The sequence below is a fragment of the Anomalospiza imberbis genome, chromosome 6 (genome assembly GCF_031753505.1).
Source record: "Anomalospiza imberbis isolate Cuckoo-Finch-1a 21T00152 chromosome 6, ASM3175350v1, whole genome shotgun sequence".
NCBI classification, from domain to species: Eukaryota; Metazoa; Chordata; class Aves; order Passeriformes; family Viduidae; genus Anomalospiza; species Anomalospiza imberbis.
In genome coordinates this window covers 29,631,920-29,920,277 of record NC_089686.1, presented here as the reverse complement: position 1 = coordinate 29,920,277, position 288,358 = coordinate 29,631,920, and the positions used below count along the sequence as shown (strand labels likewise).

The 288,358-nt window shown below is 35.7% G+C and overlaps 1 protein-coding gene and 1 long non-coding RNA gene across 5 annotated transcripts; one reads left to right on the top strand and one right to left on the bottom strand.

Moving 5' to 3' along the window:
• Positions 1-62,832: 62,832 nt before the first annotated feature.
• On the bottom strand, positions 62,833-67,866 carry LOC137475594 (uncharacterized). Its single transcript, XR_010999965.1, has 3 exons — positions 67,015-67,866; positions 65,746-65,858; positions 62,833-64,183 (listed from the first exon to the last, which is right to left on the bottom strand). It is a non-coding gene; the product is annotated as an uncharacterized lncRNA (long non-coding RNA).
• A 9,856-nt stretch (positions 67,867-77,722) lies between these two features.
• Positions 77,723-279,043, top strand: DPH6 (diphthamine biosynthesis 6). Of its 4 annotated transcripts, XR_010999964.1 has the most exons (17): positions 77,723-78,041; positions 82,439-82,533; positions 84,799-84,992; positions 118,846-118,919; positions 121,027-121,145; positions 122,361-122,426; positions 135,734-135,795; positions 141,433-141,527; positions 148,639-148,730; positions 156,578-156,724; positions 157,611-157,742; positions 161,225-161,354; positions 165,635-165,809; positions 210,616-210,858; positions 237,356-237,761; positions 276,456-276,743; positions 278,229-279,043. XR_010999964.1 is itself a non-coding variant. In XM_068193022.1 (16 exons), exons 1-16 carry the CDS (start codon positions 78,019-78,021, stop codon positions 276,569-276,571), a joined length of 2,169 nt encoding a protein of 722 aa, XP_068049123.1. In that variant the 5' UTR covers positions 77,723-78,018; the 3' UTR covers positions 276,572-276,776. The 4 variants fall into 4 exon arrangements, 3 of the variants coding, with proteins under 3 accessions (XP_068049123.1, XP_068049124.1, XP_068049125.1); XM_068193022.1 differs by lacking the exon at positions 278,229-279,043 and having other exon boundaries at positions 276,456-276,776; XM_068193024.1 differs by lacking the exons at positions 77,723-78,041; positions 278,229-279,043 and adding an exon at positions 83,108-83,195 and having other exon boundaries at positions 82,449-82,533; positions 276,456-276,776.
• Positions 279,044-288,358: the final 9,315 nt, after the last annotated feature.

The following is a 288,358-nucleotide window of genomic DNA, read 5'->3' as shown; positions in this document are numbered from 1 at the left end:
GCTGATCTGAACACTGTCTGTTGGGGAGTAGATAGAACACTTCCTTGCAGCCTGCTCAAGGGGGATAAAAAATTAAATTACCAGTTTACTAACCGTACTCATGGAAGAAGAGGTAGAATAAGATCCCATGAGAAGGGGAAAAATATCGCAATCAAATGGGTACCTGCTCCTGTTCTCTTGATTTTACTGTCTGTATTGAAAGATTTTACACAACTTAAATTTCTTACAACTTCTGCTTCTGCAGTCATATCATTATGTCAGTTTCTAAACTCAATTTTCATTCACTAATTTTTTCAACTGTATCACTTGCCTCCGTGGTCATGGAGGAAGCCCTTAAAAATGTGCACCCTAAGGCTGAAATGCCAACATAATAATAATAATAATAATAATAAATAATAACAGTAATAATAATAATAATAATAATAATATCTTATTTTTATGCATTTATTTTTAAACTTCAGGAATTTTATGTCAGTCTTGTGATTAGGAAGAATATGAGAACAGATTTTTAAAGCCTGAGGCTGGTGATGCTGCCTACCTGGGATTATGAAGGTATTATAAATTCTCATTTTTAATATGATGTTTTTACCTGGAATAATAAAGATTCAAACTTAATGTAAATTACAAGAACAATAAATTATTTTAATGTAATTTTCACTTGTTTAAAATTTGGCCCGGAATTCCAATGCAGGCTGAGAGTCAGCCATTGAGCTACCCAGGGGTAAGCAGTGTCTCAGTGCAGTTTCTAGTCCACAGACATTCCTTTCAGAAACTAAAACATCCTACTGCACATCTTCTTACAAAACTTTCACAGAGCAGTGAATAGTTAGAAAATCGACTGTACCTAAACTTCCACTGAAGTGGACTTTCTGAAACTGTTATGTGCTGGTAAATGAGAAACTTTTGTGAAGAGGTTTACTAGCACCTGGGAAGATGTAGATGTCCTGTTTATAATTCAACTAACATGGCTCACCAAAGTATGAGTTAAACTGTTTCCTAAGCTCACCTTGGTCATAGCATCCTAATGCAACATCAAGTAGCTACCTAAACTAAAACATGGAATTGTAAGGAGATAGTGTAAATATGATATTCTTGAGCCTTGCCTACTGCCAGAGCCTATCCTCCGATCCCATGGAAAACTAACTACCAGGTTATCAGTGTCCAAGTTCAACATTGCCTAGGGTTATTTTATTTTTAAATTGCTTCTATATCCACCAGAATCAACTCAGCTAAGTCTTCAACAACCCAGGCCTTTAGAATCAAACCTTCGCCAGCACTACCATGGTTTAATTATCTGCGCATTTGCCTCCTGGCCAGATCCAATAAATATGCATGTATTGGCACAGCTGCATCTCAGCATGCATACTTAAATTCAAAATATTTCCTTTGATGCTCTGGCAATCTTGGCATTCATTCACTTTGCCAGAAGCAGTATCAAATCACAAAATACTTGTCTAGTCATCATCACAATGTACAATCATGAAAATGTGTTACCAGTTTAGCTGCTCATATTACGTGTGCAGTAACCTGAAATTCTTCATGCTTACTGTACAGTTATGGAGAAGGATGCTCCCATGCTTCTCATGACTGAAAGGTATTCCCATATGCCAAATAAGATGAAGTTGGTCATACAACACCTGTCTTCTATTGAGATTACTTGCACTAATTTATTCTGAAAGTGTTATTTTCACAACTACAGTTGCATTTTCTATTTAAAAGATGCAGAATTAATTTGTTTTGTTTTCTCCACTTGACATTAGCAGCTTTATGGAACAATGACCTCTCTAGTCACTGATGATGAATTATTAGCTATTTTTACATTTAAAAAAAAAGGAAAATTGAGTGTTATACACACTTTTTAAAGGACACACTGAAAGGGTGTGCAATGATATACATTTATTTCCACTCTTGACCTCTCTGCACTAAACTCCAGTCTAGTCACTGGAGCAGAAGAGGTAATACCTGTAAGACAGATGTACGCTTGTCACAGCAATACGAATTTCAACCAACCTGAAATTACTAAGCAACACAGTATGTGTGGGTGGCAAGGAGTGATCTGAGGAATATTAGGGAAAAGGATCAGATCAGGGGTTGCACCAGAATTCAAAGCACCTTCTTCATGTCCTACTGAGATACCATGAGAATTCAATAAATCTCTTCTATCGATACTTAACATGCTTCAAGTCTGCAGTGGAAATCTATCAGCTTAAAAATTCTGATATGCTATCAGAGAGCACATAGAGAAACTAGATAAATACTCGCTTTCTCTGAAGATGGTTAAGATATCCTGTTATTTCTTCTGAAATCTAGCATGGTTGATGTTTATTTTTTTGCAAACATTAAATGTGGACAAATAAAATCCTTACAATGAGACACTTCATTATGCTTATCAGGAATTCTACTTGCAGATTGGGAAAAAATCTTTATTGAAATCATTGGCTGCTTGAAGTTTTTCAAACCAGAACACAAACAAAAGAGAGAAATAAAATCTCTCTTTTCACAGTACAATTCTCAACTTACCAGAAACAAGCTCAGAGCTCACTCTCCATTTATGGAGCTAGACCTACTATGGTAAAACCAGAACAAAGAAACATTTATTGGTCACCACATTAATTAAAAATTATAATCAATATATGTCAAAATATATTGTTAAAAATCCTGCTATACCACACTGTACAACATCTGCTACATTACCATTGTTTTTAAAATCCAGTTGTCAAAACAGTTGTGCACATGGTTTGATGCATTCTTAAACATCACCTCCTTGAAAGTTGAAAGTCCATTGGAGAGAAAATATTTTTGCACTAGGATAGCAGATAAAGATTTAGATATATCAAAGCTATATAAAATTCATGAATTTTGTCCTGAGCATTAAAGAAAATGAAGAATATTATTTTCTGAGAAACATTAGAAACTGAAAACTAAACTTGATTTTTCAGCTCAGTTAAACTTTAGAATTGCCATTGCACACTTCCATTGAATAGATTATTTCACAAGCCTTCCATATTCTGTGTGTTACTGTAAATCTAGAACTCCTATTTTTTTTAAATTGTAAAAGGTCCTGTACTGAGTAGTGAAATACTGAATCATGCTGGTAGAAAAATAATCTATAAGCTTCAAGGAAAACACCAGGATTTCATGTGCTGGGTTTTGATTTTCTTTCTGCTCCAAATTTTCCCCAAAATCTCAAATTTTAAAATTCTTATTGGGAAATAAAATCCCAATTCAGGATCATTGAAATATTTTATTATGATAAAATTAGGGTTTCTCATTAATACAAAAACACTTTAATACTAAATTTTAATTACTAATTTCTCTGATACACAGAAAACTGATTAAATTTTTAAAGAAATAGTTTTAACTAAAAAGCAAAAGAGAAAAATGTTGGCTTCTTTGCAAGAAAATGTAAGGGAAAGAGGTTTGTTCTTCTGAAATTACTTGAAATGAGTTGAATTGCACTTTCTGATGGAAAATTTTCAGAGAAAAGTTATCATCCAGGTAAAAACAGGTGCTTCTTCTGAACTGTATCTCCATGTTTAGGTTGATTTTCTTGAAGTTTTGTTGTTCCTGAATATACAAAATAATAGAAGTAATCATACATTCTTCAGGAATCTCCAGGAGGGTATTAAATTAAGCTAGCAGCACTGATACTTCTATTCATGTTGAAATGATTAACAATTCCAAGGATATTAATGGTGTATTGTACAGGTATTTTAGACTGGGTAGGATGAAAGAAAAAACCTTTTGGTGACTCTTGCTCCTACTAAAATTTAATTACCTTTACTTGCTGACCTCATGTTTTATGTAACAGTACACTCCAAAAATGACCTCATAAATGGTTACTAATATAAAGGTAAAATCTTCCCTTTTTTTCTACAAATCAGCACAGCATAAATGATTTTCTTTTTAGGGGTTTTTAAACTACTTTTGCAAAGTATTCTTATAATAGCTAACATTATATATTCCAGCATTACCTGTGGGACCAACTAACTCTGAATTTAATTGAAGCCAGAATGCCTCACTTTGACAAGGTCACTTTTTAAAAGGTATCATTGCACAGGATTTTTGATTTTTCTTTGCTGAACTAGCTAAAACTTGTAAAATCATTGATGAAGAATTATATCTATGCCATCAAATATTAGTAAAGACAAAAGTGAAAATGTTACCATTAATGGACATAAAATCTGTACTAAATCTGGAAGGCTGTACCTCACTAGTAAAAAAAAAAATGTAACTGTGGACAAAGAACATCAGTTTTCAGCAGGTACCTAACATGAACTGTTTAATTTTGCAGATTTAGAGAGGTAGGGTCAAATTCACCTCTGATTTCACTGTAATAATTGTTGAATGCAAACTGTTGTTTTACATCCCTAAAAGAAGTGGGGGAAATTAATCAGATTAAATCTCCAAACAATTTGAATATCAGAATAAAAGGTATGACATGATGTGTTTTGCCTTCATTCAATCACATCAAATAAGATAAATATAAGAGCTAATAAGTAGATACTGAAACCAAAAGGTCTCAAGATGGAAATGGAAGCATTTAAACAATAAAGCATTTTAGCTGTTCAAACATACGGTCAAAGATGAGGAGAATTTTCAATACCTCAAACAATATTACAAAAATTCATCTGAAAAAGCACAGTATCTGGAAGTACCCTACAGTCTCAGCTATAACGAAAATAAAACATTTTACATTGACAAAAATACTCCTTATAAAAGCTTGTTTTGAAAGGGAGTATGGAACAATCTCTCCATCTGATATGTAAAAGGAAAATCAAAAAGGTTTTGAATTTTTTGCACTTCTTTTTTTCACAGTTTTCTCTTTTTATATTGCTTCTTTTGTTCACTTTATCAATAGAAAGGAAAAAGAATAAAGAGGAAAGGAAAAAATAACTGGGAAATAAACTAAATCAAATTAAAGTCTGCAGGGAAAAATTTTTAATACAATTGCTTTTCTGCAAATGTAGCATAAAATAAAACATTTTTTTTTAATTAGATTTTTAGCTGGATTTAAAAACAGCGTGATAATTCAGAATTCCAGAGAATGACAAAGAGAAACAAATTTCCTAACTGTTTTACTGGAAGAAATATGATGAAGAAATAATCCCCTGGGAAGGTGTTTTCTGAAAGTCAAAGAAAATTTTTAGTATTTTCCTTTCTGATGAGATAATTTCACTTCATAAGTGGTACCTAAATGCAGTTTCTGAAAACATGCAAGTAACTCCTATTATTTTGCTGCATTTTACATACAAAAATAGACCAATGAGGCAGACAGTACCATCAACAACTAAAAATCTCATTTTTGGACATCTCTCGGTGGCACTTTTCACTTTTTGTGGGAGAAGAAGTCACATATATGTCAATATAGCTTCTCTTCCACACATTTAAATCAGAGGAAGCATGATTAATTTTCTAACTGAAAGGAAAGAATTCTCTATGGAAACATTAGAAATTGCAGACCTCAGATATTCAAACTTCCTTGGGCAATATTTTTTAAATTGAGTCTCATGTTTAGAGTGTTTCTGTGTGTTCCTAAGGCATGCATATATTTGTCAAGAGGTCAGGAATCTTCTAAGCTAAACAAATCAGAGGACATAGCTAGTCATTGACACACATTGCAAATCATTAAACAAATTCCAACACACAATTTTGTATTCATGAATCTAAGTCATATTTTCATAGACAAAACAACTATATTTGATATTTTCTGAACATTAATATGTGCTTTAGGGGTAGTGTCCATTAGTATGTATACAAATGTATGTTTTGCCCTGGACAAAACTTTGATGTGCATTGATACTCCTCTTGAGTAAAATTTGAGTGTCAATGTTTGCCTTGTAACGATGGGATGGTTCTAATGACCAGAGCATTTGCTGTGAAATATTATCTACAGATATATTTTTTAGAATAAGTAAATGTGGGGGTTTATGTTTTATACAACTGCCCAAAGGCATTTAAATATTTTTGAAGACAAAACCAACACAACAAACCTAAATATTCCCACAATGAGCTATACAATAAAAGGAGTCCCAAACTTTCTAAAGTATCTTAATGAGGGTTAAAGGTCACTGCTAAGTAAAACTGAGAAACAGAAAGGACCAGGATCCTGTTTCCATTTTAATGTCTCTCATGTTTATGTTTTGCTGTCGGCAGGGGAAAAGCTGAAACAATTCCACTTACAAGGAGGTTACAAACAGGCTGACTGGAAGAAAAAGTTTGTGCTCCACAGGTCTAAGGTGAATGCAAGTTCACACAGACCAGACACGTGTTAAGCACTGGGCTTATAGCTGACATTTCTTTGCAAATCCATTTCTAAAACTTACAATCTAAGCTGTGGCCTGAATTCCAGTTTCCTTAAATTATGTTCCATAGACCCAAAGCAACAACACTCAATTTTAATTTTAACTTCTTCAACATTACTAAAACTAAAACTGTGTAGAGAATGTTCAATTATAAAGATGTGTTGTGTCTGCAATTAGCATAACATTAAAGAGAGGAAGATTTTAAATTCAAAGGTCCCTGGAATAGAAAACAATTGCTAATGATAGTCATCAAAGCAATATGGTGAACCTTAACCTGTCTTTAATCACTTCTAAATTCCAAGTCCTAAAAACAGACTGCTACTTTTCTGAATTTCATTTTAGTGTCTTGAAACCACTGTTATGATTCTAAGGAAATATTTTCTTCTTAAAAATGTATGTATTGCTCTGCTAAGCACATTCTGCTCCTACTACCTAGAATGTGTTGCATACTGAATTGTGAAAGTCTGTCTTTAATCAACACATTCACCTTATGAGCTATGAAGTGCACCAAAACCTCTTATGTGGAATACTTTGGTAGACTAGTTATCAACAAATAGTTCTTGATTGAGATATCAATAAATGACTTTAAACTCAGCTTGACAGCTACCCTCAGTGATCAAAACCTGGATATTTTGGTAAAACATGCAATAATTACATTATTTGACAGGACAGTTACACTTAAGATGAGATCAACATAAACTGACTTCTATACAATAACAATGGAAGAAATCTCAGCAATCACTTTACCATGGTCAGAAGACATAAAATGGATTTCTAAGTGGAAGAGATAAAATAAACAACCCAACAGTAATTATTATAGTAATGATTCTGGAAAGCCCATACCAAATGCGCCTTAACTACTTTTTCTTTAGTTTTAGACAATGAACAAAACCCACAACTTCTTGTGAAGATTGGTGTAAAACTGGCATGCAAATAGGTGATCATCTTCAAAGTTTACAAAATAAAATACCTTTGAATTTAAGAAATAATATTTTACTGGAGAGAGATTTCCCCACTAACTATGCAAACTTAAACTTCAACAGCAGTATTTTTGTCACCAATTATAGGTGCCCTCAGTTACATAAGAAAGGTATTATTCAAGAGATACCCATGTAAGTAGTGTATTTCCCCCTAAATTCCTGAATTACATTAAGTGGTTTGTGGGAACTTGGGAACACTAATTTAGAAACAATATTTTCCTTTTATTTCTTTTTCCTGTTAAGTGTAACTAATGGGACTTGCACTGCACTTGGTGTTTTGAAGTCATCTTAAGAGATGGATAGGCCCAAACAACTACCTTGTCTGACAGAAAAATACATTACTTTATATATCACAGAGAAAATATTCAGTGAAATAATGAATAAATAATCCACCAGAATTTTGATTCCTGTGCACAGTATGTCTTAACGACTGACAAAGTCAGGCATTACTATCAAGTTTCTGTTCTTGATAGATTGCTTTTGTCTTGCCTATCCTGAATTTCAGTTGGCGTGTTCTCACTATTCTACTGATACTTTCCATAAACAAAATGGTCTTGAGCATTCTTCTAGGTAAAGTAACAATTCAGTCTAGCAGATTATCAGAGCCACAACCTTCCTAGGAGTGCAGTTAGTGCCCTCCAGGTCAGCTTTCTGAAAGAAGATCTACCTTAGAAGTTGGCCTTGAAGATCTTTGAGTACCAGCTGGAAGAAGCTGCAGCAGGAGTTCCTACCTCATTTGGCTGGGAGATGGATCAAAGCATGTGTTGTCATACTTGGTCCATGACAGGGCTGCACTGTAGCTGTCGATCTGGACCCTGTGGATATGGATACTGATCCTGACCTCAGGCACGCCTCATCACAGTGAACTTGTCAGACTTGGTCCATGAGTGGTTCCCTCACTCTGGTGCTGCTGGACAGACCATTGTCATTGAGGCTGCTGCCTCAGCTGACCTTGCTGTCATCCTGGACTGCTGGCCACCCTCCCCTAGGGAGCAGCACCTGTCTTTGGTGCTTCTTAACACATGTTCTTAATGAGAAATACAGACCTGTATTTAAATCAAGGAAAAATGGCTTATTAAAAAAAAAAAAAAAAAAAAAGGAAAAGAAAAAAAAAGCTAATTCAGACCATGAATATATTAATTGTGTATGATATTTTTAAGATAAAAATGAGTTGTAACTCCTTCCCAGTCATCTTTTCAAGATGAAATAAGAAGGATGAGCATCTACAATGCTTAAATTTGGTCAAAATTTAACACATAATTTATTAACAAACTAGCAGCTCAGAATGTCTTATTAGCAAAATTTTATTATTCTTTTTTAAATGCAGTGGTAAAATTAAAGCTCATGGAAATTTCTCTGAGTACCCTTAAAACTTTTAATGCCAGAATGAGTAACTTAGTGATGGTCTATAAGAAAGAGCAGTGAAACACTGCTTAGGAGATGAATCTCTATATAGGAGATCAATCTATAGTGTTTTGGCCAGGCTTCCTCCACTCTCCAGATATTTGCACACAATACAAACATATGCTTCTCCTCAAGTCTTTAAGAAATTTCAGGCAACTCAGGTTTAACAGATAGTTACATTACTTTTCATGAACTAATGGAAAAAATTAGAGCTATATAGTTAAATTTCAAAGGGCAGATTTTGCACTGGAAACTTATTGACACAGAAGCAAAATTACATATAAACGTTATACCAATGAAAATTTTGAATCATACTTGTACTATTGAGTTATATCTGACAATGAATCCCTATTAGTTTTTAGGAGGACATGCTCAAAATTTGATTTGCAGTTTGTTCAAACACCAGGGCCAAGCTCAGCAGTATGATGCTGGTGTATCTATGCTGTGTTTAGTATACCATCAAATACCATCCAGACAGGCTGCCTACAGTATGCTAGTGACAGTTCTCGTGGAAGACAGAGAATAATGTAGACATATTCAGTGACACAGTTATTTAGTTAGTGTAAAACTGTCATAGCCATTGATTTCAACAAATCTTTGACAATAAACCAAATCCAGGAACTTCCCAGTGTTGTTTTTGGTATCCTGTTTTGTGATGCTCAGATGTTCACCACAAAATCCTGTGAACACCCTGGAGATAATTTCTCTTTTCTTCATAAAATATGTCATTCTTTGTTCTGTGGTTTTCACAGCTCTCAATGAAAGAGAGAAAAATTATCCTTTGAACTAGGCTCTAAACTCCTGAAGAAATAACAAATAATGGAAAGGACCATAGACATCACAGGGAAAAACACTTCTAGCATTCCTAAAAGTCCTTTTACCATGTACTCCTACTTTGTAATGATTGCATGTTTTCCCTTCGGGCCCACTAAAGTATTTAATTGCAATTACACTCATTTACATAGCAGATGAGGCTAATTGCTGGTATTAGTTACCAAATGTATGCTTGTATTGTGAGGGTAAAAAAATGCCCTACAGAAAAGAAAAACGACTATGCCTCTAATTAAGGAGCTATGAGTCAAAGTGAGCTTGTTCAGAGATGTAAATATAGAATCAAGGGCTTTCAGAGTTCTGCAGTACACTTTATTATACCGCTAGTTCCCATATTTCAGAGATAACACTGGCAGACCTCATAGTATATACAATGAACTATTCTCATTTTCTCAGAAGCAGGGATGATAAGTTCCACATAAAGGCTCAGAGAGAGAGAGAAAGATTTCCAAATTTTTTGATTAGAAATAAATGTGAATATCAGGAAGGTTCTTTGGGTATAATAGATACACTGAAGTTATTATTTGAAGTAGTTCCATCACCTATTCTTCTGGGGAAATTCCCAGGAAAAGTCTTTTTTTACATTATTCAGACCTCAAACTGTTTTGTGTCAATGGACTTCATTTTGCATGCAATTGTACACAAGGACTTTTTTGATACTACACTACTAAAGTGAATGTAAGAAGCATCAAGTCAAGTGGAAACCCAGATGAATAACAATTTCAGCCTTTGGCCCTGGATATCATTCCTAATATAAAGAATTCTTAAAAGATTTACATCTATACATCTATCTATATACAGAGAGAGAGGGTTAGTCCTGGATGGTGAAATGAAGATTTGTTAATTTTAGTTAGCTTCAGGAGGTCACAGTGAGAACAGAAGTGTGCCCATCAGTATCCTTTGGACAGGGTTGAAAAACTCACTATACACATTTAAAAATTAACACTTTATCAAACTGTGCCTTAAATTTTTTCCTTTTCCTGGAATTGTACCAAAACTTGACAGCAGTTAAGCTGTGGGTGTACAGAAGCACTACATATGATATTTACTATTATAATCCTTTAGGTAGTTTCCCATTAGTCTGCTATGTTTTGCCTATGTTTAAAATTGAAATTATTTTGGTTTTGGAATTTGCCACTTTGTCTTCTGATTTCATTAAGAGTTTTGGCCTTCCAAGAAAAAAGAAAAAAATAATTCCAACCTTAAAAAAGTGAATTTGATTTTCTGTTGCCTTCCACGTAATATAATGTAAGAACTGTGTAGCCATTGTCATATAGAGAGACTTTAAGTGATAAAGGACAGATAAAAATAAAAAGCTATAGCTTTTGCTGTATTATTTTTGTTATTCCTAGATGCTGCTTCATGCTAGTTTTAGATTTATCAATGTTTGGTTACCTACACAGGTCATTTCATAAAATGAGACTAGCTATGAGCCACATTATCAGCTGCTCTCTATTTTCTTTCTGAAAAGAAGACGAAAAAAGTTTTAAAACCCCTGAAATACATTCCATGGATGTCAAGGTCTATGCCTTCTGAGTGCCTATTCTCATTAAAAATATACTTTTGTAGGACTAATCCCAAATGGTTTGATGACAGAGGTCATGCAAGTGTCATTTTTCAAACCTGTGTGAAAATCCATTTCGAGCCATCTTTCCCTCTTTTATTTCACCTCATTTCTGAAGCACTTATGCAGCGTACTTACTTTGCTAAAGCACAAAATGTAAACAGGACATCCTCTCAGATAGGAGATCCCAACATGTTGAAAAGTATATGCCTTAGTTCTTAATCAGTTCTGGAAAGTATCCCAAGACTTCCACAAAAAGGTACTGTTTCTGTTAATGTGGAACATAAACTTAGCCCTTAACATAAAACAAAACCAAACAACATCTGTCCTTACAGTTTGATTGTTTGTTCCATCCTAGTATAATTATTCTTGCATGACAGCAGCCCCTGCAGGCTATTGCCTTGCTTACTCTACTTTGCCCTGAAAGCACGCCCAGCATTTAGAGATGAAAACACTGTCAGAACTAGTGAACATTGTTTTAGAAATGCTTAGTGCTACAGCACAGTCACATTTTTATAATTATCTGGGATTTTTTAAAATAGTGTTTTGTCAATCCAAGTTGACCAAGAAAGATTTGTGCTTCCAAAAACCACAGGTCTCTGAAAAAATCTCTGAAGATTCCAACGGGAAAAATGGTCATAGTGGAGAGATCAGTTTTTCACCCCCCTGTTCATTCACAGGAATAAGGATTTCTTCTTATATTTGATCATTATTTTAAGGCTTCTTTGCAGTTTTTTAACTAGTGACTATAAAATCTAAAATGGGCATAAGAAAAAGGGGGGACATGCTCTAGTGACTACCCGTGCAAGCAGTGCAAAGACAGTAGAAAGCCACACATTTTCTGCCCCTGTGACCAAAATGGGAAGCAAATGAGCTTCCAAAACAAAAAATTACTCAAGGAAGGAGGGTACACGAGACGAGTGCTATTTCTGCAATTATCATAACTTTTCCAGTATTTTCAATAAACTTAGCACTAAAGCAATATGTAGTTTAATCCCATTTGTGAACTAGCATATTCCTGGCTGAACATGTAACTTTCTCTGTCTCTGGATCTGCAGAATTCCCCTAGGGCAGTCCAACTTTGTCATAGCCACAAGGCTGTCTCTTTCTGTTGAGGGATATATGGTCTGCCTGGAAGACTGTCAGATCTAGTCAGGTGTGAAAGCTTGGTCCTACAGGGATCACAATAATATGACCTAATCAGAAATATCTAACACCAGAAACAGATTGTATCTTGTCTGCACCTTTCAGTGGCATGATTCAAATCCTAGCTCTGATCACACAAGGCTTGGTTAAAGTTCACAGCTAAAGAGCTGACTGAATTATCTTTGTTACCTCTGTACATAAAGTACACATAAAGTTGTAAAGGTTTTCTGCTATAAACATCATTATGATAGTAGTTGTAGCCCTTCCCTACCTTCTGCGCTGCCCACACAGCATGAAAAACTGACACCCCTTGTTTTTGTGCTAAATGTGAATGTTCATGGCTCTGCTCCTAGCTTGTCTAGTGTTGGTCTTTTTTGAGCACTATGGAGTTGGTGACATGGCTCTCAGAGTCAAAGTACTCCTCCCATTTCATACAGTATTTTTGCTCTGAATTCTCCACACTTTCTGTGATCACAGAGGTTGTGATTTCCTTTTTCATTTTAGAAATCAGTTGCACAAACATTTCAAGTATAAATTTTAACAAAGTAAAATAGAGTATTTGCAAAATGAAAATGAATAGTTGTTTTAAGATCAACAACTTGATCCTAAAGTTTGTTTATGTTTAAGCAAGAAAAAAAAATTCACTGAAACAAGAGTCAGCTTCACACACAGTCTGTGTGCCTAAGAAATTGCTTTAGAACAGGATGGAGCTTTTGTTAAGGGACCAAATTTTCAGCTTTCCTTGTAAAAGTATACAAAGGAAGACTTACCTCTAAAGACTCATGGCTCCTAGGCAGATTCCTCACAGTCACAACTTTCCTTTTGTAGGAGAGGCACTGTGAAGAGAACAGAAGCCACAGCTCATAGTTAACACAAACAATAGCCCCAGAAGTCTCTGCCAAAATTATAAATTAATCACCTAGTCACTACTTTTCCCAGCAGTGACCCAAAAGTTAGCAATAAAAGTTATTAATATGATTCCATGTCTTCTAAAAGCAGTGTTGCTTCTATCTTTACTTTTGCCCTTGTAATGAAAGGAATGCTGTTACAAGAGAACAGTCCTCAGTTTTTCTCTCCTCTATTTATCTATGCTTAAAAGCAGATCATGGGATTTAGAGGGCAGATGACCCACAAGCTGTAGATTGTAGTTCATTCACTTCTGTATGAACTCTGGCTTAGCTCATTCAATATTGCCATAGTTGGTCTGTGATGTGGAATGAACAGAAAAACAAAGAGCTGGAAGAAGGTAAAAGATTTGGCACTGTCACCTTGAAATTTGTTGGTAGCCTAAGTGTCATTGTGCTTTTTAATGGAAATTTCTTTCTCAGTCTTTAAAATTTGTTGCCTTTCAATTGTAATATTGCAAGAACTAGCCCTGTTGAAACACTCTTCTATGTATGCTATTGGTAGGGCTATGGCACCCTCAACAAGCTGCTGTTTCAAAAGTGCTATTTTTGAAAAAATAAGAAGAACAAAATAAAAGAGCAATTTGATTGATTGTTTGTTTAATCAAAGAACCTAATTATTTTAAATTTCATGGTTTTAAATTCTTTACGTATCTGTCAAGTCTTCATCAAGGGAATTATCCCTGTCACATCTCCACTGTATTTTTGCCATCATTTGTATTCATTGGTTCATCAAGAATTGGACACACAGTAAACAGGACTTGTAATATCTGAACATCTACTAATTAGCAGGGGAACCATACTCTTTTTGGTTTTGTGCCAAACATCTGAGAGCTGGAAGTGAAAGGAGCTTTCCTGAAAAGGCCTTAAGCAGCAGAAATCCCTTACAACCCATAACCCTGAGAGACTAGAAAGTGCTAGCACAGGCCCCAAAGAGCATCAAGTCTAAAGGGATATAGGCAGGGCAGCCAGGGGATGCACTGATTCAGATGTCCCTCTTGAAACTTCCACTCTTAGGACTTCCATGGAAGTGCCCGTGGTGAGTGATTAAATGAGCTTTTCTGTTGCACATCCCCTCAGCAGGACAGCTGCGGAAACATCCCCTCCCCTCTGTAAAATGAATCATCCCCGGTCAGAATGGGCGTAGCTGTTTGTGCATCTCTTATCATACTAAGGATGTGCTAATATCTTGACCTGCAACCCACAGGACCACCCAAATCTCTAGCAGCTAAGCTGAAATGATTCACTTATAATTTATCTTGGGAGGTTTCCTCTGCAGTATATTCACCCTTGAAGGAGATGAAGAAAACACATAAATTTGCCCATTTAATCTAGAAATAAAAGAAGAGGATCAAGTATGTAGTAAAAAGCTCTCAAAAAGTGAGATTGATAGCACAAGGAATGGTCTTCTAGATGACATACTCAGAGGAAGATGGAGATGGACAAAAAAAAATTACGCATAGTCTCTTGACACGAAAGAAAGACTAAAGACTCAAAAATGGGAAATAGAGAAAAGACCACATGTAGAGCCTGGGAAGAAAAATCAGTTCTGGCAAGAAGGGTTTGCATGTCTAGACTATTTCCCCATAGTACAATTTTCCAGACAAGCAAAGTTTGTAAATCCTCTACCTTGTCAGCCAAAAATTTTCTCTTTGGAGACCAGCATACAAATTGGACAAAAGCCTTATGTTTTGGCTGAAGGTATGAACAAAACTTTGTGAAGATAAAGTTGTTTGAGGATGTACTGTGAAAAATATCCAACCAAAAAAGCGCTAAATTTCCATTTTACTTTCTTTAAACGTTCATGGTGGTTGCTGTTTGCAACTAAGAGTATTTGTAAAAGTCAGAAAAGAATTACAAAATGTTTTACATGTTCTGAAAAGTTCTCATCATAACCAATGTTTCTACTTTAATAAATTGAAGCTGCTTGCCAGAAGAAATCTGAACCTACATATAGGACATTACGGTAAAATACATGTTCAAAAGGTAAAAAAAGTGTTTACATAACAACTAACAACAGGTATTTCTCTTAGATTCAGCACATCACACAGTCAGTTAAAAGTGGATGCGATAAACTGGAATAACCAATATCTTCTGATAATTCACAGCAATATTAATTACATTGCCTGTTAGTACTGGGGGTTTTACACCAACAGCCGAAAGATATGTTTGGTGTACATCATGCTATATTTGAAGAAAACCAGAAGGTCTCTTTCCCCTTAATGGAGAAAAAAGCTAGAAATCAGAAGACCAAAGAGGTACTCTATATTCCCACTGTCAAAGAATATGAGAACTGTTAACATGAATTACATTATTCCTAAGGGAAATCTAGAGTCATGAGGATTTGATATGTAGGAAGGAGCATGACTTATTATTTGCCTGCTTATCACAAGACCAATTTTATAAATACACAGGTCTAATATATCATGGGAGTAGGGTTTACAGGACTTCTGACTACTCAGAGAGACAGTTAAAGTCAATAGAAGCTGCAGGGGTTCAGCTTCCTGAAAATCAGTCACTGGTAATGTAAACCTCTATCAAGCATAGATCAATAACAGAGTTTTTTTGAGCATACAACATAAATGTCTTTCAGAAGATGACAAATTTAAACATACTCAGAACATGTAAAAACCTTTTTTTCTCCTTTAAATGTAAGCACAAACACATTTTAGACCTAAATTCTTGTAGAAAGACAGTTTTTTCCCAGGTATTCAGCAAAAGCTGCATATTTTCAACAAAAAAGCAGAGAGCAAGTTCCAAAGTAGAAGACAGTTTTTGGACAAGGATGTACTGAAAACTTATTATCTTATTAAAACAAAGGGAAATCTCTTACGTCAATAGCTCTCAAGAGCTGTCCCGGATTGATAGGTCAGAGCACCCGCATAGCCTCTTTAGGAATACTCAACTACAACCATTTTCCTTTTGGCAGCACCCATCTACCCCTACTCTTTCAAGTACTCATTGAGTACCTGAAAATTTGGAAAGCCTTGCTCTTGGGCTGCACCCAATCCACACTTAGTGTTCATCAAGATTTGTACCTTGCACCTGCCTGGTGTTGTTGTTGGCTTTCCCTCAATCTACTGAGAGCTGCCTGTGCACTGCAGGAGAAAGCATAAACCCAAAGCATATGATGAGGAGCTTCAACAGATGGGCTCTGGCAGATCTTTCTGCACTACTGTAAGATTTTACCCACAGATGACTGCTCTGTTTTTCACTTTAACTTACAGCCCTATGGAAGATTTAGCAAAAAGGAGCATGTATCCACAGCTAAGCCTGTGTTCATCTTAACTATTTTCTCTGGCAGCTATGCTAAGGCATAGGCATGTATCTCCTTTATCAACATCTTCAGTCCTAAATCTTCTTCAGAAATAGAAGACATGCAGACAGGTGTGATGGTATGCCAACTGTCATAATAAGAATGGACAGAGGCCATATCTGACTAAGGACCAAGATTAAGTTCAGCTTCTGTATAATACCTTATATATTTGCCACCTGGGGATTACAGGTATGTGCTGCAGTGGCAAGAGGACAGATAGCTGTGGTTTAATAGTTTTTTTGCAAGTCTTTTGTGCAGTTCATTGGCTCAAAAAAGTAAATGTGGCTATTGAGAGGGACAGGAACGGAGAGAGAGACACACACAAACATAGAGAGAGAGAGTGGGAGGAAAAAGAGAAAGAGAGTGTATGGGAAGAAAAAGAAAGGGACATATTCCATGAGTACATATATAACAATGTGATATTATGTAATGGCTTCAATAACTTCCCTACTCGGGAGATTAGCGATGTCATGATTGTTTTCCTAACCTGAAAGTATTTTTCTGGGAAAAGGTGAAAAAGGCATTATTTTTAATGTTGTTGCGGGACTCTTAGGTGGCATTGTCTTCAGTTGTATGTATATCCATGTATCTATGTAAACTGCAATTTAACAAACCATTCTGCTCCCCAGCCTATTGGCGGACGGAAGGAAGGAAAGAGATCAGTGGAGAGGAATGTTTAAATAGCTTCTTGTTTTTTACTCACAGGACAGATGGCGTGCAAACAAATGAAAAATAAAACCCCAACTGACATTGTATAGCAGCTGTGCACAGACGTTTCTCTAGGAAGAAACGTGGTCCACTGGATAGACTGTTTTACTAGAAATGAGGGAGCTTGGGTTCTCAGCCTAGTTTCCTACATTCAAAATGACTGTACTTCTGTAAAAGAAGTCTCTGTTTCTCAGTTTCTTCATATCAGAATGGAAATATTTAGATGCTTTATGAAGAAAAGGACAGAGATAAATGAGGAGACCTTAGTTTTTGTGGGAAAGCAAATTGAAAGCACAAAACATTTTACTTAACTAATGAGTGGTCACAACGCTTATATGAAGAAAACTGGGATTTTTCACTGTTGTACAATTTTTTTTTTCAGCAATCAGTGTTAAAATGTTGTGATACTCTTAATAAGCTTAAGATTTTGCTCACAACTCCAACAATATGAGGTTCATAAAGTTCAAGGTACTACCCTGGAAAAAGAAGGAACCGTGAATTACTCATTTCCTGGGGAGTTTTACATTTTTTTCCAGAAGGACAAGTTTTTCCTCTTTTGGTCTGAAAATTTGTTCTGGAATGTGGTTGACTCTCTTCTTTTTCTAGTTGCTGTGCTGGTATTGTTCTCTTCAGACTATGTCATTACATGCCAATCTTTTCTGCTTTAAATATGTTTTGGTTTGCTTGTTTGTATGCTTTTCCTTCTTAGTCATTGTCCTTAGGCCCCAGGAAGAGTTCACATAATCACTGTGATCACAGCTTAGTCTGAGAAGACACAGTTACCTCCCTACTTGAGTCAGAACACAAAATTGATGTGAATTATGTTGGTAATTCAGGGCTAGCTGCAGGGATTACCTTGATTTTGATTGGTTGCAATCTTTTCAAAACAATGTGGGAAGACTCTTTCTCATACCTGCTATAATGTTTCCTATCAAGCCAGTATGAAAAAGCCACATTAAATTTTCAGAGTAACAGTCAAGATAACATTGTGCCTCTCTCTGATGCTTTGAAGGCTATCAGCATAGAAAGGAAGCATGTGCAAGTTTAAATCTGCAATGATTGTGTTCAGCTACTGCCTCTTTGATATACCAAGTCTTCTGTTTATCCACTGGATTTGTGAGGGTGGGGAGGAAATATGGCTGTGATATGATTTAAGATGCTAAGTAAAAGAGTAAGAGAGTTCCCCCACCATTCTCAGATTCTCTCTTTTCTCTGAAGGACCTCAGGACTAATTCTCTCCATGGGGATTTACACCTGAATGAAAGAACACCTGTGCTATTGCATTCTCATAGATAGTAATATGTATCTAATTTGCATAGAGTTTTCTGTTTATTAATCTAAGGACACAGTTAATTTATCCTGAATATAGCAGTTAAGTATGATGAGGTTTATGGAATTTCTATGCTTTGAAAGATTTGTGCCATAAATTAAATTCTTATTAACTGGCTTGCCTAGTATGCTCGTGGCATAGAGGGCAATGATATCATACAATGGCATGGATAATAAAATAGGACACAGATATCTTCTTAATATGATCCAAAGAAATAACTCCATCATAAATCATGTTATCAATATTTAAGATTCTCTAAGAATATAAATTATATTGGCTCTATATGTAAATGTAAGCTGCATGTGACATTAGACTAATTACTATAAAATAACTGAAGAAAACTTTATTATTTTATTGTTTATTTGTTTGTTTTGCAGTAGTGGTGGAAGTGATGAAGTGGTGCAAATGCAATGTTTATCATACTGTACATATTAAAAGTTATGGCTGCACAGGAACATTTCTCAGTTAAATGGTATGTGTCAAAGAAAACTCTGCACCAAACAACAAAGAAAGGAATAAATTTTGTTCGATCATCTTGTTCTCTCTTTTTTTTTTTTTTGTTTTTTTTTTTTTTTTTTGTTTTTTTTTTGTTGTTGTTTTTTTGTTTTTTTGTTTTGTTTTGTTTTGTTTTTTGAACTGGATCCCCAATGTAGCCCAGAGGATACTTTATTTATGTCCCTGCAGTTCAGGGCCTGCAAACCAATTCATCATGTTTCTACTGTGCCTCATCTGCTATAGATGAATGACCCCACCTATAACTTTCTGAAGTCTGTTTGCCGTTATGTAGATTAATGCAATAAATACACATATCTGTGCACATGTGTGTGTGAGAAAATGCATTTATGGAATTTACTGTGCTGTGTCCCACAGCCAATCCATACAGAATTTCCAATCTAGCACTCAGTAAACACGAATGTCTCTCCAGTAGCACAAGGAAATTTATATTAAGTCATATAAATTTTTTACTTAAATACTCTAAAATAGATATTAGCTTGCACTGTCTTTTGCATGCAGCAATTCAAATCAGATTTATAACTTCATGTTGCATATATATTCCCACCGCTCATACGTGGTGTGTTTAGAAAGCCTAGAATAAAGTAACAGACCTGGACTATTTTGGGTCTCTCCTGATTTGCTAGACAAACCAATTCTGTACAATTTTGAGTTTGTATCTACAGTTGAATGCTTTTCAGTAAGTATGTGAAAAAGGATAAGGTTTCAGAAGAAGGTAAACAAAAGGACTGCGAACAAAATTCTGCAAAAAATAATTTTCACAAATAAATTAATAGTGAAAGATAGGTTAATCACTAAACTTATCAGGTTTAGTCATATGACCTTTCTTGCAAGCACAGAAACATTTTGTCTGACCCAAATAACCTCTCTGGTCTGAGTGGAATGAGTCAAGTTTGTATTTAACATGGGACTGAATATTTCCAGGGTCAGTTGTTTTATTTATTGGCCAGTGAGCTCAGTGATCACACAAGCTATCTGATGGAGTAAATGTTTGCCAGTCTTCAAAGTCTTACCAGTTTTAGTTTAAAAAATCCAAAAGCAACAAACAAGTACCAAAGAAGCTGCTCCTTAAAAATGTTAGCTTTTGAAGTCTTTAACATTGCTGCTTGAAATAGCGTCATGTAGGTTTGTTTCTGTAGATATTTCCAATTTCTTAGGTATGTTCCATACACAGTTTAAGTCATTTGATGAATAAAAAGCTGGAAAATGCTAATGAACCTATGGAAAAGAATGGAACAGCATCTTAACTAAATTCATTTAAGGAAATTAAGTAAGAACCCCTCAACAATTTCAGCTGCTTATATCTGGTCTAGAAATTCAGTCCTTTGCTCTCAGTTTTTAAAAGTAGCCTTCCTCACTGATGAAGCTATAAGATGATAATGTCATTCAATAACTCTCACACCCTTTCCTGCCATTTGTCCAGTGCAGGAAACTGAGGGTTTTCTTGTCGTGTGGACAGGGAGGAAATATCCAGCAACCAAATACTGACCCTTGCATGCAAACAGGTCCATATCCTCTTCCCGCCTGACATCTTCCTTCCTGCCTGCTAGGAACAAATCTACTTTTCATTTTTCCGGAGTTCTTTATACAGGCCACTCAGAATGCCCTTGGGTAGGGACAAATATTTTATTAATGTAAACTTCATCTAACAGCTGGATACTTAGGACAGCCAGGCCCAAATTCAGAGTAGATAATTGTGTGCTTCTTTTAACTATTGTGTTGCTGCAGCTGAGTCACTAAATGCTTTGTGCCAGGAACTCATATGAAGCATTTACTGGTATGTCTGACCTTAGCTTAATGAAGATATATTTGCAATTCTGACATTTTGTGAAGGCTAAACTTAGGTATGATGAATCCTACTGTGTCTTTCCACAGCAACTTTCCACATTAACCAGAAAGTAGAAGCCTTTTTCTGGCGGTGAAGAATGAAGGTTTTATCTCCTGTCATGAAGTTACTGATCAGATAACAAACCAACCTGCCAACACTCAGCTGACAGTTGATAGCAGAGAACCAGTTTCCTAGGGCTTTATTTTTTTTTCTGGGTTTACCAAAGTTATTGATTCTTTGAGTGAAAACTTGATTTCAAAATACAAAAGGAGAACCCAGGCCATTTTCTGTCTTATTCCCACTCTTCAATTATCTGGGAAACCTCTACACAGGTTTGCTATTCTGTGCTGTTGGAAAAACCTCAGAAGTCAGTAATTAAGCTCTTAAGAAATTCTGCCTCAGTCCCATAACTACTTTTCACTCTAAAGATAATTAGTTTACACTTAGCCTGTATTAATTTTTTAGCAGTTATATATATACACCTGAAACTTCTGCTTCCTTTTTCTTCTGCTTGTGTAAGCTATAAAATGAAAGTATTTTCAGGAGGAATTCAGACTGACATTTGTTAAAGTCTTTTCCAAAAACCGATAGGAAGAAACAAAACACCTCCACCTTCTTACCCAAATATGTGTAAAAGTCAAAGTATTAAGTAATGGAATTTTTTAAAATTTTATAGGGAGACTATATATAAAGTGTAATTTATCAATAGTATATAGCTATTAAGAATTGTTATATCAAATTGATAAAAAGAGACTTAATTGTCAAAGGTCTTTTACCTTTCAGACCTGCAAAGGTAATACCATAAGGGCAATAAAATCCAATAGGTTGCATTATTTAGGTAGACCAGAAGAAGAGCACCATTGTTTAGCCTGTAGTTCTGCCCAGTTTTCAGTTGTGTCTAATCTTCAATTCCTGTTTAAATTGTTTTCAGCTGTTGACTTTCAGCATTGAGGCAGCTGAATTTCACCATTAAACATCAGATACTTCCCAGTAGAATGCATTGTGCACAGACATCTATTACGTCCCATCGCTATCACTTTATCCCTTAAAATAGTAATAACATGTTAATGCAGTTAATATTTATGTTGGGGTTGTGCCTGGAGGAATCAGTCAGATGAAGGAACAGTAAAACAATATAGATAGTAAGTACATAGCTGTAACTCAAAGTGCAGCTCAAAAAAAATTCAGAAGTCCGTTTTTTTCATTACATGTCTATGCACTTTGTGATACTAAAAAAAAACATAATTAACATGTATTTAACTATTTATAAAGTAAAGCACTAAAATAAATAGAGCAATTACCTTTTCTGTCAAGCTTAAAAGTTTACTCACAGTTGTCAAAAGGCAGCATACTTTGGAATTTAATTGTGCCCAGGAGAAAAATGTGCAATTTTTAAAATTTCTGCTTGAGGATAAAAGATCAAAGAATAAGCCCCGTTTCTTAATTTAGACTCAAAACTTCACCTACAACTTCACTACACCTATGTGTTAAAGAAATATAATCTAATGGAGGAAGATAGATGTCAGAAGCCTTCTTTCCTGTAATCTAAATTATGTTGTAATTCTAACAGTGTTATTATGATATTTGAAAACAAAATTGTAAATCATTACATCTTACACAAAGAAGGATCCAATTTACAAGTGAAAATATTAATAAAACAAATTTTTGACTTGAAATAAAAAATAAAATGAAAACTAAAATTCTCTTTGTAACTTTCCTAGAACTGATGATTAACAAGTTACTTTTTTTCTGACACTACTATTGCCATTGGCTTCAATATGATTTTCATTGGCGTGTGCTCAAAGTTAGGATAGTGCATTTACAGAGGTTTGATCTAGCAGCAGTTTTCTATTTTATCCAGCAGCAGTTATGATCATAATTCTACCCTTATTTACATATTACCTATACAATTTTAAAAAACTAAATTTTTAATTTGGTCTTAAACAATTTCTTCTTTCTGGCCTTTTCCCCACCATGCTTGTCTAATGTATTAGTAGAGTACATTTGTGTTCAACAATTCACTTACTCTGGTTACCTCATTAAGTTTAATATATCTATGGCTGCCACATTATGTTGAATTAGACTGAAAGTTTTCTTTTATTTTTAAGGACTTTCATGCTCAACCTCTCTCTCTGTCTACCCACTACCGATGCCTTGGATTGTTACTGCACCTCTGCAGTTCTTTCCCAAGGATTTGTTTTTCCTGATACAAATTTAAGAAATTGCCCATGTGATATAGACAGTCTGATTAGAAGCTGAAAAAAAATCTAAAATTGTCTTAAAGAAATTATTTCTTTAGCTAATAGTAGAAGAAACTTAAACTGAATACAATTATTTTCCTTTTCCTCATCTTTGTTTGACAGTCATCTTCAGTTGGATATATTTCTTGGGTATATAAAGTGCTATAAAAACCAGCTGTAAGAAATGTAAAGGCTCATAAATATAATCATAACTTCAGATAACTTAAAAAATTAATTACTTAGTGGTGAAAATAGCTATTTTTACAGTTCTAGAACTTTATTTTGCTCCATATTATCCAGTGTGTCAGTGATCAAGCACATCAGTGATTGAATTTACCATTCTCCCCTTCTATTCTCTTGTTAAAAACTAAACTAAAAAAATACAAATTTGAAATCCAGGTGTCAAATCACATCAGCTCTGTAGTTTATACTTACATGGAAACTATCAAGACAGACAGGTCTAGCTGTACCAACGTAAAAACAAGTCTATCCCAAAGTGACTGAGATATCAAGCATGAACATTTATGTGTATGAGAAGCTCACCTATATATGCCTTGTACATAAGGAAAGGAATAATTTCTTTTCCTAGATACATTAATCTAATAATTTACAAAAAATATTCCCCTTTTTAAATAAAAGGGTAGTGGAAACAGAACCCTTATAATATTAAAATATGTACACTGTACATGGACATATAAAACTAACTGGAGTTCTTGCATGTAATATTTGTGTAACAATCAGCTATTTTTTCCCCTAAAATTATAAAGCCTATTGTATCTGTAATAAGCTTCTCCTCTAAACCCACCAACATGCACTCGTAGTGAGAGACACTGAATGATTCATACAGCAGAATTTTCCAGGAGTGTTCAAAAATAATAACAAAATGATGCCTTGAGTAATAAAATAAGTAGTATTTAGGGAAATTCTCATTGGCACACAGATGCATTTCAGTGATAACTACAATTTTTTTAAAATTTAGCTAACTGAAACCTGATGAACATGAATTTCTGTTTTGATTTGGTTCCTAATGAACTTGAACTGAAAGAAACGGAGTTTTGAATTGCAGTGATAAAAAATTGATTTCTGCCACATGAGCAAAATTGTTTATTTTCATGGGTGACATAATTAGACTCAACACCCAAAACCAAGGAGAATACATTTCAATACATTAGCTGTACTGCTTAGGTCGTGAAGTCAATCATAAACATTAACTGAAAGAAAACATTTCTTGGGAAAATCAAAGGAAGCATCACTGAAATTACATAGTAGCAGAAGAAAGCTTGGAGTCTTTCCATACTAATTTCTGATTATGTGGAACAATGTCAACAACTCAACAGAGAACTTGCCCAACTAGTACTTCTGGCCAATTTTCTCTCTCAAAAATATTGAAATGTAACTGAAAAAAAAAATTAAGGAAATTCTGCACTTTATAGGATCTAATCTCTTACTCACTGTAGAGTTTAAAGAGCTTGTAGAGAATATCAGAGATTACATTAAATTCTATATGGTCATTACTAATAGAGTGTTATGTGGTGGTGCAACACATTGAACTGCAAGAAAAGAACAGTAGAACTGTAGGATATATCAGAAATGGTTCAAGGGTGAAGGCCTGCCACTGGTAGCTGTGCAGAAAATGGTACTGGCATCATACTCTTTCTTTCTAGCTGCAGAAGCTGGAATTCAAATATGCACAGACTCTCTGTCTTTTCGTTTAACCATCATGTTAATTCAATTTTGACAGCTATCATCAGCTTTATGGTATGAATTCCAACTGGTTGGTCTCTTATCAGAATTAGTTTCTCACAAAGTTCACTGTTCTTTACTTATACTTTCTGGTACTGAGAAGAGATGGTTTGGAATCTCAAAGGATATAACTGCTACCGCTACTGGTGGTATGGACCACCTTTGTATGAACTATTATCAGATATGTCAGAGAGAAGTTTCAGAAGCCATGAAGGTGACATAATCAATCATTCATCTATGCTGTTTCTGCTAATTAAATGGTATAAACAAAATGTAACCTGATCAGTGTAGAGAAACTCTGCACTTTCATCTGTCACTTCATTCCTGGCTGTTGGGATAACTTATTCAAAAGAAACATAGACTCTGGAAGGAACCTTGTCCACTAAATATATTTATTTCTTAAAATGAAAATGTCTCCAACTGCCTAAGAAGCCTGATGCTAACAATGACTGACTACTATTCTACCTGCTATCAAGACAAGTATGGGTAGCCTGCACAGTCATTATAGAAGTACACAAAGATAAATCCTGTTTTTAATAATGTAAATGAACATTGCTGTTTGTAATGATTTTAGACAGGGTAGAGTGCAGTTGGCAATAAAACTACCTATGTCTGCTCGCCCTTCACATCACCATTTTGCTGAAGGAGTTTTGTGAATCATTAGGGGGAATTCTTCAGGAGAACCACATTTTCAGGCATGAGATTTATTACCCAGTAGGAGTCGTCTATATGCAAAGAATTCTTTCAACTACCCTCCCTCCCAAGGACATCTAATGAAGTAATAACCATTTTAACCTGCTAAAAGCATTTCAAAGAAATGACAGAGAAAAGATGTGTCAATGGGAAACGGCTGAAGTAATGTCCCTGTAGCTTTTAGAAGGGTAATGTTTGACAGATGCCCATCCCAAAAAAAGAAGCGATGTTTGTGCCATTTTTTGGATAACCTATGTCATCCAGGGAGATTTGAATGAATCTCTTCTCTTGTATTCAAAACATGTTAATTCATCCTTACCATGCAGTGTGTTTTAGCAACTTACTCCTGCAGTTTGTTTCTTTGTGAATATCTTTAATATAAAGTAAAAAAATAATTTTGGCTTAGTATGTCAGAGGTTTCCAGGAAAAGCTAGAAAAATCAATAGTTTAAAAGCACTAGGAATTTGGTTTAAAATGCATACTACTTCTTTAGTGCCAGTCATGGTTTAAGAGTGGTACTCCTCAGTTTAGTGTAAACAGTGAAATTTCAAACCACACAGAAGATCACTCACTACCCACCTCCCTCTCCCCTTCTCTCTTCCCTTTACCTTTCTCCTCAAGAACTGGAAGCACGAAAAGTAAAGGTCATGGGTGGAAATAAGAACAATTGACTGGAAATAGTGATAAGAAAAAACCCTGCAGCAATATTAATGACAGAGATGACACTTGCCCATCCTGGAAACCCCCAACAACAGACTACTGGACCACCATGCTTTCCTCACTGCTCCCTCCATCTGGGAACTGGTGTTACCCAACCACTCCTCCCACCTTGGAACTGGTGCCACTATTACTCACCAGCAGGAACCTCTTCTCCACAGAAGAGATTCCTCCTACCACCCCTGGAAATGACATGAAGTGCTAAAAAATAACTTTGGGTTCTGGCCATGACCCCTCCTGGCTACTGCAAAAATTAACTCTGTCCTGGACAGAACAGGACCGTGGCTCTCAGCAGAGGAAAAAAAACTAGTATTGTTTATTAATCTGAGAGGCCTACTCACTATTACATCAAGTCATTTTGAGCATGATAGGAGACATCATTTGCTAGCTCTGTTAAACATAGGCATCTAAAATAACTACTGCTGGAAACTGAGTTTCCAAGACGTCCTGGAATGGTCACTGGGACCATAGAAGTTCAAGCTTCAGAAATCAAGTGCACAAATAATTTCTTCTGAGTCCTCTTAGAATGCATTGATGCATAGTTTTTCAAAAGACACTGAGAACTGAATTCTTTGAAATTGCTTTTTTGTGTGATCACTGTTTATTCTTTCTCAATTAAAGTCATTACTTCTTGACATACATGGGGACAAATCCATAATAACTGACTCAAATGGACAGTGAAATAAATGACTAAGTAAAAATTTGATATTCAGCATTTCTGTTTCATAAATAAACAATCTCTTTTATGTCAAGAACTGTATACAGATTCATGTCCAATACAATTTTTACATGTTAACATATAGCAGAATGCTATTTCTAATTCTTCTTATGTTTAAATATAGCAATTTTTTTTCAAGTAAACATTATATAATAACCTTTTGTACATACACTACCGAACATGTCATAGCTGGCCTAACATAATGGAGTGTTACGAGCTATTAAATTAATGAGTCATACTGAGGAAGAAGTACATCAAAGGCTACCACACTTTCTGGTATGCAAGCATATATTACTGTGTTACTTTCTGAGTTCTGGCAGGACAAAATCAGTCTGGAAGGACAAAATCTGCACTTATAATCTTTACTTGTAACATACCTGTCTCTGGGCAAGGGGTAACTAACAACTACATCACTAGAATTTCTGGTTCAGGCTCAAAGTTGATATAAATGATAAAAAAGTTCAATCACCAGGGAGTTTTTCTAAATGGTTGAATGACAAAAGAAGTTAATCTAGCTTTCATGATTGAGAAGATCTTCAAATGAGAAGAGGGATGGTGTTGTGAAAGGAGAAGAAACTAGCAGACATAAGTAAAGCTGTGAATGCTAACTTATGTGCCTTGATCTTTATTTTATTACACACATAATAAGCTTCTGGATTCTTGACATCCAAACCATGCTAGTTATCATTCAGTCCTATTGATTTATCAATGACCTAATTACAGCACTACTTTCATTTTCTCTGTACATGGCCAGAAATGCATAACCTTCTTTTTAATATACAAAACTCCTGTCTGGTCCACAATTCTTTTTTCATTGAAACAATAACAGTCTCAATTCCTAGTGATGAGTTTGTTTTCAGTATGGTTCTGAGGTAATTTGAGCCAAGTATGTGCAGGTTTGGGATCATGCATAATAGTATGTTCACATCCAAGTTGATTTGAAGTAATCAATGACAGGATAAATAATTGATGCTGGATAAAAGAAGAACTATAAAGACCTTACAGAACTGAATTTTTCTAGAAATTGTGATCTGCCACATACATAGTGCATTTTAAACATGTTCGTCTCTGCATTTCTAATTCCTATATTTTCCTAGTGCTAATATATGCTACGGCAGACTTGTATAATGAAAAGATTAAAAAAAAAGATACAAATGCTGAAAATTCTATAAGCTATTTAATCACAGCTCAGTTGCTCATCTGTAAGGCATCACTGTTGAGCAGGGTGATGAAGGAAGGATTCATGTGTTAAGACATATTATTGGGAATCTGAAGATCTGGCTTCTCTTCCTATTTCTTCAGAAGATATTATATTCAATCTTCAGCATATCATTTTGGAGTTGAATCAAAGCCAAACATAATGACAATCTTTATTTCTCGTTGTAATGGAGATAGGTAATAGTGATGAAATTGTACCAAGGATCTGTTTTACATTTGTTGTGATGTGCTTTCATAACCCCAGATGTCAGAAACTGTATGTGATGTATTTGTTACTTCTGTTTTGTTTTCTGTTTTGTTTAAGAAAGGCTTTGAAGGAATACAGTAAAAATACATAAAGAAAAAAATACTAATGCCAGTTCACAGCAACTTTCTGATAACTGGACCATTTTTTAGACACACAAGAATATTTATCATTTCAATATTTTAATTTTATTCAAGAATTGTGACAAAAAAACCCCCAACCTGATATTTTCTTTCATTTTCAGTTTTTGGTAGAAATAGCATAGTGTGATATACTGCATAAATACTTAATATCAAATAGATACTTGACACTTATTAACTATATGTTGGCTTTCATCCTCTATCTTTCCACATGCATAGGAAATAATATGATTATCATTCATGGAGTAGCAAAAGTGGATAATGTCCATGATCTTTCCAATCTTTATATTTTGAAACTTTTCTGGCTTAAGAAAATAAAATGGCTTCAAGAATCTTAAATATGTTTCTCGAAAACACTTTTGAATTCTCTGGAACAGGAAATGCAGAATCCTCTACTTCTATGTTGCTCCTAAATGAAATGATGGATAAAATAATTTAAAAATAGAAATAATACCATTGACCCATTCATAAAGCCTTATGCACTTGTAAAACAAGTCATATGCATTTGTAAAACGAAAGAAAACTGTATAAAAAGAATTAATTTATAACCTTTAAAATAATTTTTAAAAATCAAAGCAAATAATGGAAAAAGTGTTTCAATTAAGATGAAATACATTGGTTTAGTACATCAAAGTCAAATTCTCTCCTGAACAATTACTTTAAAGTAAATATGCATTCTATGGTAAGAAAAATGGCCGAAGATGCCGTTCATGTACATTTAAGGTATGACATTTTCAAAACATCTTTACTGCAGTTAGCAAAATATTTACTGTAGTGAAGACAATCAACAGTAGGCCAGGATTAAATGATTCAAGAGTTCCATTTTATTATCTGTCTCCATTTTACTTTTAAATATATTTTTGATAATCTAGTTTTCCATCCAGATAAATTAGACTGAGGTAATTACAATTTTCCTATATTCTGTGAGAAATCAACAACTGAAAAATTCTCTCATAAATATATGAAATGAATATTGTGAAAGGTATGCATGGATACTTTTGACTTGCTGCATAAAACTGTCTTCCACATGGTTTTTTCTTGCATATAACCGCAGTGTAAAAGATGACATTATGAGAAACCTTCTGACAAAGTGATTAATAATCTTGAGCTGCTGAAGTTCAGCTGAGTGAGCAATTAAACATTCCAAACAGCAATGAACCTTCAGAGATAATTTATGATAATTTTATGCACAAGAGCTCAGTGGCTTTTTAATTTGATAGAATGTTAGTAGCATAGATTTCTAACAAGGGAGTTTCAGTGCTCCATACATCACTGAGATTACTTAAACATTTCAAATGTGGTTGATGAATGAAGTTTCCTGAGATGTGAGAAGATACAGAAAGTGTCAGAAGGTTGAGATTATTCATCATATCAATTATTGAAAGTGGATGCATTGACATCATACTCCCAGCTCATATTTTATGGCCATTATAAAGACAGAACAGAAATAACAGACTTGGTGAACTGCAGAACTGCCAGAATATCCAGCTTCTTCCCTCTTTTATTTCAGCATTTTGCTGTCACCACACAATATTAGCATTTCCAGGTGTTTCTTCCAAAGTCATTCATAATATATAGCAGGAAAATAAGACCCTTTGAATACAACCAGCTAAGACCTGGAACATAGCACATGGTGTGATTTTTGGGGTTTTTCTGTGCAGGACCAAGAACAGGCTTCAGTGATCATTCCCCCATCCTTCCAACTCAGGACATTCTACAAAAAACATCCCACACAGATCAAGAGAAAAAAAGAAGGTTAGATAGCCTGAGCAAACTACAATTATTTTGCCAGAAATACAAATACTGTGTCATTTTCTGCTAAGGGAGAACAGGCTGCCCTTCATTCTTCCACATTTTTTTGTCTTTTTGTTGATTTAAAAAAAGCTGCTTTCAGACAGTCAAATATTTTTAATTCCTAGACTATTTCCCATTCATTCTTTTATTTCTTGTTTTGGCAAGTAAAATATAATGTTTTAATCTTGTGTTTCTGACATACTTATGACAGTTGGAAACACTAATCTAAACTAAAGTAAATAATGTAAAGGGGCTCTTTTAATTGTATGAAGGAAGATAAAGTCTCTGCTTTGAACAGAACACTGAAGCACTCAGATACCACATGTTTAAGAGAACAGACAGTTGGTGAGTTATTTGTTTTTAACACTACTATAATGATCCTGACAATAAATCATCATTTCACATATCCAAACAGTTATCCTTTCATTCATGCAACAGAAAGAATGCTGGAAAATAAAAAGCTAAAAGAGGCAGAAAAGTGTTTCTAGAAGGGCAGCAGCCTGTTACTTAAACTCCTTCATATGAAAGATCATTTGTGTAAAGCACTATTATTCAACACACAAAGCTCAGGATCTATGCAGACAGTTTGGAGAGTGATAGGTGAGAGAGTGGGAGTGTTTGGACAGACCTTGTAGCTTCAAATCCTACTTCAGACTTGAGCGATTAGTCTTAGGCTAATGAAAAGAATTGTCTGACCCTTTGTATATCTTCAACATTATTGTTTTAAGGGCTGACTCCACTACAGCTCAAAATGCAGTATTCAAACCTATCAACATAATTGAAAATCTCCCACCCTTGATGAAGGCAGTCAACATTAGCAGAAGAATCACAGAAATTGGTAAAGAAATGAAGTTCCATACATGTGATGATAACTTAATGAAACTCTCACTAGACATTACTGAACAAATGCCACAAAGCTGATTAGCAGTTTCTATGCCCACCTAAAGGTAAGTAGGACTGAATTTGTGGCATTAAGGTTATCATCCTTGGAAAGTTTATTTCAGCTGAGTCATGAGTTAGTTCCACTCACATCTAAATAAAGAGAATTCTTTTCCCAAAAGGATATAAAAAAAAGTCCAAACACTAATCAGGGAGGGAAATTCTCTCAAGAGGAAAGTAAAGAACTCCAAACTGTGTTAAGAAAAAATAAATTGCTATAAGGATCAAAACTTTGAAAATTTGACCCAATGAAAAGATTAAAAAGTGTATTTGTTTCATCTACAGTATAGATTGAAACAGTTCTCAAAACCAAAAAGTTGCTATATCTAGAATGATAGTATAACCTCTAGTACACTGTGACAAAAAAATGAAATATTATAAAGAAAACAAAAACATTTTAACTCTCATGTGAGCTTACTCCTGGGACAAGGTATGTGCAAGCAAGCTATTGACAAATTTCCATTATTAGAATCTGTTATCAAAAAGTTATTCATGCAACTTTCATAAATTGTAAGACTATAGAATCACAGAATATTCTGAGTTGCTAGCACCCACAAGAGTCATCAAAGTCCAACTCCCAGCCTGAACAGGACAGTCACAAGAATCACACCATGTACCTGAGAGCATTGTACAAGTGCTTATTGAACTCTATTAGGCTGGTGCTGTGATCATTTCCCTGGGGAGCCTGTTAATATCTTTGACCCTTGTTAAGAATTAGGTATTGATCTAGATAAATTTACATGACCTCTGTCCCAATTTAATGGTACACATTGTTAATCATTCTGGTGGCTTGCACTATCTTGTAACCTCAGTTCTTCTGGACTACTAAAATGGCAGTTACTTGACTCCCTGGGAGCTTCCTCAGGAAGTGGGCAGACTGGCAGGTACGAAGAACACAAATACTGACCCACATATCTTCTCTTCTAGGAATCTATAGGTCTCCTACCTTTATTCTGAAACAGGCTGTGATTATTTTTTTTCTTACTCAAAAGGGTCAAATTTGGTAAGAAGACTGGGCACTGATGCAAAATACTCCATCTACAAAGTTATCTACCACAGGTGCCATTCATGTCTGCTTCAATCCCACACTCATAAATCTCCATGACAGTGACTTCTGGAATGCAAAACAGCTTAAATTGCAGTAACTCCAGAATCTGCAGAGGACTTGGACATCTCATTTTAATGCACTCAAATAACAGAAAAGAGAAATGGTTCATCTGACAGCCTCCTGACACAGGGACACTTCCTAAAATAACATTTTCAGTGAAGTTCCAGCAGTTGTTTTTGTTTTTTTTTTATTCTTTTTCAGCTAAAATGTGTATGTAGAAAGAAGACTTAAAATAAAGAAAATGATAGGAAGAGTGAAATCCTCGACTGAAAATGTGTACTGACATTAGAAGAATAATCAAATTAGAAGAAATTAGGAGAAAAAATAAAATCTCTGGAGAAATGTTAGACCTGCTTTCAGTGTGTCAATGCAGCCCTGCTCATAGAGACTCTTTCAATGTTTTCATAATGTGCCAATCAATGCTCAAAAGTAGAACTATTTGTTTTTATTCTTCAAGAGACATATGCAAAACAATTCTGAAGTCCTATTTTACTAGTATAAGGTAATGAAAGCACAATATTAATAACCTAGTAAACTCTACTATAGAGATATGAAAAGCAGTGCATACCTAAAACTTGTACCTATAGTACTCTTTTAACAGTAATATTATTGCATGTAGCTTTTGGCAACTGCATTTGTTATTTTTCAAGCAAAGCTGGCAACAACTCAAAGGCGTGGAAACATTGGGCAAACTCCAGCAGCCCCTTTCTTAGGCAAGATGTCTATTTAAATGAAAATTTAACATAATTTTTAATAGGAAAAAAATTAATTACAAATAGAGTATCCTAAGCTCACTGCAAAATAGGATGGTCTCCTTGCTTGCACTATTTAATGTTTTGATTTCCCATTCATTGTTGAGGCTGTAACGAGCACCAGTTATTACATGGTGGCTCAGTTCCAACATAAATCATGTAACCTCCTCCTCTTTATTGATTTATATTAGCATTTATAGATGGCACTCATTGTCTTTATAGGGCCTGATATCTCACATTAATTAAGTTAAAATTAAACAATGAAATGCTGAAATATTCTGCAAGGTTTCTTGCCTAATTCCTACATCAGTTTAGACCTTATATCACTGTCATTCTAGAAATTCTAACTAGACAAACCAAATTAAACCAAACAAATAAACACAGCAAAAAAAAATAAGAGAAGGCATGTATTCAGTCTTGAAATTACTATTGAACAGGTTTATCAAATTATAGTGTCGATAGTGTATCAGATATCAATCTATTTGTGCAGTAGTATTATATGTAACCCTATATATCTCAGTGGCAGCTTTCTTATGAAAATATTTGAATCATTATTGGAGAACATTACATTGTATTTTCCCATCTCCAAGAACTCCAGTGTTCTTTGATGCACAGTAAGTTGCTCTTTTTTTTCCCTCCTGAGAGGACAAATTTGTACCTTACTTATATCATATTCATGTAATTCTCAATCAATTCTGTTGATTTAATCCCATAACTATATTTAAGGGTAAATGGTAAACATTCTGAACAGTAGCATATGACTGCTTTGAGAACTTCTTTCCAAGCCAAGAGGGCAATCTTCAATTCTTCATAAAATCTATCAATATATAAATGTCATAAATACTATAAAAATACCAGAATATTACAGAAGTATTATAATTTTCATAAAAATAGTCCTCAAGAGCATTTTTCTAACTCATACAGAAAATTCAATATTTAATTCAAATTAGAAACTCTCACATCACTTAAGCCTTTCAATGAACAATTTCTATTAATTTAAACTGAAAACCACCCTGGATGTATTCTGACAATTTTAAGAAATTTCGGAAGCAGCCACTCACTGTGCTGCTAAGCCTTAAGACACTTGTCTAAAAAAATATATCTGACTCTCTGCCCATAAATCTAGCCCTCGTGTTAAATCTGGGCAGAGATTTCTGTCAAGAGTCATGTTGAAGCCATCATTGGAAATAGGAGGTGGAAGAGAGTTCCCAAATAAGCCACAGTGCTGCTATGGCTTGTCCAGCTCTTTGCAATCCCACTGTTTTCATGGGTCTCATATCTTTTGCTCTTCCTATAGGCTAACCCTAAATGTGGGTGGACACTTCTGTAGTGGGACACACAGAAGCTCCTTGTGAAAATGATGCAATTGGGAGAATTCTCATAGAAGCCCCCACTTTACTTCCTCAGTCTTTTTACCTTCCTACGGGTCTCACATGTCTCTTAGGGAACAATAAAGGCAGTTAGGGAAACGAAAATTTGGAAGCAAATTATGACAACATGTCAGGCAGAAGCTGTGGCCCCACAAACAAAAGGGCTTAGTCCTGTCAGGAAGTCATGAAGTCATGAAGTCATCCCATGAGTCAGGGTCACAGTCCAGATCAACAAGGCACAATCACAGACACTGGCATGGCTGCAGAGTAGCTCAATGCAGTCCTGGAATGAACCAAATGTGAAAGATTGGGACAAGTGTGAGAGCTTCTACTTAATGCAGCTGCCAGTCAGGGAGGTGGAAACCCCTCCTGCAGCTTCTTCCAGCTCTTCCTCAAAGAGCTGCTAGGTCAGTGGAGGCTTCTTGAACAGATCTCACCTGTCAGAGATATCCTCCCAAGAGGTAAGAGGATAGTTCTCCTAACTGATCCTAAGCCTTGAAGGAAAGTTCTGCCACAGGATACACTGAAGCCCTGGAGGAAATTCTGAGTTGGAAAGGTGCCTTGTAGCAGCCTTTTCTTAGGTCATCAGCTTTCTACCTCTCCCTAAACTAAACCTAGTCCTAACCCTAACCTGGTCTCAGAAGTTTTAGCAAAATTTTCATTAAGAATTCTTGCTAGTCCTTGAAAAGTAATGATTCTTTACAAAAAACCCAACTAAATAAAAGACTAAAGCTTTCCTTACCTACTTTAACTTTTATTATTGTTTTAAATGAAACATAATCTATGTATATGGTTTCTGTGTGTCATGCATGGTATTTCCTGGTAGGTTATGGTGTACTTCCATCATTGTTCTTCCCTCAAAGTGATCTGTAGAATGCTTTTTATGAGATCTCAATTTTCAGAATAACACAAATTTCCTGCTGTGATTCATCAGTTTCTTGTAAAGACCACAATATTGATCTGCATATTTTAACCGCTTCTGTACAATTATGAGGTATTTAGGGTAAAAAATGTTGTACAATTTAATTCTAATTTGGATTTTGAAACCTTTGATTGAATTTATTTCACATGCTTGTTTTTATCATGATGCTTCTTTAATAAGTTATTCCAATTATTTTACTTACCATTGTAAATAATTTCCAACCAGTGAGTTATCCTGACTTTACTCCAGGAAGAGAGAACATATTAAATCTAATTGAAAGCAAAGGAAGTTAAAGCAAAAATACATAATTAGGACCAATTAGAAATTCTGATTTTACTTGCCACATTTTTGCAATGCTGCAAAATCATTCTCTTGGACATTTTCTTACTCCATGTGAATGAATTGAATTGTGATGTCTAATTGCTGTTGGTTTACTAAGTGACAAGGCATTGTTTCAGTGACAAATATTCTGATAGATTAAAACTGTTAACGCATTATACAAATACTTCTCTGAATTTTATTTTTAGTTTCAGCAAACATTAATGCCAGTGAAGCTAGATTGCCTCAGTATCTGCAGAAATGAAAACAAAGGAACTGTGAAGCTTTTCTGAATCCAGCTCATTTTAAATCTAGCATGATGAAAGTAGAGACAGCTTTTTGTACTACTGATCAACTCTAAATATTATGATTTTTTTTTTTCTCAATAAGAACTGACACATGGTTACAGATTTGCAGCCTCAAGAAACACAGCTTCTATTTTGAAATCCTGGTTAAACACTTTAAACACCTGAGTACTCACTCAGATTGATAATTGAACAGACTTCACTTTGAACTCAGGACTACCCTCCCAAGTAATGCTGCGCACATACAAGCACTCGCAAGACTGAACCTTGCATTTGGGGTTCTGGAACAGTTCAATATCTAGTTTTAGCTTTTCCTAAAGGAAAATTTAGTCAGATTATTAATTTTCAATCATAAGATTAAGAAGTTTGCTTTGTTTTCTGTTTGAACAAATTGATATATTTTATCATACATCTATTCTGGACTTCAGTAAAGCCTTTGACACAGTCCCTCACAGCATCCTTCTCACTAAACTGAAGAGACATGGTTTCATTGGGTGGACTGTTAGATGGATAAGGAATTGGTTGGATGGTCACATCCAGAGGGTAGTGGTCAATGGCTCAGGGTATCGATGTCCATCAGTGACAAGTGGTGTCCCTCAGGAGTCTGTTATGGACCACTGTTATTTCATTTCTTCATTAATGACACAGACAAAGCAATCAAGGGCAATCTCAGCATGTTTGCAGATGAAATCAAGCTGAGTAGTGTGGTTGACACACCTGAAAGATGGGATCCATCCAGAGGGACCTGGACAAACTTGAGGAGTGGGCCCTTTGGAATCTCATGAGGTTTAACAAGACCAAGTGCTGGTGGAGAACCTGGGTTGGGACAACCCCTGGTTGGGGTTGAACAACACAGGCTGGGGATGAACAGATGGAGAGCAGCCCTGCCCAGAAGGACTTGGGGGTGCTGCTGGCTGAGAGGCTGGACATGACCCAGCCATGGGCACTCCCAGCCCAGAGAGCCAAACGTGTCCTGGGCTGCATCCAAAGCAGTGTGGGCAGCAGGGCCAGGGAGGGGATTCTGCCCATCTGCTCTCGTGAGAGCCCACCTGCAGTGCTGCATGAGCTCTGGGGTGCCAGCACAGGAAGGACATGGAGCTGCTGGAGTGACTCCAGAGGAGGGCCTTGAAGATGATCAAAGAGATGGAGACTCTTCTCCAAGGAAAGGCTAGACAATCAGGTGTGTTCAGCCTGCAGAAGAGAAGGCTTTGGGGGTGACCTAATTGCAGCCTTCCAGTATCTGAAGGCACCCTGCAAGAAAGACAGAGAGAGACTTTTTATAAGGGCATGTAGTGATAGGACAAGGGGGAATGGCTTCAAACTGAAAGACAGTAGGTTCAGATTAGATATTAGGAAGAAATTCTTTACTGTAAGTGTGGTGAGTCACTAGAACAGATTGCCCAGGGAAGTTGTGGATGCCCCATCCCTGGAAGTGCTTCTGGCAAGGCTGGAAGGAGTTCTGAGTTTCATGAAAGGTATCCCTGTCCACAGCAGGAGAGTTGGTGTTCCCTTTAAACCCAGGCCATTCTATGCTTTTATAATAACATACATATAATTAACTTTGAAATGTATTTTTTACACAGAATTCAAAAAGAAATACAGAAAAATAAATAATATACAGACTATAAAAATTCTGTAATTGCTAAGATTATTAAGCAGAGTATGAAAGAAAGCCTCAAGGCATTCTTTTGAAAGTCCAGGTGAATAGATGAAAGAAACCATATTATTTTGTATGACATATTGTCACCAGAGGTCACAAGGAAAAATGATGCACAACACCTTTGGTCACAATGAAGAGACAAATTTATTTTTTCTGACTCCAATCATTTATAGTTCTCAAAAGGTGCCAGTGGATTGGAAGGTGAACGTGCCACCTCTCCAACGACACTGGACAAACTACCAGTCTATCAAATTTCTCCGCCTCTATGAAAGAATGCAAATCAATAGGTTGTTTACAGAAAGTTGCGTGAGAAAGTTCTCTACAAGAATGTAAATTCAGAAGGCTTTAGAAAATCCTAAGAAATCAAGACGACATCTCACCCTTCTCAGTTTAAAAAAAGTAAAAGGAAAAAGAAAAATGAACAATGTTCAGTGTCCATTCATGGAGGAATCATCAGAGTGATCACTCGCGTCGTCTGCATCCGAGTCATCACTCAGCGATTCACCCACTTGATGCCTTTCAGGTTGGTCACGGTTTCCATGTTGCCTGTCGGCCGGATTCTGTCTCTGTGGTCGCAGGTCAGGGCAAACACACTTCGAAGGTACCCAGCGTGCCCCAGTATCTGTGGACACACAAGCATACCCACGCCCCGAAGCGATAAGGTCATAAGGACCTTCCCACTGTTTGGTGACTAAATTCCGCACTCGAACTTTTACTCGAGGCTGATGTGCCTCATCCGCAGCCTGCAACGAAAAATGATGGTTCAAAATGACAGGGTTATTTGAGTAAGGTTGCACTGTAAGATGATTGATGGTGTACAATGCTTTTTCCAACCGACTGTGCGGGGTTTCACCCTGCATTCCCTGTTTCTGTTTTTGAAGAACCCGCTTCAGAGTACCATGAGTGCGTTGTACAATAGCTTGACAAGTCGGAGAATGTGGGATACGAAACTTGTGTGACACACCCCACAACTGCAGGAACTGCTGCACCTTTTGCGATGCGTAAGCAGGACCATTGTCAGTTTTCACAGCAGAAGGTACCCCCAGGACGGCAAAAGCCTGCCGCCAGTGGGCAATGACATCGCGGGCCTTCTCTCCAGTGTGAGCAGAAGCCCACATTGCAGAGGAGAACGTGTCCACCGTGACATGCACATACTTAAGCCGGCCAAACTCGGCAATCTGGGTGACATCGGTCTGCCAAAACTCCAAAGCCCTAAGGCCTCTGGGGTTTACCCCTGCTGGTAAAGGCGGAGCAAGCGCATGGCAGTCGTCACAGGACTCGACAATGTCCCGAGCCTCCGCTGGTGTCAGCTGAAACTGCTTCTGCAAGGTATGTGTGTTCTGATGGAAAAACCCATGCGATGCCTCGGCCTGCGTGAGTGTATCAGGCTGAGGTGCTATCCACGCTGGGTAAGCTAACCTGTCAGCCCTCGTGTTACCTTCTGCCACAAATCCTGGCAAGTTAGTGTGATAAAGTTCTCTACAAGAATGTAAATTCAGAAGGCTTTAGAAAATCCTAAGAAATCAGAGCGACAACATATTCCTGATGTGAGGGAGAACAAAACAACATGGATATTGGTGACAAAACTTCCCTTAAACTCACTTGTTTCATGATCATGTCCTAAATGGCAAAATTTTAATTAAAATGTCAGAATTCTTTGTTTCATTTGGATGCCTGACAGAGCTGTCAAGAAGGAAAAAAAATGGCTGCAAGGAAAAAAAATAGAGTTATTTTTCTGTTAGTAAACAAGAGTGATTTCACAACAGACCTAATAGAGGGTGAAGTAAGAAATTGTATGATGGAATTACAGAAAGAAAAAAAGTTAAAAAGACATTAAGGACATTTTCCTTCAATCCCTGCTATAAGAATCTGAGAGATGGACTGATGTCCACAGTTCAAAAAGTTAAAAAACATTTATTTACCACATACATATCCAGACCTCACTTTCAAAGAAGACAGTGATACCAGTAGTATGCACACACAAAAAACCATATCTGTTTGTAATACACTAATATTTTACACAGTGTGTTTCTACTGCCTGCGTTCAGTTGATATCTTGGTGGAGGTGCACAAGCTGGGAGTCAGACCCCCAAAAGGTACCTGTCTGAAGATATACCTACAGTGATTATCTTGGCAACAGATGCACATGAAAGTTCTTAGAAGAGACCTTTTCTCACATATTCTTTTTTTTTTTTTTTCTCCTCAGTGTTGGTTCATATTTATATGTATGTTCAGGCTACAAACTTTATCTATCAAATTACAGCTGCAAAGTTTGAACTGTGACTTTTCTTATTCTTTTCCGCTTTCCAACAGCTTGTGATTCACCATTTGCTGATGAACGGAGAGACTGCTAACTATCTGGCAGAGCATGCTGCTCCACCAGAAATATATAAACCTCTGCTTTACAGATCATTTACATGACCTTTTGAAGAAGGAAAAAGATTTTTTTTTAGTAGTGAAGACATGCCTATACACACCTTCTCATGGACAACTGCTTAAATCAGAAGTCCCAGACTGAATTTTCCCAAACACTTTGATTTAACATGTATGTACACACATGCTTAAAATACACAGCCCTACTAAAAATTAATCCTTAATTAGAATCAATGTACTTTATATTTATTAAGTATTAGCAACCCTATTTCACAGGCACAGAGATTGACCCCAAACATGTAATATAATTCATGCTACTTACAATCTCCTAATTTTGGAATCAGTCCCATTTGCAATAAATTTTGCATCTTAAAAATTGCTATCTTATTACAGAAAAATTTATTATTCACTGGAAAATATCATATAAGCAGTCTGTTTAAGTAGTGGATTGTGTACCTTATAATGTATAAATACTACTATAATCCGAAATTATTAGATAGAAGAAATTATGCTTCATGGCAAGTTCATTAAAGTACAAGTTTGGGAGGTCACTTTTTTCATTTAACCTCTCTATAGTCTTCTTCCAAATTTGTTCATGTTAGATTGTTGGACATGATTATGTTCTTTATCCCATTTTTAAAAAAATCTAGATATCTCCTTTCCACAGTTACAGTAATTGGTCTAGGAGCAAATCAAAAGGCCATTGCATTTTTTGGTGATCTTACCATTGTCCTCAGTAAATGAAGAATCACTTTACACAATAACTACTTCTGTTTCTTCCCCCTAGCAGAAATAATGCCTTGAGATATTAGTAGACTTTTCAGTTTTGGAAGAGTCTTGCAATCATATTTCAGAACCACAATTAGCAGCCTTTTTGTGTGCCTTCACCTCTTGGTTGCTTGTTCTGGCAGCTAAGGGTGCTAGTATGTCATCCGACGTGGGACATTAAAACATCTCCTACCAACTCTGATATAAGGCCACTGAGAGTGTAATGCAGGACCTGTGGTATTAGTGGAAAGGCTCCTTCATTTTGGTTAGGTTTCACATCGGTTTTTTCCTACTGCACTTCGTACTGATTCATTGCACTAACCAGGATACAATTTTCTTCTGTCAGTGCAAGTGAAAATATAGAAAAAGGAATACTGTCTTCCTTGTGAATGAGGATTATTTGTAATGAAGAATACCAGAAACACAAAACTGTTTTCAAAGTACTTGAGCTTGAAATAACAAGTATTTGATAGGGCTGTTCTGCAACTATTCAATTTGTTTTGAATTCTTAGTTCTCTCCCTGTCTCCTTCTGTACCATTTTTTTTTAAATATTCATCACAAAATTGGAAACCTGGCCTTGATAGTGTTCCTGCTCTGTTTTATTTTCCAGCACAATAACTGTGCTACTGTACAGTAAGGCTAAATGTGACGGATAGGTAATAATTTGTCAGTGTTTCAAGCAGAATTCAGGGACAATTGTGATTTGGGCTTCCAACTTTAAAATGTGATGTATAATTGACATTTTGATACTTCGAGGCCATGGTGTATTCTCACACTTCCACGAAAAAAAACCCAACTTGCTGACACAATCAGGAAACAGATGGTGACAAAGATCTTGCATTTAATATGCCAATCATTATGCTTTACTTGCATATTATCATCTCATTCATGAGGCCACTATATGAAGGAATTTTGCTATGCCTCTGCAAATCAATCAAGAAGTCTTTTAGTATTTTTTAAAAATATAATTTAGGTCTTTCTTATTCTATGTTTCATTATATTTGGGGTGAAATGTTTATGCAAATTTATTACACACAAAAAAATGCTTTGACAATACTGAGGCTAGAATAGATGTCAGAAATGAAACATTCACTATAGATAGCTTCAACAGAGAGACCAAGAAATGACTTGGCAACTGAAGTATCTGCATTTTCCATACTTTGCTGTGGTCCTTAATCTAAAGGCAGTGACACAGTATGAAGGATGATGTCGAGTAGGAGGATGGATTTGGTAACGTGGCCTCATATCTACTAAGACCTGGACTTCAGTCAAAATTTCTGCTCAAGAAAACCACAGATGGCAGATTACCAATATATTTCAGTTAGAGTTAGCACTGGATTTGAAATCACTGAGTATTTGAGCCAAGCAAACCTCTTCTTCAGCCCTGAAAATAGACATTTTCCTTGTGAGTGTCTGACACAGGATCCCATCATACAGGAGTGAGTTCATCCACTCACAAACTGAGCAAGGAACCTTCTTGGACAGCCTGAGGTCCTCTGAAGATGTTTTAACCTATTATTGAAAGTGGTGAGCAAAGGCTGATTCTCTCATCTTATTTCTAATCTGCAATGTCCAGAGAAAGCTTCTGACTTCCTAAGTGTCAAACGTTCATGTTTAGATGGAATGGGGATAAAGTTGTCACCATTTTTGTCTCACTCCTACTGTCTATCTGTAGGTTCCCCAGCTTCTAAAATGTATGTCTTTCCATTAAAAGAAGTAAAATATATTCCTGATTCTTTGCAATAAGATCAACGCTAGCAAGAGGACACAGCATGTAGCTTGACTACTTACAAGTGCCTTGTTACTTGGGATAGAACATGCATCTGACCTGGTTATAGTTAGGTAGTTATTTCAAAACATTTCTCCTGAAAATTTCTCCTGAAAGTGTTAAATCCCTGGAAGTGTTCAGAAAAACATGTGGATTTGGCACTTAGGAAAATGGCTTAGTGGTGAACACAGTAGTGCTGGGTTATTTATGATCCCTGATCTTATAGGTCTTTTCCAGCCTTAGTGATTTTATGAATCTATGAAGTGAATGGAAATATATCCTGACTTTCAGCTTGTATAAGGTGAACAGAAAAGAGGGAGAATGGTTTTGTAATGAAAATTAGAAAACAAGATATTTTTGCAGGAGGAAAAGGAATTTTATGCTCTTTTTCACCACAATCCTAAACCATTCCAGGCACGGTACACTTCAATAACTATTTCCATGAGACAAGTCTCATAGAGGCAAGGGATTGTAGGTGCATGAAAAGTGAGCCTGTGTTACTTTCAAATGTGTCACAACACAGAGTTTATGCTAGCCTTTTAGGACACACATAGCCTTCCCCTTTCTAATTTCCCTTTCCTAAACTTCAGCCATTTCAGACTACTTGTAATGTACTCTGTTGGAGCAGATCTTCACTGAGTCATAACTGGGAGTTCTGTAATCCCTATTTTGCTCTATTCCTCTCAAAGTATGGCATTCTTCATTTAGCTTGTCTAAGCAGGCTTGCAGTTTACAAAACCAGAAATCCTCAAAGTTGCAAATTTGTGTTCCCTTTAAATTGGTTAGGAAAAAAACATTACCCCATCAATCCCAATACAGCATAGTGTAACAGTTGAGCTGCTCTTAAACAAAGCGTCAGATTTATTGTTTTATTACTTATCAAAGACAGTCGCTTACACACCTTGCATTATCTAGACAGCAGTCTGTTTGCATGTCAAAAGTCAAAGTTACATCAGCTCTTGACTTTATCCAGGCTCTATGATGTACAATGTCACTGTTGCAGAGCACTTCCTCCTTGTTCCAAAATAACTTGATTCATAATGAGCCCATCTAGAGTGTACTCAGATTGTGATAAAGAGCTTTACACAGAGGGTCCTATTTTAGAGAAACAGGTGTTGGCTTTGATTAGAGAAAAATTACATCATTCAAGGGAAAGGAGAAAAAAAACAAAGGGAAAGGAGAGCAAAAATAGAAAAAAGTAGCTACCAGACACAAATACATTTGCACATATAAAGCTGTTCTAATGAAAGCCAAATTGATTTGACATTCAGTGGCAGTTTGAAGCCAAAAAAAGCAAAGCAGCCTACAAAAGGCCCAGCTCATTGTTTATGGAGTGTCATACTTCATCATCTGTGAGGCCAATAACAGTGATGGGAAGACCTCTAAAGCAGGGAGTTTGCACAGAATGGCTGTGTGGATACCACTGATGTCAGATGCACTAGAATGATTGTGAGCTATTTCCTGAATTGAAATCATGTTTGTCATATAAAGTAGATAGTCTCTGCAGATTATATCTTTGAGAATAATATTTAGTATATTGTTAGAATTCTTGGTTGATTTCTCCTAGACAGACACAGCCACAATATTTATCCTGATGTGTCCTGATCATCCAACTGCCCTCAAGAAAAAAAAAAAAAAACACAGAAGAGAAAAAATTACCTAACATGCAAAAGCAGCTTCCAGTACAAAAAAAATTAATCTCTTTATGAAAAAGAACTTTTCACAAAATCCTGTAAATTAATGTAGGCACCCTTTCATCATATTTATTTTCATTGATTACTTTGCAAATATTTTTACAAACACAATTTTTTTACATTTTCATTAAAGTAGTAGACCCCTATTACAAGCAGACTGTAGAATATATTTCGTCCATCTCTGTTTTCAGTTAGAACACCTGGTGAGGAGTGACATGTTTATCAAATGTTGGTGAATGCCAACATGAATTAAATAAGCCTTCAAAAAATGTGAGATAGTATAGACTTGTACAGGAAATTATATGTGTGGAAAGCAGTCTCTCTCTTTCTGCCTTCTAGCTATGATCTCAATCTAGATATCACAATATTGATATTAAATTCTGATACTAATATTTCTGTTTAGATTTCACCAGAAAATCTGTTTATTTTGGGGCAAAAAAATTCAGAAATTTCATCCTCCTGAGTTGCAATTCTCTAATGACTCACTGAAGTACAAATAGACAATGATCTCAAATTAGTAAGTCATTAATCACATTTCACATATAGTATCTAGTGTGGCATTATAACTCAAAAAGCACTATCAGGGTGACCAAATTTATAATGGATGGCACAAGTGTAGACAAAAAAAAATTAAGAGAAAAAGATACGTGTTGGTTGATCTAAGTAAGTAAATGAAACATTTTCTTTCATTCACATTGAAACAAAAATCAGTTTAACTTTTTGGGGTATGGGGGTATGTGTGTGTGCGAACCTTCCATTCTGTTTTCTGTAAATGACAATCTGTGAGTTTATAAGCATGACCACCCACCACAATAAATAGATCAGTAGGTCAATATGTTTTAATATTCTCCAAAATCCACCATTATGTTTATATTAAGTATTGTACTCTGTGCCATATGAAGACAGTGTACATTGGTTATTAATTATGTATGAAGATATAATTCCTGCTGTGTTAGCTTTGCATTGTAAATCATATGATTTAGGGGTTTTTTTGTCATACTTAAGAAAATTATAAGCTAATTTGGAATAAATTACAAATTTCAAAATGCGCTCTGTGATAGTACCTAGAGATTCAAGGCTGTATCTATTCTAGCACAGTAGACTTCAGTTCGCAGAAGTGGGGTTGCTCTGTGTCAAACACACAAAGGTTTAGTAGTCACTCTGAAGTCTTCCACTGATGGCAATTAATTCTAATAAATTGCACACTATAATGCAGACATCATAAGAAGCCCTTCGACAAGTGGATTTTACTTATTTCAGGCTGTAAGTGTTCTCATGGATAATTTGTTGTGGAAAAAGTAAACAGGAAATCAGTTAGTGAAGACTGAAGAAATTCGTTGCTACCAAATTTTGTTAAAACATCTAAAATGTTACCTTTCAGGATTCAGTGTCAGAATTATAACACCACAGAAGTGAATTTACATTTTCCTTAGAGCTATTGTTTCACACTGTCTGAAGATTCAGGCTATGTCTTTCACTGCTGAGAATGATGTATTTTATATCAAGCAATGTAAACTTTTATAAATTACTGAAAACAAGAAGACAAATTTCACTTCAATGTTGCTAGCCAAGGTAAACCACAGGCCCACATGTGCCATTATATTGAGAAAATGTAAGGAGAAATCACATGATATTAACATGAAAATGTATTATTTCCAAGTACTAATTATTTCAATTTTATTTCAATATTATTTCCATTTTACTAATTACTGGCTGTTCAGATTGGAATATTCTCTTCACAGTTCTACAATCACAAAATCTGAAAGTACCTTGCATTTTATTTTTGTATTTCCATCAATGTCTGAAAAGTAATAGTTTTTACTTTAAATCTTTATGAAAAAGGGAGAACCAAATTAAATCGGCTCCGTGTATAAACTTATGCATGGTATTAGAAAGAACTATATTAAGAAATAAATTTTCTTGATATAAATGACAATGTATTGTTTATATTAGTCACAGACAAGATTTTTATTTTTCACTTAATCACTCTCTTCTTTGTATGCTATATCAAGACCAAATAGTCCTTGTGGAAAACATTCATAAGTCATCTTAGAGTGAGAATATTTTCAATTTCTAATCTGGTTATGGAAAATTTATATGACAAAAAAAGTAACATTGACAAAATAGTTTTTCATGTTGATTTTTTCTACCAGATAATTGGTGCCATTAAACTGGAAAACTATTCTCAAGTAGTACATTTAGGAACTGCTTACTTCATAAAGGACTACTGATTTGGATGTGTAATTACCAAGTATGAAACAGCTGTTTCATCTAGCAAAAAAACCTTAGCAAGTCTCTAAAAGCTAAAGATAGACCAAGAAATAAAGATTTTAGTTTTATATTGTTTTTATGACACTGAGGGGATTAACTTCTAGAACAAATTAACTCAGCAATGTACACTGTACACTGCCTGTATTATCTGAAACAGAAATAGATTTTTTTTCCTCTGAAAGAGCTCCTTGACTAATCTAAAGCTGATACAAAATTTGTTGCCCGAGATAAAATATGGGAACTCTCCTTTTCTGATAACTCATATTAAATGTGAAACATTGCATAGCACTTCCTTGCCAGTAGGGTTTGGATAGTTCAGATAGATGGTTCCTGAGTGGTGCCTTACTTTGCTCAGGGAAAAAGATATTAGATAAAATTTTGTGCTTGAGTTTTATGTAGTTCTAATAGTCAGGATAACCTAGGAATTTCTGTAATTTTTTATTAGAACCTGTAGGACATATAAATACACACAAGGAACAGAATAAAATCCTACAGGAGTAAAAATATTCTTCAAGTGGGAATTCCAAAAGTGGTTATTTAATTTTTAACCCTTTGACATAGTCATTCTTTTCTGCAGTATTGTAGCAAAAATAATGTTAACTGCATTCTTTTTACTTCCAGAGACCACAATCTGTTTACTTATATTCTACACAGCCAAGTCCGTCTCTACCATATTTTATTCCATTTATCTTGCTTAAGCCTGGTAAATTCTCCCTGCTACTCCTTTCACAGCTCAGTAGAGTCACTGAGTGTGCTCTGGTGCTGCTAAACACATTCTGAAGACTGGGATAAGCAGGTATACCGAAAGCCTTATTGATGCAGGTAATCTTCATGGCTGATGGAAAAAAGACTGTACATGGCATGGATGGAAAAAAGATGACATTAAAAAATCAAGGCAAGATTTACTCTTGGGTAACTAAGAGGATTGAAGCTAGGCCTGTAAACAGGACACAAGTTAAATACAGACATTAAGATCAATCAGTTATATACATTTTCAGTAGAAAACTTCAGTAAAACAAAATTAAAGCAAGTGTGACTACTGACTACAAGCTCTATTCCTTAGACACTTTTTTTTAAGGAGAAAATTTTCTTTTGCTTGGGAATCCAGTAATAAATTATTTGAAGAGAAAGGAAAGAAAGACAAGGGGAGCTATCCTGGGAAAAAAATGAAATGCAAGCCCCTCCTCCTTGTCTTTCTTACCACTCTGTATGCCCCTCTTTTGTGGCAGTGAGCTGTTAGGAGGCTTAAACAGCTCCACAGACAGAAAACCTTCACTCATGCCAAACTCTTCCTTTTAAAACTGACTTCCTTAACTAAGACTAGGCTTAGCCTTCCTTTGAAGGCTTCAAATTGTCTTCTATATGGCTTTAAGCCCACCAGCTCATTCAAAAGGCTCTAGTGACACCAGTTCTAATTGTGCAGCTGGAAATGACTGGAGATCAAACTATGCTGCAGTAACTTGCAAAAGTTGAAAATGAGTAGAAAATTACTTCCTGGGAAGTCACTTTGCATGAAGTTCGCATAACATCTGTTTCCAAGAGATCCACAGACACAATTGATGCACCATTACAAGCCCATCAGTTTCTTGAAAGGAAATGCAGGTACCTATACTGTAGCACATAGATGTTCTATGCAGATTTTCACTAACAGAAAGTGGTTTGTGTAAGTATCTCCAAAACTCTGGTTTTAACACGACATCTTAATGTGTTTATCTACAATGTAAAAACGGAATGCAGTTCAGTGGCTATTCTTGTGGTTCAGACAGGGAACCTAACTTACACTCTCTAAAATATTTCATATTTATGGTCATGTTGGAAGTTGGATGAATGAGGCTGAGTTAAAAAAAAAAAAAGTGGAAAATCAATTAAGACAGAGGAGAAAAATAATTTCATTTCGAAGTTATTAATTACATGCCATCCTTTGAGTATTGCAGAATTTTCTTGTTCTGAAAACAAAGTGATTTTCATTTGGTCATCATTATGACCATGACTTTTAGACAAAAAAATAATCTTAAAACCAGACATGTCAAATCCCTTTTCATAAGGAACCTGCAGCATGGAAAACTTTGCATGTGTATTAAAGTGGAAAACTTTTATGTGTATTAAAGAATGACTATGCAAAGTGTGAAAACATCTTCTGGTGGGATTCCCAAACTATAATAAAACTAATATCTATGTGGAAATATTCCTCTAACAGAAGGGACCTCTGAGAACATATGTTTTATTCCTGGGCCTGCCTGTGCAAAGATGTGTAGTATTCTCAGATCTGTGAAACCCCAAAACATAAAACAAATTGAAAACAACTCTGCACTGTTACCCAAATCTACTTATATTTCATCAGCAGCACGTACTAATCATCAGTTGGGTTTTATTTAGTTATCTCATTGCTAAACAAAAGAAAGCAAAAAAAACTTTAAAACCCCCCCAAAAAACCAACAAAAACTCCAACAAATCCCAAAAAAACAAAACAAGCAAATGAATAAACAAACAAAAACCCCAAACACTAGTAACAACAAACTAAATGAAGCAGGTTTTGGTGCTAAAAGAAGTAAACCAATGTGATTTTACTTGACAACACTCTTCCCCAGCTTCTTTTCTCCACTGCTTTATTCCAGACACTGAAGTGAGAGGATATATATATGTGGAAAGAAACTGGTTCAGTAAAAAGCTGTTTTCTTATGCAACTATTATTTTATTGTAGAAATACACTAAACACTAAAATAGAAAATAAAGCAGTTTTGCAGGGGGTATTGTATAGGCAAGCATATCTGTATTTTCCACATACTATATGAAAGGAAACTGAGTGGGTTTTGGTCAGCTGTGAAATGCCATTTATAAACGGTTCATTGGGATTTCTTTCCCCTGTAACTTATTGCAAGTTTGGTTTTGTTTATGAAAATAGGTTGATCAGCTAATCAGAGTGTAGAGGTAGTGTTCAGTCATTCAGCAATATTCAGCAGGTTTTATTCACTTTTATACTTCATTGCATTTTCACTCTTGGAAACTCATTTACATAGTCTCCGTATGGTCATTTCACTGTAAATGTTTCTGACTCTGGGTATGCTGGCTAATAATTACCCTAAGCCATCTGAGAATACTCGAGTACATAGTGAATATACAATTATTTCTTAATACTCAAACTCTAGATTGAAGCCCTTTGACTAGTCCAATACTACAAAATGTCAAGCTGTTTACCAACAAAAAAGATTGTGCCTCTGCTTCACAGCCCCTGCAGAGAAGCTGAAAATGCCAGTGTTTACTTAAAGAAGGGGAGAAAAAGAAATCCCTCTATGCTTGATCTTGTGGCTGTTGGAATGATTACCTTTTGTCATTGATTTCAATGGGGATTGAATTTGACTCTCTCTTTTTATGCCTCTGCATTTCTGGAAAATATTACACAATAATACTTTCTGCAGAGGAGATTCTGCTTTATTTCCTCATTTACTGATTTAGTTGAGGTTACCCATCATCTTTAATATGTAGCCATGATGTCTGTGTATCTGAATAGATAATCTAACTAGAAAAATAAGAGGGCTAACAGGATTTTTCCCTTGCAAGTTCTGTAGGCCAAAACCTGCATGTATTTTTACCATAGCATCCCAACTTCCCTGATCTTAGGTGACTACTTTCCAGCATTACTGTGGCACAAGGTGGCTTATACTAAGACTTTTTCTTTTAGTCAGAATAGAATTTGAATTAAATGACTACGGAAAGGGTCAAAGGCAAATTATGAAAGGCAGGACTTTCCTCCTGTTCCTCCTTATCAATTGAATTTAAAAACACCAGTAACTTTAATCATCAGTTACAGGGCATTAAATCATATAGGGTTTTAGAATTCGGCAGAAGAGATAAAAAAATTCTGAATGGGAATGAAGGAAAACACAGAAAAGCCTATATAAACTGCAGGAAAAAAAAATCCTGGTTTGATATTTTACAGAATACACAGAAATAACATTTGGATAATCATTAAATAATACTGTGAAAGTCTACTGTGCAAACAAGGAGTTTCTCAGGGTTGTGTCTGTGTGTGCTATTTAATTGTTTTGGATTTTTGGTTGAGATTTCTTTTCAAAAAGAATGATGTGCTCTAAAAAGAGGACAAGCTTGGTTCAGTTATAGCTTTCATATAATTACTACAAACTAATGCAAATTAGACTGTAGGTCTGCTCAATGTACATTTCTGTGCTTGCCAAATTATGTTTGGCAGTGTGGTCAAGCAATAACAGATGCACACTGTGCCTAGTTTTCTCGGGCTGTTCAATAATTAGGAGGGCCATGTATTATAATAAACCACATCCCCTTGGCTGAGATTTGGATGCAAATTGCACACTAATTCACTTCCAAGTTTTTGGAAGCATACCAAAAGACATGAAAATTAGGGAAATATACTATTTACTTCATGAAATGTGTTTAAAACGAAATAAAGCTCATTTGTAAGCAATGTTCATCTATTCCACCCTTGTAAAAAAATTAACAATGAGTTCCCTTTCCTTCACACTATTTAGTTCAGCAGCTAATGTGACACCTCTGCAATGTTCATGGCATCTCTATTATTCTTGCACTGAGAGAGTACAATATAAAAGACAGTTACTCTGCTTTCTATTTCTCTAAGGTATTGCTGAGGTTGAGTGGATAATATCAGTTCAATGAAAGACTTGAATCACACTGCAATCCAAATTCTTTGCAATCAGTTGAGTTGCAATGGCATGCTGTTTATAGCAGAAAATTCGTCTTTTGAGAAGGCTGAAGATTCTTTACCCTTAGCTATTACACAAAGGCTGAATGGAGAGATTTAATTAAAAAAAATAAAACTTAATGAGGGAAATTCTAGGAAATCCAGCAACATAATGAAGTTACATGTGTAGATGTAGCTACATCAGTCTCTAAATTATGAAGAAGCAGAAAACTAAAACAATTGAAACTATTGCTATACATATTAGCAGGTAGTTATGTTTTCCTGGAAATAATTTAACAGTGAGCTGTCTTGCAGTAACAGTTAACACACTTAAAAAAAAAAATATAATGCAACCTAAAAGTGGTGTAATAAGAGATATATCTCCTTTGTTTATTGTCTACTAATTGTAATGTGATTGCAACAAAGAGGCATAAGACTCTTATCTCTATATGCTCTAGACAAATATAGAAAAATGGCAGTGAAAATGGTAAATATCAGAACCCGCTCCTGCAGTATTATTTTAATTTTTTGTTAGTTTGTTTTAATAAGAGATATCATAGAATATAATTTTATAAATATTACAAGTATTTTAAATTTTCAAGTGATGTCTGGTTCTCTGCAAGAAGACAATGAGGCAAAAAATTGCTTGCCAGAAATATAAATACTTTCAATATATTCTGTACTGTCATTACAATTTTAGGGACTACACTGTAGTTTTGACATGGATGACTTAATTGTAAACTAATTCACATGGAAATCAGCAAAAATCTCTATAGTAAAGCAGAAGTCAGTAAATTACTGAAGTCTTAAGTATTAAAAATTTGATGATACAGAAATACAGGCATAATACAGGAGGCAAGTGTCCTACGTTTAAGGTTGGTTTAGGAGGATAAATCAATGCAGTGACACATAGCTATGGCTAGACTGTTAGGTACCTCAGGTTTACAGTTTTATAGTAGGTGTTTTTCAGGTGTTTCATGGGTGTTTATCCTATTTAGTGGTTGTTGATATTGCAGCTACATAATCATAGACTAACAGAACAGCAACAAAATTCTTGTTTCCAGCATGATGAATACAGAGTTAACTACATAAAACAGTTTTGGCAAAAGTACTGCTCACTCTGCATGTTGAATTTGAAGACAGGATAAAGACTAAATGTGATAAAGCAGCTGAAATTGTAAATTCATTTGCATCATTTAAATTAAGGAATTATGAAGAGCTTTAGTTGAATTCTGCAAAAAAATCTGGTTCAACAACTGAGCAGCAGATAAGACTCAACACAGGTAAGACCCCCCCTAAAAACACATTCGTGGAAAAGGTCTAAAGTATTTATACATAATGATGTCTTCTGAATTAGTTGTAACCTCTCAGGGAAAAAAAGATCCAGGCATTACTGTAGACAGCTCAATGAAGAGACTTGTTCAGTGGTGATTAAAAAAGCAAATAAGATGTTAAATTGTGTTAAGAAGGGAATAGAAAATAGAAAAGAGAAGATTACAATTGCATTATATAAATCGATGGCACATTGATTACTGTATTCATTTAGACATCTTATTTTAAAAAGACACAAATGAGAAGGTGAAATGAAGTACAATGAAAATGACAAAGGTGTTACTTTCATAGTCACTAAATCATGTCACCCTCTCCAGGAGCAGAAGGGGCTAAGTGGAAAATGTTAATCCCAATTTGATACAACCACCCCAAGAAATCTAACCCTTTTTCTAACACTTATCAGATAGAAGCCATCTCATTTTTAACATTTATGAGAGAGTTCTTAACCATGCTGCCAGTATCAGATTCAGGAAAATACAGTGATGGTGTAGAGACATTTTTGGACTCCAGTCATTCTGTTGTGTGTATATTCATTATAGATGCAAAGTATGTGTAAATCCAAATCATCACTTGAGAAATAATGTCGTTTCCATTCTTTATTGAAGAATCTTTCTCTGAAATTAGTTTTTTCACATAAATTTTTGGGTATGCCTAACTTGTCACATTTTCTTGCAAGGGGACATTATGGGTGGAGCTTGATACTTTGGGGACTTGGGGAGGGGGGGAATTATTAGTGCTTTTTTAAAAGTTTTTGCTATGCTTTTTATAGGAACAAATTAACTGAGGTCAGTTAGGCTTTATTAACAATTACTTTATTTTTGTGGAGGGATGAGGATCATCAGTTGCTTGAACTGTTAAAGACAACAGGACATATATGTAGTAGCTTCCTAGACTTGGAGAAGACATCTGAAAACATCAAGTTTGTGCATATCTCTGTCTGGTAAAACAATATGTGTGCATGTTAAACATTGAAAATAGTCCAAGAGCTGCCATTAATTTGAATTGATCTGAAATCATTATCTGGAACTGCCAGGGAGCTGAAAAATGATTTATTTCTGAAACACTTATCTGAGATACTCCACATCTTTAGAGGAATGTACAAGAATGTCATTGTCATCACTGCTTTTAACTTCAGTGGCATATGAATCCATTAAATATGAAAGAAATAACTCAGAGATGAATTTAGTAATATACCCATATTAAGCTATGCTCTTAACGCTTGTGTTCATGTGGTGAACAACACACGAAGTCTCTCTGGAGTGTTATCCAGTGGAAAAATCTCCTAAGAACTTTAAATAAACTTTACCTCAAGTTGTGTAAACCCATATAATGAGAAATGTCTAAAAAATTCGGAAATTGGGCAGACCAAACACATTGTCAGTTGTCTTGGTCTTGCCAAATATGTTCCTTCAGCTGCTCACAGCTTTTGTGACTTTTTTTCAGTCTATTTTACTAGAGGCAATAGAATTATACTGGCATGTATTGCATATCTATTAGGTGGCTTCCTGCCCTTAAAGTTCAATGATCCCTGCAGATTCCATACCCCTATGTTCCTTATCAGAATTTTCCTAAAATAACATTACCTATCAAGTAAAAGTCAAGAAAAATAAATTAATTTTGGTACATTTGATTCATTGTATGACATTTTCATACAATTATATGATCATTATGACTTACTGTTTTCCTTATCAGTGTCTCCCTCAATAGCTCTGGGAAGCTATACGGAATTGAAACTGGGCAATATTTCTTAATGAAATTACCATAAGAAATATTTTCAAAATTCATAGCATTCAAATTTTTCAAAGAAAGAAGGGAACATTTATTTTCAAGCATTTTTCTGTTGAAAATAACCCATTTTCCAATTAGTCCACAGAAAATTCTGAGTGCTTTGATGAAAATATGCAGACATGTTTTTTTTTTATTATTATTATTATTATTATTATTATGTATCTTTCTGTTTACTTTCCTGCTAACTGCTTTCAAAACTAGACCTCTAATTTGCAAAGGTAGGTAGTTGAGTCGCCTAAATACCTCCACAGATGGGACAATAAATCTTAGTCAAACCAATGTTTAAAATCTGTTTTCTGCTGCAGAATAATATTTTGTGAAAAACACCTGTAGAATATTCTATTTTATCAGTAATTTTTAAATTCTTTCTTAGAAGACTTTGGGAAACTCAGTATTTTTATTTGCTAAGATGGTGGAGAGTATGCTCTGTTCAAACCTAGGAATGCTCTAGGAATCATATAATAGCTAAGGATAAATTGTTTTCTTCCAAGACTTGATATCAGCAGTGTGATCTCCTTCAGCTCAGAAAAAAAAGATCAATTCTACCCATTTCTGCCATACACTTGGCGAATATTGTAGGAAATATCTACCTGGGATGGAATTGCAAAAAGACGGTACTTCACTCCCTCCTAAGTGTTATTTCACATTTCCTCTGTGAAAAAGGCTACTTTCAGGAGGAGTTTTAGGGTAATGAATATTATTGCCCTAGATCATCTCCTTGCAACATATAAACATCACCCCCCAGAGACTTAGGAGAGATCTCTCTTTTCAGTATTTCCCACAAGCTATTTTCAGTGACTTTTGGTCTATATTATATTTTCATAGATCCCATTATCATCTTTCTCTCCCCACAGACTTCCTGCAGGGAAGTGAATCACCTGCAATAAGTGCAATTCCAATAAGTAGCCGGTTTGGTGCTGCAACAACCAGGCAACGCTTTGATGCCCAGAAGTGTTTTGCAGTAAAGTTTTATCTCCTCAGGATTTTGACAACCTTTGCAATTTTCAAGAAGTGGGACAAAACTATCTCTGAAGTGCTTACAAAAGCTGGGGACACTTTTGATAACTGAGCTGTCATTTTGGCGTGGTTCCAAGTGCACAGCAGACTCACTGAAAAATATTACATCATAAAATAGACTGTGTAACAGAGTCTTAGCTTGGAATATACCTGAGAACATGAGGTCATCCTGTGCTTGTTATCTCATTAAGATTTAAAAAATCCAAAGTACTAAAAACCCCAACCTAGCAGAGGGTTAATTTAAAACTAAGAAGAATCTACTTCAGGCAGTAATGTTTTTTAAACCTTCCTTTATAAATTTTGCTTATCAAGGAGTGCCCTTCTGGTATATCAACTGAGCCAAGACTGAGTTCTCAAATACTATGATGGCTTCTGTTAATTAGATAGTTTATCTGTGATGAGTTGTTGACACTGAGATGATTTGTGTTAAATAATTTTAAAATATTCTGTGGGGCACTAACTTAGATGCATTGTTTGTTCATATTCCAGGCCCCTGCTTCAATCTTTTTTACAGTCCTCGACAGAAATGGAGTTGATGCTTCAGCAAACTTCTTTAAGTCAGAACAAGTAACATTGCAAAGATATTTTTGATTAAATGAAATTCTCTGCAATTTTTATTTCTTTTTGTACAATGAACTATAGCAATGAACTATAACTATACCACAACATGTGAAGAGTATTTTTGTAGTATTTAAATACATGAAGTTTTGCTAGTTTATAATTTCTTAAATATTTCTTTTTTAATGTTTTCCCTCTCATAAATCCATCTCCAGTCCCCCATTTTGGGGTAAAAATGCAGGAAAAACTCGCAGAATATGGAACCTCTTTCTACTAGGGTGCTACAGTTTTCTACATGCTCTATATTTTTTTAAGTTTTACTTTCACAGGAAAGACGGATAAGCTGCATTTTATTTGTAAAATACACTATTTATCACAAAAATCCATGCAGTGTCCTTCAGTGATGCCTACTAAATATTACACTGTTTGAAATGAAAAAAAAATAAGGCTGCATGTAGATGAACCAAAGGTAAATGCTTATAGGTAGCAAGCTACTCTGGCACCATAATAATAACAGAACATCCTTATTGTTCTGGTTCTTCTATTTTTATACCTTGCAACCTTCTAGTTTTTTCTATTCTTTCCTTCCTATTCCCCCTTTCAATAAAAATTATACCCTTCTTTCTGACTGTTTTTATCCACTTTTCTCTTGTTTGCCTTCACTCTCTAGTCTATAAAGCCCCAAATGCTCCCTTTTCCTTCTCAACGCCCCATCCTTCCTGAGTGGGAGTGCTGCCCATGCCGCGATAACACCTCAGACTCTGTTGTGATCTCCATTCTGCATTTGCACATGGATAGAGTCCCCTAATTGAGAGACTTTTTTTTTTTTATTAAAAACATTAGACATTTATATGTAGGAATAACACTTGCAGAGACATTCTCTAGGTTAAAAGTTAAAAGGGATGTCAATCATCATACTTCAGAACATAAACAGATTGCCAGCGTGGGTTGAAAAGGAATTTTCCCCACACAAAATCATAGAAGTTTGCAATAGAAAAGAACTAATAGGTCAGCTAATCTACCTACCTGCCAATTCAAGCTTTTCCCCCAACATGTATTTTGCTGCTCCTTTGGCCTCTCAAAAATCTCAAGCAATTGGACTGTTAAGTTTCCCCTTAGAGAATATACAGTTGTTTAGTGCAACTAGTTTGCTGTCCAGAATTTTTCAGGTAGACAGTCTAAACTTTCTCTTATTACCTTCATCCCAATAGTCTTCATGACACTTCCATCTATCATATTAAATAACCTTTCTCTCCTGACTTATTTTTCTACACTTTTCCATTATATATATATATTGGTGCCACACATGGCCTGTTTGATGGTTTCTACCTAATCTATGACATGCCTTTAGCTAAATAAACAATTCTTTTCAGTATGACTTCTGCTTAAAATTATACTCCAGTAACTGCAATGCACATGAGAAGAACCACCTACACCATGACTGCAGGTGAACCAGAGCTTCTGACTATAAAAACAAATACACGTACATTGATTTGTCAACAAGCATACCTGTACTACATGTGGTATTGTAAAATGAGCATGTGACTAACAGTAATTTCTTGCAAGACAGGTCTTTCCGCTATATGAACTATTCTGTGGTACTCTTTTCTGTCCTGGAATTCTTTGATCAGGAAGAAAGATAGTCTTCCAAGTAAGGTATATGTCTCTTCAGTGGTTAAAAAACCCATAAATATTTAGAGATTCAGAACAATGAAGAACTGACAATAAAATAAAAAATACAGAGAAAAGCTTTAGAGCTTGACAGGTTAAACAGGTAAAAGAGTGCTGTCCCTTCCTGAGCCACTTATAAACCATCCCAAAGACCACTAAAATCAGTCAAAGCAGAATTCTCCAGCATGTTTTATAATTCTCATATCCTAGATTATGAACAACATTAAGAAAAAAATTTCACAGGTAAACCAAACAGGCAGAGGAATACTTTGCCTGGGTCTTAAGAGAGACACACTTGTAGATGTGACAGAGGACAGGGTGAGATAGCACCACATGAGTTTTCTGTTACTTGTGGGATTAGTAAAATGCCAGAAGAATGAATAGGAAGGCATAACTCTTCTTGTACTCTGTGTTACTGTTACAGCATTTAGGAGTCAGAAAACCAACAGAGAGAATGTCAACTTTTTGCCACAAACAGCTTTCAACTACTATCTCCAATTTCTGTTTTCCAAGACAAACAACTGCCCACTCTTTGATGCCTCATATCATCATTTTTCTAGAGCTATAGCTTTTGCATAAGTAAGGCTTTACTATGGAGATATTTTGAAAGTCTTGAGGCCAAACTCTAAGCAGGTGCTATCAGACAAAAGCAGCTAGAGACCTTCACTGCACTGCCTAGCCCTCAAGATACTTTCAAACTTCATTGACCTAAGGACATTGGAGATCTAGGCTGTTCACATAGCAAACTGAGATCTCAGTGGTCCTCCTGTAAAAGAATGTTGAAAAGTACAATATAGAACTTTCTGGTTTAGGTCAATTTCTTTTAAAATTCTAACAGGCAGGTAGATAATATACTTAAAATGCAGGTGATGAAATGGTTACTAAAAAGTATCTTAACTAGACACATTTCTGTAACTCTGTTTTTATATTTCTTTACATCCTTTGTAGATTAGTGTAAACACAATTAATTAATCATGAAAAGCAACTCCTACAGAGTAGAAGCAGGATTTTAGCTTCCAAAGCAACTTCCCTGCCAGACCTGAAAAATCTTATTCATCGTCAAGCAGTGTCACTCTTCTTAGCCAGCCTTTGATACCATGAGGTGCAGCAACCAAGAACTGCAGCAGTCTGCCTGTTTTTTGACATGGATACAGGATTGAAATATACTGGGCTATTTGCACCATCTGGTACATGCATTTCAGTTGAATGAAAGCAGATGAACTCCTGGGCACTTTGGTGATGAAACACCAGGAGAAAAAGAAACAAAACCCAAGAGATGTAAAAGTGTTAGCGAGGAAAAGCAGCTGAATTGATCTCCTTTCTGGACCACAGAAGGTCATCTTCTAGGTTTCTACACATGACATGGGACTACATATTTGACTCCTTGCATGTTTAGAGTGGGAGTGCGTTAGATTAAGCAGACTGTTCTAATGATCCTTTTTAGTTTTGAAATCTAGGGATCTATAAATATGTATATATCAATGTTGCTGTGACTATGATTTGCAGCTGTCAATCAGTTTGCTTTTTATGGCTGTAAAATTTAATTTCACCAGGGTTTTTTGTGTAGTCTTCTGAAAAGAATAAAAGTCTACTCCACATCTCCACATTTTAGACAGAAGAGTAATGCATGATTAACAGTATGCTGAGAGGTGTCACATTCACATTAACACTGATGTGTGAACCAGTGGTCAAATGGCAGATTACATGTCTGTCACAACACATCAGGGCAGTGTTCCAGTCTGCCAGCTTTACCCTGCCCAGCTTCTTCAAACAAAGAGTTCTTCTGAAATATGTAGCACAAAAAAGAATGTTGAGCCGTTGGGGGAAAAAGAAGTCTGTCTCACGGTCAAGATTTTTGAAGACTTTGTAACATCAAATGGCAGCAGGGGTTACTCACAGTCACATAACCTTGCAGGTTCATGGATCTCTATAGCACAAATGGTGCATATGTGGCGTTATCAAAGATTTTCTGCATGATAACTGTATTACTGAAAAAGTACTACGGCTGGCATATTTCGATTTCAAGAAAGGATGCCAATTCTATCAAGGCTAGAAAAACTCTGACCCAGTTCCAAGAGAAAAAGCAAGATTTTGGAATATCATTTGAAGAAAGAAGTTCCAGTTCACTGAAAATGTCATGGAAAGTGGCCTTCTCTTTTTGTCTTAAGGACAGAATTTTATTTTTTAAATGGATAATTAACTAGCTGCTTGACTTCTTATATAGCAAATAGTCACACCTGGACCTGAAGTGACTTTTAGAGGCTAATGTATGAAGCCAAAACATATAATGAAGTGGAACACATCTGTAATCCCTTAGGATGTTTACATATATTAAAAGCAAAATTTTAGACAATGATTTTATTATTGTTTGCAAACCCAAAAATTCTATCTCAGGGTTTAAAAATGCTTTCCGGGGGGTTGTGAATATTGTGCTCACTTGGACAGTGCCTGACTTCTTACATGCTTTCAGTCTCAAAAGATCTGCTGAATTTTCCTGGAAGAAAAATTGCTGTTCCAGCAGTACTCTCACTGAAATGAAAGCACAAATTGGAAGCTATAAAGGCTAACATGCTTAAAACACTTCAATAACATAAAAGTTAAGTTCTATTTTCAAGAACACCCAGGTTACATGGATCTCTCTTTACAACATAAAAACTTGTCTCATGAAGAATATCATCTAAATATTATACTGGTAAGTAGTTGGCATATGAGCCAGTATTTGGACTCAGCCCAAAATGAGTAGTTTTGTATTGTCTTGGCTCATCTCATACATGTTAATATATGTCAACTATATATAATGGACTTGACAATAACCTCTTACAACATTTAAAACATTGACTTCTAAAAATCACTCCTGATTTACACAAAAACATGAACTGGAAGATGGAATCTATGCTCTATGCAGAAATAGGATATAGAGACAGACACACACACGTGTATGTGTGTGTATATATGTATATATATATATATATATATATATATATATATATAGTGCATTCTTCCATATGGTATGTATGCTATGTATAGACTCTTTATATAATAATATAAAATTCATATTCTACTTTTTATAAAGCATTGCATATTAATACACAGAAATATGCCATTTCTTACATGAAAAATTATTTGGATTTTTACACTGATTTTGTATGCATTTGTACACATTTCCAGACAAGTTATCACCAAATTCTGTCCTTTTTATGACCATACAGTTTTTACTAAAATCCTCTTCTCTGCTCCCAATTTAAAACCTTGAAAATACCTATATAGTTGCAAAGATCTATGAATTTATATAGTACATGCACATTTCTTTTAAAACTAGTATATTACAGTGATAAGAAGGATTTTTTGCAATTTTTTCCTTTTTTAACTCTCTGTTTTGTTAGTGAAATGAAGTTCAACAACATTCAGATGAGCCACAATTCAGTTTGTCAGGCTTGGCTTCCTTTCATCATTTTTTTTTTTTCCTGACACCATGAACCTGCTGCTACTCTCATAAGATTTAAAGTTTATTTCTATATACACTTTGCTTCTCATTTCTGTATGAATGGCTTCTATGTTTTGAGGGATAGAAATATTATTTTCTGTGGCTTGAATTTACACTTCTCAAGAATAACATAGGAATGGCATGTTACAAGGAGGAAGAATACTAAGAGGGTCTGAATTCCACTTTAACCTACCGTCTTTTGAATTCACTTACAGTCCCTTAAACAATTACTCTTAAACAAACGTCTTACTGTATGTTACAGCACTATACATAAAAAGAAACTAGAGTTGTGCAGCACAGCATGGTGTTATAAATGATACAGCTATATAGCATTTTATGTACAGAAAGTAGATAAAAAACTGTGCACAACATAAATGATATTCAATGAATGCATTAATTTTATTCTCTTATTCAAAGACAGAAAAACTTAATGAAATCCTTTTTAAGCTCTCATAAATGCACACTTGAGAAATGTAAAAGAAGTGTTAGAAATTTGTCTAATATTACTCTAGTGGGAAAAAAAAAGAGACCTGCATGGAAAAAATTCTCCACTCCAATGGAAGAAGGTTTAAGAAGGACAATGAAAAAAATGTAAGTTGGCCCAAAAGAAAGAAAATTGGAGCTGATATAATGGACTTTCCTACCATGAAGAACTTTATTAACAATAGTAATGAAAAAGTACTTACAAGTGAAATTTTCTTAAGAATTAATTATTGGTCAGGTCTGTTTCCCTTAAGTTTCAAGATTCACTGCTCTTAAAATTGCAGTTAGGCATCTAAATAAAGCAATAATGTTTTATTCTGTAACATTCACAAAATCCTTACAGAACTGATGTCTGTGTCTACAGCTGCTCAGCATCTATATTTTCTGCAAGTAATATTCCTGTAATGTCATTAAATACATGCTGAACAACGCATACTTTCAAATCACCATTAAAAGTATCAACTAACACTCTAAACCCAGTGTAATTCACAGATTAATTTCACAGCCCTGTGTCTGGGTCCTGAAAGTATTGCCTATACTTAGCTGTCAATTAGAGACTGAAGCGACTTAAATTATCCTTGTTAGAGGTTTGCTTTGCTTCCGTAGTTCATTTCAAAAATTACACACATGTTATTATTATAATATAGTGAGTCATCTGTTAATTATTTTTGACATCTATGATAATAAAAATATACAAATGTTCCAGTTATTAATAGAATTGGCCTATCTTTATGCAACTCAAATTGCCATGATTGTTGGACAAATTGGCATCAACTCACTCTTTCGTCTTTGAAATGATGCAGTACTTTTTGTATCTAAGTTCTGTGAAGACTACAACCTATAAGTCTGTCTTTACATAACTGCAGATAACCAGGGTTTAACCCACTTTACTTTAAACTCTTTCACCAAAATGCATGACTACATACGCTATCAAAAATAATCTTCGACCGACCACATGCTGTGTAAGAGTACCAGTGAAATACTTCATAAACAGACAGAATGCAAACATGCACAAACACACTAACCACTAATGCCATAAACAACTTCAAGCACAGTACAAACAAAATGCATGCCAAGAAACCTGCTTGAAAATGTGTATTATAGAAAAATACACTTTCAATTTCTGAATGTTATTTGACTACTTATTACACAAAACGAAAACTATGCAGTCCATGATGGCCCTTGAATTAAACTTCTGCCAAGTTCCAGAGACTATTTTTCATTATTCCTGGATATGTTAGGTATAATATTAAGAGCACCTCTTCTTTTTCTCCATGAATGTCACCTTATAAAATCAGGGAATATATACACATTATATGCATATCACATTGAAAAAACCCAGTAATTATTGGGGCAGAATTCAGAATTTGCATACTCAGCAAACATAACAATGTAAATCACGAAACTAATTTACACCTGATAAAAATCCACTTACTTCACCACTACTTTGAATGTAGGTACATTGACTTATATAGAGAATTTAAATAGAAGAGTTTTTTCCTTATTGGACTGATTACAGTGCAATCATGTCAAAACCACTTAAAGCCTCACAATGGCATCACAAAGTACCCAACATGGCAAAGGGCTGCCAAGTGAAGCCCTAAGCCCACACTTCGCAGGCAGACTAGCTGCAGACAAATCTGAATCGGACTTATGTTAGTGAAAAAAAGAGAAGGTTGCTATTAAATAGAAAATAAGAGAAAAAAGTCAGAGCCCAGAACTCATCCCTCAGGACTTGGGTATCAGTTCAGTCTGTGTGCTGGAATTTAGTCTGAGGTTCCTCCCCTCCTATCTGTTCTGGGGGAGATTTTGAGTTAGGACCAATTTTACACCCAGTTTAAGACAGAAGTGACAAAAGATATAATTTAATGAAAATTACTCCCAGAGTCTTCCTATATATTTTTACTACTGATATGAAAAACAGTAACAGTGTTGTGACATGCTGTGCTGCATGTTTACTGAATGGCCAAACATGCAATGACCAACTCTAGTCTTTTCCTTGCTGGAGCTCTGACTTTGATTATTTTCCTTCTCACACATGTTCAAAAAACCTGCATGAATATTTTGATCTCCAGTCCTTTGAAAAATTCTCTTACATTGACCAAATGTTTACAGGAAAGACTGTGGCAGAAGAGGGAAGATAAAAAGATGGTTTTGTTTGCTAAGGCTAAATCCACTCTTAAAAATGCCTAGCCAAGCACAGAACATCCAGGGTAGAGTTCATTGAGAATTAGAAGCAAAGAGAATGAGCTAATTGGAAAGAGGTGCTGAAGGGACAGGGTGAGTCCAGGCACAACACAAATGTGAGCATTTGTTTGCAGGGCTAATCAATGGTTACAAAGTAAAACTGGGGTATATCTTTCAGGGCATGTCTAAGCTGCCACTCCAATGTACATAGGTTTAAGAACCACAATGAAAAAATGTAAATGGTCTCAAAGCAAGCTAGAATTAGAAAATTACTAAATTAAACCAAACTAGTTTCACTGATGACTAAAAAGATCACAGTGTGGGTACTGATTTAATTGTTTTGATGATTCATACTGAGGAAATGTAACCAGTTGTCCATCCAGGCAGAAGAAGTCACTATCCCTCTGGCAGAGAGAGGATGTTCACTTCCCAGATGCTGCTGTTTATAACTCAGCATAATAAAATAAATGCAATTAGTGGTCTTGCAAAGTTACACAGAATTTCACACCCCAGACTGGCTGAAAGTTAATACCTCATCTCTTCACCAAACTGTCCAGTAAAAAGAATTATCCCCAGGACAATTATCATTTAAATTCAACAAATACCATGAATCTTCATTACCAAATTGCACTAATTAATCAAATTCTAAATTCATTTAAATGGGCTAACTTTTGCACAACAGCTCAGTGCTCAAAAAAGAGCCACTTGTTAATGAATTTACTGTTCTTTATTCTTAAGACTTGTTTCATTTGAAACTCAATAAACACTAAGTTAAGACCTTTTCTGAATTTTCATTAAAATTTAATTTCATGCCAGAAACATGTTTCTGAACACTCATCAGGATTAGGAAGTGCATCAGATGAAGGTGGCAAACCTTCAATATCCTTGATATTAATCAATATTAAGTAGCAAGATACTAGTTATTTATCTTTTCTTTACCCTTCAGAACTTGCATACACACAGCGTTAAATGTTCTCCTCTATAATCTGTGCATCCATATAATTCATGTGTCTTTTACCTGGTGACTGTCTGTCTGTGAAGAATACTGATTAAGGTAATTCAGTCTGCCTGCCCATGCTCAGCACAAGCAAGGAGTTTTCAATTTTTCACTCTGACTAATAATCAGCATGGGACAATCAACAGCACTGCATTTTTTCAAACTGAAATCTGATAATTTGCTACCTAGTACAAAGTGAAACACTATACTTTTGTAAGTTTAAAAGGGACTTTATCCTCTTGGTAGCAGAAATCTGGCACATGATTTTTGTGGTTTTTTTCTTCCTCAGACATAAGGAAGTTGATAGAGATATGGTTATTACATTCTTTAGTTTTCTTAAGTGGTTAGTTACTTGCCTAAATTCTTTTGTAGCAACCAGTCCTCTCTTGTTGCAGTGAAATCACTTTAGTTTAAATTTTAAAAAATTAAAAAGTTAAAGCTCTGGCTTTGGCATGGGTGAGAATTATTTGCCTGAAACCATACTTGATTTGGAAAGTTTTGACTGTGGTGGTGCAAATCCCTTGACACAACTTCAGGCTTTAGGTCAGCAGGGAATGTTCAAGTCCCTTCCTGACAACTGAGCATGACTGGGTGATTAAAGATGCCAGGTGACCTGACATCTCTGGAGGTTGGCTACGGAAAAGTTGTGGCCAGAAGCCTTTAAACCCATATACCTGTCTGTGTGTTTATTAATGTCATCACAAGTTGCAAATGTAGTATAAAGTTTAAAAAAATAATGCTCTATTTTTTTAAACTGGATTTATAAAGTCCAAATGTTTACTTAGAAATGAAACATTTTGGTACTGGGGCCTCTAGGATATGTTGGCAGTGGAAAAACTAACCTACACCAGATGGCAGAGGTTAAAGAAATACTATAAAATATGGCTTCTATTCATACAGTTCTCAGACAAACAGAACCCCAAGCAGAAAAAAACTGTGAAAGTGGAAAACCTTTTCATTTGCTTACATTTCTCTTTGCTACTCAGCAAACCTGAGAGGTATTGTATCATCACGTATCAAGGAAGTAATATGCCAGATTGTTGTAACAGGTGGAATATGTTTGTTTGTAACACGTTGAATCTGAAATAAAGAAAGGACCAAAGCTACTAAAGGTTTTTACAAAAACATTTGCAAAATGCAAGTACCTCAGTTTTGTACCTTCAATGCTTACTGCCTAAGTCACAATTTGAGACAATAGCTGAGTTTTTGCACACAAAATATAAAAATTATACTCTCAAATTTTCATACATTCAGTTAATTTGGCTAGATGAACATATAAGCTAATGAGATAATTCTGCACTAGCATTTTTAATGAAACATTTCACAAGAGAGAGCATTTTTACCTATATTTTATTCTATTTTACCTGAACTATATAATCTCTAAATTTCATCCTTATTTTTTTGTTTCTAAAGCTTCTTAAAGTCACATCTGTTTTGTAATTTCAATGTATTTACTTAGCATTTCATTAATCTATCATGTCTATAAAATAAATACACTCTTATAATAGAAATACTTATTGTACAATATTTGTCAGTTCAGAAAATCCACTGTGAACCCAAATCTGTACAGCAAAATGTGTGATATAACCCATTTTCTTATTACATATGTAGTCATATGATGTTTTAAAAAAAAGAGAGAAAAAAAAAATGATGTGAACTTGGGCACAATGGACCATGCTGTCAAAAATATTCAGTTGTCAAAAATGCAGATGGCATAAAAACACAGAAACAGATCAGTTATTGGAGGGGGGGGGGGCGGTTTAATAGAAACTATTGCATTGATTTTTAAAATTGATTATGTGCTTAAATATGTGGGTGGGTATCCAGTAAGGTCTTCAAGAATACCTAAATGTTCTTAAAAAACCCCATATTTATGGGAATAGTTAGGTAATTAATACCTTGAGACAAAAGGTCCAATGTCCAAGATAGACAAAAATGTTCTCCCAAATAAACAGTAGTTAATAAAGAAAAGAGCTAGATGTCTGAGGAGGGAAAACCTCCCCGATGACTTGCCCTTTTCCCTTAAAAAAAAAGAAAAGGAAAAAAAAAAAAAAAGAAAAAATGAAAATAGAGCAGAAGCAAATGGAAGGCTCTGCACAATGAAAACAACTACTGAGCAGTTCTTGGGAACATTCAGTAAAGATTTCGTTTGCAGTATCTGAACTACAAGCCATTACTAATGAAACAGCACTACTAAGGGCATTCAAAAGCACAGTTAAGGTCCGTAACAAACTACCTGGCCAATCTCAAAGACTTCAGCTGGAGGCAGGCTCTGCCTTTTCCTTCCTGAACTCGTTCCCCTGACAAAGAGAGAAATCTTGAAATACAGAACATACTTACAACTACTGTGACTGTTTCCTCCTGCCCACCCTATTTTTGCCCCTTTTGCCTGTAAGACTAGTGGCATTTTGGTGTGAATACAAAGCCTCCTTGCGATGGATATAGAGTCAAGTGCTCATAATAAACTCATCTCTTATTGCTAGGCAACACTGAGCAATGTGAATTTGTCACTTCTGTTTGGTGCAACTTTCAATTTCACCTCCAACTGTAACAATATAGCCTGCTATATTTTAGATGCCACTGTGGTTGGATGCCATCCCAGGAAAGATGTGAACTACTACTGACAGGGAGTGAATGACTGGCAATGGGCATAAGCAGTTTTTTGATTCTTATGCTTGACATATAATTAATTGCTAGATTTATTCTTCGAAGAAACTCATACTTCGTGATTCCTATTTACTGGCTGCCTTTTAGAAAAGGCAAATGGAACAAATGAATTTCCACTGAGGGAAAAGTTTTGTTTGCTTGTTTTGCTTTCTTTCATGTGGTATTTGTTCTGTTCATACTTTTCTACTTCGACTGTCTTTTTGAGGAGTGGCTATAAGCAAAATTCAAATCTTAAGCAACCTCAATCAAGGAAGTACTTTTATTTTCAAGGCACATCCAATTATTTGTTTGAATCAATGCATTTCTTACTACTGAATACCCCTCGCACCTAACACCACCCATTGTCAAGGAGCTCAGATTATTGCAAAATGAATAGATAGTATCTTTTCACAATCTTTTCAATCTGAAACCAAACTCCCCATCCAATAAGATTAATTCTATGCTACCCAGGCTTCTTTTTTCTTTACCGAGGCTTCTTTTTTCTTTCTTTTTTTTTTTTTTTTACTACTGGACTGATAATTTTGTTTTTAAAACCTTGGTGTGATTGTCTGATCTGGCTATGAGGTCTCAGCTCTTTGATCTTTAAAGAATTAGGTCTGTTTGAAGGGCAAAAAAGGGAAAACTGAACACTGATATTGCTTCACCACCTTTGTCTAAGACATAACTAGAAAAAAGGACAACTTTATACTTCAAAGAAAATACATGTCTTCTAAAAAATCATCATCAACAGTCATTTCTCTAAATATTTTGAAATATTTCACAACTACATTAACTACAGAAAGATGCGAAACAACTGAGAATCTTGGTAATATTTTAGTCTTTGCATATTTTCACTGACTCACTGAAAACAAAAGGAGTTTCTGTAACTGTATGAATGAACCATGGCATGTGCATGTTCTTTTAAGAAAGGCCAAGGGTGCAGTTCTATTTTCTTAGCTCTGCTTTCATATTTATGTGTCTCATTTCCAGCTCATTGCTGATGCCTTAGTTGCACTATCCATCAACACTTTTATCCTCCTTGTTCCTCAAAAAGAACATAAAATCCTTTTTTATGTCGTGGTAATATTATTGCAAATAAAAGCAAATACCAAAATCTTTATTAGTCTGCCAAAATAATAAACTATTTAATAAAAGCATGCTGTAAAAATAAGGTCATTTGCATCACTCAAGTTTCTTGCAGAAAATACAGAGAATTATTGGTCAAAAAGTACAAAGTGACAGCAATTATTTCTGCTGTTGATCTAATGCTGCCTAGAAATGGGTTAAAAATGCACTGAGGCTTCACAAGTTTTCTATCTTTAAATGTTTGCTTTTAATGCTGTAGTATGCATAAGAGCCTGGGAGAATCAAATTTTTCAATGCTGTTTTTTACCAATAGTATCCATAATGGAAGGAGGAGAGACTGGATATACCTTAATAGAAATCTTTATTGCAAAGCTTATAGTAACCTGTCTCCCATATTGCACAAGATTTATCATTCAAATATTTACCATTTTTATATTCCTTATTAATTGTGTTTGGTTAGGATTTGTGTCAGCTTTAGCTGTATGGTTTTCTTTCACCTTTTTCTTTTGCTATCCTTGCTGAAGAGAGATCAATGAAAAGCTTCTACTTAAGAAGTTTGTTAAATGTTTAAAGTTTCTCATGCTGTTAAAATAATGTATCTAATGTCTGATCCTTTTTTTCCTGTACTACAAACCTCACCATTATTTTCTCACTGCAGTTTCTCTCCCCATCTGGCAGTTTTGCAAATATGTTATTTGATAGAGCATAGAAAAATCAGTTGCCGTGGTGAAATTTAAATACTGCCTGTGATGTCCCTGTCTACTTTCCCAGAAGAACCTGCATATAAACATTGAAAATAAGCTAATTTATATAACTATAAATTATCTCATTTATTACACAAAAATTATTTCCCTTAATTGCCGTAATCTAAATGATAAGAATGATTTTTAGAGCAATGGAGTTAAAAGGTTTATGAAAAGACTCTTTTAAAAATACTTACTACAATGATGTTTTGTACCTTACTCAGCTGTAAACTCCCATAATTCTCAAAATACTCTGCAAGGTATAGCTATGTCACTTTATATAGAGAGAAACTGAAACAAAGAGCAACAGAAGTAGCAGGAATGATCGAGCAACAATCAACAAGTTACTGACCAGGGAATAAAATTTCAAGATTCAGATCACTGGTACTGTCTCTGTATTTTTGGGCTCTACTGCCTTGTCTTCTTAAGTGCAATAAAGATGCTCCACTTCTTGAGAGGATGAGACCTGTACAGAGATGAAATATTTTAAAATACATTATATATATATTGGAATGAGTACTTCATTGAGCCCTGTTAGTATATTCAATCATACTTTAAACCATAAAGCAGCTAGGAGTTATTCTCCTTGCTTCACAGACTGCACACCGCTGAAAGCTGAATTAACTCTTCTACGAAATAATGTTTAGAATGTCACATGATACATGCAGGGTAGATAAAAGAATGCATGTTAAGAACAGCACTTTAATTATTTTTTTAAATTCTGAAGGGGTGGAAATTTAGCATTCGCATCTATTCATATGTTCAGTCAAGGTTAGTTTTTGCCTTGCAAACACCTGAGCCAGGTTAAACACCAGGTAACTCATATGTAGCTGAGTCATTTCCAAAGTTTACTTGTTTGGATATTGCACACAGTAACAGCAGTTGCTGAACTAACAGCTCTGAGATATATGCAGGACTATGTAGTTCAGGAGAAAGGTTTTCAAGTCTTATGACAACCATAAAATTGAACCACAGAATATGCACAAGAGCTTCAGTAAGCAGTGTTATAGTTAAAATTAAAAGCATTTGCATTGTATGTACTTGGTATTTATTGGGCTTGCTATGCTATGTATACATCATTAAGACAGATGGGATTTTAAAGACTTAGATAATTGTGTGAATGTTAATTAGAGCTTTGTCTATTCGGGCTAAGAGATGGCATAAAGATATCACCAAATCACATCTTTCAGAATATTGTATCTTGTATTACCTGTAAAACTCAGCAGATATGCAAGGGTCTTTTACGGATTATTTCTGGGCTGTGTTCTATATATAAAAGAATTAAGTAAATTGTCAGCAGCGAAACAAACCAGTCCAAGATTCCCACAGACAAAAAAAAATTGTGATTTGAAAAGACTATAGATTATTAAAATTCCCTTCAATTTTTTTTAAAATACCCACAAGCCTACCAACCAAAAAACCCAGAGCCAAATAAAGAGGCAATGGCACCTAGCAAATTGAAATTAATATTCATACAGCAAAAAACACAGAGAGTCTTCTGGGTTAGTGGCATAGTTGACTATGGACAGAGAATCTGTGAAGTGAACCAGTAGTTCACAAAACTGCCTTTCAATCTTTGCAGATGGATGGTAAACTTTTGCTTGTGTCAGCTCATATTCCTGAAGCTGTAATGGTTTTTTAACATTACTGCAGAAATACAATGACTGCAAAACTGTTTGGTTTTGAAAATCATAATGCTTATATGAAGACCAGAGAGCAGGTGTGCTTGTTTTTGTCACTGTGCAATTTCTCAGGCATTATAGAACCAATAGGAAAACCACAAGAGATCTTTTTGTTCCAAAACCAGTTCTTATCAATATAGTAATCAGAAGTACCTTTCAGACTCTTGAAAAGTATTTCTTTACTTCAAAGCTTAAACAACATCAAAGAATGCATACAGACAAAGCAGTGTTGGAAAGGAAGTAACATGCCCTTATTTTTAGCACTTGCCCACTTGTCACTCTTAAACTCTCATCTGCCTTTCAAATGTAGTGTAATCTAATTTTTATGCATACTGTATGCTCATACAGACAATTTCCTCATTTCAGAGTGTGTTGAGTTTGATAAAGGCTTTTGTACTTTTCCTTAACCTGTTTCAGAAACAGCACTGTCACCATTTGTCTCAGTAACTTATAGGATGATGAAAATTGACATTTTTCTACGTAGAAGTGAAAAGAATATTAGTTTTATCAAAGACTAGATCCCCTCTTCCCCTCCAGTTAGATGTGAATTTGGTCACTTCAGGGCTTACTATGTAGGATGATTTTAAGCAATGGTCCCTGTGGTTGCAGGCTCTATCACCTAATAATTGACCATGACAGGAATTATATGTCCAAAGCCAAGGGGTAGAGTGAATAGCATATGTCAGGGTCAATTATAAGGTGGAAGACCCTGTGACAAAAAAGACTGCACTGATTAGAGCATGATGTTGACATGGGAGCTGAAGCTTCAATGTTATTTCAAAGGGCACTGTCACAGCCACCCTTCCTTCAGGACTCAAAATCAGAGGCAGATTATGTCAAGTAGTCTATACTACACATGATGTCATACAGTTCAACGGGACATTGGAAAGTAAAACTGATTTGCTACTTCTTTTCAGCAATGAAATGCTTTCTCTGTATCACTCAAAATTAAGCTCACTGCTTTGCTAATTAGGTCAAACCAGCTCCATACTGACTAGATTAATTCTCTCCTGAAAAATCTAACTGCGAGATGAAGAGTATTACCTGTGACAAATTAAAATTTGTTTTGATTGTTAAAGTTATGCTATTTCTACTGACAAAACTGAAAAAATAGGAACAGTGGAATGTAAAGAAAATAGTCATTTTTATTACTTACAGCTCTGTTATAAATATTTTATGGTACAGGAAGATTTTTGCAAGGAAACAAATGGACCAAAAAACTTGCTGTTTGCTTATTCCCCTGAAACTTCACCAGCTTTAATCTACCTAAATGTTTTCATCAATGATGAACTGCAGAACCATTTAGTAAGTGAGGAATGATCTCAAATTAGATACCACTACAATAAGAGACAATAGTTCCTTTTTAGATTTTCATTGTAACAGTTCAATTTTCTGACTCTTTTCATTGAAAGCTGTTTCACTAAATATCTGTGTCTTTGTAAAAATATCTCAGCCATTTCTGCCTACAAGATCCCAGTGGTTTAGCTTATGATGATGGAGAAGATACTGTAGCTTAACCTCATTAAATAGATAGAAAAATTCTTTTTTTTTCTCACGGATTATTATCCATGACCACATTTTTTCTCTGGGTGTTTTGCAGCCAATAGATGGCTAACTCCCAATAAATTAAAGCCTATCATTTTAGATTCAAATTTGTTGGATGATGAACACATTTTAAGGATTATTGAGCCTAGCCTCTTTCTTCCTCTCTAGAATGTTTAATAGTCTCTAACATGCAGAAACACTCCAAAATTTCTGTCTTCAGTCTTCATTGGCAGTTATTACAGCTTCACAGGTAGCATCTCATGTTAGATAACAGGGACTTGGTTTTGAATCTTGTACATGTACTTCTTTGCAATAAACTCATCTCTGATTTACATTTTTTCAATGTATCATTAGATTAGTTTGCATATTTGTTTTGTATTTAAAATTTCCACAAAAAAATTGAAATCTTTATTTCTAAAACCCCCATCTTTTTAATAAGGGAAAAAAGTGAGCAGAATATAAAAGTGCTTTAAATCTGTAAATATAATATCCCCACTTAAATTTTTAATTGCAATCAAAATAGATGAATGTAGAACAGAAACTCCTTTATTACTACAGGCTTTCTGATGACCTGAAGGTGGTCAGACATCTTTTTTTGTCTTGAAAGTACTTAAAGACTTCACATGAAGAAAAATACAATTAAATCCCATGGATTATGCTGAACAGAAAAAAAGGTAAATTAATGATTTTTCCAGTCACACTCAGTTTCTCTTGGTGGTAATTAATGCTAGTGCTTTTATTAATAGAGAGAGTAAAAATTTTGAACACTGAAAACTCATTTAGTCAAGTGAAAAATCTACTCATCTGTCACTGAATATTAATTTTGCTTGCACTAGTGCCTGATGGAAACACTGGTCATTTTGACAGAGGCATGACCTTATAAGGTTAATGTTATACTTTAGACTCTCTGAAGAATGGTAGATTGGTTAATGAAGTTCATCAAAAGCTTAGAAAAACTGACATCATATAAGGACAATCACCTATTAGTCAAGAACCTATATAATGTTACCTTAAGTTGAATTCTGTTTCTGTCATAGTGGTCAATGAATATCAGTCTGAGAGTTCTAAAAAGTTCTACACAAAGGACAAAATAAAGTTGCTGAATTTCATAGTTTTGCAGAAAGAATTCAAATCACCTACGAAAATGACAAGCCTTGCCTGACTACTACATACTAAGAACAACAGGATTAGCTTTATATATATTTAGTAGTGTTTATATGGAGCACTTAAGAGCAAGGAGACCATAGGCCAAATAATTCATTCTTCACATACAGTGCTGATCACCAGGGCCATGTCTGTGTGAATGGCTGGAGATCAACTGTAAGTCAATGTATGCCTATTTTGGTCTAAAAAGAGATGATCAATGTGACAAGGTGCCCAAGCTAATTCTAACAGGTTGTTTTATCTAGGGCATCATGAACTGTTAGTGTGCTTATGTGGCATTCAGAGCAATACTTTTTACGTCTGTCGAGCTGTAGCAATGTAGACAGTAGGACCCGGAGTCCTTGTACATCTGAATGGGGAGAGATGCTGCCTGAGCAATTTATTTTTTTCAGATTTTAGTAGTATGTCAATGCATCTCATGCTGACAAACCGGAATATTTTTCTCAAAATATAATTCTAGTTTATCTCACAGTGAAATTGAAAATATCCTGCTTACTGTGAAGTGAAAATTCAGGGAAGCTGTTGATGACAGGCAGCTAAAGGAACTCTGCTGCCAGTTTCTTAGTTAAAAGTCCAACCAACATATTCTCCTGTAAAATCTCAAAACATTTTTCTGTATTACATAGAGAACTTTGGGTATTAAGAGCAGCAAAAAATGCTGCCACCTGTTAAATGAGGAAAACACCTCTGACTGTAGGACAGTCAGAGCAGGACACCCTAAGAAAGGCCAACAGTGGCATACTGCCAGCTACACCCGTGACTCCAACATTCCCGTTCTGGACCTGGTAAGCAAAGGGGGAGACGATTTTCAAAACCTTTGTTTCAAAATGGAAATATTCTTCTAACGTTATATCTGCTTTATGTATGCAGTATTCTGTTACTTACTGGCGATTATAATAGGAAATCTTTTAATTAAGAACTTCATTAGTTCACCTTTAACTGCCAATCACCAGATAATTGGCCCTTTGCTAAGAGGCACTGCAGCTCAGGTATGCTAAAATGACTGTTTCTCAGAATAACTTACTGAAAGTAAGTTATTTTTGGAACTCATTTATAAGAGAACTTAATTAACTATTCTAGATCATTAGGGATACTGCATTGCTTTTTTCAATCCCCTGACAGGTTCCTCCAGTTATACTAATTCATCATCATTATTTTCAACTTTCTAGGCAGAAAAGGGTGAAAAAGAAACACTGAGCCATTGCAGGCCTTCTGCACAAACTAGCCAGTACTACCCCAAGATGAAAGGCAGCTTTGGTGGATTTTGTTGTGTGAGCTGCTGTGGCAGTATAGCAGAATGTCTTGGGGCAAGCAGTTTGAGAGATGGTGCACTGTCTTTTGTCCACTGTCATATGGCAGAACTTTTTAACAACAGTGACACTACACAAGAGTTATTCCATTAGGTGAATGAAAGCAAACAGATTTTCTCATAGAATATATTTCACATAATTTGAAAACAGCATCCTTTTGGGTAAAATGCAAATTTGTTTTGAAACCCCACTTTATTAATTCAATTTTGATAGATTTCCTGAATTCTGGGACCCAAATGCCACTTTTTTATTTGTGCAAATAACTACTGATGTCTTCATCAAGTACCAGCAAATATTCCAGTTGCACTAGTAAATGAAGCAGACCTTGGTCCTACAGTACTGTATTTAACTTCTACTTCAAACAAGTCTGACTTGTAAGCGGAAATTTGGTTTTTTTGGAAGCTGTAAAACTGAATGCAATAGAACCATCTCTCCAAAGCCCAGCTACATGGTATCAACAATAGATTAATAATAACAGACCTTTTTGGAAATGCAGGATTTCAGAATTACTCTTTGCAGATCTTCTAGAAGATCTTTACAAGTCTTTGAGTATTTGTTCTAATGCTATCTGATTACAGCCACAGACTATATGGCCTCTCCATTTTACAAAGCAGTAGAATAATCTGTGTACATGATTTTTACTTTCCATGTATCATTGCTAAGTATTGCAAATAAGCATATTCTAGTCAAATGATTCTTTTTTGTGACAATAAAAAAGTAAATATGTATCATTCAAACCCAGAAAATATAGAGGTGATGTATCACAAAATTACCTTCCTCTTTTTTTTATTTTCTGGGCAATAAATCAAATAACTTTGTTCTGCCTTTTTTTATAATTCCTCAGAGGTCTGGTTATTTTCTACTAGTTCATGTACTATGCAGTATTGTTTCATTAGTTTTAGTAATCTCTGCTAAAAATCTCTCTTCTAGTTCAGAACAGGTCTCCATTACCTTTATGAGCTAAAAAGAGAAGTCCCAAACCCTAAAAAAATTCCTGGGTTTCATCAGAATTTCACATCTAAGACACCCTCCTTTAGATCACCTAGGATGTTTTGAAGAGCAGAGAAAGCTTTTAAAAATTTACATATTATGTCATCATCAATAAACTAGTAGGAAACTCAAACGACCTGTAAGCAATTCCAAGGCAAGTCAAATATTCAGTTTCATAATGCCAGCCCGTGATGGCCAAAGTATGAACTGAAGATTTTTTTTAATGTATGTTTTTTGCAATTATTCCAACACAGAAAAATATATTTTGTGCTTACTATCTCTTCACAACTACTTAGCAAATAAGTTTTATATTAATTGTCATTCCTTAACTTTTGAAAAGTGTATTTAGGAAGGCATCATCACCTTCATATCTGCCCATAATTATTCATTCCTATTTTACAGTGATTTACTGTATAAATCATGTGCTGACTAAAATTATCTTAAAAAAAAAAAAGTGGCTTTTCAAGCTGTTTCATGAGCTGTACATAAAAAAACCCCAAACTTATATACTTGTTTCACTATGCATTTATTTTGGAACATTTATCACTATAACAAAGTGGTTTTTTTAGAATGCTTTCTTCCATCTTATCTTTTCCTGGGAACTTCATACTCAGCACCCTCTATGCAAGGAACTGATGTAAAGCCTGAGTGGTAGAGATTGGTATATAGCATTGTATAATACCATGTTACAGGGGACTGCTAAGTTAGCACTCGCAATGCATAAAGCATTTATCCCAGCCTGGAGGGACAAAGCCTTCTGTGGTACCTGCAGCGTTTGCTGCCACTAAATTCAGCAAGAACAATGAACGGGCATTCCTGGTCACTGCAGGTGGCAGGCTGGCACTTCAGGGAGCGGGGCAGCCCCGAGGCTCCCTCTGAGGCACTGTGCTGGTCCCGCTGACCCTGCACACCGGGCTCCAGCCAGGGTGGGCAACCAAGCGCGCTCCAGTGGCTTCTTGCCACGTTTTAGTCTCACAGGCCCTAGGAACCAAAGCCCGGAGAGCGGCGGGCGCTTAGACTGCTGCTTGAAACTCTGCCACAATACCAACAGCAATGCCTTTATCTGCTGATACGGGACTACTATAAGTTAGTCTAGCAATAAAGTTTCTTCGAGAGAACTAACTCACATGTTTCTTCTGTGACATGGAGGAAATAAACTTGTGTGTTAGGTGTCGAAGGACTGGGCACCTGGGTAAGCTTGTGACTTAGCTTGCAAACCTACAGGGGTGACGGTCATGTGCCTCATGGCGGGATTGCTCAGAAAATTGGCCCGAACCAGGGATCAGATGAGGAGATCCGATTTCCGGTCTGCAGCAGCTCAACCCGAGCATGCAGATGAACATTTTGTGCTCGCCTGCGAGCGGAGAGCAGAGAGGCAGCCTGGTCAGCTCCGCTGTTCAACCTCCTCGCTGCCGCAATCACTGCTCCGCGGCGACTTGTAAAGCCCCGCAGCAACTCCTGCCCTGCCAGCGAGCCCTGCTGGCCTCCCTGCCCCGGGCCGCGGTGGAGTTGCGACTATGCCCTACAGTACCCCCGCCGAGCATCCCAAGGGGAAGGGGCAGTCTCCTTCGGTCGGCCCTGCTCCCTAGGCAGCAGTCACTTGGAGCAGGTCCGTGGTTCTTCACTGAAAGACAGAAGGCAATAGACAGGCACGGGGAAGCGGCAGAAGGGTGATGCCCTCAAACGTGCGGCCCGGGCCTGCCAGCGCGGCCGCCCGGCCCTCCATAGGCGCCCAGCGCTCTGCCTCCGCGGCCGCACCCTCTTCCCGTCCGGCCCCGGGCCGCCCCCGGGCCGCGCCGCCCCGGCCAGCGCGCAGCACCGCTGCGGAGGCAGCGCACCTCCCCGTGCACGGGGGCCGGCGGCACGCCGAGCCTCGGTCTGTGCAGGCAGTCTGCCGGCCTGCCCCGGGAGGAGGGCCCGTCGAAGGGAGGCGGCCAAGCGGTAGCGGTAGCAACGGAGGAGCCGGCGGCGTGCGCAGCCCAGGGTGGCTGTGCGACCGGGCTCCTTCCCCGCTGCGCTTGCCGGCGGTCGCCCACCTCCCTATCACTGTTACCGCCCCCGGCCTGCGAGCAACATGAGAGTAGTGGCTTTGATCAGGTAACGCGCAGACGGAGAGCCTATGTGAGCAAGCGAGGGGCGTCTCGCAGGCGGAGAAAGGGCGCGGGGAGAAGCCCTGCCCGCCCGGGGGTCGCGCTCCACCCAGCGCCACCCGGAGACCCGCCCGACCTTTTCCGCTCGGCCTTCCCGCCCATGTGTTTCCTGCTGCCTCCTTTTCTCTGGCCTGGCGACTCGTTCCCAGCCGGCTGCTGGCTCTGCCCGTGGCCCTTGGAGTGCCCACCGGCGAGTGGCGCGGCGGGCCGGTCCCTGCCTGCGCGCAGGGAGAGACTGCGACAGTTTCTTCTCTAGTTCTTCCCGTGTTAAGGAATTATTCAAGAATAACCGCTGTCTTTTTAAAATTAAACAAGCAAAAAACAAACCACCCCCACAACCAACCAACACACCCCCACCCCCTCAGCTAAAACAATACCTACAGTTATTTGCCCTAGTCGCTTGCTCTCCGATATCCCGGTCTGCCGGGTTCTGCCGCCTGCAGCGCGGCGAGAGCCGGAGCCGCCCGGGCCGCCGGCAGCGCCTTCGCTGGGGGCGCAGCGCGTGGGCCGCACGTCCTGCTCTAAAAAGAGGGTTCTGCTCATTTGCAGTTCAATATGCAGGTGCTTTTGTTTTCCAAGTATCTTAAGCTCTTTCAGGATAGATTTCCTGGACTCTTAATGACAGATTTTTGTAGTGTGTTTTTTGCGAGAGATTAAATTTTGCCAGTTTTAAAGTGATGAAGCTATCGTTTCAATCGTTGGACACAGCCGTGTCTGCCAAGGGTTACTGTGTTTGCTGTTTGCCATCTTTCCCGCCCCCCCTCCCCCCAATGCCATCCCACGTTTTTTGTAAGTTTCTTTGTTAGTTTCTGCAGTTCTTGTAATTTTTTTTTTTTAACTAAAATTTTCTAATGTGTTTTTCTTGAAGAAACAATTGTTAATTAAAAAAGACCAAGCTAGGAAACCTCTGAATGGAAAAGAATTGTGTAGATGTGAGCTGTGTATTTTTATTTTTGGGTGCAGTAGCTATTAATTAAGCCAAAACATTTAATGAATTAAATTCTTTCAGGAATGTCTAATATCAAATCTTGTTGAAAATGGGGTTTGGCCACCATAACTGCAAATCATTCCAAACCTCATGCAAAGGAGAAAATACAGGAAAAGTTGTCTGTTTTTCTAGATTTGCTCAAATATGGTGTAGGGAAAATCAGCTTCAATTTTTAAATTTTATTTTATAGATAAGACTTTGTCTTTCAGGATTATTTACTTTGATATTATCAAAGCAGAGGAATGTGTTAAAAGGCAGGATGGAATAAAATCCTATAAACAGGTTTCTAACACAATTGCTATTTTAATGGTCTATTTTACAAGGATGGATTTAGTTTCAGTAATAGTTTTAAGAAGAGTTTTAAAGAGACATCAAAGTGTCTGAAGTCTTTGTAACAGAGCTAGCCAAAGATCAGAGGGGGAAAAAGTATTTGAAAAGTGCTTCTTACTTTTGCAAAGGTCAGGATTATGTATGAAACTACTTTAACCTGTTTTTTTTCCTTGTAGAATGTTGGCCACACTAAAAGTTGATAGTCTTGTTTTAAGGTGGTATTTATGGGGTAAACCCTGCATTTTGTTTTGTGCTAAATCATAGACATTTAAAAGCCAGTCTTCAACCTGAAATATGGTGTTTTTCAACTCTTTAAAATTCTTCTAGATTTTTCTTGACTGCAAGTGATTATACTTGTCTATAGAAAGGAATTTTGCTCAGAAACTCAGAAATCTTTTATAGGTTCATATCTTCACGGTTACCCAAGTTTTTTTTCTTCTGGTATTTTGTTTATAAGCCTGCCTTTTAACATACTTGCAGAACCCTGACTGGCCTCACTTTGGAGCTTTCTACAAAAAAGCCTTGTGATTTTTTTTTTCTATGCTGGGAATTGAGAGGGGTCTCCAGGCTATCTCAGTACTTGTCATCATCTCCTTTCTGTGGACTGTTCTGAGTCCACCTTCCTCCCATGGACATGGGCTGTCTGGTTTCATTGGTCTTAACCATATTGTGTTTTACATTTAGTTTGGAAGGCTTGTGGGTGGGCACCATTTAGTTTGTTTCTTGGTACTGGTAGTTTTTTGGGCTATGGTAAATAATACAGAAAATAAATAACAGGACAGTAGCATGTGATTCAGTGAGCACAGATTTCCACCTACAAACTAGTGGGCCAATGTAAGCAATATGAATATCAATATGAATCTTAAAATGTCTTTGTGTATATATACATACACATAAATTAATTGAAAGGATGAATAGATTTATTCCAGTGACATTTTAATTTTTGATTTCAATTTTTAAAAAATATTAAAATGCTGTAAACAGCATAGGCAATTATTTATTGTCATACAATTATTTTTCTGAAGTGCTGTTTGTAGCTGAAATCAGAACTAGTGGGAGACTTTTATTTTTTTAGCATTAAGTCATTCAGAAAGAAAAGAGTCTTTGTCTCATTACTCTGTTAAGCCTGGAAATTCAAATTATGAAGCTATCAAGAACAGTGTCCAAAATTAATGACTGTATGATTTTGAATTTTTTTTTTTTTGCATCTGTATATAGGTTAAAAGGAAGTTGCTGGTATGCATTACAAGAATGTTAAGTAGAGATGGACCCTCAAAGTAGGAATCTAACATATTTATATTTACTTTTTAGCACTGAAACAGAAGCAACTGCTTTATGAAAATCTGTTAAGTACAAAAGGATGCCACGTTTGACACTATTTCTACTTCAGGTTTGAATTACACAACAAACTAAAGACAGCACACAGAATTTTTGCATGGATAAAAGCAGAGATTGAGGGGAATAGCTAAAGGGTTTCATTCCTCTAGGGCATTTTCAAGCTCTTGCATAGAGGGCTAGATCAAAGGGAGAGCTTAAAGCTGGAAATTCTGAAGAAGTTTGTTTCAAAATCACAGAATCATTTAGTTTGGAAAAGACCTCCAAGATTATCAAGTTCAACATTTGACTGATCACCACCTGTCAATTAGACCAGAGCATCAGGTGCCACGTCCAGTCATTTCTTGAACATCACCATGGGTGGTAACTGCACTCCCTCCCTGGGCAGCCCATTCAAATGCTTGACAACCCTTCCCATGAATAAACTCTTCCCGATGTCCAACTTGAATTTCCCCTGGTGCAGCTTGAGGCCATTTCCTCTTGTTCTTCACTTGTTTTCTGGGTGAAGAGGCCAAGCCCCACCTTGCTCCAACTCCCTTTCAGGTAGAAATAGTAATAGTGTGACCACAAGGAACACAACGGTCTATCGTAGCAAGGACTGTTTGTACTCTATGTTCTTCTGTGCATGTCTCAGTGATTCTAAAACAAAAGCAAGTTTTACAGAGCTTGTATAGATCTCTGTTGCAGTTCCTGCCATGGTTTTGGTGCCTTTGCATTTAAAGAAGCTGCATAGAATCTCCACCTGCAGTTGTACTTCGAAGGCCATGAGTCTGAACATGGATCTTTTAAGTAGTGTGTATTCTAGAGCACTTTTATTGTAGGTTGTGATGTTTATTTTTCTATTGATTAAAATCCATAGAGATAACTTTTCAGTAATATCAAGAAAACATGATTCTTTCCTCACTGATAGCAGAAAAGGTTCCTGTAGATCTGCAACTAATGTCAAGATTAATTGTATTCTCTGTGTTGGTCTCAAACAAGAGTATGGTTATGTTGCTTTTATATTTTTTTACTAGCATTAATAATTTTTATTTGCAGTGAAATGCAGTAAAAAAATCCTATGTTCTACGTGGTGTCAACTGAAACTACTGTAATAATTAAAGTTTTTGAGAATGGCAAGTATGTTCAAAATGTTGAAGGTTTAGGCAACATATCCCGTGAAGGAGAAATGCTATTCCTGACATAGGATCAATGAAGTTGGAGAAGACCTCTAAGGTATTGAGTCCAGCCATTAACCTAACACTGCCAAGTCCACCACTAAAATGTGTCCCTAGGTATCACGTCTGCATGACAGACCTAATTTAAAAGGATTACTAATGCTGGCAACTCACTGGAGCAGATTTTGGTGTTTTGATCCAAATTAACTAGTAATGAGTACAGAGTAATTCATCTCTGGAATAAAAGACAGTCTTTGAAGAGATTCCCGTGGCAGTGTCTCTTCTTCATGTAACCTCTCAGATTAATAGTAAGATACAAAACTCTCTATGTGCTTTATGCTTACTGTATTTAGGCACTATACATAGGTAGTAAATGTATGGTGAAATCATTCTTTTCTACTGTTACTATTCTACAACTCTTCATATTTCAAAACTTTATAAACAGCTCTTATTTTTGAACAGTTAATTAAAAGTTATAAGAGGCTAAAACTTTTATCTATACTTTTAATTGCCACTATTTTCTTTTCCTTACAGTGGTGGGAAGGACAGTTGTTACAATATGATGCAGTGCGTTGCTGCTGGTCATCAGATTGTTGCTCTAGCCAATTTAAGACCTGCTGAAAATACAGGTATGAAAGCCACATTTCTTACAGGAATTTTTTTAAAAATAGATTAGAAACAATGGAATCATAACCATATCTGAATTAAGTTCCTATATATGTTTTTTTTTTTCTGGTTTTGCATATTGAAGGCCAGTATAGAAACTTGGAAGAGGTAGAAAAAAGAAAATGCTATGAAGATGTATTAAATGTATTTTTCCTTAAAGGGAAAAAAAACCCACAAGAAGAGAAGATCAATTAAAAAAAGGCTTACACAATTTGAAAATGAGAATATTGATATCCTGGTGATAAACAAAGGGGTTGTGTGAGGTCAGTAGCACACATACTAAAATCTGATATATGATGTCATCAACCAAAGCTAGCACTGTACTTCTAGAAGTGCTCTAAACTGGTGCTAAACTAAATGCTGTAAACCATTCCAGCTGCCAAAAATGTGCCATTGTGCTGCTGCTCATCCATTTTTATCTTTGTGTGTCTTTCTCTATGATTCTTACCCAGCATCTGTGAACTGCATTGAGGAACTGATGTGGGTTGGAATTGACCTTGATGCAGATATTTTTCCAGCTTTTTTCCTTCCTTTTAGGCTGGAATGATTTTTTTGATCAGTTCCTCATGGGCTTCACTTAATTTCTATGAAAAAGGATGGGAGAAACTCAGGTAGTCAGTGTGAGGTGAGAGGGTGAGCTAAGTATTTGTATATTGGACTGATACACAAATTGAAGTGAGACAGAAAAAGCACGTGAGTTGTTTCCAGTCGGTAGGGGAGAGCGCTAAAGTATAAAGTATGTTAACTAGTTTCACTGTTCAACATACGTTAAGCAGTTAAGTATGGTAACTTTATAGTGGGAGGGTACACGGAAAGGGAAGGAAAAAGGGAGCTGCCATCACAAATGAGTCACGGGCAGAACGGGCAAATGCTGGGAGAGTATAGGAAAAATTTATTTTCTGGGTAGTTAGGACATAATAATCTCTAATCTTGTTGAAATATGTTGTCTTCAAACTAATTTATCCTCATCAGAAATGTAGAATATTGCCATTAAAATCATAAAATGCTCTCTTTAAGTGTGTAGTTGGAAATTTTATAGAAAGTTAATTGAGGTGCTTCAGGCAATAGTGGATTCTATGCCATTCTTTTTATTTTATCTTGTACCACTGTTGCCTGGAGAGTCTCAATTAATAAAGAAACTGTGTGTGCTAAGCAGAATATCACTTAAAGAGCTTGTCATGTTCATGTATGTTGAAATCACTGAAATTTCCTTTAAATCTACTCTTCTGGCCTAGGTTGGTTAGTTGTGATTAAGGGTTTGGATTTGCCTGTTTTGTGCAGAACCATATCTTTTGAGTGTCATCAAAGGTGACTGAGCTAATTCTTACATCACAAATTAGTTCTCTTGGTCAGTTACAGACCTTTTTCTTTGCAAGATGTGCTACACAGGTATACAGCAGAAGTGCTTGATGTCTCTATGTAAATGCAGAGAAGTACCAGTTACAAATAAGCATTAAAATAGTGAATTGCGTTAGCTTGTAATAAAGTGGAGATTTCTCCAATAATGATTTATTACTTTACCAGTCTGTTAGAAATATTATCTGAAAAAAAATATGTGTAAATGATTTCCCGTATATTTGAGATATAATTCTAATTTGTGATACCTGCATTTTTAGCTGTTTTTTCCTTATCTGCTGGCTACAAACTGCTTATAAGAAAATTCGGTTAATTTTTTTCTCATGGTTAAGGAAATAAGCTTTTTGCTTATTAAACAGAGTCAAAACATTATAGTGGTCTACTTTTATTCCACCTAAGCAGAGTTTGTCTCCTTTTGTGATGACCATGATAACAATTTTAATAGTTAAGTTTTTGTAAATTTTGGCAACCTATAGCTTGTTCTCAGTGTTGCAGTACATAACAAATTTCTTGATCTGAGTATGTTGAAATACATCTGTGTTTGTGCCTCTGACCTGTGTTCCTGTTAAAATCACAATGTGAATGGAAGCGGAATTGAATTGATAGGAGATTTTTTGGATGAAACAAGAAGAAGGAAAGGCACCACAATTTGCAAATAGGCAGCATGTTTGTGACAGATGTCTTCCTCTCCATACGTCTGTTGGGTGGAGAAATCTATTTTTTTCTCTCCATGTTTGTAGTGGTGTTGTCACCAAACATCTGTTTGTGAACTGAAAAATATTAACATTTAGATTTTCTCAGTACTTTGTAGTATTGTGATCTGTAATTGTTGCAACAATGTACCTAATATGGTTGTTTCTTAATTGTGGCAGGGCAGACTGATGAATTGGACAGCTATATGTATCAGACAGTAGGACACCACGCCATTGACCTATATGCTGATGCATTGGATTTGCCACTCTATCGTGGTTTTATAAAAGGTACCAGTGTAAATACTGGAAGAGTGTATACTGCATGCCAGGAAGATGAGGTTGAAGACCTTTACCAGCTCATGAAACTTGTTAAGGTATGCTGATTGAAAGCAATTATATAGTAGGGGATAATTATATTGCTTAATTAATTTATGAATTTAAGTAAATGATCCATTTAGGTATTTAAGGAAAACTTTTAGAAAAAAATTGAAGACTTTCACAGGTTTTATTTCTATTCCTTTTTTTATTCCTTGCACTGTAGATGTATGGTATAACTCTATTCCTTTTCCCCCATTGTAAATTACACTTATTAATCCTCATAGCCAAAACCTTTTTCCTATTTAATGAAAACACCTGTAACAGGAGCTTGGCATGTACAACAAAAAATATAATTGTGACAATCATCTATAAATAGAATATTTAGCTTATTTTGCACTTGTAATAATGTATCGCTTGATTACTGTAATGAGAGATCTTTTGGATTTTGTGCATTTATCAATGTGTGGGAAGTAATGTCTAGGTATTTCTATTTGAGTGCAGTTCTGATGTGTAAACCAGAATCTGTTACTTGTTTGTGTGTTGCATGTCATTCTCCAAGTATTACAGAATGTTTCACAATGATAGTTTTGATTCTGGTAGCCCTGTGATTATATTCTAATATATGACACCATAGCAATAACATATAACAATCCTTTTTAGCTATAAAATGAATTAAAGAGGCATGATGAGCCCACTTTCTAAGCCACTTAAAATTTATTCTCTGGTCTTTTTCAAAATCTTTCATATAGTATTTTATTTCTACCAATACTAAATTAGACCTCATTGAAAAAAATAGAAAACCTCCTGTTGACTCTAGAGGTTTTCTACAGTGTTTGAGTGAACATGCTGTGTCCATTCTAGCTAATTGTGTTGATTACTGCAGTGTGCAGTACTAAAACCAATACACTGTTCAGAAAATCATAACTGCTATTTTAAAGAAAGTAAATATGTGATTTTATTGATCAAACTGGTATAGACTACTTAATGAAACTTCAGATAAAGTTGTTTGTAGTCTTCCTGTCAGGTATTGAACATTTTCTAGCTCGCTTTCCTTCATTAAAATGAGGATTGAGATTCATGAACCTTAATACTTGAGGCTTTATTCTGTATTCAGTTAAAAAAAATCAAATTGCAGGTAAGACCTAAAAATGTGGTTTGAATGTAGAGTACTTCCTGACCCATCTTGGAATCAAATGTTGCATTTTGTAAACATTTTTGGCAAGGAAATTCTCTTCTTCTAATGTAAAATCAATATCATAGGCCTGTGTTGGCATATGAGACTACAGAACAGGAGAATAGTTCATGTAGGCAGTACAGCCTCTGGTTGTGCTGGGGAGGCTTAGGTTGGATATTAGGAAACTTTTCTTTACTGAAAGAGGTATCAAGAATTGGAACGGGCTGCTCGGGGAAATGGTTGACTCACTGTCTCTGGAGGCATTTAAAAGTTGTGTGGACTGGGTGCCTAGAGACATGGTTTAGTGGTGGACTTGGCAGTGTTAGGTTAATGGTTGGACTCAATTTCAAGGGCATTTTGCAACCTAAATGATTCTATGATTATGCTCTAGAGTGCTTCACAGAGGTTTTAAATGGAATGTGCATATCCTGCAATACAGGAATAAAAAGAAATATGATACAGCAGTTTTAAATTATTTTTGAACCATTATAGTATTAGAAATTAGAAGGGCTGGTATCTACTGTCTCTTAAAGCTGCATGCTAACAGCTTTCTGCTGCTGGGTAAGGTAATAAATTACTGATCAATTTAATTAAAAATGGGCAAATTAGTGGCAATTAACATGATACTTCCTCCACAGTTCTTGCTGTCTTTGGAGGAATGGATCCCTCACATAAATTAATGCTAGTGTTAAATCTTGACAACTTGTGCTTTGGAAGTTTGTACATGATAATTATAACTATAGCTGAAAGAGATGTTACCATGTTGTCTGGAACTAAATAACTGTTTATTTCCTGTATAGAAATATTAAGCCCACTATATGATATCTTCAGGTTATAAATATTAACAATATACTTCCATAATGTTAGACATTGTATAATGATGTCTTTACAGTGCAACCTAGCTATGAAATTCTGATACAAAAGTTTCAGTAAGTGTCTTGCATATTTTGATGAATAATTGCAAAATTATTAGGAGAAACAAACTACAGCAACTGTGGTATTTCAGTTTTAGAAGACTACTAAGTTTTTTTCTGTTTGGTGGCAATAATTTTGAAAGCTTCCTGCTTTTATTTTTTTTGTATTTTTTAATAACTACTGTTTAGCAGCTTTACTATTTAAGTCTTAATTGCTGAGGATTTTGCTTTAGGAGTTTTTTCCCCAGATGTTAATAGTTTTAAACAGAGAAGTCAATTTGCATTCTCTTGAAGGGAGGGGATGAATCCTGTGGAAGCCTTGTCAAAACCATCTTTGAGTGATTGTAATTTTAAAACACTGGTCAAATAACATAGCTCTTTTTTTCAGTCAAATGGTTTGGGGCAAGGACTACAGGAAAGGTGTGTCTAAATCAAAATCACATAGTGTACCTTACTTTGCATTGGCAAAGAATGCTTCTATTGCAAGTACTTATTTAATAAAAAAATAAAACAAAACACTTAAAAAAGAAACTGTATGAATTTGGAAGTATACAATGTTTTGAAAAACAGTGCTATGAGAACAAGATTTCTAAAGAATTAAATATTCCCTCACAGTTCTGCAAAACCCAGGACAACAGTCCTCTTCTAGTTCATGTGACTCAGTGAGTGATACTGACTGTCATTGACTGTAAAGCTATTAATTTTATTGTCACAAATCCAGGTGATTGATAGGTATAAAGGTAATTTATATCTATTTTTTAGTTGCCTAATGCCATGTTTTAGATTCTACATTCAGTACATATTGTGAAACATATCCAAGTACTTATATGATGTCTAAATATATCTTACTATGCAGTCTTCACCTGATAGTAGAATATTTACTTCATGAGACGTGTAAATCCTGAACTCTAAATAATTTATTCTCCTCTCAATGTTGCTGAATAAGGATTACTGATATCCTTGTTTGCCCATGTTTGTTACTGTCCGTATTGGAGATTTTCCTCGCCAAGCCTGTAAGCACTCGAGTTTCTTAGTTACCTGAATTATCTTTTAGGGGTTTTATAATGGCACTGTCTTTGAAATATGGTGAGAAACTGTATTTCTTTTCCTCTAGTGGCAGGAAAGACTGGAGCATGAAGGCATTTTTGTGAAACTTTCTTATGACATTTAAATTGAGACAATATTTAACTGTTTTGTCCTCTTTTGAATGTAATTATGGTCTTGTTCAAGTGATACAGTGATGTTTCATGCATGCACAAACAGAAGTGGTATTAGATGGGTTGAATGTTGGATTGTTTTCTGTATCTCATGGAACTATGGCTAAACTTTTGTTTAGAGCAGTGGTTGTAGCAGCTTCCAGACTAAACAGACCAATGCAGCATACTTTATTTTCAGCAGACAATTCTGTCCTCTTTCAAATTCTTTGCCTTATCTACTTCATAAGTCTTTGCCTTTTTTTGGTAAGTTTCCATTGCTGAAGTAATTTGTAGAATTCTTGAACTAGGTAAAAATGTCTTTCTTCTAGCTTTTCTTTTTCAAATTTTTGGTAACATGCTTAATTGCTTTTTTTTGAAATTACTATTTTAAAAATTGATAATTTTTATATTTTTTTATAGTTCCCCATGTTTATTACAAATCATGCAAATAGATTTTTACTGGATTTTCAGTTTCAACGTGTTATTTCTGTCAGAGGCCTTTTTGTTGTGCTCTTTCTGGATTTAGAACCTGCAAGCTTTCAAAAAATACGGAGTTCACTTGAAATAAATTTATATATTAGCTCTCAGGACTGAAGCAATATTAATTACGAAATCATCCATTGATCATCAGCTAAAAAAATAACTAATAATGTTGGATATATATGATGTATGAAACATTTGAATAACAGCCTTTGGTTGGTTATGGCGGTTTCATTTCATCAGTGATGTGGAATGGAAGGAAAGGAGATATATTTTCTAAAATATCGTTGCATTTTGGAACAATGATCTTACAATGATCAGTTACTAAGAATAAGTAGCATTTTTTAGTTACAGAAATAAAGAGCTTAATAATGCAATGTGACTCCTGTATTTAATAATTACTTTTTAAGAAGAGGATCATCATTTTTTAAATGGTCCAAGTCTGATGTTTAGTGAAGACAGAAAGTGTTCCTTTGTGAGAGTTAAAATTGCAGTAGCAATGCCATTTTAGATGTTACTTAAGATATTTTATCTCAGACAAAATACTTGAGCTGTGTGGGTTCAGGTGGAGTAGAAGTAACTTAGGTCCTATCAGTATTCAGTGAAACTCCCTGAGTTTTCTTCAGAAACAGTTCTTCAGGGTTTAAGATGAATGGATGAAATATAAGGTTATTTTGTGGCCTTCAGATAGGGAACCTAAAACTTTCAGTTCCTTGATACTGCTAATACTCTTTCATGCTAGGGAAGTGGTCTTTCTTTTACCCTTCTCTAGAATTTAGCTGCGTGGGCAATGGGTGAAATGAGTTCTCAGATTCAGTGTGATTGCTGACTTTCTGTGACTTCTGTACAAAGATTTAGGTACTCTTACCAGGAAAAATACATTAATAAATGTAATACAGTATTCTGTCGCAGCATTGCTTCATTGTCTTCTGTTACAAGACTCCTAAAAGAAACTGAAAAGTATATAGGAATAATCACTTGGTTTTTAGATGTGTGGTATACATGGCTTCAGTTGTAGTATGTACATGATAAAGACTAGTAGTGTACGCTTAAATCATACAAATAAGATTCACAGAATTTCTTCGGAGTCTTAAAGAGGCCAAATAATTATTAGTTGTGGAATCCTGATTGACTTGAAGAATCTGTAATCTGAGGTCCTCAGCATGCTCTTCACCAAATTATTTTTGGTAAAAGTAAAAAGTAGGTACCTTTCTCCTCTCACTTAAGGGATTCAGAGAGTTCAGAGGCATGCAGAAGAGTTCTGTTCTAGTATCTCCCATGTTTTCATTGAAGAAAATCTGGTCTTTTCCTGTTATGATTTTAATTATTTGTAGATACATGGATTAATACCTCAGAGTTGTATTTCTCAATATTTTGAAGAAAGATTAAATTATACAAAGAGATACTTTTCTTTATACTGAATTTCCAAAATAATCACTCCTCCACATTTTTTTTTTGCCTACATTGTGATTATTGCAAATCACTGTGCCCTTGATATATTGATAAGATTATCTTTATATCTAATTCAACAGTTCAAATTCAGAATTTCTGTATGGCAAGTGAAATTATAGCATAAGTATTGAAAAAAATTGTAAAAAATCTTCAATGCCCAGTTGAGGGGAACCATGGTAGATAAAACAATCAAAGTTATTGGTTGGGCCCTTTAGTAGTCGTGTAGATTTAATGAACATTTGGAGACCACCTCTCCTAGCACAGTTCTTTTTGTATTAAAACATGCAAGTTAAATGGGAACTTTCAGAAATTGTATGAAGTGGTTGCCTATACTGACAAGAAATAAATAAGTGTGCTTCTTGATAAAGTAAGATTTTTTTGAGAGAGAAAATATTTGCTGTGTTTTTTATAGACTTGATTCCTCCACCTTTTATAATGAGTAAATTTTTATCTGCAAGGATTTGAATTGTCACTTTACCCTCATTGTGTTAAATGATTAAATTTTTTAATCAATGTGTTATTTTTTCTTTTAATTAATTCTGGATTGGAGTTCCATAGCTTCATCCACCTCAGGAATGACTGTTGTCATTAGCAGTGAATAAAAATGTGAATGAAGGGAAGAGAGTAAGAGGTAATTGCATACTTGGGAGTGATTTAAGCAGTGTAAAAATAATTATGTATCTTGTTTCATTCAAAACACAGGGTTTATTTAGTTGTTGTGGGGGGGTTGTATGAATTTTAAAAATATATAGGAACGAGGAAATTTTTTTAATCGATAGGATGCGTGAAATTCTGTGTGTCTCATCTGACCAGTTCAGGCAGGGTCAGGATTTTAATTTTTTTTTTCCTTAGAAGGGGATCTTTGGCAATGTCTTTAAGGTAGTTTCTTACTGTGAGAAGTGTTGAGCTTTATGTAAACAAAAAAGTCACTGTATTTCTCACTGTTAGGTGCGTGGAGTTGTTTCCACTCACTCCATCTTGTTGTGTTAATACTGAATAAGTAGAGACAGTCAGGCTAGTGGTGAAAGATGGTAAGCAACCCTGAGGGCTTGTTCTGGTCAGCTTGAAACCTCTGATTGCCAGGTTTTCCTAATTTCCCATTTCCAGGGCATCTCTAGTGTGACCTTGCCTGCTGAATATGGTGTTCTGGGTTGCAAGATTCTCACATGCATTTGGGAATGGGCAGCCAGGCATTGTTTACAGGACGCCAAATGAACCGTGCACTCGCAGCAAGTTTGATAAACACACATTTCCTCCTTTTATCAGTAAGATTGCAGTATGTGAAGTATGAGTTTCCAGTTTTGCTCATTCCCTTCAGACCTTTTCCTGTTTAAAAACTGAATCTCACTAATTGGATGATGATACATCCTTAGATTTTGTTTTGCCTTCTTTGTTATTGTTGTTTTGAATTCAACTTACTGGTCACTGACATTTATTTCAGTGCCTACCTTGACCAGGTTTGATAGACTTTCAGATAAAAGCTTTCCATTTGTTCAGCACAGAAAGGGTTCATCCCTATAAATGTAAAGTGAATGCTAATTAACAGTAATGACTTCTAATCACTTGGCTTTTATACTCCTTTAGGAGCACATCTATTATCCAATGCAGTTAAGTGAAATGCTTGTATATGAATCAACAATGCTGTATTTCTTCTCACAGCTATTGCTCATAATCAAGCTTTGAATAAATTACGATAGTAAAATTGGTTTTAATGTGTTCTATTGCATAGGGAGAAAGGAACCTTAAATATCTTGTTAAATATCTTGAATATTTAGAGAGTTATCTAGTAACATTTTGGCATTCATTATTGTAGTTAAATGGGAAAATGCATTAAGATGTTTAAGTCAATTTTGTAAACATTATCAAAACTTTTTTCATCATTTGAATTGTATTTAAGTGATGTGCATAGACGCAACAGTCTCCGATGCAGCCCCATTTGTATCCAATTGCGCGTCTCTAGGAATGCATGCCAATTTCTGCCTTCAAATGCAGTTAAGTTTTACATAGAAGGAACATGTTTTATGCCTTGAGAACTTCACCTAGTGTCATAGAGTGTATGTAGTAGGTTAATAAACATGTATGCATTTCTTTTATCAATACTCTGTTTCTAACAAACTGTTAGGTTTTTTTCATGTGCAAACTGCCTGTCTGCCTGCAATCATATACACTGAAAAAATAGGTAGAAAATTAATACTAGTGAAATTCTTATCAACAGCTGGAAACAATAAAATAAGAGGAAACTTTATTTTAGCAAAACTTTGCCAGAAACAAAGCTGATGGAAAGAGATTACTAGACTGGTAGAATGTTAAGCAATTTTAAAGTAATTCTGGTTTAGGAACAGAATTAGGCTAAAGACATCATATATGAATTTGAAATTTAGCAAACTTTTCCACCTAGCATTGCATATACAGGGCCTGCTTCGAAGGCAGAAGTGGCAAAACCTGGATGAAACCCATTTCTGACAGGAACATTAATTTTTGTTTTATCTTCTGTTAATAAGTTGATTGAAACAATTACTGAAATCACTTAGAAGTTCTAGGTCTCAGTGTCTGTGAGGGAACTGAGGTCTGTCTTAGTCAATATATTTATGTTGTCTGGTTTTGCAATTTCTAAAAAAAATTAGGTTTTCATTTTCTGTGGCAGTTTCCTTTCATGTAGTACATCTGTCTTTGCATGCTTAGAGACACAATTCTTTCACAGTTACCATCACAGTTCTTATGGATGTGGATATGAGTGAGTATCCACAGGCACCGTCTGTGGTTTTGATTTTGTTTGTTTTGTTCATTCATTCACATAGCTTTAGACAATTTTCTGGTATGTTTCATTTCCTTGAGCATCTTTTCTGTTAACATTTATTGTTTGGTTTATTACAAAATCATTGCCTAACCTAATTTCAAATTACCTTCCATGTAGTGCTCTTTAAATGTGAGTTTGAGCCAGTGTTCATAAAAGTCCTGTGTTTTTTTGCTGTAGTACTACAAAACATGCTGCTTGTGGGTTTTGCCACCACAATGCGGAAAAAGAGTAACACCTTTCTTCTCTGAAGTCTCATTAAATTATTGATACTATCCATATCTTAGTTCAGTACTTCTGTTTCATAATTCACATCTTAATAATGCTTTTAAAATATAAAAATGAAAAATGCAAAAAACATTAATTGTTCTGTACTGTTCTGTAGCTGGCTGTTTTGTATTATTTGCAATTCTTATTAGGCAGTGCTAAAATACATTTCAAAATTTATTACATTAAAAAACATAATTAAGGTTATTTGTAATAAAATGAGATCAAAGACAGGCAGACTTTCATGTAAACTAACAGTAAAACATTTATCAAATTTCTTTTCTTAAATATTTGTATCTCTGAAGCCCATTTGTTGTATAAAAATAATTTTTCATAGATTTACTAAAGTATTTATGCTGACTTATTTAACATACTTTCCCCTTTCATATGAATGTCAAGCCTACAGCAATTTCAGGGTTACATTATTTTCAGCTGTACTCTTGCTGGTTTTGATTGGTATATTTAAACATACTTCTTCTGGAAAGGGTGGGATTTGATTTAATTTAATTTAATATTGCACCAATGTTACTGCTTTCAAAATATAAATGATTGATTTGTGAGTGTCATGAAAAGAAATAAAACAGAACTGGCCTTTTACACTATGAAAGGACTGTATAATGTGAAGATACTCTTTCTGATGATAAATTCTGCCTGTGGAAGAATTGCATAACACTCATCACTCATTTTCATATTGATTATGAGTGGGATTCCAGTAATAGGTTGCTGTTTGCAAAGGATAAGGCGGCACTATGATTAGTTACCTTTTCCACAGAAAGCACTACAAAGGAAAATGCCAAATGTGTGCACTGCAGTATTCCTATCAGCCTGACAGTCTGTTATGTGAACTTTTCTTTCAGTCCATTTTCCTTCAGAAATACAGCTTCTATGTTTTTTGCCTTATTATTGTTTTAGGTTTAGTGCGTTTGCATGCTCTCCTAACTCCGGATTCTTTCTTTAGTCAGTTATTTATTTTCCTGACAATCTTCTATACTTGGGCCCTATCACCATTGTAACTCTTAAAAACTGATACAACAGTGCCCTCTGTAGTTTCTCCCTACATGGTTACTACCTGCAACTGGTTTTGAGCATTTAGGTAAAGAACAGGATGTTTAGACTTATTTTTAGCTCAAAGAAAAGCCCCTTTTTTCTTAAGGAAAGATTCTGATTTTTCATTGACTGTTTCATATGCAAGCAAGGGAACAAAAGAGGCTGTTCTGACTAACCTTCCAGGTTTATAAGATCTTCTGTCATTATCTAGTGCAAATCTGATATTTTATGAGGCATTCATTCAAGGCAGTCGTTAAAATGTCTGGATGGGATTTTCTGAGTTTTGTAGGCTTTCCTGAAGCTTTTGTTTGAAGTGGACAAAATAATTTTAAATTTACTTCCTTTGTGCTTGCTATTTCTCCTAATTTAGATCTTACATGATCTGCCAGGGACTAAAGACATGCTTGCCAGCAATGCACCTAAGCTTTATTAATGATGTTGTTTTAATTCACACAGTGACTGAAGTAATTGTTGTTCATTAGCATTGATTTGTCTCCAAAACTCATTTACAATTTAGATTTCTCTTTTAACTCATTGTAGCCTAATATGCAAATAACTTTTTAGTCTGTGTTTTCTGCAGAACTTGTTGGACAGGTTCAGTATTGAACACACATGATCCCTGCATTCTCATACGTGCACATTCACACCCATGAGCTGCCATTTAAATATTATAAACTGCAATAAAAAAGAATGACCTTTTAAAAAATAAATGCTTTAACTACAATTAGTTGCTTCTGTAACAGCATCATAAAAGTCACTCTGTAAAAAGTCAAATGGCTTACTTTATGATGGGGAGTGTTAATGTACATGTAGAACACACTCTTAATGGACTTCCATGAAATGAAATTCATAAGTCATTGCAGTAAATTATAGTTAATGATGTAACCATAGATGGCTATTCAAAACATTCCTGTATCTAATGATTTGTGTAAAGCACATGACTGACCACATGCTTCAGTTCATTTGGAACAGTAGTAGATGGATAAATGCATGAGCTTTCTACTTTTGAAGACTTTTTTTAATGTGTAACACACGGTGAGAATTTTGGTGGAGTAAATAATACATCACAAACCACTTGCAATATTTGAGATATGGCAATAAATGATGAGGAGGACTAATTTAATATTAAATTTGGAGGTGAGATCCTTCAGAAGTGTAGTGTGTAGAAGCTTTGATTTTTTTTGTCTATTTTATGTGTAATCACTAGCCTGTAGTCATATGTCTACTTTTTGCCACAAGATATTTTTATACTGAAATGTTACTGGAGGAAGCATCTATTATGTCATAATGTGCAGTGACTAATCCAGAAAATAGCCTGTATTTACTATATTATATCCAGTAATATAATGAAATTTCAGAAGTAGAAAAGTTACCCATGTTACCTGAGTAAAGCGATTATTACTGTACTGGCAGAAAAGTAATGTGGTCAAGTAGTTTTACAATAAAGATAATTTTATTAAAATTACTTTCTTTCCCTCTAAATTTAACAGAAACTTTGAATCAAGCTTAATTCTTGCACCAATTGCATAATTATTGTTAGTCTTAAATATTGGGGCAGGGTAGAGATAATTTTTGTTAATCAGCTTCTTTATTCATCGGAAGAGTCTTATGGTAAAACAAGTGATGTTTTTTTAAAAACAGTATAGCCAAACCATGGATTTTTTAAAATTCTAAAGTGATTTTGAAGTTTACTTCATGAAGGAAGGATAGAAATGAGTATTAGGAAAAAATAGACAATATAAATTTCTACTTTAAATTGGTACTTTGGGATTATTTTTATGTTTTTAATGGAACTTCATCACAGTTCACTCTTTTGAAATAAATGTGTCTTACAATATGTCTGTCAATGGGAATTTTGCATGGAAAATGAATTTTTCATTAAAATACTATTTTAATTAAGAAAACAAATACAGGTGATTTGTTATAAGTATGATCTGATTAGCAGTGATAGAAGGTTTTAGTTTTAAACTGTAACCTTTGAGATAGATGTTTTCAATTTGGAAAAATGAATAAAGTGTGTTTTATTGCAATGAAACTTGCCAATTAAGATTCAGCATAATTAAAATAGTGATAAATATCGATTACAATACTGGAGGCAATGCATTAAAGCTTTTCTGTCTACTGAGACCTGACATAATTTACCAAAACTGGGCAAAGAAGTGTCAAAGCAGCCAGTGCAGATGCTTATAGGAAATGTCATGTTTAGTCCACATACTTTTATGTTTTTACTTAAAATGTTGATGAGTTTACCCCATTCTATAATCATTACCTCTAGCTAAAGTACCATGCTTCTTTTCATTTAGTTGGATTATGTGATCTGTGTCTGAAATCTTTAATAGAGTATATGTTTAAGGAAAATCTATAGTTGAAAGTACTTGTTTTCAAATAACTTGCCTAAGATCATTAAATAAATTTCAAATGTCCTTTCATAAAATCTAAGGTGTTGGAGAGTAGTTGAGAGTATTTCTGAAGATTGTCTTAATTTTCATTTTTGGTATTTCTTTAATTTTGAAATACCAAAAAATGTGAAGACTGAATGTTGGGTATATATTTTATACATTATATATATATATATAAATATGTATTTCAATTTTCTTGGTTAACAGTTGTCTACACAGTGACACTAGCTACATGAGGAAAAACAACTATGGCAATCTAAATTGGAACTTTATTTGACATAGCAAAAGAAATATTGACTTTTCTTACTGGAGACATTTATGAGACTTTTTTATGACCCTAGGGCATATTATTATGCCTTTAGGATGATATTTAAATTTTAAGACTTCCTTTTTTTTTAGGGTATTCTTTTTAAGACTTTTTTTATTTTACTTTTAAGACATTCTTTCTCTTGAACTTGATCACATGAGAGAATCTTTGATGACATAATATTTTTAAAGGAAAACATTAGTATTTAGCCTTTACTTGGTTACTCGATTGCCTGTTTTTATAACCGCCAGAAATATAGATAATATCCTCCCAAAATATAGATAAAATTACAGTGAAGTGACAGTAGATACTGAAGAGTTAGGAACTGAAAACAACACTTTTTCTTTGAAATATTATCTTACAGACCTGTTTGTTCTACATTCCTTAGGCATTTTGCTTTGCTCTCTTCTGTATTATCCACAGCCCCCGTTTTTATTTCATAGTGTACTTTTGGTATGTAGAACAGTGATACCATTGTATTTCTTGAAGGTGCAGTTCAGTACAGAATATATCATCCATGAGGTACATTAAACTAACTGGCTTTGTTTTCTTGGCTTTTTTCAACTTCTGTGTTCCCTGACCAATGTATCAGGATTAATCTATATAGATATATTATGTTTTGTAGATCTTGAGTTTAAATTGTAAGGTTTATGGTTTTAGAGAGCTAGATACTGTTGGTTTATAATTACTGGAGTTAATTTATTAAACTTTCTTGTTCATATAGTCATGTTTCATTGTTCTACAGTTAGCCCAGTATTTTTTTTTTCTTTCACGTGCCCTAACTGTCTTTAGACTGCTGCAGATTTCCAGTAAATTTGGTGGTTTTGTGCTACAATAACCCTTTTGACCACCTTCAGGATTACCCTTATCCTTTGGAGACCAGTCCTGTGTTCTCTGAAACTCTGTCAGTCATTATTTATTACCCACTTGTCATTGTGACTTATTCATTGCTTACATCACCATTCTCAAACATATTGCTTTACAGAAATGGTGAACAGTGTGGTGAAGGCAAGATCAATAAATGCTTTCAAAGGAAGATTTACCCTGAGACTTAGAGCTTCTTTTTAATACTAAATCTGTGCTATTAGTTCTGAGATGGTTTTAATAACTTGACATCAAGTACCCTGTTTCTCAAAATGGAGAGATGCTATTGCGTTAACTAACTTTTGTGGAGCAGGAGGACTTTGGCAATTAAGTTTTATAGTATAAAACTTTCTAATTGTCAATACTTTGTGTATTTTCCTGAATGCTTATCTTGTAAGCTTGAAAATACGCAGTTTCATCCCCTAAGAAAAAGTGATAAAACATTTATATAAGAAATGCTTGAAAATATTTTTTTGAGTTTTAGTGATACTGTTTTTGTAACTGCACAAAGAGAGGAGAGGGCTTATTTGAAATCATCAGTTGGAAAAAAAAACTTCTACTTCTCCCCATGTCTATTTTAATTGTTCTGAGAGCTTCATGACCCATGCTGTTTTGCTAAAGCATCCAATTTCATATTATATGGTTATTCTTGACAGTCTAGTAAAACGTAGTTGCTCCAGAAAACTAATTGAGTATATATAATACTAAATTTATTGTATAAGTTGCAGATAATTAGACTTCTGTATTTCATCAAAGCAATATATCATGTTAAAAATAGTAATAAGATATTTAAATATATAGGAAATTCAAAAGCAAGAGCTTCCTTGCTTCCAGGCTTGTTTTCAGTTAGTCGACAGGCATGCTGATATGTGGCAAGCATTGTTAAACTCCTTTTTCTGAGACGTTTCCTTTCCCTTACTTCTAAAGTCTCTTAACATTTTTTCTCTGCTCCACTTAACATTCTGTGAGCTATGTGATGTGCTAAGAGGATAACACAATTACAACCTGTTTGTAAAACACCTTAACTGAAGAAATGAATAAATTGTATTTAAGTGATAAAAGATTGCATAGGAAAGTCTCTTCTCATCCTGCTCTCCATTCTCTCTTTCAGCTAAATTGCAGTTTTTTCATAATGTAGCAGTCATGTTTTCTGTTTTTATACATATATTATGCCTTTTATTGCATTTTTTAAAAGGATGCCTAAAAATTTCTATTGAAGAACTGATATTTTCTTACATAGAAGTTTTTCTCAAAGCTGATCATTGGATTTTAAGTTTTCTTGATTCCTCTTCGGTGGAAATTATTATCATTTACAGTTTTCCACTCAAACTGAAAGCTCACAGAATCCATCCAGATTTAGTTTTCTCATCAAGCTTTTTTTTTCTTCTTTGTACAGGAAAGGTTCTGTCCACATTGAATTAGAATACAAGTTTTCACTTCCTTAGTTGTATGATTGTATCTGTATGAGGCAAGGGTCATCTCGAATGCCTAACTTCTTATTCCAGTGAAGTGTAGGACTCATCCATCTCTTTGGTCATTTTGGTTATGTTTCAGTGCTCGGTCTGTTTGACAGGAGGTTGCACGGTTGTTTGTATGGACCTTCAACACATGTGAAGTGCATTTATATGTTATTAATTTGTTAATTGTGTCTTGTTACAAACTCTTGACTGAGGCCACACTTGCAAGTCTCATGTTATTTTGATACTTAGTTGAAATGAGGTAAGGATCCTTGACCTCTTCCTCCCAAGTATATAAGTACAGTGGAATAGTGTGATGGTATGCAGTGTAAACAGAAAGCACTGGTTTAAAACATTGAGACCATGAACAATTCTAATTTGAAAAAATGACATTTGTCAATAAAATAACAATTCAGGTTGGAAGACTAATATACTATTTTGCTTCTGCTATAATAGACAAAAGTATTTGTGGGAAGACTACACTTACTCTGAAATTGCTAAGTGAGCTCAGTTTGCCCATTGTGCAAATGTGTGCTCTGAGAAGTGGAAAGGGACTGAAACCTTGATGAATGTGAATGCCTCTGAACTTGTACCATTTCTAATGTCCTTGTTCCTGTCTGGCTGTTTTGGGGTTTTTTTTCTCACTTTAAATTGTCTTTTTGTATTACTCAGTTTGTATGGGTCTAGACTGAGAGACGGTGCCTTTACTGGTAGATTCTTTGATTAAGAAAATACTTCTGCTTTTATTAAATAGCTATTTTCCTTTTCCTCTGATCTTTTCACTGCAGTCCATACTCACTTTTACCAAGGGCACAGGTCATGATAAGTACTATTTGCAGTTTTAGACATCTCAGTCCTCTGAAACTTCAATTTCTGTATTAAAAAAAAGACATCCCATAATAAACAATTGTAGCATCTCAATTAGAGAAGGTGCATATGACGCAAGATAAAATTTCTGCATATAACTGCGGCGTTGGGTTTTTCCCTGCCCCGGTCCCAGGCAGCTGGGGGTGTCCGGCTGGCACGCTGCTTCTCAGTGAGACCAGGGCCGCTGTGTGTGCGGAGCTCTAGGGCTGAGCCTCCACGTCGGTCTGCCGCTTCTGTAGCCACACGCTGAGGTGAGATAAAGGGTGAGAGAGAAGGCGCACTCTGCCCGCGTGGCTGAGAACTGTTTATTCCCCGCGTGGCTGCAGCAGTGGACAAAGCAGCTGTTCCCAGGTGCACACGCAGGCAAAATGGCAGCTGGGACACAGGGAGCATGGGGTTAAATAGGGGTGGGCAGACAGGGGCGGAAGCCCCCCTCGCCCAATGGGGACAGACGACAGGGGAGTGACGCGGAACACGGCATCCTATGGGAACATAACAGGGGTGTGTACAGCGTTCCGGGACAAATGGGAATGCAGAGGTGGGGTGATTGAGACAGAGCTTTCTGTGGGGAAGAAGGGAGTGGTTACAAGATTGACAGGTGAAAGCTCCTATAGCAGACAGCCTGGAGCAACCCATTGTGAGGGGAAAATAGGGGTACATAGAACCGACTTAACTAACATTTATTAAAACCCCTAACTGAACCCATCCAGCATGCATTTCAACAATAAAGCATTCTGCAGATGCTTTTTTTAATTTAGGCTACACACAGCTTGGGAAATTCTGATTCAAGCAAATTGTCTTCTACATTTAAATAATCAGGTTTTTCTTAATCTTGGAGAATACCATTGATTGTTATCAGCTTGCAGTTAAGGAATGAGTGAGAAGGGATGATAAAGGAAGACAGACATTGTCTTATCTGTGATGCAACTACGTATTGACAATACCCAAAAACTTAATATTTAGCTTACTCTGGTACACACTTTTACAAATGTGAAATCTGAATTGTAAAGTAAATGCAGATAGCTTTAAGCAGACAAGGTACCAAAGGGATCCTTGATGCTCTATATAAGTGATTTTATCTTTCTTGCTATCCATTTTCTATTAAAACAGCACATACAGTAATAATACCCCTCAAAATATTGTTGGGATTGTACTGTAATATTGAACTAATGTTTTGTGTTTTTTTAAATGTCACTATTTTAAAAAAAGGAAAAAAAGAGCTGACCAGAGGAACAATGGTTAAGTGTATAACTTCAATTTTTTTTGTATTTTCTTAATTTTTTTCAATATTTACTTGTGACTATGATGGCAATAGAAGAACTGTGATAAATGTTGGAGTTTTAAAAAGTCATGCATACTTTGGAGGCTATTAGAATTTGGAAGAGGAGGGGTAAAAGATTAACATACATCTCTTCTTCCTTCTTGCTCAGTAATGGCTTTACATCATCCATTCTTCTCTGCCTTTGGAATAGGTTCAAGATCAATTAAATTGACAGTTTTCTCTTTTGGCAGGGTTCCTGATATTTCTTCTCACTGTTTTCTGGTCTACACCTTTTCCTGATATTATTTTTCTGCATATTTTTCTCTATTCCTGCTTTGAAATTCCTCTCCTTACATTCTCACTCCATTGTTAAATATTTGCCCACATTTAATCTTTCGGTATCACCTAAACAAGATGTATTTTTTTTCTTATTCTCTAAAACATTGTAAATCTGCCAGCCTGTCTCCCTTCTTCACCATGCCTTTGTGTTCAGGTTCCCTTTCTGGTGGTCTTATGGTGACCAAGGACACGTCTTCCTGGAGAAAAGAAAGCCTCACTTTCACCCAATTGGAAGAAATAAAAATAAATATTCCTCTCTCCCATATTTAGAAACACATTTACTTTCAGATTTTAAGGGGACTGCCACTCTGAGAGCAAGTTGATGCTACAGCTCTTTTGACAATATGAGATATCAGAACTTCAGAAGATTGAAATTACATTTTGGATTTATGCAAGCTAATAAAGTAACGCATGATGGAGCAGATTTTAGGATAACATTAAGCCTTTGGGGACTTACATAGATTTTTTTATATTAAGATTTGCTAGAAGGTGTTTTCTTCTTTAATTTTTTAATTGTTGCTCCTTGACAGAAAAGTCCTGTGAAGTTTTACTTTGCTACGTATTTCTCTTTTGATTTTGGTATTTCTGTGTTGATATTTTTGATTTCCTCTTCTGCCATGTCTTTGGCACATTATCATCTGCCTTTCCTTTTCGTAACTTCCAATCTCCTTCTAAAAATTCTTTTACATTTCTTCCTCAAGGAAGATCCTCAATTTGCCATTTCTTTCTGCTACACAGATTCTCTCTGCCTTGTAGTAATATCCCCTAAAGTGTGGTCTTGTCAACCCAGATCGGGGCAGTGTTGCTTCCATATATTGGCATTTCCTGAAGGCTTTCCACTTACAGCTTTACCTGGGTTTAGGGCAAGTTAGACTTTACATGAATGTGATGTCATAGTACCTGGTTCATACTTACCTTGTTTCTGGTATAAGTGGTAGTGTATTTTGTTTCAAAAGCATCAAGCCTGTTAAACATGGAAAAGTTGGATCAGATTTGCCTAGAATACTTGTGTGAGAATAGATCATCTCAAATGTAATTTTTAAATGTAAAACCTTAATAAGGTTTTCTGGTTTTGGCCAAGCATTTTTGTAGAAAGTGTCATCTTGTGAAACTAGTTTGCAGTTAACTGATTGAAGTGCAGAATCTCCATTATGTAGGAAAAAGATTTCCAAAGATTTTTTGTGAGAATGGAGAAAAATTAGATACTGAAATTTCCTGTGAGGCAAATGAAACCAGAAAATTGGGATTTTTTTCTGTCTTCCTGAACTTGAACAGATAATTCTTGTGAGAAAATGGCTTTGGGTGTTTTGTGCTACTCTTGCTGAATCCTGTCTTCAGGCTGGACATGGTAGAATCATGTTGTCAGTTTGGGACCAAACGGATAGGAAAAGTCTGTTCCTAAGTTCACAACATTTTGCCTGGGGAACTGTATTACAGGCTGTGGACCATACAAATGCAGACTCTGGTGGAGCCTGTTAAGTAAACTGACAGCAACCTGGCAGGAAATCTCCTGTCTTAACTGGGAACTGGCCAAAACCAACTGCTTCTTATAAAACACTTAGGCTTTAATGCACTGGCATTTCTAATGAAAAACCGTTGTGTTGGAAAATCTCAGGTGCATTTTAGCCTTGAAGTGCTACTATGTTACTATCATCAAGTAATAATGATAATCACAGAATCATAAAACGATAACATCACTTTCTTCTGCCTATTAGCTTTATTTGTGTTCTTGCCCCTAATATGAAACAAACCAAGGTTGCTTATAAGTGAAATTACTGTATTTTCTCATTGTTGCATCCTGTATTTTACTGCAATGTTTTAAGGTAGTGTTGATAGCTGAGGTAGCCCGCTGGAAGTGGAAGGCGAATGTGCAGTGATGAATTGCACATTTTGGAATTCTACTTACATTTGTTAAGTGTTTACAAGTCTTTTTCAAATTTCTTACTTATAAGAGTTTGTATTATTATTGTATAACCTGAGCACATCTCTGATTTCATAATTGATTATAGTCGAGTATGCATTAATTATTATACTGGAGAGACAGGGGATTAGGTATAGACTGTACACTGAGCTGAGAATGTGTCTACTAGTAATCAAAAGTAAAAGGAGATTCCTTCCTGTGTGCATCAAGACTGCTAGAAGAGAGAAAGTGCTCTGTTCCCTGCTCTCACACAAGGAGCGGTGCCAGTGATTCTCAGAGAGGCTGGGATGTTAATCCCTGGCCATGCTTGCCACTGTATTTGAAGTAGAGCTTAGGTGCTCTTTTAGCAGGTATTACAGGGGGCCTTTAATTTCCTCATCAGTTTGTAGAGGAGCTGGCTTTTTAGAGTATAACCACATAATGAAGTCAGGAGACCAAGGTAAGTCCTTTCCAAGTGCATGAATAACACCCGTGAGGAGGTACCCTCTTAAAAAAAAAACCTCACTAAATTTAGATGCTTGGAGACATGATTTCTTTTTCCCCAGGTGGTCTGTAGTTTCTGTGAATATGCCTAAATTTGTAGAAAAAATCGGCTATTTCTGATTCTATCTTTAGTAAACTGCTCAGAATAGGAAGTCTTTATGGTGGAAATTTGATGCCTTAAAATACTGCATTTTAACAGACAGATAATGCCATTAAGTATGATACAGAAGAGGATGGTATCTAGTGTTTGCAGCTGTTTTATAAACTGATTTTTAGGTATTGGACTCAAATGTGGAAATTACAAAATGGTGTTTTGTGTTCTGTATCATTCCAGTTGATTAGATTGCAGAATGGTCCCTTTCTGACTAGAAATATCTAAAAATAGCCATTGAAAAAGGAGTTAACAATGTAGGAGTTTGACTGAGTGCTTTTGTTGAGTAAATGCCTTTTCCATAATTGCAAGAAATTTTAAAGTCAGTTTTTTATACTGTATTGTAAATTATATTTATTAGAAATAAAATTACATACTGTTGAAAGCTATTGAAAATGCAGGGCAAACTATGAAAAAAGGCAGGAATATCCCTGCCTCTACATTGTTGAAACTTGGTTTTCTTGAAGTACTCAAGTAATTTTTTATTCCATTTCTATGCAAAAGGAGAGAAGACTGCATCAGAGATTAAAGGAAAAAAAAACATAAAGGAAACAGCAGTCATATCCGTTAGTGGTTTCCTATGTTGCAATTTATATAGATTTCTCTTCAAGTAGAATTCAGACTGTGTTTCAAGTCTCAGCAGAAGTTGCAAAGTATTTCTTAGCTGTCATTGTTCCAGGCATGCACACTTAATGAAGGCAAGTCATTAGGAGTTGGAACATTCGCTTTCAAATAGATATTCTGGGTAAACTTAAAAGTGAACATAATTTAAAAACAATAGGCCCTTCACTTTTAATTTGCTTTATTTTGCTGCAGTCTTTTACAGTGGATTAATATCTGGTTCTGTTTTTTTTTTCAAAATGTATATAGTTATTATATGTCAGTATATATATAATTATATATAAATCTAACTATGTCTAATTTTACAAATTGTCTTTTGGGGTTTGTTTCTTCATGCATTGGGCATAGTTGCAGTATGTGCTGTCTTCGATGAATTTTCCTAAGCACCCATTTAATCTATCTAATAGGGCACTTGCAAAGTCTCTTAGGCATAAGGGTTAGAAGTGTCTATGGATAAGAATCCTCTTTCAATGGAAAATGGATTTTTATTACAAATTGTCTTTTGGGGTTTGTTTCTTCATGCATTGGGCATAGTTGCAGTATGTGCTGTCTTCGATGAATTTTCCTAAGCACCCATTTAATCTATCTAATAGGGCACTTGCAAAGTCTCTTAGGCATAAGGGTTAGAAGTGTCTATGGATAAGAATCCTCTTTCAATGGAAAATGGATTTTTATTATTACTGTTTTACCTGCTAAGCTTTTACTTGTAGTGTGATTGCCCGTGATACAAAATCAGCTCAAATTTCTCTTTTTGAAACCTTTACAAGGCATCTCATTAAGTGAGGTTCCTTTGATAGGAGGGACTGAGGTGGTTGTAGTAGTGCTTCTCCAAACCCTTAGCACTGGTTACCAATGTTGCTAAGCTGTTCTTTGCCATTAAAAATAATGGAAGTTCTTGCTTAGGAAATGGTGAATAAGTTTGCCTAAGTTTGAATGTAGCTGGTTTCAAATTTGTCTGAGAGGGTTAACATAATTTAGCCTTGTATTTCTAGCATTAAGTACTACAAAATATCAAGATATTTAATAAAAATAACTCTCCTTTCCTTTCTTATAAAAATCCAAGTGATGTTGAATTGAGCTTGATTAACCAAAGAGTAAATGAATGGCGAGTGTAAGAAAATGTAGCTCTAAATATTTTGGAAAAATCATGATAAAATCATTACCAGTACAGTTAGATAAATTAAGTACTGTGCCATTGGTACTGTGGTTTATGTAACAATCTGCAGGGAAAGAATGGTTGTGTTGTTTACATTCTGCTTTTTATTTGTACCTGATAAAGAACAGTAAATATTAGCTCTAATGATGAAGTCTTCTGTATTGTAAAAACAAATAATTTGCATAGCACTGGTTTCGCAACAATTTTTCAAGTATTGACATACTACTGGTTATTCAGTTTGATTAGGATTTATTGTTCATGCATAGAGTACTCCATCAGAGAGACAGATCTAGTAGTCTTTGCAATTGGAGATGCCTTCCAAAATTTATCCCATAATTCACATTCAGCATGGATAGCAGTGATTACTTAGCATATTCAAATAATTTTTTAATGTTATGGTAATACTGTTATTTTCAATAAACCATCCAATACCCAAGTAATTTGAACACTATTCCTGCTGTTTTATTGTATTGTGATATAAACATAAATGCAGTGTTAAAAGCTATACCAATGGTGTCAGACTCCTTAAGGACTTGAGAAAACTGTCATAACTTCTAAAATAACTGATAATCGTTTGTGGGTCAAAAAGAGCAACATGCTGTATTGCTTAGCTTTCTGCTTTCTTTTTCTCAAGGTTTGTCTGAGATTTAATTTTATGTGAAGTACACAAAACACTGTCAGTGAAACATTATCACTTTGTAAAAGCTGTTTAGAATATGGTCTGGCACAAAATGTGCAGAAAATTAAAAAAGAATACTCACAACTTCGTTCATAGAGCTGAGTTGTATATATTATTTGAAATTGTGACCAAATCCAGAATATCTGATGTGACTGCATCTTGATGTTTGTGAGATAAGCCTAGAGCTAGAAACTTAGCTTTTAAAATTTAAAATTATATGCATAAATATATATGTATAGAATTAAATAAATATGCATAAGTAAAATTTCATATATGTAGCTTCCTGTGTTTACATGTGTGTGTGTATATATATGTAGCTCTTTACAGTTCTGAGGGGTTTATTTTTCTATCCATTGCATGGTATTTCCATTTAAATGCATATTTTGATTTTTCTTCTGGGACTAGGTGAAATGTCTTTCCATTACACTACTAAAAGAATGATCCACTTGAACATTTTATTTTTGCCTAAAGGGATGGTCTGTTCTGGTCATATGATAATATTTTTCACAGAGTGACATTAACATTCATGATGTTGTGATTTTATCTTGATTCAAAATGTTTTGTTCCGGTACTAAAAATATTAAGGAGTATCTCATGTATCCTGCTGCTACAAAAATACCTCAAAGTCAAGGAAATTTGAGAACAACCCAAGGCCATCAGCATATTCTTTGTTAATAATGAAGTATTAGTGAAATTGGAAGTACAAAATTTAGTGGGCATAAACATGCATGACATATTTGTAGAGTTTAAAAGGAAAAAATTGGAATTTTAAAAATGCTTTACATTTGACTTGATAAACACTGCTCTACACAAGTGTATCTTTCAAAAGAATGCTCTTACAAAAAGGTGTCTTAATGTTCATTGGCATTAAAAACTAGTTTTTAATGACAGGCAGAAGTGGGTGGTAATTATGAATTACACATCAGAATTTTGTTTTAACAAATGGTCTGTTTATTTTACATATTTCTAACACTTGCCCTTATTTTTTCATCCTAAATTGTGTGGAATGCAACAATTACACCTGTATCACAGAAGGGCTAGAAAAATTTTTCTTTAATCGGATACTCTGCCGTGTGATATTTGTCTCCAATGGCAGACAACTACAATATAGCTTAATATTTGTCTTCCATTAATTAAATTCATTTTTGATATATTTAAAGCAAAAAGATGGGCTTTAGTACTAATCTTTTAGTACTAATTGAATTCCAGCACTGATAATTTTAATTCTCTTAATTTTTTTTTTTTTTTTTAATCAGGTTGGCTATTTTTTCTTCCCTATAAATCTTAATGAGGTTATACACCCTTTTCCGGGCTGCTCCTGCTTGTCCACAGGAGTGTGATCTGACAGGCAGTATGTTGCACACTCGAATCTTGCATCCTGGCCTCTTTGCCTTGTTCCTTCCCTGTTCCAAGGCTCCAACAGGAAAACCAGTCTAGACTGAATTGCACAGTGATCCAGAACATTTGAACTTCTTGAATTACTTTTGCACTCTTCTAGTAAAATGATTGCATTCTTCATGTGACCAAGCTCTGTCTTGTAGGTGGGTTGAAATTTGTGATTCTTTGCTGTTTAGGATTTTTCAGACTCTTTGGTCCATTTCTCTTTTGTGAGAAAAATTTGTTGTTGTCAACAGATTACTTTGATCTAGAACATTCAGTCAGCTGTATTCCCAGAATACTTGTTCATTACAATATTACACAAGTTTAAATTAATTAAGAAATTAAAAAGCAATATTCTGGAAAGAAAATTATGATCTATCAGTGCAAAAGAGCCCCATGTCTTGTAATTAAAATGAGTGCCTTATTTTATGGATCACATAAGCTATCGTAGGAGGAGAAAACAAGAGCCTATGGAACAAGAATTGAATAAAGGTTTATAGAGGAGCCATTTCATGATGCTCTTTATAGATTAATAATCTATTTGCATCATTACCCACTTAGACAACTCCAAAAAAATTAAATTTCTTAGTTCGTCTTATGACATGGCAGGCATGTTCTGTTGCTGAAGAATTACACACCTCCAGTAATGGACATGCATAAGTTCAATCACTGCTGAAGACACAAATTTTTTTCGTAGATTCAGAATGCTACATTTTTGTCCAAAGACCTATAAAATTATCTGATATTAAAAAATTAGAATACTTTCCTGGTATTGATGCTTACATCAGAATACTTACTACTCTGCCACATATTGCCATCTGTGAGAGATGGCAATTTTGGTCTTGGTTCATTAAAATAAAGTGAAAACCCTTAATGCAATGCAATTAAGAGGGCATTTCAAAGTTTGGACTAGACTGGGAGCTTTTGAGACTTCAAGAACTGTTATCAGAAAAATGTGTGATAAGTTGGTTTTTCCTCAGGGACTTGAAATCCAGTCACCTTCTACTCTGTAAAGACTAGTTTATGGCAGTATACTCTGAGCATATGGTATAAAATGGGGATTTGGAGGCAATGTGGACCTACTGTACTGAGTGTAACAATCTTGCAGTACGTCTAACATGCTTTTACTGAGAGGTAATATTGCATTATTTGTTCAGGCTACATTTTTAGTTCCTTACCTTTATTAATTGGTTCTAATTAATAAGCTCTAAATATCTAATGTAGAAATGTTTTTATTATATGTGGGAGAATGTTGTCCTTAAGAATGTATTATTAAGCTATTCTTCTGCCACATTACCATATCTGAGCAAAGGTAGACATAGACAACTTTTATAGAAATATGACTTTGTGGGTGCAGCCGAAAATGAAAAATGTCTGAAATATGATCATTCAGCACATACACATTGTACTGAAATTATATAGAAAAATAATTGTTTCTATTGTGACAAGAAAATATTGGGAAGAACACTTGATTCTTCCTGCTAAGCAGCTCAATGAAGATAAAGAGTTGATTCTTCAAGTAGACTTTCTCAAGTTTGTCAGCATAATTTGATATTGTTTTGGAATGTTTCTCTTAAGACTTGGAATCATTGCTATCATTTTAGTAATGCTAGGTGACTTTGTCTTATTTTCAAACACAAAAAAAACCCTGTGATGGAAAAATATCCAAACAAATTTTATAAGAGAATCAAACCTGAAAATCATAAGTGTGGCATTGTTTGGTTTTCTGCAGTCTGGGAAAGACATTATTGAAAGTTGCAATTTTTTCATCAATATAAGTAAATGATGTCATAGATAAGTAGCATAAAATAACACTGTGCAGAATTATCTTTGTTTTGTTCAAGAAGTTTAAATACTTAATGAATTCTGATTATGGGAAGTGCAGTGTAGATACTGTAGTTCTGAAATAGTAATTATTGTGTCAATACTTAAATTTAAAGAGGATCACTCACAAAAATTATAAGAAAATGTATATTAATGTAGAAAGTGAGGAGTTGGTTTTTAAAGACTATTTTATCAGGATTACTTTAAGTTTGTATAGGATATAGAAAAAATTTAAAATCATGAGTATGTCTTCATTAAATTCACTTTTATTCACTGTTTTCTTTTTCATATGACTTGTAGAATCAATGTTATTTAGGCAAAAGACAAATAAAGAACCTTACCATACCAACTTAATTTGATGAAACAAATATCAGGTATTGCATTGTTGAGATTCCTAACAGTTTTAAATAATTGCCAAAACCTGGTGACTTTTGGAGAAGTAACAAAAATGTTGTTCAAGATTAAAGAAGGGTTCATGAGGTTTCTGTTCCAAGTACAAAAAGAAAGAGGCTTTTCTTTTGGAGTTGTGTTTTCAATAGACTATTTTCCTCCAGTTTTTGAAAGTCCTGTGTTCTGTTTTATGTAAGGAGGAGTGATTATAAGATCAGAAGAGAGGATTATTGGCAGTGCAGATAATAAGAATATTTCTGGGAGATTTTGTTTCAAACGATGTCATTGGGAAAAATTGAAATTTGCAGTATTTGTTAGAGATCTTTTGTGAATTTTTGTGTACTCAGAGTCCATGCCAAGATTATCTGCTTGTAGAAGTAATAGCAGCATAATGATTTAGTAGTTTGAAAATGTTTATATGAAATTCTGAAGAAATTTTTATGGGGACAGAATTTACCAACAAATCTGCACGTATAGTAGAACAAGTGACAGATACCATTTTAAACTAAAAAACCTGTGAAAGACTCAGGATTTTTAATTTGTCTGTCAACAATTAAAATTTTTGAATTCATTAGTCAATTACTTTACATGTACTTGAGTGTTATATTTTTTGTGAACGTTCAGGAATGATTACAAATGTTTTGTATCCTCACATGATAAATTAGTTATAAAGTATGTTCATGTTACTGGTAGACATGACTCAGCATAGAGGTAGATGTGAATTAACTGTTTGTAAAGGTCTAAGTTTGCATGGTTACTTGATTGTTTTGTAGTTGTTCACTGGCATCTTGTTGTTCTGATGTCATTTATTCAATCTGGAGTTGACTGTTCAGGTTAATTTTGGTATTAAATTAAATAATCAGTCTTTGTGGAGGTGATTTTGTAAATAAGATTTCCTGAAAGAAGTGTCTGCAGGCAAGTTTGCTCTGTAATTATTTGAATATTTAGAAGCTGGAAGTCCCAAAGGTGAAGCAGACATTTATTTGAAACCAGTTCTCTGCACAAAATGCAATTAAAAAACAAAATTTGTTCAGCTGGAGACTTTTGCTTCATTGTCATAGCCTTTGTAGCCCTGTGGCTGGAATGTATACCACAGTTAACAGTTACTCAGTTAATAGGTTTAAAGAAAATAAACCAGTTCTGTAGAAAACTCTTTAGGTAGCCTTTAAAATAGTGGATGTCTGTTGATTTTTATTTTAGTATTCTATGGTTTTTTGATAAATGTCTAACTATATTAAATTTTACCAAATGCCTACTGGGTTTAGTATGACACTTTTAAAATTGGAGAAATGAATCAATTAATCTAAATTAAATAATTTAGAAAAAAAATCTTGTGAAATAGTATGGGATCTAAAGTGATGTAGCAACTTTATTGAATTCTGTGAAAATAGTTAATATATAAAATAAAGAATTAATTCATTAATTAATTATTTCTAATTAATAAGACTAATTGTTTACTTTGTAAATGCAGCTAAATGGAGAATCAGTATATCAAGAATACTTGCATTTATGGTGTAGTATATGTCTACAGTGGAAGATTTTTCCTGGTTTTCTATTTCTCCTGTTTAGAATGTAATTCTAGTCCTTTTGATACACTTCTGTTTGATATTAGACTTTGAGAGTGGTATTTCTGTCTCTTTTGCTGTCTTTCCTTTTTTCCTTTGCTTTGGTGTGTGTATGTGGTTATGTGCAAACAAACGTATGCCTGCACCATCACCCTGAACATCTGGCATTTCTAAATAGGAAGAGGACCATATCCTGATGAAATATATTTATTGTGAGATTGCAATCAGATACTGAAGGCACCCCTACATTGAATTAATAGATGGTGTTTTGGGGTGTGTGCGTGTGCGGGTGCGCAGTGTTTCAGTAATTGCATTTGTAAAACTCTGGAAGTTAGGCCATCAGTTTTGCTTAAAGGTGGGGGGTAGGGTGCCTATGTCCTGTGAAGGGCATTTGTAAAAATGTATCTAATTAGCTCTTAAAGTAGATTAGTTACATAGTATTATTGCCTTGTATAGATACCATTATTTAGTAATTTACTTCCAAAGCAAGTTGAGATAAGACCACTGAAGGCTTCTGAACTTCATAATGAGCATGTTCACACAGGGATTTCATGTAAATCCACATTATGTTAATTCCCACCTAGTTTTGGAGCTACTTTGTAAGGAATGAAGACATGAGATATATGTGTTTTGAGGTCCCTGTATGGAAGACAAGAAAGTCCCAGATGATGTGTAGTGATCTGCAATCGCTAAGATGATCTATGTGATTCATAGCTCATCTTCAGAACCTTACCAAATAGTGGGTTTTCAATTTGACACAGAGTTATTATATCCTTGTGTCTCAGGAATATTTCCATACTGTCTTTGATTACTTGCAGCTGCATGAGAAAGACATATCAAAGCTTAGAAAAGATCACATACTCTGTTTGGAATCACTATAATCAGTGATCTTAGAATGCTTCACAAATTATAAGGCCAAGTTTAAGAGTTTTCCACTCATATAATGGTAGAAGCCTAAAAGTCCCATTACTAAGGTATATATTGTCAGTCATCCACCTGCAAATATGCTGTGCTTTAATTTGAAGTTTTGCAACTAGATGATAATTGTTATTTAGGCACAAATAACCTTAAACATTAATTTAGGTATGGATAACCGTTTTCAGTTATTCATACAAGCTTTAAGGATATTAATTGGAAAGACAATTTCTTTTAGAGAGTATATTTTATATCTTGGTCCTAAAAAATGAAATCTATTGTGGCAAAGCTATGAAGCACATGTAAAAAATTGAATGTAGTTTAACCATCCTTCAGCTGTTTTCATTTCAGCTGTCTTCATTTTCTTACAAAGATCTTTTCTACACAGTAAATTTTTAGGTATATTCTGCATTTTTCTGAATGGCAGTGCTCAAATTTTCTTGAAATACACGTGAATAGACATAGGCACAGGTCTAGCACTTAATTTTTCTTTGTTAATGTTTTGGATGTTGTATGCAATATTTCATTTAAGATAGACATTATTAAGGTGGTGAATAGTGCTGTGCAGTGATATGCTTGGCAGTAACCTTTACTCATAATGTGATATTGTCTGTATGTCTTATTTTGTTCAGCTTTCTCTGGCACTGATGAAGCCTAAGGCTGCTGTTTCTTTGAGTTGCTGATAATTTTTTATCTGATTAACTGACACATTTAGTTGAAATCAGACACAGCCCTTAGGCTGGGCATGGATTTAATTTAAAAAGTATCAAAGGTTTGCACTGTGTGCTGTTTAATCATCATGTTTATCAGGCAAAGAAAAATTACCGGAAGGACCGTAGGGAGAGGGTTATCTTAAGGAGCAGTAACTTGGGAAATTGATAATAACTCTGAGGTAATTTACAGCTAACTTTTACATTCATTAATATAACATTTTCCACTAATAGTTACAGTGCATGTAATACACTAATTAAATTGAAAACATTAGCACTAATTTTCTTTTTGCTGAACTCTGAAAGGGTCAGGTAAAGACATTAAAATAGGAAATTATAGAAAACCTCTGTACTGATACCACTGCAATAAATTTATTACTTACTAGTACATTACATCTACCAGTACTATATGCTACAATGCATATGTAGTAATTTCCTCAGATTACTGTTACAATCATTAATTGAAAAAAAAAAGCAAAATTAAAATAGCAGTGTGCTAGTGTAAATTAATCTGTTTATCTTTCACTTTAGTTGTGAAGCTGTGTGTTAGAATTGTATGTGGATGTAACAGAGGCACCTTAAAAACAGCAGTGATGTTTTTGAGCTTTCACAAAACTGTTAAATTTTTCATACTATTTCCTGATAGGAAATGCAGCCAACAGTTATTTATAATACAAAAAAGCAGTGATTTTGAACTTTGTTGTTCATTAAACTGTTTAAAATAATAAATTACTTTAAAACTAGGATACCTTAAACATAAATTGTGCATTTTAGTACAGTTATAGTTGCAAAGATCAATTAGCAGCTCTAACACAATTGTTTATGAAGATTATTGTCTTGTCCTCTGAACAGGAATAAATTAACTGTTAAAACAAGATATAGAATAATGGTGAATAGAATAATTTCATTTACTGTTAAAACATAGCTAATAATAATCTTTGGTACGTAAAAAAAAAACTACTAAAAATTGTCTTATTTAGTTGCTTTTTGAAAGTTTATTTTTCTACCTGCCTTTTGAAATGAGTACTTTTGGTAGCTCTGAAGGGGAAAAATAAGTTTTAAAATGTCATATGGAAAATAAAACTTTGTTAGCATCTGTGTACATTTGTGTTTCGCATCTGGTTTTATGTGCACATTGCATATTTTGTGTTGTAATACTTTGTTACAGAGGATATTGTACTGAGTAGAAGTGATTTCTGAATTATCCAAATATTCCAGAGAAGCAATTTATTCCTATTTTAGAGTAGCTTATTGCACTAGAAACATATTATTAAAGTTTAGCATAGGTAAATCATCTCTTAAATTCGCAGCATAGGATGCTTTTAAAAATAATAATTTTGAAATCCACTCTACCCAAGAAAAAAAATCTTTTCCTATTAACTTTCCTAAGGTGTTTTTTTCTGTTATCTGTTACTTTTTCTATGATACAGCACTTTTCCTTCTGAATTTTCCCAAATTCACTTCCTGAGCTTTTGAGTTCAGTGCTGATCCCTGACATTTACCTGCAGATGTCAGCTTGGTTTACCCTTGCTGAGTGCAGTTTTGTGAACATGCTTTTAATGGTACCAAACCTGATCAGATTCCACATTAAAAGTGACAGCATTATTGATTATGGGATGGATTCTCTGCTAACCATGATCAACTCTTAGTCAAATAAAATGCTGTCTGTTTGTAAGGTGTCCAAGGTGTCCAATAGCTCTTTCAATAACAAAGAATAAGTCCAGGGAAGAAGTAGCTTTCACTTAGTACTCCTTGCATGCTGCAGCTACTGAGCTGAATATACTGTGGGACAAGGCTTTATGTAAACTTTGTCCAGTTGAGGAGTTTATGAAGGTTATTAGACCATAGTTTTTTTTCTGTTCTACCTCATGCTCCATCTTTCTTCCTTTCAAATCTTATTTCTTGAATTTGTGCCACTCCAACCTTAATTTGTTGAACTGGACAAAATAGGGGGATTGAATTAATTCCATTTCACTGAATTTAAGTATATTAACTAGTTCTCCCACTTCAAAGTATATATTAAGTGTATTGGTGTTTCTCCTCATGGCAGCTATTGTCTAAACAGTGATGAAAGTTTGTATTTGCTGTTTACCATGAGAAGAACTGAATGAAAAGAGATGGCAATAAATGAATACCTGTGAGAATTTTTTAAACATGAATGCTAACCACAACTGCAAAATGACATGATGTACTGCCATTTCAAAAGACAATTAAAACTTATGTATTATCAAATGAAATAAACTAGAATAAGTGCAGACAATCTTCTATGTTATTATTTAAATCAGATTTAATGTAAGTTGTAATCAAGCAGCCAATAATAGCCTTGTTTTTGCATTGCTAACACCAAGATATATTGCATACATGTGTGCATACTTGTGTTTGCTTGTGTACCTATATATATATATATGCATTCACAATCATGCACATCCGATGTGTTATAGATTTAGTGTGTTATAGTAAAAAACACCCAAACAGCCTCAGAACAAAACCTATGAGAAATCTTCCTGATGCATTAGTTTCAAGTTTGGACCATTGTTTCAATAGTCATTTAGTATATGTTCTGTGACCTTCTGTGGATTTTAAAATTCCATTATCATAGGATTGTTATGAAATTTCCTGGGACTCATGACTAGAATGTTTTAAATCCCAAAAAATTAGGTTTGTGCAATAGATCATTTTAGTATTGAATTACTGTGTTTGTATAAGAACATAACATTTAAGTCTCTACTTCCATTTACTTTTATTTTTAATTTGAGGGAGTTTTCTTAGCAAGTATCTTTGCTGATGCATATATTTTGTCAGAACTTGAAAAACAGAATGACTAAAAAATATGTTTATGGCTCTGTGAGCTTGTTAAAAGTGTATTGGGCAAGTCAGTTGCCATCTTCATGGATGAACAGGAGATTCTGTAAGTCTGTCTTTGGGAAATAAGATTTCACTCCATATTTGTTTATTATGAGGGTATCATATATTTTTTGAAGTTTGTGATATAGTTATTCTAATATTTTTGAACGTATTGTTTGATGTCTGCACATTGTGACAGAGGACATTCTGAAGAAATTTCAAGGGTTATTATTTTTACATAAAAATAAAAACAAACAGTATTTACCTTGTTAACATCAGTCATGTTTTCCAAGAGTGTCATACAGCTTCCTAACCTTTTTAAAAAGAACATTGAAGAATGCAACTTAAGTTCAGTTTTAGCAGTACAGGTAGACTGCATATCAAAATATCATGAAATAAAGGAGTACAGAGAATACATTTTAGAAATATTTGAAGATTCAAGAAGGCTTGAATGCATAATGGATCTATGCAATCCATTAATGACATGGGGAAGTACATAATTTAAATAGTGATGTATTTTTTAGATTACTATATGTAGGAATTTTGACAAATACAGTTTCTTACATCTGAAATATATATTGGGTATAAATAACTTAAATTTTTTTGGGCAAATATGAGGTGAGAATTAATGTAAAGCGTAAGATAATAGATTAAGGGAAGAATATCCCAGGCAGGCATAAACCAGAATATTTTTCACTGTATTATAATTTTGAATAAAACACCTCCTGCATAATTTTATTGATAAGAAACAGGAACTGAATTTTAAACTCAGTAGCACATCAGGCAAAGACTGATTTGATTTTGAAATGAGTAACAATGCTGCCATTTCACTTGGGCTGTGAATCAGGAAAATTATTTACCCAATCGTCGAGGATAGCTGCTTATCCTTTGTTGCCCATCTTGGTTGGGCAACTGATGCCGCATGCTGCAGTCAGTATTGTTTTGACCTTTACCAGACAAAAACTCCTGGTACAGTCAGCAATGCTTCACCATCCAGCTGATGCAGTCAAGGGGCACTTCACTGCTCAGCTTGCTTGGCCAAGGCTTAGCAGGACTTCTGAGATCATAGAGTAGGCCAAAAGAGACAGGCAGGGGCAGGATGCATCATCACAGGTATATAACTGAAAATTTTGTTGTAAAATCTTGCTGCAAACTTCACAGGATTTGGAACAGGTCCAGAAAGTAAATCATGGTGTGTAGTTATGATTGACCTTGATTAAAAGAGGAAAACAACTTTTACTGAAGTCTAGATGGAGCAAAATTTAGAAAAAGAAAGTTCATCGTGTTTATTGGGACTCAAGCAATCTAAAAATGCAAGATCTCACAAAATACCGGAACTATGTGCATTTTGAAATGTTACATTGTCAGTGGGTTTGCAAGAAAAAATAAAGTGCTGTTCATTGGCTTAGGTAATTTAAATGAAACAGGAAATGTGTCTTGGAAAACCTTTTTTTATAGCAGGATTTTTAAAAGGTGATGTTGAGTAAGTTTCCTGTGAGTTTTCTTGTTCTGGGGTTAAGATAAAAAGAGTAGTCTCACACTCTCTTGTGCTGTGTACCATGGAAAATGCTAACAATTCAGTTAATTACATGATGTATATTGCTGATATTTATTTGTAGGTGGACTAGCTAACATGTCACTTATAGGGAAAAGCTGGAAGGAACTTTTGGGATGTCTGGAAAACTTTAGGATAATCTGTTACGTTTGATACTTTTCAGTTACCTTGGTTATTTCTCCTCTAGAATGGTACTTGCGGCGTTGGGTTTTCTCTGCCCCGGTCCCGGGCAGCTGGGGGTGCCCGGCTGGCACGCTGCTTCTCGGTGAGACCGGGGCCGCTGTGTGTGCGGAGCTCTAGGGCTGAGCCTCCGCGTGGGTCTGCCGCGCTCATAGCCACACACTAAGGTGAGATAAAGGGTGAGAGAGAAGGCGCACTCTGCCCGCGTGGCTGAGAACTGTTTGTTTCCCACGTGGCTGCAGCGGTGGACAAAGCAGCTGTTCCCAGGTGCACACGCAGGCAAAATGGCAGCTGGGACACAGGGAGCATGGGGTTAAATAGGGGTGGGCAGACAGGGGTGGAAGCCCCCCTCGCCCAACGGGGACAGACGACAGGGGAGTGACGTGGACCATGGCAACCTATGGGAACATAACAGGGGTGTGTACAGCGTTCCAGGACAAATGGGAATGCAGAGGTGGGGTGATTGATACAGAGCTTTCTGTGGGGAAGCATGGAGTGGTTACTTGAATCAAGTAGAGTGCATTAGAGTAATAACCATGTAGTAGGTCAGCTGAGCTGCTGCCTTCTGTGGAAGAACTGCATTCCAGCCTATTCTGTTCCATGTTCTGGATGCAGAAAAAATAATTATTCTTGGTTGATTCTGCAAGTAGAGATACTGACTCTCTACAGCTTAAAACATTATATACTTTGTCATTGATATTCTATGTCTTTTCTTAGGACAAAGAAGGAGTAGAGGGTGTATCTGTGGGAGCCATTCTTTCTGACTACCAGAGAGTTCGAGTGGAAGATGTGTAAGAAAATACTAATCTTTTTCAGACTACACATTCTAGAGAGTACTCGTCTGTTTTCTAACACAAATTGAAAGCAGAGACTGCTGCCTGATTTCTCATGTTCTATGATTCCAAATGCATTCTACTCATTAATATAGGTATTTCTTTTTTTCTTTTATTTTTCTTCCTTTTTCCCCCTTGAAACCATGTGTTCATTAGTAAAAGTCTAGTAGAGAATATACCAGGGGTTTTGATTGCTCTTCAGATCTCTCTTCATCTGTTGAAAATAGATTTGGTATGAAAATAATTGAGTAGGTTCAGTTCTTTGATTTCAACAGGAAGCTCACTGAGTTCCAATGACTGCAGTGTTGTGGTCAAGTCCCTCTGTTTTTCACTAGTGTTTTGATATAGAGGAACATCCTGTGACTTTTTACCAGGAATTAGAAGAGAATCTCTCTGTGCATATCTTCCCTTAATTCCTTAAATCTAAAATTTGTTATTATTAATCAGGAGCTTCCATTTGTCATTCCTATTGTGCACAAAAGTCTATATAGATTGTGATTCTTTTAAGAGTCTTAAAAAAGAGTACTATGTAATGGTAGTTGTGTCTGTTATGTAGGCCAATATTTGATCTGAAAAAAGATTTTTACTGTATACGTCAGATGAAATGCAAAACCACCTTGTGTTAAAAATTAATTATAGTTTCATTAGTTCATTAATTATTTGTTGATGATGAAAGCAAGTATCTGGAATCCTTTATGAGCTGTAAGAACAGTGAAATTAATGCTATGCCAACTCAGCGCATGTCAGCAAGTTACGGAGCACATTTGTTTTCTTTACAGTTTACTTAGATAAACTGCAGTCAGAAGTATCTCCTTTTTCTTTTCCTTTATACTTCAACATTGTAATAATTGCCTCACATGTTAGTAGGATAAAAAAAGATCACTTTTGTTGATTGTGAGTTTTACGTCTTTACCACAGCTAAGAGATTGACAGGAAATCACAGTATTTCAAACAGGCATTATGATTTCCGAGTTGTAAAGTAAAACACTTTACATTGATCTGTAGATTTAGCCCTTACAATAAGGTTGTTTCATATGAGCCATCCCAATTAATTCAGCTAATTTTTTTAGCTGAAGTCAGGCACGTAAGTAACTACTTTACATTCAGAGCTGCTAAATAGTTCTATTACAAAACTTAGTGCTCTGTTAAAGCATATCAAAGTAATAAGAAAGTCAGATTATATGGGTGCTAACTATACATTTACATGTCAACATTCAACCTACATTTAACTATATAGTCTTCACAATCATACTAGTGGGTCTATCTGACATAGGGAGGAATGCCCATATATGTGAGAAAGACCATGTATTAGGAAAAACATGATAATTGACAAACAAATGTAAATCTTAAGGGCTCTGACTTAGTCCCATAGTTAAATATTTAAGTTGTTCAGAGACCTTACACATTTAATCACCACCTGATGGTCCTTGACAATTTACAGAAACATTACCTATCAATAATGCAAATTAGTGATTCTCTAATGAGATAAACAATCAAAGGCTGTGTATCAAATGCTGTCTATATATGATATGTATCAAAACAAATAATTAACTTTACAGTAGCAAGTTGTTAATTTGTATCACAAGCTGTATATATTTTCCTGAATGATTCTTTTCCTTGGTTGTTGATCCAAATCACAGCAACAAATTCAGTATATTGTACAAGTGACATGTGCCACATTTATCACAGAGCAGTAACTTTGTCCTTAGCTGTGTGCACAAAAGTGATGACTTCCTAAGGTGCTAATTGCTTTGTGTCCCAAAAGGTTTAGGAACACATTTTGTTATGGTTTTACTTACAGTCCCGTGCAGATCTCCTTACCTCAGTGAGTTGCATCTTATGTAGATGAATCATAGTCAGAACAAGTTTATTTCTTTTTTAAAAAATTTATATTAGACTTAATGTTTATAATGAAATATGTGAATAGTAAAGTGTTGTAATTGAAATTGTAGAAGAAAAATTATTTCAGGATAGGAAAATAAATAAATTTTCATTAATTTTACATTAATAATACCGTTTAAAAGCATTTTACTTGGCTTTATCCATTTTTTTCTTTGTTTTTAAGGTGCAGAAGGCTTAATCTTCAGCCTTTAGCTTACCTCTGGCATTGGAACCAGGAAATACTGCTTAAAGAAATGATATCATCTAACGTTCAAGCCATAATCATAAAAGTGGCAGCTTTTGGTATGTATTCAGATTCTGAGCAATATTGTCTACTGAAATGTCCCATGGAAAAACCCACAACATAACAGAGGAACTTTTGTTGTTTTCGGATGTTTTTGGATGTGAAATGTTAATATCAAGAAAATTATAAAAAATGGCTCAATACCAGTCATGATGTCTGAATAATTCATTTAACAATATATAATTCATTCTTAAAGGAAATGTGGAAAAGCTGGATAGCAGTTCTTCATAACACAGTCATTAATTTCCTCTCATATTTTTTTTGTTCTGGTTTGGTTTTGATTTGCAGTAAAAATGGATGTATAATTCAGAAGTTTACAGTATTTTCATTTATAGATGATACAGGCTTGTGACTAGACAACATTACAAAGCAGCCGTGGAAGTTTTAATAGAAATACATGATGTTAATATCAAACAAGATATAATTATGATGCCAAAATATTTTGTGTAACAGCAGACTTGGAGTTGGTAAACCATAAGAGCAAACAGAAATAATTCATTATTGCCTGTAAAATTTTTTTTATATTTAAAATTTAGTTGCTTAGCATACCAGAAAATCAATGTCTTTTCATTATCAGCTATATAAAATGAAGTTATAAAACTTGAAGCAAATCAATATGAAAGTTAACCTGTCTGTTTATTGCTTGAATGTAAAGGTAAGGTCAAATGAAGTTTTACAAGAAGGCTTATGGAATGATGTATTCTAAAAACCTAAGGAGCACATGAGAAACATGTTAATAATACAATATATTCATTTCAGGCCCCCATGCAGTTTTCTGTTTCAGAGTAGCCAATGAGTTTTTAAGCATAAAATGTGACCAAAGGACCTTTTCTTTTAGGGTTGATTATAAACTTATGGTCCTCTGTAGCAATCAGTGGTTTGTATCATACAAGTGGCATCAGTAGTTAAAGATGCATATTTGGAAAATAGTGTTGCATAATCTTTCATTAGAAGTCCAGTGTCTGGTTTACCTGGGCAAGTTTCCCATCAAATACCTAATCTCTCTCTGAGAGTGCTTTATGTATAATAAAGTAATTTCTCCTTCATTATTAACCAACATATGAATTATAATCCCTTTAGGCTGGATGGATGAAATTAATTATTAAAAATTAATTCTTTTTTAAAAATTTATTTATTTCTTCCTCTTTATCTGGTATAGTTTCTAAGTAGTTTTTACATTGTCACTGTGATGGTCTTGCTCTGTTGTTCTGTAGGATGTGCTAGGGCTGAGTGGAAGATTAGAATGATTAGAAATACCACATGCCCTCATTCATTTACAGGTAACAAGTAATGTAATATATTAGCATTTTCCTGAATTTTGGGAGGTCAGTTACAAATATATTGGAATTGAATACCATGTTTTCTACTACAAAACACTTGGTATTAAATTGGGGAAAAAAAATTCTAAAATAATTGTTTTCTGGCCATGTAAAGTATATTCATATATTTATATTATATTTCCATAAAATAGAATGTGTTCATTGCTTAAGCTGGCATGAAGAAACGAGTAAAGTCCACAAAACATATGTAACATGTTTTATCACATCAGAATTATTTTTTAAAGAAAATATATGATTTAAAAAATAGATAAAACTGTTGCCCAAATAGACACCATTGATGACCTGTCATGCCTGCAGCAAGATAAGCTTGTCTTTTGTATTCTACAGTCTTAAAAAAACTTAGAATGCACTGGTTAGTGCACAAAGAGTGCTTTGTGGGCTATTCATTGGAAGAGCAAATACCATAAATACTTGTAGATAGCAATTAGATAGAAAATCACTCCAAGTTATTTTTTCCTTTTTATTTTTTTGGCTACAGGTAAAAGAAAGATCTTATCAGAGTCAATTTCTCACCTGCCTCAGGCAGACGTAATTAGATGTAAGCAAATTTAATGGAGCTTTTATGCTCTGGGGCCATTCTGTAATGCTTTAATAATTGCATGCCTTATTAAAGTGGATTTAAGGTATGAAGGCTGTTTAACATATCAAGTGGCAAAGAAGATAAGATACAGTTTAACTTTTTGCCTTTTAGATTAATAATCAAAGCTAAACTGCAATGAAAATATTTAAAATAACAGATTTAAGAGTCTGAAGGGTAATGCATTAGGTGATGCATTGTACAGTTGTTAATGCAAAAAGCAAATCTGTAACCTGAGCTTGACATTCATGGGCGCTGGCATACTTGTACACCCACCTTGTCCTGTTTTCCATTAACTCAGTGCTGGTATTGACAGGGTAAAAGCCTGGCATTTTATGTAGAAAACACGTATTTATTCAAGTAAATGAGCATTAGTTTAGTACATTTCCCAGAATCTACCATTACAAATTAATACCATAAACCTTGCCAGTGGCAAGAGTTTTCTATCTCAGAGTAGTGTAATTTTCCAGATGGGATGCCAATTGCTCTCACTTATATGCAAAAAAAGTATTGTTAGCAACCTTTTTCACATGCCTTCTGTTGATCTATAAGTAGATCAGCTTTCTTTCCTTTAGAGTGTATTTCAAAAGCTTGAATGATGAGAGAAAAACATTCCATGATTTAGCAGCAAACTTGAGCTCTACACATATGTATAAAAGGTACTTCTGAATATTTATCTTCAGTGCCATTTTCTTGCTGCTAAAGATCCCTATATGATACTTCATACTTTTATCTTTAAAATATACCCCTCTTCAGTGGAAATCCAGAAATTCAGAAATAGGTTACTCAGTATCAGCTAAAATTGAAGCTATTACTGATTGGTTTTAACATGTATGTGCCTGAAATTCCAGTAATATCCATTGCTCATGTGACACATGTAGCACTGTGTAATAGAACAATTGTGTAACTATTGTAACACAATAAGAAGATGCATTTTTGATCTCCTTCCTTTTTGGTTGTGTTTTCCAGATTAACTAATACTAATTAACTTGCAGAATATGCATATAACAGATTCAACTTTAACTTTATATACTTGGTAACTTTATAAACTTATAAACTTGGTAACTTTATATACTGGTCTTAACTGTGCCTCATTCTAAAGCAAATTGTTTCCACTGCAGTACAAGGTGTAATACATATGTATAAGTGAGGGAAGGAGGAGTGTTACATTTGGGAAGAATTTTTGAGTTTCATACAATATGATTCTTAGGTAAAACTTGATGTTCAAGTTTATTTACTTTCAGTTTACTTACATAATTATCTATACCTAAATCTTGTTAAGTATTAACACTAAAACTTAAGCACCTCTATACTTTTTAAGATATGATAAACTTGAAGTTGATTTTATGTCATGCAGTTAAAGTAGTTTTTTCCAGAATTTTTCTAGATTTTCTTGAAGTTTCAAAAGTAGCATTTATACTGAGTAAATTTTCCAAGTGTACACTGTTGCCTTGCGAATGCAGGATTGTGTGGAATTGCTTCTTCAATGTTTCAGTCAAATTAGAATATAAACTCAAATTCCTGTCTTTTAGGGGATTAATATGCATTTATTCTCTTTATACATTACAGTTTCTTCCCAGTTTGGTTATAGTAAACTAATCCTTAATTATTTAATTTAATACCTGAAAAAACCCGCATTGTTATTATGTAGTCAGATAATTGAAACATTAATTTGAAAAAGAAAAACTCTGATTAAATGATTAAATTATGTTTCTAACTTCTAGCTGCTCTTTGGACCACAGGAAAGAAATGATACCGTAGCGCTGTTCAACTGTTGAACAATAATAAAAGCTGAAATTTTGTATCAGGGCTGATCAGTCTGCATATGAAGTGGAGCTCTTTCATTTCATGGCTACATTCTTTACCATGTAGGTACAGCTGCTGTGAGTGCCTATAGACATTCTACATTCTCAGCCATGGGTAGAGTTGAAATCACAGGGTCTGTGGAAACCTCAATTTTGAAGTGGTGTGGGCCTTAGTTACTTATGCAGGCTATTTCCCAATGGAGTAATGAGTCCTTAGGGAGCCAGTGACATCTCCTGTCAGTCAGGAAATCCCAAGTTCCTTCACTAAAATAAGCTGTCTGTGGTAAGTATATTTAACATGAACCTGTGGTGTGAGAAGATATTGATGCTTGCTTCCCATGGTCTAGAAAAATGGTAAACTGCTACTCATAGAATCCACTATCCTGATAGTTGCGGGATGTGTATGTTTTTGTATATGAGTTTTAAATTGAAAATGAGACAATACTGCTTCTTAGTATAATGAATCTATTATTTAAACCCAGGTGACACCTAGGTGTCTGTGTTGCTATTTATTTCACAGAATCACAGAATAATGAGGTTGGAAGAGACATCTGAGATCATCAAGTCCAACCTATGCCCAGTGTCATGTCCAGTCTTTTTTTAAACACATCCAGAGATGGTGATTCTACTACCTCCCTGGGAAGACAATTACAGTATTTTATTATTCTTTTGGTGAAAATTTTTTTCCTAATATCCAACCTTTACCTTCCCTGGCGTAGCTTGAGACTGCATCCTCTGGTTCTGTCAGTTACTGCCTGGTGAAAGAGACCGAACCCCACCTGTCTACAACCTCCCTTCAGAAAGTTGTAAAGAGCAATAAGGTCTCCTCTAAGCCTTCTCTTCTCCAGGCTAAACAACCCCATCTCCTTCAAACGTTGCTCATAGGGCTTGTATTTGAAGCCCCTCACCAGCCTTGTTGCCCTCCTCTGGGCGTGCTCAAGCATCTCAATGTCCTTCCTAAACTGAGGGGCCCAGAACTGGACACAGCACTCAAGATGCAGTCTCACCAGCGCCAAGTACAGGGGAAGAATGACCTCCCTGCTCCTGCTGGTCACACAATTCCTAATGCAGGCCACGATGCCATTGGCTTTCTTGGCCACCAAGGCACACTGCTGGCTCATATTCAACTGGCTGTTGACCAGCACCCCCAGGTCCCTTTCCGCCTGAACACTGTCCAGCCACACTGTCCCCAGCTTGTAACGTTGTAGGGCATTTTGTGGCCAAAATGTAGAACTCGGCACTTAGACTTATTAAACTTCATGCTGTTGGACTCTGCCCATCCATCCAACTGATCTAAGTCTCTCTACAAAGCCCTCTTTCCATTCAACAGATCAACACAAGCTCTCAGCTTAGTGTCATCTGCAAATTTACTAATGAAGGACTCGATGACCTCATCCATGTTGTCTATAAAAATATTAAATAGAACTGGTCCCAGTACAGACCCCTGAGCGACACCAGTGGTGACTGGCCACCAGCTGGATGCAACCTCTGTATGCCTCTGGTGTACAGAAGTGAAATCCTGACTGACTGAAATTGATAGCCATACTCATATTAGTTTTCACAGAGGTAAGATTTACATGTAAAGAGCTGCATTAAAAAAGACCTAGCACCTCAAAGTTCCTGGTTAAGCTCTGAAGGACAGCTAAACTGATCTAATAGTAAGTTGCTGCCAAAAGGCGGCATTTCCATCCCACTTCTAGCTGACTCATCCAAACCACAAGTCTGTGCTTGCTTTTGCCCCTGTAAAGGCTCCAGTGTTTTTATGGCTGCATATAGGTGATCCAGCAGGATCTGCTTTTTTCTGGACACAGGGAACTTGCTCTGTAGAAACCATGGCTGCATGGAGGTTTGAGCTCTCTCTTTCAATAGAAAGGTTATTAGAAATTGGTTTGGCTGCAATGGCAGATCATATCCTGAAGTAAAATTGTTGGTTGTGAGTTTTGTCTGAGCACATCATCTGTGTAATGGAGAGGAACAGTGTTCTTTGAAAATGTGTTTTTAGTACTGAGCAATTTTAAAGTAATTTTGAGGAAATTGAAGGACCTTGTCATCACAGGGGAAGATACTTACTTCCTCCAAATATTTTTTAAAAATTCTCAGACCATTCACAAACATAACAACAGGAATTGAATAACGCTTTGTTATTAAATCAATATGAGATCCCAGTTGCTTTCTTATATATTGTACAGTAAGGACTGTTTACTTGCTTATTGCTCAGTAAATGAAACATTTACATTATTCTTAGCTAGTTCAGCTTATTTACAGGTGATCATTCCATTGCTTTCTTCCTTGTGCTGCTACCAGACACCAGAGCTGTAGTAGAATCTATGACAGTCTTCACAACATTTGCTCTTGAGAACATTCTGTTTTATAATATGAAAAACACTTAGAATCATAGAACCATTAAGGTTGGAAAAGAACTCTAAGGGTCATCATGTCCCACCTTCAATAACACTATAGCCACTAAATCATATCTCAAAATGCCACATCAAGTTGTAAACACTTTACTTGTTTTTTGAACACTTATTCTCTTTATCTTAATTTGAAGTAAAAGATAAAATGACTGATAATATTTTTCAAGTTCTGTCAAATTTTAATGCTTGTCTATTCTGATAGTGATAATGTATTCTAAAACTAGCATTAAACTTTTATTAGAAAAATTATCCTTGTGTAGTGTTGAAGTATTATCTTGTTTAGAAATATGATCACTTTTAATTAAATTTTATTTTTAATGTTTTTTCAGATTATAAATTTGATAAATTACCTCTGTTGTGGTTTGGGAAAGATGTTCTTATTAGCCTTTTCCCTCTTTGAAATCTTGTTTTCTAACTAGCATATAGTGCTGTCACTGAATTTTCAAACAAATCTTCTGAAACTTAGTTGGCCCTTTAGAGTTTAAGTGCATTTGACATTTTTTCTCTAGGCTTGTTCCCTAATATATTTGTCTACCATCCCATTTATCTCCATAATTCATGTTATTTATGATTAAAAAAATAAAAAGATACAACACCTGTTTGTTCACTAGGCATTGCATGAAAAGGCATGGAAACACTTATAAAAACAGAGAGCCATTTTATCTCAGGCCATTTTTTTCTCCTGGCAGAAAAGTTTCACACAGAAAAAAATCAGCACAGATAAATGGAAATTGTATGCAAGACTGAAAGTCAAAAAAAATTAGCTTGGTATTTAAGATGTGATGCAAAAGAGATGAGTAAGAGAAAAGAGAACTAGGAATGGACTTAAAGTAAAGTAGAAGTTTTATTCATAGTTGAAAATTTAGGAAAATCAGATGAGAAAATAATCTTTGCATTTAGAACAGTACTTGCCTTGATGCTTGTATATGAATGACAGATACTTTGTTATCAGTGTAAGATGAGGTTTTGGAAAGAGATTTTAGTGCATATATAAAGTATAAAGAAATGTTTGAAAATAAAGTGTGTTACAGAAAAGGAAGAAATGAGATTTTGCATAGGTCAGTTTAGAAAAAATTTAGAGAAAAATAAGATTCCTTCTTCGCTACCTCTGAGCCTGTACACTGGAAAATAGGAAGGATGTTGTCATAACAGAAAACAGGAGTTAGAAAGAAGAGTAAGGGAATATGCCTGAAAACAGAAAAGTACTTGAAAGCTGACATTATTGAGTGCTGTTAAGGAGATGTCACAGACAAAGTAGGAGAGCGATGGCTTAAGAATGGAAAGATCGCTTTACAGTTTGAGGAGATCACATCATCTAAAGGAAAATTTAAATGGAAGAAGCAGGTTAAGAGCTCACTATTAGGCATTTAAAGTGAAACAGGAAAGGAAGTATGGGTTATAGTGAAAAAGACAGAAGAATAATTAGAACATGGAGCTGAAAATTGTGGACGAGAGCTTAGTAAGAGATGTCAAAATCAGAAATAATTTTAACAATATGAAGATACAGAGGTACAAGTGGTATATTTTTGATACTAGAATATATACTTGCTGCTCTTTAATGTTTGATACAATTTAAGTTTCAGATGCCCGTTTACTTTACAGACTTATGTGCTGAAACAGGACATAAACTCAAACCTTTAAAGACATATCTGTGTAGTTAGAGCCATAGATGTTGGCTTTTCAGGTCACTATGAGTTGAAGTTTTGCAGGACTTCTTGTCCTAGTCTGATCCTTTATTTCTGCTCTGGCATTTTACCCTTTTGCAGCAGATCTACTGATCTTTGCTGTCAGAAACCTCTTTTGAACAATCCTCTTGGGGACTGTGAATTTTTTAAAAGTTTATAACTTGTCTGCATAGGGACGGATTTAATGAAAATGACACAAATTTTACCACTTGCGCCACACCTCTTTCTCTTCCATAGAATGAAATTTCAATTATTTTCTACAAAGCTTACTAGAATTAGAACTGTTCAAACTATGAAATACAAGAATTCTTTAACAGGGAAAAAACAGCACATACCTTTTTATTAACACACATTTGTATTCATGTGGTGCTAGATCAGATGAACAATTTGAATTAAATAGATTAATAAACAAACAATGCTCTTAAGGTATTCTACTCAAAAAAAATATATTAGGAAATCTGTACATATATGACTGTATGAACCGAAACTTTAATAACTTTGGATTTAAGTTTTTTAGGTCTATTAAAAGTCCTGAGAAGAAGTTGACTCAGTCATTACTTTTAATGAGATGAACTATTTGCTGCATTTGATTAAAAGTAGTTTAATGCTATTTTTCAGCAATTATACAATTCTTCTGCAATCTTTTTCAAACTACCAACATTTTAGAGAAGAACCTTCTGAAATTCTACAAGGGCAAATACTGGGTCCTGTACCAGGGGAGGAATAATTCCATGTGCCACCATAGACTGAAGGCTGACCTGCTGGAAAGCAGCTCTGTGGAGAAGAACCTGGGGGTCCTGGTGGACAACAAACTGTCCATCAGCCAGCAGTGTGTCCTTGTGGGCAAGAAGGTCTATGCTGTCCTGGGATGCATTGGGAAAAGCTTTGGCAGCAGGTTGACAAAGGGGATCCTGTCATTTTGCTCAGCCTTGCTGAGGCCTGACATGGAGTGCTGTGTCCAGTTCTGGGCTCCTCAAGGCAAGAGAGACATGGAGCTACTGGAGCAGGTCCAGTGGAAGTTGGCAAAGATGATTAAGGAACATCTCTCTTATGAGGAAAGGCTGAGGGAGCTGGGTCTGTTCAGCCTCAAGAAGAGATGATTGAGATGAATAACTCAGTATATGTGTCTGAAGTGGGGGAAGAAAGAGAATGGATCGAGGCTCTCCTCAGTAGTACTGAGCAATAGGACAGGAGACAATGGGCAGAAACCGAGTCACAGAGAGTTCCACCTGAACATGAGAAAGAGCTTCTTTACTGTGTAAGTGACCAAGCACTGAAACAGATTGTCCAGAGAGATTGTGAAGTCGCTCTCACTTGAGATATTCAAAAGCAATCTGGACACAAACCTGTGCCACGTGCTCTAGGATGACCCTGCTTGAGCAGGGAGGTTGGAGCAGTGATGCACTGTGGTCACTTCCAACCTCACACATTCTGTGATTCTGTGATTTTGTAAAAGAATCCGATTGGAAATACTGCCTTGTTATCTGATAAAACAGTACAAAATTTCTTCAAAGATTTTTTGAGGATTCTGTTCTTGAAATGACAGAGCTAAATTGCTTAGAATCCTAGATTTAACTAGAACACAAACATCTTTGATGTTTAAAAAAAACCACAAGAGATTAGAGATAATATTACTTTGATAAAAAGTTATAAATCCTTTTACCTCTCAGAATTCTAAAATTTTATGACATCATACTAACCTGGTTTAGAACATACTTGAAGAATATTCAAGAAGGAAGATGAACTGAGATCCCAATTAAACTGCACTGAAACGTATGCTAGAACCACTTTGGGATTAATGTCTTTTAAAATTTTCACTTAGTATCACTTAGCTTGAAAAAAGTTACTATATCTACAGTATGTCTACAGGTTCTATCCCCGTACAATTGCCACACTGGATAAATTATCACATACCAGAAAAAGAGAAGGAAAAAAAAAGAAGAAGAAAAAGAGCAAGGGGAAAAGAGCAGTAGATGCATAATCAAGTCACATGAATTTTCCTCTTTCGTACAATAAATCAGAAGTATATTCATCTCAAATCTTTTAAATGTGCAGTAATACGAAGTATTTATTACACTTTTCATTAATTTTATACAAAAATTAAGCCGTTTTTACAATTTTTTTTTGAAAAGGAAATCCAAGGAATCCATCCAGTTCACCATTGTTAACACAGCCTTTCATGTGTGAAAGTTTTGAGGAAGTTAAGAATGAATCTGTCAAGTTATGCTACCAGATGAAAAGTTCACTTCCCAGCTCTTCATAGAAATGAAAGCTAAATATGACACCAGGAATAGTTTACCTCAAGGCAACTTAAGATATAGATTTACAATTCAAGAATATCTGTGTGGCATGTGCACTTCTAGTTGGTGAAGGTTATAACACATTCCTGCACTCCTACATAGTAAGCCTATGTTACCAGCTAATGCTGTTGTGTACAGGCTTTTCCTATGTTATTAGAATCATTCTCCTGTATTCTGTACTGTGTAAAGAATAATGCCTTGCCCTCCTTTTGAAAACCACTGATTTCGTATTGTTAACTTAGGGGGAAAAAAAAGACACGGTTAAAATAGAGGAATTTACCTTCAAAAATAAGTCCTGTTTTCTCTGTTCCAGTTTTAGATGGGGGTTGCTTTATCCTTTATACTTTTCTGCTTTCTATATGTATTTCTTTATCTTACAGGTCCTATCATCTAATTGTTAACCCTGTTTTCTTTATGATAAAAAGATTGAGAAGAAACTAATTTTGGTTCCAGAAAACCAAAGTTTTTCATTGCCTCTTTTCTTATTCAAAATTCTAAATAATTCTACTCTTGGTGAGCAGCTGATTAGGATATCTCCAAAAACTTTGTTGCAGATTATACAGCCCTACATCATCAGAAGTCTTAGTCACTTTACATTCATAGTGGTGGGGGTTGCTACTCTTCTCAATGCTACTTCTCAAGAAGTCAGGGAAAAAAGGAAATTTCATGTTCCTGTAACTTTAAAATAGGTGGGTTTTTTCCCTCCAAAAGCTTATCCCAATCCTATGAACATGATATTTTAAGAAGATGATAATACCACTTTTGGAGATTTTTTTAACCTTATTTTAGGGAAGAAGTCACTGATTAACAAGTTAAAGTTTTTGAATTGTTGCGTTGATTAGTCAGGAAAGGCTGGAGTTTTTTCCCCTCTACATTATCAACATATAATGGTTAATTCATACTTAATTGATGTGTGTGTGGTGGTGATTCTTTTACAATGTGTCCATATATTATGGGTTAGTTTGGTTCAATGTCACTTTCAGAAGAGCTTTATATGCCAACATTTCTTAAAACTGGTAATTTTGATTTATTTTTATTTATTTGAAATTTTACATAAAGTGAAAATAGAATTTTTTATTTTAAAATACTTTCTTAAGAATCCAGACAATTTTAAAATTCTTAACATGTATCAAACATGTTCTTTTTAGTCAGATAAGGCTTTAGAATATGGATTTTTTTTAGCTGAATGTAATGCCATGAAAATGTAACTTGGATTTCTAATGGTCTTGATAAATGCGAGTAATATCAGGTAGTTGTCCCTCAGGTGAGGGCTTCATGCTACACTAATACATATGTACAAAGTAAACCATTTAAAATATGTTTCCTTTGCATAACTCAGAAGTAGTGAAATGCCTTTCAGTAATGTTCTTTTTTTCACCACAGAACAATGCCATTAATTTCTGCTCCAATCTCTTGACATTGCTGCAGTTCTCTACACTTGTCTTGTGGCTGTGCATAAGAGCATTCTGCAACCATTGTTAATATCTGCAGGAAGGAGTTCTGCTCCTGTCAGTGGATTTATCAGGAATTACAGATGGAGTAGAAATTAGTTTGAAGTGATTATACCATTTGTGCTGTCGCTTACTGATTTAGAGTCAAGCTAGACTACAAAACTGGAATTGAAAGCACAATTCTTTTTATTGAACACTGTCAAAAACAGCATTATCAAATTTTTTGAGATGTTTCTGTTATCATATACTAGTCTATCTCAGAGAAATAAAGCCCCACTTGCTCTCTTGGCAGCGCATAATAAGTTGATGGATGTAGTTCAGTTGGGGAGTTAAAAATGCATTGAAAATAATGGGCCATAACATTGTAGGGTTAACATTTATTCATAGATGATGCAATTAAATAAAACAGGCATTAACTTCAAGGTCAGTCAGGGAAGTAATAAAAGTGAATGTTTTAATTGAATTCTAATTGCCCCCCATTGGTACATGTAAGTTAAATAAAATAGATGTCAGTCCTGCAAATTATAGTTCCGTTCCTAATTAATTTTTTAATTCTACATAGAGTCATCCAGGCCCTGGACCTTGTTGTTGGTTTATCCATCCACTCAGTTCCATTGAGGATAAATTTGGAGGATGTGGTACTAAGAATTTACAATATGTTGTTCTTCTTGTTAGTCTAAGCCGTTTTAAGAATCTGAATCAGTAAAGAAAAGTGTACCAAATAGAAGTATAGATTTAAAAAAACCTATTTTGTAAGTATTGTTCCAAATACTTTATTATACTAATCGTAGCAACAGGCATACAGCTTCATCTATGCATGCATAGCAGTAGAGATTGGAGATGTGGATTACTGGTTCTGCAGATTGAAAGTTACCTTGGTTCCTGATGCCTTTAGCAGACAGTCTCTATTCACTCACAATATAAACCTTTTGGAAGCTGAAAGAAATACTATGTTTCAAAATAATTGCAAGCTGTCTAAAAATGGAATTCTGCTGAGAAACAGGAAGGGCACTTCACAGATTTTCATGTAGGTGTGGGATATCACTAAAGAGTTTACCCATAGTGTATACATAGGCAATTGATTTGTATTTCATAAACTATTTGTATCATAGTTTCTTTTAAATTACTGGTTTTCATTCATTACTGGACAGAAGATGTGTCCATATTACTGAAGAGAACCTTGTGAAAGAAATAATATGTCAGTGTGTCTGGTTGTGAAAACTTCTCTTCTCATATGTTTGTAATGTATCCCTTGGTTTAAATTTAGAGGAAATCAATCTTTTGTTATCAAGGAGAGAGAAGTTACTTATCTTAGCAATGTAATTATATTAAAGGAAGAATGTTAATGTAAATGTGGGAAATGGTACTGTAATGATCACTCTTTCATTTGCATCAAGAGAAATAGCTTGTTTGGCCTAATACCTATCCCATTATAATCAAGGACAAAATGCTAACCTGATGTAAGTTGGAAGAGATCACCAGAACTATTTGAACTATTTAAATTGAATTAATATATTTCAAAACTATTTCCACAAGAATAAATTATCACATATCTAGCACATACATTTTTAGTCTGTTAAAAGAAAAGCAATAAAACAATACAAAAAAAGAATAGAGGGTGGAAAAAGCCTCAGTCTTTTAAAACTTTAATTATTAAGCAGTTTTAAAAGCATTCCCCTACATGGTAAGGGAATTTTTAATGAGCTTTAATGAAATATTTAAAAACTTTCTTAGTGTTTTGAAATCTCATTCACTCTAATTTGTTTTAGTTTCACAGGAATTTAAATATACCAAGATCACAATTATAAAAATTAAGAGACATATTAGCTATTTTAACTCAGCAATGACTTTAAATAATAGTGTGCTGTACATTTATATAACAGCTTTCATCATCAACAATCTGAAGTGCTTTGCAAGGTACATATTTTAGAAATTGCTTCTGAATTGAGTAATTTTGGTTGCAGCTCTGTAATGATACCTATTACAGTATGAAGCAGGAGAGCAGGAAAAAATAGAGAAGTATTGTATCAGTACAAAAAGGACCCCAAACCACAATAACTAAGGGTAATAAAAAATGGGACAACTGAAAATTTCACAGTATTCCTTCAGTTTAGGGAGTTATAATTTTGTCTTTTTCTCATTTGTTTCATATGTAAGACCTTTTGACAACTTTGTATCAAATCCAACTAGCATATTTACTTGGCTGAAGATGTCAGCTTTTGAAACAGTTGTTCCTGGATTATTTTATCCCACTGCTCATTTTTGCCAGTTTCTTGGTTTATCCTGAGATGTGACCATTAAGTGCCATGAGCTGGCCAAAATTAGAAAGTCAAGAAATTTGAAACAGGAATACAGAGGAGCAAGTTGGAGCAGCTATCAAGTGTTAATAGGGCTTACTTTTTTACAAAGAAAAATAAATCAAAATGTAGGCATAATACAGAATATTTTGTGATGGATCTAAAGGTACAATGTTCAATATGTTCTGTAGGTCTGAGTTTTCTTTATATCTCCCTCCTTTTTAATCTTATATTTTATATGTGCATAAAACACACAAAGAATGGGATTTGGCAAAAGAACTTTTTATTATGAGCCTGTGTCCCTTCCAGTTGTAGGAAACATGAAAAAAATTAAATTGTATTTTAATTGCATAGGTATCTACAAAGGTAACTTCTGACTTAAGAGGTAGTATCCTTGTAGTATTTTTATTACCATGGACCTATGTGTTTACTTCACTTGTCAGTGAAATTTCTAAGGGATACAATAGCTTCTCCACTTGACCTGTAGTGAAATGGTAGCTAGCTTTGTTTTTCCATAAACCTGGAAAATATTTGCCCAAAGATTAGGGAAAATTCTGACTCAGTGTATTTTCTTTAGGATAGTAATTATTTTAGATGATGTGGAGTTTCTAAGAGAGATGTGGTATATTTTAAAAAGAAAAAAAGAAATAAACATTTCTTGATGTCATAAGAGTACTTAATAACAAATATTTTTACATTTTTTGGGTTTTTTTTTCAGGCTTAGATCCAGATAAGCATCTAGGAAAAACTCTAGGTGAAATGGAGCCTGTTCTTCTGGAGGTGAGTATAACTCAAAGGATATTCATATTGTTAAACATGCAGTTAAAAAGAAACACAGGCAGAAATTCAGTAAAGTTACCTTAATAAAAATTATTTACTTTCACAAATTGGGTGTTAACCCAAAGCTTAGCTTTGTACACAAAATATAAGCCTTTGCTAAGCACTTTCCATATCAAAAAACATTATTTCTTGATATAATTCACAAATGGTGTCACCATCTTTAAAACAAGCTAAAGGCATGAAAACTCAGTGTTGCAGGAACACTAACTGGTATATCAATATAATACAGCTAAATAATTGTACATTAGAGACTTTCACAGCAAGAAATAGTAGTGGCAAAATCATAGGTGATACAAAACTTCCCCGAAGATTCCTATTTGCAGGTTTCCTGCTGTTTATACAATCAGACTGCATACAGTGGGGCCTTTAAAAATGAAATAAGAGGTATATTCTTGAGGATGTGTTTAATTCTGTGAAAAGGACTGTGTGTCGTCATACTAGGATAATGCTTCTTGGCAGAGCGAGTAGATTTATTTAAAGAAAAATCATTCAGCTAGGGAAAAGAAAAAACACCAGATTTTGTACTTGAGGTTTCTTTGAGTTTGATGTAGAAGCATCAAACATCAAGCTAAGTAAATTTTAAGAATAACAGTTCTGAAATTATGTTTTCATGTATTGTCTGTGACAATGCCAGTTTACCACAATTCCTTGTCCTTGAGCCTGTTAGATACCCACAATGATTGCATGTCTCTTAAAATTGTCTTGATGTAGCTTTCAGTGTAGGTTGTCTAAATGTACACAAAGTGATGTCCTAAAAATATTTTTCATTATTAATCTGGGTAGTTACTGGTCAGCCTGGCTTTGTAAGTAGTTTGTTTTAGAACACTTAAGGGTATGGCAAACTTGCAGAAGAGAAAGAAAAAGTAACCATAACTTTAAAAAGCTCTTTTGCTACCGAAAGATAGAGTTACATAGCAATTATATCTTATGTTTCACTCAATTTTTTTATTTATTTACATGGAGAGAAGAAGATAGGTAATTGCTGCTTGAGAAATCTAGAAAGGAACAATTAAGGTACATAACATTCAAATAACCTTACCTGAAGACATGGTGCTGGTCTGTTCTTAACTTGAGGTTTGTTGCTTCAGACCTGGAGAATCTGCCCAGAAATCTTCCCCTCCTCCTTCCTGGCCCTCTGCTATGTAAAGTAGCTGGTATACAATCCCATTCATTATCTTTTTTTGGAAGTCTTGTTTCACTCATTTCTTAAAACAATCTCAACATTCTGCATTCACAGAAAGCTTCTGTAATCAAAATTCAGGTTGCAGCCTCAGTGGGGTTACAGCTACTCACCTCAGTTGAATCAATCCTGATTTCTTTAAAACTGTAGCAGCAAGTATTGCAATTTTAATTGGGCTAATAAGAAGTATTATTCTGCATTTGATTTCACCATCATTCATTTTTAAAAGAAAATAATAAACTATGAAATCCAAAAGTACCTGGTATTTTTTATGAATTGCATATATTCACCATCATGTTTGATGTCTTAATTAAAGTGATTCTTACTTACTCGGTTTCACTGAAATTATTACTATCATGGTTTAACATTTCTCAAAACCCACATTTGATGATTTTATCTTTTATTGATACAACAGTAAACAAAGCAATGACTGGCTAAAGTGTACAAATAGGGCATTCTGACACTGCTTGCAGTGTTTGTCAGACCATTGTAGAGAAGACTACACAACTGGTTATTTGTTCATTTGACTGTTGCTTGTGCGTATGTATGCTATGAAAGTCAAAGCCATTACAAATACTTTTTTTAACTGGATACTTAGTTGGCTTAAGGCCTTATAAAACAAAATCATTAACTATAAACTGAAGAAAAATACTTTCAATGTGAAAAATACTCTTTTGCAAACCAGTGAAGTTTTCAGCATCAGAAGTTCTGTGAAAACAAGGAGTTCACAGTTTCCAGTAAGGAAGAGAGATAAAATTTAATATTCTGAACATACCATATAAAACACCATAATGCAAATATCCAAAACTGCCATGGCTTTATATCCCCGTGATCTTTGATTTGTACTCTATTATCTAACCAATAATTTCAAATTTTACAGTAAATTTGTTTTTCTTGTTGGAGTTTTTTGCTAATAGAGTTTCTTCCTGTTCTTTGGGATTGTGTTTTGAGTTCAGTGTTGACATCTGATGTTATTTTACCATAGTTGTTTATTCAGCTAAGTGCAGGGTATTTCATTGCAGCATTTTTCCTAGTGTGATTTGCAAGTTTGTGAAAATTTTTACAGTTCTGTTTGGAATTAATAAAGTAATGTTCTCTATGTTCTTCAGTTCTGTTGAAAATCACTTTATATCTGAATAATTTCAGTGCCCAGAAAAATGCCAATGTCTTTGATAAAGAGCCACAAAATGTCATATATGTTGAGTAATTTGGGACTTGTAGGGAGTATATTTTACTTTTATCATGTACTCACAAAGTTCAACTTCTCTGGTACTACAGATGTGGAAAGAGAACTCACTCACTTCTTACTCTTTTTGTTTTGTTTTTTGGGTTTTTTTTTATACTAAACATTTACCTTAAGGAACAGTCAATGAGACCAAAATTAACTTCTATTACCATAATGCATCTGTTAGAATTTGTCTTTTGGATATATAAGAAATAAGCATGAACTAGCCATTCTTTTAGCAAAAAATCTCTGGTTGAGGCATTATAAGAGTGTTGCAGAAAGGAAAGTTTTTGAATTATTTCTTTTTTCTAATTGGTAGGTCTTTAATTAGTTTTTGAGGAGTGGATAATTGCTAAATTATTAAATTACTTTCATGTCCCAATGTTTCCTCTGTAACAGGAGTCTCAGCTTTTTACAGAAAAGAATTTTCTGTCAACTTATGTCTCAGGTTGTGATCCCACTCTCTTTTGAACTTGTTAATAGAATGGCAAGTGGACATTAAGGTTATATTTGTCTGTAATTTTATCTCTGCCAATAGGCAATAGGAAAATGTTTATTTGTACACTTGCCTCAAAAGTTGATGAGAACATCTTGATGTACAGAGCATTTCTGCAAATATGAGAGTTTATTACGTCCTACAATTTCTGAAAGGGAACAAAGGAAAAAGGAAGCACTTGAATTCAAATATTCAAATAATTCACTTGAATTCAAATAATCTTTGATTATGAAAGTTAAAGAAGGAAGCTTAAAGCCTTGTGTTTCATTCTCAAGGTAGGAAGAGACTGTTCTTCAGGCAATGTTTGGACTGGTCATTTATATGTATCGCATTTATATGTGTATCCTGTATCGTATTGTGTACTTAAGATAAACTTTGTGCAGTCTGGAAGATGGTTTCATCATAGATTTCTTTTGCAGTTTGAAGTGGACTTGCATTACTTGCAATTAGTTATGTTTGACTTAAAAATTTGCAGTTTTCTGGCTCATCTGTACTAGAAGGCAGATTTAGCAATCATAAAACTTAGAGTCTATGCTGTTCTGTTATTATTAATTTAGCATCCAATTTGCAAACTCAAATAAACGGTCTTCAAATAATGTTAATATTCTAAATTATTAACAGGCAAAATTCTCATGCCATTGATGACATTTAACAAATATTGCTGACTTTGTTAAATGAACGTTAAGGATCTGTTCTATGAGCTGCTAAATATCTTTTGTTCCTATCGACATTTGTGAGAACTGAAAACCCTTTAGCACCTTGTATAATTGGTGTCAAGAATGATGTTGAAGCCAGTGACATTGAAAATGAGAATTTCTCACAACAAAGATAGGAAATAGTCTCAGATCTTCTGAGTATTCCATGCAAATTGCCAATAATTATTCTAGACACTGTTTACAAGCAGAGCTACCAATTTTGAAAATGATTTGTAAACAGTCACTCCATGTATTCGCTGTGGAAAGATTACTGTTAGAAAGTTCTTTCCTGGTTTTCTCTCTTTCAATTTTTAATAGTTTTCTTTAGGGTTTTTTTTTTTTTGTTTGTTTGTTTGTTTGTTTGTTTGTTTTTTCAAATAAAGTAAGAATAAAAGGTTTTGACTAACTGTTTTGTAGGTTGTCCATTCTTGTTGCATCAACAGTAATTATTCCTGATGTATTTGTCCTATAGAAACCTTGTTGCCATTGTTGACAGATGGAGTTCTCTTTTATGTCAGGAGTGTAATTTTTTAATGAGCACTTGATTAAAGGTTCTCTTTTGCTCCTTTTATTTGAATGAAAATGTGAAAGGGAAAATTAAAAATAACTCTCATAACAAGATACTGAAAAAATGTTTCAATCATGCTTCGAAAGACATTTTGATTTTACAGCACCACACAACTAAATATTCACATAGAACATTACCAAGGTATTATTTTCTCAGAGCATTTTCCTTTTCTGCAAAAAAATGGCTGAAGGTGATTCAGGCCTTTGGTTTAAGTAACTGAAGTTATAAAAACTCTTGGAATTTTGTAAGTAAGAAGCTTTGAAAGAGAACTGTAAAGTAACAGGAACTACATTCAGCTTCAACAATAAAAATACAGTATCATTTAAATATATGTAATAGTCTTGCTACACAAATATTCTAGTAACTTTATGAAAATGTAATCTATGATGTATAAATATCCCAGTCTTATCTTTGCCTCAAAAGAAACAGTAGATTTGGAATTATCTTCTAGCCTTCAGACAGACTTTATCTAGCCCTCTTATGTTCTGGAGAACTGTACTTCTACTTTGACTGGAGAAGCATCATGGGTGGGCTTCTGTTCCTCTAAGGACAGGTATAAAGGGGTTAAATAAATATTCCCAAAAGTAACATCGGTGTTTGCAATGGAGTTAAGGACTGCAGTTCAAGTTCTTATGAGTCACTTAAAGCAGAATGTTAGTACTTGTTAAATGTTAAAAAACCTGGACAGGGCTTGGCTTATCTAGTTATATACTTAAGTGAGATATCCAGAGCTTCAGGAATATTCGTAAATATATGTTGATTTTAAAAGTATATTAAATACAATTTATAAATGAAACAACATGTTTCTCCTTAGATCTTGCTTTAGCTTTTTGTTTTTGACTTAGAAAATTCTCATTTGTTTTGTTAGATTTTTTTGAAAGAATATTTACCTAAATATAGAATACAGGTTCTGAATCTGTTGTAAAAAAATGTGTTCATAGTATACTTCTATGTGAAGTGCTACTTCTTGTGTTGACTCACAGTAAAAGTTTCTCCTCCAAGTGAAATACATATACTAAAGAAAGACAAGTATGGGAGTCTGAACAAGCTTTTGTGGCCACTGAGAAAGAAGAACTAGGAATCAATTTGTTAATATAAATATTACAGTGCCAGTTCTATTTAAAATGTAACACATCAGTAATTTTTAATCACTGTTAGAGGCATACAAAGAAATCAAGACCTGACTGTATGATGATTGGGTTTTTTCAGCCTTGTAATGCATAGTCGTTTAGAAAGTACATGTCATGGTTTAACCATGCATGTACTAGTATGCAACTACCAGTTGCATACTAATAGCAATAGTAGTATGTACTAGCAACTAGCATTTACTGGTTTTGACATTTTCATCAAAATATGTTTAATAAACTTCTTTAGTGTAATACTTAACATGTTTCAATTTCTCTTTTTTGATAGCTCTCTGAGAAATACGGAGTCCATGTTTGTGGAGAAGGAGGGGAATATGAAACATTCACTCTGGACTGCCCTCTGTTTAAGAAGAAAATAGTTGTGTAAGGAACAGTTTCTTCTACTTCCTTATATTAAAGCAATGGGAGCATCTTAAAATTTAGTTTGAGACAACTAGAGGTGGTAAGAGGTAACACATGGCATCTGCAGAAGTAAAACATGTTCTTTAAGTTCACAGACACTCATGTTGTTTAACACTGGCAAAGTCCTCTGGAAACCTAAATCAATACCTGACACGATGAGGCATTCATAGAGGGCTATAAACTTTTTAGACATTTGCACTTTCGTTTACTTGCTGATTATGGCCTGCAGTAAAACTGGTACCTATACACTGACACTTTTATCCTTTCATGAAGTGTGAATTGCCTGTAATATTTATCTTTCATTACAGCTAAATTTAATAAAGTGCCACTTCAGTAGCCTGTGGGTTCCATTAACTCTGTATGTGTGTGTGTCTAAGTTTAGTAGCTTAGAATGATAACAATAAACACTTTTCTTCAATTAGTAGAGGATATTTTAAATACAAACTTTGTATTAATCCATCTCAATTACACTGAATAGTTTATTCCTTTGACATTAATTGCTAAAATCTGTGTAGTGAGCTGTGGAAAATACTTGTGTCTTGTTTCTTATAAGTCTGTTAAGTAGCTAGGCCTGGTTACTTCAAGTAAAATATTTGGACTGCTGTTCTTTTTCTGAAGCAAGTAAACAGACCAGTAATTATGTATTGGTGATTGATTCTCAGTCATCTTAGTGCAGCTCCAGATCATGGAGCATATAGACACAATTGATGCTTTCATGGTACAGGTTCATTTGTTTCACTTTTCTGTAAGACTGGGATCTGTTTGTGTAAGGAATAGAGAACCAAGAACTGTTAGCTCCATTTCATTGTGTGGCATTTGGGAGGAGAAAATCAATAGACAAAGTGGTTAAAGCATTGGCAGCTAATCTTGGCAGATGTCCACTGAAATACTTGTTGATTATGCCCTTGGTTTGGGATCAACCAAAGAGCAGTTTGAGTAGGAATATATTATAATATATTCTAAATGTATATCTGGTTATCAGTGATATAAAGACAGTTCAAGTGGCTAGGAAAAGCTGAAGCAGAGGTGGTAAGGCTGAGTTGTCTTTATTTCTCTTGGTGATACTCCAAAAAATAAAAGTTAAAAATAAAAGCACAAAAAATACATAAAAGAAATATTTAAATTAATGAGTATTTAATAATAAATATATGGCACAGCAGACTGTTAAACACTTCTTCAATGAGTTTTACTGTATGAACTTCACAAGAAAAATATTTTATAGTTTCTTCTTTAAATAAGTTATGACTTTTTTTCTACTTTGTACTCTTGCTTTTCATACACACTGAATCCAAACAGACTTTGTAATCATGTTAACTCTCCTAGTAGAGTTTCCAAATGTTTAGATATACATGGTTCAGGTATACATCTCTCCTGGTTTCAGCTAGGCCAGGTTTAGATTTTTGCAATAGCTGGGAGGCAGCCTGGCCAAGGACCCCAGTGTTATTTGATAGGACCTCACTCATTGCCAGGGTTGGGGGGAACTCTCTCTCTCTCCCTCTCTCTCTCTCTCTCTCTCTCTCTCTCTCTCTGAGAGAGGAGTGTTCCTCACAGATGAAGAAACGTGGCAGAGGGGGAGCCATCTGTTGCAGGTTGGGTTGGTTTAGTCAGAAGCTCAGTTAATGTTAGTTAGGTATGTTCCTTGTACATCCCTATCTTTCCCTCACAGTGGTTTGCTCCAGGTTGTTTACCCCAAGATTTCCCGTCGCTCGAACCCACAGTCAATCATCTCACTCCTCCCGAGTTTTCTCCTTATTTGGTTCTGTCAGTCAAGGTTTGTTCCCTCCCTGTTGAGTGTCAATCATGTAACCACCCCAGAAAGTTCTGTGTCAATCACCCCACCTTAGCCTTTCTATTCATCCCAAAACGCTGTACCCACCTTTGTTATGCTAACATTGGTTGTTATAATCCATGTCACTCCTCTAACGTTTGTCCCCACAGGGCAAGGCAGGTTTCCACCCATGTCCGCCCACCCCCTACTTAATCTAATGCATTCCTTTGTCCTGTCGCCATTTTGCCTTGCATTGTGCTGAGGGCAATTTGCTCAGACCACGCATGGGGGAATAAAAGTTCTCAGTTTCACAGGCAGAGTGTCCTTCTCTCGTCCCTTCGCTTCCTCTCAGCGTGAAGCTACTAAAGCTGCCTACCCACACCAGGGCACTCTGCAACCCTGGAGTGCCCGCTCACGTGGCTACGGCCTCACAAGGCAGTGCTAGCCTGCACTTTCAACTGCTTGAGGTCATAATGGGCACCCCCGCAGCCATCTGTATTGTAGCAGGGCTGTCAGTGAGCATTTTTGAATGTGAATCACTCATGATTGTGTTCTTTTGTTATTAATATTGTGCTTTTATTGTTCATTTTCTTATCTCACTGCTGCTACCAGTAACTTGTTCTTATCGGAACCCATGATCTCGGCCTTTTGTGCATCCAGTTCTCAACTCCATCCCACCACATGGGGAGGGGAAAACAGGGGCAGGGGGCAGTGAAAGAGAGAAGTGTGTGGTTTTGGAGAGTCTCGGTGGGGGCACTGAATTTGGGAGTGCCATTCCTAAAGTAGGACTAAATCCTGATGCAATTTTTAAAGCTTAAATGGTGTTGTAAGCATTGCAACTTAGAAGCTAAAACCTGTCAGAATTTTCAAGATTCCTAAATTCCTAAACAACTCCAAAACATCTCCTGAGTGCGGCGTTTCACTTTTTTCCCCCCGGTCCTGGGCAGCGGGGTGTCTGGCTAGCACACTGCTTCTCCGCCGGACCGGGGCCGCCGCATGGGTACGGAGCTCTAGGGCTGTGCCTCCGCATGGGTCTGCCACGCCATAGCCAGACGCTGAGCCAAGACAAAGGGTGAGAGAATGGCACACCCTGCTCATGTGATTGAGAACTCTTTATTCCCACATGGCTGCAGCGGTGAATAATGCAGCTGTTCCAAAGCCAGCATGGGCAGGAGTGGCCGCGAACAAAGGGACACGTGGGATCTTATAGGGGGCGGGCCGACGGGGGCGGAAGCCCCCCTCACCCAATGGGGACAGACAACGGGGGAGTGACATGGAACGCGGTAACCGATGGGAATGCGACAGGGGTGTGTGCTGGGTTCTGGGATGAATGGGAATGCAGGGGCGGGGTAACAGACACAGAACTCTCAGGAGTGGATGAGGGGGTGGTTACAGGACTGGCAATGGTGATGCTCCAATGGTAAGTGACCCGGAGTGGACCACCGCGGGGGGAACATGGGGGTACGCAGGGGTACACAGAACTGCCTAACTAACATATATTAGAGCCCCTAATCTGAACCCAAACCCAGGATGCAACACCTGAGTTAAAAGTTTCTGAGGAAGACATTAAATAATACTTTTGCCTTCAAAACAGGCATGATGGATTAACCTTGGCTGGCTGCCAGGTTCTCACCAAGCTGCTCTTACTCGCCTTCTTTAGGAAGACAGGGAGAGAAAATAAGATGGAAAGATGTGTAGGTCAAGAAGAGAGCAATGTGATGGCTTACCAATTACTGTAATGGGAAACCACATTCAATTTGGGGAAAATTAATTTAATTTATTCCCAAATTTAATAAATAAATTTTTTTAAGAGTAGAACAATGGGAAGCAAATATACCTTCTCACTGTGTTCTTCCCAGGCTTAACTTCACTTCCTCATTCCTGACTTTGCTACATCCTCCCCAGTGAGCAGTGCAAGGAGATGGAGAATGAAACTGGTCAGCTCGTAACACTGTCTTTGCTGCCCCCTTCTCTTCACACTTTTCTCCTGCTCCTGCTTGGGTCGTTTTCCATGGCTCCCTCATGAACTGTTACTATGTGTGTCTTTCCCACCAGGCAAGTTCTTCAAGAACTGCTCCAGTGCATATGCTTTCCATGGAGTATGGTCCTTCAGGAACAGATTGCTCCTCATGGGTCTTCCATGGGGGCTCAGTCCTGTCAGAAAAACTGCTTCTGTGTGGGTTTCTGCACAGACTGTAGTGTGTGTATCTGCTCTGATGTGTCCTTCCTGGCCTGCAGGGGAGCAACCTGCTTCACCGCGGTCTTTTCCACAGGCTGTGTAGAATCTGTTCTGGCATTTGAAGCACCTCCGCTCACTCCTTCTTCACTGACCTTGGTGTCTTCAGGGCTGTCACTACCATGTTTTTCTCATTCCTTTTGCAGCATAGTTTTAAAATATGTTATCACTGAGACACCACCAATGTTGCTAATGAGCTCAGCACCCCTTGGTCTCATGTCATAGAGACCACCTCTAAACACTAACCCCTGCTACCAAAATCTTACCACATAAACCTAAAAGAACAAGAGAAAATCTAGTATGCTATTTATTTATAACACTACTTGCAGGTAGTGTTTTCACTGGTCAATGATTTTTGCCATCTCAAACTTGGCAAGATATGTTTCTACAGTATATCCTTGCAAAATAAAAAAATAATGTGCTGGCTCAGGAAAAAATAAAATACAACCTTGAATGTTACTTATTATGGAGAAATGTGAGTCTCTTTAGTGTAAGATTGTATGACGAATTTTTCTTCTGAATGTTAAGCTGAATTCTTGCCATTCTTCTCTATCTTCATTCAAAAATGTACCTCACAAAGGAAGCATGACAGATTGAGTGAAACATATATTTGAAAATAAACAATATCTAGTAGTGAAAGCAAAATCTTACAAACAAAATATTGAACAAGAGTCTGATTGGGGTTTATCTGGTTTTCCCAGGTAGTCTATTGTAGTCCAGTTGTCAGCTTTCTTACTCTCAGTGTTTGAAATGTACCAAGCATTTTCTGTCATTCTTATGCTGATATTTAAAGTAAATTAATCAACATTTTTTGAAATTGTAAAGATCTATTTGTCATCTAAAAGAATACCATCTAATATCTACTCTTGTGATAAAGGCCTGTTTGTTCATGGAACGCAGAATAGTTTGATCTTTTGGAAAGTAAATAGTCACATTTGAAATATTTGGGAAATACAATTTTCCTTTATATACCTTACTATTAGCTCTGTGTTTAGACTTGTAATTCTAGGTTTGGAGTTAAAAGCAAAATTATAAAATTATAATTTCTGTAAATATGATTGAGACAGTTTTTCAACTGATCATTTTTTTCAGTCTTCTGAAAATTTCCGTAACAAAATTCCTGTTTCCATTACAATCAAACATGAATCATCTTAGGTAGTCAAGTTCCTACTCAAAATTCAGGCTTTTAGTGTAAAATGGCCTTATTGAATATATTGGGTTCTCACAAATCATTGTTTTTCATTTTAAATCTCTGCTTTTCCTGTGTTTTGAGTTGGTTGGGTTTTTTTTTTTACTATTTTCCAAGCTGAAGACAACATGTCAAATTCAGGACTTTATTAGGTTTTTTAAGTGGAGACTAATTGGATGTAAACAGAACTATTTTGCTTTCTACCAATTTTTTTCTACATATTTCTGTTAGAATTAGAAGACATCATTGTCACTTGAAAAAAATTATTTTAATCTGGAGGAACTATGTATAATGTGTCTTGTATCTTAAATATAAACAATATTTTAATCATAAAGAATCTTGATAATTACTCTCAAGAATTAATCTGAGGCCTATTTACGGAAAATACTTTGTTTGCTTAAAGTGGATCTTCTTATGTTAAAGGTATTTATCATTATTTTGTGACATTTTGATAAGTTTTAATCCCAAAACACATTTTATAGAGCAGCTATTTCTGTTAATTTTACACTTTTGTTGAGGAACTGAGATCTGGCCAAAGCTTCAAGCTTTGAGTTTGCATTGGTTTAATGTGGTACTACTAGAAATCTATCTATATTATCTCTTTGACCCCATGAAGGTACCTAGGGCAACATGGTTTCCAGAAAATTTTGTGTGTCCTTAGCCTTACTTTCAACAACTTTCAGATTTTCTTTTACTGCATCTGAATTTCTCTTATGTTTTCCTTGAGTTTCTCACCTTCTGATGTTTGTTTCTTAGAGCTACCTTTTTCTTAAGTAGTAAAATCGTGCAGATGGATATAACAGATACTGCCTCTTGTGAATCAAAGTGTGACAGATTGTGTCTGTAAAAATGAAAACTAAAATTAACTAATTTGAATCAGCACACAGGAAGCTTAACATTGTTACCAACACATTTGGCATTAAAAAGTTGTGTCTAGTAGTCTTCACTATCAGATGCAAGATGGCTGGATCAGTCAATTTCTGTGTGTGCAATACTGTATGTTGTTAATACTTCAAAAAGTAATTCCTGCAGCTTTATCAAAATAATGGACTTTTGAAAAATTTCCTGTTGATGAAATTTAAAGATAGCTTTACATATTAGTCTCTGGAATCTAAAACATGGTGTAGTTTATACTTTCATAGACTACAGATAAATAATTCACTTAATATTGGTCTGGAAGTGTGGGAAAATAGTGGAAGATTGGCAAGGAGGGTTTTAAATACTCTCAAGTGTCTTGCAGCTGGGGTGTCAAAAGCACATATATCATAGTAATTGTTTTTGGCCTCATGTGTTGGACGAGTAGAGCATCTGTGTTTAGATAACATAGGCCTGTGATAGACTATGGGGCCCACATGAGCACACTTTAGATTCCTGCCTGGCTGTGGGAAAGATCAAAGCACAGTGGAATATTGCACCTGTGCAAATCCCTGAGATGCAGGCAGGACCTGCAGGTTTGGTGATGTTCTAGCCTGGACCAAGTCTCTGCAGTGCCTGTGTTCCTTCTTTTGTGCTCCTGCCTGAACACTGCTTCAGGGGCCCCAGGTGGCGAGGTAACGAAAACAAGCTTACTCTTTGCATTTCATCTGTGGTTTTATGGTTCTTGCTGCATCTCCTGTGCCAGCTCACACAGGAAGAATAGTTTATTCCTTTTGAAAATTCTTGAGGGTAATGTATTGTTCAACAGTATGATTTTATATAACAAATAATTTATATGAAAACATTGATAAGAAATTAATAGATTTTCAATGAGTTACGTTAGATTTTGTGTTATACAGTGACTAAGTATTGTCTCTCTCTCTCTATATATATATACATACTATTTGATATAGTCTCTAATATATATACTATACTATTTAATGATAAAAATTTTGTATTTCAGAGATTCAGCCAAGGTAGTTATGCATTCGGCTGATGCATTTGCACCTGTGGCCTACCTTCATTTTTTAAAACTACACCTGGAGAATAAGGCAAGTAGGCTGCAAATGTTCTTTTCCTTTCATCATATTCTCATGTAGGTGTTACATTCAAATAATAATGTACATATTTAGCTGAATTTCAGATCTCATCCATTAGGAATGATCAAACACACTTGTGTCAAGTGAATGAATGGAGGTAGTATATTTCTGCGGCATTTTTCATCTCGAAACCTCAAGGTGCTCAGTCAGTGTGGTTCAGTGAAGTGCGTGTGCAATCTGGGTAAAACAGCTGCACTGTAGAACACAACTGTATTAGGAAATCATATGAACAGTATTGATTTGTTGGGAGGTGGCATCTCTTTTTGATGTTTCTGTTGTAAAGTGGATGATTTTAAAAATTGCTAACCTGTAACTCCTTGAGTTTTGAAGGTTCTGGGTTTAGGGTTTTTCCATATGAAAAGTACACTTAATGAAGGACTTAATCATGTGGAGATTATGTTGGTCAAAAATTTTAAAGGAATCATTATTAGTTTGTTGGAATAAATTCTGTTAATTTATGATTCTGTAGAAAGAGCAGAACAGGAATAAGAACTCTGGTGGTTTAAATGTTACAGACTTTCATATGAACAGAACTAAGGTCAAAACAGACAATATTTGTCATCACTTTTCTGTTTTTCATTTTATTATTTTACAGTTAAAATTATTCTTTTTTCTTCCTTAGCCTCTACAAGTGTTAGTATTTTGTTGAAGAGAGTGCATCATGATCTTTCTTCTATTGTTGCAGTCATCTTTTTATAGCTCTTATGTCTTTCTGCACTTTAATGATAGAAGTGCAGAAATTGTTACAGAACATTATTCTATAGGTATTTCAAATTTCATATCTCTTAAGCAACATTTCCTGCATCTCTTTCAATAGATCATGCCTTCCCCACTTCCATTTCCTTTTTTTTTTTTTTTTTTAAATTTTATTGTTCCAAACAGATAAAATACCTCAGTGTTTTTCTTCCATGATGGCCTCATTTCACCTTGGAAAGTAAATTGTATTTCATCCTGTCAATTTCTAGTTTTGGATTTCTTTCAAACATAAAACATTAAACATTTGTATGGGAGACTGTGAAAAGGATATCAACTATGTGAAAAAAAACCAAATAGGCTGAATAAAGGAAAATTTGGGAATGTGGCTTGATGGGGAAGACTGATAATATATTGATATTTCTTTGGGGGCACTGACTTTATTGCTCATGGCAAACGTGATGCTAAAATGTACCATACATCACTACAATGTGACAGGCTAGGGAAAATGAAAACCACAAAGCTTTACATAAATCAGAAGAAAAATCATATTAAAATGCATAATATTTGATATAAGAATCAAGATTTTACTTTTATCTGTTCAGTAGCTCTTTTCCCCTTCTTATGTAGATGTTTTAGATTTGGTTAAAGCCTCACAATTTCAGGCAGTGTTGTAGTAAATCGTATTTCCAATCCGTTGTGGACAAACTGTCACACTTTGCAAGGGGTAAGGTTTGCAGCAGCTTGTCCTGAATTTTAGTACATAAACTAATCTCTATTTAAAAGGAAAAGAGTCTGATTTTTGCAAAAGCATTAAGATCTTTTGGCTATAGATTATTTTATGTCATGATAAAATAAGCTAAGTTTTTGAGAAGTTATAAATATGGAGAACCAATCAGTCTTTCAGACCATAACTGTTAGCATCATTTAACTGCATAATAATAAAGGCATGCCTTCAAGATTGATATGCCTGTAGTATTATACTTTTGCTCACTATTTGGTTCTTACAAGCCTATGGAAAAATTTAAGTATCAGTTAGTATTCAGCATTTAACAGCCTATCCCATAATAATAAAGTACTGCAGGAAAAAAAACTGCTTCAGAAGGAGTTTGAGGCTTTCAAGGGATTACTGAAAATTGGGAAAAATAATACACCATTATGAACAATGTGTAAAAGTAGCCACTTCTGTAAGCACTTTGTAGAAAATATTAATAGACTTCACAGCGAAGTGTAATTCTAGTAAGTATTATGACGTCAGTTTTGTTATCATTTCTGCTGTGAGATAAACGTATTTTTAACTGAATTGTATATTAATTTTGTCTTTGTTATTTGCTACAGGTCTTAATTTTACATTTCTTGAATTTACTTTTAAAATCATTTTGCAATTATAGCTAGTGCACCTTGGTCTCTGCTGTCTTTCCTCCTCTATAAAGCAATTTCTTTAGCTGAATCTTCATGTTTGACTATAAAGCCTGCCTAGAAATGTGGTTTAAATTGTTTCTGGCAGCAAAATGAGCCCTTGTGCCTAGGGGAACATAACATTGTTCTCACTGTTCTGGTTTAATATATTTCTGTGCAACTTCAAGATGTTTTTTGCATAATAATTGAAGCTTTTTTTAGACACACCCACTTTTCTTTTATAAATAGTGATGCAGAGAAGGCTAAAGAGATAAATACCATATTTTGTTATTAAAACTATTAAAAATTTTGTAAACAATTTTTGTAGTCATTTTACAAAAAAAACAGTAGGAATAAAAAAGAATGGTAATGAAACACTAATGCTCAAAATTTGGGAATACCTCTTTTACTTCAGAGTAAAAAACAAAGTCACCACTATAATATAGATACCAAGTTTCATCAATATTTTACTTTGCCTAGGTAATCACTTCATACACTTAAAATGTAGAGTGGTTTTTTTTTTGGAGGAGATAATTTCTGAAGCATATTCTATAATATTTGAATTAGGTGTATTGGCCTTCTACTCAAGGAAAATTAAATTCTGAGTATTTTCAATTAGGATAAATACAACTGTGAAACTTTTTTTCTTTTACTTTGTCAAAACAATGAACTTGCTTTTACTTTCTTCTATATTCTTTTGCTTTATTGTGTTGTCTTTGTAATGATCAGAAACAGAAATTAAAGCTGTTGGAGCTTCTGCTGATGGGAACATACTTCTGAGGACAGTAGTCAACATACTAGCTGTTCATGCTTTCACATTTGCTCTTTCCCGCTTTTAATAATGAATACTTTGTTTCCGAGTTCCAGTGAGTGGGAGCACACACATATCAAACAATACAACATGGGAAACTGCAGCCCCTTAGGTTTGAATAGTCCAGAATTAGAGGGAATAATGTAGTTTTCTTTCTACACTTTGCAGAAGAAAGGAGCCTGTTTGCCTATAAGAGACACAGGAATCATGCCTGCTGCTGCTTTTTCTTATAATGGACCATTGCATTATATTACCTGTTATAAACTGATACTGTGTTTTCCTGTTTGTAAAAGATCTTGACCTTGTAGCTGGAACACATGTCAGAAGTGCAAGCAGTTTTCCCCTGTTAAATGGCTGGAGGTCTATTGTACAGGTCATTTTGGAGAAGATTTTAAAACACTTGTAGAGTTCTGTAACTTGTACACTTGTAAATTTAGAAAAGGTTTTCAGGAGATATTTGTGTGCCATGTGTACTAAAGGCACGCAATCCTATAGATTATATATGATTTAACATTGTAGCCTTTTTCTGTCCAGTTCCTTGTTAATTATTTTAGTTAATCTACATTTAGAACTTTTGCCATAGAATTAGACTTTACAGTGATGTCAGGGAAAGTAGAAAGCAGTTTCAAGTTTCAAAACATGTTTTGTTGATGGCATTGTAGACAGCATTTTTGGAATACTTTGTCATCATTGAACTATACTTCTCCTAGGCAACCTTTAGTTTCCCTTCTGCATCATAAGAATATGGATAACCCTTGTAGTTTTGTCTTCAAAACTTGATAACAAATACCACAAAATTTTTTTTGTGCTCTGATTTCTTTCAAACACTAAGATAATAAATAAAGGATTTTCTTTTCTACTCTATTAGCTTGCAGATTCATTCCAGTTCTCTGAGGAAAGATAATTTTTAGTTCTCTTTTCATAATGAAGATACTTTATTTGAAAGTATTTTGGCATGAAGGACATTATTTCCTATGATTCTGTATATTGTATTCAAAATAATGCGAGATGCATGTGATCTCTCTCATTATATTTATTTCAAGGAGTTCTGTTATCAAGGTACATCACAAAGAATAAAGAGATTATCATAATCTTTTGTCTTCTGAGCTCTCTGCTCCACTATATTCTCATTGCTGCTCAGTGGGAGAGTTATCAGTTTTAGAATTGTGTTGTGATAGGTTTTTATACCAGTTTCTGTAGCAGAGAATGTAAGCATTTTAAAAAGACAATCTGTTGTTTTCATAAAAGACCACTGCATGGAATTTCAGCTATATCAGTCAAAGTCCTAGCTCCAAGGCTTTTTCAACAGGAGAATTTGGATCTTGGAACACTTGTGCATTTGCTTAACTTCATTCTGAGCACACTTGCATCAATGACATGAGTTATGTGAATATAGTTAAGTGTATGCATGCATGCAGGCTCTGATCCAAAATTAGGTTGGTATCACAATGTACAGTGGGTGTGGGAGAAACTGTGTAACAAATGGGAAAATATATTGCTTCTGTGAAGTAACATGAAAATGTTATGCGATAAAATAGGTTCTGTAAGATTTAATTAAAATGTCATTATAGCAAGCTTGATTTTTTCTTTTTAAAGTGATGAGAATATTATTCAGGGAAATTTACTGTGTTGGTGGCAATCTATAAGTTTTAGCTTCTTAGATTACTTCCTCCTTTGAGAGGAATGGAGCACCAACATTTGTATGGATTTAAATGTAGCTACTGAACAGAGTATGGCAGCTCTGCTTAGGCTGGCATTGAACCTTTTGTTCCTCAGGTGCCAGGTTCCACACCTAATACTTCTGCTGTAGCCTGCGCTTGTGCTGCTGTGGGAAGTGATTGATTACCAATGTTTTTGGAGTCTTGAATGAGTCATTGTGATGTATCGTAGGCATTGAAATCAACAGACATCCCTAATTTTTTTACAGACTTTGCATCTTATAAGAGATTTCTGATATTTCACAGTAATTTCCAAAAATTTTGCAACAGAACAGGCTTTTATGTATGTGTGGAAACACAGATGTATAATTTTATTTATCTCTGTGATGAAATATTGATAGAAGCTAAATTATTTGTAAAATGTAGTTACTTAGGAAAAAGGTGACTGTAAATTATGTGAAAATTTCACATGGCATGAGTTTCGGATATTTGTAATATTAGCAATTACAAAGCTACAGGGGAGTTCTCTATGTTATACCAAACCAGTTGTGATAGAGTCTGTGAGGCTCATATCCATGATTTTTTTTATGAAGTACATCCTGCAGAAGTCATGTTTAGAAACATAGATGAAAGCATTTTAACTGGTGGCAAAAAATGGAATAGGTGCTCTTTACATGTTCATTTGCAGAACATATAAATTTGGTCCTTCAGGTTAGGGAATGGAGAGAAGTTACAGATCTTTAACAGCAACCTCAGAAGGTATTTGTATCTGTAGATCTCTTCAAAGGTGATTATATAAAGCTTAATAAGAGTGAGTAAAAAACTGACAAGCTGGAACTTTTTCCTTTCCAGTTAACTTTTTTTTCCTTCTGATGAATTTTTATGGCACAGTGAAGTTAAAATCCAGGTGATGTAAAAACAAAACCCAAAGCAGCAGTGTAATGGCATCATTCACATCACCATGTCTGTGCATACTTACCTGGGGGTAGGACCAAGAGGTGCAGACTCTGCATGTGTTACATTAGAACTCCCCTGAATGCCCATGCTACAATGCAAATTGATTGTTTCACAGTGGATTCTACGAATTACTCAGTTAAAATAATTTATTTATTAAAACAACAATGTGCAAGAAGCAAGTGACAGCACTTCTAGCATGTGATGCTGCTATACAGTATGTAAATGTCCATGAAGTGCTATCTTGTAGATAAAAAAAAGAAACTTTTGAAATAACTTAATTTCCTTGGTTCTTGTAGCTTAAACCATCTTAAGATCTTTTTGAATTACAGATTTGTGTTCCTGCTTCTTTATTTTTTTAAGTCATACCTGAAGACTTAGGAGCAAACAGGCATCCCTCTAGGTAATGGCAAAATGCACCCACTGATGGCAGTAGTCAAAGGTGTCATTCAGTGAGTGGGAAATGGTAGGGATGCTGCTGGATGCTTTTCTATCGTAATGTTGGAATGCATGTCATGTTTGTGCTAAATTGCCGTTTTTGTCTGGGCTATTATGTTACATCTTGACTTCTTTTAACCCCTGAGGTACAATTGGTTCATGTAAAGTAGATTATTGCCTTGACTTTCATGTCTTTCTTGGAGGAATGAATAAAATGAAGTCCAATCAAAGAATATTAGCCCCTCTTAGATAATAAACTTAGTGTTTACAGTGCGTATAAAACTACCTATGACCTCTTTCAGAGTCAGCAGAACTGAGTTTCATCTCACAGATAATGATCTGTTTGTAATTTAGCCTTTTCTTAAATTTTCCAACTGCACTCCTTTAACTTAACTGGATCCTTTTTCACTAAAACGAAGTCAAATATTGACGTAAGAGTTATCACAAAGTTCTCATGCATACTATAGTTTTCTGCCTTTATTTTTCTGACTTTTTATTGATTAAAATGAAGAGAAATATTTAAAGTTGCAATAAGATAGGTTTATTTTCCACAGGAAAGAAAAAATACAATAAAATTAAATACAATAAAAATTACTTCACTATATAATGTTAATATTATTTTTTAATTACATTTTGCATGGAACATGAATTTATCAGCTAAAGGACTATTCAGAAGTTTCTAATCCCTATTAAGGATTGTCAAAGGTTTCATGTTTTGTCAACATTTTCTCTTGTCTTACCTGGATTTATTGCAATTTTTGTGAATTTGGTATTTAAGAAGCCTGCAGTAAAATGCATAGACACTACATGAAATTTGAGATCTTTGGGAAGAAATTTAATAGATAGAATCTGGCATTACAGCATTCAGTGGTGTTTGGTTAGGATTTCAGGTAAATTCTGTCATAATTCATAGCGCTTTTAGATAGACAAGTGGTATTACCCAAGCTAGTGGTGCAAAAGTCAATATGCTCTCCAAGGCTGACTGAAAAATCAGATGGGAGAGAGTAAGGTTTCTGATTGCTCTAAAATTAAAAAGCAAACAAAAAAAACTCACAAAAAACATATGCTGTAATTATGTGGCATGTTGAAAATGTAATGAGCACTGAATTGTTGAAGACTGGTCAGTAAGCACTCTGCCTGTGTATTTTGCTTTAAAAGGTACTGTGAGTAGTTTTCTCTTCCTGGTCCTGAGAAAGCATTTGGGAAGAATGATTTTCCTTGCTTGTCAAGAAATTACTCCAATGTATAGATCTTGGGAAATGCATTTTTCTGTTATCTCAACTCATACTGAAGCATTTTATGGAAAGGATAGTCTTTGTGAGAAAATAGAAAGAGATTTTTTTTTTTTTTAAGGACTGCCTTCATTCATTGTTCCAAAAAGTTTTAAAACTTCCTTATTAGTCTTTTGCTGTATTTCGAGTATTTAATGACAATGTTAATTATAAAATTATTACTTTTGTGCTTTTGTTCCTTTGTTCACTTAGTTTATACTATATTTTTGAAAACACAGTTGTCTTGTATATAATTATGGGGATGCCATTTCTTCATAATAATATTCTTTCTGTCTTTATTCTTGGGTCTCATTTTTCATACCTGCTGTCCTCAGTTACTAAGTCTGCTTTTTTCTTCCATTTGGTATGTCAACAGGAGTACATTATGTTTTGCCAGTTCTGCAATCTAATGGGAAATTTTAATGCTATTATTTTGTGAATTGCTCTAAGATATGTACCTGATGAACTATAATATTTTTTGTAACTAAAACATATATTTTAATGATAAACTGTGCTGATTTCATGCTGCTTAGCATGCTGTTTACTTGCTTATTTTATAATGTTTGTCTCAAGCAGGAAGAATCTTTGGGTTCTTTTGTGGTCAGTAGCTGTTCTTGTGAGATAAGCTGCATGGATGATGATGTTTTTCCTTCATCAGAAGAATATGAACCACAGAAAAATATTCCAGTCATCTGGAAGACTTTGAAACATAACTCTTTGGATTTCAGTGAGTTTTGCACAGTTTTTTTTTTTTTTAATGAGATTAAAAGATTGACTGTTTCATGCAGGTGAAATATCTTGATTACTATACAAGCACTCCTGAAAAAAATGTAGTATTTTTTCTGAAAATAGAGATTCTACTAGAATGCATTTTTCTGATAATAATTGATCTATAGTAGTGCAGCATTTCAAGTTAGTTTACAGGAGGATAACACATTATTTTTTTCTTTCTTTTTCTCCCTCTTCCTTTCCCTCTCCTCCTCCTGGAAATACCACAACATTTCTGTTACACTACATACATAAATGGGTAAACTTCCTGAAAACTAAGTTTCACAGCTGACAGGGTTTGGGTATTGAATAGTATTTAGGTCTTTGATATTTCTTGAATATGGAGAAGTGCCTGGTGGGCTTTAAAAATGTCTAAACATGTTATGCATTTGCAAAGATTGTCAGAACCAGGTTAAGCACCTATCTTCCAGTAAAATTTGGCATACAAGTTTGAAAATCTGTTTTTATGCCACTTGAATACTTTTGGAAATTTTAGCTTTTCAGTGTCACATCTTGTGCCAAGTCTGTAACCAAACAGGTTGAGAAATTGTAAAAGATCAGCAAAAAATGGAAAGGAGGAGAAAAAGTACTGAAGTTCTCAGCTAATGTGCTACTTGCATGCATATTTTGTGAAGGCAGTGTTGGAGAAGGATTTGGGAGCTTTGCTCCTAGAACCCTTACTTTTATATCTGTTTGTAAATATTTTTGAAGTTGTTTTTTGTTTGTGGGTTTCTGTTCTGTTGAAATTCTTTAAACAATTTAAAATGTATCCTTGGTTAATCAGATAAAATGTATCTGAAACATTTCCTTGTTATAATCATAGTTCTTTTCTTCATTCCCCATAGCTAAAACACTTCAAAATTCAGGAAAATCCCTAAGTGGTTACCGATGGTTTTCAGGTATCACTGCCCACTTCCTTCCATCAAAGGATAAAAACGCTCCAGATGCAGCACGGGAAGCATTTTCTTCTCTCAGAGGTGCTTTATTCAGTTAATATATTATCTGCTCTCACTGATTGTGTTCTTAATATGATCTTACGGAAGAATCTGTGTTTTCATGTGGTTTTATAACTTTATAGGTTGTGGTTGTTGGTTTGCCATCTCATTTTGCATTTGATTGGAACCTTTGATATCAAGACTGCCAGCTTCAATATTTAACACATCATAATTTGACTGGCTTTGAAGGCCCTGGAAAGCCAGAGTAGTGTTCATATCACTGTAAAAACTCTATTTACACAGTACTTGCTCACTTTATAGCATTCTTGAAATAAACAGTGTGTGTATGTATGTGTGCTATATTTGCTCTCTACTTGCTAAAACACGTTTGTAGCTTCCATATTTTTAAATTAAGTTTTCTAGAAAGCTGATATACACTTTGGCACCCACGATTAGGTCAGTAGCAGTAAATCTCATTTCTATTCCTAATGTAAAGGCAAATCTACTGTCTTGGGAATCATGAAATCCAGGTTCTTTACAAGATTCTGACATATAAAATAAAACGTTCATGGTTTTGTTTTGTATTTTTTTATTCTAAAGTTGAAGTAAAGTGTGTTTGTACAGGCTTCTTTTCATTCACAAAAATGGAAATAATTTTTAGTATCTAAATGGGTAAACTCATATTCTTGTTTATGAATTTGCATGAATTTTTTCAGAAGCAAATTTGTACTTGGTAGAAGGTCATTAAGCTAGCTTTTGATTGTTTGGAAATCAGGAAGGTGGAGATGATCAGACTTTTTTGGAAAAAGGCAATAGATTTTAGTGTAAATCTGCATATCATCTATAAAGTGAAGCAAGAGGATTTTGCAGTCTTTTCTTTTTTTCTCATTGTATTTGAATGGAAGTTAGCTTGTACAAACATCATGTAATTTTGCCTTAGCATCTGCCAAAAAAGGTTGTGTCTGACTAGTGGAGTAGCTTATTGCTTTCAGCAGGTTACTTGCATTACCTATGTGATGGTAAGGAAAAAAAAATATTTTTCTGATCCTTTGCAGAAAATTTCAGTTCTCACGTTTCTTTTAGTTATTCTCCTTTTGGAAGTGGGTGTGGAAACTGAATGAATTATGGTTCTGTCATGACAAATAAAACAATTTGTTTCCGAGAACTTAATCTGCAAATGTGCACAAGGCTTCTTCTGAACACATATTTTGAATCTGTACAGCAGTTCAGCTTCACTGTAGTGAGAATGGAATAAGCACAGTACTTTTAAACTCTGTGCTGGGCTAACTGATTTAACCAGCTCTAAAGTGAATGTGTGCTGACAAAAAGATTTGGAAATGGAAACTTTTTACTAGATGCTATGAAACATTCTGTAGAATGGATGGAATTCTATGAAGCCAAGAATGGGAGGGAATGCAGTGTATTGCTGTTTATACATTTGTTTTCTTAAACTCTCATGTTAAACTTTTTTTATATGATTGGAAGATGACAAAGTTTGCTTTGCATTGTATTATATAAAGCGGCTCTGGTGTAATTGTACCATGGCAAAGTTTCATAAGCTGGAGGAAACTGTGGATTTTTATTACGTTAAAACAGGCTAAAGTTCTTAAATGCTACTTCCTGTAGACAGTTTGGGTACTGTATTTCGTAGCTCTCAGCTAAGGATTCTGGATAACCTCTAATAAAAACCAAACAAAAAGACCCTAGCAAAACAAAAACCAGCCAACCAACCAAAAACAATCAAAAAGCTGTACTTCAGTCGAGGTAACCTTTTAAGGCAGTTCAGCTTAAGTAAGTGTGAGTCTCATCTGATCATATTCTACAAATTATTAGAAACCATGAATGGCTTGAAATTCAACAGAAAGTCTGTAAGATTTCCCTGTATATCCAGGACAGATGCAATGGGAATGCAGGGAAACCTTTTCAGGTCCTGTTTCTGAAAAACTGAAGTTGTGAAGAGCCCAAGAACTTGTTAAGCAGTTCATCAGGTATGCCTTTCTACTAGAGAAGGTGTTTTTTCCCCTCAAGTATTTCATATAATGCTGCAGAACTTTTAGCTGCAGACCTTTCTTCTTGACTAAAGTGCTGGCTGGAAATTCAAAAATTGTCCCTGTTTCCTCCTTAACTGATGATGTATTGACCTAGGGATTGTTATCAGTTAGCATTCAAATGCATTTCTATTTCCATACAGAATTGCCATTGTATGCTAATTTATTAGGTGATATTTCTGGACATATATTGGGATTTTATAGGTGTTCTGTGAAATTCTAGCTGCTACATAGCCTCTTCTATCACTTGTGCACACTTTCTTTTCTGTAAGTGAGAACTCCCCTCTTCAGATTGCCTTTGTTATTGGCTGTATGACTAAGTAAAACTGAGACATTTAGAACAAAATTCAGTACTGGTGTGGCCAAACTAATCTTCATGAAAGTGTGCAAATTCCTGAACTGTCTTTAAAAGCACTGAAAAGTTTAACACAAAAATTGGTTCTCACTAAGGCAGCAACCTTCAGAGATTGTCTTTATACCCTTGTACTTCTCAACTTAAAAACAAATATATAAGTATATATACATGTGCACACTGTAACATTAAAGGGTAAGATGCCCAAAATTACACTGAGAAGAGCTTTACATGTCCTATTTAAATTATGTCACAGAGTACTCTCTTAGTATATATGTTCTATATTCAGAGAAGATTTTGTCTTCATTTAGTTTCTATTTTCAGGAGCTACAAAAGGGACACTGCAGAGCTGATGACATATCTGGCTATGTTGTTGACTGTATGAGAGTAATACATTCTTTCTGAGCACTATGTCTGGAATGTTCTATGCATACACATTCAGATGATCTTGACTTCTCAGTACCTCTTCTTTAGCGGTCTGCTTGAGCTTTCCTCTGCTCTCATCTTTCCTTCATTTCTCCTGTGGCCACTTCTGTTTCCTATTGTCTGTCTAGCCATTTATAATTCTTTGTTTATGCGGAGATTATTATTGCAGTGAGAGTTTTTAAAAACATCTTAGACAAGCATCCCTCTGGAATGGCATATAAATATTTGATCTTTTTCTTGAAGATGGCTATAGTCCCTTCCACTTCTTTATTTTTGTGATTCAAAGTCCTTTGTAGATTACTAGCTGTCACAGAATGAGCGCCCCACCCCAAGCCCCCCCAAGACAATCAAACTTATGGATACAAATAATTCAGGCTGTAACATATCTACATGCGTGAATGCATTATGTGTTTTCATGAGACAAGAATTCCCCCCTGCTCAGAGCGGATAAAACTTATTTTGTAGTGTTGTTCTGTATATTTAGAAAACTAACATGAGAAAGACTGTAGTGAAAGAAAGAAGTATTAAATGGGGAAGTATTAAATGGGGAAAGTATATTGGAAAATCTTCAGTCATGTTTAGACAACAGTTAGGTTGTTGCCAGTTGGTTTTGCTGAACAAAACCAGGATGCCTATGCTGTCTTTCTAAATACATTTACAATATTCTATCTTTAACAGCTATTTTTTTTATCCTGCAGCTAAGTTGACTTCAGAGGGATTGAAACTGAAGGATATTATTATGGTTCATCTATATATGAAGAGCATGAAAGATTTCAGTGTTATAAACTCAGTTTATGTGACAGAATTTGATTTGTGTCCACCAGCAAGGTAGGATTAGACTACTGCTATAGTATATTTATGATGCACTGTGATAGACTGAATTATTGTTGCCATATTTGTGAAGCATTTTGCCAAATGTTTGTGTCTCACAGAAGAAGACTTTTGCTGCCTTTTGGAGTATTAACATCACAGCTGCTCATGTCAAAACCACTAGGGTTAGAAATTCCTGCTTTAATATATACCATAAGGTTTACAAATGCCCCCCCCCATATGGTCTTACAGAAGGATAATACATGATTTGCAAGTCTTAGATCTTCTTTACTTGATTGAACTGACAACTGTTTGTATTGCTGGGATTTTATTTGCTTCTTTTCTGTTTGTATCCCTTGACCTGTTGGCAGTGCTTCTCTGAATGCAACCCAGGATATCATCAAACCTCTTTGTCACAAGGGCATGTTATTGGTTCACGTTCAAGTTGGTGTCCATCAGGAACCTCCAGTCCTTCTCTGTAATGCTGCTTTTGAGCCAGTGGGCCCACAGAATATACTAGACCTTGGGTTTGTTCCACCCCCAGGTGTAGGACTTGCAGCTTCTCCTTGACGAACTTCAAGTTTCTGTGTGCCTGTTTCTTCATCCTGTCAACATCCATGTGGATGGCAACTTGCCAAGGATACACTGCCCCATCATGCAGATTATGACTGAAGATGTTGAACAGGAGTGGACCCAGTATAGGCTCCTGGTTTTCCACCTGTGAGACTTTGTGCCACTGATCCCACCCACTGGGCCTGGCTGTTCAGCCAATTTTCACTCCACCTCACTCTCTCCTCATCCAGCCCGTACATCAACAATTTCTCTTGGAGTGGGTTACAGGAGAAAGTGTAAAAAGCATTACTGGAGCCTTACTACCAATATTAAGTCTTCCTAAAAGTGATGAGGTCTGGAACCTTCTAGGTATTTGTGCAAAATGTTACTCACTTTGTTCTATTTATTTTGTTAAATACTAAAGTAAAATTATTATCTGAGCAGTGGCTTGGGATTTACATCATGAGATACTGGCAGTTATTTCAAAACTATATTTAGTCTGTTTCCTTTCTTCCCCTGCCTATATGCACTTGGCTCTGGTAGAAGACAAATACTGGATTAGATGGATCTTTGGCTCAATCCAATGTGGTTGTTCTTAATATTTTGTGTTTCCCTCAGATAATCACACTAGATGGATAGCTTAGCTGCACTTCCATGTTCAGTAAGAATTCAAGTATGAAAAGAAATTACACTGATGATAACACTTTAATTCATAGATATACAAAGCATAGTTTTTTCAATATGCGTTGTACAAAATCTTCTATGTTGGATGCAAGTCTACATATGACATAATGAAACTTCTTGGTGGTCTAGGTGTGTACTGTGTGGTTCCTGTGTTATCCGGATGTGGTGGGTTTGTTTTCCGTTGGAAATTGGATAAAAGACACCTAGCCCACAAATTTTTCTTTTTTTAAAAAGATGTGTGTTAAAACTAATTTTCTGTTTGTCTTTTTTATTGCCTTTTTCAAAATGGCTTATTTCTTTTTACATTAATTTGTAATTTTTTACAGTAATTTCTTATGCTTCTGAGATAATATGCTGAGAATGCAGAACTGATGTAGCTTGAGAATTTTCACTTGAATCGTAGGTTAATACAGGTTGCAAGGGACCTATAGAGGTCATCTAGTCAAATCCTGCACTAAAGGCAGGGTCAACCATATGGTCATACCTCTTTGTCTTCTTCATATTTTTAAAACTGACTGTTCAGCAATTTTCTAATGAAAAATCCTATATTTTATACTCTTATTGCAGAATATGAAGTGTAACAGAGGCTTATGAATTTTAAGTATAGCAAGACAAATAGTTCAAAGACATTAAGGTAATCACATTCCACTACACTGCCTGGGTGTCAGACCCAAAACAAGCAGAGAGAGGCTTCTTCAAGATACTGACTGTAGGCTAGGATTATTAAATCAGAGGGAAATGGGAGGGTCGGCTGTATGTGCCTTCAGAGGAGGGATCTAATCCCAGCTGCAAAGTACACAAAATTAGTCTCCACTCCTACCTGTTGTAGATTCTCTTTATAGTACTCAACTTCTCACAATTTAACTTTCATTTCTTATGCCTGCATGTTTTAGGCCTCCATATATGCATAGCCCGCTACATAGCCTTCCATCAGTAAAATAGAAAGGTAGAAAGATTAAGAAGTTGCAGGAAAATGGCTTTTTACTTTTATTTTTATGGAGCAAACAGTTTTCAGAGCATCATAGAATATCCTGAGTAGGAAGGGACCCACAAGGATTGTCAAATTCTAGCTCATGATTCTTCACAGGACACCTCTAAGAGTCACACGCTGTGCCTGAGAGCATTTTCCAAAAGCTTCTTGAGCTCTTTCTGTTTGGTGCTGTGACCACTTCCCTGGGGACCCTGCTCCAGTGCCCAACCACCCTGTGGGTGAAGAACCTTTCCCTGATATCCAACCTAAACCTCCCTGATGCAACCTCACACCATTCCCTCAGTCTTATCACTGTCACCGCAGAGAAGACACCAGTGCCTGCCCCTCCTCTTCCCCTCATGAGGAAGCTGTAACTGCAGTGAGGTCTCCCCTGAATCTCCTCCCAGCTGAGCAGACCAAGTGACCTCAGCTGCTCCTCATATGGCTGCCCATCAAGGCACTTCACCATCTTTTTTGCCTTCCTTTGGATGCTCTCTAAGACTTTATATCTTTCTTATACTGTGGCACCCAAAACTGCCCCCAGCACTGGAGGTGAGACTGCCCCACCAGCAAAGCAGAGCAGAGGGGACAATCCCCTCCCTTGCCCGGCTGGCCATGCTGTGCCTGATGACCCCCAGGACACGCTTGGCCCTCTTGTCTGCCAGGGCACTGCTGACTCATGTTCAACTTGCCATTGACCAGGGTCCTCAGGTCCCTTTCCACAGCACTGCATTTATGTTGCATATTTTTTTATGTTGCATTTTGTCCTGAAGAAAAATTACCCAGCAGTTTGCATGGTTGCATCATTGCATTATGTACAGAGGCCTGGTTGTGGAAGTTCTCACAAGCGGTATGCTGGAAGCACTGATTCGGGTGTGGATCTGCAATAAATTTGCAAAATTGTCTTGAAAATTTACCAGCCCAAGCAGAAAATCCATTCATCCATGCTTACGATGATGGTAATGAGGAAAAACTACTTTATTTACATGTGGGAGGTGAGGAGAAAAATAGTTTTCTTGGAAGAAATAAGCAAGATGGGAAGAATTTTCTAAGACTGTTACATGATATGTAAAGAGAACATGTAATTTTTTGTTGCATTCCTGCTGGGAGCTAAATTACTTTTCTATGCATGGACTGCAAATATAATTATTTTTCTGGCTTTGAAATGTTGATTTCCCCACACAGACTCTCAACCCCCCTGCTTTTTGAATGGCCACATGCAACACACGTCTATCTGTTCATCAAGGCACTCAGTCTTCCTTGGAGGAAACAAAAGTGAACTTTATAAATGAATACTTAAGTAGATCTTGAGTCCTGTCACATGTATGTATCTGTCATGCAACTTAAAGTACAGCAGAAAAATATGCTAGTATTACAAATAACCTGTTAGAAGGTTGTAAAGGAACTATAAGCTGCTGCTTTTTAGAAAACTTTGACACTGTCTCTTGGTAGCCTCATAGGAAAGTGTGGACTGGATGAGTGGACAGAGAGGTAGATTGAGAACTGTCTGAATGGCAGATGGCAGAGGGTCAGTGGCACAGGCTCTAATTGGAGGCCTGTCACTAATACTGTGCCCCAAGGTTCAATACTGGGCCCAGTATTCTTTTGTTTATTCCTCAATGCCTTGGATCAAGGCACAGATCCTTCCTCGGCAAGTTCACTGGTGACACCAATCTGGGAGGAGTGTTGAGTACCCCAGAGGGCTGTGCAGCCCTGCAGAAGGACCTTGATAGGTTGGAGAGATGGGCAGAAAAGAACCTTCTGAAACTCAACAAAGGCAGATGCAGGGTCCTGCACCTGGAGAGTAATGACCCCATGCACCGCAGGCTGGAGACTGAAGTGCTGGGAAGCAGCTCTGCAAAGAAGGACATGGGAGTCCTGGTGAACAAGAAGCTGCCTGTGAGCCAGCAGTGTCCTTGAAGAGATAACAGTGTTAATGCTAGCAGGTTATTGCAATACTCTAACTTTTGTTATATGATCCGGGCAAAATTTCCTAAGATAACATCCAGACAAAACAAAAGTAGAAAATAAATGTTGGAAGTTGGTTCAAGCAAACTTCTGTTTGAAAAAAATAATTATCTTGGGTTTTCAGAGTATGTGTGGAAACACTGTTACCTGATGGAGTGCTGTTTTGCATTGACTGCCTTGCACATAAGTATGACATGGCAACGGATGATGTAATACACGATGAAAAGCTGGTCATGCATGTACAGAGCATTTCCCACTGGGCACCTGCCAGCATAGGACCTTACAGTCAGTCCATCAAGGTAGGAATTTTTGTTACTTCATGTGAAATATATGCCCCTTTACTGGAATAAATACAGTTATAAAGTCACTTTATCTTTCTTCATTCTCTCTATGTGCAAAAGAAAATGTGTAAAAAAAAAAGAGCTTTTTGAATTTAAAACTTGTAGACAACTTACCTCTCATCAGTTCTTCATTTTGTGATAATAAAACTGGTTAAATTATTCTTTTCAGAGAATCTCAAGAACAGCATACTTCTGTTGTATATTATAATTAGACAAAAAACCTGTCATACTTTTAAAATCTGCCTAGAATATAAACAGAGTTTAGGAACAGCTGAGGATATTTCAGTTTCCTTGTTAAAGCTCAAACATTTTTATAGGTAGAATGAATCCTGAAATGCTTATTTAATTAAATCCTTTTTGAGACTTGTGGTGCTGCTCAACCATTTAAAAGAACATCAAAATTGAAGAATTGTTCTATTTTTCAAAATAGTAGCAAACGGAACAGAATATTGCATACTATTTGGAATAATGAAAAGGAGGCACTAAAGTATCATGGAAAAGTGAACCAAAAAAATTGCATTAAAAATATTCTCCTAATATGGTACTTTCTGTCCAGCTAGTACCATTCTGATAATTCATGAGCTGTCTCAGCCTTTTCTGTTGCAAAAATATACATGCATATCTTACCAATACTCTTCTTGTGTAATACATTGTCCAGTGTTGTGTGGACTGATTTAAGCAAGACTTTCTGACATCTCTTTAAAATGCCTGAAATATTTTTGAGTCTGCAAACCTAGTATAATGGTTATGCAATTATACTTTGTTTTGTCTTTGTACTATTTTACAGAAAAATTCTGGAACAGTATTTTGCTTCAGAAGCTCATGTGGAATTTGTTTTATTTTCAGGAAGAAATGTTGGTAGATTACTACTGTATGAATCTTGTTCTTACAGGAGGGTGGGGTTTTATCATCTCTATATCCATTTTTCTTGAGAAAGCAGAAAGTCATTTTATTAAACTTTTTGCCATCCAGACTTACACTTTAATGATCATATTGATACCATATCATGCATAATCCTTCAAAAATTAAAATTAATAAGCTTTGTATCTTTGTTATTTGGGGAAATGTCTCTCACGTTGTAGGTGATCTCCATATTCTGGAACTGCCATCAACTAAATTCAGAAAGTGTGTCAATTGAAAATTGCTTCAGTAACCCAGTGAAAAATCTCATGTTGCAATTGTCCATAAGCAGGTGCCAGATCTTCTGGTGCTATGGGACCGTCAGCATACCCAAGGAAAAGATCATACCTCTTCAAATATAGTGTAACCAGCAATTCAAACATTAAGGAGAAATTCTCACTGATGTATTTATTTTGCTTTATTTTTTTCTACCCTCAGAGAAAATTTTAGTTAAGCAACATTTTTTCCCCTTATAGTGTAAAATAAGTATTTTTGCTTTTAAAAATTACCACAGGAGTAAAGAAACAGTAATGAAAAGCTGTACCTCAGCTACAGTATCACTCACTTGTACTTTATAGCTGTGTTCTATCTTAGTCTAAAAACACCTGTAGGGGGAATTGATAGCATACATGGCAGCCGTATTTTTATTTTTCCTTTGCCAGATTTTGCCTTCCTACTACCAACAATACATTTCATCTGAATATCAATATTTCACACTCTGGTTTTGTCTTGTGAAAAATTTTTGACTTTTGGTAACATTTCCAATCTGCAGAGCTTGATACAGTACATGTCAAATATATTAGAACAAATAAACATTTTAGTAAATGTTGTTAATATTTAAATATTTTTGCTTTCTAAAAGAGCATATAAAGGATATAACTTATAAAACCTTTTCATAAGAAAACATCATAGAGGAGTGTATCAGTGCATAAACAAAGTATTTGAATTTGAAATTTTACTAATGGAAGATACAGATTTTGTATCTTCTTAAACATGAGTTTTCCAAAATTAAAGTCTTCTTTAAATGAGTTTTTAGAAATTCCTAAGGCTGTGTATGGACAGGTATTAAGCTCTTAAGTTCACCAGCAGAAGTAAGCACTTCAATATATTTTAAAAATGGAATATATTTTCCAGAATAAATAAAGAAGGAACAAAAGTGAGGTTTTAATCTTTATAATCAACAAAATTATTTGAAATTACGCAAATTTTATGATGATGAAATGTTTATTAGTCTTTTATGATGGAAGAATAGAAGCCGGACAATCATGAAACAGTAGATATTTATTACCCATATGTTGTAGATATGTAGAGCTTGTTTATCTTTTCCTCCACAGCAATTGGACAATTAAATTTTTGTATTTTCAGTCCAATATGAAGTTTCGTGGACTATGGGGAATCAGCATGTGTTTTTGCACGGTGTTTTTGCTGAGTTCAGAATAGACTAATAGTCAGGATATTTCAAGTTGAAATTGATGTGCCCTGGCATGTAAGAGCAGAGCTGGCAGCAGGAAGATGTAGGTAGTTCATGCAAACTATGGAATTCACACTTTAAGCTCAAAAATCATTCAGCAGAGCATCATTTCAATTCAGTAGGGATCTTTCAGGATCTTGCCAGCAGTGCTATGAGAGCAAAAAGCAAAGATTTGGAATTTACTTCAAGAATGTGCTGACCTCAGTTTGATAGACACCAAACAATAGTGGCAGAATGAAATTACAATTTTCAACTGACTTATAGCAAAATTCTTCTTTTGAATTAATGTTCTTTCTCTTCTGGGATTAGCATTCTATAAAAACAACTCTAGTGTTTCTCTTTGTAAGAAGTAGCCATGCACTGTTTGAAGATACAGTAAAACATAATATATTTTATACGTATGCCAACATTACATGCATCTATGACTTGATTATGTCTGCTGAAACCTTTAGCTTGCCTCCTGACCTCAGTTCTTGCCCTTTGACAGATGCCAGATCCCAGTTTGAACCATCCTTCAGGCATCTTTTCCTCAATTTTTGTTTTGCACTATCTTAATGCAGTAGCTTCCTTCCCATCTTTTCCTCTTGTGATTCAACAACAGTTTATTATATTACACCATATCTATTAATATGGGGATAGAATACCTTCCAGTGGGTGGGGGAAAAAAGTGATAGTCAACAGTTCTGATTCTAAGTAATGTTCCTTTGGATTTGATACTTGAGATGATATTCTTAGTGTTTTAGTCAACAACTTGGACAATACCATACCTAGCAGGATTGTGGATTACAGTAATTCAGATAGTGCTTGATGCATTGGAGGGCATGGCTGCCATTCCAAGGTACCTAGACATTGTCATTTTTTGTAGATGAAAGCAAGCAAGTTGTACTCCAGTGCCGCTGGCATGCACACTCTTGTGTAAGAAACCTCATCACCAATGTAAAAGTTATTGTTGCTTCTTCCCTAGCCATTGCCAGAAAAAGATAATATATATAATGTTAGGGCAACTTGGTGACTTCTAAATCATATGGAGACTGTTAGTGTACAAGTCAGGAAACAGTGGGGCAGAACTGAGTGCTGCGTCTTTGTAATTCATTTCTTTTACGTGCCATATTCTTTTTAGCTGGAGATGAAGAAACCTGACTATAAGCAGTGTATCTAATGAGTGCCATTGGACAAACTGTGAATCAAAGCTGTCTGCCACCACTGAGGTATACAATCACATCTCGTATCACAAAGTCCACCAAATCGCAGGGAATAGTTCTATTACCTCCTGGAGGGTGTTCTCAGCTACATAGTTCCACTTTAATGAGGGAGAACTGGAACTGCTATTTTTTTAAGTAAAGCCTCACTTCAGTCAGAAGTTGTGGTTCAGGCCTCAACACATGCAAAAATAGAAGTCAGTTATTGATAGTGATGTTGAGAATCAGATCAGTCATCCCTGGTAAACTACTTGGTGCAGTTAGAGTGCTTAAGGTGGCTGTTTAAAGGAAAATTTATAATTACTTTTTGAGATTTTGGATCCAAGCTTCTTGCTTTCTAGGAAACTGAAATATGAAGAGATAACTCAAGATCTGAGGTGGCAGATAGCATGAAGAAGAGAGTGTGATTTTTTTTCTTTCATTTTATTTGTTAGTTGATTGTTTTCTTTCATTTTATTTGTTAGTTGATTTTTTTTCCACTCGCTGGGAAGAAAACCAAGGCTGCCATCTTAATCTGTTCCAAGACATATTAGTATTAATTAAAATTACTGAATTATTACACCAGTGTATAATAACTGATGTTCTGCATAGTATGCTTTAGGGCTTTTCATCTGCACTTCAGCATCATTAGAGCTATGTTCTAGAGAAATTGTGCCAGTATGGTCTGTAATGCAAAATTTACATGCTGGCAAGAATATTTTAGCATATATATCTTGGAAAGAATTTTCTGCTGAAAATTTTATATGTAGTTTACAAACACTTAAAATCAGTCATAATGAGTTGATTTAAAATTACTGTTTACAGAAACGTTGAGGGGAAAAATGTTAGTATGTGTGGAAATGGAAAATTCCCAGATTAGAAATATCTCAGAGGATGAAATCTTCGTCTTCGGTTTGACGGTCCTGAGGAATGTTTAAACTATTCCTGTAAAATTTGCAAAAACAGTATTGCTTAGTTACAGAATGCCTGATTGTTGTCACTGTGCTCTTAGTCTAGAGATTTGAACTCATTTAGAGGTAAGGGATTGAGAACGACCTGAATATTAAAAGCTTGGTAGCTTTCAATATTTGCATCAGTAGTTGCTTTAAGCAGTTTGGTATTTCCTGATACCTTTGCACAGTTTGATGGGAAGCATGATCCCCAAGTAGGTTACAAAACATACTGTTATTTCATATTGTCTCCCTGATGTATTCATAATTCATTCTTTTCCTCTATTTTGTTATGTTTACATAAATCAGAAGGGGGTTTACTTTACCATTTCTGTGATTACTAAATGGATTTTTGAAGTAAAGAGCAAACTGTGTTGTTAAAAACCAAGTGACCTGTCATTTTCTAAGAGTAAGAAGCTATTACAAGTGTTTTTCCAATAGTGCTGATTTCTTATTTCATTGATACAATGAAGTCTTATCCAAGGGGCTGTTTAGCTAAGAATGTCATCTTCTTCAGTTTATCAGTTTGAAGCAATTACTCAAAATTATTGCTCAAAAGTATTGCTCTGCCAAGGAAGGGGCCACAAGGTTTAATTCTGGGTGTGCTATTTACAGATTAATTAGGACATTTAACTTCATTTTTAATACTAAAGAATTAATCCCATAAAAATTAGTGATCTCGGAGGAGTCAGTTGTCAACTTCTGACAGGATCTCTTTGCCATAATCTATTAAAACACTGCTTTTATCTTGTCTTGCCTGTGTCATATTTTATGGATTTTTTCATAAACACTGCCTATACCTCATAAATGTCTCAATTTTCTAGTCTATTAACATTACTTCAAAAGCAATTGATAAAAGAGTAGGGCATGCATGAAATAATACACCAATAATGTGAAGTGCTGGAGGCAAGAACAGTGGGTAGTATCTGCACAGCTTGTGAGCTGAAACAATGAAAGGGTGTTTTATCTACTACAATAAAGTAACAAATGATCATTTTTGATAGTAGAAAAAAGACTGCTAGTAATTGGGCAGATGAAAAATAGGTTACATGGAAAATATAGCTTATTTTGAAAATTATAACTGAATTGAGAAAACAAACAGCTGTGAGCATATATTTACATTTTCCAAACCTTTCCCCTTTGATTATGATGGGATTTTCATATATACTTTCACACTGTAGGCACAATGTTTTTAAAATTCTTGCAGTGAACTCCTAAGTATGCAAATATATAGGATTCATAAGAAAATATACATTTATGAATGAGTTCAAAAAGCTATGTAAAATAAAAATACAGAAATAAATTCACACTTTGGAAGTGTTTGTAGTTTATTTGAATTTTTTATAATTCCCAAGTAAAGGAAAGATGAAACATTAAGGATCAGTTCCATTAGGTAAAGTGTTTTGTCTTTGCTTTTACCACATTTGTATGAGATCCCATTTTTTCCAGATTTACAGTGAAAGTTTCATTCATAAAAGGAGCTTTCCATCTTCCCTAAGATTCAAGATCCAAATATTGATTAAGTCAAAAACCAAAGAAAACTAGTAACATAAAAATGAAATGCAATCTGTGAGAGGTCTAGGTATGCAGAATATATGTGAGTACACAGTATTGTACATAAAACTACATTTGATAAAATTTTAGAAGTAATGAAAATTTCTAAAAATGCATCTATCATATTGTCTGTGCTTTTAGGTATTCTGAGCCTGCACTCTAAAGACAATCTCAGCTCCCATTCACATTTAAGTAATGCTGAAAAATCAAAGTTAAACTGAGGGGCTCCATGGCCTACATGTGCATGCCATCATTTAGAAAATATAAACATGAAAAAGTTACACTCCCATTATATCTGTATGTCAAAGCTTCAGAGGCCATCATTAACTTTGAATGGTGCTGTTGCCAGTCTGGGGAGACAGACATCTCTTTGTTTTGTCTCTTAGTTCAGAAGCGATTCAGATTTAAGAATATGCAAACCTAAACCATGCTGCCCAGATGACCTTAAATATAAGGAGAGAAGGAGGATGGCAGTTGTGGCTTGCTTAGAAAATGCTAAGATTAACTCTAGGCCCCCTGAAACCTGCACTTTGATCAAGACTTCACAGTTCCCAAATCTTAGGGAATGGGTCCACAACAGGTGTAGAAAGGGTACTTCTCACTAATCTGGTTTAAAATCATGATTCAAAAGTGGTGGACAAAAAAAAGTTGTTAACTTCAGTGTGGTTAGAGGGTTTATTTAGGTGTGAGTGAGGATGTCCTTGCTCCTTGGATTGTTTTGCTTATATGCAGCATGGCTGTAAGTGGGAGATATCTCCTTTGTGCCCAGGTAAGGGGGCCTATATTTCAAATCTTAAAAAAGCATTTGCATAAGACAGCAAATTCATCTTTTTCTTCAAGTGTAATTTAAAGGAGCAGCTTTTTGGGTTTTCTTTCAAACAAATACAAACACTGCAATTTCTTCAGTCCTAGACTGTGACTTTACATTTGACTTAGGATCTGTCTATCAGACCAGACTTTGACTCTAAGTTTGAGACAACATGGTATTTCATTCTTCTAATGTCTGGTTTAAAAAGCTATCCATGTACTGTGCTTACTGTTGTGAATCCCAGATAGGTTTCTATTCTAACTGTGAATTCAACACCAAATGAGTGTAGCTTAAAAGCTTACTTTGTAGATCTGTAAGAATTTTTTAGTTGCTTAATAGTAATTAATGTTTTTAAAATAATCTCAGAAAGCATTTTTCCTTATCTAAGAGAAGGAAGCCTTTATGCTTTTGTGGTTTGGGTTTCTACCTTTTTCTGTCAGCTTTCAAGCCTTACTGTATGCTCAACATAAGTAACCTTATGTTTACTGATAAACCAAACTATTTTTCAATATGTTAATAAAACTTTAAGCCTGTAATTACAGCATAATTATTGGCAGATATGAATGTTTTCCCAATAATGACACATGTGAAGGCTGATGGCCTGCCATTTAGCAGTCTTACAGAAATGTGTTATTATTGTACTAAGTCTATGAGCAGTTATGTGTGAATTTACTTCTGTATGTGGGAGGAATCCCAGTGAGTTCTGCTCATATACCTAAATTCTCTGTATAAGATTTTAATTTGTGAGTGTAAAGCTTGTAATATTGATATTAATGGAAAATCTGCCTGGGATTTAGTAGTGAAGATGAATCATAGGTTGCTTGATTACTATGAGCAGCCCATTTGAGGTAACTGTTCTCTTGGTTGGAGTTGAATATCCTACTTTCCAAGCAACTGAACTTGTGTAATGCACGACTGAGAGTGTGCTGGTAGTCATATTTCCAGTTCTCCTAGCTATTGCCTTGATTTTTCTAGGTACAGTCCCTTGGTATCTGAAGGGTTTTATTTAAATTAAGAAGCCTATGTTCCTACTTATCCTTTTTTGTGAACAACCTTTTTTTTTCATCTAGCCCCCATCAAGTCCAAAAGAATGCTTCATGGTTTTGAAAGTTGCTTAGCGGGAAAAGGCAGACCCCTCTTTGCACTTAGATCTGTAATGAAAGGGTTCATAGTTTTCTAAGTCATATTAAGCCAATTGCAGGACAAGAAAATATTCAGCATAGTGTTTTGAAGTCCAGATGAATGTCTTCAGGCACATATGGTGTCAGTGGTTTGATTGTCCTAGTGATACACTAACCTTGGTGGCTTGCTTATTCTGGTACCTTCTACCTAAATGAAGAATCTTCAACGCAGCATCAACAGTGTAGCAGTAACTATGACTTTTAGTGCATTTTGAACAATCTTATAAAATTCGGACAAATAATTGACTGATACTTTTCTTTCATGATGTCCCAAAAAGTGGAGATCACAATTCAAACCTGTAAATCTCATTGCTTTCCACTTGCTGGTCCCACTGTTGCAAGGGAGTTCATCCACTGTCATGGATGTATTGTACTTCTGCTCCAGTGAGATTTGTTTCCTAGTTTCTTTAAGAGGAGCTGATGCCAAAAATCAGTTTAAAATTTTGCTTTAAAGAAAAAGAAGAAAAAAGGAAGCAACTGTATAAAAAAATATCCATAGCCATAATTAATCCCACTTTTATTCTTTATTTGAGACATCTTATTCTACATTGGATGTCTTATTCACATTCTCTTTACTCTACAAGCTTAGCAGCCTAAGCAAGGTAATCATAATCAGTTCTGTCCTTGGCAGAGATGAGTGTTTCTGACCTAAGAAACACAGGAATAATTATTGTTAGGAAGAGAATTAGAGCATTTTTTTTCCATAACGTTCTTTTAAAAAATATATTTTTAAGGCATTTCTAGTCCATGCCAGAAGATGACCGGTATCATAAAAGCATAGGTTTAAAACTGTTATATTAAACCAAATAGCACCTTCAGCTGTTATACTGACTGTCTTAGATTTGGCTTTGTAATAACCAGCAATAAATACCACAGTCAAAAACTGTCATTGAGAGAAGTGCTTTAGATTCAATGCTCAAGTAGTGGTTAAGCTAAAAACAGCAAAAGACACAGTTGTGATCATAAACCATGAGGGCTGTGTCTGACACTAATGTAAAAAGAAGTTTTCCACAGAGAACAAGAGACTTTCTCCACAGATTCCATGGCAGAATGAGCCTATTGACATCCAGCCTTATAGTATTCTGCAGTGCCCCTGTAGAAGTAGTATAGTAGTCTATATGCCCATATGCCACCTCATAATGAGACATGCTTGAAGCTTTAAAAGAAAAAGACCAAGGTTTTGAAAAATTTAAATACATATATTTATTTTCCCATTAGAACAACTACATTGTCACTATTCTCAACTGTACCAGATTTTATAGAACAATAAACGTGAATATAGCCCCACCAGATATATAAACCAACCCTTTAATTGGCTGCATTGAAAAATAGTTTCTAAATAATTATACCAGGATATTATGGCATATCTGACATACACAGATGCAAAAATTATCTTGACTGGAAATTTAGACTCCTTTATTGGTTTCCACCACAAATTCAGTAATTATCAACTTTCTGCCAAACCATCTTTGGAATGCTTCTGCATAAATATTACTTTCCTAGATGTTATCACCAGCTACCTGACTGTTATGTAAAAACTTCAATAAATATAGAGAAACCATGAGTCCACCTATTTCCATAAAACAAAAATCTGTGCCAAACTCTCAGTCATCTAAAATGAGTTTTTAATCAATAGAACCTCTCCTATGAAAAAAAGCCACACAAATATAGTAGTAGTAAATAATTTGTTGTCACAATCTGTCTTTTGACTTTTTAGAACATCATAACACATTTATAGTCTATAACAGAAAAAAGATCCTACTTTGGGAAAAAAAAAATCTTTCTAGAAAAATCTTCTCAGAACCATCCACCCTGGTGTTCAAACAGCCCTCTAGCCTTGCTGAGCTTGTCAGTAGAAGCAAATGGTGTGCAACACCAAATACGCTTAATGTGTAAAGAGTGTGCCTGAGCATGAAATGAAAAACTTGCCAAGACATCTCTAAAGTAAATAATCCCTTCAACAAACCTATTAAATGTCTTTGTATTCTATGCTAGCACTTCCAGGATTGTAATATATTGCAAATGTTTTCATGGTAACTTTGCAAGTGAAACTGAGCCACTGGTATGCTCCAGATTGAATTGTACAGGAAGTCTTTAGAGAACAAAAAATTACCCAGGTAAACATTTCTAATAATACAATCATTCTCTAATCTCTCATTATTGATTCTTAAGGGAAATTCATAAAAATATCTTCACAAGGTGAGAATCAGGACTCAAAGCAGTAATTCTACTCTAATTTTGGAAAAGTAATTCTACTATAAACATGCTGTTGTTGATACTATTATCTTTCTTAACTTCTATATGCTTTAGAGGCTATAACCTACTGGTTTTGGTGTCTCTCCTAAGTAGTATCTTCTCTTTTCCCCCTTTGCCTCCTCTCCTAAAATGTCCTCTTCTCCATAGTTTTCACTGTTCTTGTAAAGATAGTACAACTGATACCTTGGTAGGTCTACTTACCTCGCATTTAGCTTCAAAAGCTGTTGCCTTTTTTCAGACCAGTCACCCACATTATTTCCTATTAACATGCCCTTTAGTCATACTTCTTCATGTTCTACTTTCCTATATTTTACAGGAATGGTCCTAGTTGGAGTTCAGACATCTTTTTCAAGATTATGTATTCTCTACTGGCAAATTTATTTGAGTCCACTATATTATCTTGGCATTTTGGCACCACAAATCTTTCCATCCCCCATCCCAGTTTGTTTTCATCTGTGAATTTGATGCATGAGAGCCTGAGGGTTGAGCTCAGTAACTGAAACATTGTCTCTTTCTCTAGAGGTTCAGTTATGTGATTATTGTGACAGGTTTGAAGTGCTCATGTTCCTTCCCTTAGAATTTTCACTAGGTTAACTGTTTGTGAGCCATGCCATGCCCTAGATAATTCATCCCTAGACATTCGTTAACACATACAGAAACAATGTTGTGGTTCCTTGTGTATCTATTATTTCTGCTGACTTAGGTTTGCCCAAATTCCACTTATAAGGATGACTTGTGTGGCTGTGCGCTACTGGGACACTCACGTGAACCAGTCCTGCTTTTCTCATCACTTTTTTCCTACAGTATCCATATGCTTCTTTGTTCATAATAGATACTTTCTACTGTAATCCAGTTTTACAGTTATATGAGAAGATATTGAAAACTTACTAGATGATTCAAGACATCAATTTAGTAATTTCTGTACCTTTACTTCTCTGGAAAAAGTCTCTTTCACTGAGACACGAACATCTCCAGATAAGCATAGCTTTATTTTTATTGTAGTACTGAAAGTTCAAGGTGAACTGATTGTGATAAATTAGTTCCCTGCATATCATTGCACACTGAAATACTGTTGAACCTCAAAAATGTGTCAAGCTCTTCTTTTTTCCAACCAGGTTTTGGTCTGTGTTCTGTCATCTGTTTTAAATGTGAAACTCCATTGCTTTTAGCTGTTGTTTTTGCTGCTGAAACCAGAGACTGTTGAGTTGGGGAATTAAAGCACTGTGCTCTTCAGACTGTTCCCCTACTTGAACTTCTTCAGTGCAAATAAACTACATGGGACCTAGCTCCCACAGGCAGTGCAAGCAAGCTGAGCAGTTGTCCTGGAAGTAGGGGATTTTTTCCATGGATCTTGAAGAGATATCTACCCTTTAAAGGAAGATTATTAGCTGCTTTCCCATTTCCCCACCCTTTCCTTTTGAATCCAAGGGATCACAAATAATTTTCATCCTTCCATTTTGGTTGACTAAGCTTCCTTTTATCACCATAAAGACTTGAAAAACATCATTCTTTTAAGCCAGCATTATCTTGCCCTCTCTTCTGTTGGAAAGGAACAGCTTTCTGCTCAACTCTAGGTAACTTTTCAGGGGTTGAACATATCCCTGAGTTCAACTGTACTGTTTGTCACCACAACTCTCTCAACCTAACAAAAAAGTCAACCTTGAAATCCTGTGAGAGAATCCTATTTCAGAACATTCTCCTAGTAGCTCTTTGTAATGAGACAGGATAACATTTTCAATACAAGGGAAAAATCTCTTAGTCAACCTGAGTGTTGCATTTTAGGGCAGTTGAAAATGGAAAAGCCAAACTTACATGCATGCCTATGCCCAGATTCTCACTTGTTTTAGGCTTAAAGAGCCAGGATTTGATATCTCTGTACCACAAAACAGTTTTTGACATCCCTTTCTTTTTTTTTTTTTTTTTGTTTGTTTTCAAGGCCAACTAAAGTATTTTCAAAGGTTTATACATTTTTTTGTCCATGGTTATTACTTGTTAGAATTTTTTTTCTGGTTATTTGTCTTCCATTGTATCTCCAAATTATAATTTTATTTGTATTCTGATTTTGTGGTGTCTTATTCATACAGATTCTGGCACGTTAATTTATGAAAGCATGTCATATATTGTATATTGTCATGCATTGCTTCGTGAAACATGTCTTCTTTTTCAGTAAGCACACTGAGGGGTAAGCACACTAATTGAGCGGTGGAGGGGTTTTGTATTTTGCAATTACAATCCAATCAGGGTTAAAAATAAGAGTGTTAGCTCCAAAGTTCTGATCAAGTTTGTGTTGTATAAATAGATATACATTTTTAGAGAAAGCTCCATATTCACTGTCTTCTAGGTAAGATTATGTCTTTAGTACACAGTTTTAGTGACCTGTTTCTTCTCTTTGCAGTTAGAGTTTATATCAGTGTTGAATTTATTTTCCCCTAAATATCCTAAAAATAGTGGTCCTAGGGATAAGAAGTATGACTAGGGATAATAATTTGTGGTCCTAGGGATGAGAAGTATGACTTGTTACTATTAGGCAGCAAAGTTACATTATTTTTAATTTCTTTAATATTTCTTTCGCTGTAATTTTTTTGCACTTATATTTGGTAAGGAAGGTTAGGGGTTTTTTTTGTACTGCTATGCTGTATTTCCTTCCTTCCTTCTTTCCTTCCTGGATATTGAAAATAGTTCCAGTTTAGAAGCATCTTAATTATTAAATATTGCAGTTTCTAATATGTGCATATAGTAGTTTTGTATTCAGTTCTTAAAACTTCTTTAAGAATACTCCTATATACTTTTGTTAAAGCCTAATTCATTTCTGTGAAAAGATTTGTTGTAATTTCTCAAAAGGATGACTTACATAGTGCATCTATAAATTCTGTATAATTTCTGAATTTCATGATATTAAATATTTGTGTCTGTCATTCCTATATTTATGATAATTATTTCCAAGCCATCCAGTAACATATCATTAAAACTCGAGATACTAAATAAAAAATATTGTTTGGTTGTGCAGGAAATACTTTATAAATATTTTCAAAATAGAGTAATAATCTTGAAGCAATTGTTTACAAAGAATTTTGTTAGAAGGTCATGATAGTTGCATTAAAGAAAAAGAAGTACAAAAAGGTACAGAACAATTAGAATATTATTTAAATGTCATTCCTGATCTCTTGATTCTACTTTATGAAATACTGCAATATACTGTAATGATTTTTTTTTAATGTTGCTCTGATAATACTCTCCATCTTTTTTTTTTTTTTAATGTCAAATCCCTTTCTAAAGAAGGGTAGGATAATCACTGGTATATCTGTAGGGACATCACAATTTTAAGGATAGAATTTTAATGCTAATCTGAATCCAAATCTTAAAGTTGATCTGGGTTACCCACATGCATGACTTTTAATTTAATGTTTATTCCTATTTTATATGCCAAGAGTTATATATAACTTTCATTTGTACATACTTACCACAATCCAAAATAATCAATATATGTAGATAAAATATGTGAGGTCACTGCTGTCTCCATTATATTTTTGCTTCATGTTCATCAGAATGCACCATGGACGTGTAATTGTAGTACCGTGCAGTCCCATAATTTATACATTATTCCATCATAGAAATACCACTAACACCAATCATGTAAACACCAACAATTGCTGCTTGTGCTGGGTACTCTGAGGCTGGTAGTATATCCAGGGCTAAATACTTGCATTAGAGTGTACTCATATTGTATTCAGTGGGATTTTTCTCTTAACTTCAGCTGGAAGAGGAGCTGGCAAAGGTGGAAAAGTGAAGGAGAGAATAAAATGGAAAAGATCAAAGAATAAAACTAAGAGAGAGAGGGTTGAAAAGAAAAAAAATTGTAAAATGCATCAAATAAGTAGATGCTGAAAAGGCTGAAACTATGAGTTGAAAAGGGAATGTTTGCAAAGGTCGGTTAAGAAGAGGTTAGCTGTAGAATCCTAAACAAAAAAAGAAATGGAGAAAAAAAGGAGAAACTAAAATGAGTCAGACAGAAAGTAGGCAAAGTGTAGAGAAATGAAGAGAGAGAAGGAAATTCATCCTGCTGGAGATAGTTTCTCCTGTCACTCAGAGATAAGTATTGCCTCTAGAAAGGTCAGTTCAGGCATAGCCAAATGACAGAAGTGATAGGGGAGAACCACATCATCTGATGTAAGGTGAATAAAATAGGGCTCAAGAAGTCATTTTTATCATCGATAGGACAGTGTTTGCTTAGTCAAATCAATGAATTCCTTCTTGAAATATTTGGGGAATCCTGGTGAATATGACTAACCTTTTTTTAATCCTGCCATTTCTGAAGTCAAATTTCTCACACCTAAATGCATGGTAGAGCATATTCTTATGTGGACAGAGTGTTGAAGCCTTAGAAAGAAACTGATCTTGAAAGAGGTAATGAATATCAGGACTATACTTTAAGAAATTAAGTAAGGTAATTAAGAAAATGGTTTGTGAAATCTTAACTTACTTGAACACTCTTGTTTGAGAAACAGATCAGGTCTTCTATAAAGAAAACACAGCATTGTCTTGTTTCAGTGATGTCCCCAACTTGAATATTGTGACTACAACTGCTTCAGCTTTCAGGTTCTTTTTTCTAAATTTATGCATCCTTTCATCCTGTAATTGAGTATTAGGAATTTAGAGTCTGTAGGTTTTTATAAAAATTAGTAGTACTGACTATGAATTTTAATTTAGTAACAACAGGAAAAACAATCAAGTGTCAAATTATAAAGCTTCAGGTTTTCGTTTTCATGGTCATTAAAGTTACCATATATATTTAATCCAGTAGATTATGTTATAAGTAAGATGAATATTTATCTCATGTTGCAGCATATTCCTTGCATAATTGACAGAATAGTTAGTGAATCCTTCAGACCAGTTTGGTTTGTTCTTTTTGTATTTGTTATTAGTCACATGAGGTAATGTTGCATTTATAGTTAATTTCCTTTTACTTGAACAAAACTGTTTTACAGGATAATTTCAGATTATATTAACAAATAAAAAGGGCATGGCAGAAAGAAAAGAAAGTAGCATGATAAACGTTGTGACCTTCTAGTGAGAAACAGTATGGCATGCATAAAGGACTGCTGCATTAAATGGAAAAGGGGGGAGAAGGAAGTGGGTAATTATTTGTAGCAGTGCTTTTACTGTTGTTGGAATGAGACAGACTAACAGTGGCAGCAGTCATTTTGCTGAATCAAAGTCCATGTTAGTCGCATTATACACTGCCACAAAAGGTTGTTAAGGCTGGTATTAGCATGTACCACTGAGGACATTGGAAGGACTCGATCTGTCACACTAAATCGCCTTCTTGCCCTCAACCATTGAAGTCTCCAGCTCCTCTGACATGTTCTTTCATTAATGGCCTGGCCTTGACAACTGATCCTAATTGCCTCTGAACCGCACTTCATGTATTATTGGTGTCTGCCTGCCCTGGTTCTTGTCAACAAGCCACAGCATGCACAGGGTGTGCCCGGTGCCTTTTGCTGAAATGATGCTCACATAGTCGTTTACCTCTGAGGGTTTGGGTCTCGCTGGGAATGAAGTATAAAGCTAAAGACCTTCCTGTCTCTTCTTAGCAATACTTTAATGTGGATCTGTGCTATGTACTTATTAGGCATGTATGAAGACTCAGTATAGCATCAGGCTAATTATGCAAGATTCCATTAAAGCAGAGACTGTAAATGCAAAACAAAACTTGCCTGCATTTTGGTTACTGAGTGTTTGTTTATTCCTTCTGAAAAGCTTATTGAACTAGAATATATGGCTTACACTACATTTTTCATAAATAAAAATTCTGGGTTTATTTGAAGTAAAAATACCGAAATATTATTTGTAATATTGACAGAGTTTCTGTTGATTGAAATGTTCTGACTATAGAAATAGATAGGAAAAGAATTCCATTGGTTGAAATGTTAAAGTAAGGAAAATTAAGGCAAAAACTATTCTAAAATCTTAATGTCTTTTCTTTTTCCATGAAAGAGTTTCACAAACAAATGTATTAATATTTCTGAGAGTGTTTATAAATGTACATTTTATTTCATAAAGCCGTACCTTTCTTTTCATGATTCTAAACTCTTTTAATTTTCAGTCTTGCAGTTTGTCAAAATTGTATAGATTTTAATTCTACTTTTGCAGTATGCATTGTGTTTTTACTGTGAAGTTTTATTTTTAAATCTGAAGTCCTGTATCTGCCTGCCCAAAACATTTATATGTTTTAAGCATGGCTATGATTTAAGACTTTTATAATTTTTATAAGATTTTCTATGATTACCTCAGTCATCAAGAAGACTGAATAATTTGAATGGGAAGCCTTTTTAGCATGCAACTTCTACCAGTAATAATAAAAAATAAATCACAGAAGCTCTTTGGTGCTAGGTATCATTTAGCCTAATCTAGACAGTGACATTTGGGCCACTAACAGCATAATCATAGTTATTGCTACAAATTGCTCCATGTTTGAGTTTTAATGTTATAAGTAAATTATGCCACAGGATAAAATATATGCTTCTTTGGGAATTAAACATGTTTATTTCAGCAATGTGGATGTGGAATACTAGGAAAAGAAAATTTCTTTCATGTTGTAATACTGCCACCTTCTGAGCCAGTGAAGAATGATTCAGAGACGCAGCAATTTTCTGTCTTGCGGACTTTCTGAGGAAAGGTGCAGGTTGGTGGTTTGCTTGCAGTCAGCAGCCTAAGGTCCCAAAGACAAAAGTGCTCAAGACTGGAAATTGCCTGAAACCTACAGCTGAAATTGTTTCAAAATCTACTCTGGGAAGCCGTTTAACTTGGAGAGTGCACTCCTACTGTGAAAGTCTGGCAGACTAGAAGAAATAGGCAGAAGAGTCTATGATGAAACTTTTGATAAAAATGCTTTTCTAAAGATGTACTGCCATTGAAGCCCAAAACCAAAAATCATTCTTATTCTCTATACTTTGTCAAAAGATTGATCCTGAGTTAATTCTGATGCAACAATGACATAGAAAGTTCAGTGGTTTTAGGACAGAGGTGGCCACAGCTGGGATTAGAAGATGAAGGGGATTGTGGATGTTCTTTCACCATCATTCATTCAGACAACGTGCCCTTCAGCAGAACAGCAAGCCCTTCTGATTTTCTCGAATTAGGAAGATTAGCATGAAGCGCATAATGCGGGATGATGGAATTTGTCATAATTTGCATTGTCCTGGAAAGATTCAGTTTGATAGAGCGATGCATCTCAGAGCATGTCATGTCCCACGGGCAGGTCATGGAGGAAACTCGGCAGAAATAATTTCACGATATGTGCATCAGTTGTAAATGCCTCATAACCAATTTGTCAAAAAAGAAAAAAAAATAAGAAGGAAAAAAAAGAGAGGAGGTCAGGAGAGTTGAAGGAGGTGGGCATTTGCCCAAACACACATGGAGGTTATATATGGTAATGGTAAATTAGACTTGTGTCATTTTAGAATAAGACAGGATTACATGCAAGTAATGAACACATTGACTAGATACTTGCCAAGTTACTGGTACAAATTTTTTTCTGTAGTATATAAGAAAGGTGGATCTTTCACCAATTGCATTGTGAATTTCATTTATGAAAATTCCTTACAGAAATTATCAGACACAAGAGCTTCAGGATCAGTTTTCTGAGCGATTGCTTCTGACCTTGGTAATGTTCCCAAACTGCAGATAGAAAAGGATAATCAGCATGTAGTTGACAAAACGGACATGACAGTGTTACTTACATGCTGCGGCATTTCTGGAAATAGGCATGTAGAATTCAGACAGGCAAGGGGAACACACTTATTTACAGTAGCATAGCAAGAAGAAAAGGTCCAATGTCATGAATCGACCATGGTTTATTTATGGACCATCTGACAATGAAGCAACAGTCTTTGATATTTAGAAATCTTTTTTGCCCAAGAACATTATAACTAGTGCTCATAGGCTATGTTACTTATCATTTCAATATCTGGTTCTACTTGAGGAAGACATTTTGCAATGTCTCCTGTATTTGTCTTTCTTTATACATTTCAAACAACAAATTAATGCTGGTGGTTCAGTAACACTGATCATTTGTGACAGTTGAGCATTTGTGAGTTGAGGGTCTAATAACAAAAACAAAATAAAAGAGGGAAAAATAAATAGGAAATTGTCACCTTCTAAGGACCTACTTTACTGTCTGTGGGATCCAAATAATTCTTCCTACCTGAGGTTGATTATCAGGCTGCTGTCTTTCAGATGGTTAATGTTGTAGAAGGCTAATTTTTGAAAACTGATTTACCTTAGGGTACAATTCAACATAAATAAATCTTTCAACACCCAGTACCTAAAATCAAGATGCATATGAAACTAGTAGCACTGCACAGTTGCAATTTGATCAAGTGTGTTGATGTGGAGGTTTGGAAGTAAGTATTTACAGGGTTCTGTGTAAAAAGAAATGTGTTTTAATAATGTCAAGCCAAATCAGTCAAATTATTTTTTGTCTGCAAAATATTAGCTCTCTGTATAGATTCTGTGAGGTTTTGATCTCTTCTTTTTTTGCAGTTTACAGCTTTAAGTTTGAAGATAAATTGCTATGCTAGTCAGGGATCATAATTGATGTGTGGTACCAGTGAAGAAAAAATACAGTTCCTGTAACAAGTAAAGGCTCCTAGATCTTGTCTGTAGATTGAAAAAAAAAATCGACTGTTTCTTTTATTGCATCAAAACCTCAGATCCTGTATTATTTAGTATTGCACTGTACATGTGAAGAAAAAGAATGTTTAGAAGCCTGAGCGTGGTTTTATTTCTTTGCTGGGTTATATATGCTGATTGTATTTTTAAATGACAGAATAAATAATCTTTGCATTTCTGCATTTAAAAATTGGCTGGCATTTTATTCTCAAGATATAGTCTGGTAACTTCTGAGTGAAAAGCAACAAGTGTCTGGTTTTTCTGTAGCTTTTTTATTTAGGTTTTTCAGAAAATATTTTGCACTGTCTGCTGGTCACTTCACTAATATGGCTTGACTTTGAGTTTTGCAGCCTGATGGTGATGAGTGAACAATTTTAATTTAGTAAGTAATCTTTAAAAAATTCAGAACAAAAGATTGCTATTGATAGTGTTGTGTGACTTAACTATAAAATATAGAAATACAACATCTGATGGTATCAGAGCAGATCTCAAAACACAGAGAACTGATTGAAAAATACAGTAGCTTCAAAACTTTCTGTTTACAACTGCTACTTAATACTTGTATTAACTTCATCTTGATAAAGAACTTCCAATCAATTTTTTTTTTCATTTGGCCTCTTTGTGAAGTTTACTGCTATCTAGTGTTGGATTTAAAACATGTCCATAGGATTCCCCTTTCTGATAATAGGAGCAATGTAAAATGCTTAAATTATGATAGGCTCTTCACATGACATTTTGTGAGAGTATGCCCAGTGAACAATTAAGTTGTGGAAGTATACAGGAAACAGGTGATATTATTTGTTATGTACGTTTTTCTCCATATATGCCATATCTGATTTTGAGAGTACATTTAATGCATTTTATAAGGTCCATGTGATGTCACCATCCAGTAGGTTATTATGTTGGGTAGAATTCACAAATTTGGTTTTTTTAATCACCTCTAGAGTAAGGCAGTATGTAATATGAGATATTTGGTGTAATTTTCTTTTAAATGGGGGACATTCTAAAACAAATAGAAGCCTGAAATAAGGATAAATAGTGTTCAAAAGGAAGAACAGGAGCCCATAAGAAAAAACCTGCAGAGTTTTCTTCTAAATTTAGAAGGATTTCAGAGAGAAAAACAAAACTGCTTCCACATTTGGAAATCTTCAGAGAAATGAATGGAAACAAGACTTTGCTCATGCACAGAAACTGTTGTTCTTTGAAAATTACTTTGCTCTAAAGGAATTTTGTCTACTGATTTTTGGTGACTTCCAGTGTAGTTTATCAGCATATATGAAAAAAAAACCAGTTTTGTTTTTCCAGTTATTCATGGCACAGATTCAATCTAGAAATTGCTAGTTGATCTGTGTTCTTTCTATTCTTAGAATTCTTAAATTAAAAGAATCTTAAATTAAAAGATTCTTCAGTTTCAATTCCTCTGCAATACAACATATATATCCCTGTTTCTTTCTGATTCTTTAGAGCTTCTAATGTAGTTTTTAGCTTCTGAGCATCTGAAAATCTCTGTCTGCAGGCAGACATAGGAATAATCTGTGGTTTTAGCATCCTTAGTATGTTGTAGCAGTCACCCAATTCAAGAGAAGGTGGAGAGAATGGAAGGCAAGAGAACAGCATGGATCTTTATTGTTTTTATATCAGATATGGGGATATAAGTCTTAAACCTTGTGATGCCATATAATAAGTAATTTTTTCAGGGGAAAAAATTATATAAATAATAGCCCTAATAATAGTTACATAATAGTAATTATATAACTATGAAACATCAAAGAGAACCTAAATATTTAAGTCATTTCCTTTGTTGGGAATTCATAACTAAAGCATCTCTTTAAAATTGTTAGACTATTTGTGAATTCTCTAGAAATTTAGAATAATATTTTATAAAATTCTATTACTGTAGCTCTTAGGCTTAGGAAGGGGAGGAGGCAGTCATTCCTCTTCTGGTAGAGAGAACAAAAATACAGTTAAGTCAGATAGTACTTTACAAAGCGTTTGTCCTCTGAATCTTCTTTTCAATTGGTCTGTAAAAATGGGAAAAGGATTGAAGGGAGAAAAAACAGGAGTGCAGAAGTAATAATAATTTGTATGAGAGACACAGTGAACAGTGACAGCGTTACAGTAAAACTCTTAAGAGAATCTAGGAGGAGAAAGACACAATCCATAGATTGGAAATTGAGTCTAGACTGCACTCACACAGCTAAATTGTATGGTGCTCAGTCTCTTGGTGTTTTAGTTTCTTCTGCATGGCATTGTTCTGAGAAGAAAAAAAGAAATGGAAGATAAAACAGAAGATATTAACATTGAGAGGAATAGCAAATAGACAAGGAAACAAGGGGGAAACTATTCTTAGTGACTAGGACTGTCTGAGGCATGTTCATTCAAATGTGGAATGGTGTGGGATGGAGCTGTGTATTACACAGATGTCCTGCTCATCTGCCAGTCCATACAGACATTCCACGGAATCGGAGAATAGTTGAGGTTGGAACGGACCTCTGGAGGTCATATTGTCCAACCTCCTGCTCAAGCAGGGACACCCTGAGCAGGTTGCCAAGGACAATGCCCACATGACTTTTAAACATCTTCAAGGATGTTTAAAAGTTAGTCCACAAACTATCTGAGATACTCATGGCAGTGCTCAGTCCCACATAGTAAAGAAGTGCTTCCTGATATTCAGAGGGAACATCCTGTGTCTCACTTGGTGCCCATTGCCTCCAGTCCTGTCACTGGGCACCACTGCTGAAGCCTGGCTCCAACTTCTCTTCAGTCTCCATTCCATTATTTATATATACTAATGAAATGCACTTCCTGAGCCTGCTTGTCTCTAAAACCGAAATAGTCCAAGTTCTCTCAGCCTTTCCTAATAGGTAAGATGCTTCAGTCTTCCAATTATTTTTGTGGCCCTTTGTTAAACACTGTCTCTTGTATTGTGGAGGCCAGAACCAAACACAGCACTCCAGGTGTGGCAAAGTACCGAGTATAGGGGAAGGACCAACTCCCTCAACCTACTGGCAATGTTCTTCTGAATGCAGCTCAAGATACCATCTGTCTATTACATTGCCATTACTATTATTGTAATTTGTGAAGTGAAAAGTAAGGACTCTGCTCAGACTACTGATCAATGCAAAATGTTCCTTTCCCACAGATCTTCCTGTGTCCTCAAACAAAATAGCATGAAGAAGTGGAACAGTGTAGCTCTGGGCTGTAGCAAGGAGCACATTTTCAACATTTATGCTTGCTTGAGTAAAGAGTATGTAATTTTTGCAAAAAAAGTTAACTCGTTGAACTGACTTAGATGTATTTTAAATTTAGCACTTGAGAGTTTGGAGAAAAGTAACAAGTATTGCCAAGGTTTAATTTGGCATAATTTTTAAAAGCTGTTACTTTTTTTTTCTGAACTAGAATATTTTTCTTAAACCTAAAAATTTGGAAGAAATTTCCAGAAAATAAATAGCTTTTGATTTATTCTTATAAAATGGATAAGCCATAAAATGGTTATTTAAGTGTGAGTTTTCTCAGCAATGTTGCAGGAAATTAAGATGTCAACCATACTTGCAGACATCTCATTTACTGAATCTGAAGTGTTATTCTGGGAAGTACTTGATGTAGGGCATGGGAGACTGTAAATTGAAAAGAGAGTAAGATGAGGAAGCAATGAGAGCTATGGATGAGTGAGACCTCCAGTATGACTGGTGGAGTTTTCTCATCCCAAGAGGGAAGACCAAAGCGGATTAAAGATGAGCATGTTCCAAGTGATTAGTTCAGTTTATTACACTCTCAGCTGAATCCCTCTTTGTCTGCATGCTTCCCCAGCCTTCCCTCCTGTTCAGAGTATCAAAAAGTTAATTACTGTAATTCAAAAAATGTACATACAGGGCCTCAGTACATGTAAATCATGGAGGAGGGTCTGAAACGCTGCTTGCCTGCCTTGGCACCTCACCACCACTTTTGCCATTCTTCTTTAGTTTAGCTCTATGCATTATGTCTGTTCACAATTCTGTTGTTTTCTATGCTAAACAGGAAATGTGGCCATTCCTATTTGTTTCCTAGCCCTAGACACAATTTTTATTTCTGCATCTATTCTTTTTCCTTTCCTTTTGATTTTAGAAAAGGTTTTTCTGTAAAAAGAATTAAATACCTTCATCATTTAACTAGAATTCAGAAGGGCTCAGCATGACAGTAATTTAAAACAAAATCCTTTATTTTCACCATACTGGTAGTTAACTAACTGCATTTTCATATTAAGATTGCAGTTCATAACATTTTCTATTTTTCTGAGCTCTCCATTTCTCCATGGGAGCTGCTAGCTGCTAAGCAATTTTGAAACTCTGGTTGTATTTAAGAGAGACTCAAAACTTTAGAAGTATGCCTGTATAATACAGATACTCATATTTTCTAATAAATGGGATTTTGTGTGGAAGTTGAATAACTAAGAGCAGTTATTGTGGTCTCTATTTTTCATTTTGTTCATCAATGTTACATCTACACTTTCTGGATATTGAATGTGACTTGATTATAAAATTCTGCTCAAAGCTACACTTATGTAAGTAAAGTTAAGAGTGAAACTTTGGTCCATTATATGCCAGTTCAGTCCTAAACAGCTAGTAGTGATATGCTGACAGTGGTTGGGTAAGAAATTTACCTGAGGTATAAGAATCTTTTTACTGACAGCAATTCTTATTTGCTGTGAAGTGCTAAAAATATTAATGAAGTGTCACCCTGAAAATACTGTTGTTTCACATGCAAAGCAGAGTATAGAGAATGCTGGAATACAAAAATTGAATGCAGCCTTTAAAAGGAGTTGGAAAGATAAAGAATCAATGCAAAACCTAGAGATTTAATGCTGGGGTTTATTTGTTTCATACTCATATTCTAGTTTTACCAGCGGATATTCTTGTATGTTATGGTAATTCCATTTAAACTGAAAATTTACAGCAGTAATTACAACAGCAGCCACTTAACTGAGATTTGTTTCAGTATATTTATTTATTTACTTAATTTTTATTTTCTAAACAGCTTTTTCAATTAGTTGCTGTCCCTAAAGCATGTAAATATGCTTGAAGGTTAGGTTGAAGGCAACCCCATTAAAAGAATTCAGAAGAAATTCAAACAAACCTTCAAACATGAAGGACTCCCATCATGTGCAGAGTTCTTACGTTCTAGGGAAGTCTTACAGTAGAAGTCTCTTCTGTGTGTGCATCGTAGGCTTGATATATACTTGTGTTGTGGGCATGTCTGAGATGTGAATAGTCACAAGTGCATGTGAAGTTTCTACTCTGGATGAGCTGACAGATGTCTGGAGATGTATAAATCCAGAACAAAATTTATGGACAGAAGAAACGGGGAAAAAAACATTAAAAAATGATAAGCCTATTTATGTAACTTGATTTTTTTCTGCTTCCCTCCCATTCAAATGACTTGCATAGACTTCTGAAATTTATACCAGCCTGTGAATCACTGCAAGGGTTTATCCAAAGCTTTCTAAAGATTTAGAGGAATTTCACAGGAAACCAACTCTTTTTCCTCAACAATTTAGTACCTAGGATTCTACTGAATTGTTTTTGGCAATAGATTGTTTTTTCAGAAAAAATGCATTTAGCTTTTAGTGCTATAATAATAGCTCAAAAATAAGAAATCTCAGTTACTTTTTTTTTCAGGTTTATCTTTTCACATTTGTCTCACATTTCTCTCACAGGAAGATATAAAATATTCTGTATTAATGTTGCAGGTTTTACTGATAGCTACATGTATGCTACCTGATTTAAGATTTTGATTACCAACATGTCTTGGTGCAACTGTGGCCCTCAAAAAGAGTGATGAAAATATAGCCATTTAAGTGCTAAATAAAAAGATAGATATTCATTTCAGCTGTAGTGGTGTTAAAGATATTGCCATTAAAATATATTTAGAAAATAAACAGTAGATGGAAGATTCATAATGATACTGTTTTTAAGCTTCACTTTGAGAAGCTCATGGTTAGGCAAAACCAGAAATTTATATTCCATCTTTAAACTTTATTCTGACTTTCAGATCAAGTCCCTATATGGTTATAATAATCAGTTATAAAAAACTTTAAAACTTTAGCATAATTGCAGTGCTTTTCAGCAGTCGTATTCTGAATGATTTGGGATGTTTTTGAATTACTTGAACTATTTTAAAGATATTAATTGTTTTGTAATAGGGACTGAGGCATACACATGTGAGATTTACTTGTAATTAAAACTGTAATTTTGACTCATGCAGAGGCCAGCTGATTACTATGTATAATTTCAAGAAGTCTCTGTTTGCAACTGAAAATATTTTATTAGTTTGAAAGAGATTCCTGATAGCACTCACTTAAAATAAGAAATTAAATTTCTGCTGTAGGTATAGATGTAAGTGAAACTTCCCCATGACACTGTACTAGGTAATGCCATAGCTGTAATTTTCATTTCATTGTCTGTGGTTATTTCAGTTTTTTTGTTACAGTTGAAAAAGCAACTATACCAAAGACTGTGTTGCTCCTTAGAATTGAACCATGGAATTGAGTTCAGAAAGTACACTTCAGGTCAGGTTTCTCCAATTTTCTATCTTGTAGTAAGTTTTTTAAAGTCAGCTGAACAAAGTCATTAGTGTATTGTGAAATGATTGTGGCAGAAGACACAGAGAACTCATAGTTTGTAGATCATGTCACCACTTAGATATAGGGAGTGTCCAGAGATGTTTAGCATGGGCAGATCTGAAGCATGTGCATATGAGCAAGCCCTGAAGTACTGAGGGGAACTTACAATGAAAACTTATGCAGTTTTAGGACTTGAGGCAGGAATTTCAGGTGTGATAGTCTTTCACTTAGAGATGTAATTTCTGCTAGAGACATACTTGAGATACACACTGGATAACGACATCGTGTATATTTTCATAGGTTATTTTTATATATTATTTATGTGATGAAAAATCTAAACCTCAGATATCAGGAGGATCAAACTAATACAAATTGATGCTACTGGTGGGCTCGCATTTTAGCACATCATAGTGGTTTAGGTTGTATGAGCAGTGCAATAGTATCTCATGGAGATCATGCTGTCAGATCCATGGATATTGCAGGGCTTGGGTTTTCATCATTATAAGACCTTTGTTTACTGCTACTGTGAGTCTGTAAAAAAGTTTAAAACTACTATGTTATGTCCTTTTTTCAAGCTGGGTTACTGTTTTCATTATGCATAACAATTCTGACTTAACTGTGAGATTTCAGACTACACTGGAGTACTCTGTCAGCTGTAAAGCAAATGACTCAGCTGTCCTGGAGACTAAACTCTGGAGTCCCCCTAGAATATCTTTAAGCTTTACTGACAGAGTGACTTCCAGGAGCTCTGGGTGATGCTGTGTACGTTTGTAAATAAACATTCTGTTTAAGTCTCCAGAGCTATTAATCACATATCCTCCAGGAAAAGCTTCCTGACTATGAAATCCTTGCTGTGAATTTAAATGTTTTTAATATACTTTAATAAATTACAACGAAAATCTTTTTGAGGACAAAAAAAGAAAGTAATCTGATTAGGAATGTCCCCTGCCATGTTCTAAAACAAATGATGTTACTATTACTAGACTCATTTTAGACATCTATACATTGTTTTACTGCCAATTCAAACAGTCTGGGCCAAAAGATCTAACTGGGTAAGGTGGGACATGAAAGGTTAAAAAATCTTGGGATTCTCACTGAAATAATCTGAATATCTATTTCAGATACAAGACTTCCTTTCCAGACCTGGGCAAATTGTTTAATTGCAGTGGTTCTTTTTCTGCAAATTTCTATGTTACTATATTTCCCTCATTGTTAATTATTCTTTTTATGGAGTCTCAGAACTCTAGAAAAATGGCCTATGTGTATGCATGGAGATGGATTAAAACCATAATTAACCTTTTAGGACCAGAGTTGCATCAAGTTTTAGAGTTGGTTGTGAGACACTGTAAATTGTGTGGCGTACTTAGTTTGTGCAAGAAAGCAGACTAGTTCTGTTGAGGTCTAATATATGCATTTTCTGCACCTGCAGGTAGTTATCTTTAGGTTCATTCAGATTTTTCTAGTTAGGACAAGCAAACCCAGTGCCACTGTGATAGAAAGAAATCCTCTTAGCTTGTAGAGGAGAAAGAGTCCCTCTTCAATGTCTTAGCAATCCAAGGTCAAAACAGAACTGATACAGATGATCAATATCACTTTGAGATCTCTAACATGCCAGACTTATTCAACAGTCTAATTTCATGGCAGTAAAAATCATGAATATATATATGAAGAAATATATAAAGAAAGAAATATATTAAGAAAGAAATTGCAATGACATTCTTCCTGTAGAAAATGGGGCATTAAAATCCCTAAATGGTTGAGATTTTTTTTCTGCTGGGGGTTGACCTGAGAACTACTCCTATCAAGGTCAAATGCCCAATAAGCAAGATTGGCAATGTTGAGACTAATCCACGAGCAGAAGAGGCTTCTCTGCAAACATGCCAGTTGCCTGCCTCTTCAGAAAGAGGATTGTCATAATAATTGAACAGGATGGGATTCCTGACAAGGCTGGGAGGAGGGCAGTAAATAATATATTAGCACTAAGGGCAACTGTATTACTGAGTAATGTTTGATTTACTTTTTATCATGTTGGAGTCATATGGCTTGTAAATGTTGCAACTGTTCTGTGATACACACTCAGATAAGACACTCTTGATTTTATTTCCTGCTGGTTTAACTTTGTTACAATTTTATTAGTCATGCTAAATTGGACTTCAACACATGTTATCAAATATATATAAATTCTGGAGTTTCTAGATCGATCTCAGCCCTTGGACAAAGAGCACATAAAGTTAAAAAGGGAGATTTGTAAGATATGTTTATTTGAGACTTGGTCCTCTAGAGACAGGTCACAGCAGTCTTCTGCTAGTGGGATGGAAAGGATTTGAGTATTCCTTAAATGAGTAGCTTACTAAACATTTGCCAAACATTTTCTTTCCGGGCCTTTCCCTCATGTGAAAGAATCTGTCACATCTTATTCTGTATTTGAGGAATTGCCTTAAGAATCTAAGTCAACTCTGCCTGTGGCTCAGATTGTACAAAGTTACAGCATTCTTTGTAACAGTAACAAGTCTGCAAAGTTTTTTTTTTTTTCCTAAATTCTGAAAAGGTGGCAATAAATTTTAATTCAGTAAATGAAATGTGAAATTCAGTGAAGATAGGACGATGGCAAGCTTTCAGTGGTTACAAAACATTCTTTCTCCCAACTTTATGCTTTAAAATGCCTGATAAATGAAGAAAAAATAATCCCTGCACTGAAATATGTTGTTTACTTACTTTGCATAATTGCTGAGTATGTATCAGAAAAAATTTTAAAAATCACTTTACCTATACAGTGAGTTGCTGAGCTTTCAGAAGAAAAGTGTTACAGATACAGGTAATGTAATCATAGGTACCTGCAAGTAGAAACTTCAAATCTGCCTCTTTTTACCTCATCTCAGGAAAAATCCCTTATATATTAAGAAGATTAAGTGTAGCAATTGGAAAGCAATATCAAGAACGTATCAGGATTTTTTTGGGGAAAAATAAAAGGTCTTCTAACATTAAAGTTACGGAATAAAACTTTGCAGAAGTCTGTTAATTTGATTGCTTTACTGGGTTTGTCCTAACTCTAAATGTCCTGCTAACTCTAAATGTCCTGCTAAGTTTGGGTAACTCTTCCTAAATATAAATGTACACTTAAAATGCAAATGCATTCATATTTCACTTATCATCCAATCTACCTGAAGTTTCCATATGTATCCTGAATTTTTGGTATTTCCTGATCAGTGCTTAAGTTTTAATCTCTGATATGTTAATATTATGTAAATGTGAGTGTTTACTTGTTTCCCTGTGTGGTAGTACTAAAACTGAAGTTGAAATCATTGATAGTTTAGTTTCCTGCTTATGCTACTCCTACTTTCTCAGTAATTAACTAGCATTAAAACTATATTTTTAATACAAGGCATATTCTAGCTTTATGAAATTGCTTTTTTATTCCTCCTGCACTCTCCTTGGCACCTCAATGTGAGAAGAAAGTATAAGCCAATGCACTAATATGGTTGTAGTTTCACACCCAAAATGAGGACTGATATTGCACAACTGCTCAGGAACCTGGAAGACCTTATGCCTTTAATATTTTCTTCTTTTAAATCAGACTGGGGAACCTATTTAATATAATTTTTTATTTACTCTATTTTTAAGAGCTGTAATAGTGATTTAGTGTTTCTTCTGTGGAAGTGGAAAGAGGACTGTAATGTAAGCTAGAATATCTTTGTTAGGCATCTAATCAACTAAAATTTTCTAAAATTCTTTATTTGTTATGATAAATTTGTTACAATCAGTTTTTTATTTGTTTGTTTCATTTTTTTCTGTAAAAATAGCAAATGCAGACAGGTTTATGTTAAGCTGCTTGTTGTTTTGTCATGAACTTGGAATAAGGTTATTTGGTTGAACACCTCTACCTCTGCAGTACAGTGTAATACAAGTCCTGATCTTGCCATTAATCACATGGCAGCTGAGAGTAATGCATTCAGCAAAAACACTGGTTATACCTTTCTTATACTTGCCATCCTCATATAAAACAAATGGTCTAGTGCAGCTCAGTATTCGTTTGACTTAAGCCTTTTTGTCCTATAAAATGTCCATAATGTTTTGTTAGCTTTCTACAGACAGCTAGATTTGAGGAGCCTGCCATCCAATTAAAAGATAATGATCATGAGTTCTGTAATAATCAAGTTTTGTGTCCAAATTAGTTTTCTAGTCATGCCGATCTTCAATAAAGCACTGTTTCCCACATGGAAGAGACTTCATCTGCATAATAGAAAGTTTTATTCTTCCCAAGAAGAGGAGTTTTTATCCCACCTGCAAAAGCTATGCTGGCTGCAGGCTATTTAGGGTCTCAAAGATTTCAGCTAATATGATGAAAATTTCATTGAAAATGTTTATTTGAGTAAATTAGAATGTCACTATTTCAAATGTAAATTTTGAAGCACTGCAGACAAACTGTAGCTTCTTAGAATTAATCAAGTGTCTTTTTGAAACATGAACATACATCACACCACACCATTTCTGTTACAGTAATATTTATATGTGCATGTATTTTAGCTGTGTATATGTATATATTTTATGAAAAAAGTTTATAAATCTTGGAGCATGAATTACTGAATCCACTGTAGTTGTGTATTACTATTAGCAGCAGTAATAAATGACCAGCTCCTTCAAATGTGGCTGGATTTATAGACGCTACATCCTTTGAGCTGTTCTTTGCCTTGACACTTTTCATGTCTTAAGTGTTTTTAATCACATACTGCTTATATTACATTGATTATCTGAAAGAATGTTGAAGCTTTAATGATCCTTGTTTTGTCAGTGTAAGAACTTAGCAGTACCCATCATATGATGTTATTCAGTATGACAGTTTCTCAGCTTATACTTCAGGGAAAATATCAAAGCTAATATCTAGTTTGTAGTATAAGTAATCTTTCATGATTACCAGTTAGGATGATTTGGGACTGCCATCACCCCAGTGGCTCCTATATTCAGTTTTTCTAAAGATTTTATATTTCCATTTGTTAGTCTTTCTACTCTTCAATTGCAGTTGCTAGAACAATAAATGTGAATATTTTTTGCTTCTCAGTCTTACAAATAATAAAATCTAAAATATAGCAGCTCACCTAGGTAGCAGAGAAATTGTCCTCTGATATTGTTTATCTGAAAGGAAATGCAGGAGAAGATTGCCATGACTGCAGATTTATTCGACATTTATATCATATCTGTATGGTTATGCTGGTGTATAGTGCTTGGCTCTTTCTTGCAATAACTTTAAAGCCAGGGAAGTGACTGTTGGATTGACAGGGTGAAAGTAGTAGTAATAAAAGAGGGGGAAAGAAGACAACATGCATTTACAGTTTATATGTTTAAAAGTTATACTACCTCCAGGTCATACAGTTATAGAGGGAACGTGACTGACCTGACAGTTATGGAACTTTTGATCAATTACTACTTAGCTTTCAGTGGAACACTTTCAGACCCACATGACTTAATCCTCATTTACGACATTTCTGTTTAGCTTTATTTCTCCGATTCTCAGTGACTGAGATATTACTATTTCTATATGAACAGTGACAAATATGCCAATGGCACTTCAAGAACAAATAAAAACAAATTTCTTCTTTCATATCTTCATTCTATGGTTAAGGCATACAAATTGATATTCATGCATGCAGTCATTAATGACAGCATTTGAAGGCTTCTCTATTAGTTTAGATAGAACTGTATTTTTCAGCAAGCAGAAGTGCAAGCTATTAAGTGTTGCAGGATTCTATATTAACCAGAAAAATGAAGAATGTTCACCTATGCCTTTTATTGGGAATTCTTTGTGTCATTTTCTTCCTATTATCAGCCCTTGGTCATTTCTGCTGGATAAATATGTGCAGAAATATGGAAGTGCCACAGGCACTTTTGCTCTCAACTCCTATGATTTGTGACTTTGCTCAGAGTATGTCTGACTAACCATTTGGCTAAAATGGCAGCACGATCACAGCTATTTCAGCTACTATCATTGTCAATCCCAATGAAACTGAATGGGTGTAATTATGAGATATTTTTAGGAAACATACCTTATATAGACAGGACCTCTGAGGGCAGTAAATTCTAGGACACAGGGAAGGATGTGCAAGAACAGTACTTTCCACTTTAAATTACATGTTTCAATGTCTAATTAGAAAGTTTCAGTGGTTTCACTGCTGTCATCTGCTTTGTGTCATAGCAAGGAAATGGTACATATTTTCATTCACTGTAGTTTTTTACAGATTTACTCTGTATTTTAATGATATTTACACTTCACAGAACCAAAGCAAGAAAAATTTTACATCACCTGGTGTGCCACATATATTGTGGGCCAGAGTTAAAAACATCTAGAGTTAAAAACAATGGTTGCAAACTAGGTTGCAAACAAATTTTGCCTGAGGCATCAACCATAAATTAAAGTAATAATCATCCCCGTAAGAGACAACTTTTTTCCACTGCTCTTTTAAAATAAAAAAGAAAGTAGGTCAGAGAAATTTAGGATATTTTAGAGTATGTACAGTATTGTATTGTTTGCCAGCACCTAATTTACAATTACAGAGCTGCATGAATATTGAAATTATTCAGCTTCCCATTATAAATGTATGTGGCAGTTTGGTTGTTGATCAGTTTATGAAGTTAATGCAAATGAAACTGTCTTCCTGTCAGCATTTGAAATATATAATGCAGTCATGTTGTATATTCAGGGACAGGCCATTGACAGTCAATTAACAAGTTTGATTGGTATGTCAACTCATTCTTTTGAATTGTTAATAGTATGTTAATAGCATTCATTTCTTTGTGCAGTCCCATTTGCAGCTTCACAGTTACAGCTATTTTTTATGATTCTGAGTAACCTAAAATAGTGCCTTAATAATAGATTATTAAACACCTGTCTGGTGTAGCTTAGGGAGGTTTTTCTAGACTGGGAGTTTGCAGTGGATCCCTTTGATATTCAAATCAACAAATGATAGCCTTTTTATTCAAAACGTAAGTTCTTTTGATGGTTAGCTTGTTAAGAAATATTCAGCTCCAGTCTGACCTGATCTGGTTTCCCATGGAAAAGATCTGATGCTGTTTGAAGGTTCATAAATGGAATGCCAATGACAATTTGTTGTTGACGTTTTGCTGCCTCAGCCTTCAGATGCTGCTGGTTGATGTGCCGCTTTAGCTTCACCAAATAATGCTTGCAGGTAAATGATCTTCTGATTGATCAGATAGTTTCAAAGCAAAGAGTTCTCTTCTGTGGTCTGTAGTCATAGTTTTTAGGCTTGGAGGGGTACTTTAAAAGATGCATCAAAGTTGACAGATGGATCTCGAGGCAAGGAATTATGGGAGACAGCAGAATTATGGGAATATTTTTGAGAGAATAACATATTAGCAAGAGTTTTGAAGACCTTCAAAGGTCTATCAAAGCAGCTCCCTATAGCAGATTTATTCCTCCTTTAAAAGAAAATTAAAATTGGGTACACTAGTTAACTCTCAATTTCCTGTGTTGGGAAGGTGTTGAGCTGATTTATTGTTCTCTAATGATGTTTGAAATGGCATTTTTCATTTGAATCTCACTACTATCTTGTTCTGCATAGAAAGCCTCATCCTGCAAGGTGCATTTTCCGCTTTTACTGAAGTTTGCATAAAATTAAAGCATTACATCACCTTACAAGGCCAGTGTATACCATGAAAAACATTCCTTTACATAAACATCTATGACATTTAGTTAGCATTAAAATCAAGACATAAAAATAACAGTTGGAATAACTCTTTTTCTCCACCTTTATTATGGGCATTATTCTTTTATACCCTTCTCCATTCCCCATTAGTGCTCTTCCTGATTGTAACACAGCTATTTTTATGAAGAATTAGACTAGCTTTTAGAAGTTCAAAACATACATCACAGAAACAGTTCATTTCTCTTTGGTTTGAACATTTAATTATTCACTATCAGATTGTGATAGTTTTTCTGCAAAAACATATAATTGTTTTTTGTTGGAGAGCTATATGAGTTAACTCATTGAGATCTGAATGTCAGAAGCTCTGAGGTTTGGAGTCAAATGCTGTGAGCCGTTACACTGCCAAATGTGAACTCTGGAATCACTCATTGAGAGATGCTGTGTGTTAACTATGCCTCATTGGACTTGGTAACAAATCATTCCTGATTGAACTTAAGCCAAACTTTTTTTAACAACAAAACCCAGTCTTCTCATAGAATACTAAAATATAACTTAAAACTGGTAGATGAATGGTCAATTCAGGCAACATCAATCTCTATGTCATATAAATAGAATGTAAAATTTATAGGAGAAAGTTTCCATCATTGAAAATTTTGGCATTTTTGCATACTTTTCAAATACTGTGCACTGTTTAGCTGATAATTAGAAGCTGATTCTGTTGCGCTGAACAAGCAAAATAGTAGACATTTTCATTGTCATACAAGGTTATGTTTTTAGTAACATACCTATAATTTCCCTTAGCTCAAAATGCAATATTAGATACTTAAACTGTTCTCAGCATAATTTGTAGACTTTGATACAGCCTCTGTTTTTGAAGAGATATCTCTTGGTTATTTTTAAAATTCAAATTAAAATTGAAAGCTTTTCTGATAATAATGTCATTGATATTGTTTCTAATTCATTATTTCTGTGCTTACGTTCTAACTGTTATACGTCCAAGAGAAACTCTTGATCACATCTCATGTTCACATTAGCCTTGTGTAAGCATTTTTATTTTGCTTTCAAGAATGTGATAATCTCCCTTCCCAACATGGTTTTTATTTTGTCATCTTGCGTCTTTTGAAGTACACTAAATATTTCACAAAAACTCTGTTCATACAGAATTATCTGCCTGAATGTTCTGTAGTGTGAGGCTTATCTTAAGTGTCTTTCATAGTGTTAAATGTTTATAATTTTAAAATCTGTAAGGTAACAATGACCACCTCATAGCAGTTTGGAGTGTTTGTCATTTCCTTTTTGGATAATGTTAGTCTATTAAGATAAAAATCCTAATCAGTCATGTGCTGGTTTTGATTTAATGTTCATTATAAAGATTTTGCACATCATAACTGATACCTTTCATCATAGAGCAGGATCATGCCATCCTTTATTATCCAAGATCATTAATTACTTAAACAAATCAGAACAGTTCCAGTAGAAGATATTAAGAGATGTGCTTCCTGGAGTGCCCATTGTCACAACAGCAGTGTCATTATCAGGCAAAAGGAAAATACTAACAAAGGGATTTGAACCTGGGTCTCAGCAATATTGCAGCTGATTAACCTAATTGCTGGATTATTCTTTGCTGCAGTCTGCCCCTCCTTTCCTCTTATTTAACCCCTTTTTGTTTCAACACTTGGCTTTCTACCTATTTTTCTATATCAGAGGGCTTGCCTCTGCAAGTATAACTACTTTTATTAATAATGCAAACAAAAGAGCTAAGCACATAGTAAATTTGCAGGCACTGCTTCTTGACATCACTTAGTGATATAAGATGTATAGAAACATGGCTGCATGGCTGCAGCTTGAATGGCACATGAGATACGTATTTTATTAATAACTTTGTACTTACTAATATACTGTCAGTGTACTACAGTTTCCAGTTCTCAACTTTTATCCTTTTAAACTACTTAGAAAATTCCATGAAAATGAGTACTAAAAGGAACCAGTTGAATGTACACAAAAAACAAAAACAATTTGTTACAGAAATTTAATTTTAAATGCAATTTTTAAATACACTTTATCAATAGGTAAATTATTTCCTTGAAGTGATGCCAATCTAAGTGAGTGTCTGCCCACTGAAAGCTCCATAGTAAACTCTGCCTCGCTGCAGGGTTAGGAATTTAATCTTAATTTATTTAAGGATGTTGTCCACACTGCAATTCTGATTAAAGGTCAGTATTTAAGCATACAACAAATAAAAGAATATTAAGAATATATGTAGATCTTTGTTGAAAGTTTCAGTTTCTGTAAGTATAATCAGAACTGGACTTGCAAATTTGCATTGAAAGATGTATCCCTGGAGAAAGATATTTGCTATTTAAGGAAGTTTTATCACTGAAATATGAATAAATAAGCAGAGAATTGTGATAAATTATGTCATGTATGTTATATTTTATATGCATTATTGTTGTATATATTGTCCAGGTACATCTAGCTGCACAAACAAGTCTCCTTCCATTTCCACTGGGAAATGGTGGTTATACGTATTATAAATTGGACTTCTGCACTAAATAATCTTTGTCATACATTTAGTGTTGGTTATTGCTTAGGTAGTCATAGATGTAAGTAAAATCCATGTGAAAGCAGGTATACATAGAGGCCGGGTAAAAGCAAAAATAAAAACAAAACCGCACTCCATGGCTACAATAAGAACTATTACTTTTAGCTTACTGTAGTTACAGTTAACTTGTTTTCAGTTATTTGGTTCTTGGTTTTATGCAAGTGCTTCTTTCTCATCTCCCAGTAATCACAAACCCTCTTAAAGTAGCCAGTGACAATCATGAACAGCATATTTCAAGTAAGAATATTAAGCCAAGTGAAGGCTGGAAACAAAATCTTTTCTGTAAGAATAGAATGTCACGGTGTTAATGTGTTTCATACACTGTGAATTACTGTCGTGTGATGAACAGCTTTCACTTTTCAGTACAGAGTATTTTCTCTGCCTATCTGTCCCTCTTCTGTTTATAATCACATTAAGCTATTTGACAGTTGGCATGAATAAGGACTGTAGACAGGTAGGAAAGGGAAAAAAAACAGCTCACTCTTTATAGGATTTTATGACTGCAGTCTTGATTCTCCTTGGATGCTGAATTCCACAACAGTAGTGCAGCCTTAAGCAGTACCACCCTTATTGTTAATAGAAACTGAAATCTAGACACTTCTACTGTGCTTCCTTGGACTACTTTATCACTGCAGTGATAGTTGAACTGGTGATTTAGTTTTCTGTAAGTGGAAATTATCAGTAGAAGCTTCAGTTGATGTGGGAAAGAGATCATGAGATCCCTTTCTAAGTAGATTTTATGTTTAAAGATAAAAATAGAAGAAACAAAGTCTGTAATATAAACAGATATAGGTAGCTAAGGATATCACATCACTTAATATTTTGTCTTTATCTTCCTTTAGATATTATGTGTATGGATACAGTTCCTCTATAACCACTCTCCCTTATGTGCTGTCCAGTTCCCCAGAACTGTAGAGAAACTGTAGAGAAGAGTAGGGGAAAAATGTAGAAATGGAGGAGGGAGGATTGTCTTGTGAATATGCCAGCTACATCTTTCTCTGGTGATATTTTGTAAACCTTTTGTTATGAAAATAAATTTAGGATTAAATAGTAAAACCACAAATGAACTGTGTGGGAACCCCAAATAAATGCTTAGTTAACCTCATGTAAGTTGTAGACATTTTCTGCTTAGCAGAGGAGGGTAAAAACAGAGGGGGGTTAATTTTACATCTTTACCCTGGCAGATTAAGATGCTTATCATAATTTGAATGCTGCTATGCTGAGCTGTAAACTGAAAAACAGTGTTATTGAAGAAACCTGAAAACTCTTGAAATAAAGAGTTAGCTCTGAAGAATCATCTGAAGATTTGATATCACCTGAACTTTTAGACTTCCCTTTGAAATATGGAAATCATATCATACTTTTTGTAAAGGTTATGATACCAGTTGGGGGAATTTTAACTAATTTTACTCTTTGATGTAAGAGTTCCCATGATCAGTGTCATGGGAACAGAGACTGCAAGTTCTTTTGTCCTATACTGAATGTGCTTCTAGTAAAGAGCAGTTATTTTTTAATATAAACTGTTCAGCAGTTCTTCAGTCAAGTTTTTTTCCTTGTTCTCAATATCTGTTTTTCAGAATATTTTTGCCATATGTTCTGGCATGAGTTTTCATTTTTCCTAAGCTGTCTCATTTTCTTATTTGCTGCCTTTATTTCAAGCCTGTGTCCATTTTTATTATTTCTACTGATGCACATTCCAATTTAGTATCCTCTGTGGGTTTCATTATCATGCTGTTAATCCCTTCTTTCACTGACTTAATGAAGATGTTAAACAAAATCAAGCCTAATACCAATCCCTACGGCACCCCACTTTAGTTACATTGGCATTTTCATTACTCTCTCCTCACAGACTATCAGCCAGTTAACAGCATTTATATTTAGGAGAGTTAAAAAATTATTTCCAGATATGCCTTAGCAGATATTTTAAGAATCCATATGAATTATGAACATTGTCCTCCCTTATCTCTGCATATATAATTCACTAAAAAACACAATCACCTGCAGCAGACATAATACACATTTTCTAAAAATCTGGTATCTATTGCTCAAGAGTTCATGTCCACACTGAGTCATTTCTCTCACTTTACACTGTTAGATACTGGTCTTTTCTACCTTGTTTGTTTGGACCCTGACAAGGCCTTTAGTTTTTCTAGTAAATACCAATTTTAGGGGTTCGTTCCCAATCCCAGCCCCAGTTTTTAGGAATAGACTCATCTGAGTACATTTTTTAAAAATTTGTTTTGTTTGGCATCTTTATTTGAAGTGACATGAATAATAAATGAGGAAGTGTTAATCAGTTTGGAGGTTTTACTCCATCTTTTAGATAAGGTATGTTCATAAAGCTAAGTGTTCTGCAATTTTTCACAGTTGGCAGATTTGCTAATGTGCTTGTGTGAGAACTTGTGATTTTTTTCAAAAGATTGAGATGAATGGTAGGCTTTGTAAAAGGTGGCAGATTAATAGTCATGAAGACTAGAATTCCACTGTCCCAAGGAAGAAATGCATCAAAGATTAATACTCTTGTTAGCTTGCTCATTTTAAAATAGGGCGACTGCTCTTTTTATATTTAGGGAAAAGAACACTGCAGAATGTGGAGAACAGTTTATCCTCTATGGCAATTAAGTCTTTAAGCTGTCTACTGTAATTTTCCAGGAAGGAACAATATGTACCCTGGGCTCTAGCACAGCACACGGGCCAAAATATGTGAATTAAGTAAAGACTATTTTTACCTCCATTTTGTTCATTTCCTCTCTCTCTCTATTGGAGATTCCAAGTTGACTAAAACAATAATCATGGAAAAAATTTCAGACTAGTTGTCTGTCATGCCCACATGGATGTATTAGATGGCAAGCCTTTCTCACCCATTTTTTTGGAATCTTTCTAGATGTTTATAACTACAGGTTCTGACTTTAAAAGCTGCATTTATTTTTGATTTATGTCTAATACTCCCTTGGAATATGAATGACAGTTTTTGAGGTGGGTTTTCTTTGTGAAAATTCAAGTTTTTGAATCTCTGTCTTCTGTAAAACAGAAATGTGGGGGTTTATTTCTGACAGTTGTAGAGCAGAATAAAATTGATTTGACATTGATCAAGATTTAAATATAACCAACACATTGCCAAAAATATGTACACAACTACTACAATTTTCTGTGATAGAACAGTTTTAAAAAGATTATTTTCAAGCTAATACTTTGATTTTACCTTCTCTTAAGTTTTTGACCTGATTGTCCCTCTCAAGTCTGTACCTTTAGCATTTTGTTAATCTTCAGGGTACTACAGACCTTCAGGAATGCATTAGATGAGATTGCCTGCTGTAAGCCCAGCATTGTCAAAAGGCTCATTTTGAGGTATTTGATTTTTAGGGGATTGCAGAGGTGTTTCTAATTGGCAAGTATCACCTATGATTAGGAGATACTCATTATGTTAGTTTAGTATCCATAACAGTATTGTGGCTTGTTCAGATACACTGTTGAGTTTAAAGGACTGCCAGATTTTGTGCTGCTCATTGTTTGTATACTGTGTGACATGATACTTCTCCTTGGTATAATTTAAATTAGGAAATACACAAAAGTTTTAGGTGTGTTTATGATGTTATGACACTGTGTTCAATGTTGAATATGGATTTGTGGGATGATGTATCTTAATTTTCCTAAACTGCAGAGAAAAAAAATACCCTAGGTTAGCATTCATGAAATTGCAGTACTTGGTCACTTCTTGTTAAAAAAAAAATGTTCTATGAATTTTCAACCCCCAAATATATAAATTCAAAGAGAAAAATTTTAAACACACACCGATAAAATAAATTTTAATAATGAAGAACAATACAAAATGATAAGTGTTTTGAGTCTTGTAGCTCAGGTGATCAGATACATATTGAAACATCCATCCCAAAATGAGAACTAACAAAATGGACTCACAACATCTAAAAACTGAATTATAAAGCCTTTAAAACTGTGGGAATATTACAGCTAGCTCAATAAAATAGCCATAATATCCTATTGATTAATTGTTATTGGGTGTTTTGACCTATCTAGGAAAAAAACAATTATCTAAAGGGAAGTTCTGAAGTTTTGATCATGATGTGCAAACTAATATGACTAAGCCATATGTGGAGTCTGAGAAATTGAAAAATTTTTAGTCAAAGGTAATAATAAAAATTTTTAGTGAAAGGTAATAAAAAGGTAGTACTAGTAGTTGTAGTAGTAGTAGAAGTAGTAGTAGTTAGGAATATATCCTTCATCCTTTAGCTACTGATAAAGCTACTGATGCGCATTTTTTCTCAGAAGAAAGTCTGTATCAACTATCAACACTTATCAACTATGTCTTATGAACTAATTCCTGGAATTTTCAGACTATAAATTTGTAACAGTTCAAGAAAAACATTAATTATATTGAAGGTTGGGTGTATTAGAATCATGTTAGTCAGATACAATTTGTTTTCATAGTATAAACGTCAAGCTTTTCAATTACTGTTGTCTAAACCATGCCTTTAAAAAGTCACATTGCAAAAAGCAATTTTACCATCATTATCTAAAACAAGAGGGCCCTAGGAAGAAAGGATTATCTTGTATTGAATAAAAAGTTCACCACCTTGCAGCTTTAATCCTGTTAGAAAAGATTATTTCTATCTAACTTAATCAGCCAGAGGTCTTTATTGCCTGGAGTATTAATTGATTTAGGTCTTCATTAAGGTCAGAGGTACCCGTGGCTGACCAGAGGCAGCCTATTAGTGTGTTGTCAGTTCTGCTTATTTACATTGACTCAGCCTAATGGTGGGTCGTGTCATTGTTAGGTCAGGGGGTCACTGAACCTTTTGTGCACCCTGACCTGTTAAAGGGCAGCAGTCACTCAGACACCAAACTGCATTCATAACAAAGATTTGCCTGATTGCATATTGACTCATTCCTTCCAAGAAACATGCATTTGTGGTGCAACTATTAGCATTTGCCTAAGTGTCTGTGGGTGAGTGTTTGAGATCCCTCTGTTAGAAGTTTCCAGCAAGTTTTATATTGTCAGTTAATCATAAGTTTTAATAATATCAGCAGGAACAGTTTCATAAACATTCCATACTTGCTCTTGGCCTTTAGTAAAAACTCAGTGCGTATTTATAGGTATCCTATCACTTCTGTTTCTTTCTAGGCAACAATAGTTGCAGCTTTTCCTTTCTAATTAGCGGCTTAAGTTAGACCTCAGTCAATTAAGTCTCATTTTCTCATGGTTTCTTTTTCTGATATATAAATATAAATATAAATATATAAATATATATATATATATATATATATATATATATATAGGAAATATGTTGTGTCCTTTTGGTAGCTTAGAATACTGATAAAAACTATTTCATGGTATAGAACAGTTCCAAGTGGCACCGAGTCAGTTCTTCTGACTGTTCCTTTCCACAATACTATAGATGCTTTCCTTCTGTTTTCTAATGAGTGAAAGCACCTTAGAAAAAAAAGCTACTATACACCTTTCTATTGGTATAAGCCATGCTCTAGGTCTAAATTATACTTACCCCTGCAAGACAGCTACACTGTGAAAAGTAGTAATTCTCAAATAATCTGTTAGCCTTCTATCTGTGAAAGCATGTATTGCATCCTCTGAGGTCCACTAAACTCCCCTGAATAGTTGCAGTTGTGCTGACTGAGCAAAACAGCTGCTAAACTATTATGTTAACTTATAAGGACTCACCCTTCATTTAACTCACAATGATACAAATGAAAATAAAAAGGAAAGAAATGTGGAATCACATGAGGCCCCATTTATAACCTACTTACTGCTGTGAAACAATATTGGAAATAAACTTGTACAAGTGAGCATCTCAGCAGTATGAAGTTTGAGTTTTCAGGAGTCTTTATTTAAATTTTAACACTGGAAATATGTGTATGGTCTGCAATGAAAATTAAATTACCATTGAGACATCCACTGTATACATAGGGATCCTCTAAGGATCAATATAGATCCTTTATATTGTAGTTTTGTTTCTATGCTGAGTTTCTTGTATAATGCAAGTCGGCCAGGCTGGATACACTGTGAATCTACACCCTGAAAGATCTTCTGTTATCCTCATAAGTACTCCAAAAAGATAAACTGTTGCAAGGTTCTAGCAGGGTTTTGCAGAACACTTTCACAACACAAGTACTGACACCATACATTGTGACAGCTCCTCTTGTAAGATTTCAGTACTGTGAACAAGATAGTATGATGACTTCCCTGTTTTAAATGCCTTTTACTCTGCTAACAATTTTCTGTATAATGCTTCAAACATTCCAAAGACAACGTCTTGAAATCTGCTAAAACAATGTTTGTTCTGCTTTGCTGCTTTGTCCTTGCTGATTATTTATGCTTGCTTTTCATGACTGAGTCACTGGGAAAGAGAAAAGAGATACCCCTCCTCCTCCCCTTATTCTAAATTATGTCCCCCTGAAATACAGTTGCTGCAGATCTGTGGCCATTTTTTTATCCTTTTCCCCCTCTTTTCCCCTTGCATCCACCCTTCCATAACATGGTGGCTTGTTGGAAACATTGTTTTTCAATTAATTGCATCTTAAGATACAAACAAGTATGTTAGGAACAGAGGGATTTTTTTCAATTGGTTTTTAAAAAACTGCAAAATCCCACTGAATCTTAGCCAAAAGTGGTGCCAATTTTGCTCAAATCCTTCTGAGATTTTTTTATGACCTTGCTTATGACCAGTGGGGCTAATTGTATCAGAACTGTCCAGGATACTTTAAGAAAGTGCTATCTTGGTCTGTATTTCAAAACACTGACAGATATTTTATCGTTAATTAGTATTCATATTATGTCTCAAACAATCTGTTCAAGAATAGGGGAAGTGAACTGGTTGAACAGCTCTTCTGTCTACCTAATAATTAACATGGGTGATGCATGGAAAACCAGCAGCTCAACAGGGGATAAAAAGGAAGAAATACCATCAGCGTGATTTTTTTTATCCTGTAGAAGTATAAACTACCTGCATTGGAGTTTTTGACTAATGCATGGACTTCACTTTGCAGAGGTGAAAATGGATGGTTTGCTTTAAAAACAAACCTGTGCCCCTCTGAATCATATCTTTCTGAATTTGTTTCTCATCTTGTCAGTATGCCACTTGGTAGCTGGCTGGACTCCCTTGTTCAGTGGCACATATTTTAAAATAGCACTGTAAAAAAAAAAAAAAAAAAAAAAAAAAAGACCATTTGTTCCTATAAACCAAAATATTGCTTTCATATATATTTTTTTTCCAAATTCAGGATTATATATAGCATTATCAAACAATATTTCAGGTATTTTAAACCATTTAAATAGTTGATGTGTGTCAGTTGATATATTGTTTCCTCTCTGCCTCCTCCCCCTCTTCAGCTGCTAATCATAGAACTTGTATGCCAAATTGTATAAGATACTCTTCCAATAGTTACATGTGTGAGTCTTTTGTGAGACACAGACAGTTATGAGGACAGATTTGGAGTTGCATATGGGTCTGTCACATGGTTTGATTGCCATGTCTTCTAGGACACAGATTTCTTTTTTAATTATTCTTAATTCTGAAGAATTTTTGCAGTTTATACAGTAAGTTCTGCAAGATTCTTCCGAAAGATCCCTTCCACAGTCCATTTTCTCTGTCATTACTCCTAGCAAAATTCTTCCTGTGCTGACTTCAAAGCTGCTTACGCCCACCTTACTTCCCACTTCTATACTTAGTTTTCTTTTGATAGTGAATAAAATTTACTGTTTCACTGATTAGGATATGCACAGACGTTCTAGAGAAGTGCAGCATAAGACGATGAAAAGTTTTGATATTTACATTAAGATTTTATAAAAAAAATCTTTGAGATGTCTGAATAATAAGAATAAATGTTTCCTTTGCTAGCTGCTGTTAAAAAAAGTAGGTCTTCAGAGTGTTGCTGGGAAGATTTTGGAAAATAAGCCCAAAATATCTGCATTGCAGTAGTAAATCTGGCCATCCATTAAAGTCCATTTTCAAAAGGCAGCCCATCTCTTTGTCCAAGTAGCATCTCTTTGTTCAAGTAGCATTCTTCAGTATTTTATTTTCAAAGTGCAGTTTGCTTTTACCTTCTGGTGGAATAACATCACTTTTTGTTCATACACAGTCATTTAGATGTTCTGCTAATATATTTTTACAGTATTTTTAAATTAGTTTACAAAAGATATTACAGATGTGTACTGATACCTTCTTTTATGTTTTGTATAAAACAAAGCTTAAGACATAGAAGATTAAAAAATAGTATTGAAGATAATGTGCATCATCACTCAAAAGAAAAGAAAACAAGAGCATATTTAACCATGTTGGGGCATAAGTGTGATCCAGCAGCTGTAACAATCCACATGAGATTATTGTTTTAAGCTGACACATACATCCATGCATTATCTTTAGACTGGCATGTTTGCTCTGTTTGTAACAAATGATGGCAAAGAAAAGTACTGTATGACGTTCACATTCTCTGGACAGAGAGAGGTAATTCTGTCTCTCAGGATTTTTTGGAGAAGCACACAGAGAAGAGAAAACAATCCTTATCTCTGCTCCTTTGTTTTCCCCATGTGGAATGTGGTATGGAAGTGATTGCTTGATTGGATTCTGGTGAAGGTTGTTTGGGTTCAATGACAAATCGGATCCAGCTGTGTCTCGGACTCTCAGCAGAGAGTCACGAGTTTGAGTTAGATAGGTAAGTAAGAAGTATGTAGAATAGTATAGTATCTCTTTAAATAGTATATTAATGTAATATAGTATAGTTTTAATAAAGCTATTCTTCAGCCTTCTCATCTGGAGCCAGACATCATTTCTCCCCTGAATCATGGTCCGCTTCCGCTGCATTTTTACTATAGTACTATTGAAAGAAACCAGCTGGAAGAGAGAAAGGTGCTTCTCTTGTCTTCTGTAAACTCACAGAGTCTTATGTACTTGATCTGATTCTCTCCTAGGTTGGTGATGTTCTCTACTGTGCTGGACAGATTGCTCTGGTGCCCTGCACGATGCAGCTGGTTAGGGGTGGAATATATGCAGAGGCCAGCCTTTCCCTCCGGCACGTTGGGCGAGTACTGCAAGCCATGAGCCAGAAGACTGTGCTCCACCATGTCATCACAGCCACCTGCTACGTAACCGACAGCAAGAGCATCCCTATTGCTCGCTCCATGTGGCAGAAGAAATTAGGAGAATGCAAAAAGGTAGCTGCCCAATACATTTTCTTCTTTCTGGGTTGTCTTTTTTTACTTTCTAAGTCTTGCAGTAATATCAGAATTTTCGCAGTACATTTCAGAGGGGTTCAAGTAAAGGTTTGATTGAGCTATTATGTTCTGGCTCATAAGTGGTTGTGCACAACTGAGAAAGAAAACTGCTTAATATAAAGTTATATTCACCACTAATTTTGTCTTAATACCCCACAGCATTGTGTTAAAGAACTCTTAAAGAACAGTCAATTTCTCTAACAAAAATGTGAACAATAGCTCATTTGAATTACTTCTGTCCATATTTTTTTTGCATAATGGGAAATGGGCATTTTACTTCAACTTTTTTTCAGTGGTTCTGTTGAGGATTTTTTCCTCACTTGCTTAGAAACAATATTGTTATAATAATTAATTTTAGAAATTTACTGCTCATAATTGCTTTCTGTTCAGCTGGACTTTTAAGACCACATCTGGACATGCCTGTCTATTGGTTAGCCCTTGATTAACAGCATAATAATTTGCACAGTGATTTATAATGATGCCATAATAATTCCTGATTTGTATGTGCCCCTTTTCTTAAAGTAGGCTGTTGCATCGCGGTTTGGGGTTTAGGTTAGGGGTTCTGATCTGTTAGCTAGCCGTGGTTGTGTACCCCTGCACACCCTCTGTGTCTGTTCCGCTTCCCCCCCCCCCCCCCCCCCCCCCCCACACCGCGGCGGTTCACTCCGGGTTCCTGGCTGTTACAGCTTCTGCTGTGACCACTCCCTGTCCTGCCCGGAGGGTTCAGTGCCCCTCACTCCAAATTCCCATCCTCCGTCCGCCCCAGAGTCCGGGGTTCGCCCCAGTCTTGTCCCCGTTGGGTGCTGTGGTCCACATCATCGCCACGGCGCCTGCGCCCATTGGGCAGGAGGGCCTCTGCTCTCCTCGCTCTGTCCCCGATATAATCCTGTGCCTCGGAGTGCCCGAGGCCGTGTTTCCTCACGCGCCAGCTGGGAGCTTGTCGCGGTGCCTCAGCGCAGCTCCTCGCGGCAATAAAGGACTTTCAGCCGTCCATGCATGGGGAATCTGGACGTTCCTTCACTCTTTACTGGTGTCTCTCGCTCGTAGTGGTGAGGAATCCACTGGCACCCCCGCCCAAACATCGGCACAGAGCCGAGACTGGAAACAATGCAGCGATCCCAGGTCTCAGAGAGAGGCGGTACCGCTCTAGGTGCCAGAGCTGCCCAGGGACCGAGAAAACACAGAGACGCCGCGAGTGGTGCCCAAAGTGGGGCTGGAGGATCGGTGACCCTGAGACCAGCACCGCCCCGCCCGTACAGCGCAGAACCCCGCGGAACACTGCTTCAGCACCGCCTCCAGCACCGCAGAGTGGCTGCACGGAGCCACAGCCGCGGTCCCGTGCAGCCCCATCACCACTGCGCAAATGCCCTGCGAGCCCTTCACCATCAGCCGGCGCGGCCCCAGCCTGGCACAGTGCAGCCCCGGCCCCGCGCGGGCCCGGGCGGCAATGCAGCTGTGGCAGGCCCCGGCACAGTGCAGCCCCGGCAGGTCCCAGCCCGCCGCGATCCCGCCGCTGCACGCGTGCGCCCTGGCGCCCAGAGAAGCCGCAGGGAGCGCACCCAGCCCCCTGTCTGGCGGCGGCGGGGGAGCCCCTTCAGAGCGTGCAGACCGTGCGGAGCACCGAGCCCAAGCAGCCAATGCCCTGGACAACAGCAGCTGCAAAAGCCCACCAGTCTCCATGAGGAAGCCACCAGACAATCCAGGCACAGCACCCCCCTAAAAAACTGCTTTCGTCAGTTCTGTGACCTCCTTCCTCAGTCTTACTCTCTCCCTCCCCTGATGCCCCTTCTCCCTAACTTCATCCCTAACCCGCCTTCCCCTAAACAAAATCCCAGGATTATCCAACATAGCCACGACCACGTGTCAGCCAAGATGGCTCCAGCCACATGGCATGGCACCATCTTCTGCTTTCTCTTTCCCTAAATCCCTCTCTTCCTGCTTTTTCTCCCCTGTGCTCCGCCCCTTCCCTGTCTCTCATGAACCAACCCCCCCTTCAGCTCCTAATTCCCACTTTCCGCCTTCCAAATCCTACAGGGTGGGAGCTGGAATTGGGGAAGAAGCTGAGAAACCAAAACCCAAAGCTAAAATAATTTTGTAATACCAGTTTTAACAGCCTTGTATATTTAGTTGAATTGTAAATTGTACTTCATGATCTCCTTTTCCTGTTATTCCAAGAGCACAATGATATACTTCTCTGCAATCCATACCCCTTTTTTCCTTATTTTGGGTAGTTCACCGGGAGCAAACAACTTGAAGGCGCAGAGTACCCTGAAAAGATTTTTCTTTTGCAGAGTCCCTGGTTCCCCGTAACCTCCCCAGTTCCCAATCCCTTTCCACTTGTTCTAGCTGAAAAGAGCTCATCAGCTAGAACTTTTATCCCAAAACCCTCTAACCTTTTTATCATTCTTATCCCATTCTCTCCATTTCCCTCCCATCCCCATGAAGTAGTTTTTACAATTATGCTTTTCTAGTTTAAGTGTGTGTTCATATTGCAGATTGTCTGTCCTGTTTTCAGTTTTAGAAAGCAGGGGCCTGTCAGGTCACAAGGGTAGATCCAACAGGAAGCAGTTTTCAATTGTTTCTTAAAGAACGAGTGTTCAGATAGTATTAGACTGCTGGACTAGAATCGCTTTTGGGTTTATGCTGTCCTCAGTAGGTTCTGAGGGTGACTGATAACCTAAAATGGTGTCTGGGAAAGTATTTTGCAATAAGCCCTGCCTCCATCTTCCCATGGGCCCTGGAGATCTGGGCGGGAGGGAAAATGAGGGAGGGGGGATGACCTAAAACCAGGGGTCTTCTGGGTTAAACCAGCTGGAAGGTAAAGCAGTGGTAAAGCTCAGATCCAAGGGTGAGGATCTGAGGCCACAAACCTTTATGGAGTCCAGGGGGGTCCAGGTGTTTTCCTGTCCCTGAGAAGGGGAACAGAAGTCGATGCCATAGCCTAAAACTGGGGGTTGTGGTGGTCCGAAAAGCCAGTTGGAAAAGGTAAGACACCATTGGGCCAGTCACGCTGAAAAGGCCAATCCCAAAACTCTCATATGAGCTTAGTGCCAAAGGCTAAAGCCCTTTAAGCACTCGCCCATGCTTTAAATTCGCTTAAAAATCTGCAATATGGACCCACATAAGCCGTTTATTACAATTAAATGCTCATTTTATCTTTGTACTGTGTTAACACCCTTTCAGAACTGAACAATACCTACCACCAAAGGCAAACAGCAAGTCAAATGTACTGTTTATAGTGTATTGAATTTATCCTCACTGCAATTGTACTTATTTTATGCTGTAAAACTGTGTGATTACTGCCTCATTTTAAAATTGTTAATTATCATAATTCTCGTCATCTTTTTTCTAACAAAAAAGGGTGAAATTGTGGTGTTATATTTTAGTTAAATGGAATGCTCTGTCTCACCCCTCAAAAATGTACGGTTTATTCCAAGCCTATGATCCTCCCCTGCAGTATCCTGTGTCTGTAATCCCATTGGCCCAATCTGTTCTGCGCCCACTTTGAATCTCCCTGTTAAGTGTGCCGGGGGGATGTTTCTCTCTCTCTTCGCCGGCTCTCCTGGCCGGTGCTCTCTGGGCCCCTCTCTCCCTCTCCCCTTTCCCCCCTCACTCCCCTTTCCCCCCTCTCCCTCAGAAACCATGCTGCCTCCTGGGGGTAGGACCCCCAATGAACCTCATCTAATGAGCACCCTCAGAAGCCGTGTGGAGTCTCCTTGCCTGCCTGCTGCCACCAGCGAACTCACAGCCTAGGGGGCCCCCCCGGCGACACCCCCAGCGGGTGCCCCCCCCCGAAACGTGCTGCTACGGTAGCCATGGAACAGTATTAAAAGATAGTGGCTATAAATCTCGTAAATAAATCATAACTTCTCCCCAGTGCATAAAAACCAAATGCACATAAACCAAATGCATAATTGCTGTATAATTTAATATAGCCTAATTATTATGTTTTCTGGAGGCTTGGAAGCATAAAACATGTTGATATTTTCATAGAAGAAAAAAGACACCTGAAACTTGCCTTCTATTTACCTTTGTCTCCAGTCTCTGCACTACACAAGTGTCTTTCTGAGTAAAGATACAGACTTCACTCACATGCTCATGCATGTCAACTTGATTTACTAACAAAAAACACTCCTAAATAGTGTTTATTACTCCTCCAAGACCAGATTCAGGTCCAGTATTGAATCTGAATTCAATTTGTTTTATTTAAATAAATTTCCATTTTTGTTTTGTGCCCTATTAGTAACATACCATGACCACAAACCCTCTCTGCTTTCTGATTTGCAATATATAAGATTGGAAGACAGATTGGTGGTGTTTGCCAGTTCTTTGAAACTTATCCTTTTCCATATACAGTCTTTTAGGTCTTCCATAGTTATTATGCATACCAGCTAGTCTTTATCAAGTCCTTTATTTCTTCCACTTACTAAGATAACTAGGCAGAACTCGCATTGTTAAATTTTTTTTTTAGCTACCTGAAAAACATTGATGAAGTTGCTTACTTTTGAGCTATCAGTAATATCTGTTCCATGTCCCTTTTTGAATGTTCAAACCATAGCTAAAAAACTGAATTGTTGCCCACATGTACTCCTGTGAAGTGATAGTTGCTTGACAGGTTTCAGGAATCTTCAAGAAAAACATCCTGCAATCAGGCAATCCTGTAGGATATTGATCAGTCTTATGCTGTCCTTATCAGATCATAATTCAGTAATGACACTATCAGAAAGAAAAAAAAAATATTAGATAATGTGTGCTACAACACCATCTAAAAAGACTTTGGAAAAAACCTAAATATAAATGGGAGTGAGATGTTATTAACAGCTGCATGATCTTGTTTCTTTAATTTTGTCACTAGGAGGTTCAGAAAGAGGAATTATTTTTTTTCCTCAGAATATGTATATTATTTGATTAGTAGGGGTTTATGTACAAAGCAAAAAAGAGAAAAATACTTATCAAATAGTTCTGTTACAAGGAAATAGAGTGGGAAATCACCCTGCCCTGAAAATACAGTTGTCCTGTTAATGTAAATAGAGATTTTGTATTGAAAAATTATAAATTGTTCCTCAGTTGTACTTCTGTCTCAGTTATTCCATAGTATCAGTGAAAACAAGTAATGCAGTTTTTATTTTGGAGCAGCCTTCCAGATCCTGTAAGGTACTGTCTTTCTCTGTGGAAGACAGAATATGGTAGCCTTACTCTGATGGCATATTCCATACCTATGTGGTTTTGTTCAGGTTTTGGTATTCCAGTGCTGCTACAGACAGCTCTGTTGCATACCATGACATGACATAATAGTATGTTTTCGCCAAGTGAACTAAGTCAGCCAGACCAAAAGTATTTTATTATTCTTTAAGCAGTATTTTATTATTCTTTAATAATAAGCATTCTTATTATTATTTTAAGCAGTGGCCAAAGGCCTGAACCAGTAGCTTAATCAGAACAAATGGTTTCTCAGTTGAAAATGTTCTCCTTCTGTCATCCATGAAAAAGGGAGTTTATGGAAATAAAACAGTTCAGCTCAGAACTCGTTTTTTGTAAGTTATATATCATAAAACATAGAATTAATTATGTTTTAAATATGGGATGTAGACTGTATTTCTGGTCGTTAAATATTCTGTATTTAGTAGCAAAGCGATGGCATATTAAGATAATTGTATTGAAAATGGTGACTAAGTAATATGCATCAGAACTGCCAAAGCTGTTTTTCTTTAGAGCATGAGAAATTTAGCATTCTGTCTTGTGGTGATACCTGGTAAATATCTTCTACATGAATAATACTGTCCAGCAACTTCCCTTGAATCCTTCTACATGTTTGATGGCAATAGTAAGTAAAGCACAAAAAGATTATATAAATTGTTTAGGACACCAAACAATTGGACCTAACAGCACATAATATAAAGAGAAGTATGAGAATTGTTTTCTGGATGTGTTTTTATAGCACAATTTATTTCTAAGAGCTGGATGTGGACATGCAGTTGCTAAAAGCTTGACTTGAGATAAGGCCACAGGATCAGACACAGTTAGCTGGACTTAGAAGACTTCTTGTAATGTTGCTAGTGACAATTGTCTTTTAGGAACTTCCTGAGTTACAAAGAAAAAGATCAATTATATTTAAATAAATTTATTTTTTTTAATTTAGATAAATTATAAAACATGTATTTAGAAATAATCTATTTTTTTTCTAGAGGAAACATTTCATATGTTATTAACAGAGAAGTGTTCTAGTGAGGATGGGAGGGGACTGTAAGAGAGGGAGCAAACAGTAACAGTAAGCAGGCTGGACCCCCTAGCAACATCTAAGTGGTTTCAGTCACCCAGCTTCTGGTCCCTTCCTTATTCAAGCATCATTCCTTCCTTCTTACACAACTCCTTTCTACTGCCATCATCCGGATTTCCCTCACCCCTTACGGCACCTCAGGATCTGTGCTCCCAGCATCATTCCTGCATCTTCAACCCTACACTATAACCCCCTGAGCCTCCCTGAGCTCCAGTTACCCACAGTCATCAAAGGTTGTGTCCTTAGAGCTGGAATCCAGCCCCTGTTCCTCTGTGTTCTTCCTTCATGTGTCCCTTTGGGTCGCAGCATCATTGGAAAAGCCATTCAGGGTGACAGAGGAAACAGAAATCTGGTGCAGGGATGTAAGGTAGTAGAAAGGAAAAAAATAGTGGGGAGGGAAGGATAAGAAAGCAGTCCCACCAAGGGTTCACTCAGAAGAGCATCACCTAAATCACTGGGCTAAGGATCTTTGGACTGACATTTTGAATGTACACAAAAGGGATTTCCTTTGTTAAAACTTAAAAGGTATTGTAAAAATTGAGATCTAGAGTGAAGGAGCTGAAGTTAGCATTTAATTCTGTAGGTGCATAAAACTGTATTTTTGTTGCTGGAGAGATTAAAATATAATTAAGGGAAGCAGTGGTTAAACTCAAAAGAAAAAAAAAAAAACAGAGGCTGCAAAAACAGCATAAAGACAATTACGCAAACAAACAATCAAACCCAAAACCTAGGAAGACTTATTGGAATTAGCAAATACAAGTGCCAGCCATCATCAGCTCTCTTCCACCCTATTTTTAAGTTACATTCCTTCCACAGTTTCTTTGTGATTGCCAGGCATACTTAGGGACATTCTGACTATTTAGGAGATAAATTGAGGGACCTTCTCTAGCATACCTAGTAGCAGTTGTGTGCTAGAACAATTTCGGACTAATCCAGTAGTTAGCATTTAGGAGTTTTTTGGGCTTTTGGGCTTTGTGTCTTCTTGGTGCTTTTTTTAAGTTGCCCAAAAAAAAAAAAAAAAAAAAAAAAAAAAGAAAGAAGCTTATACCACTGCTAAAACTTTCTGGAAGAAGGACTGACAGTTTTCCAATTAAGTCTCATCTTGTGTTTTTCTTTACTTCACATCTTTTAATGACAGTGTCATGTAATATGATGATTTTATAAGCGGTTTTGCTAACTCATTCAGTAGAGTAATCAATAGAAAAAAGTAAGCCAGATGGGTTGTAGTCCATTTGTATTGGGTGGGACAGATGGCATTATTGATAGATGGAAATATTCCAAATAATTATTGTATAATGATATAACAGTGACTGTGCCTGCAAAATTTTATTAATTTACTTTGTGAATGCACTTTATTCAGTAGGGCTTGAGTTGTACCATTTACACAGTACTCCTAATATATCTAGATGGGAGCTGAGTCTACACCCTAACTTCACCTTCCCCTAGCCATGGGCTTTCCGTGCAGAGACATCCCTGTAGTATTTTGTTTGACTGTTTCAAGTGGTGCATTGTACTTCTGCCTATACAACAGATTTCCCTAGGCTAACTGAGATGGCAAGATCATAATTACATTTTCTTTCTACCTCTGAATGCTTGTTTTTTTGCTTCCTTTTGTTATCTTCACCAATACAAAGAAGAAACATGCTGTGCTGTCTCACAATTTCAGGCATTCAAGCTTGCTTAACTGCTGTGTTTTCTTTTTTTTTACATCTCACTAATCCCTGGCAAGACATGGTATGACTAGATTAATAAAATATATAAATTCTGAAAAACTGTGTAATAAATACTCATTTAGACTGTTGTTATTCAGTTGTATATTCCATGGAAAAGTACTGTGAATTAATTCTTTCTGTGAGATAAGAGCAAATTAACTTCCTAGCTGAAAAATTTTGAGGCCATTTGCTGCTTTTGAAATTAATTTGTTTATAAAATGTCTGAATGCTATAGATTAGTTTCAGTTATTTTGGTTGGATGAAATATATACAAAACTTGGAGAGAGATTTTCCAGAACTCTCTGAAAAGTTATCTTTGATTTCTTTGTTATAAAAAGAAAAAATGATAGGGAAGTACTTTAGTGTATTTAGTACACAATGTTTTGTTATCAACAGAAAGTTTAGAATTGGTTGTGTTTGTAAGTGAACCCAAAACACTGGTAAAGGGAGATTTTGAGACAGTGAAAACGATATATGTTTTTTAAGATTAGAAGACTGATTTTTTAAGATTAAAAGACTGAGTTGCATAGAAAGATAATATTTAATGTAATAGCAAGATGTTTTAATAGCACTAAGGTCATTATATTTTTTTCTTAAAATCTGATATTATAGATCAGTTCCCCTCTAGTTATCATAATATGCAGCTGCCAATGTATTTTCCATTCTCAGTAATGAAAAATCTACTTGGTGAAATACTTCCCGTGACATAAGAAAAATATATCTTTTCACTTTTATAACACCACTTCCATTTGAACATTAGCTGTCTGGTACCCTCCCACCAGTAATTATCAGAGCAAACATTCTGCAAACTTTAAAAGTTCACCAGCCCATCTTTTTCTGACAGAAGCTTTCTTTTTTTTTTATTGTGAGAATTCAGGATGAGTGGCTGTGATCCCATGATTGTTTCAAATCCAGCAAAGAGTGTTGCAGTTGACTTTCATTCTGTCAGGAATGCCAGTCAGATTGTTGACAATGTGTATCTTAATAGTGTGTAATGCAGAAGTGATGGAAAAAAGATTCACAGTGTTTTATCTGATATATATTGTGAATGGATTCCACACTTATTTCAGCACTTGGTAGCTTGATGCCAAATTTTAAAATCTAAATTAAAACCAGATTTAAAACTGTTTATATTTCAAAATATGTAAGTACACCCAAACTAGGATTTTTTAAAGATATCTAAGAGCAGTCATCTAGGGCACTGGGCCCCTTCCAGGGAACCCCTGCATTGTACCTTCTTTGACACTCCTGTAAATATCATTGGTGCTTTCCTGTGTCTTTCCACTTTGCCTTACAAATTATGCATAGGTCCCAAGTTATAAACAAGTTAAATCATGAACAAGAATCTGTCTAGCTACATGCAGTTATTTCCTGGAGTAATTAGTGTGTTTTCATGGCAGTCATTTAGAATGGCATCATGCATCTGTAACAGCAGTCTGTGCATTGTTCAGACATTCCTGTGCTATTTGAAGTATACAGACTGTCATGAATTTAAATAAAATTCATGCATTCTCTAACACTTTATCCTAAGTACCACAGAAGTAGCTTATGCACAAATAGTGGAAGTTGAAGTTTTTTTCTTGCTGCAAAGGATTGAATAAAGGTTTAAGATCCTCTTTTACCTATAGAGAAAATGACTATCAAGCTTAAAATGGAATATTAAAAAACCTTCCCAGATTTCTGTGAGAAGATACATATTTTTCACCATTCTGAACAGATGTTTCTAAGCCAGTAATATTCAGGTACATTTTTTTTGTATAATTTATTATATATATTGGTTAATATCTTTATTTAATGCAATTGTTAGATTTCCAAAAACTGTTGTAAATTCAGTGAACTATAGATAATATTATAGGTAATATTAACTTAATTGGTCTCCTTTTACCAGTTTCTTAAACAAAATACTCAAAATATGAGTAGTAGAAGTAAACAAGTATTATAAAGATAAAATGGCAGATTAGAACACTGCTACATTTACATTGCAGTAAAATCTTACATAGGTTAACTAATGTGATTTGTAATATCACTCAAAGAAAAAGAAATATTTTTGAAAACCGTTGCTGACACCCAGTGCCTATGCCTATCAAAAATTCCATAGGAAGAATACGCATGCTTCTGTTTCCCCTTTTTTGTCCCATCAGGTTCATAACATCTATTTTGCGACTAGATGCTATTTTGAATTTTCCACAATTTGATATATAAACCCAGGCTTTTTTTATGGCCCACGTTCAGAGCACACTGTGTATTAAATTGCACCATGCTAGTGTGTCTTTCATCTCGTGCCTAGTGCATTTCATTTCCTCTGTGTTCAGATTAGGCAAAGCTTTTCTATTCATTTGAAGCAACTGTAATGAGAATGTTTTACACAGATCAAATGCAGATAGTGGAAAACCAGAGGTCCTTGGAAATAGTCTGCCATTTGACACTGGGAAACAATGGGAGATGAAAGGTTTGCTACTTGAACTTTTTCTTAAAAGATTATAATACTCCATTGGTAACATTAGCAGAGCCTTAAAAATGTTTAAAAATTAGTTTAGTCAACTAAAAGAACATTACTTTAACTAAAGCCATTTTTAGAAATGGAATATATGTGTATAAAAACCATATGATTGCATAATAGTCTAAGGAGTACGCATTAATTTAACTTGTAGAATATAAAAAATATGAACAATAGAAAATAAGAAGGGAGAGCATTTTTTCTGTGATCGTTTGTGGAGATATCTACAGATACCATCAAATCCTCAACTGGTATAAGTCAGCATAACTCTGTGATTTCCAGGAACTGATTTACACTAGCTTATTTGCCATTTACAGGTAATATATCCATACATTTGAATGTTATTTTTCAGGTAGACAGAGTGAAGGAATGCATGTCAGGTTATTCAGGGTGGTAAACAGCCTGGTTCATGCAGGCTGACTGATCTTCCCCCGAATCAATTCCCATATAAGTTTATAACTTTGAGTGATTCTTCATCTCCTTTGCTGAAAACATTAATTCTGTTTTGAGCCTATCACTTCTGTGCTAAAAGTGCAAGACTGTACATAGGCATCCACTGTTTGCTTAGGCCACAACCTCTGGTCAAAAATCTGATGTGTGATGAGTGTGAAAGCCATTAACAGAGTAATGAAGCAAGTACCTGTTGTCACTGCCTCATTATAAAGGGACGAATGTCATTTTGGCTGAAAAGTGATCAAGGTCCAACTTTCACTCAGGAAACTGTAGTCCAAATTACATGTAGGACCCTTTAAATTCCTACAATAAAGGATAGAATTTCAGGATTTCATCACCTTCAAAGATTTTTTATTCTCCTTTGAATGAGGTAATCCTGTTGATCCGGACTGAAAGAAGAGCCATATTACCATCTCAACCTACATAAACAGTCTTGTTAACTACTCATCCTTCCTGAAACTGTAGCAGGTTAATCTGTTTCAGACCACAAACATCCCTTCCAATTTACTGCTTCCAACAAGTAGTTTGATATTCAATACTAAGTAGCTACTCTAGATCTTGGTCTCTTCCAGGGAGGATATTTTAATTTTTCTCGTCAATGTAAGCCCTGTAAAAGTCAGAAAACTCAGATCTCAGAAACTAGTCAAACTTAAATACTGAAAGCCCTTCCCTGTGGGCAATATCCTCTTTGTTGTGGTTATGCAGGACCTGGAAAAACATTCCTGTTGCTATTGAATGGTGTGCAGGGTCTCCCTGGGTCTTCATAAGAGCTTCTATGATGCTGTGTTTTAGATTTGTGGCTAACATGCTGATGTTGCACATTTTCAAGGCATTCAAGGCTTTTTCCCAGGCAGCTCCTCAGTGAATAGACGGTGTGGGCAAGAGGAAGTCTAGAGGATATTCCAGACCATATGACACCATGCTCAACCATAAAAATTTGAGAACTTGGTCTTCCAACATGGCTATTCCCCAGAGGCTGGCTGGGCATCAGTCTGCTGGTGGGAGGAGGAGGTGAAGGATTGCCTTTGCATTGCTAGTTTTATTATCTTCACCTGCTAAAGTCTCCTTACCTCAGCCTAAGAGTTCTCTCATGTTTTCTCTTCCTGCTGTCCCTCCCATCTTGCTGGGGCTGGGGGGGGAAGCAAGTGGCTCTGTGGAGCGGAAGGTGCCTGGGACTCAACACCTCAAGCAGATTCAGCAAATTATCGCTGAAGACAAACTCCACAAATAACTAGGAAAATTCATACCTGTCCTCCCTCATCAAGCTTCAGTCAAAATTGGAACTCAAATATCATCTCTTCCTTTTGAAACTATGCAAGAATCTTGTCTCTATTCAGATATGTTAATGAACTTCTACCATTAAAAAACCAAAAGTGGGAAAAAAAAAAAAGAAATTAACTCCGTAAAACATCTTCATTCTTCCAGTGGAAATACTTCTTTACTATTTTATTGTATGATCCAAGGGATCCTACTAAATTTCAGTACTTGATTACCCTCATCTCTGGTTCTGTGTGCTGATCATAACAATAATTTCATTTCCTCTTCTTCCTCCTCTTCTCTGAAGGATATCACATGGTCTTCAAAATTAATAATAGGTTTTAATTTTCTTATTCATAAAAACCAAAGTAACCCAAAAATTATTTATGCTTTCCGGTACTCCATTTTCAAAAAAGCACGTAAGACAGTGTGAAAGTGATCTATTTTATTTTGAAACCGCTTTAAATTTTTGCATATCAAAAATGAGCAGTGCTTCCTGGTCAATACCAGCTAGCAGTGAGTAATCACTTTCAGCTTCCTCACTGTTTTTATTCAGCTTCATTGATGAAAAATAAAAATGCATCCAGCTGATATGATACCTGTTCACTTCTCATCGGTCCTTTGGATGTAACACCAGAAACACAGGTAGTAACACTTGAAATACAACTTTGATTTTATCTTGGACATTACTCAGTGTTAATATTATGCAGGTCTTTTTGCATCTCATTTGTAAGCACCTTTGTGGAAACACCCTGGCCATCTTCTGTAGGTGACCAAAATAGTTACTTTTGCATCTATCTATCTATCTATCTATCTATATATAAATATATATAAATAAACAAAGAAGCAAGTCTGAAAGAGGATAATGTAACTGTTAGCTGAAGAAAATACTAATTGTTGACCATTTTTAATTAAGATGGTGATTTTGGTAAAGGATCCTTGTAATTTGTCAAATGAGTGTTTGTGTGGAGTTGCAGATAGAAACTCAGTAATGCATAGTCTCATAGTCTCTCTGTGCATGTTCTGCAGAGCTACATGGAGGAGACATGAACGTCTACAGATTTTTCTCCCTCCCTACTCTTATACTAATATATGCATATAGACATATATATACACACATTACAAGTATATCCATGAATATATATTTGTATTTTTACTTAGTATAACAACTTTTAACAAGGATATATATTAATACATGTCACATAAAGGCCATTTACTGAAAACCTTCCACTCTAATCTTCTGTTCATGGAGTCACCTGCTTTCAGGAGTGTGATTTAAGATCACATTATATATTTCAGTAGTAATCTGTGAGACATTTCTTCATGTTCAGAAGAGGAAATTTGTTTTCTATATAGCTCATTGCAAGGAATGGCTACACATTTAACTAAAATTTGGCTTAGACCTTGTAGGTTATTGTGAATTTTCTCTCACAGTGGGTCTGTCTGGGGTGGAGTTAATTTTCTTTACAGCAGCACCTATAGTCCTGTGTTTTGGATTTGTGGCTAATACTGTGTTGATAGCAGACCATTATTGGCTGTTGCTGGACAGTGCCTGCACAGCATCAAGACTTTCTCCTGCTTTACCCATACCCAGCAAGGAGGGCACATAGTTGAGACACCAAAGTATTATATTGTATTATATCTCATATAGATTCATGCTTGATGATAAAAACTGGAGCAGGGGTGAGGTTTTTTCCTAACTTTTTGGGCAGCCCATTTTAGTGGATTTTAAGAAATTGCCTGAATTGCAATCACCTGAGTTTGACTTCCGTAACATTGAACTGGGAGAAAACTGGTCCTGCAAAATCCAAGTTCCAAACTGTATGTAGGACATTATTTGTCAATGTAAATGGCTTGAGTTAAAATAAAAGACATGTGAAGCCCTAATAATCATATGCTATGCCATTTAACCAACCTTGTTTTGCAGTCATACCGTATTAAAAAATGAAAGTAACTGACTAGTCTGTTGAAGACACTATTTGCCTCGAAAATATTTATATACAGAAAATGGAATGTAAATGTATTTTCCAGTAAAAATTTGTGTACTAAAAACCACCACATTCAAAATGAAATTGCTTGCCAGAAAGCCAATCATATCCTAAGCTACATCATAAGAAGTATGGCCAGCAGGTTGAAGGAGATGATTCTGCTCCTCTGCTCTGCTCTGGTGAGACCCCCTCATAAGGACTGTATCCAGCTCTGGAGTCCTCAGCACAGGAAGGACATGGACCTGTTGAAGCAAGTCCAGAGCAGGACTTCCAAACTGATCAGAGGGATGGAGAGCCTCTCATGTGAGGAAAGGCAGAGAAAATTGGGATTGTTCAGCCTGGAAAATAGAGGGTTTCAGGGTGACCTAGTTGCAGCCTTTCAATACCTTGAAAGAAACTTAAGGAAAGATGGGGCAAGAGCATGTTTACAAGAGCATGTAGCGACAGGGCAAGAGGAAATGGCTTCTGATTGGAAAAGTGGGTTGAGATTAGATATTATTAAATAATTCTTTTCCATGACTGGCAAAGGTTCCCCATGGAAGTTGTGGATGCTCTATCCCTAGAGGTCCCTTCAAGGCCTGGCTGAGCAAACTGGTCTAGTAGAAGGTGTCCCTGCCCATGGCAGTGTGTATGGAACTTCAAGGTCCCAACTCAAGCCATTCTGTGATTTTATGAAATGATTTTTGATTGCACATCTTTATATCATCTTATATAATCAAGGTGGCTACTGCAATGAGGGAGAGCCTGACAGTTAGTGGAAGTTTAGTAGTGCCACCAGAGTTTGCAAATTGTTTTTCTTCTGCCTCCTGCAGCATCAAAATTTTCTTCCTTGCATTCTACAAAATTCTAAAAAATTTAGTTAGGTTTGACAAGAATAGCTAGCAGTGCCTTATATGTACAGATGAACAGATGATGTAATTAGAATATGTGAGGTGAAAGCTGATATTTGGTTTGAAAACTGGTTTCAGAGCTCATTGTCAAAGTTCAGAAGGAAGCAGACTTTCAAAGAAAAGGTCTTTGCAATCAGTATCCAAAATTCAAATACTATCATAAAATCTGTTATCCGTAATGCCCACAAAGTAGATTTTGACCATTAACTTTGCTCATTTTCTGTCCCATTTGGGTACACACTCGCCAATGATTTTCAACTGAAATTTTTCCATCTTGAACATCCTTACTTCAGTTCAACTCTTTTTACTAAGTGCTTATTTTTGACACTACACATGAAGAATAAAAACCCTCGGAGTGACAGTCTGTGATCATGTTTCATGTGGCAGACTTCATTTGCTTTCAGTTTGTATTACTATCAATTTATGACTTTGTTCCTTAAATACTTATCTTTTTTTCCCACATTGTAACTGATATATTGAATGATGTATGTTTGAGAGGTATTTCAAGGATCTTAACTTCAGTCATTAACTGGTTACGTCTTAGCTCAGGAACCTCTAGTTTGTTGAGAGAAAGTTACTATTTTTTAAGCAAATAAAACAGCTTTTCAGTATGTAATTATTTTCTTATCAATTTTACATTTTCATGCCCTTTTGAGCATCTAGCATGTGGTGCTTGAATTTGCATTTAGCTCTGCAGGAACTGCTTTAAATATTATTATTAAGAAGGAAGAAATCAAAAATCAAAGTGAATTTTTAGTACAATAGCAAGGTATAGGAAGGTACAATTGCAGCAACAGCAGCCTGGATTAGTGTATAGAACTAACTCACAGCTTGACAGAAAATCCCTGCTGGGGAGGAAATGTAGGGGAACTGGCAGAATTTTGCTACATCTGCTCCCTACTGCTAATAAGCTTTAACCCATTTCATTTTTATTATGCTTGGTGTTTAGATATTTTGCTTCCAAAATTGTATCTGTAACTATGAGAACACATAAAAGGATGCTCGACAGGTAGGGCTGTTTAAAAATTTAAAACTATCAGCAAGGGATGTTAAAGGCCATAATGAGTAAGATGGTTGCCTTCTCAGTGTGGGATTTAGAGTTCAGGCACTTCAGTGCTGGTAGAAAGCAGAAGTATTGGGTAAAACTGATTTCATAGCTTGAGTGGCTTGTACAGCCAGAAGGCACTATTAGATTGTTTATTCTGACCTGTATATCACAGACCATTACATTTCACCCAGAAATTCCCATTTTGAACTCTGTGAGTATACTTACACTAAAATATATCAGACCTTAGGAGTTCCAAATACTTTATGCCACAGGGTGAGAATGAAAAGGCTGCGCTTCACATGCAGTAGGAAGAAGGTTTGTCAGGTTGGTAAGTACGCATGACTATTTCTGCAGAGTAAGGTAAACAAAGACTTGATTGGACTTTATAAAAGTAAAAACCCTTTCTTGACCCCTTTGAATTAGGGAAAAAAGATATAGGTATTCATATTGTAGCAGAACACTTGTATCAGAGTTCTGTTGAAACTGTAAACAGCTCTCTAAATAAAATAAAAATTAAAAAAAAAAAAAAAAACACTCCCTAAGTCAGCTATAATAAACAAAATTTAAGACTATCTGCTGCATGACACATCAGTGGGAGTAATTAAGAGGGAAAATCAGAGTCATGTCCACTTTTAAAATTAATAATTATTGTCTAATTCTGCCTTAGAATTAGACCCCTGCAGTCTGTGCTTCTTAGTTTCTCAACCCAGACACTTCCAGTGCAGTACTTTGAACATGCTTTTATCTGAATAATCAGTGCTATAACTAATATCTATAGTATCTATAAATGATGGGGAAATAGTATTGTATATTTTCCATTTGATATTATCACATGCTTACCATAACTGATTATAAATTTTAAAATCTTTCTTTTACTTTTCTTTTACTTAAATTGTAAAATTTTTCTTTTACATGGTCATGACATGATTGTCACATAGAATTATGAAATTTATTTTGAAGACAGACAGAAATGTTTAAAATTCATTGAGTAGTTGAAAACTTGATGTCTGTGGGGCTGATGAGACTGCTTTTAGATAATGGGTTAGAACAAGATTGTGATACTTACCTGAGCAATGATGCAAAAATGCAAGACTCAGTCTTTCAGTAGGAGATGCTTCTCCATTACTGTGCATGCAGAAGCCTATGTCTGTCTTTCAGCAGGCCAGTTACATTTTCTGGTTTTCTTTCAATTTATTCTAACAAGAAGTTATTTGAGCTTCCTTTGCAAGAAAAGTTCCAGGTTGTTGAGTCCAGAAGACAGAGGTGTTAGCCTAGTTATTGCAGACTCTGTGTACATTCTTCAGGCTTTCAATTGTTGATTTGTTCTAGAGACTTGTTCAAAGCTGATTATGTCTTCATAGAAATGTGATACTGATTGCTCTTGTTTTGATCTTGTCAGAGCTTCTCAGTTTCTGAAATAAAAGGATGAAAACATAGTGATCCAACAATAGAAAAGAGAAACAAAATTAACAAGCAAATAAAATCCTGCTATACTAAATGTAATCAAAAGAGAGCTTGTAAGATTATGTCTTAAATTTCAACAGAACCCTTTTTTCTATCACACAGAAATGATGAAAATTTATACCACTTCCTGCCCTCTGTTGACAATCGTGGTAAAAGATAGAATAGCAAGTTGTTAAATTATTCTGTTTGAGCAATATAAGCTATAGATCATGTAAAGTTATTGAACTGGTTTCTTATGAACTCTCTATTTTCATGAGTTCTATATTTGCTTTGCTTTTTTTTTTTTTTATGTAATGCTTTCCTATTCTTCCAGTGGCACTATTCAGAGACCATTCATCATGAAAATTTTGATTCTGCAAGGATTTAAACATATCCTTTGTGCACCAGAAAGCTGTCTCAACTTATAAATCAAATTTACTCTATATTTATTGTGGGATTTGGTTCCTAAGAGTGTTGTTACTTAATTTTTCTGGTAGTTTCTTCTGACATGCTTGGTTGACTACCATAAAATTTTAGCCCATCATCTTGTCTATTCCTAATAATAGCCATCAATATATTGTATAGATTTCAAATTTCCTATACTCCCACTAAAATAACTTGGGACATGGTCATTTCATCCTCCTGCAAAATGCATCTCTGAGAAAAGTTAAGCTGTTATGCTTGGCATATTAATTGCCAACCATTTCATATGTAATTATTAATTTTACATTATTACTATAGCTACATGCAGATTTTTTTCAGAATTATTAAGGTGAAAATTTAGTTGTTTTTTTTTTCTAATGTGTGCAGGCAGAATTATAATCTTTATATCAAAAGAATACATTTATTAGAAATCCATTTAAATTACAAAAATTGATTGAAAGCACTCTGAGAAATAGTACTACCTCTAAATTTCTATGCTCAGATTTATTACCCTATATTTGCTTTTCCTTTTTCATGTTGCTGTTTTCTAAAGATAGCTAAAGACTACACAAAAAAGGAATTACTCTCAAAAAATGTGCTATCAGGTGCTGCTACAAAAAATAAAGAACCACTTGGTTTGCTCTAAATTTTCCATGGTTCAGTAACACCAAAGTAAGTACAGGCTCAGTTTCCCAGTTGACATTGTACAAAATAATTTCTACATGATACAGTGATTACTGAACTACCTCCAGCTTTGTCCAACATGTTGAGGAGTGAATAGAGAAGACTAGAATTTCTGAAGAACTTGTTTCTTTTCATATTTACAGTATTTATTATATGACAAATATTCAGTTTATAAGACTTCATTTTTAGTCTTCCAGTTTTGTGTTATTATCTTTTTGACATACACCAAATAATTTGTTTTATTTCAGAAACAAATACAAAATGTCTGACTTTCTTATCTTTGTAAGCTTTCCAAAAGGAACATTCTTAACAATTTTATTGTTATAAAACACTGTGGTATTCATTATTCAAATTCAGACATGTTATACCAGGAATGCACATGGCCTATTTATTAGGCCAACTAGGATGTTGAAAAGAATTGCTTCTATCCTACTTTCTTTAGGAACTGACATTTTTATTCTTAGGCAGTTTTCCTAGTGGAATCTTTACTTTTTTAAGTCATAAACCTATTGTTGTAAGAGACTCTAGCAAAGCTCAAACTGGATCTCAAGAGTTTGATGCACTCTTGTTTAATGCAGGCAGTGTAAAAGAAATTTTAAATGTATTATTTAAAAGCATGTTAATCTTGCCACTGTAATGGTGTAATAATGCATACCATATAAGGTTTTCATAAACTCAGCTTCTAAAAGTAACATCACAGTATCTTTCTTTTTGTTCTCCAAGTCACTTCTTTGTAGAGATAGCAATTATGCATTCATCTCTGCCTCTTATAGCCTGATTCCATATTCAGCTGTGAGATATATACTCCTTAGTCCTAACTAATACAACAAAAAGAATATTTCTCATTAAGAACAAAGGGAGGATAGTCAAACAAATTTATATAATGAATGTTAAAGGCCAAAATGTGTACGTTTTTCAGTTCAATTAAGCAAAATATTTAAATACTTATACAGTGGACTGAAGATAGGTTTAACTCATTATTCCTTTGTTTTCATTGTAATTTTAAGAGTTCTGCCTTGGATTATTTTTTGCATTACAAAAAAAAAATAATTCTATCCATAAGATTAGCCCCTTTAAAACAAAACTCTGTGGTTTTTTGGTTTTTTTTTTAAACAACCCTAACAACCCTTACTGCCAAGTGTGTTTCATTTAACTCTGCTCTTTCTATTGGATTCTGGATTGGCTTGTAGCGGTATTGTAAATACCTCAGGCATTCATTTGTGTGCGAGTATTTTGTGGCTCTCTGAATATGCACAATGAAAATTGGGTGAATCTTTACTAAGAACTGAGTCACAGAAAATGCAAGGATCTGGTAGTACTGTGAACCAGTGTGATAATGTTTTGTACAAGTGCAATGCTCAGGGGAGTACTCTGCATGCAGCAGTTCAGATAACACTTTTGCACTTATGTAGGTTTAATTACAAGTTTAGGAACCCACTGACAACCCCTGCTGTTCACCTTGCTTCTTGGGATATGAAAGAGCTATTCCTGAAGTAACCACATTGATAAAAGTGTTAGCTGAGGAACGTTTCTACCAATCTGCCTTTTCACTTCAGTTTAGGCACAAATACAAAGTCCAGGAAGTTCCCATTCTTGTTTCTTATTATTAGATACTTTACTGAATTGTATGTTGCTTAATAACTGTCATAATGTGGCCTTCAACAAGTATTCAGTCAAGCCTTTTGACCCTTTCTATTTCTAACCAAACATCTGTACGCTTCTGCAGATTGGGATTGGGCATCCATCACAGAACTGCTTTAGAGGAGTTAACACAGAGCAGTCTGTCTGGATGGCTCCAGTGTGAGGCAGCTCCAAACCCTTGTTCCTGTGGCATGTACCAAAAGTAGACAAACCTTCTGCTTGGCAGTGTCTGGGACTGTTGTGTTTTAGGTGTCCATGCTGTCTCTATCAGTTAAGGCAGAAATGAAGATATTAATGTCCCCCTAAAAGTAGCATTACAGTTCTGTATATGATTCTCCTTTTGGAAAAAGGAGAAGAGGAACCTTTTTTCCTCAGAAGGAGTAACCATATTGAACTCCCACTTCTTCCAGACCAATATTCTGGTGCCAGTACCTCTGCTGAAGAAGCTTAGGCTCTCAAAGCTGTTACCTGCAATCATATACTTGACTTGGTGTTCACAATTCATCTATAAAATCAGTCTGGAATATCACAGATTAACATAAAATCCCTTTAGAATCATTGAAATGTTGGAAGAGACTAATAGTGAAAAATCTGTGAGTCCGTACAAGAAATCCCAGTTCTTTGCCAAACACACCACTAGTATCAGCATAAATGCTTATTGAAGAATGGAACAATAACCATCATAGTGTAGACCTTGCTTGGTATTTTGACTCCAAACAGTAGCCTGTCATGGTTTGACACTGGCGCAATGCCAGCACCCCCATGAAAATGCACCTTTCCAAATAATTGCTGTGAGATGTGATCAGGAACAGAGCAGAGCAGGCCCAAGCTTAATAACAAAGAAAAGAACTTTATTAATCTACTACTACTCTAAAACTACAGACACTAAATTCTGGATGTAGACCTTCCAAAACACCCCTCCTCCTCCCACCTAATTTCCAAACAAACCCAACAGTGAGACAGCACCCAGGATCCTGATCAAATTGCCACACTTCAGATAATCAAATACTCAGTCTTTCAAGGGAGACAGGAGTCTCTCCTATGCCACAGACCCCCCAGGAAACACAATTGCCACCCTTGTGTTTCCATGTCACACATGGCAACCACCCGGAGAAAATCCATGGTGACACTCTCCTTTCCATGTCACAGTGCTCTCACCACCGAGCATGGACAGACTGCTCATAGGGCTCCTTTAAGGATGCTTTGCCGTGGACCAAAAGAGACAACAGTTCAGTTTCTTATCTCGGGACTACAGTCCCCCCCATTTCCCCCTGGGGCCGAGGGTCCAAGAACAGAGGTCTTCTTCTCCTCTTCTTCTTCCTCGAAGACAGAGGGCCTCTCCACACCTTCTTCAACTCTCCTCTGTTCTCTCCACTCCTCTGTTGGTAATCACTGAAACAGGTCTCTTGGCTCAGCAACGCACCCCCCTAAGTGCAGCTTCTGTCAGAAGAATTTGGTTCAGTCTATGGCTAACAAGAAAAGTCCAACCACAAGCCACTCCATCATCTCTTTCCAACAGGGGGTTAAAAGTTCAGACTCCCTGGACGGCTCATATCTCTGCCCAGCAGCTGATTCCCAAGGCCAAGGCTGGGCACCTTCCCCCCCATCCTTCTCCTCTGCCGGCAAAGTTACAGGTGCCGTCCGGACTCTCTGTCTCCTCCCTCTGTGTGGGGGACGACAAAGGCATCTCCGCTTCTCTCCACCCTTCCGTCCACAGGAGCTGGCTCGGTTCCAGTCCTTCTACCCCTTGGCTCACCTCGACCAGGCCGCATGGCTTCCCCTCCCCCACCCAGCCCCATGGCTGGGCAGGGGAGATCTGCACAGCACTCTGACCGGAACCAAAGAGAGCGAGCTCTTGGCAGTTCTTGCTTTTAACCCCCTGTGTTCTCAGAGGCGTATCCACACCTTCAGTGGCCACTTTGGGTGCCAATATCCAAACTTGACCACTGATTGGTTTGACCCAACTTCCTGAAAGAATTCACTTCCATGTCAAACCACGACAAGCCCTAAGCAGAAATGAATAGTAAAACCAGTAAAAGCATAAATCTAAGTCTCCTAACCTCAAACTATTTTAATTCATATTTAAGTTGATCAAATAAATTTTGTTATATAAATCATAATCCTTATATAAATTAGTAACATATAAATTAAAAATAATCTAGGAATTTCATTATGTCTCTTTTATAATGCTCACTGAATCTATGTTCTAAAAACTCATTCAGGCTCCCCTTGAATCCCTGTAAAGTTCTTGCAACCAGGGCATTCTCGATCAAGGAGTTGTAGGTGTCACCCACCATCGTTCATTTTGAAACCATGCTCTTACTAATGTCATTTGATGGTCCATAGCTCTTAGCACAGAAAGACAAGTGTGCAAAATCAGTTCTTATCCCTATCCACTCTTTATGTCATGTATGACTTCATAAGCCTCTGTCTTCTCATTAAGAAGGCTGCAGAACATTTCCAATCGGACCCTCCAGAGCTTTTGATCATGCTTGTCCTCCTCTGAATATATTTTGGATCTAGTATTCCCTTTTTCAGTTGAGAGATCCAGAGTTGTTTATCTCACTCAAGATGTTGGTGAATTGTGAATTTTTACAGTGGCATAAAATTACCTACTTTGTCTTCTTTCTTTACTTGTTTTCTTAACCGCTGTCAGCTTCTGTGATTCTGTATTAACCAGTCCATGAAGACTTTCCAAGATGTCACTTAGCTTAGCATGGCAGTTTTCTCAGTTTTTACAGTAGAAGTAAAGAGAGTCACTTTCTCAGTCGTCCTTAAATGTACTCTGTACCTTTGGTTTTCCTGTGAGTTATTGAAACATGCATTGTATTGCTAGAAGAATATCAGTATTTTCCTCAAGGTGGGAAAAGTCTTTTGTTGAGTTATGGGGTTTTTGTAAAGCAGTGTGTTTAAAAAATGTTTGTAGTCCTTCTCTGGATATGACATGATATAGATACAATGCATATATGGAATGATATAGATACAATGCATGTATTTAGAAAAATCTGCCTCTTGGCTTCCTTTTTAAAATTTTCTGGATCTCAATCTTTTGCATCTTTGATAAATTAAGTAGCAAGGGATCCTGTTGGCAAAGGGAAGACATTATGAAACATGTTTTGAGGACAGTCTAATGTGAGATTCAGTTGGAGTTAAATCACTTGTATTACCAAATCGTTGTCCAAAGTTTTGGGATCTACCATTTCCTAGCGTGATAGAATTGGAGTTCTGTCACAGTGTGGTCTCTGAGAGGATCCAGTTTACATCCATTCCTGAAAAAAGTCATTTTTGTAGAACCATTTATTTTTAGAGCGTGTCTCCTGCATGCGGAACAGATGTTACTTGCTGTCCTTCTCCAGCCCTCTTTAAATCAGACCATGTAAAAGTATAGCACATAATTAGCATCTTTCTCCATATAATCTCAGCAGTCAGCCTTTAGATCTCCTTATTTTCCCCTGTGACATTCAAACTTCTCTTAGTGCAGAGCTACCTTGTAGTATATGTTCCTTGAAAGGATCAAATCCAATGGAAAGGCTAACAAGTGGAAATTAGAAATTTCAACACGCTTTTCCCATGCAATGAAAATCATTTGAAAACTGATAGCTAGAAAAAAGGGGTTAAAGGACAAATATCTTTAGATGACAACTACACCTACAGATTAATGACATTCATAAAGATTTGTAAAATTCAAGTAATGCATACTTTTAAGGAATCACTGCTTTCAACAGCATTTGCCCCAACAGATTTCTTGTCTTTCATCAAGAATTTTAGAGCTTCCCAATAAGTATTTGATAGTTTTTTCTCAAAAATTATAACTCAAGCTATACTCTCTTCTACCTAATTTTTTTTTGATCGGGACTCTGAAGCTGTAGAACAAAGACTAGACCAAAACCTGTGCTCCTCTATGGAACAGTCTAGCAAGTATCCTTGGGCAAGAACTCTAAAAACAGGTTTTTATTCAAAGCACCACAGCTGTCTGCCAGAAGTGATGAATCTCATTGATGAGAGTGCAGAATCAATTGTAAAAACAATTTAGCCAATAAAATAATTCATCCTTATTTTCACTCTTAATACTTACTTATACTGTTTTAGCATCATATAATTTCTTAGCAGATTTTATGTATTCATCCTCATTTACTAGATAGGCTATTATAAAGCTCTTCAGTTCTTTAAGAAAATTGTAAATTTCTGAAAGGTAAATCATAAATGCAGCATCCAAGTATAACACAAATGTCAGTGATTTCTTGAAAATAAGTCAGAAGTGGTCACTGATAGAAGTATTTCTATATGATTCTGTAGCCACTGATGAAAGATTATTAGTCCCCGCTAACTCTAATTATTTGTGCTTTGTGCAAACTCTAAAGTTAAAGGTTATGAGTGTTATGGTACCATACAGGTACACCATGAGTAGTCTTTCACACAGAATGATTCTCATTTGTTAAATTTGGAAATGTATTTTCTCCTGGCCTTAATTTCCATGTAGTTCTTCATATTCTAAATGACAGCTGAAGGCAAGCAGAAATAGCGAGTAATTGATTTAACAACCTAAGACAAGTACGGGGAAGTAGAAAAGTTTGTCTTAGTGCTTGATGTGACCTGAGAGAGCTTCTTTAGACTGTTTTTTTCTAACCAGTACCTCAGCACCTTGGGCCAACAAAATGGCCTTTAAGCCTGAATGAGCATGACTTTTTTTTTTTTTTCTCAGTGCAAAGCTCCAGTATTTCATCTTTTCAAACTGTTTTACAGTACTCAGAGCAGAATTATATTGACAAGGTTAGAATTCATCTCCTAGAGGAGAATACTGTGTTCCTGTTAAGTGCTAATATAACATTTATGTGTAGCTACCTTAATAACAGCCCTGGCCAGCCTAATGAAAGTACTGAAAGCAAACAGTACTCCATGAGATTTTATTATGACTGAAGTGATTGCAATTTGAGACAAATTGTCCCCATTTCTGTTACCATATCAAAACCAGAAATGCTAAAGCAATTGCTACATGTTTGGCATAGAATTGCACTCCACTATCATTAATATAGAAGGAAGTACATTTTTCATGTAAGCAGCTCACAGGGGTCAAGAATCAAAGACATTCTGTGCAAAATTCTTGTCAATAATTTTGTGAGTGAATTTTGAAATAAAGTGCTTGTAATGTGTCATTATTTCTTCCACTCAAAGTTGAGAGCAAGTGGTTGAAAATTGAGCTTGTGAACTGAAGGTACTGCGAGTTATATGGCCTTATCGACTTCAACAAAATGACAGGTTTGCCTTGTTATTATATTTTCCTTTCAGAGGTCAGGCAATGGACAATATTAACAGTATATACTGGAATGTAAGCAAAAAGCAAACTGGCATATAAAAAAAGTTATATTCTGTGTACAGAAGATGGTATAAGTCACTAATATTAAAAATTGTTAATATACTGTCTCCTCATAAAAATTGCAGGAAAAGTAAGGAAAAAACTAATCCACTGGTCTAAAAAATTTCAGCTGCTGAGCTATTTGAAAGCTATTTAAAACCATCAGAAGAAAAGGAACTTAGTTACTCAGATGTAGCTGACCAAGTTAGCTAATTAGACATTCTGGTTGATGTGAAAACAATTTAAATATATGTTCTCAGTGAGCTCTGCTATTTAAAAAATCACATTCTATCTTCTGAGAGGGTTTGGACAGGGTAATTGAGCTGTTTAGAACTATCTGAACTATATTTTTACTGTATCTGAACTGAATATTTTCATACTCCAACTTTTAAAACAAAACTTATGTAATTTACTGATTGACTTCTTTACTTTTGGTAGTTCCTACCATTTTTTTATTCTTCAAAAACCTTTGGTACAAACAAAAATCACCATATGCAAAAAGACTTCTCTTGGCTGCAGAATGAGTGAAAAATAAATTATGATCAGCTTTTTTTTTTAGTGGTACAGGCATAGTAATGGTTTGAGATTGCAAAAATTAGGACATACTGTCAGATAAATTCATAATTGCTCAAGATGACTTTTCAATAAGGAAAGTTGAGGGAAAAAGCAGTTTCCATGAAACAACTGTACTTTTTTAATATTTTAACTGAATGTGAGCAACATGTATTTTTACAACTCTGTAATATGGACAATATTTTGTTTATCTTTTAGGGTGAAGATTCAGAGATGTATCATGGTGAAACTGCAGTATGTGGGTTGCTTGCTGTGGTTGTAATATCTCACCTACCCAGAGATGCTGCCATTGAATGGCATGTTGTTGCAGTAGTTGATGATCCACTCCAAAGAAAACATTTTGCAATGAAGATGTTGTCAGAGGGCTTCCAAATTGAGTGTGAATCTGTGGAGTCTACTTCTGCATCTTGTGCATCAATCTCGATACGCCTGAGCTTGGTTTCATCATTTACTTCTCACCTTGATTTAGATGGACCTCTTCATGACTTAGTTGCTATGTTTAAACAAGCTGTCGAGAAACTTTCAGAAGACTGCAGTGCCAGTCCTTTGTCCTTCAGAGCTTTCTTCAAGGAGCATGTCTTTGATGCTGAAACACTACAAAAAGGTAAGACTTAACCATGACAGGAACCAGGCGTAATACTAAACATAAGGTAGTTCTTGTTTACTTCTACATCAGATTTCATTGGAAAAGAAAAAATTTTAGAGGAGTGCTTTAAGGATAGGTGGCCAAGAAGGCCAATGGCATCCTGGCCTGTATCAGCATTAGTGTGGCCAACAGGAAGAGGGCAGTGATTGTCTACCTATACTCCCCACTGGTGAGGCCACATCTCAAGTCCTGTGTTCAGTTTTGGGGCCCTCACTGCAAATGAGATATTGAAGTGCTGGAGCATGTCACTGAAGTGCTGGAGAAGGACAACAGAGCTGGTGAAGGGTCTAGAGAGTAAGTTATATAAGGGCAGGCTGAGGGAACTGGGGGGTTTTAGCCTGGAGAAAAAGAGGCTCAGAAGAGACCCTGCCAGTCTCTACAACTGCCTGAAAGGAGCTGGTAGCCAGGTGGGGGTTGAACTCTTGCACCAACTAACAAGTGACAAAACAAGAGGAAAGAGACTCAAGATGCACTAAGGGAGGCTGAGTTTTGAATATTAGGAATATATTTTTCACCAGAAGGATTATCAAGCATTGGAACAGGCTGCCCAGGGAAGTGGTGGAGTTACCACCCCAGCGGTATTTGAAAGATGTGTAGTAGACTTGATGCTTAGGGACATGGCTTAGTGGTAGACCTGGCAGTGTTAGATTTATAGCTGGACTCAATGATCTTGGAAGCCTTTTCCAACTCAAATAATTCTACAGTTCTACAATTAAAATAGATTTTTTTCTTTTTCTGGCTACCAGATATGTTCCTCATATTGAAAGGCTCTGTTCTTGGACTTCCTGAAATCTAAACAGGATAAAGTCCTGGATTACTTTAGTTCTAGTGTCACATCTGATTTTGAATAAGAGGTTGGATTATATGATTTTGCTATAATCTGAGTTATACTGTGATTCCATGAAAGAGAAATCCATCCACCTTAGATCAGTGTAGAGAGAATGAATATTTTGCTTCAAAGTGTTTGAACAGCTGTGCATTTGGTAGCCTCTTTTTGTCACAGAGTAGAACCATGTTCAAATAACCGATTTCTGTCTTGTAGTGGGAACTCTTTTGAGAATAAATAATGAAATATTAGTGTTTTAAAATAAGGACATGGTGTTGTATCCTCTGGAATAGAGGGTGTCTGGTTTTGAACATGGGCTGATTTCTAACTAACTTATTTAAATAGAACTTGCTATCCAAACAAATTTGATGGCTTTTCTTCCAATGTTTATTTTTTTTAGAATCTCGTTCCCTTACCAAGTAAAGAGAACACAGAGCAATAAATGTAATATTAAAACTGCAATTTATATCTTATGTTGTAGATCTGCATTTTGGACTATGCTCTATTTGGGACAACTAACATTTTGCAAGAGCAGAAAAGATTATTTTATCTGTCAAACCTACAAAACTGGTAGACCATACTTGTATTGAAATCAGTAAGAACTTTGTTATCAATTTGAGAAGAAACAAAATCAGATCCTTAGTCTATATTTATCTCAAACATGCATGCACTTTAAAAATCCTTGCAGACCACAACTGATCCATATTAATTAGCTGACATAAATGTTAGCCCTCAAATATTCTACTGTCCTATTTTTTTTTTCTTAACCTGCAGCACTTTTTGAAGAAAATTCAACTTGACATTGTTTAATAGATTTAAAGTACAGGAATTGAAAGCTATAAAAATGTGGCATAGAATAAGCATATTTAATCCAGGAAGCAAGGAATGAACATATAGTCTGACAGAATGTTGTTGTTTTTACTACATCTTGTTTAAGAGCTAAAAGGAAACCTGATAAAACATGTTTCTGGCATGGGATTAACATTACTGTTTCGCCTGCTTTCTTTCTGATATTTCTCAGACCATAGAATAATTACTTCCAAACAAATTTCATTTGCTTTATAAAATATATTTTTCAATATAATGTATTAATTGTGAGCATAAAAATTTGATTCAGTTCCATTCATTTTATACTACAAATAGCATAGACATTGAAAGATTTGTATGATTGTCATATATTCATTCTTGTTGTGTTCAGATCTCTGCACTGTCAAAATAATTCCTGTCATTATACCAATTTTATCATTATCCCCACTGGTAAGAAATAAATGCTTGCAAATCTGTAGAATATATAGAATACATTAAATTTACAAGGAACACTAATTCACTGATGAAGAATTTAAAAATAAAATTTTTCTTCTTAGGAAAAATTTCTAGAAAGTTTATGCAATGGAAGAAAAAGTGTGATATATATTCAAAAATAATTCCTCAGATTAAAGTGGTTGTTGCTGAAGTGTGTCTTGCTGATAATTTCTATCTGATAGAAGACTATATATATATACACTCACATATACACTTTTTCTGGCTTAAAATCAGAAGTCCAATTATTAATATATTGTTAAGACACAGAAGATATTCAAGTGTACTGGTAATATGTGTTCTTGGAGCTTTGTAAGACATGCAGTCTCCAGTGCACCATCATCAGCTTTCAAAACGATGCAGCATATTAGTGAACAATGTCCTTGACTGTCTTTTGCACTAGTAGTATAATTCTACTTCTCATAATTTAAAATATACTAACACAAATATATTAACTGTCAGTTAAAAAAGTGTTGTGTGAGGTGTCCAATTTGTTCCCATTAATTTCAGTATCCCATTGACGGTGTCCATAAGCAAGATGGCATAAGTCTGTGTTATTCTCTGTTATTATTGGCAGTCTTTAATTTTGACAGGCAAGGCTACTGCAACTCTTTGTATCCTTTCGTGTGTTTCCCAGTTTTAATATACCAGAGATAATATCAGGTATTTCTTTTGAATACCAAGATATTTTAACCTTTCTCTATGATCAGATCAAGGTATTAGAGATTGTTAAGTTCTGATAACAATAGCTCCTTCCATTTTCCAATCCAGCTTTTTCAGTTTATTCCTGTTCCTTAAATAGCTCCTTCCAGTTTATTCCTGTTTTCCTCTTGAGCCTGTCCTGTTTTAGAATGCACATATCTGAATAGGGCAGATCCCAAGAGGGAACAGTAGTGGTTTCCACAGTAGTAGTGGCTATGTCTTGTCAGCACTGAACATGGCCAAAACTTGCTCAGACCTTTTTCTGTAGACTTGTCCTAAGATATTTTGAGTAGTTGGATGTCTCAGTGGTGATTTCTACTACCTCCAAAGGTTACTTTCAGTTGCAGAGTAGGTCTAGGTGAGTGACAAAATTTACTTATGCTACTGACTTTCAAACAGAGAATACCATGTTACTGGGACAGGATAAAGCAGAAAAGTACTGATCTTCATTTGTAAATCTGCAGACCTAATATGCAGACTTTTAAAAAATTTTGTTTCCTTGATGTGGCTGCCAGAAAGCAAATTATATTAAGAGACCAGTTTTTCAATTGCCATTTATTAATTCAGCTCAGATAGTAGAGGTTGCTAACCATATGTATGAGGATCCTTTAGTGACACGTTTGATCTCGGACTTGTTTTAGACTTTATTAATCCCACAAGTAGATCTCCCCTTTTGGGTCTTCGTCTGCCAGCAGGTACATTTTCTGCTGAAGAAAAATATTATTAATAATGTAGCAGGGAATAATAGGCACTTTTTTCAAATATCTTTAACGTGAAACACATAAGACATGTATCTGTAATAGAAAAGGTAGAAATTATGATGTTCAGAAATCAAGATGGTTAAGGAGATAGTTGTTTCAGTTTAGTGGATTTCAGGAGGACTTCCATCATGTCATAAGATTAGTAAATCATCTTCAATAACTCTTGTAAGATCTTGAATTGAAATGCATTGTCTCCTCTAGCATAAGCACAGCAAAGAAATAAAGGTAGCATTTTTCTGACTAGAACTTAAAATCTTTGGAGTGAAAGGAGCAAGTACTGCCACAGGCCTTCTCAAATGAGCCTCTGATTAGATAATACAGGGGGTTTTGGTATAAAGAAGTTGTCATTTATTTAAAATTGTCCAAATAAATATTAGAAATGTGTTGTTACCTGACACAGTAAGATGAGAACCAGGAATATATCTACTCGGCAAATTGTAACAGGTTATTGGAAATTATTACAGCCGGTGTTACGGATGTCAAAAGAAGCTAAAGGTTTGTAATGCAAATTGGAGACAGATAGCTTTCTGTCATCCTAAAACCAGATGTGAAGTTTTATTGAACAAAGTGTAGTACTGATGGTGAACTTCTCAGAGGCAATCCCTCATAACATGCAAGAGCATTATGGGCGCCGTGCTGAGACCGCAGAACGTATTAGAAGTAGGAGGATTAGATTAAGCTGACATATATACTTAGTAAGATGCTGTTAAGCCTTTAGAAGTCTTTAACATAAATTTGACTATTTCTTTCTTATTCTCATTCAAATGTGCATTAATATAAACGTGTCAGGATGATTTGCTATACCATGCAGTTGACTAGATTATACTTCCATATAGGAATGATGAATGTTTATGATTATGATTTAACAAGAATTGTTCACAAGATATTGTATGCAAAATATTTTTGAATATTTATTTGGGAATAGAGAATGTCCTGCATTCACCAGACACTATATTACACAATGCCTTTTTAATACAAAAGAAAAAATGAACTGGGGATATAAAAAGGCAAAAGAAAACAGGAATAGGCTGTCTGGTAGGAACATTAAAATTACTATATAATTAGTGTTTAAAGTGGCTCTGCTCTGTAAATGTGTAAGTCTAAAAGGCCCTTAATACTTATGAGTTTATCAAGTTTCAACAACACTATGTATTTTTTTTTAAGTCTAATATGGGCTGAGTATAATTCAGCTCAAATGTAAAAAAATCTTACTTGTAATGGGACTTTCTCTTCCATTGCTCAAATGTAAAAAAATCTTACTTGTAATGGGACTTTCTCTTCCATTGCAAGAGAAGCCCTGGTGGTTAGGCACTCATTTAGAGTCCTTGCAATGACAGAGTAACACCCTGAGGCATGTACAGCATGTACAGCTTTGAAACTAAAGATTTTCCATCTGGTAAGAGTTACTCTATTTGATAAAACTTGGCATTATCAACTCATTTTCCAGGTGTTTTCCAAAACACAGAGTTTCCAGTACAGAAAGAATGCATTATGTAGTGTAAATCTGAGAGAGGAGGAGGAAGATCAGTTGAAGATATCAAGATACATTTTTACAATAATGAATGTCTGTGTTCATTGAAGTTTAATTTTTTTTTAGCAACTTACTTTAAATTTGCACTAGAAATTTATTGAAACTTAACTTTCTTGATGGATACGCCATTATACAATGGGAAAAAAATCCCCATAGGAACAACTGGAATCTTAACCTTCATACGTTTGTATGTAGGTGTATGCATTCTCATGTGAGTAATTGCTATTTATTCAGCAGTTGTGGAGAACTACTCACGTTAGTAGAAGCTAAACAGTCATTAAGAACTTTTTACTGAGTAACAGTGAAGCAGGTAAATAAATACTTTTAAAATCAAATTACAGTCACTAGCTCAAGCTTTGCAGGCACTAACTAAAATGAAGTATAAGTATTTGTTGTGACTAACATATAATTTGGCTGAACAAAAATATTTTTAAATATCATGATGCCATCTGAAATGGACAGTAAAACTTAAGCTTGGTTTTCTACTGAATTCTATTAATTTATTCTCAATGGAAAATATGAGAAGAATTGTGAACCTGGAAGAGGAAAATTTCAATTTTAATTTTTTGGGTTTCCTGTTAAGAAAATATAATCACCAGGTATAATAGTTCAAGCAGAAAAGGAAAAAGTTATATTAGTGATTTAGTACTTTGGAAAATTATTCAGCTTATAATATACAGATACAATTAGAAAATAGCGATTAGTGAGTATGTTTGAAATGACATTTTAAAAGGATAAAAGTAACTAAAATTAGTCTTGAGCCACGGAGGTGGCAATCTTGCTATTGCTACCCAAACTATCCAGTCAAGAGAACTGATTTATTAAATGGCTGTTAAAATGCTGAAATGTTAATTTTTTTCTATTTTTTAAGGTTGTGCTGGTATTGTAGATGCTGCAAGTCAATATGCAGTATGCATATTTTTAGCAAAATATCTCATATGAAACTATGGGAAAGGGTGTTTTTTTCTGCTATCCAGGACATGGGGAATTGTTTTAATAGTAATGTTGTCTCTCAACTGAATTTGGATAGAGAAGTGATTTATGCCTGTGAGGCAGATTAAAGTAGATTAGATCCTGCTTTATGCTCTCTGTCCTTTAGGATGGGAAATTTATTTTTTAAGTGCACAGATACTAAATAGAGAAAAATTCAGCCCCTCTGTGCCAAGGCCAGGGACCAGAGCCAGAACTCACTCTTATTCAGAGTAGACTACTTGTGACTTCTAAAGGTTGGTGATTGCACAGTTGTACATAAAAAAGCTTGACTAAAGCTTTAACTGGAAGTGAATTCTTTAACTCTTTGACTCAAGATTGATTTAGAATATACACCTCATATCCTTGATACAGAACACCAGAAATATATTGGTAAGGTAATTTTAAAGGTATGGTGTACAACTTCATGTGTCTTTCAGAATTTCTAGCACTAACATCTAAGATACATTTATAGGTTACTCTATCCATTTATGTTTTCACATTATATTGAAGTGCTCATGACTAATTTGACTGGTGTTCAGTACCTTTTCTAAAATAATTCATTCACTAAATGAATTCTTTGTATAGACTTTAATTTTCCTGTTGAAGATTTACATCTTTTCTATAGGTGACCTGTAGGGCAGAATGGACCTGTCAGAAAACAGACCTTTTGTTGAAAAAGTCATAGGTTATAAGGAAGAATTTTCAAAGTGATCTAACATTTTGAAAACAGATTTGCTTACCTCACATATGGAGTTTGGAAGGTGCTAGACACCAGTGATCCAGGCAGTGGATTTGCTGCTTAATGGTAGTTAATATGTTAATAAATATTGAAATTTGTTGAATTTGTTAAGAAGCAGGGTATACAATCAAAATCTTAAAAGAATAGATGTAAAGAAACTTAGGGAATGAGAAGGCAGTCAATTCTGTAATGAGTCAGAAGGAGTAATTTTATAATTAGCTCTACAAGGAATCATAAAAAATTAATACCCTTCTAGAAAAATGTTATCTTCTAGACAGGTCTCAATGTACATGGTCGGTCCATCATGCATAAATGTCTGCAAAACTGTATAAAAGTGCATAAAATGCATGAAGTACAAATGCCTTACTACAACAACAAAATTTGTTTTGAGAAACTTGGTTTACTGCTTTGTTGACAGAGAAGAGCTATAAAAGCATGACATCAGCCAGGCCAAATTTATATTGTCTGGTGTTTAATATGTGAGATATATATGACCTGTCTAGCTATCCAGAAACCATTTGTAATGAGCTTACTTTTTAGGGGACACATCACAGATTACAGTTTACAATTACATAGGAAGTTTTTCTCTGAGACTGTTTCAACATGCAACATTTTGGTACCAATTCTATGATTCTAAATCTATAAACATTTAAAGAACTTTGATTTCTAAAGAACTTTTCATTATTTGTATAGATTCATCTCTATAACCCTTTTGATTTACAAGTGAAGGGAAAAAAAACTATAATGGTCTTTGAATGAGTGAAATTACATCTGACATAGGAAGTTCACTGAGCTTAAAACAAATGTAGGCTCAAAATGAACTGGGCATAATATCACAGCTGCATCCCTTGTTATAATTTAATCTAGATATTTATTTAGGACCATTTCTTGAAACAGAATACTGCAGTAGATGGACCTTTAGCATGACTAGTTTGTCTTTTGTATTTCTTCTTCAGTACCAAAATGCTTGCCATTTGTTCTTTGTCTAGCAAACCTAAAAATAGTTCTATAAAAGAAAATACTGAATTTTGCAAAGAAGAGCTGTGTACAGAGTTACATTTCCAACCAGTTGACTGGCTGACCATTGTGAGTCATTCTGTCACATAATCTCTGCGCTGAGAAGTATCAGTTCTGCTCAGAGCAATAATTTGTATAACTCTTGGATAGAAAATGGGAAGGTGAGGTGTCTGAACTAGCACTGACTGATAGCCAAAATCATCCATAACTCTTATTTGAAAGTCTTCTACTTCCTCTCCAGTGTCTCCTCTAGTGCTTCCTCCTCCAATATCTCAAAACTAATTTATTTCTGTAAGATCTTGCCTTTTGTCACCTGTAGACACCACTGATGGTGCCTGTCAGGTTTTGTCAGGTACCTTGACTGTCATAAGACAGGCTGGGCTTTCTTTGTTGGGACTTTTCCTTTAGATAAGCAGGTGCTGAAAATATAACTTTTAAGGGTTCTAATAAGTATAGCAGTCAAATGGGTCGTGCCTTAAAGTACTTTTATAAAGTGTCCCAGTGGTCAGCCGTGTTGAATTCCTCTGTTCTGCAAGCAGTAGGATGTGGTATCTTCTCTTTGTTGTTCAGATCTATCTGTTGAATATATCTGGCATCAAATAGGGCTGTCAGGAGTCTGTCAGCAACACATCTGAGCAGTCTCTGAGGTTATCCAAAAAGTTTGGCCATTTGCTTGTAGACAGACATGATTTTTTTGTTATCTAATGGTACAGAATAATTGTATTTAAAATTGTGAAGCTAAAAAGAAATTGACATAATATTCTGATTCAAACCCCAAATTCAGGCAGCAGCTTAACAGTATGAGAAGATGGTGCTGCAGGCAGAGTTTGATTTAGTAGCCTGGATATTATCATTTGTCCATCTGGGTAGTGGAAGCCAAAGAAGCTACTTTCCTGAAGTCCAGAGACAGCATGGAACACAAGGATTATTTATTGATCAGAGTGAAAAGTGATGAGATGCCTTTGTACTCCATTGTCCAGTTGTTTCCCCTGCCCTTGGCCCTTCTCCAGAGTCTGACATGTTTCTTTTCAACATAGAGAGGAGGCCTGAAGGCAGAGTAAGGAATCAAGGCCTGTTTGTACTCCACAGAGGTGGTTAGAGCAAAACGGTCTCCTGTGTTTACTGCCTCTAGTGCATACTCAAAGTTGGACTGTGCAGCCAAACCTAACCTCCTTAATACTCAGCTTACTGGTTTCATTCTTATTACTCAATAGCATACATTCTCTTGGGTTTTTTTATGCAAACTAAAAGAAAGATACATATGGCTTCTATGGCTTCTTGCTCGTATTTTGTTTCTTGCTTTGTTTTTTTTTTTTTTTTTTTTTCTTTCCCAAGGCTGCTAAAATGTGGATCTGGATTTTTTTTTTTTTTCTTAATTAGATTGCAGTCTTCTAAATTCTGGAAAAAATTGTGACTGGAAAATGGTCTGAAGGATACTGCTTCATAATTATTGTCTAATTTTTAAAAGAGTCACAAATCAGCTTTATGATTAAAATATTTTCAGCTTGTGTTTGTAAAGGACGGTTTCTTTTTTTTTTTTAAATTCTCTGAAAATTATACTCTGAGGTAGAAGCAAATGTATAAAAACTATGCTTAGAATCCATACAAGTACTGTAATTTTGTTCAACCACTTTACTGCCCACACATTGGCCTTGGGGTTTCATTTGAATTCTTGGGTATAATGATTCCATTTCACCATTAAAAAGTGGAGAGGAAGGTTGTTTTCTTCTTTTTTGCCATCTGCATTGTAATTTATAATCCAAGAACACAGCTGTAACTAACAATCAAAAGAAAGTATTTTGCCATTGTGACACTTCATGCAATTAGACTTTGCATAATATATGCAGTTGTGCTCCCAATAGCATATTTCTTGTTAAATTTCTGATAAATTCAGGTTCAAAATAGCATAAAGTTGTTATGTATTAGTGAGTAATTTCAATCCTTATTAAAACAAGCAATGAAAAATACACTTTTTTTTAACTTGCTTTGGAAGTTGCTCAGCCTTTACCAGCAATGCATCATATCAGCTGGGTTAAAATCCAATTAGTAGCTCTAATTCATTGACACTGAAAGCACATTTATAATACAGTCCCTTTAGTCATGTCTCTTCTACTTGCACTGTTAAGTTTGAAATGTCAACATTGGAAAAAGGTGATTTTTTCCATTGTAGCAAACTAGAATATTTCTTCTATTTCTACATTATTTCTGAATGGCAAGAGTGTAGCCAGTAGATTGAGAGATGTCAGCTGGCATACTTGAAATACTAAGATAGGATAATCACAGAAGGAGATTACCAAACTGGAGAAAGTCCAAAGAAGAGCCACCAAAGTAAAAGTTCATGTGAGTGACACATGGAACAGAGGGAAAATGACTGAAGGAGCTGCCTTGGTTCCACCTAGGGAAGAAGGTTCCGCCTATGGAGGAAGCAAATTGCAGTCTTCCTTTACCTTAACAGGCATTGCAGAGATGGAAAGGATTTTTTCAGAGATGAACTACACCAGGATAAAGAGCAACAGTTATGAGTTGCAGCAGGAGATATTCCAATTAGACAAAAGGATTGAATTTTTCTCCAAGAGTGAAACCCACAGGCTGTGACAGTTCCACCTTGGAGGTCTTGAAAACCTGACAGCACAAGGCCCTTAGAAAAGTGGTCAAATGTCTAAAATTACTCTTGCTCTCATTATCAGGGAGATCGGCTATATGGTTTTCAGAGAACCTTACCCCCCCAAAGTTAGTCTGTGATTCCCAAAATTATTCTATAACTATATATTATTATTAAATTACAATGAATTGGCCCAAAATAGTGTCATTTAACTGCAGATTCAGAAAGAAAAAAAATATGTTTCTTTCTGTCTGTCATTAGTACCCCACACTCTTACAAAAAGTTTTACAAAAAAATTTAAACTAAAAAACCCCTAGAGAACTTCAAAACTTTGTTCAAAACTTTTTCTTATTAGGACATAAAGAATTTAGGAACTTTGGAAATCAAAGTTTATTCTCTTCACCTAATAGTAATATTGCTGGAAGAAACCAAAAATCTATCTTGAAGCTGCTGTCCTGGCTTGTTTTAATCACTGTGCCAGGAATGTAAGCATTATATAGTATATATATAAAATTCCACATAATTGGGTGAAATTAGATGCAAGAAAAATAAGACTATCTCACCTCTTTTAAATATATCACAGCTATATCACATCCATTTACTGATGCTATGGATGTAAATTTTTTTTGAGATGTACAAACAAGTTCCTGTTTGTGGCACAAAAGAATTGACTTTGTAACTGCACACAGGATAGCAGGGTTTTATTTTCATGAAGTTCCTGGCTTAAGTTACAGATGCTCAGCACCCCTTAAAATGAGCTTCTCTTTAGATGCTGTACAACAGTGAGAACAGTTAGGTACAGCCTTGAAGAAGAATAGTTTGTTGATGTGCATGTCTTGCTCCAGAAAGGAGCCTGAGATCAAATCTGTTTTGAGATCGCTCTTCTAATGGCCATAACTTCATCATTTTAAAATAGTCCAGAGATCTTGTCATTTTGAAGCTTTTATGAAAAGAACAAATAGAAGCCAGCCTAAGGCATTTTCTACAGTTATATACATGAAGATAAATGTATTCTAATTTATCTGATTACTCTTTTATTTTTCCTGTGCATTAACTACATAGAATGTGCTTTGAATTCTTTTGCTTTATATCATGTATCATAACTTATCTGCTGTGATTTAATCAAGTATTTAGGTTACTCAAAATATAATAGTAACAGAAATAATAAGGATTTCTATATTTAGATGAGGCTTTTAAAAATTTTGTTTTCTTATTATTTTCTTTTCTTGTGATTGTTTTGATCTGTGAAAGCACCTAAATTTCTGATCCTTTAAAAATTTGGAAACAGACACCTCAGCTGTTTAACAGTGCTTTCATTAAAAACATTGCTTATTTTTGGCTTAACTTGTTTCAGAATACTTTATGCAGGAGTTTTGCAAACTTGTAAAGCGTGTTAAAATTTCATTTTGATAGAAACTATGCTGCATAATACTTCATGACCACTGAAATTAATACTTATTCTGTAATAAGTTTAGCATAGGATGCATCTCAGAAAATGTCTTTGGCAAGTATGGATTGAAAGGAGCACTTTGGTGTTACGCAGGAGTTAAGCATATTGCTTAAAATATTATTTTGCATTTTTTCATGGGTTTTACATTTCACTTTTTGTGAATATACTGCAGAGAGGCTGAAAAGCTTTTCAGGAGTTCTCATCACTTAAAGCATACTCATTCACAGTCAGTTATGATAACTAGACTATCAGTTCCAAGGTGCATTCATGTCATACTATAAAAATCTGCTCTAAGAGATGGTATATTTTTAGCTCTGAGCTGGCTAGGAACCTCAGTTGATTATTTTAATCATTTTAAGACACATTTCAAAAATATCCAGTCATGCCTCCCATGCTATCATTTAGGAGAAAAAGCAAAACAGTGCACTTTTTGCAAGACACTAAGACTTACATATGACTGCCCAAACATAGGAAGATTGGTTCCATATTCTGGTACACAAAAGAAACCTTTCCAAGAGCTGATGAAAAAGCAGACACAGCAGCCAGAAGAAGCCATAGAATTAAAGGTAAGACCTTGGCCCATTTACACCACAATAATTCTAGTGAGAGACTGCAGTTTCTAGTTCATCCAAAGGATGGTCTCTGCTCTGATGTGTAATTTGTCAAGACAGATAAAACAAGCTCGAGCTTGTTTTCAGCAAATACTAAGAATCTGAGCTATGGAAATCAAGTCAAATGTCATTAGCTACTGTTCTTTGGGGTTTGAGGTGGAATGAAATCTGAACCTATTGAAATTAACAGAAATTATTTTATTAACATCACTGGGAAAAACCTCAAGCACAGTTGATCCAGTTCAAAGGCACCATTTAATGCTTTATTTTCAATAGGGATGATAGAAAATCTGAGACTTCATCTTGAAGTACTCCACTTGCTTGATCTTTTATGCTCTTCCATTTTGGTCTCCTGGCTTTGTCCTTTCTTTTAACTTCCATTCGTCACTTATTATGGACCACATAAATCATGTCTCAGCCTTGAGTCAGGAAATACAAGAGTGAAATTTGAAGCAGGTGCGGTGAGCCTAAAATCAAGAGGAATCAGTCTATATTTTCTTGATCCAGAAAAAGGAGGTGCGACTGACTCAAACTGGAGTTTAGCAAGCAGGATTATAAAGCCAAAGATTCTATTTTAAAAACTTATTATTCTGTGCTGAAAATACAGTTGGTAGCCAGAAGTAGTAAGCAAAAACATGTGTACAGAAATTCACAGCTTGGATTCTACTGGGTGTTATTTATTAAATCAGGAGCCACTAATATGTTTCTTTGCCCCTGCTGCGGAAGGAAAATAGTGGCATGGAAACAAAAGAAACTTGATAGACCACACACAGTCCACACAGTGCATGGACAAAGCAACACATCACCCTGTTGGTTGTTGCCAACATTTGAAAAGGGAACAGGTTGTGTATTAACAAAAGGAATAGAGAGATTGCAAAACAAAAAAAATTCTCTTTAGGTTCCTGATACTGTGAAGTGCTGATGTGTCCCCTGAGAAGTGCTGAGTGCTGTTTAGAACCATTGGAATCTGCATGGAGATAGCTGGCCTACATTTAAGGTAGAGGTAGAGTCAGTGGTCAGAGCAGTACAGCTTTGATTCAGAAGAGAAGTTCAGCTTTGTGTTGGTATCAGGATTCCTAAGCAAATTGGAACTTTCTTCTTAAGCATTATTCAAGTCAGTGATTGTAATGGACCAGAGCTTGCATGATAAAGTTAAAAATTTGGGTTTGATTTGTTAAGACATTACAAAAATAATGTCACCTTTCATTATACAGCACAGTTAATTCAATTTTAATTTGTAACAATGGGCTTTTTTTCAGTTAAAGAGAATGTCTCAGTGCCATATGAAGTGCGCGCTGTCATTGACTGAGTAGGCTTAGCTTGTTGTCCCCTCTGTCACTGACCTTGAGCAGTTTGTCCATGACTTCAATACATGTTTGTGCAAGATCAAGAGATTTCATGGAAGACTTGTGGCCTCCTAACTAAGTTATGTTTAAACACCAAGAACATTTCAGAAATTCAAATAATCTTTAATTTGTTCATGTTTTATGGATGGTGTTCCGTCTTTCTTTTTATAAAAGCAGTCATACACTGGGCTTGGTGTATGTTTATTCAGGGCTTTGTCCTGCACACAAGACCCTTCTTTCATGTTGATTCCATGATATAATAACATACATTTTAAAATTCAGCAAAATAGGAGAAAAAAGAGGAAAGACGTGCAATACTTTTTCCTGGGTTCTTGGTGATGCATCAACTTTTAGTTTGAAAACAGAACATGAAGTAACCGCTGTACATTCACTTCATGGTGCACAAATTTGACCCATACCAGTGATAACTTAGCCTTTTTCTTTATATAAAATCAACTGAGAAATAAGTACGGTTCATATACTAAACCACATGTTATCAATTAAGAACAGCAAGATTGTACAATTAGAAATACTTATGCTTTATGTACTTCAAAACACTCAATGTGGTTAGTAATGTAAACCTGAATGATTTCTCTAAGACATGAAACAGCCATGAATTATTATGACATACTTTAGAGAAAGCCTTTCAAAATAAAAAAGGAAATATAACACTTAAGAAAGTATTTGGGAGCTGTAAGAAATACCATGTTATCCTTTATTAGATTATACTGGCATCAACAGGGAAAAAGCTTTAAAATAACAGGCAAACTACAACAGTTAATGTACAGCATTATGAATTCTTTATGTATGTGTGCATGCACTATGTAAATTGACTAATTTGAAATAGTATTTATTTTTAAGATATATAAATTAATGTTTTATAGAAAATTGCACTAGCAAATATGGCACCAGTTCAATACATATGCACATACCTAATCCACTCATATAAATGTTTATTTGCTTTTCTGAACTGAAGCTCACATTTTAAATTATCTTGCTAAAGGTGGTCCCATAAAAAGACTGGGAAACAATAAAAATCCTTTAACAAATTTTATCAGGCCTGAAGAACAAAGTATTAAATAATCCGAGGACTGTAATAACTACATTAAATCAGAAATGAAGATCAGAAAATAAAATCAAATGTAAAATTCTTTCATTGTCCACACAAACAAAATTTGTATATAGAACTATATCTATAATTTATATAAAATTTATACAGAAACATATTCTGCATAATTAGTCTTTTGAGTAATTGATTATTATCAAAATTATCAGCTTCTGTGTCACAGTAATGTACATAAAATATTCTCCTCTTCTTGTTTAGTAACATAGTGGGGAAAGGGGATTTCTGTGCTGCTTATGTCTGTATGATACATTTTTTTTAATTTAGTGAATGCTGACACACAATTGCCTGGCTTGATGCAGAGATAGAGTATGCATCTAGGAAGATAGATAAGAGTAGATGCTTGGGAGAAACTTGATTTAGACTGTAACATTTTCTTCCTTTTAAAAACCTAAGATAACCTACAGCAAATTCTTCACTGTCAATAATCCATTTTTTTTTAATACAAAACTTTAAATTTACTTTTAAGTTCTTTATGACATGACAGTAAAATAACATTTACAGACCTAAAATGTACAACTTTAAGATATGGCTATTACTAAAGTTTAAATATTATATAAAGCACTTTACTTGTAATTACTTAGAGAAATTTCATTTTTAATAACTCTACTGGAAAATATATGTGAAGCCACATTTTGGTATTTTAAAAGATGCCAAAACTATTGTATAATATTTCATGTTGTTATCATTATATGAGTCAGTTTGATTTATCCCAGCTTGGAATATTAGACAAGACATGAAAGGGTGGGAACAGTCTTACAAATCGGAAAAAAGTATATATCCATATATATATGTATATGCACATGAATAGACTCTTGCTTTATAGTCTCTTCCAAGAAAAGTTTCCCCTTGCCAGTCAGCTGATCCTAATACCATCTTAGAGTAGAGAAGATATTTTGAAGTACAGACTTCTTTTCCTTCATGCTGTTTTAACTGTAGGTTTATGTAGGTAAATACAAGCCCTTTGTGGTTATATTTAGCTTAAGTTCTGAGCTTTTCTTTTTACCTTTGTCTTGCTGAACTACTTAACATTGTCTGGGTTTTTCATGTGTTCATTATTTGCCTAAGCAGCCTGACATCATTTTCTTCCTGACGTTTTAAGAAATTTCAGGTATTTTCTTCTAAGCTAGGATTCAGGCTCAGTGTTTTTAGAGACCATTTTAAGTTTCCAGTATTATGAAGTATATCTAAAAAATGTTATACTTCAGTTTTCATCCAAAATTTTATTTGCATCTGATTGCAACTCTGTAAACTCATCTTAGCTTCTTAGTTTTCAGAGTGCTGCGCTGGAAGTGTTCTGTCCGTTCATAAAGTGGGAACAGCATGGCAATAGCTGCTCGGGGGTCTCTAAACTCATTTTTCAATGTAACAGTTGGAGAGACCATACCAAAACAGAGAAAGCAAATTTTACCCTCATACCCTCATGTTGATATTGTACTTCACAGAGCATATCTCATCTATTATTCTGCCACCTGTTACCTCACAGGAAACTAATGGGAGATGCTTATTTTTTCTTGCAAAGGCCAAATTATATAGGAACTAAACAACTCAACTTGATTTTTATATAGTTGCAAGTTCAATTGCAATACAGGAAATTGGGGACAAGCACATTTTGCATCTTGAATGGTCAGTTTCCACACTAGAGCTCTTGATACAGTTCTCAGGGAACAACCCTTCTGCCAAATGTTCACCGTCACAGAAAACCAGACTCACAGACACACTAATCCTTAACAAGTATTTTGTAAAACAACTGCTGGTGTTCCTGCAGCAATACTTGTTAGTTTTACTAGTTGTGTTAAATTTGCAAAGTGACTGTTCCATGTTAGCTCACTTGATAAATAGCCTTTGAACAAATATGAATCTTTTATCTCCTCCTAAAAGCTAAACATTTCTGCATGTCTGGAATTAATTGCATTAACTTCATTAATCTGTTTCATGATCTTAAAGCTCCTATGGGTGTTTTAATCTGGTGTTTGAGGTGACTTTCTTGATCATCGCCAAGCTTCACTAGGTTGACTTAAAGCTGTGTGACTGTGATCGTTTGTCTTCTTTATGGATCACAAAGTTTATGTTAGATAAAACCCCTAAAAAGTCAAGTAATGAACAAGAAGAAATAGAATTTTTCTAAAATTTGCTAAAACGTTTTATTGTCCCTAAAAGCATAATCATGACCTTCTGGTGAAGTCGATGGAATTTGTAGCCCCCAGGAACCTTTCACACAGATTTCATTGCAATATTGAAGCTAAAATCAAAGGCCAGATAGTTCACAGCCTTTCTGCAGGCTGTGGACTGAAAACTTTTAAGTACTGGAGTAAGTTAAGACTGTTAGCAATCAAAGAAAGACTGTCAACATTCTCAGTGTTCTGTCTATGCAGAGCTTGTTGGAAATTCATTAACTTCAGCAGCGTTAGTGTCATTTCCAGGGGAATATACAGCTTACTGTAGCAAAGAATTACCTGGAAGCAGAGATTCTACTATTCTGACTTATTTCTAATAAACACATTAATTGTATTGTGGATTTCAAATTTTATTCCTCAGCTGTTTCCTTAGTAGTCATGTATTTACATACAAATGTTTTTAATATATGCCACTATTACCAACCTAAAAGCTATTTTTTCTTTCTTACATATTCTCACTAAGAAACAGAAGGTTCTAAAATTCCCACTTATATATTTCATCTTGTGCCTTCAGAGGTATCACACTGATGTCTTATTGGAATTTTGTAAGCAGCAGATTTAGTGATGAAAAATAAAAAATATTCCTAGCTGTATTACTTTTTATATTTTGATCTCAGGAGACCTTAGAAGGGAGTTTAGCTTCATCACCTGAATTTTAAACCTGGAGACAAGAGAGAGAGGTAATGACTTATTCACGTTTTCTCAGTAAGCCTGTGACAGAGATTGAACTTTTGTCTCCTGAATTCTAGCCAAATATTTTCTCAAGCCTACTCTCCTTCTGCACAGGAGCACAGATTCCAAAATGCCAAAAGACATAAACAGCAGACAATGTAAACAGGTGCAAATGAACAAACAATTCATAAAATCCTGGCTCCACATAAGTTGGTGGCAAAACTTCCTTCATCTTTTATGGAGTCAGGATTTTCATTAGGTCAGACCATCTTTTAAAGAAAATAGTTCCAAATTTTCGTTAATGGGTCTTTTCAGATCTAATTTTTTTTTCCCAAATACAGTTTAAGTTACCATAGGTTCTCTAATTAAACTTGATAACATAATGTGATCCCAGCTTATATTTCTGAACCCACCCTTAACCCTATTCTTTGAATTCTTTTTGCTTCAAAGAAAAAAAAAATACATTGCTGCCTGTTTTGAAGCACACTAAGCTTGGTTTTTATCATCATTGTTCTGACAAATCTGAGTTCTTGGCTTAGTTCATTTGTATTATCATTATATACATATTATTTTATCTGTTGGTGACAAACTTCACTGTTACTTATAGATACTGTTCAATTAAATATATTTTCATTTCTGCTGTGACCACAGAGTATGATGAAGAGAGATGTGCTATTGAAACTGTTAAGTGTGTTTTGGATTTAGAGAGTACATGTTTGCTATAAAAAATTAATGATAGCATGAACGGTTGCCACTAGTTAATTTCGCTCAGTAAGTAATGAATTTACTAATAATCTGTGAATTAGTAATTAAAGGTTTATATGAAGAACATGTTTTGCTCTTGACATTAAAGTTTGGGGTAGTGGCTATGGCTGTTCAGTGTCTCTGATGTTATTTGTTGCTTTTTTAAATGATTAAACTTAGCTTTCTCCTCTTTTAAATAACAGTCTGTGGCAGTGGGTAATAAGAATGCACTGAGACATAGAAGGCAAGGAAGTGACTTGATGTCAAAATTAAATATTTTGTAATTAAACAGGAAAGAACTGGCCTATGTGTAACCAGTGTCTTTCAAAAAGCGTGAGAAAGAAAGTACTTTTCTTTTCCTGAATGTTCAAAAAGAAGCTTACAAATGGCTGAAATCCACAGATTGAACCTTCATGCAATCATAAAATAATATCATGCAATATATTGATGCTGATTTACATAAAGTCACTCTGGAGAGCAAATGTTTTCATGAACAAATTATTTCTTGAGGACTATATTCCTTCTTTCTCCTTTTAAACTTCTCATCACCTTCAGAGAATTCTGGCTAGTATCTTTTTTAATTAAAGTGGTTCCAAAACTAATGTGTCTTATTATTCCTCACAGGAGAGCCTAGAGAGCCTACTCTGTTTTGAGAGAAATGGTGGCCAGGACCCAAGACAAGAAATGTTTATAAGAGAAATTCCACTGACCATTGCATAAAATTGGAAAGGGAAAGTCAGAACAGAATAAATGTGATGTATAATGGCCATTTAAAAGTAATGGTAGTTTCCTGAGAAGCTGCCTTCCTTTTCAAACTTTAGAGATGAAAAGTATTGATGAAAAAAAAAATCTGCACCAAATCACAATATCCTTTCCAATGTATCACCTATAAAAATGTACTGGTCTAATGTTACAACACTAAACTGAAAAACAGCTGATACAGGAATTAAACACATCAGCTTATCCTGCAAAAGTTAAATTATTACTGGTTCTGTGTGTTGTGCCGTGGACCGTTCTGGGTATTTAATTTTTCTTCTGACAGCTTGGATTCAGGATTTTGATCTGTTTTTTAACATGTTTGCTATACAAAATATTCCATTCTACTGAGCTGACATACTGCTAAGCAGTAAAAGATCCTAGCTTACACAATATGGGTAAAGCTGTGCTCAGTGTGGTAGATGCTCACCTGTCACATAGTAAAAGGAACTTTATACCATGTAAATGAAACTATAAAGATATAGTCTACTCTAACTATGAGAGAATTAAACCTTTGTTATTAAAATTGTTTTGGTGGCTGTGATGAAAATTAAAGACAAAAATTCAACTAATTTGAAAATACTGTGGCTTTAGGCCAGACTAGTCAATTGTTGCATATATAAGACTAATTTTTCAAGTAAATCACTAGCAATGTATGCACATGACCTGTGGTCAAATTAATGGACGACTACCAGGAAAGTAGAATTGCATAGGCTGTGCTCCAAGAATTCATAATTACAGTAGTGTAACCAGAGGAGCATTTTCAAAAGTCACTGATGTGATTGTATTGCATATATCTAAGTCATGTGGTCAGAACTAATGTTAAACTCATACTTCCATTATCCTTCTTAGTACAAGTATGTCAAACATAGTGTAGTACAAACCTATGCCAAACTGTCTTTCTCTACATAGAGAATACTGATATTTGTCTGATATTTTTCCTTAATGTAACTGGCCAAAGCTGCCAATGTGAACAGTGTGCCAGTCACTGGCATTAGGGGAGGATATCATACAAATTTTGTCACTACTTACCAGAAGATAATTGGTTTTACAGTAAGGGTGATGAAACACTAGAACAGCTTGACCGGAAAAGGGGAGGATGCCCCATCTCTGAAAACATTCAAGGTCAAGTTGGACAGGGCTCTGAGCAACCTGATGTAGTTGAAGATCTCCCTGCTCATTGCAGGAAAGTTGGTCTAGATAACACTTGAAGGTCACTTCCAACCCAAATTATTCAATTATTCTATGATAAAAATTGAAAAATAGCTCTTGCTGAAAACATTTAATTTCTACCAAGTAGTAAGTTCTAGCTGACAAGGTGCATGCTACTGTTTGCACATTCAACTATTTAAAACCCTTTAGCTGAACCACAGAATACAAGTGGCATCCTCTTCCACCACAGTCTTTTCCCCACCTCCCAGCTCTGCAATGTCTAAAAAGGTTCTGTGCCAGCAATCCTGTAAGTGTAGGGAAATATATCACTGTGAGTTAGTGCCTCTTGTTTTCACCAAAGCAGATGAAAGTTTACTTGGTGACCCTTTATTAGTAATTGCATTAGCTAGAGCAGAACTAATATATTAGTCTTAGCTAAATTTGGTTCTTTAGGGCTAAAGGTATGTGCATTTATCTTACCTAACAGTGTGTATATGAAGTGCTTGCTCCATAAAAAATTACTTTCTATGGTGCATCCATTTAACTACGTCAGCTACACATTGCCCACCAAATGTCACCACTAAGACTGCCAGTGACGTGCATATCCTTGGGCAGATTTAAATAGCTTCCTTTATTTTAATTAAGCTGTCAAAGAAAGCTTCTTCATTTCCAACACTTAAAATTAAGCTTGGCCTAAAGTCTAAATTTAGCCCTGCAGCCATGACAGATTTGAAGACCAGTCCCTTTCAAAAGGGTTTTGAAATGTTCTCACAGTTGCAAACATAAGAGGAAATGCAGACTGAAAAGTAGCAGATCTGAATAAGAAGCTTCCAGTTTATATTGTTGCTTTTCTGATTATAACTGCTTCTAATCTATTTCCTTTAAAACATCTTCCAAGCCAGAATTACTGAGTGGCAAACTTCTGTATTCTGCATCTTTTTAAAATTAAATTCTTCTGAGCAATGGGAACGATGAGTTAAAGTTTACTAGACTAAGAGATTGTAATATGTCTCTAAATAAAGTACGTCTAAATCATTCTGCTGTTACAAGTGTTGCATTTTAACTTTATTGCCTTTTATGAACATCAGTGAAATTTCTACTTGAAGCTGATGTTTTGAGACTGGAAAACCAGTGCAGAAGAATTTAAACTAGGAAGGATTAGCTGACCATTTAATGTAAGGAACTGTGCAATGAAGTTGTTTGCAGTAATAACTCATTTAACCAGAAGCCTATTTAAATTCTTTGTTGCTGTTATAAAAAAGAGTGATGCAATTCACAGTTGCCTGGACAGCTCAGATAAGATCAATTTTGTCTAACTGCCTAAAAGTAGCTAACTATTTTGTTTAACCTAATAAACTAGGTTCTTTGTGTTGGTTGACAGACAGCTCCAAGGGACCCTTCATTGTATTTTGAAATGGGATTAATAATCTTTTGGAACAGAGGCCTGTTCTTCATCAGATGTTTAGCTTTTAAACTGTTAAATTACATAAAAATAATTTCATCCTAAATTTAAAACAAAATCTGGTTTTGGTGCAAACTACTGGATTTGAATTTTCCTATTTTAGAAATGGTTTTGCAACACTCATACTAATGAGTATGACTTATACTAATGAATCACCGTAAATTCTTTTAAAGTAGTCCTCATAGATGCAGAAAAGTCAGAATTAAAAGAGTAATTTTGAGTGTATGAATTGTATCATTCATTTCAATGAACAAATCATTTTGGTAGATGTGTGCTGAAACATCAAGACAAAATTTTGTATAAGAATACCCAGGTCCTAAAAACATGGTAGCCATATAAATTGCATTAATTTTACACTTGACTTTTCTGTAGTGTATCTGACTCTTTATTTAGTAAGATAATATATTTCCTTCAGGAGCTGCAGAATTCAAAGCTTGAGAATATACTAGGTTTTAACATGCTTATACAATTGATTTGTAACTATTTAATTAAAAAAAAAAATAGTCTAATCACTTTTAGCACATGAGTTATGTTCAGCCTGTAAACTCCTTATTATTCATATGCAGAGGGATGTGTCCAATGATTAAGACCCCTAGGATTTGACTGAAAAAATAATCTGCATTTCTAAAGAAAAAATAAGTAGTAGGGTATTTAATTCTTAACAGAAATGTTGTGATGTATGTCAAAGCATCACTAACTCTTAGTTTTAAAAGCAGTATCTGCTACTTGCTTGTCCATTGGCTGGTTCACTGCTATATCTGTACTGTACAGTCTTGATCTAATAATTGCTTATTATGCAGTTGTTTATCTGCTCATTTGAAATATCCTGAAATTCAGTCTAGCTCAGCAAATTGCTGTGCTTAAGGCATTTTTACATTCTAGGAAATTATAATATCCCCAGAAGGCAAAGAATTAATAATAAAAATCCTCTTTTGTAAAAGATTATCATTGCAGTGCAAATGGAGCAGATCTTCCCTATCTTAGCACATTTAATATTCTCATCTTTTTCTATGAAAGTTTGATGGAAAGACTATGTGGAGATCACTGTTTTATTAACTTGTTAAGAGACAAATTTACTGAACCAATGTAGCATATTGATTTCACTGTCTGCTGTATGGAAAAGCAGCAATAGTAATGGATGCCTTCTAGACATTTCTATATGGAAGTTAGCTCATTCTTTAGGTATTTTGTGATCTTGATTTGTCTGTTTAGGCTGGAACTAAGGAGTTAATGATTCAGATTACAAGGATGCTTTCTTGTTTATTACTTAGAAGTTTTTCCTACCTTCCAAATGATTTATTCCTAGTATGCCCACCCTTATTGAATACTTTGCAAAAGATACACAGTTTGTCTCATTCTATTGGAAACAGTATTCTGGTGAATAGATTTCTGGTTTGATGGGCAACAAACAGAAATTAGAACACTACATGCAGCACATTTTTCATCACTTCTCAAATACTATTCAACCAATTAAGCATGCATCCATCTCTGGAGTGAGGGAGCTTAATCTAGTTCTTAAAATCCACTACATAATACAGGTTACTTGAGCTAATAATTTTCTTTATAATTTATAATTCCTTTCCTTTATAATTGCAAACATGCAAAGGTAAACATCATAGCTAAGATATTTAAAGAGAAGGAAAAAGGTAGCCATCAAATGAAACTGAGATGCAATCCTCTAGGTGCTTTCCTCAAAGTTTTTCAAGTTCATAGGCATACTTGTCTTCCAAGTTTTATTTTTCACTTTATATTTTGAGGAAAAAAAAAAGTCTTGCTGCTTAATCTAGGAGTTCAGTGCTGATTTTATTTCCATTATTCATTTTCACATTGCATCATTCAAGCATCAAACAAAAACCAAAGATCTCAGAGCGTATGCAGGCATCTGTGTTTCTTCACTCTATAAAATCAGTGATTCATGTAGGCAAGGGCTGAAATCATAGCAACACAATTCAGAAATTAATCTCCATATATCTGCACTCTTACCATATTTTTCTAAAAAAAGAAATGTTAGTAAGTTCTTTTCTCAGCTGTCTATGTTGTATCTCTTAGAGGTCACAAACCTTTCTACTCAGAAATCTTAATCATCTAGACAAAGAGTCCTTTCATTAGCAACATTAAGACTACACAGGTAAGTAGTTTATGGGAATCAATTATGTATTTTTGGGCCAAGCCATCAGAAATATCTTCTGGATGTTTTTATCAAGCCTTGCCTTAGAATCTATACAACAGATAGTTTAAATTTTTATTCTGAGTTTCAAAAATATGAATAACTACAGAAATAGAAAGATGGAAATTGAAATAGAAATGCATATAGCATTTCCAAGTATGTAAAATTTACTTCTGACATAAATTTAGATCACTATTTTTTTTTTTAGGTAAGCTATCAGCAAAGGGGTTTTAGAAGTAGCAGACTTATATGTTCTTGTGGATATACAGGATATACAGTGACCTACTTTGTAGAGATGGACAGAACTGTGTCTGTAAAAATATTTAAAGTGGGTATCTAATGTAAAACATAATTTTAAAGAGTCTTGTTAAAGCAGCATGTTTTACATAAGCTCTTAGATATACTAAAGCAGTAACAATTATTCATCAAGAGATCTCAAAGCATTTCACAAAGACAGGAAAGTACTTTTTTTATTCTACAAAATGGAAGTATGAAATCTGGAGTTTTATTTTACAAAGGATCAAGTATTTCAGTTGCTTAGAAACACAAACATGAGACAGAAAGGTCCTGCCTTACAGTTAAGGAGCATGTCTATTCTCCACTGAAACATTTGCAAAATTAAATGAAGCATAGCTCTATACATGTTCATGAAGCCAAATAAATTGCCCAGGGTCTTCCAGCAACTCAATGGCATAGCTGGCAATGGCATTCCTGCCCTTGGGATCTTTATGAGGTGCCCTTTCTCCTTGACCATCCCTTCATCAATGCATTGACTGAAATGTGAAATCATTGTTTTACCTATATCAACACTGGAGTAACAGGCAAGAACTGAATATGATGAGGTGGTTCATCTGAGGAACTTTGACAAGATGTGCAGAACACAAGTGAGCCAGAAGCACTTTATGACACATTCAGAACCTGAATTATAGTTTTAGTAATCATCAGTTCCCCTTCTTCTCTGTCATTTCTTTATTTAATATATTGCATGCAAGAGACTTACTATGCAAATTTTATAAGCTTGCAATAAAAATATAACAACTGTTGCATTAAATTATTTAAGCTGTAAACCATTGTAAAAAGCAGAAAAAGTTATATCAATGTGGAGACAGAAAAAATTATTGTGATGTAGTATAAAATATATTGTGCTGATTAGTACAGAATTTTTGCCCAGTTTAGCATATTGTAAATCCTTCGTTGGCCTTAAAAATGAAACTGCATATAGATTTTTGTAAGGAATTGCGGCAAATAGTTTAAGAAAAATGAATCTAAAATCAGATTTATAATTTAAAAACAAATCATCAAAAATGTGACAGCAGACAAAAAATATGTAAGAGGTCAAAAAGAGAGAATTGTGGCAAAGCAAAGGATCAGTGTATTTAAAATTTCCAGATTTCCCCTGAGGGAAAGCTAGGATTCTGAAGGAAATGGATAACCAAGTTTTTATTTTAAGCAGGTAGAATAGTATTTTATTCTTTAGTGCTATGCTTTACTAAAGAATGTACCAATAACTTTGAATCTGGCTGTATTTATAATAGTACCATTTGAAAGTGCTAGATTTACCAAAATTAGTAACTACAAAGGGAAACAAATATATTTAGAATTAAGTTCCATTATAAGAACCATTTAATTTTTCTTCTGCTCCTTTACTCCTGGTATGTCAAAAATGAAACTGATTAAATGATGGTGATTAATAATCCTAGTGGTCATCCTCCTCCTTTAGCATTTTCCTGTTTAATCTTTTGATTTTAACAGATTTTTTTGGGACTTGTAATGACCCCAGGTGTTCTTGTAGCTGGTTGCCAATTAGTTTTCTTTACCCTGCAGAGTGATTTGGCTGAAATTCAGTTAGGCAGAGCATATTTTGTTGCCTTCTTTTCTACCAAAATCGGCTTTCTTCAAAAGAGAAAAGGAGGTGATGTCCTCATTCTATTGAATCTTCCTAGTAGTGGTGTAATTGAAAAACCACCTTGCAAGAGAAGTGTTTTAAAAAGAAAAGCCAACTCATTCAGCTAATGTAGAGTAGGAAATACTGGTAAGACCACTCTAGTGATGATGTTCCAGGTATGAAATTCCCTGAGAAATTAAGGCCCAAGACATAAAGTATCAGTGTTGACCAAAGAGAGGATTGTGTGGACCTCTTAGCTTTACTTTAAAACTGACATCTCTTCTTAAACAATTTATTTCTCTCTACCTGTACTGTAAAATTGTTAAAAACAGATCTCATGCTGTTTAAAGATCACATCTTGAAACACAGCAAAGCACAAGGATAAATTATGTTCTCACTGTGCCTGAGAGGTTGGGCTTTTGTTGATAGAAAAGATAAAGGTCGCCCTTCCATCACTTGCACTTCATGCTTCTTAAAAGTGGTTAAAGCACCACATACATTTTTCTTCTGAGCATTTTCGATTTCATTAATCCACTATCTCTTTGAGCTAGCATAGTTCTTAATGGAAATGTAGCTTAAGGCTCCAGAATCAGAAATAGCTGTCAAAAGAACCAGTAATCCAGCAGAGGAGCTGTCAGTGCTGCTGACTAACTGGTCACCTGTGGGTCCTGGCCCACCTGATGGGTCTAGGGGCTGATCCACCTGGGTGAACCTGAAATCTCCAAGCAATAGACCAGATCTGGGCAGTTTTTTTCATTTACTGCTGGGCTACACTGTGTACTTTACCTGTCACACAAAATATGAGTTACACTGCAGTTTGTGTATTCCCAAAAGGCATTCTACATAAGTTTTTGGGATTTTTTTAAAAACAGATGTTTGAGACCATGTATTTGGTGAAGAAACAATCTTCTTTTTTAAAAAGATAAATATTTGTGTGATAATTTTATTGCAGACTCATGATACACTGTGGTATAAAATACATAGCAATGTTTAGTAAGAAATCATAATACAGTTAGATGTATAGACTTATGAGAGATGTAATAGACTATTTTGTCACAAAGTCCACAGGTAGCTTTCAAACAACCAGTAAACAACCTCACCTACTGGTGGTGGAAGAAGAGCAGAGGCCTTTAAGCAGTGAAGCTGTTTAACAACAGAGCACTGCTCTTCTGGGACTGTGATTTTAATTTCCAGACATCCAAGAGCAGCCCAAGCAAAAGGATGATTGAGTTCTTTGCCACTGTATTGTTGTTTGTGTGTCCTCACTGTGGTACGCTCTCAAGAGAAGGGGTGTATGCTGGGTCAGCATTTCGGATCAGTTGTTGGCTTTTCTACAAATTACCTCAATAAATAATGTAATTCTTCCACTGTTTTCTATGGCTCAGTTTCCTACCTGTCCTGTGTTCCTTTTTTGGCTTTCAGGTTTTTTGTGTTAATGGTAAACTCTTGCTGGTAGACTTTGTCTATTATTTAGTGTTTATTTAGTGCCTGATGTAAGTCTTGCTGAAGGCTTTTGTAAATTATGCTATTAATAACTTCGAGTTAGAGCAAAAATTACTTGCAGCTCAGATCACTATGTGGCCAAGTTGCAGGCCCTTTTTCTTTCATTTAGCTGTTGGCTGACACAGCTGAATGACTCTCCCAAGCCTCCTGTTCCCAATTCCGTAACAAACTATGAGCTCATATTACACAGGAAGCACTAGCATCGAGATTTATTTGTCATCCTTGGAGGCCACAAGAAGGAACAAAAGACTTTCATCTCTGTCTTTTTGTTCCTTGGCTGTAGGGAGTAAGAGAGTACTGATATCTTGGGTCACTGCCATACAGGATAAAAATCCAATTAATGTAAATCTGCCAGATCAAGAGGAAGTAAATAGTGGGGCTATCAAGAGCCCACAAATTTCTGGGTGGATCATCAGCAAGCTCTGACAGTGCAATTTCCCCATTAAAACAGAAGTTGGGTTTTGTTCCACCTCTAAATACTGATCTACCCCTTTTTTAAGCCTGCTCTGGCTAATTTTGCATAAGTTGTCAGTTGCAGCAGTAATGAAATTTTAGTCATTTGTTGACTCACTCGGCACAAAAGGCAGTGAATGCCATGACCACTCTGTTACATCTTCCAGGCAGCGTTGATTAAACTGCTGTGAAGCCAGACCTGGATCAATATGAATGATCTTCATCGACCGAATAATGTATTTAATATGTTCAGTGCACTTATATATGTTTCTGTTAGAATACACTGTTTACATTAGTGCAGGAGATTGATTTAAAGTTTCAGAATTCTTTACAATGGTAAACGTTAGAAATAACTGCATTAGTTTGCACATGATACTATATATAAATATATAATCTACCATGCAATCTCCTCAGCAGGTGTAAATTAGCATAGCTACCATTTATAGTTGTTGTGAATCTGGCCTAGAAACTGAAAACAATTATTCCATCAGTATTATTTTAAATGATCACAGCTTAACTTGACATAAAGCAAGTATCACATAATCTTCTCTGTACCAAATTGAAAGATACTTACCACATCTTTCAGAAAGCTTTTCTATTATTCAGAGACTAAATTCTCCTACCAGCAGATGTATGTGGTGTCCTCTAATTATATAAACATCTCTTTGTTGTCCTGCCTTTTGGATGCACTGTGTCCAGTCAGGTATTTCTTTAACCCACTGGTTTGGAAGATTATTTATCAGACTTCAATAAACGAACAAATGTGGAAGCTGTACCAAACATATCACTTGGGGATGTCAAAGCACTTAACAAACATTGTTACAACTTAGTCCATGTGTAACCACTGAAGGACATATTTGCTTCAGTATGTCTCATGACAGCTTCTTAAAAAATATACTTAAGTGAATTTAACACTTGTGAAAGGTGCCAGATTGACAGGCCCTGGAGATAAAAGTTCCTGCATTACCAGCAGGCACAGCCGGGCTTCCTACACACACTGCCCCACCAGTGTCCCCAACCCTACCTGAAGGGCACAGCAACCAACTGTCCTACAGCTTGCAAATCTGCCCATCTCGTGCTCCTGGACTATGGGCCAAGAGTCAGTAGCTGTGATTTGACCTAAGGGTGAAAAACCAAGTACCATAGTTATTGCACATGTGCTGTTGCAGTTGATCATTTTCACACCAAATTTTCAACTAATCTGGGGAAAAAAATGAAGTACATGTTTATCTGATTTAGAGTCAACCAAAACATGTGTGAGCCTCTAGTGAATCCTGTGGTTCTACCTGCCCACATGAGCACATTCAGGTGAGACTATATGAGCAAACAAGTACATACACATACTGTGAAGTGCATTCTTAAATGCCTACTGAAAAATGGGTCCTTACTGCTTCCTATGTTTGTAATAATCTGTCTCCATTCATCACTCTTCCCCGCTTGGTGTCATTACAGCCCATCTTCCCCAGAGATTCTGGACACAGCTGGCATACAAATTCAATAACCATCCACCCCATAAAGAGACTGGATGATTACAGGGTTGAAGGATAGCATGCAGGGAAAACAGGCTTGTGATCTTTGCACTCTGTCATGGTTTTAGAAAAAGCATAAGTTCTTCTCTGAGTGATTGTACTTGGAAAGTTCAGTCCTCCCTTTTCTTTGAAATTATATTTAGACCTCAATGTGAGTATTGGAAGGGCATGCTTAAGTGTTTCTTTATTTAGTGCAGAAGGCTAATGACATTTTAAACAGTGCACATTTATAACCTTGTATAGGCCGATTCTCAGTCTGTGTATAGGACAGGACTAAAACCAGAACAATGGAAAACACACAGTGATGAGTTTTCATGTTCTGCTATTTTCTAAACTGTAGCCAGCAGCTTGAAAGAATTGCTATGGAAGCCAAATCTTAATTCTTTCTATTGAGAAACAGCCCTAACTAATACATGGAGGAGCTCAACAACATTTCTTTATCTTTAAAAGAGTCACATTTATTTCTGCAACTTGCCGTTGATGTGCGTGATAACATACCTAATTGGACTTGTAATGTGTGCACGTTGAAAGGTAGCTACTAAAGTTTGGGTGGCTTATAGCTGTTTTAGGGATGGCATTTCGGCCTGAAATTGTAATTGTTGTAAATATTAATCTATTTTATGATTATCATTGCCTTATTTCCTTTTCTTCTCAGCATTTCTAGTGTATCTGTCACACTGTACCACTTTAGGAAGCATCCCTACCAGACTAAGTCCATACTACACCTAGGACACCTAGGATGAAGTTTAGGTTTCAAAATCTGGGAGGAAGTTCAAAACAGAATGTGTACTTGGAAGAGGATGTTTTAGGATGGCAATGTCCATGAACTCTGCTTGAATATGTTGCCTCACCCAGACTCAGTTTTCCTGTGCAGGCTGTCTACTATAAAAAAAAGACCATTTTAGGTCATCTTCTCTTTCACAGGTTTGGTCTCTTTAGTACTGGTTTCATGTTTTATTCAATCTAGTTTCAAATCCTCAATGTACCTGAGTCAGGTTTTCTTTTGGACTGTTTTTGGGTTGGTTTTTTTTTTTTTTTTTGGTCTGCTTGTATTCGCATAGTACCCCAATGGCATTTTTTGTCATTAATTTTATTCAGTAGTTCCAATTTTTACCTATATTATGTTATAAATTTCATTTCCACCTGCTACTTCTTACCTGCTAGTACTATTAAGTCTATCTTTATCAGCTACCTTTTTGACCTAGTAGCTGGCCTTTTGCTTTCAGAAAGACAAAAGGCTTTTCTTGTCTGCTAATGAGAGAGGAGGAGGGCAACCCAAGCGACCTTCTCCTACAGAATGACAATGCTCCAATCCCAGAAAGATGCAGAGGAAGAGAAAAATATGATTATCAGTTTTTTCTAAGTAAACTTGGGCACCACTGAAAATACTATTTAGAAGCAAAGGCTTCCTGAAATTTACCTACCCCCTTCTGAAGGTCTTTCTCAGTTCATTAGTTGAAAAGTCATTATAGATGTGAAATATTGCTTTAATTTTGATTTTAAAAAGCTAGAAACTAGAATTCCTTATTAGGGAATGATAGGAGAGGGTTTCTTTCAGGACTGATTTAAACAGAAGCCTTCAGAAGAATAGAAAGGGGTTGCTTCATTCCCATCTTCATGTAAATTGAATTACAGGGTTTAGTAAGTGAAACAGATCATAAGATAAACCCCGCAGAGGCCAGGAAGCACTAATTAACGCCCACAGTGAGTAACTTTTCTGAAATTGGTCTTTAATCAAACTTCGCTCTGAAAACAAAACAAGATACTGTGGCAGCTTGATAAAAGAGATGCATCACCAAGGCTGACAGGCCCACAATCAAACCAATACTAAAAATAACTGTTTTGTCTACTAATTTTCTTTCAGATGCTAAAAAAATGCATGAGCTACAGTCTAAAAAGACTTGTACAGTTACTCAGCCAAGTGACTCAGCTCTAGAAAAGTGGGGGTCCTGTAAATGTTCATGCCTTCCCTGCTTGTGAGTGAGCCATTTTTCTTTCCCACACCTTCCTGTTGAAACAGAGGAACAGAGAGGATTGAGAGGCTGGGAGGGGAAGAGGCAGAATCTGAGTTCCTTCAGAGATTATCATTTCATACCAGCTGTCCCTCTCCTCTTGCTGCTGGTGGTCGTACAGAGTTCAGGTATCCCGACTGACTTATTGGTGTGGCTTAAGATAAGCCAATCACTCCTTTTTCTTGTATCTCACACGAACAGTAAGGTCCATGACTGCTGCCTTTTTTGCTCACATCTTCTCCTCAATAAATCTGAGAGCAGGAGTTATCAGTATGGTATGCAGGGAAACACAGCTCATTTTCCCCATTTCTTTTCATCTGCTCAGCTGTAGGAAGAGTTGCTACAACTCCTCTGGGTATCCATCAAGCCTAGAGCAACCTTCATTATGTTTTCACTGTAGCCTGCTTAAAAACATTGCTAGAACTTTTAGGTTTGGGATAGATTCCAAAGGGACAAGAAGTCCACTGCACAAACAGGACTAGCAGTGAAATGTAACAGAGCACTAGTATTCTCTTTATAGCAGATTTTTCTCTTGGCACAAAAAAGACATAGACCTGTTCAAGTAGGTCCATAGGAGGGCCACAAAAATGTTCAGAGGAGTGGAACATCTCTCTCCAGTGAGGAAAGACTGAGATAGTTGGGGTTATTTAGCTTGTAGAAGGCTCTTGGGAGATTGTTTTTTGGCCTTTCAATATGTACAGGGAGCTTATTAGAAAATAAGAGAGACTTTTTAATAGGGCTTGTAGTGACAGTGTACCCCTTATCCAAGGGGTAATGGTTTTATACTAAAAGAGGGTAGATTCAGACTAGATATGAGGGAGTTTTTTAATGAGGGCAGTGAGACACTGGAACAGGTTGCCCAGAGAGGTGATTGATGTCTCATCCCTGGAAACTTTTCAGGTCAGTTTGAATGAGGCTCTGAACCACCTGATCTGGTTGAAGATGGCTCTGCTTATTGCAGGGGAGGGGGGTGGACTAGATGAGCTTTTAAAGGTCCCTTCTAACTCAAACTATTTAATGATTCTATTATTTCTCTTGGTGAATGCTCTGCTGGGGGAAGTGTTGCCCTCTTTCTATGTCCAAAGTGACAGAGTCCTATCAGTCTGGATCTTAATAACTGTATCCTTGACAAAAGAGATTGCAATAATCTAAAATGGTTCTCCAGTATTAGGAACAAGCTGAAAGAGAATGGCTAACAATGGCCTTAGTACTTTCAGTATAGGCTGTATTTTCATCTGTTAGGTGGTTAAATGAAAAAGGTATTTTCATTAATACAACTAAAATTAGTTTAGTGGGAGAAGGAAGAAGTCTGCCAGTATAGATGGGTCCATGTAAGGAATTCTTGGAGATAGGTTTTTATGAAAGAACTGTTTGCAGATAGAGACATGCAGATCTGTCTGCCTTGGCAGCTGACCGGGCATATGACTTGAGTTGTAAACACAACCATCATTCCCTCTGTATTTTTTTTTTTTTTAATTTGTGGTATGTAAACTTACAAATAGGCCTGAATCAGTAAATCTGGGGATTTTTTTGAAGTCTAAATTACACCAATTACATTTTTTGTTAACAAATGTTATTGTGTATTTACCATTCAACAGGAAAACTCATTCATCAATTGTCATTGAAAGAAGGGAGAGAAATCTAGACAGAGTTTAAAAAATCTCAACCACACAGATTATGTTATGAAAATTATGTAGCAAAGAACACAAGTTGTTTTATAGTCACAGTTCCAAGGACTGCCATAGGAAATCACAGGTTTGAAGTGGTTTCACAGCCTTATCCAAACTCCTGCTGGTCATTTGTCTCATCTATCATGGCTGTAACAGACTTCCCCTGCAATTCAAAGCAACTGCTTAACTTGTAATCAGATAAATATCTTAGGCCAGAGTGACTGAAGTGCATCATCAGTATTCCATGAAGGATCTTACATCAGTTTTGAAAAACCAGTCCCTTAAAAGTACAGTGACCAACGTGAGATAATGTCATCAAGAACAGTAACAATAAGCATAAGGCACCACATGAAAAGCCAAGCATTGGACTGTGAAAAATACCCATATTGTGATTTAAAATCTTTATAGTTGCAGAAAAAAAAAATCAGCACAAAATCATATTTTGCCAGGTGACTCCCTTTTATATTCCAACATTATATTCTTGTTTACTGGGTTTGATTTTATTTTGGCTAGAAAGGCATTATTTGCAATGATGCAAGCAAACTATGCAGATTTTTTCCCAAATCTTATATTCCACTACATCATTTTATATTGAGAAAAATATGTGAAAAACCCTGGACTGTAAAAACAGACAATATTTTTAAGCACAGCTTCTGTTCTTGCTCTGGTTGGACACCACAGAGACAGTCAGCTGGATGTTTAAGAAAGAGAGGGGTATCTCCAGTTCCTCGTGTTTCACCTTTTCATTGCACTGCCTGATCATTTAAGGCAGAGGCTTGTTCCAGACAGCTTTAATTAAACTATGCTGTGAAACTGAATACAGATCAATGGAAATGATCCATAACAAGCTAATCGTGTATTTAACAGTGTTCAGTCCAGTTCAATCACCTTCTAACATTTCTGTGGCTTTACATTCATGTGGCAAAGCCCTGAATGTGTATATGTATTTTTAATCCATCTCATTAGTGACCATATGCTTTGGCTTCAAGGGAGAGAAGAACTGTCTGCAATCTGCCAGGGATTTAGGGACATCAATAATTTGTGAATAGTCATGTTGGTACTGGTCGAAGGGTTAAGTGTTCTGCACACCAGGGGCAGATCTTTTGGGACTGGAACTCTTAGTCAACTGTTAGGAACCTGATCCCCTCTGATGCATCTTTTCAAAATACATGCTGCATGTCAGATCTCTGCAGCAGAAGCAATGGAGCTTTATTAGCTCAGGGATTTAAAACCTGCTCTAAGCAATGTAACAATATATTTTGGTTAAAAAGTGAAGGAAAGATAGAAGTAATATGAAAGTGATTTTTTATGTACTGGGCTAAATGTGATCTTCCTTCTTGCTACCATTTTCCTTTTTGCTACCATTTTCCTTTTTCATATGAGCTATTAGATTACTACTCCCCTGCAGATATACAGTGAAGCAAGAGTATGGCAACAATAACAGGGACCTGATTTTGAAAAGCATAAATGGATTCTCTAGCCTCACCTGATACTGCCTAAATCCAGCTGAGGCCAGTAACAGCAAAGATTTAGCAATCACCTCCTAGTCTTTTGGAATGATTCTTTAGAAGCCCTCTGAGCACTGCTTTTTCTACCTAGTATGAAAATTACCTTTAAAAACAATAGCTTACACTCTTAGTTTGGGCCATACTATATGGAAGGGGTGCTAAGTCAGCATGAGAAATCATCAAAGTATTGATTTCAGTATCCTGTCTTCACAAAGTGATGGCATAAATAGATGCTAATGCCAGAAGACACTGAATAAATTTTGTTCATTTTTAAGTTTTAGATATGTCCATACTCCTCAGCTGCACCCAGGTTAAAAAATATATATATATATAGTAGTGCAGGAAGACACTTCATATGGAACCTGCTCCCTGAATTTCTGTGGATTATTTGGGAGCAAGGGGATCCATCTAGCAGGAGGAAGTTCACCTGCTTTGAGCAGGTCCAAACCCCCTGCTTTGGGTAGGGACATGTTTCACTAGACTAGATTGTCCTGTGCTCCATCCAACCTGGCCAGGAACACTTCCAGGGCTGGGGCATCCACAATTTCTGTGGGCAATCAGTTCCAGTGCTTCACCACACACAGTAAAGAATTTTGTCCTAATGTCTAATCTAAACCTACTCTTTTCCAGTTTGAAGCCATTTCCCCCTTGTTCTGTCACTACAGTACCTCTCCGTCTTTCTGGTATGGTCCCTTTAAGTACTGGAGGGCCACAATAAGGTCACACTGAAGCCTTCTCCAGGCTGAACAAACCAAATTTTCTCAGCCTTTCCTTGTAGGAGAGGTTCTCCATCCTTCTGATCATCTTGGTGGCCCTTCTCTGGAGTCACTCCAGCAGCTCCATGTCCTTCCTGTGCTGGCACCCCGGAGCTGATGCAGCACTGCAGGTGGGCTCTCACCAGAGCAGAGCAGAGGGGCAGAATCCCCTCCCTGGCCCTGCTGCCCACACTGCTTTGGATGCAGCCCAGGACACGTTTGGCTCTCTGGGCTGGGAGTGCCCATGGCTGGGGCATGTCCAGCCTCTCACCCACCAGCACCCCCAAGTCCTTCTGGGCAGGGCTGCTCTCCATCTGTTCATCCCCAGCCTTTACTGACACCAGGGGTGGTCCCAATCCAGGTGCAGCACCTTGCACTTGGAATTGTTAAATCTCAGGATATTCCCATGGGCCCACCTTGAGCTGTGTTGTAATGGCAACGAGGACATGGATGTCAGGCAGCATGGTGTCTTCCAGCTTTTCCTGTTTACATGCTGCATGTGTTGGTGTAAAGGCACCTCAGCTGGGCTGTCAGCTGTGTCAGCTTCCTAGAGGAACACCCCTTAATTTCTTTGAGATACTTCCTTCATGTTTCCCTGTTGACTTCTGTTACCTCAGGAGTCCCTGGGTGGCCTCCATAAAACTGCAAGTGTGCTGCAACGTGGCTAGCATAATTAGTGTGTGGACTCTCACAGGAAATGAAAAGATCCACAATGTACACCACTTATTTGACGCTTGATAATCAGCTGGTTTTGCTTGTACCTAAACATCCTGTATCAGGGCAGTTTAAATAACTGTAAGACTGTCATAAGTCATCTATAGCCACTAATAAACCTCTGGTAAACACACTCATTGTAACCCTTTGTCCTTTACTTGTTTTTGATTTTAAAATCAACTTTTGTAAGTATGGCATACAGCTGTGCAAGAATTTCCCATATATGATATAACAGGAAGGACATTTTTGAAAATCTTTGTAATCAAAGAGTTACTTATTTAGAAAATAGTCATGGCCAAGGCTCTTATTTATCTAAAATCATATTTTGAATGAGTAAAAAAATATAAATAGTGTCTTTATTAATTTCCCATCATTAAGAATATACAATTAGTATTGGAATATGTAGAGTAACCTATTATAGCAGGTAAAATATATAGCTGTCAATTTTTTTAGTTTGCTGTAATTTCATAGGTTGCCACAGATCTACTAATTGTATGTTGTCTTCTGTGAGACCTTAGAGTACAATTTTACTGTTTTAGAAGACCCAATCTCTGCTTTTTAGGGGAAGCTTGCAGACTTTAACCACAATTTTTAAGTATATAAATATGCACATCTAAGCTGCACTGCTTTCATATCAAACTAATTGATTTGTAAATACAGTAAAATATTTAGAGGCATATGTCCCAGATTGTTATCCACATTTCATTTATACATATAGGCACTGGCAATAAAAAAGGCACTGGTCTTTAGGAAAGGTGGCTCTTCCTGGTTGGCAAGCAAGGCCACTAGGGCGCATTCAAATGTAAATATGATTATTTTGGCCAAAATATTGGCCACCTCAAACCCACCAAAGAATGGAACCCCACTTTAAAATTCTCCCTTTAAAATGAGAACTTGTTATGGTAGCTTTTAGCACTGATTCACAGCTTTTAAGTCTGTGCATAAAATGCTAACGTCTCAAATTGTATTTTCACAATTTTAATTGATTAAAAAAATAAATGTGATTTTAATAGGGTGAAATCAGTGATTTTAAGGTGCCTTGTCTTTGCCCCTTCCACTTAAAGCCTTCTGATTCAGCATAGCCATAAAGTTTTCTGAGGTCAAAATTTTCAAGAAAAATGCTAGTTGATAGTTAATTACCAGGTCACTGCTGAATATCTGTAATACAGAGAATGAGTTCCTGTTTGCACACCAGATGAAGAAGTCCTTTGACCTTTGAGGTGGCTGTTGATCTTTGGCTCTCCCTTGTCTGTCTTCACCTCCAAAGTCAATGATGCCAATACAAAAGGAAACCAGCAGAATTTCAGAAGACTGGTGCTGTCTTTGCAATATTTTGTAGGCAGCATTGCCATTATTACATTAATTTGTGCTACTGCTGCTAGATAAAAAGAGAGGAGTTTTGGCTTCAGTGAATACAATTGCAAAATTCCTGTTTTATCCTGGATGAGGTAACACTTTGACTGAACTGCCTATTCGCAGTTTCACAGGCAGTGACGCCAAAAAAAAAAAAGCTCTGACAGTCTGCAAGTTCTGCCCTCTTTACACCCTTTCTAGCCAAGATTGCTTAGTGTTATAAAGAATTGCCATAATCCCAGAAGCTGCTGACAGAAATACGTTATTGAAACAAGAACCTTTGCGGGCTATACCTTGTCATTAGGAAACTGACTTTTGTGGGTCATTCAGCGGGTTTTCGGTAGTTTTCTTTAGGGTTTTGTGTCTTGATTTCCAGCATGTTCACTGAGGCTGAGCACAACCAAGAGTGTCTTGATGCCAAGTTTAAATTTTCCATTCTTTACTTTTCTTCTGTACTGTAATTAGATCTTCTCAATTATTAATTCTGTTCCTGTAATGGACTTTTAAATTTGCAAACTTCTGCCACATATACCAGTGCCTTTAGAGCTTCCTGTAGCCAGATTCTGTATTTTTAGCAGTTTGAATCTTACTGTAATTCCAGATATTCAGTCATATATATTGCCATTCCTGAACTTCCTCCATTATGTCTTCAAGATGGCATGCATCCATTGATTACAAATTGAAATTAAGTTCATAATGTTTTTAAAAAGACCACTTTAACTTCTCTTTTGATTGATGCCCCACAATGGGACTTGAGAGAAAAGTTTCATTTACAGACAACTATGTGCTGATTGTCCAAATATCAAAAAATTACAAAGAACTGAATTTCAGCTGGCCTTTTGGTATTTCTACTACTGCTCTAGTTCAGTTCTCTGTATCTGTAATCAACAGACCACTCACTCACTCAAGGTTGAGAAATATGCATTTAACTGTTTTGCTGAATTCTGGCCTTAGGCAACATCTAAAGTTTATCTCAATTAGTCAAAAAGGAGGTAGGAGATTTTCCTTCTATATAAAATAAAAATTTAAGAGCTGCATTTAACTTCATTTTGTTAATTGCTACTCCACAATAATTTTCAGAAAAGTATTTAGAAATCATTCTTAAGAGATAGGACACAATAAGACAAGGGGGATTCATTCGTTGTTTTGTTTCTATTTTAGGACTGCAAGAATACCTTGAAAAATATTTGGAAGAGAAGACCCCAGCTCTGATTTTAGTACCTGTGGTGGATTTACCTGACAAAGATGTTATTCATATAATATGCTGGCTAAGCTAGCAGTTTAAAGGAGATGAGTTGATATCAAAACACGCATACATTCCATCCAGGAGAGAACAAAGAAAAGAGCTGATGCTAACTCCATTGGATACTTTCATGAAGCAATATTGTTTGATTTAAGCAAAGTTGCATTGCCTTGTTAATGATGCCTTGTGATATGTGACAGAGTCAGGTTTGTATGAAGAATAAAGCTTTCTTTTAAAAATCATGTACTTTTTTCTGACTTGTTTTTAGATGTATGCAGGTTATAGCAGGTGGCTTCTGGGAGATGCAGTTGGTGTGATCACATTGGTTCTTTCTTTGATATATTTAGGTCTGGTCACAACACACCAATTATAACTTTAGATCATTTGGATGGAGGTGAAACTAGAATATTACCTCCAACACTCTTTTAAAGACTAGATTCCTTTCAATTCTATGTGGAATTTACTCACCTCAGGCCAACTCATGAAAAACTTATTTGTGGCCAGATTTTAACCATTTCCTATTACTGGGGAAGAATTATTCAGAGTGGTATTTAGAACGCACATTTTACTAAAACAAATAATGGAAATGGTGGCCAGACAGTAGGATTTGCCCCTTGCTTTCTAATCCAGGGCTATTTTTGTGTTTTATATCTGGTAGTCAGCTGTTATTAAAGAGCTACCAACATTCAGGTAACCACCAGCTACCAGTATTCACACCAATCATAGACCCCGGGCTTCAGTTTTCTGCAGAAAATCAACAGGAGTTTTACCACTGCTTTCACTAAAACAGGCTCAGACACACAGGTGAAGCACCTGTCAATTTCATTACCACTGGTATTTTACTCATTAGATAAGGTCAGTAAAGAAAAGAACGCCTTTTCAACTTTGCTTGAAGCAGTAATGCACTGCAGAAAAATCTTACTTTCAGACAAAGGCTACAAAATTAAATCTTCAAGAACGAGTATCAGACCTTTGCTTTGCCTATATTTTGCATCTATATATTCTTACTGCTTCTCTTCCACAATGTGAGCACTGGAACCAGGAGACGAGCACTCCAAGTTATCCTTCTCTGTCCTCAGCATATATCTGAGATGCCTCCACAAAAGGCAACTGTATGGCAGGACATTCACATTGAGGTGACAGTAAGGTGGACTTAGCACTCCAGTTTAATTTTCTTACCCACTATCAGAAATGCACTTGGCAGCAACTGATATAAAACAAGAGACTAAAGATAAGAGGATCCTCCTCTGTTAGAACTTCTACATGCCCAGCATGCTATGCTGATCAATACTTGAAATTAGAAACTATTAAATGTTTGTTATTGTTTCTAACTATTGCTTCCAATAATATAGCAAAGCTGCCATCTTCTTTAGTAAGAATTACTTTTTTCACAGATCTTTAAATGTTTTTAAAAGGGGCAAGGCAAAGAATCTTTTATATAACAGTGTATAAATAAATGGTTGTCTTAAATTTCTTAAGGAAAGAGGGATGAATCTGTTAACAAATACATTAGTTGATTAGCATTCAGGATCATTTTTAGGTTAGACTTAAACACATTTGATCCTTTCCCACGATCAGAGAAGGGCTTGTTAATATCTGGATGTGCCTGGTTTATTTGAATTCTACTTTTTTAGAAGGCTACATCATTTTCTCACTTCTCCCTGAAACGACCAGTATTTAATTTCTCTCAGTGTGGAGTGTCCATGGGCCAGAGACACAATAGACTGTAAGAGAAGAAGAGAAGATGTACTTTCACAGAGATAAGGATGAAGCTTATTTATTCATTGATGCATATGGAAACCAAAGAGATGGCATAATTTTCACCATGTCTCCTGTTGCAGACATTTTTTTTCACCGTGAGTTTAAAAAAATACTGAAATATACGTTGATCTTACTTTCTTTTGTACTGTACTGGATATTTTAAGGTGGCAGGATATTTGATCCTAAAGAAAACAGCTTTTCCTGCAAGTCTTCCTACAAGATTCATGACTCGAACTAGCCTGCTTTTTTCCTCATTAGAGCTGCATTGAGAAATGGTAACAGAATGCATTGGTCTGAAAAACAGTGTGATCTTTTGTTTTTCTCTCAACTGAAAGCAAAACTTTTTCCTTTTTTTGAGAGAGAAATAGAACTTCAACAGGTTTAAACTGTGAATGCATAAAAAAGAAGAGTTTGCTGACTTTTTCTCCTAGAAAGACTTCAAACAGTTTCTGAGTGGTGTGAATGACTGAAACGATAAGCTCAGTCTACACTATTTTAAGTATGAACAAGGCCATTTGTGCAACATTGATATGCAAAGTAGGTGAGTAAAGTGTGTCATAGAGAGGCCTAAGACTTTTATAATAGAGAGAAATAGCACCATTTTATCTTCCTTAAGCTGCTGTACTTTCATCAGAATTACTGGGTCCTACTATGAATAAAATGTTTCAGCAGAGCTCTTTTTGACTTTCTTTGTAACAAAGTGGTAGCTAAAGACATGAAGTGGGGAGATGGGTACAGACATCCACACACAAAGACATACAGTGAAAAGTGGGAAAGACATCAAAACTCAAAATTTATAGGTATGGGGCTGTTTTTTGTGTTTTTTTGTTGTGGGTTTTTTTCACAGCAAGATCAGCAGAATTATTACCCCAGCAAGATGTAATCTTGAGACTACAAATTCCCATATGTGCTAAGACACTGGTTTTGAGGACTTTGTATGCACACAAATTCTTCTGTTTCTCTGATTTTTACTAAGCCTGCAGGAAAATGTTTTGTATGCCTATTATGACACAAAATGTTGGCTTATTCCAGCACCCCTTGTGTAATGGGTGGAAAAATTTCTTTAAAAATGTAACCCAAAGTTTTAATTTTCATTTCTCTGCTTAAAAAGTGTTAGAATCTTCTTCTAAAAGTGTTGCAAATATTCTCTGCTTCCTTTTTTTTTTTTTTTTTCAAAAAATAATCTATGTCTTGTTATGGCTCTCTGTGTCCATAAAATTTTGTCTCCTGCCTCCTTTTAAAAGTCTCTGTATATCAATTTCTTTAATTGCTTGAAAGTATGACCAAATGGCTCTGTAAGACCACAACTGATTTAGTAACTTTGTGCTGTACTCATTTCAAAACCCAGTGATGGCAACAGTACTAGTGAGCCTTTACAATGCACATGGCTAAGCTGCTATAAAGGCACCAGAGCTGATCTTCCTAAATAGATTTTAAAATGACATTGAGATATTTTAAAAAGAGATTATTTAATTTTTTCCCAGTGAGCTTTATAGTTAGGTAGTTCAGGAGCTGATTTGTTACACCAGATAGCATGGGTGCATCTTTCCTCTTAGCCTTCAGAAGTGCAACGAGTACTGGAAGCAGGATGTCTCCTGAGTATTAGAGAAGTAATCTGAAGGAGCTCTTCTCCTTCAAGGACATCCTGTTCAATCCATTATCTCCTGTCTATGTGCAGAGCCTAGTCTATCAAAATACAGTGACCGAACAAAAAATTTTATTTCAAATAAATGAGTGCACTGGTTTAATAAAAGATTTCTACTGCATGGTGTAATAGCTCTATAAATGAACACTGAAATCTGAAATACAGAAACTTTTCATGTGTCCAAGTTAAATCTTTGTTATTTCTTTCAGGATGGCTTTCCTGAAGCAAACCTAGTTTGTTCTCTGTATTAAAGTTCAACTGTTCTGAGCTCTCTGCGTACTAACTGGCACTTATTATTTAAGTAACCTGGTTTTACTATTATAAATGTCTGGCAATGAGAATACATATTAAGAATACTTGACAATTTACTAATTTATGATCTTTTTACTTGTATTTTAATATTTCTGGCAAGCCAGTCTGTGTTGATGTATTAGACAAACATTCAAAATACAGACTTGAGATCTTGAAAGCTTCTTTTTTCAACTTTCATCTGAACACTGAATATTTTTGACCTATTTTAAATTTTAATTTTAAAAACAGACTGGGTACCTGTGAATTGAACTCATATGTTACATGCAAGTGCCCTTTTACTGATGATTCACTGCTCACAATTTCTTGGATTTGACTTCTGTTGGATTAATTCATGACTAGGATTTGCCTGAGATTTCCTGCCTTTATCATTTTTCAGAGCACTGCCTGCTTTTCCCCTACATTCCCAAACAGTCTGGTTGTTCTGAGGCTTTTGGCACAGGTTATGGCACTGGCCATAGGTCTACTTGCCATTACTTTGGCTCTCCATTTCACTTGCAATGTTTAAAAAACATTTGTTGGATATGTCTGTTCATCCTCCATCTCCTATTATATGGCTACTTTGTGACTGTATCAATCCTAAATTATTTCAAAATGCTGTTTGCATGATTTAACAGGGTTGATGAGACTAACTGTCCACAGTACAACGGGACGGACTCAAAATAGATCAGATTTCACATTTGCTTTTCCCAGCTTTCAGAATTTCCTCTCTGAATTATAAAGATTCCCAGTTCAGAATAAAACAATGGTTCAGAACAAAAAGACAAGCTGAACTAAATGCCATGATCAAGTTGACAGCTGCCCTGATCTAGTAATCTGTTAGGGCACATGTTCAAGTCAGGAGGCAAAGGGTAGGACCAACTCCACCCCCTTCCTGGGAAAGTTTAAGCATATCCATTAGATTTCTTGTGCTTTTATTTCCATATTTGTATGTTTTCTCACCCTTGTAAAGGTGTTAACAAAGGGATGCTATGTTGTAGTCATACAACCTGCAATAACAAAAAGTTTAGACTGAGTGAGCAGCACACATGAGTGTGAAAGTAATGTTGTAGTGGGAACCAGAACGAATGTGATCACAGACAGAAATTTGCATGAGCACAATCTGGAAAGCTTTTCTCCCAGCACACTGCCTGCAGCAGTCTCAGATCACAGAAGTCTATAACACATCTAGTAACATTAATGATACATTTTACAGCACGATTCATCCCTAATGATCCTAAAGTGCTTTGCAGGTCCATCACATAAAATTTTCTTGGTCCATCACTGGGACAGCCACACACGTGCTGGGGGCCTCCCCTGCCCGGCATGAGTGCAGGCAGGTCTAAGTTATGCTGCTGGGAGAAGAGCTCCTCCACTCTCCACAGTCCCCAAGTAGGGGTATTTACTTTGGCAGAAGAAGCAGTTTTCAACCTCAAAGGCACATCACCTGGCAGCCAGAGTTACTATTTTCTGTTACTCATGAGATTTGTTCTACTTTAGATTTTGCCATGGTAGAAGGGGAAAAATCTCTCTTCTGTGCTCTGTCTCTATTGTCTTTCTACTCCTGCTACTGGCAGCTGTTGACAGTACTGTCTTACCATAACATCCTCCATACATCACATTACTGCCATATCCTCATTTCACAAGAAAGACATAGTTTGTCGGAGCTAGAACTTGAAGCCATTGCATTAGGGATGCAAGCTCATGCAAGAATTGCTTCCCCTTCACTGATACCCCTGGGTTTGTATGCAGCTGCCTTGACATTAGTTTATTTTCTCGCTTTTAAAAGACCAGAGGCACAGAAGGAAGAAATACATTTCTCAGGTGTAAGAGTTATCTCTTGCAACAAAGTTCAGTCCTCCTCCCACATATACCCAACCATTCTGCAGCAAGACCCAGACACATGCAAATGCAGAGCCTTTTTTAACTGAACCAAATTACTACAGCTCCAGAGCTGGATCTGTTAAGGTTCAAAGCAGGAGGTGTTAAAGGATATGAAATAATAGAAAGGAAACACAGACAAGAAGTTATTGCCAAAGGAATGGTATTACTAGGAACTGGTGGGGAAGTCAAGCTAAAAAGGCAAACAACAAGTCTAGGGACCTAAGGGGTTTATTCTTTATTTATGGGATGTCTTTGAAGGAAAGGACCCTGGACTGCCTTCTCACTACTACTAGTTCTTACTATAAAAGATTAATGAATGAAGAACAAAGAGGAATAAATAGAGTTGCCAGGAAAGAGATCCAGAAGTGAACTTTAAAATGCATCTCTCATCCCTTCAAAAGGTAAATGCTTTGACTCCTCTAATAGCGTGTTTTGGTCTGGGTCTGAAGGGGAGGATGACTGAAATGAGGATAATATGCAAGAGAAGCCACCAGCTGTGCACCATGTTAAGGGACATTTCTCCTGGGTGCTGCCACCAGGAATGTGGTTAATAGGTCTTGACTGGAGAGCTGTAGCTCATAAACGTGCATCTCATCTGTACTCCTTGATCAAGGTGCTACAGTGTACCGAGATGTTGATTCAGGACTCGTCTTCATTGTTATGGATCTTGTATAAAACTAACTATTTAAATACTGAAAGTATGAGTATCTTGTATTGCAGCTCAGACAAGGCAAGCCAAATGTGATTCTCTTAATGCTATAGTCCCCAGTGCAGACAAAAAGCTTTCTCGGGTTGAGATCCTGCCACTCATGTAATTATTTAGAGAAAGACAGCTCCACTACTTCAACTCCAGTACTTCACAAGAAAAATGGAAACATTAGGAAAAGTTTTTTCTTTGATGTAGAATATGTTGCCACTTTTTTGTTATTAAAATAGGAGCTAACTTTAAATAAATAAAATTTTGCCTGGAGGCTTCTGAAAACTAATGTTGTGTTTTGACAGTGTCATTTTTCTGATTCCTGAAAGCATTATGTGAGTTAGCTCAGGACTTCAGCATGATTTTTCTTCTGTGCTACATACAGTGAATTAGTTTTTCAGTTCTGAATTTTATTTGATTTCTCTCTCACACACAGGCAGAGTCACATCACTATGCAACTTTCCTACTTGACAGGCACTCCTCAAAGTTGGGTTTTCCCCTTTTTAATGAACAAGTGGATCAACTCCCTGCAAAGGAAGCAAAAGAGAGGGTATAGCAAAGTGGAGGCAGCTACCAGTATTTCTTATCGGAAAAATGGATGGAAATCAATCATCTTTGAAAACAAACTAAGAAAATTAAGAAAGATCACACAAAACCCCCACAAGGCAGAATTTTTGTTTTAAAAACCCCACAGTATCTTCACATGCAAACTGCTTGTAATGCTGTTTTAATTGAGTTCATAGGTTTATATTCCTTGAATTTCTGCTTTTCTTTAAAGGATATTGATATAAGAATGACATGGGATTTTGAGAACAAGTAGACTGTTTAAATAACAGCTGATTTGAGACCCCCTTGTCTTTGATGACAATTTATGGCCCTCTTAAAAAAAAAAAGTAAAACATCATTTAGGTGTATGCTCAACTAGAAAACTCAAGTAATGTGTGCTTAGTGGGAGAAGAAGGATTGCTAACAGCACCATGTGTCATACAGCATAAAGTGCAACCCTAAAATTGCACATTGCTGAGCATTCTCAATGTGCTGTGAGCAATTCCATACACTGTATTTCAAACACTGAGTGCCCACCCTAATATGTACATATATCAGGAGTGGCTACATTCTTTGCTACTTGATTTCAAGAGACAAAAAGAGCTGGCCAAAGGACTTCATTTCCACCTTACAATACTTCTCAGAGTATTTTATTTTCTATTTGAATGAAAGTAAAACACTTTAAATGGTGTGGGGCTTAGGTTTTTTTGATGGGGTGGGGTTTTTTTTTGTTGGTTGGTTGGTTGGTTTGGGCTTTTCTTTTAGTCATGGTTGCATTCCCAACCCCACCCCCCCAAAAAAAAAAAAAAAAAGTATTTATTTTCTATTGAAAAGGTCCCATTTTCTGTTCAGACTCCTTTGTTGCAATTTACATCTTTTAAAATGTTTAGTTGAAATGCCTAATTCTATTTAAAAGATACTTAGAAAGATACTTAGAGACACATTATTTCAAGTCAAAAAAAAAAAAAAAAAAAGAACCTTCTCTCTGGTGTAGAGTTCAAAGGTGTGAGAAGAATCCTCAGGAACAAGAGCTCTTACATTCTGATGTTGACATTGAACCTTGCAACAGTGACAGGTTATACATTTATGATGTCTTCTGTCCTGTAAAATGAGGGCAACAGTAATGGGTATGGATTGGACTGTTCTGAAGATTCTCTTGTGGGCAGTGACAGGTATGCAGTGAGGTATCCTGTAAGTGGCACGCATCATGGGAAAGGAGAACATTCCCAATGCTCTTTATGCCCATGGTTCACGAGGGAATTTTGAGTCCTGTGTGAGTTGTGACAGAGATTTTTAAAAAATACAGCACTGAGAGTTTCTCACTTTCTTTCTGGTCCACACAGCAGACTTCAGGATGGGTGGGGATGCTACCGCAGGTCAGGTGCAGACTGGTGCAGGAGCCCAGAGCATAGCCCAGGCTTGTCTGCTGTTCAGCTGCAGGGTGACTGGTGAGATTCTGCCTGGATTCTTCCATCTCTGCACTAGAGAGCAGTATGTAGCATGGGCATACTTTGTCTTTTAGGGCTACTCCTTCATTCTCATGGTTTTCTCTGTATCCTCAAAACTAGAAAGCCATGGGTTTGATACTACTGAGATTTTTAGAATATTATTTCTCCACAGAAGTTAGGGAGTTAAGAACTGCAAACACAGCAGGAGGATTAAGAAAGCTGCTTTTTTTCTTCTATCATCAGACATTGTTTGCCTTTGGCCTTCATCCTCTGTTACCATTCTGTTTCTCTTCTCTCATTTCTTTCCCCCTCATTAGGATTCCTATTCCTCTGTTTTGATTTTATTTTAGTCTCTCTCTCCCTGGTACTGACTTAAAATGTTCAGTGTATGTTCAACAAAAGGAAAGATCCATCTGAGCTCTTCTTTTGCATTCATGACTAAGGACCTTAGAAATCCAAGTTAAGATGAAGATCATAAGCATAAGTGAGACAGCATGGAGAAAAAAAAATGCTGAAACTTGCACCTGGTACCACTGGCATGAGATATATTTAGAAATAAAAACTGTAAAGTTTCATAGATCCAAGGCAAGGTGAGAGTAAGCCTTACATTGTACCCAGGTGTCAGCTGCATCTCAACAATGTGACTCAGTAGTGAAATGCCATCTGTTGTCTTTACCAAGCCCCACATACTTCTTTCAAAATGACCAAAGGACTGAGAACACAACTGGCATTTTGACTGAGTGGAATTTGTGCTCCCAAGTCATGTAAGTACCTTCTACAAAAAGTGTCTTGGGTAGGTAGTATTTTATGATCTGGTACATTGAACCAAGATTTCTAAAGTTTATCAAAGCAGACTATATAAATAAACTATAAAGTCAATCTACTGCAAAAGGTGTTAGAAAAATCCTCAGTGTTCCTTGTGTCTTTTACCCATGCGATGTGAGGCTTTAAAGGAGGTGTACCAGGACGGCCACACCACTTAGTCTGAATGCTGAAGCCCAGCACCTCTCCTAAAAATTTGCACCATTGCACAGTTGCTCAAAGAACTGATTTCTTCAGTGGCGAAACGCCGGAACAAGCTCTGCAGAGAGGTGGCTGTTGCCCCAAGTGTGTCAGTGTCTAGGAGGAATTTGGACATCGTCGTCACGCTTTGACTTGTGGTCAGCCCTGCGGTGGTCAGGCAGTGGGGCCGTCCCTGCAGGTACCCCCGACGGAAGCGCCGTGCCCTTCTGCTCTGCTCGGCCCTGCCCTGCTCTTCTGACCCCCTGGCCCACTTGCAGAGCACCAACCAGCAGTACTCTGCACCTGTGTTTCAATGTAAGGTCCCGGGTTTTTCCTAAGCACGTTACAGGTCACACGCTTTCCAAGTTAAAAATCCCGCTTGGGAGCCTTTGTCACCGCTCCCACGCAATGTATCCCTGTCGCCGCAGCGGGCACCGGCTGCTGGTGCTGACCGCATTTTTTAATCTTACACCCTCCCCCGAAATGGAAAGGCGGGAAAGGCGCGTCCGAGCACGCCGCAGAGCAGCCCCCGGCAGACTCCGGGGGGGCACAGAACAGGGGCTCCGCTTTCTCTGCTTCCCTCCCTCGTCCCGCCGCCCGGGCCTCGGCAGCCGCCGCCATTTCGCGGGCAATGCTGCCCCCGCCCGTTCGCGCCGCGCAACAGCAGGGGCCGCCCGCGGGCCGCCGCGGGGCCGGGGCCGGGGCCGGGGCCGGGGCCGGGGCCGGGGCCGGGGCCGGGGCCGGGGCCGGGGCCGGGGCCGGGGCCGCGCGGCATTGGCGGCCCCACGGCCCAGCCTGCGGCGCCCCGAGGCCCAGAGCTTGTCTCTCACTCTGCAGTTGTGCAGAAACGGGGCACAGTAGTTACAATTAGTAATTAATGTAGTAGGCATGGTTCCTGATTGATGCATGAAGGACGATGGACAGCAAACACATACAGACACACCCCTCTTACCAAACCATTTGCTGCTTTGCAAACTTGAGGGTTTATTTTAGTCAGTTTTGTGTTTTCGGACCTAGAACTATAAATACAAGAATTACATTCACAGCAAATACTGAGATACAAGTATAATGTATCAACCAGGCGGGAGAGAGAATGAGGCTGCAGCATGAACTGGTGCCAAAGGGAGAGTTAAAATGCAGGAAGAGAAGAGAAGAGAAGTCTGCTCTGCTTTAGACTTTTCAAACCCCTTCTGTCAGCTGCTTTCTTATGCTGCAGTTCTTCCATATGCTCCCTGCACCCACCAACACACCCACCTACACACACTCACAATTTACCAACATACTTCATGTCTTCGCTGAATTAAATTCCACACCATCACTCAAATAAAATAAAATAAACAGCTGTTTTCTTTCCACCAAAACCTAATGTTTTCTGACTTGCCACTTGCGAAGCATTTGAAAGAAGCAGGCTGCTGGAGACGCTTTTGTACTGGCACATCGTGATGCTGCACACAGGGCATGGGCTGGACCTGGACACTGACCTGTGCTCTTAGAACCACTCCACTTCGGAAGGGGGCCCTTCCCAGGAGGAAGCGCTTAGAAGCTATGCAAACAGGAGTAGACTGGCCTAGTGGTCACTGAGATGCCAGAATATGCTTTGGTTGAGTCTCCAGGCCTGATAAATAGAATATTCAAAGCAGTACGGACAGGCAGGGCGCTGCAGAACCACATCACAGGTATTTATTTCACAGCCTCCCTTCCTGTGGGAGAAGTACATCTCCAAGAAGTGCAGACACCAGAACTGGCTGGCATTTACCCATCCTGTGTCATCATCTGTGTTAGCTCCCAACTCAATTTCCAGCTGAAGTTTGGAAGACTAATGCATAAACAAACAGTAGGAAGACAGGGCCTAGAAAGAGTCAACAACAGGACCCTGTTGGCAGACATTCCTGTGGTTTGTCAGCCATGGACAAATGTACATCTCTGGAGATCAGAAGGGTTGAAAGCAGGACAACCAGCTTAAGTGGCCACATCAATATCAATATGACTCTGCTGTACCACTCCTTTCTGACTGTTCCAACATGGTTGTCCTAACAGCTCTGGCAGGAACAGCTCTCTCAGATCATTGATTGTGTTGGTCACAGCTGCAGGAGCAAGGTTGCTGCACTGAACAGGTAGAAAGCAGATGAAAGAACACTATCTAACTCAGAGCTGACTTGTCATCTAGGAGAATCCAAAGACCAAGATTATACGCCTGGTTTATCCATAAAGCACATTGTGAGAAACAAATCACATTCTTTAAATTACTTTACCAGGATATTGTGTAGGTACATGCCAAGCCAGCAAGAGCAACTGAAGGACTCAGATGTCTTGCTCTCAGCTCAGTGCAAATCAGAAGTCATAGATAGTCATGAATACTCTCCCCATACTAAACACCCAAGCCAGGTTGGACCTGGCACAAAACCAACCCAGAGAAGAAACAGCACACTCTTATTGTGCAGTACAGTTCACTGGAATGCAGGACAACCATAACCAAATGCATTTAAAATGCATGTAAAACATGCAGAAGGGTTTTGAATCAGCATTAGCTGTTGGCATCAATCACTGACC

Excerpts from the sequence above, each read along its gene's own strand:
- DPH6 (XM_068193022.1), top strand. The coding sequence starts at position 78,019 with ATGAGAGTAGTGGCTTTGATCAG. Across the intron at positions 157,743-161,224 it reads AGCATTTTCTTCTCTCAGAG|CTAAGTTGACTTCAGAGGGA; the intron begins GTGCTTTATTCA and ends TTTATCCTGCAG. Across the intron at positions 237,762-276,455 it reads TGCTGAAACACTACAAAAAG|GACTGCAAGAATACCTTGAA; the intron begins GTAAGACTTAAC and ends TTTCTATTTTAG.